The sequence below is a fragment of the Corythoichthys intestinalis genome, chromosome 9 (assembly GCF_030265065.1).
Source record: "Corythoichthys intestinalis isolate RoL2023-P3 chromosome 9, ASM3026506v1, whole genome shotgun sequence".
NCBI lineage: Eukaryota > Metazoa > Chordata > Actinopteri > Syngnathiformes > Syngnathidae > Corythoichthys > Corythoichthys intestinalis.
This window is the reverse complement of record NC_080403.1, coordinates 9,169,519-9,447,462: the sequence shown is the minus strand read 5'-3', so window position 1 is coordinate 9,447,462 and position 277,944 is coordinate 9,169,519. Positions and strand designations below refer to the sequence as shown.

Genomic DNA, 277,944 nt, shown 5'->3' with positions numbered 1-277,944 from the left:
GTCGTCGGAGCAATTTCACGGGAAAGAGAATTAGAAATATTATTTAAAACATTATTTCAGATTATCTACTTGTACAGTAAGAATTTAAAAGACAGCGATTATTTTGTTCAAGATCGCGAATACAGAACAGGCTTTTTTTTTAAACATTATTTCATTCCAGTTGTTGTTTTTTTGTTGTTGTTGGTTTTTTTTACATTATTATTGTTCTATTATTCTTAAAATAAGCCTGTCGAGTAACCTCTGACAATTTGAATTTGTGTCTTTGGTTATGTAGCTATTACTTTGTTATACAACTGGATCTTCTGTCCAGCAGAGAAGGCACACTTTAAATTTATTAAAGTGATAAGGCATCCACAGACTTCACTATCCGTTGACAAGACATCTCCTACAGACATTGCGCCACGCCAGGTAGGGCATCGTGGCAGCTTTCACTGCCATGAAGTCAAACATTATTTAGGTGGTAACAGGACAACAAGTTTTAGTGCATACAAGCAGGCAAAAAGGACGAGGGCCAGATAGCCGGCAACACATGCAACAGTGACATTGGAATTCAACATAAATAAGTTGTGATTGTATATAGAAAAATGCTAAATTTGCTTTTGTTGCGTAAAAATTAAGATGATTCTGCAGGCTTTCCTCAAGGATTAAGTTTCTGATATGAAAATTCCGTGATTAGCTGTTGAAGACAGACACAAAATTGCACCAAATTTTTAAAAAATTAAGTCGTTGAATTGGAAAAACAAAAAAAATATTAACATGAACCAATGGCTAAATCTGATCATTGAACATATAACATTAGAGAAAATATCTGCCAAACAGACAAATAAAATATGAACAACAGTGGGAAAGTTGCTAGAATGATGAACATAGAATATGGATTATCTTTCGCCTGCGAAGGAATGCCACAACAATAATAAAAATGTATACATAAATTGATATATGTGGGGTTTCCCAGGAAGTTGTATGCATCCTTTTACAGCTGATAACTTGGCATGTTCACACCTGAACTGCACTTTCACACTCCCAGTAGCATTTGATAAATAATTTTCTTCCTTCAAAGTTTAGTCAGTCTATGTGTTTAATGTGTTTAAGAAACCCATAGACAATTTGGTTGCCAGCTGCTAAGGAATATATGCATTTTTCTGGGATACCCTACATATAGGTGATGGGTGGAGTTTGTTGGCGTCCTGCCCTATGCTGTCCCGTCGCTGGTCCTGGCCCCAGGGTTTTCAGCTTGGCCTTTTCTGGTTGCATCTGGTTGTGCGCGGGTCCCATTGAGAGCGCGGTGGTCTTGCGGGTGGATAAGGGTGCTGCGCGGGTGCCGCCCCGGGTCCACGGCCCTTTCCTGGCCGGCCGGGGTAGAGTGGATTGGGGTGAGGGGGTATGCGGCGGCCACAGTCCCCTCCCGGGTCTGCCCGGCCGGAGCCGCGTCTCCTTGTACCGGGGAGGTGCTCCCTGCTGTCACAGCATGCACCCCTCCTGGCTCCTGGTGGGTTGGGGGGGGCCGCGCCTCTGTCCCCTTGGTCTGTCTCCGGGCCTGTCTACCTCTCCAGACCACGGTGGGGTCGTCAGTGGGGCCTCTTGGGGCCCATGGGGCCCTGGGTGGGGCTTGCTGTCCCTTGCCAGGTGGATAGATATACCCTGGTCTCCAGTGCCTGGCGTAGCACCTGTTCGGGGTGCGGGGTAGGTGCTCGTGCGGCAGGGGGAGGGGTGGTCGGGTGAGGGAGCGCCGGGGGTGGTCTGGGGCAGGGGTTGATCGGGGCCCTGGCGCATCTCCCACCCTGCGGCCGGTGGCTCTGGCAGACGGGGCCACGCCTGCGGGAGCCTGCCTCTTAATTCACACACTCATCACTTTGCACTGCAAATATCTTTCACCCTGGCACCTACATACTCATTCATTCATGGGACCTGTTGGGGGGGTGCTCACAGTTACCTCCTCACGGCAGGCCATTCCTGCACCTTTTTTTAACGCACGGGGTTGATAGTGCGTCCCCTCTTCCCATCCCTGAGGGCCGGTTGATAGGGACACGAGTTGCCCGGGGGACCACCCTGGATGCCGCGGGGGTGACGATGGCTCCTTTGCTGGGCTTCGAGAGGAGGGATGGGGTGCTTTGTCATAATAAACGAGGCATGTTGAATGATCACAATGGGAGTATGTCATACTCTCAATGTGAAAAATTAAAACTGTTCAAACCATCCGGACACTTAGACTTCCATTCTCCATTCTCCCCAGCTGAACAGGACAGGTTTAGAAAAAAAAAAAATTAAGTTGCTATTTCAGGCGAAAACCTGATATGTGAAATGATATGTTAAGTATGGCTATTAAATATTATAACCATTTTAAGTTTTGCTTTACCTATAAACCAAATAATTTATCGGGATTTTATTAGGGAACGACTTCGAATTATTTAATGCCGCTGCTCATGGAGACTCATATATGCCTAAGGGAGGTGCCTGTTTTGGTTTTAGGTCACTAGCGGCTTTGGTTTTGAAATATTTGATTTTTAAAATTTTTTAAAATAGGCCTCCTACGGAGCGGCCCTGTGCCCCGTTTCCCGTCAACATATAATGAAGTCAATGAGGCATCTTTGAGTGAACTTCGAGTATAATGTAAGTATCTCGAGGCCAAGCAGAGTTTCCTCTGTTTTTGAAAATCAAAATATGGTCACCCTAGTTTAGTAGACTTGGGGTGTTACACCACTTCGTAAAAACATTTAAAGCAAATGTTTGTTTCAGCATATTGTTTAAATTCTAGTGTTTGAGCAGTGCAGGGGGATAGTGTAAATGAAAAGATTGATGCATCGGACAATTTATTGTCTTTGATTAACTTTAGAGACAGAAGCAGAACATGATAAGTCCTCAAAGGGAGGCTAAAGACTGCAGGCTGGATTTTAACCCACAACCTCCCTTTCAACTGCGAGGCGGATGTGCTAACCAGTTGTCCATGATGCATCTTTTTAAATCCTACATAATTTAAATACCTTGAAGGGGAGTTGGGGTCATTTATATCTTTGAAACATTGAAAGCCATACAAATATTATGAAAAGGAAATTGTTGTGCACTGAATATGTTGTGAGACTACGCTGATAATTCAAACTACTTGTATCTGAATTCATATTTTCCCATTGAAATGAATGGTAATGATATTTATCTGCTACAGCCCCCCACAGCCCTGCAAAAATGACAACAAAATTACACTAGTGAAAGCAACGCCCAAGATATGTCCATGGTGTATGAGGGGAACGGACACTTCCAGCGCAAAGGAGTGATGCTGAGCCTTTTGCATAGCATGACAAAAGTACATTTACGCGAACGGGAAGGTCACTGAACAGAAATAGAGTGGCATCAGACTGACAGAAGGATATCATGCAAATTTAAAGAATGTATTTACAATAACGGGATATGGACAAGAGTAGAAGCCTTGATTAGAATTTCTTGAGGTTTGAGACCATCGAAAAGAGGTTTTCAAAGTTCTAACTGCTCAGCCTATATGACAGCTCCAAATCGTTTAGGTGGAACTGAAACTCATGAGCAATATTAATTTCTCCACATTCTCCACTAAAACTAATGGGCTCTATAAATTTATTACTTAGTCCCACCTGAAACTAAAAAAAAATATACGTATATATATAACATGTCGGCAAGTAGCGCACACAAACTCTATGGGCATCCTGTGTGCAGTAGTGCACTCATGAACCATCCCATAGCAAGAATTTGCTGCTCATCTGCCGCTTAATCTCATCTCGTGAGACAAATTTGATCATCTGAAATTCATTTCGTTCTCTGCTTATTTGTTTCTGAGTTTGTGCTTCTAAGGGTACCCTTAGGAGCAAGGGATGAGTCAAAATGAGCAAAGACATTAACACACAAAGGAGATTGATTTGAGAAAACCAGAAGTAACTGCAAATGAGGTTATGCTTGTATAGTTCCTTTCCATCTTCAAGGTACTTAAAGCGCTCAAAGACACCATACCCTCATCTACCTACTGGTGACAGAGCACCAGTACCAGCAATAATGTGGGGTTCAGTACCTTGCTCAAGGATATTTAGACAAGTTTATCAGGATGGAGATTTGAACTCACAACCTCAGGGTTGGGGAATAACTACTCTACCACTGAGCCCTGCACGGCCTCAAATGCACTGTACTCAATATGACGTGGGACATCAATGGAAAGCAACTTCAGAAAGTGCGTGTAGCAGCAATGAAGCAAATGTATTTTCTTTTCCTTCATTTAATAATTTATATTTTCAGGGCCAAATTTACGGTCACATATCTTATTCTTACATTGTGTCAATGAACCAGATACAGTGGGGCAAATAAGTATTTAGTCAACCGCTAATTGTGCAAGTTCTCCCACCTTAAAATATTAGAGAGGCCTGTAATTGTCAACATGGGTAAACCTCAACCATGAGAGACAGAATGTGAAAAAAAAACAGAAAATCACATTGTTTGATTTTTAAAGAATTTATTTGCAAATCATGGTGGAAAATAAGTATTTGGTCAAAACCAAAAGTTAATCTCAATACTTTGTTATGTACCCTTTGTTGGCAATAACGGAGGCCAAACGTTTTCTGTAAATCTTCACAAGCTTTTCACACACTGTTGCTGGTATTCTGGCCCATTCCTCCATGCAGATCTCCTTTAGAGCAGTGATGTTTTGGGGCTGTCGTTGGGCAACATGGACTTTCAACTCCCTCCCCAGATTTTCTATGGGGTTGAGATCTGGAGACTGGCTAGGCCACTCCAGGACCTTGAAATGCTTCTTACGAAGCCACTCCTTTGTTGCCCTGGCTGCGTGTTTGGATCATTGTAATGCTGAAAGACCCAGCCACATCTCATCTTCAATGCCCTTGCTGATGAAAGAAGATTTTCACTCAAAATCTCTTGATACATGGCACCATGCATTCTTTCCTTTACACAGATCACTCGTTCTGGTCCCTTTGCAGAAAAACAGCCCCAAAGCATGATGTTTCCACCCCCATGCTTCACAGTGGGTATGGTGTTCTTCGGATGCAATTCAGTATTCTTTCTCCTCCAAACACGAGAACCTGTGTTTCTACCAAAACGTTATATTTTGGTTTCATCTGACCAGAACACATTCTCTCAGTCCTCTTCTGGATCATCCAAATGCTCTCTAGCGAACCGCAGACGGGCCTGGGCGTGTACTGGCTTCAGCAGGGGGACACGTCTGGCAGTGCAGGATTTTAGTCCCTGGCGGTGCATTGTGTTACTGATAGTAGCCTTTGTTACTGTGTTCCCAGCTCTTGGTAGGTCATTCACAATGTCCCCCCGTGTGGTTCTGGGATTTTTGCTCACCGTTCTTGTTATCATTTTGACGCCATGGGTTGAGATCTTGCATGGAGCCCCAGATCGAGGGAGATTATCAGTGGTCTTGTATGTCTTCCATTTTCTAGTAATTGCTCCCACAGTTGATTTCTTTACACCAAGCGTTTTACCTATTGCAGATTCAGTCTTCCCAGCCTGGTGCAGGTCTACAATTTTGTCTCTGGTGTCTTTCGGCAGCTCTTTGGTCTTGGCCATAGTGGAGTTTGGAGTGTGACTGACTGAGGTTGTGGACAGGTGTCTTTTATACCGATAATGAGTTAAAACAGGTGCCATTAATACAGGTAACGAGTGGAGCCTCGTTAGACCTCGTTAGAAGAATTTAGACCTCTTTGACAGCCAGAAATCTTGCTTGTTTGTAGGTGACCAAATACTTATTTTCCACTCTAATTTGGATATAAATTCTTTGAAAATCAAACAAGGTGATTTTTTTTTCACATTCTGTCTCTCATGGTTGAGGTTTACCCATTTTGACAATTACAGGCCTCTCTAATCTTTTCAAGTAGGAGAACTTGCACAATTGGTGGTTGACTAAATACTTATTTGCCCCACTGTATGTTATTGAATTATTTGCCTGACTAGGCCAATGATATTTTCTCAGATTTTGGCACAAGATGAATTTAGATGTGATTGGACATGTCAGAGCAGACACTACTTTTTTCTTACAAAAAAAATCTTAACCCAAAATGAGGAATTGCAGAGAGATCAAATTGAGATACAGTGAACCCTCACTATTTCGAGCTTCAAACTTTGTGTCCTCAGTCCATTGCAGTTTTTTTTAATTAGAAAAAAATAGATATAAAAATACAGATGAGCTGTCCCGAGCTGTCACGCTCACTCCCTCCCTCACTCTCCCAGCTCTATGTTCATCGGAGAGTGAGCTGGAATTGCTTATCAAAGTAAACAATGATTGACAGACGGTTAAGCTTTGATCTTGCCCGAGACTCGACCATCAAAGCACCCCATGCGTCAATCATCGTTTAACTTGTTAAACAGTTGCATTTTGTGTAAGTGAGCAGCTGGAGCGGATTTGAGTGGACACTCAGTGAAGCATTTAGTAAAGACAAGTGTTTTTTTTTTTTTTTTTTTCTACTTTATGTGTGGGACAGTAACATGTTTAATATATGAATATATATATATATATATATATGTATACCAAAAAAGTAAGTAAAAGTGGAAGAAAAGAAGAAAGAAGAAGAAAAAATAGTATTTGGTGAAAACAATACTCAAGTAATGAGTAACATTGTGAGTAAGTGCTTACATTTTTTGTTTGATTTTTTTTTTTTTTTTTTTTTTAAATAATGGTTATTTTTTTCTGAGCAAAAAGTATATATGAACTGTTGATAAAATTATATTGTACAATAACCCGTTACATAACCACACTAAGCCAAAAAAATAAAAAAATAAATAAATAAATCATTGAATTCCGGTGAGAGAGAAAATATTACATAAATAAAGCATTATTCATCCAAAGAGCATGAGGGCCCTCAGGTGGAGAAAATAGTTCCTAGTTTGAATTGTGAATAGTTCCTTCATAATTACTACTATGAAATTAAGATGCTCATACTGTATCTCCAGTTTTCCATGGTCAGTTGGTGCCAAAGAAAACCTGGGAGAGAGGTTAAAATCCACGCTTTCGAGTCATGTTGAGGGCAGCGCTGTATGTCAAATTCTTCATTTTTTACGGTGCTTTAAAAACACCACGTGATTGAACAGGCTGGCGTGATCAAAGAACTGGAAGCTTGCGTCTAATTGGTCTAATGAAGTCATGTGATTATTGTTGTGACGTCTAATTGGTGAAATTGGTAGAGCTACTCTTGGAGTTGATGGCAAAAAATAAATAAATCTTATGTGTAGAATAAAGAGGAAAAATGTAACGATTCTTGTGTAGCCCAAAGTAGCGGAATAAGAGTAGCATTTCTTCACAAATCTACTCAAGTAAAAGTAAAAAGTATAGCTTAGTAAAACTACCTTTAGAAGTACACTTTTCTCAAAAACTTACACTAATAAATGTAACAGAGTACATGTAACGCGTTACTACTGACCTATGCATTTAATGTGTAGCTAGCCTGCATCGTAGCAGTGTCTGGGTGTGTTAGTCATGTGACGTGCTGCTGCTCTCCAGTCTCCAGGTAAGATTTGTTTTCTTATCTTGGCCAGCGATAATATGCAAAGTTGCTTCAGCCTTTAAATGACTATGCAGAGTGATCATCGCATACTAACTGTAACTCGTAGCTTTAGCATAGCGTTGGCGTTTGTATTGGGCTAATGCTAATGGTGAGCATCCTCTTAAACTTCCAGACAACTTTGTTTTACATACAGTTCGTGGCATCCAGGTGGGTATAATTAATTGAAAATAATGTTCTGTTTTTTTCTGCTGAGTGTGTATTACTACTAAGTTGGCATTGTTCTTGTAGACGCTACAATATGTGCACGTCTATCAATGTTCATTCGAAATAGTTGGAAACCTTTATGTATTTATTTTTGGTGTAAATTTTTTTTAATTTTACAGATGAAATTTTTTTCAATAAATGTTCACTAAAACTTGACAAAATTTAGGGTTTTCGTCAACAAAAACTAGACAAAGACAAACACATTTTGAGATGACTAAAATATGGCTAAGACTTATAAGTATTGTCGTCAAAAAGACTAAGACGAAAATTAAAACGGCTACCAAAAACAACACTGATGCCATCTGTAATAATCATTAGGGTTCATCTTCTTGTGATCAAACATTCATTTCTGGAGACCAATATCTCTTGGGGTCAAATTGGGTTATAATTCAGGTGAAATGTGTGAGTGATTTTGAAGAGGACTGGAGGAGAAAAAAATTAACAGACTGTATATCGGTCATTCCGGATTAGGAGGACATTTTGGCAAAAAGCCTTCAGGGTTCAGTGGTTTTCAGTGACGTATTCATCATAAGTGGTAAACTCTCAAGGGCTTGATAAGCTCATTTTACCGATGTTAGAGTTAAAGACGTAAAAAGGTCAAATTTTAGTCATCCATATTTTTCCTACAGTGAGTTTTCTCTTCATTGACTCATTTGATGGTTAGCTCGTCTGATACATCACATACAAGTCGTTGACAGCCCGTCTGATTGATCATGTACACATCGTGTTTTTCACCTGTACTGGAGATGGGTATGTCAGATACAAAAGAGGGCACTGTGAGCTATAGCTATGAGACCATATACCATTAGAGGTTTTGCACACAGGTTAGCCTGTTTGCAACAGGGGGACTGTTTGAGTTTGGTAAAATTGCACCATGTATAACCGCATTTATTCTCAGTAACTTTTATTCCGTTATATTTTAATCTACAAGTAAAAGTACCTTTAATGGCCTTTCCTGATAGTGTTAAAGCAGTGGAACAGTCAAGCAGTAGTCAAGTCGCCTGCAACAGTGACATCATGGGAAGGTGCCCTGTTTGCCTTTGCAGACTGTAAATTTTGCCTCGCAGGGAAACTTTAAATTAGTGAAGTTTCAAACTTCTTCTTTACTTCCCCATAAGTGGGCCGATCGAAGTGTGATATGCAGTACAAGGCTAAGAACACATTGTTTAGAGTAAGGTCGATAGGGTCACAGGGTGCCACGGACCCACAGAAGGAGCCATTGGCTGACATCGGTTTCTAGGCCGGAGGTGCACGAGAGGCCTTCTCATTGGGACACCTGCTCTCCACGTCATCTCACCATCACTTCACCCCATGTCCTTAATATGCTAATGTGTTCTCAGATGGAGTACATAAGGAACCGGCCTGGCTGTAGGATTTCACTGATACTTTTGCTTTTCTGTAATTGCTCAGACTAGAGAACTATCAGCCAGATATCTGTAACTGTCGATTGATTTGTCTCTGGAATCAATATACTCGGAACAAATAGTAACTTCCTGTCTGTGAGTCTTCTTTATTTACACTTTACTCAGATCGGCCTCTAATCATTAGAATACTTCTCTTCTGGGCAACAAACACGATTAGAGATAGGACAGAGGTAATCCGGTTATTTCTTGACCTTTAATACCGGTGGGTCAGTGGTAAAAAAAAAAATTCTTACATGATTTATATGATATCTACAATATTTGTTTTAATCGTAGTAATAGGGTCTCAAATCCATTATAATGTTAGCTTTTTCTCAAGAGTAGAAGTTATCTGTTTATCTCTTCGTTATTGCTGATTAGGAGGACAACGTCACTCATGTAAATAAGTCAAGAGAAAAATAATTTTAAAAGTACGGTAACAATATTGGTCTTGTAATGATCATATGCACAACAGGATTACATCAGGAAAGGGAACACATTAAATTGAGGCTAACTATTTTAGAAAAATGTGAAAAATATTGGGAAGGATATAAATTTGCTTGACTCTTGATGCTGTCAAGTGTAGCATATTACGTGATTCACTGCTTTCTTCTCCTTTTTCTTTGTTTAAACATCTGCTTCTTCAACAAAGATAAAAAGGTTATGTAAAGAGGGCTGTGTGCATGTTGTGGGCAGTGTTGCCACTAACGCATTACTCTAATCTGAATACTTTCTTGAGTAACGAGTACTCTAACACATTCATATTTCCAAACTGATAATCTGATTAAAGTTTGTTTCCTTAGTGTCTGTGCATTACTATTATGTGATTGCCTCATAATTTATGTAGAATGATGAATATTGTAGTCATGTACGAAGAGCATTTTGAATAGAAATTGCTAGAAAGGTATTCGCCATGTGTTCGTGTCAATGGTAACAGTTTACAGTTATTCCTGTTTTGGTCTCGAGTCACAAGCTCTAAGTGTTTTGGGACTGAAAAAGGCATGTGCCAACGCGAGTGCACATTCGAGTCGAGTACAGCCAGCTATTTAGGTGTACAAGGGAATGTTGATCTGTGTACGTCCATGAATGAATGTGAGTATTTTTCCTTCATTCTGGAGGGTTCCAGTGACAGGTTGGACCCCCTACATGATCGGTCGTTTCGTAGCTTTGCCGTTACAATGCCAGGTAGTCATCGCTCCAAGTTGGAAAGCATTGTTTGCATCATATTCGTGTTGCACATTTATGCTGTGAGATGACATTTTCGTTTAGCATCTTTGGGATGTGTTGTAAGTCCGATTCAGTGAAAAGTGATTAGTTGTCGTCACATTTTGTGGCCAAATTGACCACATGTGTGTACGGTGTACTTCTTACTCACCTTTGTGTCTATTGCACTGTGTAATTCATTTATGTGTTGTTGATTATTGTGCAGTCAATTTGCATTGTTTTACATTGGCATTGATATGCTGTTAACCCATAAACCTTAACCCAAAGTTCAGAATTTTTGACATTAGGCTTATTCTTTTCGTTGGCGAGGGTTTAATTAGTCGGTGGAGTTGATTTCAACAAATTTCATGCATTTTGTCAGTGATTTGTTAGTTTCAGGGCTCCAGAGTGGCTAAGCTAGTGCGAGTCAATAGTGGTTGAAATCAACTCCATCGACTAATTAAACCTCATGTGAAGAATTCTGATCTTCCCCTTAAAATTCAAATATCGTAAAGTCAATTACATGCGATGCATTTTTCTGTTGTCATTCGTTGAGGCAGTAAAAGGAGAAAAATTTGGTAAAAAGTAAATGATAGTTACTTTTAAAAGTAACTTAGTTACTTTGTTAATAAAGTCATCAGTAAAGAAACTAGATTACTTTCTTTAGGCATAATCAGTAATTAAATTACTTTTTCAAGTAATCAGTGACAACACTGGTTGTTGGACACACGTTCCATAAATAATGAATAATACTAGAAATATTATGTTTATCAAGTCACACGAGACAACAGTACCATTGGAATATCATTTGAAATTTTTTCTTAGATTCAATTTCAACATTTGGAAATGTTGGACACAAGAAAAATAGCCTTTTAAGGGGGTAATCCATATTTATTTTCCTATTTATGGTATTATTATTTTTAAACCGTATTTTTAAGCACTGTTTTCTTTGCGCTTTTTTTTAAATATATATTTTCTCTCTGTGTAAGTTAAATTACAAAGAAACTGCATGTTTTAGTATTTTCTTCATGGATTATTTACAATTTGAAGGGTAAGATATAAAAATGTCCTCCATTTCTGGAATGACCTTTGAAATATTGTCGTATTGTTTATGAACATACGTAATGAACAGGTGACTAGTTTCACATCTCCTGGAACTTCAAGAAAAGACACTTGAGTGTCCCTTGGGTGCCGTTTTATTTTTAACTATTTCTCTAAATGGTCTTGTTGCACTGTGACCGCTGACAGATTAAGTGAAGACAAGGCCACACTCGCAGCTTGACCTTCTCCCAAGTCGAGTGTTTGTTCCCCATGCGGGGCAAAGAGGGGATCGTGTTATACGGCGTGTGGTAGTTTGCATTCTTTCCTTGTTGAAAGATGACACTGAAGTGACAAAGACGGGGTGAGGGGGCTTTGGGGGGTTGAACGCAGTGAGCTTCACACCCTAAAAAATAGGACAATATATTAAATAAAAATGTGACACATGATCTGTTTTGCTGCCTGGGGTGCTTATATGGAGGAAATACAAATATAGATGTCTCCTCAGCAATGCTCAAAGCCTTGAGCTCTCATCAGTGAGCTCGCACATTTGTTCCCCGTCTCGGCTCTTTTTGTGGAAACGGCCTTCATTATGGGACACGCTCTGTATCTTGTTTCATAAAAGGGCTTATGCTAAGACGGGAGTCCTCCTTTAAAAGTTATATATATACTGTATATGGGTCAAAATCGCAGCTCTTATTGATCTAAATGTCCACATTTGGATGATTATATGAGAATAGTATATCTTTATAGCTGTTGATGGTATAGATGTACGTGTGTCATTCAATGAATATGGTAAATGTTTGGTATAAGGACTTCTAATACAGATACAAGCTTACTTTTTTCTTTTTTAATTATTTTTGACATGGATTTAATTTCTGTTGCAGATTAAAAAAAAAAAAAAAAAAATTTGAGAGTTTTGGCGATTAAGAAAGATGGCCGACCAAGACGCAAGCTCCAGGATTGAACAGCGGTCAGTTAACCAGTTTTTGGTTGCTGAAGATTGCAAACCAGTTGAAATTCATAGGAGAATGTCAACTGTGTATGGTGCCACATTTCAGCCGAAAAAAATGTCTTAAAAAATCGCACAAAGTGACGATGAAGTCAAAAGTGTTGTGAGCGACTGGCTGACATCAGTCCAAAGATTTTTACGCTGAGGGAATACGGAAGCTTGTGCAAAGATGGGAGGGAGTGTGACAGTGCTAGGAAACAGTACGTTGAAAAATTAAGGGAAAGGAAGTAAAAAGTAAGCCTCTATCTGTATTAGAAGTCCTTATACCAAAAAATTCACCTTATGTATTTAATGACCCTCGTACAATCACCCGCCTCTTTTTAAGGTACAACTAATGAGAACATAAGAAGGGTTTGCAAAAATCACCTTCACTTTCAATTGACACTGTCCAATGTCTGTATTCTACAATAAAATTGTGCGTCTGTAGTTTTAGTTGTTAGTGGTGTGCAACAGTACTGCACCATATCATGAGTTTTTGGGATACTGTTCATTTTTTTCTCTGACAGGTTAATGAGTATTCACTTACACCCAGGTTATTTCATTTTCAAGGCACTGAATAAATCAGAACTGGGCTGTTTCAATTGCATTATTACTTATTTTATTTTCACCAGGCTTTACAAATTTATGCACATAGGCAAGATATGATGACTATTGCCTTCTGTACTGTACTGCACAGAATTTCTAAAACAAAGACAATTCAAAGAGTGTTATAAATAAATGCATCATTTCATCTCATTAGACCTAGAAGTAAATTTTTCAAGTTTGAGTTTTTAAAAAGGTCATTTTAAAGCAATCTTCATTGCGTTACTGGCCTTTGACCTACGGAAGACTATTTTCACATAAATTTGCCCCTTTATTTTTGTGACGATGAAAATTTTTAAAATTATTAATTCATATTATTTGTGACAGTGATATCAAATTACCGAGTACATCTTTACTAATAGGTCTATTTTTATCAGAGGACTGTCACATAGCACACACATGTATGAAGAAAAACTGTCAGGTCACTTGACTGACACTAACATTAACACCACGCACGCAAGATTTGCAGTTGCCTTAACCTGGACGTCTTACACGCGATAACAGGCAACACTTGTGGGTCCAAGTTATTTTGGATGCAGCTAACACTTAGGCACTGCATATATCACCTTATAACTGGTGCTTGGCTTACTAGCTTGATGTAAATAGTAAATTGGACTGAGCACTCTCTCTGATGTTACTCTTACAATTAGCAGCATATTGGAAACCTGCAGGCTTACATTTTGGCCCCAACAAACAAAACAAGCCAAAACAAAGGTTGTCTTTTTGCTAGCAGATTTATTTAGTTACACACTTGACACATTTAACAAAAAGATCATATTTTATGATTTCTTGTGGTGTCTATTTTTGACTGACGATCATTCTTCAGCATCCTTTCCCTTTGAAGCAGCACAGAAAAGATTATGAGACACGGGCATTTCAGTCATATTAGGTATCGAGAGTTTACAGGCATACTTCATGTATGTGCAAAATAAACCATAACCTACCCTGGCAAAGTCACGACTCTTAGCCCTCAGCTTGTTGACCTGTGATTCGGCAATATCGGCTCGTTCCTGAGCCTCTTCCATCTCGTGTTGAACCTTCCTATACCTGGTCAGGTGGGCGTTGGCCTGCTCCTCCTGGAAATTTCACAAGAACAGCGATGTCATGACTATATGGGATACACGCACACACAAATACTGTATCTAAAGCAGGGGTGAACAAAGCACAGTTTATTTTATTACATTAAGCATTTACATTATCAAGAGTCCACCTGCCTGGGTCATATCATATTATTTTGCATTTATTTGAATTTTTTCTTGTTCCCTCTTTATATATGTGAATTTTAGCTTTATTTTATTGTGTTAGTCTTGTTTCTATTTCACTGTTCACATAATAAAAATATTCATTTAATTAAACTAATCTACTAGCTGACTAATGATTTGTAAAGCGTACTGTAATTTTCTTACTATAAGGCGCACCTGACTATTAGTCGCCACCCACCAAACGTGACACGAAAACGTCATTTGTTCATTGATAAGCCGCACTGGACTATAAGCCGCAGCCGTCCTCACTTTATTATGGGATATTTACACCAAAAGATATTAACCGGTGACAATTTATTTTGATTGCGGCATCATATGACTCTCATAAGACCAAATGAAACACTATGAAGCTTTGCAGCCATTGGTTCATAGCTTCATAGTGTTTCATTTGGTCTTATGACAGTGCATTTCAGTTCATTGCTTTAAGAAGCCTCATTTGGCCATCAAATGCTCCCTTAGGGGAGACAGTCAACCTCTGCTGCCATCTGCTATCAACACTGCTGTGGAAAATATGGAAAATAACAATAATAATTCATTTTCTGTGCTAATCATTTCTTCGGTTCCTGTTCCAGTTGTTTCATTAATTGCTAGTTATGGTATTTGGAACCACTTTATTTGACAGTGCCGCCATAAAACTGTCATTAGACAATCATAATTATGTCATGACACTGTCATGAGTATTAATGAATGCTTATAAAAGATGTAATTTCGTGTTATCCGGCAAATAATCTTACTTTTTAATGGATGTAAAAGATTCGAGCTGAGTTAGTGACATATTTGCTGGATGACACTTGATGACATCTGTGAGTTTGTCATGTCATAATTATGACGGGATTATGACGCTGCTGTCAAATGAAATGTTACCTAATTAACCCAAATAAATCAACAAATAAGCCGCACTTGGATATACTGTAAGCCTCAGGATTCAAAATATAGGGAAAAAGTAGCAGTTTATAGTCCAAAAATTACGGCATTTGTCAAAAATAAATTATAGAGTTGAATCAGGATTTTCATTCAGTAGTTGAGAAGTTTATTACAAATAAAGTAAAAATACATTTCTCAAGGAGACTTTACATGTTTTATTTTTAAAACTACTTTTGTTAAAGAAATACTGTAGTCAGATATTTTTGTATTTAGAGTCAAAATACATTTAAAATCAGGGTCTCTCCAGGTTTCAACAGGCCAAATTTAAGATTTTTTAAGATCATATTGAATACAGTTCAAAATCCATTTCACATCAAAACGTTAAAAAAAAGTAAAAAAGACGAAGAGAAATGAGCGAGCAGCACAGGCAGTTCCGATTTGTGGTTAGGTTTTGGCGTCCTCAAAAGTCGAAACATTTGAAAGCGAGACTGAAGTTTATGCGTGTTCAAAATTAAAGTAACGTCAATAGATTTTTAAGACCTTTTAAAATGATATTTAAGACCTTTTGTGAGATTTTCGGAGAATTTGAGACATTTTAAAACCTTAAATTCAAATTATTGGATTTCAGACATTTTTAGACTTTTTAAGACCCCACGATTACCCTGAACATGTATTTTATCATTATATTTGGTTAATTCATTAATTCTCAAATATAAATCGTTTGTAACACTAAGTTTGTGCTTGAAGTGGGTGCACCGGTTTCAATAGAATTGCGAGGCGTATATACAGTATATATACAAGGAAAACATAAGGACAATTTATAGTGGTTTTTGAAACTAGCCTTACAAGCATGAAACGGATGCCCACCCCCACACCCTACTGCACCTGTGAATGACCTGTTCCATCTATGGTAGAAATCCAATGTGGCCCACAAAGACAAAAAATTGCCCACCCCATGTCTAGGATTTTAGCACCAGCACTTACTGTGTCCTCGCACTGCCTCTTGTAGGCCTTGACCTTCAGCTGCAGCTTGTCCACCAGATCCTGAAGTCTTGCAATATTCTTCTTATCCTCTTCAGTCTAAAGGTGGTACACACAGGTGGCATATTATAGACTACATTAAAAATAAAAATTATATATAAAATAAAATAAATCAAATAAAACTTCATGAACTGATGTATGATAAGCAACCTAGTGAATGTGTGGTGAATGAATGTATGCACTGCTGAAGTGCATTACTGTTGGTCCCCTGTGTTAGCAAATTGTATATGTGTATATTATGTAATTGAATGTTGAAAATGTGGCCAAATCATTATCCATGTGGTTGGGTATTCATAGTCTATTTTGGTTATGCTTTACAAAGGGTGTAACATGGAAGTGTTTAACGCCCTCTAGAGCTGTAAAAAAGTCAAACACCCAGCCTTTTACTGAGTCTAGTAAATTATTACCTGATAGGTCAGCTCTTTGACTCGCCGTTCATACTTGCGGACACCCTTAATAGCTTCCGCGCCTCTTTTCTGTTCGGCCTCCACCTCCGATTCCAGCTCCCTCACCTTCAGCACGAGAAGACAAGAATTTGGCAAGACTTTCGAGGAACACTTCCGAAAACATGTTCTACAAATATAAAGACACTATAGACTTTTTTTTTTTTTTTTTTTTTACATTGCTTTAAATGTATTTTAATTGAGATAGAAAAAAGACGTTTTAATAGTATTTACATTCATTCACTGTTTTTATGTAGACCTACTGGTTTATTTCATTTAAATGCAATCTGATCTGATCTACTAACTGGGCACCTCCAGAACATTGCCCATTGTGGGAGGAGTATATACAAATGAATGTTGAACACATTGGGATGACTCTGACATCATTAAAACCTGAGATGAATTACGCTGTCTGATTTAGTTTCTTTAAATAGCATGTTTTAAAAAAAACAAAAAAAAACAGCTGCAGACCAGCTAGTCAGGTAGTGTCTGCTTAGCACAACAAATGAGAGGCGGCAGAGAGAAAAAATTTCACGTCTGTAAACATAAGTGAAATGCCAACATTTTTTTTTTTCAAACATTGTGATTTCAGATATAAAGGTTGCCACAAGAAGGAGTCATAGATAGTGTCAAGATATAGCGGGGATTAACCCGATAGACAAGTAGATACGCTACATGATCCAAATCAACACCACAGAACATACCCGAGCCTCCAGTTTCTGGAGCTGCTTCTTGCCCCCCTTTAGAGCCAGGGTCTCAGCCTCATCCAGGCGGTGCTGCAGGTCTTTAACTGTCACCTCCAGGTTTTTCTTCATCCTCTCTAAGTGGGAGCTGGTGTCCTGCTCCTTCTTAAGTTCCTCTGCCATCATAGCAGCCTACATATGGAGTAGTTTCAAGAAGACAAATATGCAAATGAACAACATTTGCTAAGAAATATGCAGTATTAGGTTCATTCAACTTTTCTATCTACTTTTGGTGTGAGGCCATTAAGGCAAAACCTCTCATTTATTGTATGGTATTTTAACATTTTACTATATTTAGTAAATTTAGTACACATGGATCAGTGCATATCCGATTAACAACAGAGCTGACAATTACCCATTCCCTGACAAAATGTTACCAAAAAATGAGTTTTGTAAATTTTTTCAATAATTCTGTAAAATTATTGGGGATAAAAGATTAAAAATTAAAAATGTTAAGTATTACAAAAAGTTGCCTTTTATATTGTTTGTAGACTGAAAACCTGTTTTGCACCATTATATAAGATTCTGATAACTATTAGTTGAACCTAAAACACTGTAATTCACAACATTGCATATCCATTAGTGAAAAAGGATACTTACCGGTAATTTCTTAATTGCTTTTTAGTGCATTATTGTGTGTATTGTGTAATGCGTTAACTGATTCCCAAACAAAATGCACCTTACTGCACTTTTTACTGCAGGCTATGAATACTGGCGATTAAAGGGCATCAAGAATTGCTTACATCAGTGATGGCCTTCTTGGCCTTTTCTTCAGCATTTCTTGCTTCTTGGATGGAATCCTCAACTTCACCTTGGACTTGAGCAAGGTCGGCTTCCAGCTTCCTTTTAGTGTTTATGAGGTTTGTATTCTGAAAGAATACAAACAAAGCTTTTCAGATTTGTAAACATTATATACAGGTACTTATACAGTTACTTGTTACCTGAGAGTGCAGCAATGTTACACGCTCACTGGCATCAACCAACTCAGCTTCAGCCACTTTGCGACTTCTGTCCGTTTGTTCCAGAGCGACTCGTAGCTCCTCGATCTCGGCCAACATCAGGTTGTTCCTGCGCTCCACCATGGCTACCTGTTCTTTCATCTCTGCATGAGCCCTAAGAGCCTCATCCAGATGTAGCTGAGCATCCTAGATGTAAGATAGTAATTCTTGAGAAAATATCAATATTTTTTGTATATAATGAGACTTACTGATTACACTACTGTGTTAATTTTTATTTCTGTATACAGACCTCTGTATACAGAGTAAAACCACTATATCCACAGTACACTACTGTATATACCAGTGGTTCTTAACCTGGGTTCGATCGAACCCCAGGGGTTCGGTGAGTAAGTCTAAGGGTTTCGGCGAAGGTTAAAGAAACGCAGAGCCCTATTTTCATACACTGATTAAATCTAGGCAAAGTGGCTTTTAAGACCAGGTTTTGGACTGGTTTGCTTTCAATTTACAGGCTTAATCGATAGGAGGAGGAACTGGTTTGCTCACTGGCAGGTTGACTCGCACTTGGTATGAGGTAATACAACAGACCAATGGGCAGCGTGGTCTCAAATTTTGACCTGTTTATAAAACATACTGTTAAAATGAGAAGAATTTTGAACGGGAATTTGCTAAATTATTAGCTTACTTGCTTGCTTAGATGTATCGGTTTTAAATTTGAAAAAAAAAAAAGGCTTTATTATCTAATTTCCAAAGGGTTCGGTGAACCCACATGTGAAACTTGTAGGGTTCGGTACCCTTAGCAAGGTTAAGAACCACTGCTGTATACACTTTATAAACAATAAGCAAGGGCTTCCCTAATGACCTAACTCTATTGGTAGCACTAACCTAAATTTGCAACAAAAATTCGTTAATAAATTTGTTCACTGGTTCTAGTATGTAACATAAATTGGGATTTTTATTTTGTGCCATCAGATTTCAGCCTCCCTCCTATAAGGTGTAGTCAAATCACTTTAATCTCACCCCAGGGCTTGTAGTATACTGTATGCGATGGGATTGTTATTGTAATCAATCAGATTCCGAATTGGTACTGCCCTCAGTGAATTTAGCATTTTGCCATTCAAAGTACAACCGATGACAGCATAAATCCATTAGAAATCTGTACATAATCTATAAAGAGTATTTGTTTTTTGTTTTTTTTTCAGATAAATATTGATCCTGAACTGCTGCTGGATGTAGCGTTGGTGTGTGCAAAGTGTCTAAAGCCTGTGTTATACTTCTGCGTTGCGATGACGGCGTAGCGACTACGGCGTCAATGAGCATTTGATAGTTCTGCGGCAAGAGAACGCGTTGCTCTGTAATTCACCTCCAAGCCACTAGAGGGGTGTGGCGTTGTGTTTGTACGGTTTTGGGGGACTCTTGTCGACTTCTTCTAGTTTTCCTTCGGTTACACAACAATGCCAACGGAGATGGAACGCTTGAATGTGGATCTTCAGCTCATCAACAATGAACAACAAATGTTGATCACACAAATGTTGAAGCACAGGCAACGCAAAGGACGGTTGCATGGGTGGTAATTCGCGCAAGAATGTTCGTAAATGGCGGTGATTTCGCACTGAACCGGAAACAACAGTCTAAGCGGACGAATCACAGTATATTTGCGTCACGTCTCTACACGTTGACGTGATGCAAAGTCAGAAAATTGTGGAGATGCACGTCAGGTTATGGCGAAGGGTCATAAATTGGGTCTGCCTTGTCGGCTAGGTCTGCCGCAGAAGCATAACTCAGACTTAAGTGCTAGCGCACTTCAAGAGGTGGAATTACAAGTATGTCAAGTAAGTCTCCACTATAGGGCCCTGTAGTATTGATTTACTGCACTGTATGTACGTATTAACATTTTATTGTGCACCTTGAGTTGTCCCTGGACGTTCCTCAGCTGTTTCTGGGCTTCGGCGGCCTGTCGATTGGCATGGCTTAGCTGAATCTCCATCTCATTCAGGTCTCCCTCCATCTTCTTCTTGATTCTCAGGGCATCATTCCTGCTCCTGATCTCGGCATCCAAAGTGGTTTGCATGGCTTCAATCACACGCTGACTGTTCCTCTTGATCTGCTCTATCTCCTCATCCTTCTCTGCAAGCTTTCTGTCAATCTCGCTCTTAACTTGGGTCAGTTCAAGCTGAATACGAATGATCTTGGATTCTTCGTGCTCCAGAGTGGCCTGTGATAGTTTGGCAAATAGTTCATAGAAGTCAAGATTTATAACAACATTCAAGTTTGCATATAATTCTCAGTACCTCTGCTTCCTCAAGAGCTGTTTGGACTTCGGCTCTTTCGCTTTCAGCAAGCTTTTTGGCTTTTTCCAGCTCATGAATTGTCTTTGATGACTCTCCAATTTGCTCAGTCAAATCAGTAATTTCCTCTGTTGACAAAAATGTAGAGTAGCATTTTGATATTTACATATTTGCTTTCACAGTTGTCATAATAAATGAATAAATTATCTTACGCTGCAGGTTCTTGTTCTCTCTCTTCAGGGTCTCAAGGTGGTCCAGAGATTCTTCATAGGAGTTCTTCAGTTTGAACATCTCCGTACTGAGTGAGCGAGACTCTTTCATAGCTCCCTCCAGCTCGGCCTGGCTCTCCTCATACTTCTGCTTCCACTCAGCAAGAATCTGAAAGCATCACCATTGAAGAAGGGTCTTCACTCATCTCTTCTTGAACTTTAGAAATACTGTAGGTTCTCAGCAAAATATAAGCTGACCTTATCAAAGTTCCTCTGCTTCTTGTCAAGAGCGGCGGCAACAGCATTAGCTCTTTCCACGTCAATCATCAGATCTTCCACTTCACCCAAAAGCCTCTGTTTGGTCTTTTCCAGAGAGGCACACTTTGAGTTCACAGCTTCGATGGACTCCTCTGCATCCTGAAGACGCTGTGCAAGCTTTTTCCTGCAAAGACACATCGACACATCATTTCATTTGAGGACTTTTAGTACAAAGCCAACTTTGTGGGAAATATTTGATTGGGATAGCTTAGTACAAGTACAATGGTTTGTACACAAACAGTGAATTCTAACACAATATGATCGCAAGCGGACTTTACTGGTTCTCTTAATCATTATATACTGTACACATTAAATAATGTCACCATATCAACTTCATCAACTTCTGTACTCTGTCCACTTGTGCACTGGAGCTTGGGCTGAACCTTGGACTGGTCTCCAACCAGCCATTTGATGAATAGGTACAGTGGGGCAAATAAGTGTTTAGTCAACCACTAATTGTGCAAGTTCTCCCACTTGAAAATATTAGAGAGGCCTGTAATTGTCGACATGGGTAAACCTCAACCATGAGAGACAGAATGTGGGGAAAAAACCCATAAAATCACATTGTTTGATTTTTAATGAATTTATTTGCAAATCATGGTGGAAAATAAGTATTTGGTCAATACCAAAAGTTCATCTCAATACTTTGTTATGTACCCCTTTGTTGGCAATAACGGAGGCCAAACGTTTTCTGTAACTCTTCACAAGCTTTTCACACACTGTTGCTGGTTTTTTGGCCCATTCCTCCATGCAGATCTCCTCTAGAGCAGTGATGTTTTGGGGCTGTCGTTGGGCAACACAGACTTTCACCTCCCTCCTCACCCCGTGGCGTCAAAATGATAACAAGAACGGTGAGCAAAAATCTCAGAACTACACGGGGGGACCTAGTGAATGACCTACAGAGAGCTGGGACCACAGTAACAAAGGCTACTATCAGTAACACAATGCGCCGCCAGGGATTTAGATCCTGCACTGCCAGACGTGTCCCCCTGCTGAACAAAGTACACGTCCAGGCCCGTCTGCGGTTCGCTAGAGAGCATTTGGATGATCCAGAAGAGGACTGGGAGAATGTGTTATGGTCAGATGAAAACAAAATAGAACTTTTTGGTAGAAACAAAGGTTCTCGTGTTTGGAGGAAAAAGAATACTGAATTGCACCATACCCACTGTGAAACGTGGGGGTGGAAACATCATGCTTTGGGGCTGTTTTTCTGCAAAGGGACCAGGATGACTGATCTGTGTAAAGGAAAGAATGAATGGGGCCATGTATCGAGAGATTTTGAGTGAAAATCTCCTTCCATCAGCAAGGGCATTGAAGATGAGATGTGGCTGGGTCTTTCAGCATGACAATGATCTCAAACACACAGCCAGGGCAACAAAGGAGGCCTAGCCAGTCTCCCCATAGAAAATCTGTGGAGGGAGTTGAAAGTCCGTGTTTCCCAACGACAGCCCCAAAACATCTGCTCTAGAGGGGATCTGCATGGAGGAATGGGCCAAAAGACTAGCAACAGTGTGTGAAAAGCTTGTGAAGAGTTACAGAAAACGTTTGGCCTCCGTTATTGCCAACAAAGGGTACATAACAAAGTATTGAGATAAACTTTTGGTAATGACCAAATACTTATTTTCCACCATGATTTGCAAATAAATTCTTTAAAAATCAAACAATGTGAATTTCTGGGGTTTTTTTCCACATTCTGTCTCTCATGGTTGAGGTTTACCCATGTTGACAATTACAGGCCTCTCTAATATTTTCAAGTGGGAGAACTTGCACAATTAGTGGTTGACTAAATACTTATTTGCCCCACTGTATAGACAAATACACACTCGTATTCGACACCTTGAGAAAAATCTGAGTCTTCAGTTAACCTACCATGCTTGTTTTCAGAATGTGGGATGAAACCTACCAAAGCGTGGGGTCAAATGTGTAAATACAAACGGGAAGGTCAGAGATGGGCTTTAATAATTATGAGGCAAATGCACGAACCGCTTGACCACACTGTTTTAAAAATCTATTTTAATACATTTTAACTGTTATGTTATGTCTTACTTTGCCTCCTCAAGTTCCTCAGTGCGCTGAATAGCATCCGTTTCATATTTAGTTCTCCACTGAGCCACCTCACTGTTGGCCTTGGACATGCCTCGCTGCAGCTCAGCTTTAGCCTCCAGTTCCTCCTCATACTGCTCTCGGAGCAGGTCACAATCGTGACGGGAAGACTGGACAGCGTGGGCCAGGGCGTTCTTGGACTGTTAGAAAACACAAAGGATAATAATTATGATCAAGAAATAAATTACGCTGTTTGACGTGTTCAAAGCAACCGAATAAAAACTTACCTTTGTTTCTTCCTCAAGAGCCCGTTTAAGCTCCTCTATCTGATGAATGTAGGCTTGCTTGCCCCTTGTAAGCTGAGAAACCAGAGATTCCTTTTCCTCCAACTGACGACCAATTTCCCCTAAAAGAAAAAAAAAAGTCAGACCACTTAAACATTTCTGAAGACTGCGTTTCTATTTGAGGTTGTTGCACTCTTTGTAATTTGTAATTAACTAATTATCTGCCATTGACAGGAACGAATTTGGTATGAAAGGATGACATTTTCTGCAACATTTTAACTCATTGGCTGACAGACATCCAATCTATTTTGACTGGGAGAGGCCGAAAGCGATCTTCCCTGTCAAATGGATGTGACGTCTGCTACCATCAAGGGCAGCCAATGAGCTAAGATATGCCTCTATTCAAATTTGGTATTTTCTTCTTTGGTATTTTCTATTCTATTCTGACTCACCATTTTCAGTCGTCAGTCTCGCTCTTTGAACATTGATGTCATTAAATTGACGAATGTGTTCTTCATGCTTGCACTTGAATTCACTTAATTGATCTTCCAGTGAACGACACATTTTTTCCAGGTTTCCCTACGAAAACAAACAGCACAATAGGGGTTAAACTATACAGTGGAAAATGACGACAAGCAATTTTTGATTCAATAATTTAGTCTAATATGCAGATATTTGTCATAAGCTTTACTTTGGATTTCGCAATGGCCTCCATGTTGCTGCTGAGGTCATCAATCTCCATCTTGTATTCACTCTTCTCCTTCTCCAGCTTCTGTTTGACACGCTGAAGATTGTCGATCTGCTCCCCGAGCTCAGCCACACTGTCAGCTTGCTTCTTGCGTAGAGTTGCGGCAGTGGCCTCATGCTGCAGGGTGGACTCTTCCAGGTCACGACGAAGCTTCTGGAACTCGGCCTCGCGCTTCTTGTTCATTTCGATCTGGACCGAGGTGGCGCCACCGGCCTCCTCTAGTCGCTCACTGATCTCCTCAAGTTCCCTGGCAAGATCAGACCTCTGCTTCTCCACCTTGGCGCGAGCAGCCCGCTCAGCTTCAATCTCTTCCTCAAGCTCCTCAATACGGGCCTGTAATTTGGTTTTGATAACATAGTCAATAATGAAATTCAAATGTATGTAAGTATGTAATGAATGTTGTTTGTATCATTTGACTTTACCTGCAGTTCTTTTATTTTCTTATGAAGCTGAATCCCGACTGACTGTTCATCCTCGATCTTGCCAAGAAGTTGGCTCATCTCAAAGTCCCTCCTTAGTAATACAATTTTTATTATAAATTTATATTGTTAGTAAGCATGAGGATGAAGTCAGTAGATCAGTAGTTCATACATACTTCTTGATTTTCTCATCAGACTGTTGCTTGTCATTTTCCAGATCCATAATGGTCTCGTGGGCCAGCTTCAGATCTCCTTCCAGTTTCCTCTTGGATCGCTCAAGATCCATACGGAGTTTCTTTTCTTGCTCCAGGGATCCTTCAAGCTGGCGAGTTCACATTTTGCGTTAAAAGAGCTTGAAGAAATTTTCTACCTTCATTTATTTATTACATGTCATATTAAAGTCTCACATCATCCACTTGCTGCTCCAGCTTGGACTTGGCTTTTGTCAAAGTGTTGACTTTGTCTTCCTCTGCCTGAAGATCATCCAATGTTTGCTGGTGGGCCTCTTGGAGGGCTTTCTTCTCTTTGGACAACTTTGCAATGGTCTCATCTTGAGAAGTCATCTCCTCAACCAGGTTTTTAACCTATGTCAAGCAATGTTTTATTGGAGTTTAGTTATTCGCAAGGAGGGGAAACTCCAGTGAAGATTAACGCCCACCTTGTTCTCAGTAGCATGCTTCTCCTTCTCTACTTTGGCCAGGGTAAGCTCCAGATCATCAATGTCTTTCTTCAACTCAGAGCACTCATCCTCCAGCTTCCTCTTCTTTGCTGTCAGCTCAGCATTGACTTCTTCCTCATCCTCCAGCCTCTCAGAAGCCTCTTTGACTTTGGCCTCAAGCTGGATTTTGGCTTTGATGAGCCCCTCACACCGTTCCTCTGCATCAGCAAGAGTTTCCCCCTCCTACAGTTATAATGAAAAATGTTTTGAATATACTTTATATAACACGTTATAAACACATCTCGACCAATTTCACATACAGACTGAACTTGGAGCTGCAAGTCATTTTTCTCTTGCAGAAGAGAAACCATCTTCTCCTCCAGTTCCTTCTTCTTGGCCAATGCCTTTGCAAGGTCCTCCTTGGTTTTTTCAAAGTCCTCTTTCATTTGGGCCATCTCCTTTTCAGTCTCGGCACTCTTGAGTAGAGGCTTAATCTTGAAATATAGCTTCATCCATGGCCAGTGTTTGACATTCATGAATGAGCGAATGTTGTACTGGATGGAGTAAATAGATTCCCTGGCATTGAAAAAAGGAGGGTTAAGTTGGGGCCATGTGTGAGTTCCTCGAAGTGCATCTTGTAAACATATTAACATGTTACAGTGTTGTGTTTAAATAGTAAGGCTTTAGGACTAATGCATAGAGATTGCTTAGTGGCATATCTTCTATCAACCAACAATAAAAAAATGAATCGACTGCATTACACCATACCTTCTCTCCATCATTTTGACAAATTCTCGTCTCATGACATAGCCTCTGCACAAAGCCTGAGTCATGGTAACCAGTTCAACCAGTTTCTCATCTCTCATCTCCTCCAATGTACCCAGCAAGCCAGCCTTGAAGAACACCTGTTAGGGCAGGAGTCGGCAACCAAAATTGTTGAAAGAGCCATATTGGAGCATAAAAACGAAAAACAAATACGTCTGGAGCCACAAAAAACTGAAAGCCCTATATAATATATATAGTCTTATAATAAAGTCAACACATTCTGTTTGTATATGACGAAGAACACTAAGGTGACTTGAAGTTCCGCTCTGAGAGCCCCAATTTGGCCAAATTTCAAAATTGTCCGATATGCATGTGTGATACATCATTGTAAAGCTTAAAATCTCTATTTTCTGGAGGAAGAAAATTTTTGAACAGGAGGGCATTTTAAAAAAATAATAAAATAAAATTTAAACAGCAAAACCCTAACTGGAGGCGAGAGCACGCGAGAGCAGAATTAAAGACGCCACGATTTTAACGAGATATTATCGCGTACTTACCTTGTTTCAACTCAAAAACTCCATGGAGCATGTATCACCGAGTCTCAAGACACAGCTGTGAATGGCCCCAGTTGGATTTTTTATTTTGTTTTATGGGTGAAACATGGTGATATAACAAGGGTTGTGATGCAAAATCACAGACAACAAGGAGTGGTTGAGATTTTGTTTTTTATATAGTTAACCTTTTAAACGTTATTTTTCAATTTTTCTTTGTTTGGATCGATTATTTATCATCTAACATATTGGGGAAAATGTGACAGTAACAAAAAAATTTACTACAAAATTAATTACAATTAAAATTAATTAAAATTGAGCGATAGTTATGAGGTAGATATCCGTGACTTTTTTACAGACGCCAAATTTTTTAATTGTGACGTCATTTGTTTAAAAGTTTAAAATATGCAAGTGAATAATTTTTTTAAGTCGTTTTTTTTTTTTTTTCAAACTAAATACTAAAAAATCAATTTATTATTCATTCTGAATAATAAATATAATTAATTACCTTCTTTTTATGGCTAGGTTGAAACAAAAGCGGTTGCGCGACGTCTTTAAACAGGGCTTTTCAGGGTAAAACGGACAAATCCATAATAGTTCGGAGGCTTAGTGCGCCATGAATCTGCTATGGCAGTATATAGACGTATTGTTCTATCAAACACAACAGTTCTTTTGGCTTAAAATACAGCAGTTTAAGAGGGGTGCAAGAGCAGAAACTGCTTTTTCAGTCTTGTCTGTGTCTTCCGCCATCTATATTTGCTATATCAGCCTACTATCAAAATGTCAAAAGTTGGCTACAAATACATAATGAGCCTTCATGATTACCGTATTGTCCCCACTATAAGACAAACCTAAACGCCTTCAATTTTCTCAAAAGCCAACAGTGGGCCTAATGATGCAATGTGCTTTATATATGGATCCATATCGGTTAATCATGACATGACATTCCATTAAGCTCAGCTCCATCTTGTGGATGCATAACACAATGTCAACCACTCGTACTACTACTACTACTACTACTACTACTACTACTACGCAATGTCAACCACTAGTACTACTACTACTACTGCGCCTTGTATTTCATTGCACCCTATACATGAAACCAGTTTTAAAATAGGCCATTCATTGAAGGTGCATCTTATACGCTGATGCGCCTTATATTGCAGGAAATACTGTAAATGTTTATTTTCCCAGCAGTGCATCCTATAGAGAATGATGCACCACGTGACTACTCTGTTGTACGATGCCGGCTCAAGTCTAACTTCATTAGAATATTAATGAATTAGAAGAATGTTTGTGTCATGTTTGTCCTCCTACATACACCACTTTAAAACTACAAATATATTTCCCTACCCCCATCTTTTTACATTTTCAGACAGTTTTGAAAAAGCTCCAGGGAGACACTAGGGCAGTGTAAGAGAGCCGCATTCGGAACAAGAGCAACGGGTTTCTGACCATCGTGTTAGGGGGTATGGATGGAAGTGTGGGCCAGGCTAATGAAACCTACAAAAATACTTGATTAACTACCACAACGCATAGCTCACCTTAGTATGGCCAAACTTATACTGTGAGTGATCCACATTGATAGATCCCAGGAGTTTCTCCGAGGCCTTCTTGTTGTCGATGAAGTGTCCCTCTGGGATGACGCTTGCATTCAATACTTTGTATCTTAAAGAATGCACAATTATTTAAGTTTTATTTTTAAATATCAATGGCGGCAAACTGTCACAAAACTTTAAATTGCTGCAGCAACTATTCAATTTAATTTGATCTGCTAAAATACTATTGACCAAAGTACCTCTGCTTGAAGTCACCATAGAGGATTCTGCTAGGGAAACCTTTCCTGCAGATCCTGATGCCTTCCAGTACACCGTTACAGCGGAGCTGGTGGATGACCAGGTGGTTCTCCATCAGACCTTGAAAAGGAAGCACGTGCCCAATATGAAACTCACATGACAAGTAAGAAATATGTTCAAGCTAAGTGATGGCAGAATTCTATACCGACCTGGTGTTTTTGACTCATTTGGAATCAAGCAGCGCACAAAATGAGGATGAGTGCTCCTCAAGTTAGTCATCAATTTTCCTAAATTTTCCTAAGGATGGAAAAAGTAATCATATTATATTGTATTGTATTAGAATATTTTGATGAAATGCTTAATACACAATTATTTCCTGTGCCATCAAGGTGTTGATGTTTGTAAATAAAATTTACCCTGAAGAGAGCTGACACAGTCTGAAATGAACCTCCCTTCTTCTTGCCGCCTTTCTTTGCACCTTTCGCATCTGGAAAAGGTTTTAATCTTTATTTCATTCATTTTTCATAGCTGATTCCTAATTTTTTTAATATCACTGCACATCCATCATCGTAATCTCTTCTGACTGACACATGGCGATACAAAATTGTGACATTTATACTTATGACAAATCCGTACCATCTGCAGATGCATGAGATAAAAACAGCAAGGCCAACAGCTTCATTGAGGACTTCTGGTAGAGCTGAACAACTGAGTCATTCAGAGGGTCCTTGTTCTTGTCCAGCCAGCCATTGACATTGTAGTCAACAGTACCAGCGTAGTGAACAAGAGCGAAGTGGGCCTCAGCTTTGCCTTTAGTAGGCTTTGGCTTCTGGAAGGGGGCACTTTTACCAAGATGCTGGTCGTACAGTTTGTTCTTGAAGGTTGTGTCTGAAGCCTTAGGGAACATGCACTCCTCTTCAAGGATGGAGAAGATGCCCATTGGCTGCAATGACATTTTGTCTTTTACTATTGTATCCACATTTAAAGTACAGTGGTACCTCTACAACCGAATTTAATTTGTTCCAGGACCTGGTTTGTGAGTCGAAATGGCTATATGTCGAGCGAGATTTTCCCATAAGAATACATTATGATTCGATTAATTCGTTCCACAACATAAAAACCTATGCAAAATCCTTAATAACTACTGCTGGTACAATTAAAAATAGCAATTACATATTGCAAAACAAATAATTATACATACAAATCGGAATAATAATAATAATGTAACAAATTGGGTTCTAATGTGGCGGTTGTGTTTCGCATGCTGTTCCTGAATGCACCGTGTAACTGAGGCCAGAGTGAGAGAGGTGCAGAAGAGTTTTTACTTTCTCTTTCCATGTTGTTGTTGGTGTCGGCTATGGCAGACAGCGGCCGTGTTGTGTTGCACAAGTTCTGATATAAATGGTTAAAAACCCAACAAACCTGGCGACTTCCTTGCTGATGTGACATTATTAATAATTATCACATTAATTTATAAAGACTGGCAAACAAAAGTTTGGAACAGGACCGTTAAGATCGTAGAGATATGCCAGAGATATTGTCAAGCCAGTTCACTGACGCGCACACGACAGTCACATTTATCAATCATTTCCGTTTTAATTCCAATGCTAAGCGTCACTTTTTCCCTTTTTCATCACCTGCAGTAACCTTCTTGGGACCCACGTTGATTTCTCTCACATGAAAATCTGCCGTGCGTCCGTCTTGCAGGAAAACAGTGAAATTGTGACGCTGTCATGAATCGTCGTATTTTGAACATGTTGTCATATGTCGAGACAAGTGGTGAGTCAAATTTTACGTCAGATGTCGGAACTATCGTATCACAATGCAATCATATGTTGAGGTACCACTGCACGGTGATTGCCTTGTATACAATACCTTCTCAATAAGCTCAATGCAGGCAGCCAAATCCATGCCAAAGTCGATAAACTCCCATTCGATTCCTTCCTTCTTGTACTCCTCTTGTTCCAGGACAAACATGTGGTGGTTGAAAAACTGTTGCAGTTTTTCATTGGTGAAGTTGATGCAGAGTTGCTCCAAGCTGTTGAACTTAAGGAAAATGAGAAGTAGTTTAAGTTTTTTTCCCCCCTTCTTTGGCTACTTAAATGGACAGTATTATATACTTAGCATAAACTTACATCAAAAATTTCAAATCCAGCAATATCCAGTACGCCAATGAAAAAGTTGCGGGGCTGTTTAGTATCCAGCATCTCATTGATTCTGACCACCATCCACAAGAACATTTTCTCATAGACGGCTTTGCTGAGCGCCATCACAGCATTGTGAACCTAGATATCAAGAAATCTCATTCCAGCGCCCATTTGGAATCATTGAATGCTTAGTAGTGTATATGTTAAAATTTTACCTGCGGCACTGTTTGACCTTTAACCACCATTTCGTTGCCGACCTTGACTCTTGGGTAACACAAAGCCTTAAGCATATCAGCGGAGTTCAGGCCCATGAGGTAGGCAATTTTATCGGCCACTGACGAAAACGGAGAACACAAGAGATTATCATATCAAGTGCCAAGGCTCTGCTGGTAATATTTGGATGCATGCCATGAGACTGCAGACTATGCAAAGACCCATCTGCCGTGAATGATATTCTCTGTAATGTCATCGACATCCCTATATATACAATGTAACTAGAGAGCATGACAGGAATTCATAAAAGTTATTAACATACAGTTGCAGCCATATATTTGGGCACACCCTTCACCACTACAGCGGGGAGCCCAAATCACATTTTACCAGAATTTAGATGTGACTGGGGGGGGGTGTCCTTCTTTGATTTTTTGACTGACTATAAGCAGTACAAACACTTGACAAGAATGAAAATTTTAACATTTAATTTCAAGTAAATTAATGTTTCTAATATGACTGAGGCCTTGCTTGGCTAAACATCCAAAACACGAGTTCTGTTAACACTTGACTAATACTGCATGTTGCGATAATATTGCACAAATGAATTTAAAAAAGCCAATAAATCTTTACCCTCAGTGCCATCTGGCTCAGCTTGCTCTTCCCGCTGTTTCTGCTTGAACTTCATATTCCCATGATGCATCACAGCGCCAGTTAGCTTGTAAATGCCTATTTTCTCTTCTGCAGTGAAGCCCAAGATATCAATGGCAGTCTATAGCACAGACAAACAGACAAAAACATTGTTTGGTGTCTCTCCTGGGTATCCCAATATTTAGTCATTATGTCTTAGGATCCCTCATCCCAATATTTAGTCATTATGTCTTAGGATCCCTCAAAGTGGACTTGAAGTTATTAGTGAAGACACATTCATACAATAAGTGCGTCGAATTCCAAACTTTTAGGCTGTTTCACGCATAAGATGATGACTGAGTTGCCCGGTTGATGTTTGTCAATTGTGATTTGAATGTAGTTGTTAGTTCGAGTTAAATAAGTAAGTTATGTTAAATCGCTCTGCAAATGAGCAGATTTCAAATTGTTGATGGCGTAATGCCACACTGTGGCCTATTATGCAAAGTGAGAGGGTACATATATTGTGAAGATCGAGGGATAGGGCGTTCCAGAGCTGAGGGGCACAGTGACTAAAAGCTCTGGAACCGCAGGTGGCGAGACGGACACAGAAAGGTGGCCGAAAGGTGGATGATAAAGGAGAAGCGAAATGAACGAGGTGGCGAGACGGACACAAAAAGGTGGCCGAAAGGTGGAGGATGGAGGAGAAGCGAAATGAATGAGGTGGGGACAGTCAATACGGAGGGGATTGCCTAAGTAGGGAGGGGCCGGGCCATGGGGTGCTTTAAAGGTAATTACAAGGATCTTGTAATTGATTCTTAGTCTGACTGGGAGCCAGTGAAGTTGACGGAGGGTGTGGGTGATGTAGTATGTGATAGGCGTCCGAGTGATGAGGCGTGCTGCTGAGTTTTGAAGGACCTGCAGTTTCTGGAGGGACTTTTTTGGGAGACCGAAGAGCAATGAGTAATCGAGCCGGGAAGTGACTAGACCACAGACAAGCGTGGAAGCGGTATGGCGGTTGAGAGAAGGGAGGAGGTGAGAAATATTACGAAGGGGGTAGTAGGCCGATCTAGTGATGTCGTTGATATAGAAGCGAAAGGAGAACGTGCTGTCGAGCATGACACCCCGACTCTTAACCTGAGTAGAGGGAGAGATCGGTACATTGTTGATGGTAATAGGGAAGATATTGTCATTAGAGAGCGTGATGTTGTTGACTACAAGGAGGACTTCTGATTTTGAGCTATTGAGGAGGAGGAAGTTGGAAGAGAACCAAGAGTTAATGTCTTCTAAACAGTGGGTGGGAGAGGAGGGTGGAAGTGAAGAGGTTGTTTTTTAAGAAATATAGAGCTGGGTATCATCCATGTAGCAGTGGAAGTGAATGTTATGTTTGCGGAAGATGGAACCGAGAGGGGAGATGACTTCAAAAATTATGAAAATAATGTTTTTTAGAAAACCATAATGATAGGTAACCTTTAAAATTACACACAATGTCATGAACCAGTAGAGTACTTACATCAGTGGCAGTGAACTCTTCAACATCATTGATGCTCTTGACAGTAATTTCACCCTGACTGATCATGGGATAGTCGTAAGGGTTGGTGGTGATGAGCAGAGCCTCTGAAAAATATGTGTAATATAGAGTGAGTGCATACGTATAGAAGGCAAAGGTCAAGGATGGTGAGAGAAGTATGGTCAAAGAGCCACAAACCTAACAACTCAGGTTTATGGCCTGTTGTGAGTTGATAGAAGATGTGGTAACTTCGCTCAGCAGAGAGCTGGAAGGTCACTCGAGATTTCTCCAGCAGATCTGCGTAACAAGGCAACAAACACATAAGTTCATGGGTCCAGTAATCAAAAATTTGAGATGACAGGTGAGGGAGGCTTACATGTTTCAATATCTGCTGAAGCCAGCTTCCCAGTTGTTCCAAAATGGATTCTAATAAATTTACCCTACAGAATAGTGCAGATAAACACTCAATCTTTTCAAAGCAGTCACAGTTGGAATAAGTAATGTTATTGCAAAGAAAACTTACAAAGCGGGATGAGTTGTCATTCCTCACTGTCTTGGCATTACCATAAGCCTCCAGTAGGGGATTTGCTGCAATGATTTGATCCTCCAGCGAGCCCTTAAATTAAACACACATTATTTTGACTTTTACTATAGTTTTTATGTAACAAATATGTTGTACTGCCATGTGATAGTATATCTTGTATTACCTGCATTTTGCTGGACGTTTGCTCAGCCTTCTTTCCTGATGACACTGCGATTGTCGCAAAGTACTGGATGACACGTTTGGTGTTCACAGTCTTTCCTGCACCGGATTCTCCACTGTAATGTAGTCATTTTTAAGATATGTTAATAGATGCAAATCACCTTTACATATGACATACTGCACAAAGGTATCAAGACTCAATCATGTAAATGAATTAAGGGCCAGTTATCTCTACTTTAATAATAGTGATTTAGCAAACAGATGTTTTGGATAATTCCATTTTCAACTTTGAGTGAACAGTTAGGGGAACATTTGTGTGTGGTGTCTCTGTGAACAAAGGAGAGGACTAAACTCATCCTGACATGGGAGTTGTGTTAGGTTTCATTTTTGTCCAGATGGTGATTTGAGCATTTCTTTGAAAATTTGGGGACTATAAATTGCGGTATGTTGTCATTTTTTTGGTCAACTGTTTGCCTGTGAAGCCCTTTGAGACTAGTGCGTGTATGTAAATAAATGTGATTTGACTCGTCCCAATTAAATTCCAGTGGGATGAACCAGAGTGGAGTGGACATATGTTAACCCAATACACTTTACAATGTTCTAAAGTCATAGGTGTCAAACTCCAGGTCAGGGGGCTAGATCTGGGCCCACCGCATTATTTTGAGTGGTCGCAAAAGTAAATCATGTACATCGACTTCATATTTCTCGTAAAGAAAAATAAAACTTAAATAAAACTTATATCCAAGCATATTTACATTTTTTTCTTATTAAAAATGAAAAATAAATAAATAATTCAAAACTTGAAACTCCAATACTCTTTATTGTTTAATTTAAAATTTAAAAATCACAAATTAAATAAAACATTTATAAGAGAGAATACTCTCTTACTGTTTTACTGTACTCTTCTTAACCCATTTTTAAAATATATTTATTTAATTACTGTAATTTCTGAACTATAAGCTGCCCCCACCCCCCCAAATTTGCCAAGAAAACAGTATTTGTTTATATATCTACAAGGGTTGGACAAAATGATGGAAACACTTTAAAAAATCAAGAAAAACTATTTTAATATGGTGTAGGTCCGCCTTTTGTGGCAATTACAGCCTCAATTTTCCTAGCTATTGATTCATACAATTTGTGAATTGTTTCCAAATTTAATTTTATTTTTAAGCCATTCTTCAGTTAGAATACCCTCTTACTTTTTTAGAGATGATGGCGGTGGAAATCGCCATCTTAATTGAATCTCAAAAACTGACCATAAATGCTCAACAATGTTGAGTTCTGGGGATTGTGCCGGTCATACGAGATGCTCAACTTCATTAGAATGTTCCTCATGCCATTCTTTTAACAATTACGTTCAATGATTATGATGCCAAAATGTTAGGTGTTTCCGTTATTTTGTCCAACCCCTGTATATGTCGATATATTCCATCTTATGAGATATTTAGACACATAGACTTCATAATATATTGACACTGCGCCACACCTTCGGGGAGGGGACCTGTCCACACCAAGCGTCAAGAGGAGTTATTCTCAAACACACGCAAGCAGCGATCTAACGCCGGATTTAGGTTGAAAAAGTGTGAAAGCTGTCCTACATGCAAACAGGAAGGATTGTCTCATGAGTGATTTGTTTGAGGATTTAGGGTAATTATTATATTTTTTGTACCATGCATGCATTTTGAAATGTTGTGAAAAAAAATCAACAGGAGAAATCAGCCGCAACAGCATTGGCATCCTACTTCGCAATTTACGTAAAAAAAATGCTAAGTGCCAGTTTTTTTGCTTTTAACCAAGAATCGAGGCTGTTTTACGTTCATATATATAAAGAATTCAGGGATTTAGCATTTATTCACAAGAAATTTCACCGTAAATAGCTATTTGCTTTGACAAGGCAGCACCACATTGGCTAAAAGTCTAGCATCTTAGTCGACATATTTACGTCAAATAAATGCAAACTGCCCGGTTTTTTGCTTTTAACCAAGAATCGAGGCTGTTTTACATTCATATCTATAAAAAAAATCTGGGATTGAAACATTTATTTGCAAGAATTTTCAACGTAAAAGCTCTTTGTCAGTGTTTCCACTCGGCAGCTTTGACGGAGATAGGACGCCTATAAATCGGCCCCGTGCCCTGCGCCCCGTTTCCCATTAATTTATTATGAAGTCTACGATGGACAGTAAAAGACATGAAGCTAATAAGCCTGTAAAAATCCATATACAAGTCACACAGGATTATAAATTGCAGGATTCAAAATGGGGGGAAAATTAGTCATTTATAGTCCGACAATTACGGTACATTAATAGATGCAAATACTTTTTTTTTTAAAGAAAAAAAAATCCTGTTAAGAGGCTCTAAATGTGGCTAAATTCTGGTCAGTGACATGCATAAAAAATTAATAGAGTATCAAAATATTTATTGGTTGAATTGATTATCGATAAATTGTCATGGTAGCCTAATTCGGCACCTGGCAGAAATAATGGCACTGTGTAGGAAACCATGTCTATGATGTTGCCCGTGACAAATGAGTTTGACACCCATTCATAACCTTATATTACTTAGTCCATATGTATCGACATATGAAAATAAGTTCATAAAAAACACTTACGTAATCAGAATTGACTGGTTCTCCCGATCTGTGGAGAGAATAACATATTGTAAAAGCATTTATTATCAATAGCATTAGTCAGTCACCATATGCAACTGTTATTTTCCCATTTATCAAAAGTGTTGAAAATAGCTTGTGAACTCAAGGGTTAGCTGTTATTTTAATGTCCTGAAAATAAGGTTTTGGAGGTGCAAAGACAAGCAATTGGTAAGTTGTGGATAAGTGATAGCTAGTGATCCGAAACGATACCTTGGAGCATGAACTGATAGGCGTTGTCAGAGATGGAGAAGATGTGGGGTGGAGCCTCAATCCTCTTTTTGCCTCTGTATCCTGCTACAACGATTGTGTCATACACTGGGAGCCACTTGTAGGGGTTCACAGTGACGCAGAATAGCCCAGAGTAGGTCTGTTGAAACAGAAGGATTTATTACCAACACACATTCTCCAGCAAGTCAGGGTGTCAAATAGTTCCGACTCACGTAGATCATCCATGCTGCATAGCGCTCTTTGAGGTTGTACAGCACAGCGGGCTCACTGAGGTGGGTCATCATTGCCATGTCCTCAATTTTGTCAAACTTTGGTGGATTCATGGGGAAGATGTCCTCATCTTTGACAGTGATATTCTGTCACACAACAAGAAAAATGGATGAAATTCAATAAATGTGCAAATATACCTTTTTAGGCTATTAGGCTGTTTTATTTTAAACAAAAATCATTTACCTTCCCACCCTTAATTTCAACTGTGGCTTTGCCCGCCTCCTTTTTAATCAGTTTGCCCTTTACATACATCTCGGCGGGCTCAGCCACAAAGAAGGCTGTTTTGGCGTCAAACGGAGTGTTTTGAGCCTCAAGCCTCTCTCGTTCTGGCTTCCGGAGGTAAATGGCCGCCGCGCCAAAACACTCCATTTCTGGGTCTCCACTCATGATGCCTCTTTTGTGGAGAAAAAAAATACAAATGGATGAATGACACTTTAAAAAAAACATTAATCCTTCATTCATCAATCATTGCTAACGCACCTTTATCCTGCACAGCGATGCAGCTGCTGTGTACTGTAGATTGTAAAGTACTGTAATAGAACAAATAAGATGAAGTGGCAAGCCTCTACAGTCTTTTATCCATGAAAATATTTTTATCATCAGTTAAACGCCGTCGGCGCAAAATAACAGAACACTCACCTTGGTTGGCAGCCTACCAGTCCAAACCTTTGGAAGAGACTGGGGGTCGGACTTTTATACTGTTATCTGTGGCCACCAAGGAGGAGCAGCCCTCCTGTTTTAGGTCAATGAGCTTGTCTTGGAAGAATGGTATCAGATGGCATCCCCACCTCATCATCCCACCAGTTGTGATGATGGGTAGCCATCTGAAAGAAAAACAAAACTAAAAATTCCTGTCAAGAAAAAATGTGCAACGTGTGGAGATAGTCTGTGCTGTAATGATTTATATTGCTATTTCTGCATGTTTTTGTAAAACAATGTAATTTATACTACTAATAATACTTCGGTATTTCGTTAAAAAATTAATTTAGAATCTATGATATTTCAACTTCAAGACAACATTAATTATACACAGCAGAGCATTTCTCCATTCTTCATCTTGCATCATTCATTGAGACTAACAAATGAATTTTCTATCTCTTCAAACATTTGGCAGTGACATTGTTTGAAACATCTCTTGCACTGAGCAGCCAAAAAGTTGGTAAGAGCTAATTTAAGATCCTATTATGATGCGTTACGCTGTTATGCTTTCTCTCCTAAAGAAAGACGACACCAAAAAGCCTGCACAAAGATCCCCATGGGGTGTGATTAGGTTACAATCAAGGTTGATATTCTATATGTCCGGATTTTCTATACAGTCTTATTGGGATTTAACACAAATAGCGTCCACAATTTACAAATGCCCAAGAGGTTACTCTTCCAATTGTTTATGAAATTGTTGAAAGCTTCTTTTAATTACATGCCAGCTGTATTTGAGCATCACAGACCCCACAGGAAAAGTGTCCAGTCAGTGAAGCTCCCTATTTTTGGTTTAATAGTAAGTAAGTAAAAGCAGTCCGATCAGCAGTGTTTCCTTTGAGTCTTGAATTTTGACCTGCATGTTAAGTGTATACTTGTACAGTTCCTTGGGGAAGATGCAATACATGAAACAAGGTAAGTGCATTCTTGTAGAGGTATTCATTTAACAATATACATGTTTGCATTTTGAAATGAAGACTACTTTTTCTATACTACATACTCATGTATTAAAATAATTACTGTATATTTTTACAAGCTTGATTAATGCAAACCATCCATTGTTCCTTTGTGGCTAATAAGAAAGTAAAGTAAAGAAAGCTTTTTGAATGTATTCATGTGCATTTTATATGTTTTGGGAGGAAAAATCACTAGACAATTAGAAAAGTTCTTTCCGATTTCTTGACCATCCAAGGGATTTAGTCAATGCAGTTTTACTTTCTCAAATTCAATTGTAATCGTGCATTTAATTTTTGTCTTTTTTGTTGTTGTTGAAACAGGAATGCGTTTGTCTCCATTTTGTGGTAAGAATTTTTAATTCATTAATTATAAGCAATGTAGAGTCAAAATAGACAACATTAAGATTTTGCTGAAAAACTAGACTTTTTGTTTGTTTTTATCTGTGGAAGATGGCAGGGACCAAAAAACAAACTAATCAACTCTTCATTGGACTGATGAATCTCTGGTGATGTAGTTGTATTTTAGTGTGATTTTGGTTCCGTTTCCATCCATCCATCCATCCATCCATCCATCCATCCATCCATCCATCCATCCATCCATCCATCCATCCATCCATCCATCATCTTCCCCTTGCTCCGGGGTCGGGTCGCAGGGGCAGCAGCTTTAGCAGGGAAGCCCAGACTTCCCTCTTTCCAGCCACTTCAACCAGCTCGTCCAGCGGGATCCCAAGGTGTGCCCAGGCCAGCCGAGAGACATAGTCTCTCCAGCGGTGGGACATGCCCGGAACACCTCTCCAGGGAGGCATCCAGGAGGCATCCGAACCAGATGCCCGAGCCACCTCAGGTGGCTCCTCTCAAAGCGGTGGATTAGCGGCTCAACACCGAGTCCCTCCCGGATGACCGAGCTTCTTACCCTATCTCTAAGGGAGAGCCCAGACACCATGTGTAGGAAACTCATTTTGGCCGCTTGTATCCGAGTTCTTTTGGTCACGACCCACATCTCGTGACCATAGGTGAGGGTAGGAACGTAGATCGAATGGTAAACCGACAGCTTCACCACTACAGACCGGTGGAGCATCCGCATTACTGCAGACGCTGCACCGATCCACCTGTCAATCTCTCAGACCCTTCTCGCACCCTCCTACCCTCACTCGTGAACAGGAGCCCAAGATACTTGAACTCCTCCACTTGGGCCAGTATCTCATCCCCGACCCAGACTCCACCCTTTTCCAACTGAGGACCATGGTCTCGGATGTGGAGGGCCTGATCTTCATCCCAACCGCTTCACACTCGACTGCGGACCGCTCCAGTGAGAGTTAGGAGTCACGGCTTGATGAAGCCAACAGCACCACATCATCTGCAAAAAGCATGCAATGCTGCGGTCACCAAACTGGACCCTCTCAACGCAGTGATTGTTTAATATGAGAGGGAATGGTTGCCCTGCGACAGACTGGCTGAATTCTGCTTTTTGCCTGAAGTCAGCTGGGATAGGCACTTATTGCCTTGAACTGGATAAGCAGTGTTGATAATGGAAGGATGGGACAATTGAATGTTTGACTTCTTTTGGTGAATTTCCAACAATAAATATGTATATGGCGGAAAACACTGACAAGACTGAAAAAGCAATTTCTGCTCTTGCACTCCTCTTTAAAAGAAACTTTGGTATTTTAAGCCAAAACAACTGTTGTGTTTGATAGAACAATATGTCTATATGCTGCCATAGCAGATTCATGCCGCATTAAGCCCCCGAACTATTTTTAATTTGTCCGTTTTACCCTGGAAAGCCCCGTTTACAGACATCGTGCAACCGCTTTTGTTTCAACCCAGCCATAAAACGAAGTTAATTATATTTATAATTCAAAATGTTTGTCATTTTTAGCTTAGAATAATTAATTGATGTTTAATATTTCGTTTTAGAAAAAAAAAAAAAAAAAATATTCACTCGCATATTTTAAACTTTTAAACAAATTATGTCACAATGAAAAAAATGGTGTCTGTGAAAAAGTCACGGATATCTACCTCATAACTATGGCTTAATTGTATTTTTTCTGTTCCTGTCGCATTTTTCCCGATATTTTAGATGATAAGTAATCAATCCAAACAAAGAAAAATTGAAAAATAACGTTAGGTTAACTATATGAAAAAGAAAATCTCAACCACTCCTTGTTGTCTGTGATTTCTGCATCGCAACCCTTGTTATATGACCATGTTTCACCCATGAAATAAAATAAAAAATCCAACTGGGGCCATTCACAGCTGTGTCTTGACACTCGGTGATACATGCTACATGGAGTATTTGGATCGAAAAAAGGTAAGTACGTGATAATATCTCGTTAAAGTTATGGCGTCTATAATTCTGCTCTCGTGTGCTCTCACCTCCAGATAGGGTTTTGCGTTTTTTTTTGTTTTTTTTTTTCTTTTTAATAAAATGCCCTCATGTTCAAAATGTTTCTTCCCCCAGAAAATTGAGGTTTTACGCTTTCCAATTATGTATCACACATGCATATCGGACAATTTTGAAAGTTGGCCAAATTGGGGGTCTCAGAGCGGAACTTCAAGTCACCTGAGTGTTTTCCGCCATATAGACTATAGAAACACATAATGAAAAAAAAAGTTGAATAAAATCATTTCCCAATAATTCCTTCAGTGTCACTTCTGACGGGACAAACAAGGGTGCCTGAATGCCATTTACTTAATTACTGACCTCCAAGCTTGAAGACACCAGAGGTCTAACTTTTGTGGATGGTGTAGTTGTGCTTCAACCCATCTTAGCTTTTGTACAAGTGCAAGCCTAGCTGCACAAGCAATTCGTCACACAAAAAATCATCAAAGGGATTGTTGGTGGCGAGGAATAGTGTACATCAGCTCTGAGTAAACACATACACATACATATGCGATGCACTTGCTCATTTAATGAGGGTTCCCATTGACACTGTCTGCTGGTAAACCTCCCAAACATAGTGACAATATACCATGTATATATATCCTTGCATTCTTTTATGGACAAAGGTATTTCCATCTGAGTGTGCCACTATTAAATGAGATGGCAAAGGTTGCTGTTATTGGCTGTCCAAAATGCCCTCCTTCGAATGCACCTGCCGGAGTGTGTCTAGTAAATTACCAACAAGCTATATAAAATGTGCCTTTGCCCACTCCAGTCAGCATTTGCAGTAGACATGAAATGTGAGCTAGAAGAAGGAGCTGAGCCGAAAGGCGAAGCTCTCGATTTACCAATCCATCTACGTTCCTACCCTCACCTGTGGTCACAAGCTGTGGGTCGTGACCGAAAGAACAATATCCTGGGTACAAGCGGACGAAATGAGTTTCCTCCCTTAGAGATAGATAGAGAAGCGCGGTCATCTGGGAGGGACTCGGTGTCAAGCTGCTACTCCTCCGCGATGAGGGGAGCCAGTTGAGGTGGCTCGGGCATCTGGTTTGGATGCCTCCTGGACACCTCCCTAGAGAGGTGTTCCGGGCATGTTCCACCGGCTGGAGGCCCCGCGGACGACCCAGGACACGCTGGAGAGACTATGTCTCTCGGCTGGCCTAGGAACGCCTTGGGATCCCGCCGGAGGAGCTGGTTGAAGTGGCTGGGGAGAGGGAAGTCTGGGCTTCCCTGCTAAAGCTGCTGCCTCCGCGACTCGACCCCGGACTAAGCGGTAGATGACGTACGGACGGTCGGATGGTCCGTTGGTGGGGATGTACTGACGGACGGTCGGTCGGTCCGTCCATCATAGTTCATTGTGGATTTTACAAGTGCTGCTTTTTGGAGAGGGAAATAAAGCAACAGCAACGTAACCTTTAGCTGTTGGCATTAATTTAATATTTCATTTGCACCCAATGCATTGCAATACTGCATATATAATTTTTGTTAATATTTGTATAAGTATTTGTAACTGTATTTGCTATATACTGTAAAACTATTCAGAGTTCACATAAGTAAACATAATATTAAACTATAACAGATTGTTGTTTATAAAAATATATTCTTGGCAGCTGGTACTGTATTTGCTATATAAAAACTAATCTGTAGGGATCTGTAGGGGTCTGGGTTTCTCTCCAGCTGCTGCCCCCGCGAACCAATCTAAGATATGTAGAAGAAAATTATGTATGAATTAATATTTATAGTACACATAAGTAAACACAATATTATCTAATAATACTGTAGTTTATATATACAGTATATATATATGAAAAGATACCTGACACATGCTATTTTCTGCAGTTGAATAGCCACCAGAGTGGTGTGTTGAGATCAATGACACGTACCAAAACATCGCTAAAAATTTGGAGGAATTAATTGTTTTCTTAAAAAGTTTTACTAAAATGGAAATTACATTTCGTTGCTCTTGCTGTTGTGTGTTTCTTGACCAAGGGCGTAGGTTTGGTCTCAACATTGGTAGGGACGATATAAAAGCAGAACCTGTGTGTACACTTTTTGCTGGGGCCGGGGCATTAATAAGACCAAACAGTTTGGGTGAACGGGGGGGTCAGAGCTACATTTCTCATGAATATGAACCTAATTAATTGACAGGCTAAATGATCAATGCAAAATAAATCTGTATTGACTTTATACAACCCCTAGCAAAAAGTATGGAATCACCAGTCTCGGACGAGCACTCACTCAGACATTTTATCATGTAGAACAAGATCTAACCACAGCCATCTACCCAGTGCCTTTGCCTGACATGCAGCCCCATATCATCAAGGACTGAGGGAATTTTGATGTTTTCTACAGACAGTCATCGTTGTTAATCTCGCTGGAACAGCACCAAACCAAAGTTCCAGCATCATCACCTTGTCCAATGCAGATTCTTGACTCTTGACAAGGTGATGATGCTGGAAATTTGGTTTGGTGCTGTTCCAGTGAGATTTACAAAAATGACTGCCTGAAGAAAACATCAAAATTCCCTTAGACCTCGATAATATGGGGCTGCATGTCAGGCAAAGGCAGTGGGGAGATGGCTGTGGTTAAATCTTCAATAAATGTACAAGTTTACATTGAAATTTTAGACAGCTTTCTTATCCCTTCAATTGAAAATATGTTTGTCATTTTCCAAGATGACAATGCATCATGACACAGAGCTAAAACTGTTACAGCATTCCTTGGAGATCCAGTCAATGTCATGGCCTGCAAATAGCCCAGATCTCAACCCTATTGAAAACCTGTGGTGGAAATTGAAAAAAATGGTGCACAGCAAGGCTCCGACCTACAAGGATGATCTGGCAAATGCAAACAAAGAGAGTTGGCACCAAATTGATGACGAATACTCATCAAGTCCATGCCTCGGAGTCTGTTATAAAAACCAGAGGTGGTGCTACTAAATACTAGAGATGTGTTTTGATTATTTCTTTGTTTGTTTCTCATGATTCCATATTTTTTTTCCCTCAGAATGGAGTGATTACATATACAATTCCCTGCACTTGTTCCATAAAAGTAACATTTACTGACCACCACAATATTTTTTATTTCTTTCTTTTAGTGTTTCTGAATGCTATAGAGTTGCACTTTTGAAGTAATTCATTATTTTTTCAAGCTTTATATCAGAGTTTGTTCTACATGATAAAATGTCTGAGTGAGTGCTTGTCCGAGACTGGTGATTCCATACTTTTTGCTAGGGGTTCTACAGTAGATACATACAGCATGTGTTGCCTACCTTATAAGGCTTATATAAGGCTTTTAATTTTTTTGCAGCCCCAGACGTATTTGTTATTGTTTTTGTTTCTGTTTTTTTTTTTGTTTGTTTTTTTTGTCCAATATGGCTCTTTCAATATTTTGGGTTGCCAACCCCTGCACCAGAAACAGAAATACATTTTACGGATACACTGTACACCTAGCAGGTTTTAGCTGGTATCCGTAAGCCGCAGTAACATTATTCACTCTACGCGTAAGATAACTAACATATGCCTGTGAGAATTGTGATAATATTGGTCTACATGTGGTGCTCCACTTTTTGTGTTCAAACATCTCTTGCCTGAAGGGTTACAACATTGCAACACTGGTGACACTTGTCTAATATTGCATTTTCCAGAATGTCTTAGTATGTTTGTGTTCCGTGTTTGACTTGCAATAACTAGCAATAAATAGCTATCAATTTATTTTCAAGATTTTTTTTGCCAAACCCTTGCTTGTTGTTAGGTTTAGTTCATTTCACAAATCAAAGAATAAACAAATAAACAAATATGTCTGTACTGAACCACCACTCATATCTCAAAGTCACAAAAATAACGCCAATCTCAAGGTACCACTGAATATGAGGAAACAGACCAGCGTTGTGTGGCAGTGCAGTTCACTTTGTAAATGGTAATCTTCATTCCTTTTGGAACACGCTATTATGGAAACACGTAGAGCAGCCTTTTACAACCTCATTGAGAGCAAAATACTGTACAAACGTGAACTACATGACACAACAATCCTAAAATATTAAAGGTTATTGCATTGCAAAAATTTCCTTACAGTAGCATGTTTGACTGCTTAGTTGTACGGAGTGTTAAGATGCAACATTATGGCACCACAGCATTTTGATAACAGAAGCTGGTAACATTAGAAGTGTGTTTGCACTCCAGCCACTTGACGCCCCTTTGGTGTTTATAAGGAGGCCACTGAACCTCAACTAAAAGTTTCTCCCGGACAGAAGTCTTCGAGACGTACAATTGTTGAACGACAGCAAACCAAACTATCTGTTAGTGTGATCATTAAGAGGTGTTTCATTCCCCAGTATAAATTAAATGGACCTAAACTGCCGTGGGCAATCTTTGTTATTTTAAACAAGCCAGTCCGACTATGAGGCCAGTTGTCATCTAAATCGAGCAGCAGCCTTCAAAGTATCAAGTAAGACCCCACCTCCTCACCCCTTAAGCTCCTGTCTTTTCACACACTAATCCGAAGAGAGCTGCCACAAGATGGACATCTAGCTGTGGTCGGAATCCAACAACAAATATGTTTAAATCTAAAATATTCTTGAACTTAATAAAACTAAAAACATGGGAATTAGAATATTTGTTATGTTTACACTTTTAAAATACTGTATATTCAAAAACAGACTCAAAAATTGCCTGGCCAGAACATCCAAGCAAAATCCCACCCCTAATCAAAGGTTAAATGAGTGGCAGACTCATTAAAATTATCAGACTGGTTAAAATTACTTGATAAAAAGGGAAGCCCAAACATCTTTTGAGAAGACTTGACATTCACTATTACAATACGCAAAATAATTTTATATTTGATTGAAAACCTTGCTGCACACATACAGTGGTATGAAAAAGTATCTGAACCTTTTGGAATTTCTCACATTTCTGCATAAAATCACCATCAAATGTGATCTCATCTTTGTCAAAATCACACAGATGAATATACAGTGTCTGCTTAAACGAAAACCACCCAAAACATTTATAGGTATTTGTCTGATTTAATATTATGTTCTACTCGATATATACCTAAATACTTTAACATATTAAATATTTCAAATACTTTTTTTTTTTTTTTTTGCCCCCCCCCCCGCCTTCTTAGCAGAAAATGGTTTGACCCCGCTCTGTCGCACTCAAGTGCTACGCATTTTCTTGTCTTTGCCAGTGACTTTAGCTGAAGGAGAGCGAGCCTTCAGTAAAATGAAAATGATAAAAAAAACTACCTTCGCTCCACCATATCACAGGGCAGGCTTAACAACCTAGCCATTGTTACCAAACTGCACTGCACTATGGTAAGTTGTGGTGCTCTCAACTCCGCACCGTAGTGTGGAGCGGACGGGTGGACGGGTTTTCCTTCAGGAAGGTGGCAATGTGCATAAAAACGCAGAGACACATCGGATGGCTTTTTGTTGGAACTTTTATTAACAATGGGGGACTCACAGCCACACAGACATCTCAATCCCTTACGCTCGCCCACCTTTTCGTTTGCTCCAAATTGGTAAAGCCGGTCATATTGTAGGGGACAGTGGCCCCTTGGGGATGCCTGTAACACCATGCTCTCCATTGAGCGTTAGCTTGCACAAAAACTGGATTTCACTGATGTTATAAATGACTTTGCTGTCAAAAAATCTAGGCGTATCACTGTTTGAGGGATTGATAACCCCAGGGATGTGGAGGGGGCAGGCACAGGAAGTTTAGTTATACTGTTTTGTTGCTTAGCAGGCAGGCATAGCACTCTTAGTTGTATTGTACTGTAGCCTACATGACAATAGATGGAAATTGTTTGTTTATATTGTGTCACATCACATTACAGTCTGTTAAATTTAACTGTCCATCTCAAATTAAATAATTTGACAATTTACACTGTCATTGCTTGCAAAGTGTTAAAGTACAGCGTATGTTGTCGTGACAAGCCGGTGGCAGGGATGAGGTGGCAGGGATGAGGTGGGGGGGCCCTATAATGGTGCCTTGTACCCGGGCCCCTGCAAGTCTGTTGACAGCCCTGTTTATAGGTTTTCATATTTTAATAAAGATAGTATGCAAACAATGACATAAGGGGGGAAAATAAGTAAGTGAACCTTCAGATTTGTCATTTTGTGCCCCCTCCCTTGGCAGCAATAACTTCAAACAGACGCTTCCTGTAGCTGCAGATCAATCTGGCACATCGATCAGGACTAATCTTGTCCCATTCTTCTCTACAAAACTGCTGTAGTTCAGTCAGATTCCTGGGACGTCTGGCATGAATCGCTGTTTTTAGATCATGCCACAGCATCTCAATGGGGTTCAAGTCTGGACTTTGACTTGGCCACACCAGAACATGTATTTTGTTCTCCTGAAACCATTCTGAAGTTGATTTACTTCTGCGTTTTGGATCATTGTCTTGTTGCAGCATCCATCCTCTTTTTAGCTTCAACTGTCTGACAGACGGCCTCAGGTTTTCCTGCAAAACATCCTGATAAACTTTTGAATTCCTTCTCCCATTAATGATTGCAAGTTGTCCAGGCCCTGAAGCAGTAAAATAGCCCCAAATCATGATGCTCCCTCCATCATACTTCACTGTAGGGATGAGGTGTTGTTGTTAGTGAACTGTTCCAGTTTTCCTCAACAGATGATGTTGTGTGTTACTCCCGAACAATTCAACTTTGATTTCATCAGTCCACAAAATATTTTGCCAAACTTCTTTGGAGTGTTGCGAACATTAAACGAGCAACAATGTTTTTTTAAACAGCAGTGGATTCTTCTGCGGAGTCGTCCCATGAACACCATTCTTGACCGTAGTTTTGCATATAAGTGATGTGTGCACAGAGATATTGGACTGTGCCAGTGATTTCTGTAATTCTTTAGCAGACACTCTAGGGTTCTTTTTTACCTTTCTGAGTATACTGCGCTGAACTCTTGGTGTCATCTTTGGTGGACGGCCACTCCTTGGGAATTGAAGCAACAGTCCCAAACTCTCTCCATTTGTAGACAACTTCTCTGACTGTCGATTGATGAACGTCCAGACTTTTAGAGATGCTTTTGCATCCTTTGCCAGCTTTACACAAATCAACAATCCTTGATCGCATGTCTTCAGTGAGGTCTTTTGACCGAGCCATGATGCATGATGCACTTCTCATCAAGACATTTCTTACCAGGCGTGTGTTTTATAGTGGGCAGGGCAGCTTTAAACCACTAATCAGTGATTGGGCACACACCTGACTTATAACGTTTGTTAAAATTGGTTTCGATTGCTCTTTAAGTCTTCTGGCATTGTTTGCATGCTATCCTCATTAAAATATGAAAACCTATAAATGTTTGGATGGTTTTAGTTAAAGCAGACACTCTATTTTCATCCGTGATTTTGACAAAGATCAGATCAAATTTGAAGGTGAATTTATGCAGAAATGTGAGAAATTCCAAAAAGTTCAGATGCTTTTTCATACTACTGTAATATTAAAAATAAATGTTAATATCAGTTCGGACTAGAATGTTGTTCACCGCTCACTTTGTACTTATCCTGAACACAGTTGTTGCTCCTTGACAAATAAAGAAACAGTCAGAGGAAGATCAAAAGGCCATAAAATCACAATAAGCCTCTTGGGCATGTGGCTTTGGCTTGAGCATCAACACCGGCCTAGTGCTATATTTGAGTTTTGCCCTAATAAGACGTAAGATTTCACAGTGGGTATCGTGTGACACATATTTATTGAAGACAGAAGCTCAGTATATCTTGTGGGTAACCCCTTTAGAATTTCTTCTTGTTTTTCACTGCTGTAAGTTGATCTGTTTTCCAATGGCAGCAGTCCATAGTCTGCCTCCACACGGTTTTCAATTGTGCTGGCTTAGAGCCTCATTCTAAGCAAAAACCCCTGGCTTACTGAGACCATCTTTGACAGCATCACCTAATATATCTAGGGAATGTCGAAAGAAATACGATGAAACTCCGAGAATCTAACTTTAAGTAGCCATCTTGTCTTCCAGTGCAACTGGGATTCATCACTCAGTAAGGTACATTTAGGGATTATCTGTAACTGCCTTGTGTGTCCCTTAAGAGGAAGAAACAAGAATAGCTGTTGGCGCTGTCCTGAGAATGAATCCTTTGGCAACACTACCTTTCTTCAAAGCTCAATGGCACTGATTCATTTTTAATCATTTCTGACTTGTATGGACTCTGAAACAGTATATGAGTGATATTTCCTAGCTCCTCCAATACATACCAAGGGACCACTTTAGCGCCAAGGAGTATTAAACAGAGCTATCAGTCACGCCTTTGGCCTGTCTGCAACTGTTCACTTAACCCTTCTACACAAATTGCGTATTCATGTAGTTGAGTAGCAGATACAGTAGTTTTTCACCAACAAAATGCTACATTCACACCATACATATACTGAAATTTCAATTAAAAATGTAAAATCTTTATTTCTAAATCATTGCCACCACTTTTGAGGACACAATAACGTCATTTAGGAATATTTATTATTAATTATATGTATTTTACTATATATAATATAATTGTAAATTGCAACAAGTCACAGTTTTTTAGACGAACCCAGATCCTGGCAAGGATACAATATGCAAGATATAAAAATATTTCATATGGCACCAAGATGTAGGAACTACTTCTCAAGTAGCATGCCAAGGAACATGACCAAATACAGCAAGGTGCTTGTGATGGCATCCTGTTCTACAGTATAAAAGACAGCTTAAGCATCCATCTACTACAGACGTCCATCGAAGGTAGGTTGCTCAAAGTTAAGCTATGGCTACAATCATTATGTTACAAGATGCTGGTAAAAAGCTCCAGTTATCCTTTGTGTTCAATAAATGATTATGTTAAGTGGAAATGAATAAATAAGAAAGAAAATAGTTAAATGGAATAAATGACTTTTAAAAAACTTCATTTGAGTGAGATTATCATGAAGGAAAGCTATACATTGTAAACCCAATTGTGAACCTCATTATATTTGTGATAACTTTTTTCAGTCTGCTCTGAAGCCTCCCTGAATTTCTTCATACGTGGTGGTGTCCTCCAAGGTAAATTCACTATTAACACCTGGTGTATGAGGTATCATAATATTGTACTAAACTTAAAGGTGGAGGGCTATGCTTTACAATATAATGCACTGCCATGAACAAGTTTTCAACTTCACAAATTGCAGTATGTTAAGTCAGTACAAGATCCCTGTTTTACTCGAAATATATTAAACCATTTTTGAAGAGCTAACCACTCCCTTAACAAAAAAATACTGTGATTATTTTTGTTTCATTCTTCTTTGCTTTTTGGCTTTTCCTTTAGTAAAAGGCCATCATGGGTGACGCAGATATGGAGTGTTTTGGCCCGGCGGCCCTTTACCTCCGGAAGCCAGAAAGAGAGCGAATTGAAGCTCAGAACACCCCCTTTGATGCCAAAACAGCTTACTTTGTTTCTGAGGCCTCCGAGATGTACCTCAAGGGTAAACTGGTAAAGAAAGAGGGTGGTAAAGCTACAGTGGAAACTCTAAATGGAAAGGTGAGAATGAATGAAAAGAAGATGTAAACAGTGAATAATGAAATGGTTAGTGCATTAAAAATGACATGTTGTTATTATAGTGATATAAATTAAATTCATATGCCAAAATCTCTTTTGTAAAGTCACACTGCTTTGACGTTCAATTCTGTGACGCTTGTGTCTTTTTGGCAGAGTCTCACTGTGAAGGAGGATGAAATCTTCCCCATGAATCCACCCAAGTTTGACAAGATTGAGGACATGGCCATGATGACCCACCTCAGTGAGCCTTCTGTGCTGTATAACCTCAAAGAGCGCTATGCAGCATGGATGATCTACGTGAGTTCCATTAAAAATTGATCCACAGTGTTGATCATAATTGTTTCTGATCATATCAAATTGTTTTTCAGACCTACTCTGGGCTGTTCTGCGTCACCGTGAACCCCTACAAGTGGCTCCCGGTGTACGACTCAGTTGTCGTATCAGGATACAGAGGCAAAAAGAGGATTGAGGCTCCACCCCACATCTTCTCCATCTCTGACAACGCCTATCAGTTCATGCTGCAAGGTACTTTGAAATGACAGCTTCGTTTAATGTTTACTGTACATGCCATAATTATTCCAAGTAGGGATAGGAATCGATACGATTTTTACGATTCCGATTCCATTATCGATATTGCTTAACAATTGGTTTCCTTATCGAGTCTCTTATCGATTCTAATTCTGATTAATGGACTGTGTGAGGTTCTGGGTTCAATATGTTTTATGGTTCATTCGCCTCAGGGTGTCGGTTAGAACACAAGGAGCAGAGAGTGGAGTTGGTCTTTGGCTCTTTTAATCCAACTTGGCAACAGGCACAACTATATACAGGCAATGGCACTTGATGTGAGAATCACTCAATGAGCAGATGAGAGCAGACTGGAATGTGTGGGTATATGTGTGGTTCTGAAAGGAAAGAAATTACATCATATTAGTGCTGATGCAATAAACAATGCAAATTGATTGTAAAGCAGTCAATGACACACATACTTGACTCGCACGGTATCATGAACACAAAGGTCGGTGGGCGCGAGTGCACGCGCACAACCCGGAAGCACGCTGCGTGCACGTGCGGTCATCTTGGCCATAAAAGTGGCGAAAACTAAGCATTTTACACTCATATGGATGTACAACATCACCTTAAGATGCTAAACTAACACATTCCCTCTTAAGACAAATGTGCAACGTGAATATAATGTAAACAACGCTCTCCTCGCAACCAGCCGACGTTACAGTAAAAACACGAAACGGTCGCGCTGATAACGACTCTAACCTATCATAAGAACTTTATAACATGAAGAGGAAATACTTACATTCGTTGATGGACGCACACAGATTAACAATTCCTCGCACACATCCAAACAGGTGGCCGCATTCTGCTCGAAATGCGCTCTTTATGCCTATTCTCAGTCCCAGAATACGCAGGGCGTGTGACGTAGGACAATAACAGGAAGTAACTGACTGATTGCTATGGGAACGAACGTATACCAAGGAACCTTTCTAACAGGAGTATTAAAATTTCTTTGTTTAGGATTATTTCAGATGCAGATATGTTATATTTTTATTATAGAGTATTCCACAAGGGTTACGATAGACTTTTTGGGAATAATCACCATTACTTTAAGTAGTCTCATGAATAATGACGTGGTCTGTGAAAATCAATGCAAACTCACTCGGCAACGACTCTTCAGATTATACTCGGTGAGTGGTCCCTCTTTGAGTAATCACGTAGTCTTACTTGCTGAATTGAATTAGTGTAACAAGCGTAACTTGCGTGACGTAAATCATGCTGGTTGGAATCTATAAAAGAATCGTTAGATAAATTGCCAACTTCCCATCCCTAATTTCAAGTGACATATCGAAATGTAGCCAATAGGTATTCACAGCACTGCACTTCAAAACGATTTTTTACATTAGGAGTTCAACACAGCAGCTAGACTTACTGATGTAAACATGTTTGATACCTTGCAGATAAGGAAAACCAGTCAATCCTGATTACGTAAGTGCAAACAATTCTCAATATTTATTCACTTAGCAATTAATGCTACACTCAAATCAAATTTTTGATGAAATGCCTTTGAATGCATATTGTGACCCAGTGGAGAATCCGGGGCAGGAAAGACTGTGAACACCAAGCGTGTCATCCAGTACTTTGCGACAATCGCAGTGGCTGGAGCAAAGAAGGCTGAGCCAGTTCCGGGCAAAATGCAGGTGAGGGCATTACCTATTAATCTCAATTGCTGCTTGCAAAAGTCGAAAGTCTGTTTTGTGTGTGATTGGCAACTTTTCTCTTCTCTAGGGATCACTGGAAGACCAAATCATTGCAGCTAACCCCTTGCTGGAAGCCTATGGCAATGCCAAAACTGTGAGGAATGACAATTCATCACGTTTTGTAAGTCTTTGCTGATTTTTTTTTAATTTTTACTAAACCACAAAACAATTCATAATATCTGACTAAAAAACTTCAATTGATTTCTGTATAGGGTAAATTCATCAGGATTCATTTTGGAACCACCGGCAAGCTGGCCTCAGCTGATATTGAGACCTGTAAGTTCCGTTAATTAAACTAAGGCAATTTCAGGTTCCTTAAAGTTCTACAGGGAATAACTATGTTCTTCAACATTGAATCTATTTAGACCTGCTAGAAAAGTCTCGTGTGACCTTCCAGTTGTCTGCTGAGAGGAGCTACCACATCTTCTATCAGCTCATGACTGGCCACAAACCCGATCTGATTGGTGTGGATTAGTGGATATTATTGACATTTTTTGCTCACTCCTGCAAAAACATGTATGCTAACATTCATGCTTGTTACAGAGGCTCTCCTGATCACCACAAATCCTTATGACTACCCAATGATCAGTCAGGGTGAAATCACTGTCAAGAGTATCAATGACGTTGAAGAATTTATCGCAACTGATGTGAGTAAACATGCACATTGTACGAATTTGTATGTGTGTTTTGATGGTGCATAAAGCAACAATTTCCCTCAATTCCAGAGTTCACTTGTGTAGTTTTTGACTATAAGAGAGTCACTATCAGAGACACAGTGTTAACGTCAGTTCCAGTTCACTCTTCCACAGTATTGCACTAGAACTCTGTTGTCAAAATAGCAGTACTGTCTGTATCCTAATTATATGTATTTTCCATCCTAGACTGCCATTGACATTTTGGGATTCAACGCAGATGAGAAGGCAGCAATGTATAAGCTCACTGGAGCTGTTATGCATCACGGCAACATGAAGTTTAAGCAGAAGCAAAGAGAGGAGCAGGCTGAGCCTGATGGCACTGAGGGTAAGGGAAATACGCCTTTCAAAAGAAAACTCTTAAAATTATTTTGTTTTTTTAAAATAGATCATCAAATATTTCTGCTTTTAACTTCCAGTGGCTGATAAAATCTCCTATCTCATGGGTCTGAACTCTGCTGACTTGCTCAAAGCTCTGTGCTACCCCAGAGTGAAAGTCGGAAATGAATTTGTGACTAAAGGCCAGACTGTGCCTCAGGTATAAGAAGTGGGGGGGAAAATATTCACAATTAAAACTGACTTCACACATATGACAACATTCCATTCATGCCCTTCTTCTATCATCTTAGGTGAACAATTCAGTCTCAGCTCTCAGCAAATCTGTCTATGAGAAAATGTTCTTGTGGATGGTGGTCAGGATCAATGAGATGCTGGATACTAAGCAGCCCAGAAGCTTCTTCATTGGTGTGTTGGATATTGCTGGTTTTGAGATCTTTGATGTAAGTACGCATGCAGTGGAGTACATCAAAGCTGAGTCACACTTGTGTTCTCTTTTAAACTGTTGTTGTTGCTTTCTTGATGTGACAGTTCAACAGCTTGGAGCAGCTCTGCATCAACTTCACCAATGAGAAACTGCAACAGTTTTTCAACCACCACATGTTTGTCCTGGAGCAAGAGGAGTACAAGAAAGAAGGAATTGAGTGGGAGTTCATTGACTTCGGTATGGACTTGGCTGCCTGCATTGAGCTTATTGAGAAGGTACGGTATACAAGACAACAATGTCTACTTGGATATATATGTGTTTATCCGATAGTAAGAGACAAAATGTTGTTACAGCCAATGGGCATCTTCTCCATCCTTGAAGAGGAGTGCATGTTCCCCAAGGCTTCAGACACAACCTTCAAGAACAAACTGTATGACCAACATCTTGGCAAAAGTGCCCCCTTCCAGAAACCAAAACCTGCCAAAGGCAAAGCTGAGGCTCACTTCTCTCTTGTTCACTATGCTGGCACTGTCGACTACAATATCACTGGCTGGCTGGACAAGAACAAGGACCCCCTGAACGACTCAGTTGTTCAGCTTTACCAGAAGTCATCTGTGAAGCTGTTGGCTCACCTCTATGCCGCACATGCTGGAGCTGAGGGTAAGGTTATACTGTATGTCATCAAACTCTGCCTGTTATGTATCTACGTTTTTAAAATGCACTAGTAAAATTTTAATGGATCTGAAAGGATGGCCACAGTAAAAATGCACATGTCATGATCACATTTCAGCTGATACTGGAGGCAAAAAGGGCAAGAAGAAGGGTGGCTCCTTCCAGACTGTGTCAGCTCTTTTTAGAGTATGTGTCGTTCCCAAAATATATATATGTAGCATTTACTCTGGCACTTTATTCTTTCACAACTTGCATATTAAAAAGACTTTTTGTCAATATTTCAGGAGAATCTGGGCAAGCTGATGACCAACTTAAGAAGCACCCATCCTCACTTTGTGCGTTGTTTGATTCCAAATGAGTCAAAGACTCCAGGTACATATCGAGAGAATTTGGATTACATTAGAAGTATCCAAAACTCAATTGAATTTAACTTGTTTTTCAAGGTTTGATGGAGAACTTCCTGGTCATCCATCAGCTGAGATGTAATGGTGTGCTGGAGGGTATCAGAATTTGCAGAAAGGGATTCCCCAGCAGAATCCTCTATGGTGACTTCAAGCAGAGGTGCCGATTATTGTATTTTACGTAATCAGGAAAATTAACCAACTACTAAAACAAACCATTGGCTTTCCTTAAATCAGATACAAAGTATTGAATGCAAGTGTGATTCCTGAGGGACAATTCATTGACAACAAAAAGGCTTCAGAGAAACTCTTGGGCTCTATTGATGTTGACCATACTCAGTACAAATTTGGACACACAAAGGTAGAGTATGTTTGTCTTGGGTTTAGCATATTACTAAGGACATAGTCTTATAGTGTTTCCCTTTTGTATATACAGTACTATACAAATGTACACTTACTTGATGATCTCTCACAGTAATGTGTGATTGGAGACTTAAAAATTTATAATCATTTGTCTTGCATGACCACTATCTCTCAGGTGTTCTTCAAAGCTGGTCTGCTGGGTACACTTGAAGAGATGCGAGATGAAAAACTTGCCATCCTGGTTACCATGACACAGGCTCTCTGCAGAGGTTACGTCATGAGGAAGGAGTTTGTTAAGATGATGGAAAGGAGGTACAATATATTTAAATAATTAATAGCGTCGACAAAGAAAATCATTTATTCCATATCTTAATACTAACATTTGATTTGTGTGTAAAATCTCTTTTCAGGGAGGCCATCTACTCCATCCAGTACAACATCCGCTCATTCACGAATGTCAAGCACTGGCCATGGATGAAGCTGTACTTCAAGATTAAGCCTCTCCTGAAGAGTGCCGAACAAGAAAAGGAGATGGCCAACATGAAAGAGGACTTTGAAAAAACCAAGGATGACCTCTCAAAGGCATTATCCAAGAAGAAGGAACTGGAGGAGAAGATGGTTTCCCTTCTGCAGGAAAAGAATGACTTGCAGCTGCAGATCCAATCCGTATGTTGAAATGTTTACTCACTCACTCACTCACTCACTCACTCACTCACTCACTCACTCACTCACTCACTCACTCACTCACTCACTCACTCACTCACTCACTCACTCACTCACTCACTCACTCACTCACTCACTCACTCACTCACTCACTCACTCACTCACTCACTCACTCACTCACTCACAATTATTTATTTATTCAAATGTATTTAATTGTGACTCCAGGACAGTGAAACCCTTGCTGATGCAGAGGAAAGATGTGAGGGGCTTATCAAAGCCAAAATCCAGCTTGAGGCCAAAGTCAAAGAGGCTTCTGAGAGGCTGGAGGATGAGGAAGAGGTCAATGCTGAGTTGACAGCGAAGAAGAGGAAGCTGGAGGATGAATGCTCCGAGTTGAAGAAAGACATCGATGACCTGGAACTTACCCTGGCTAAAGTAGAGAAGGAGAAGCATGCCACTGAGAACAAGGTTTGACAATGTGCTCTGTGCAACCTTTTGCACTTTAAAATTCATTCAGAACATGGCTTCATTTATATTAACTGACTTGTACAGGTCAAAAACCTGACTGAGGAGATGGCCACTCTTGATGAGTCCATTGCCAAGTTGACCAAAGAGAAGAAAGCCCTCCAAGAGGCCCATCAGCAGACACTGGATGATCTTCAGGCAGAGGAAGACAAAGTCAACACTCTGACAAAAGCCAAGACCAAGCTGGAACAGCAAGTGGATGATGTATGTGTTGACAGGTTAACAATCTAATAACAATAATAATAAGAATTAACATTATAATGATACAAATAAATTCAAACAGCTTGAAGGATCCCTGGAGCAAGAAAAGAAGCTCCGCATGGATCTTGAGCGATCCAAGAGGAAGCTGGAGGGCGATCTAAAGTTGGCCCATGAGACCATCATGGATCTGGAAAATGACAAGCAGCAGTCTGATGAGAAAATCAAGAAGTGAGAAGGGGTTAAAATAATTCAATAATAAGAATGTAAAAGAATTGTATGTTTGTTGCGATATGTTAGCTCAAGCATTACTATAAATCGAACTGCAACGCCTGCCATACTTTAAATCACAATGATTACAGCTGTCTACAAAACGCTATAATTAGATCATGTCAGGAAATGGCACAATTGTAACTGAAGCTGTATCATTACACAGGAAGGACTTTGAATCAAGCCAGCTTCTTAGCAAGATTGAGGATGAACAATCCCTCAGTGCTCAGCATCAGAAGAAGATCAAAGAACTTCAGGTGGATTCCTGGAAGGCTAACTCACCGTGTGTCGGCAACCGTGACTTCAATGCCCAACTTAAGAAGAAAAAAAAACTTTTTTGTTTTTGTTGCAAATAACAGGCCCGTATTGAGGAGCTTGAGGAAGAGATTGAAGCTGAGCGGGCTGCTCGCGCCAAGGTGGAGAAGCAGAGGTCTGATCTCTCCAGGGAACTTGAGGAGATCAGTGAGCGACTTGAAGAGGCCGGTGGAGCCACTGCTGTTCAGATCGAGATGAACAAGAAGCGCGAGTCTGAGTTCCAGAAGCTCCGTCGTGACCTGGAAGAGTCCACCCTGCAGCACGAGGCCACCGCTGCAGCTCTTCGTAAGAAGCAGGCTGACAGTGTGGCTGAGCTCGGGGAGCAGATTGACAACCTTCAACGCGTCAAACAGAAGCTGGAGAAGGAGAAGAGTGAATATAAGATGGAGATTGATGACCTCAGCAGCAACATGGAGAATGTCTCCAAATCCAAGGTTGACTTTTTGAGCAACATACAAGTGAACAGTTTTAAAATTTGATAATGAGTCCTAATTTACCATAATTGCTGTTAAATAATTACTTCAGACTAATCTGGAGAAAATGTGCCGCACACTTGAGGATCAACTGAGTGAGCTGAAGACCAAGAGTGACGAACATGTGAGGCAGCTTAATGATGTTGGTGTCCAAAGAGCAAGACTGCAAACAGAACATGGTGAGAGATAACTTTAATAGCACACATAAGTGTTCATCAAGAAGATTAGAAGTATGATGTTTTATGATTTATTTATTCTCTTAGGTGAAATCAGCCGCCAGCTGGAAGAAAAGGAGGCCCTGATCTCTCAGCTCACAAGGAGCAAGCAGGCTAACATTCAGCAAATTGAAGAGCTTAAGAGGCACGTTGAAGAGGAAGTTAAAGTATGTGAACATTTTGGTTGACGTTTTTACGGGTGAGAAATAAATTTTCAGAGTTTTGTAACGTTCAATTAAATGTCTCCATTTAAAAGTCCAAGAATGCCTTGGCCCACGCTGTTCAGTCCTCCCGTCACGACTGTGACCTGCTCCGAGAGCAGTATGAGGAGGAACTGGAGGCCAAAGCAGAGCTCCAGAGGGCATTGTCCAAGGCCAACAGTGAGGTGGCTCAGTGGAGAACCAAATATGAAACGGATGCCATTCAGCGCACTGAGGAACTTGAGGAGGCAAAGTAAGTTGAATTAACATTAAAATTGGACTCTCGAGTACTGTTTCATTTTAATTTTATAAAACACTTTTCACAGGAAAAAGCTTGCCCAGCGTCTCCAGGATGCTGAGGAGTCCATCGAGGCAGTGAATGCAAAATGTGCCTCTCTGGAAAAGACCAAACAGAGACTTCATTCTGAAGTGGAAGACCTGATGATTGATGTGGAGAGAGCCAACTCTCTGGCTGCCAACCTTGACAAGAAGCAGAGGAACTTTGACAAGGTCAGTTTTGAAATTATTTATGGTGGAGTCAAAGGCGTAATTTAATTGTCATAGTCGTTATTTATGAACGAGTGTGAAATGTTTTCAGGTTCTTGCTGAGTGGAAGCAGAAATTCGAAGAGAGCCAGGCAGAGCTTGAGGGAGCTCAGAAGGAGGCCCGCTCTCTCAGCACTGAAATGTTCAAGATGAAGAACTCATATGAAGAAGCTCTGGACCATCTGGAGACTCTGAAGAGGGAGAACAAAAATCTGCAACGTGAGCAAAAATGTTTTCCTGAAGCATTATTATACAAATTTCAAGTTTCATCGTGGTTCATGCATCTCACTTCACTTTTTTTCCCAAACAAGGTGACAATGTAAATAATATGGAAAATTTACACAGTCACAGTAATGTGAATATAATTGCTTTTTTGCAGTATGGATTGACATATGACATAATGTCATAGTGGAATGACACAGAATAACTTTCATGATTTCTTTAAGCACTATCAACTTGCTTCATAGACATTTTAAAAAGAAATACAAACATGAAAAATGGATGAGAGAAAATAAAAGTCTCCTGTTATGATGCTTTATTGCAGAGGAGATCTCTGACTTAACGGAACAAATTGGTCAGACCGGAAAAACCATTCATGAACTGGAGAAAGGCAAAAAGATTGTGGAAACAGAAAAATCTGAACTGCAGTCCTCTCTTGAAGAGGCTGAGGTACGGGTCAAGGAAATGAAAATAAGATAATTTCAAACAATGTTGCACCAGCAAAAAGAAAATTGCATTTCCTCTTTTTTTAAAGGCAACACTTGAGCATGAGGAGTCAAAGATCCTTCGCGTACAGCTTGAATTGACCCAAGTCAAGGGTGAGATTGACAGGAAGCTTGCCGAGAAGGATGAAGAGATGGAGCAAATCAAGAGGAACAGCCAGCGTGTAATTGAGTCCATGCAAACCACTTTGGATGCTGAGGTCAGGAGCAGGAATGATGCCCTGAGACTCAAAAAGAAGATGGAGGGAGATCTGAATGAGATGGAGATTCAGCTGAGCCATGCCAACCGCCAGGCCGCTGAGGCCCAGAAACAACTGAGGAACGTCCAAGGTCAACTCAAGGTACAGTCGTAGTTATTTGTTGTATTATTCATGGTTTGAAATCAAAGTATTTTTGCTGAACCCACCAAACCTCTTCCTTTATTGTTCATTTAGGACGCTCAATTGCACCTGGATGATGCTATTAGAGGTCAGGATGAAATGAGGGAGCAAGTTGCCATGGTGGAGCGCAGGAACAACCTGATGCTGGCTGAAATCGAGGAGCTGAGAGTTACTCTGGAGCAAACAGAGAGAAGCCGCAAAGTGGCCGAGGCTGAGCTGGTTGATGCCAGTGAGCGCGTGACACTGTTGCACTCCCAGGTAAATACAAAATAAATAGAAGTCAACATCGAACTAGTGTTTTCTCAGTTGAACCTTATGGTATTCAATTTTTATAATTCAGAATACCAGCCTGATCAACACCAAGAAGAAGCTGGAAGCTGACCTTGTACAAGTCCAGGGTGAAGTGGAAGATGCTGTACAGGAATCAAGGAATGCGGATGAAAAGGCCAAGAAGGCCATCACTGATGTCAGTCACCTTGTTGCAATGCAGAGAAATAATTGTTGAATTGTTAAGAGTAAATAGGTGAACTGAGAAAAGTCTTTTCTCTTATTTCTGAACTCTGTAGGCTGCCATGATGGCAGAGGAGCTGAAGAAGGAACAAGACACCAGCGCTCATTTGGAGAGAATGAAGAAGAACCTGGAGGTGACAGTCAAGGACCTGCAGCACCGCCTGGATGAGGCCGAGACTCTGGCCCTCAAGGGAGGCAAGAAGCAACTCCAGAAACTGGAGGCTCGGGTAGGTTGTCCTGAAAAGCAAAACATGTTCTCATCCTATTTTGAGATGTGAAATAAATTTAATCTAATTTGTCCAAAGGTTCGTGAGTTGGAGAGTGAGGTTGATGCTGAGCAAAGGCGTGGTGCTGAGGCCGTCAAGGGTGTACGCAAATATGAGAGAAGAGTTAAGGAGCTGACCTATCAGGTAGGTTGAAACACTTTTTAAAATTTCCCTAGCATATGTGGACCAATAAATTATTGGTATAATCAATTACAACAGACTGATGAGGACAAGAAGAATATCCACAGACTCCAGGATCTGGTTGACAAGCTCCAGCTGAAGGTCAAGGTCTACAAGAGGCAGTCAGAGGAGGCTGTAAGTATATCCAATGGCAGGCATATTGTATTCTTCCATAAATCAGCAAGCAAAGTTATAACCTGACTGTGGCTTCTGATGCAGGAGGAACAGGCCAACACTCACCTGACCAGGTACAGGAAGGCTCAGCATGAGATGGAGGAGGCTCAAGAGAGGGCTGACATTGCCGAGTCCCAGGTCAACAAGCTGAGGGTAAAAAGCCGTGAAATGGTTAAGGTAATAAAATAAATCTACTTGTTGCAGTCAGCTTGAGAGCATCGTAAAATTAAATTTGACATTTATATTGTTTTCGCTTTCATTTCAGTCCAAGGATGCAGAGGAGTGAGCAGGAAACCAACGTGATGCAGCAAGACTCATAAAATATGATTTTCTTGTTGCTACTTCATGTTACAATTATATGTTGAACATGTGATTCTCTGTGTCAATAAAGGTAGATAGCTTGCTGCAAACTGTCAGCGTTTTGCACTTTCTTTCTCCTCTCTGAACTGCCTTTGATGCAAGGAATCAAACCCCATGATTTAAGAAAACTAAAAAAAAAAATTGTACCTTATCTGTCGTCACAAATTGCCTCTTTCGAGCTCAAAACTAAATCACTTTTTTTGACACTTTACTCTGCATACTCTGGAAAAGGTTACCATATAGGATGCATCAAAGTGCATTGAGCACAGGTGCTGCAAAGGAAATTAAATCTAACTGGGCTCCACCACGTCCCTATCAATCATGGCACTTTCATTACTTTTCCATCCCTCACATCGCCACTGACGTCCTGAAGGACAATAATTGACAACACCCCTTTACCTCTATCACACAGTATATCAACAGAGACTAACCAGGACAATTTAAAAACAAACTAACTAACAAACAAAACAAACAGTTTCCGAAGTAACTTCATCATGAAACTCCGAGAGAAGGTTGGTACTAGGCACCAAGACCTTCTATCCATCCATCCATCTATCTAGTGTTGGCCTTGGAATTTACGAGAAGAGGTAGAGGTCGGTCACAAACGTTCAAGTTTAAACTTCCTCTCAAGTCTTAGTCAGGTTTAGACCAAGTCACAAGTTGGTGGACAGAAACTCAGTCAAGATTGTTGTTAATTTCAAGCAAACTGAGTCAAGTCATTACTTCGGAAAGCCAGTTTGTTACTCAATTTATAAAATCTTACTTGGTCATGGCATACTACACTGAAAATTTATAACGTCTTAATTATAATGATTATTTTGCTAAAATCTAGTCAAATCATTCCTCCAGCTTGTTTTGACTGTTAAAGACTAGTTAACAGATTAAGGTGCCAGATTTATCCATGTACGTTCAGTAGATATTACTATTTGTTCTTTTTAAGCCGTTAGATCTAAAACTAAAACTCACCTAAATCAATAAAAAGGCCAACAGTGAGGTGGCTCAGTGGAGAACCAAATATGAAACAGATGCCATTCCAAGGTTCTCAAATAATGTTTTGAACAATATTCTTGACTTAAGAACATTTCTGACAAAAAAAGTTTTTTTTAAAGATTAAATATACAAATTTATTGCTCAAAATAAGTCTGTTAAGGTTATTTTCTTATTTCTTTTGCTTATTGCTTTTTCTTATTTCAATAAATCTAAGTGATTAAAATTTACTTCAAGCACTGGCAGGCAGATAATTTTACTTAATTCTAGTAGATTTACACTGAAAACAAGGGAATCTAACTAGTTTGGAGGATGTGTGTTTTTGCAGTGTATAGAATATAATACATTGTGAGACTAAGAATATACAGTGTACACTACAAATTTATAATGTCTTGGTTAGATTATTTTCCTTAAATCTATTCAAATAAGTTTCTCCATCTTCTTTTGAGTGTTAAAAACTAGTTAACTGATGAATGCGTCAGATTATTTCATTTACTTTAAGTAAATTTTACTATTTGTTTTTATGAAGCCCATACATCAAAAAGTTGGCAGTTTTTCACCTAAATCAATAAAAATTTGCTTTCAAATAATGTTTTGAACAATTATCTTGAATTAAGAACATTTCTGACGAATAAGCTTTTTTAAGAATAAATATACCAATTTAATGCTTAAAATAAGTCTGTTAAATTTATTTTCAGCTAGCTACCTTTCTTATTTCAAGAAATCTGAGTAAAATGTACTTCAAACACTGGCAGATAATTTCACTTATTTCTTTTTGTATACGTATTTACACTGAAAACAAGGGAATTCAAGTTTTAAGGAGCTGTGTATATTGTCATATATTTCGATGTGGTGCTTTCATAATCTCATTTGTTTTAATGTTCCAAAATTCATCTTTTAATTGGCTGTTACATATTGTCTGCTCTATTAATAGCATAACTGACAGTATCCTCAGTCCCTACTTGACCGGCAATTGGTATGCTAAACTTGATAGTATCAATATTGGAGTTGTTCACAAAGCATTCTAACCATGTTTGATTTTGTGAGCATTGTCTCCTCAGTGTGCTTACTTGCCTCCTGATTTGTGGCATCAACAAACCCCATTTCCAATGAAATGTGGCTGTTACGCAGAACATCAATAAAATTAGAATACAATGATGCCTGCAAATGTTCAGACAGGGTCACGTTTACCACTGTGCCACATCAACTTTTCTATTAGCAACATTCATCCTCTTTGATCTGGATGTCCATTATTTTCCAAAATCAATTTACAATGTGAACTCGTCAGAATACAGCACGCTTTATGTCAGTCCGTTTTAGACAAGGGGCAACCGCTTTTGTTTCAACCCAGCCATAAAAAGAAGGTATGTAATTATAATTATTATTCAAAATGTCTGTCATTTTTAGCTTAGAATCATTAATCAATGTCTAATATTTCGTTTTTTTTAAAAAAAAAAAAAACTTAAAAAAATATTTTTACTATTATTATATTTTAAACTTTTAAACAATGAAAAAAATTGGTGTCTGTGAATAAGTCACGGATATCTGCCTCATAGCTATCGCTTAATCTTTTGTTTGTTTTTTGTTACTGTTGCATTTTCCCTGATATGTTAGATCAGGGGTCCCCAAACTTTTTCCTGTGAGGGCCACATAACTTTTTCCTTCTCTGATGAGGGGCCGGGGTCAGTTTGTAACAGAAAAAGTGTGACGATTGCAGGAGTGCCTTAATGTAAAAAATTATTGTTTTTCACAAAGCCACAATCAAATAACCCTTTCTGGATTCTTCACGGAACAAAAGTAAATAAAATAATAATATAATATAATATAATATAATATAATATAATATAATATAATATAATATAACACTATTAATTAAATAGATAATAACCAAATAACCCTCTCTGGGTGGTTCTTCCCAGAAAAAGCCAGGAAATAAATCAAAGTATTAAAAAAATATATATATATATGTTCAGGGGGCCGGACCAAATGTGGAGACGGGCCTTATCCGGCCCGCGGGCCATAGTCTGGGGACCCCTGTGTTAGATGATAAATAACTGATCCAAACAAAGAAAAATTGAATGAAAAAAAAAAACATTTAAAAGTGTAAATATATGAAAACAAAATCTCGACCACTCCTTGATGTCTGCGATTTCTGCATCGTGACCCTTGTTATATTACCACGTTTCACCCATAAAATCCCCCAAAAATCCGGCTGTGGCCATTCACAGCTGTGTCTTGACACTCGATAATACATGCTACATGGAGTTTTTGGATGGAAAAGAGGTAAGTACGCAACAATATCTCGTTAAAATCATGGCATCTTTAATTCTGCTCTTGCATGCTCTCACCTCCAGTTGGGGTTTTGCTGGGTTTTTTTTTTTTTTAACTACCCTCCTGTTTTCTTCCCCCAGAAAATTGAGACTTTACGCTTTCTAATGATGTATCACACATGCATATAGGACAATTTTGAAATTTGAGAGAGAGAGAGCGAGAGAGAGAGAGAGAGAGAGAGAGAGAGAGAGAGAGAGAGAGAGAGAGAGAGAGAGGATATCGAGGAAAAGAGTGTCTAAAAGTATCTCAGTATTTTTATCTTAATCGAGTACGTATAGCAGCTAATTCATATTTTTGGGGGGAAAAATCATGATAAAGTTCATATTGATGCCCAGTTAAATTTAATATATATAGAGGAGGTTCTTTGCTGGAAAAACTCACTTTTTCAGTGTAATTTTTTTGGATCAATTTTAAAATCATTTTATAACTTTTTTCTTGAATGTTTTGTTTATCTATTCAAACATATTCCGTGTTTGGTCTCTTTCTCATTCATTTTCCGAGCCGCTTGAAAAATATATTTTTACCACAACAACGGTGAAGTGAGTGGAGAGGGTAAAAACACCACTTACTTAGAAGAGTAGTACTTTGATGCCATCTTGTGGCATACACAGTAAACCAACTATCGACATTATTATAATCATATTTCTCCATGTATTGAAAAGTACTAACATTTTGTATATATAAAGTAAAAGCTATATCGACTTAAGTATGGATTGGAGTGAAAACGAGTTACTTTTCTAATATTACCATTTTTAGGTTTTATATCATGTTAATTTTGTCTGTGTACTTGTTTTTTCTTCTTTCATCATCACAGATGCTCATCATAGAAAAGCAAAATATCGATTGATCGCAAAAATAAGAGCAAATGATGCACGCACATCTTAAAATGTTTGCAATTACCTATGAATGTGGAGAAAAAAAACACTTTTTCTTTCTGTTTAGACAAGCTGTGATCTGACTTCATTCTGAAGGTCCTTCTCACACTTCATCAAAATTCCTTGGCACCAAATCAAGCAACGGTTTCCCCGAAGCACATAAACAGAAAATATACTGTATATTATTTTTCAATGGTGAAATATAGAAATAAAAATATTCAGGGGTTTGTGGCATTATATTCTGCACCACTCATGCATTTGTATTTGTATCATTCTTAAAGTGTAATCTTATTTGCAAGTGAGCAGTAGCAAGAAGCGGGGTTCAGACAGAACTTGTCGCAAACCAAACAGAAGGCATACTTTAAGACAAACAGCCATTCAGTCTGACGTTCAAGCCCAAATGAGCAATTTTGTGTCTTCGGTGGAATGTTTTTGAACTGTGGGAAAATGCAGAAGAAACCTGAGAACATGCTTACCTCCAAAGAAGAAGCTTGGAGTATGGATGAAGTACGGATATATAGTGTAATTTTTGGACTATAAAATGCTACTTTTTCCCCTCATTTTGAATTCTGTGGCTTACAGTCCATTGCGGCTTATTTGTTGATTTATTTGGGTGAATAGATAACGCTTTATTTTACAGTATTGTCATAAGACTGTCATAAGACCGTCATAATTATGAGATGACACTATCATGGGCATTACTGAATGCTTATGACAGATGTCATTAAGTGTCATCCGGCAAATTATGTCACTAACTCCATTCACTGTATGTCCAGCTTGGATCTTTTACATCCATTCAAAAGTGAGATAATTTGCCGCATGACATCAAATAACATTTGTTATAAGCATTCATTAATGCCCATGACAGTGTCATATCAGAATTATAATAATAATAATAATAATAGATTTTATTTCTAAAGCGCTTTTCAAGCCACACAAAGACGCTTCACAAGAGAGATGGAAGCACACCAACAAAACAATCATAAAACGATTAAAAGTACGATAAAGAGACGTAGAGATAAAACAGAGGTTGGGATCATGGTGGGTAAGAAAGAGTGAACAGGTGTGTTTTGAGTCTGGATTTCAAAAGTGAAAGGTTGCAGAGGGAGTTGCAGAGCTGGGGGGCGCAGTGACTAAAAACTCTGGAACCAAAGGTGGAGAGACAGACCCGGGGGGACGGAAAGGTGGAGGATAGTGGAAGAGCCAAGTGGACGGTGTGGATTGTTTAAACAGAGTAGATTGCATAGGTAAGGAGGGGTCAAGCAATTGAGTTCTTTGAAGGTAATGATTTCCATGATTTTTGTTTGACTGGAAGCCAGTGAAGTTGACAGAGGATGGGGGTGATGTAGTGTATGGTGGGGATCCGAGTGATGAGGCGTGCTTCTGAGTTCTGGAGGAGCTGCAGCTTTTGGAGGAACTTGTTTGGGAGACCAAATAGCAGTGAGTTAACAGTAATCGAGCAGGGAGGTTATTAAACTACAGACCAGAGTGGAAGCGGTATGGCGGGTGAGTGAAGGGAGGAGACGAGAAACATTGCGAAAGTGGAAGTAGGCTGATCTGGTGATGCCGTTGGTATGTGACCGGAAGGAGAGCGTAATTATGATTATCTTATGACAGCTTTATGGCGCCACTGTCAAATAAAGTTTTACCAAATACCATTACTAGCAATTAAACAACTGAAACAGTAGCTGAAAACATAATTAGCACAGAACATGAATTTTGGTTGTTAATGTAGAGCTGCAATGCATGCTAGGAGGCATATTAGACGACAACAGTGTTGACAGCAGGTGGCAGCAGTGGTTGACTGTCTCACCCAAGGGAGCAGTGATGGCCAAATTAAGGTTCTTGAAGCAATTACGCTTTGCAGCCAATTGGTTCAAAGCTGGTGGTTCATGTGGTCTTACAGTCTTATGATACCGCTGTCAAATAAAGTGTTAACGGTAAATATCTTTTGGTGTCGTTTTCGTGTCAAATTTGGTGGGTAGCGGCTTATAGTATGGTGCGCCTTATAGTCCGAAAATTACGGTAGAGCACAACCTCAGAATTCGGAGTCCAGTGTACTGTGCTAACTGTAACACCCTCCGTTTCATTATTCAGCAATTAAATACATATATAAATACATAAATAAATACATAAATAAATAAATAAATAAAATATCATTTTAGTTCACAAGATGTCAGCATTGCATCAGGCGACGCAAGAAGAGGCAGACTGTTGCTCTCACTACTGACTGTCCGTTGTGTAAATAAATATTTATTCAAATAGAAGACGACTGTGTTTCTTCGGAAAGTATAGCAACTCCTTTGGTGCAGGATCGCGTTGACGTTGGCCAGTTTTAGAGTGAGCATTTCCAACCATCGCAGCTCTGGATGCGCATTACGCTCGCAGCCAAAGGAAATTGGTGCAGTGTAAACAAACTGACTGCAGTAGAAACTAGTGACTACTGGCTACTAACTACGGGCATTCGCTCACAGATCACCGAAGGGTTTTTTTTTTTTTTTGCGTATAAATGTTAATTTGACCTGTCAGATGGACCATCCATCTGACGGTTCGTTAACCAAATGAGTCCAGTGATGACCGACAAGCAAGAGGCGGAGGACACCACCAGATCCGCGTCCGGCAGCGCACCCTCACGACTCGGCCGGCCGCCGGGCGAGCGCCTCCCTGGCCCGAAGACCAGTGTGTGCTCCCGCTCGTACTTCGTGGTGGTGATGGTGTTCTTCCACGTCTACATCATCAATGTGATCGCCCTGCTCTTGTACGTGCACTACAGCAGCGGACAGGAGGATGCCAGTCCGGCTCCTCCTCACGACGATGCCCCGAGCAGCGACAAGCGGAACCCACAGTCGCCGCGTCCACCATCGAAGGCACCGTTGCCGCGTGACATTTCTCTCCCGCGCATCGAGGGCATTCGAGTGAGTACTCAGTACTGTACCGCCGTGCTGCGTCACTAGTATTATTCTGCACCCACACAAAAATACCGCACATGCAATAATCACCTCTATTTCTCTACCAGGTTGGACATATTCAGAAAGTGTCACTGGTGCCCGGTAAACTCCACGAAATGAGAACTTTGAGTCTGAAACCTTTGCTCTTTGGTAAGCACTCTTTCAAATCACAAGAGCTGCAACAACAAAATATGTCTTCTGAAAGGCAACACTGCTAATGTTTGACACAAGTTCATACATTCATTCAACAATGTACAGTATTTTTTTTTTTTTTTTATTGTTGCTGTAATTTACACAGGTATAGTAATGCATTGCATTATACTGAGAGCAGGTCTTTGGTTACCTGATTCCAAAACTGAACAGCACCAATTTGATAGACTATTAGAAAAATCTCATATCACCAGGCAAAATGTCACAAAAAGCATGAATTCTGTCAAACAAATCATATGGTTTACTTTTTTAAAAAATCAACATTTTTGCTCAAATCTGGTCTCACTTTGCCCACAAATTTGTTCCTCTGGCCCTATTAATTTAAAGTCACCTGATACAGTCACAGATATTAATTATTTGTTGTAGCAATCAGTGACGTGCGGTGAGGTTCATGGTTGGTGAGGCACTGACTCCTTTAGTGTCAGATTTCCAAATATATAAACCAAAAAGGGTAGCTTATTCAATTGGCTACTGGTTATTTCATATCTCATCAGCATTCTTCACAAAACAGGCACACACGGTACATATTATCGATACGTAAAAGTAAGAAAATAACATGCATTTGCTCTACACCCTCAGTGTGTTGGCCGTCACCATTCTATAATTAATGCAACATAAATGAGAGTAAAGAGTGGTGTACAAAACCACAGAATTCAATTCTGACCTTTAGTGAAATATTCAGTTGTTTTTAAAACTTTTAATTCTGAAACTTTAATCAATTTATTACAGATTGCTAAACAAAAAGTGTGAAAAGAAAAATAATATTTTATTTAAGGCCAAAATTTAGTTTTTAAATATTATATTGTATTTTTCTTGGTCCAAGCTCTTTTTAAAAATTTTTTTTTTAATAAGATTGAAATGAAAACTGTTTGTGGTCTTGCGCCTGTCCTTCACCACAGAAACCGGCGTTACTTTGGAAGGGCATAGGTTTTGTCTCAACATTCGTAGGGACGATATAACAGCATAACCTGCATGTAGGTACACTTTTTGCTGGGGACGGGACATTAATTGGACCAAACAGATTGGATGAAGGGGGCAAAGGGCCACATTTCTAATGTATATGAACCTAATTAATTAATTGGCAAAATGATCAATGCAAAATAAATCCTTATCTACTGATAATAACTTTTACGTGCATTGGTTTAGATGATACACTGTTCAATTCAAACCTTTGTTTTCAAAAAATACTAAAGAAACATTTTGAAAACTTCCTGAATAAATGTCTGGTTTTTATTAGCAAACATAAACATAGTGAAAATAATTCACTTAATAATGGTAGGGTCAATTCTATCCTTACAACATACGGAACTATTGAAAGATCTAAATTCTCTATATAACTGAACATTATATCATGCAAAAAAGGTAAGGTTGCTTAAAAGTTGGTGGGGACAATTTTAGCATGCTGAAAAGTTGGTAGTGTTATGTCCCTACCCTCCCTATGCAAACCTACGCCCTTTTAGTAAAAGTCCTCCTTATTTTCCTTTACTTTAAAAAAAAAAAAAAATCTCTCCGCCTCAATGGAGAGGATTGCTTCAATTAGATCGTTCTGTGTTCTATTTGACAAGCCAGAAAACACAGTGGATGTGTCCAAATCCACTGTGTTCAAATGTCTAGCTAACCTTTCATCTTTCTCAGCAAAACATGTAATCGTTCTACATATATGCCACTTTTAGAAGAGCTACACGCTCATCGTTACCACCTAATGTTAACTCCTGTTTAGCTAGGATGCAGGTTGCATTAATGAGGTCTTTCAAACTCTTTTTCTTTACCTTAGCGTTTGAGGATGCTACCGTTGAGCTTCCGCTGTTCGTCAAAGCCAAATCGATCCTTGAGCTTCCAAAAGTTTTTAAAGCAAACAGGCTTTGAATGTGAGTGGTCGAGCTCTCATGTTTGCTGAGGCTTCGTGGTAGTGTTTTAATGTCACAATATCTCGTGTTAGTCCAGACATTGGCACAAGTTGAGAAGAAAAGGTAGGGAAAGCAGCAAAGGCGATTTTTCGAAGGACAGCCACATAGACAGTCTTTTCGGGTGTACCAGTCCGTTTGAAAAGCGCGAGTTATCCTCGGTCCCGTAGTTTGAAGCAAACCTTTGAGCTCCGGACAACACCGGCGTTGTGTTAACCGCGTCCACTTTTAACGGAAAGTCCAGTTTCACGTACGCCCCCTTGCAGTGCGGCAGAGTACTATCTGCCGCAGCCTGTGTCTTTTCACTGCGGTTTTATTTCCCATCAGCAAAACTAAATATGTCGCTAACAAACATTAAACTTTAAGGGTTAAAGACATTAGCCAGACTGAGGAAAATCAGGTCAAATAAACGTATCTGGAAACATTATAAGGGCGACATGCAGATGTACGGCAACCAGCACGCTCCAATTCCATGTATCAACCCAGTTTGTTAAGGATTGCGCAATCAGAGGTGAGGCTTTACTCATTGCTGCCGCACCTCTCGTTTCATTTCTTTATTTGAACAGGAAATAGGCAAATTCAGCGATTTTGACTATAAAAAATGTTTGAAATGAGTCATAAAAAAAGAGCAATGGACAAATATTAATATAAATTTGATGCTATTATTATTTTTTTGTCATGATGACAGGTGAGGCTCTGCCTCACCTGCCTCCCCTGACCGCACGTCACTGGTAGCAATATACAGGTTGATTGTCTTGTCATGCCTAGGATAAAACGATTTGTAATTGGTGCAGAATTCATGACCAGGAAGAATTCATGATCAGGAAGAACGAATGAATGAATGAATGAATGAATGAATGAATGAATGAATGAATGAATGAATGAATGAATGAATGAATGAATGAATGAATTTGACGATTTGCAGCAGTACTTTTCATCATCTCAAATGGCACTAGTGAGCCAAAATACCATGGTTAGAAATCATGTTTACAGAACAAATTAGATTTCTTTTAAATATAAATCGTAAAGCTCCTCTCATAAAGATAAGCTCCAAATGCATGTAGTTAAAATACAACTGCACACAATTTACAAGTAATAAAAAAATAAATTGCAATCAAAATAAACCAAATAAATGAAGTGGAAAAATTAGTCAAAACGTGTGTAAGCTTTTTTATTGCTGTGTGTTTAGTAAAAGTCACAAGGTTCTCGCGGGGTATTAAAAAGTCCTAAGTTTACTTATCCTAATAGAATGCCCTAAAAAGACATTGATTTTTGTCTTATGAATCTTAACACTGCAACTACCGTTTTTTTGTGCTATTTAGAAATACCAGAAAGGTGTCAAAATGATCCTGATACCAAACTGACTACTGGGCTTTGTCAAACAACAGACCACTCAAACAAGCAATCAAGCACCCCACCTCCTATATGTCAGGAAAATTCAACTTTGAACTCCAAGACAAGTGTCAACTCGATAGCTCGATGAGAAACGAATCAGACTAACCAAGGATTGCCTGCTTCGAAGACTTTATATAAAACTTGATATATCAAGGATACAATGGCGCGATCCAGCAAGGAGCCGTGAACACGCAAGAGTACAAGGAAGCACAACAGAGGCCGGAGACTTATACTGTTGAAAGGGCGTTACCTAAGGATGCTTACTATGAAACGATACCTACGAAAACCAAAGTGAAACTTAAGTATCAACTCTGGTGGTTTTCCACAGAAAAACATAATGAGCTATGACCTTGGGAACTTAGCTTTAGCTGGCACGAAAAGTGATAAGACAGTCGACAGGAACTCTTTGTATTATGTTCAAAGAAATACAGCACATGAACATGGATGAATACAGTCTAACAAATGAATATAGTATCACAGCAGTTATGTGTTTTATAAGACTGAATAAAATTTCTTTCACACTATACAGTCCTTTGTAGTCGCTGCCTAGGTGTGAAGTGAGTGTTTCACTCTGGATAGCTGCAATTAGCATCTTGAATATTTGCAAATTAAGGGCTTCCTTGGCTTTGTCAAACCATAGATCACTCCTTGGTGGATCTAGCAAAGAATTGGCTAACTCTCATGTGAGCATAAACAAGGCGGAGAAGGAAACCTTGCTTCAGCAACAACCTAAAACACCTGTAGGTGTATCGTGAAAAACCTATACAGCGCTGGCCAAAAGTGTTGGCACCCCTGCAATTCTGCCAGATAATGCTCAATTTCTCCCAGAAACTGATTGCAATTACAAATGTTTTGGTAGTAATATCCATTTATTTTGCTTGTAATGAAAAACACAAAACAGAATTTTAAAAAAATCATTATCATTTTACACAAAACTCCAAAAAGGGGTCCGACAAAAGAATTGGCACCCTCAGCCTAATCCTTGGCAGCACAATCTTTAGACAAAATAACTGCGAACAACCGCTTCTGGTATCCATCAATGAGTTTCTTACAATGCTCTGCTGGAATTTTAGACCATTCTTATTTGGCCAACTGCTCCTGGTCTCTGAGATTTGAAGGGTGCATTCTCCAAACTGCCATTTTCAGATCTCCCCACAAGTGTTCAATGGGATTCCGGTCTGGACTCATTGCTGGCCACTTTAGAAGTCTCCATTGTTTTCTCTGAAACCATTTTCTGGTGTTTTTTGAAGTGTGTTTTGGGTCATTGTCCTGATGAAAGACCCATGACCTCTGAGGCTGCTGCAACATTTGTTGGTAGTCTTCAGACTTCATAATGCCATGCACACGGTCAAGCAGCCCAGTGCCAGAGGCAGCAAAGCAACCCCAAAACATCAGGGAACCACCGTCATGTTTAACTGTGGGGACCGTGTTCTTTTCTTTGAAAGCCTCGTTTTTTCCCTCTAAACTCTATGTTGATGCCTTTTCCCAAAAAGCTCTACTTTTGTCTTCCAAAACGTTTTTTGGCTTTCTCGGATACGTTTTGGCAAAGTCCAGCCTGGCTCTTTTATGTCTTTGGGTAAGAAGTGGGATCTTCCTGGGTATCCTACCATAGAGTCCCTTTTCAGTCAGACGCCGATGGATAGTACGGGTTGACACTGTTGTACCCTCGGACTGCAGGACAGCATGAATTTGTTTGGATGTTAGACGTGCTTCTTTATCCACCATCCGCACTATCTTTCGTTGAAATCTCTCGTCAGTTTTTCTTTTCCATCCACATCTAGGGATGTTAGCCCCAGAGCCATGGGCTTTACACTTATTGATGACATTGCGCACGGTAGACACAGGAACATTCAGGTCTTTGAAGATGGTCTTGTAGCCTTGTGATTGCCCATGCTTCCTCACAATTTTGCTTCCCAAGTCCTCAGACAGTTCTTTGGTCTTCTTTTCTCCATGCTCAATGTGGTACACACAAGGACACAGGACAGAGGTTAAGTCAACTTTAATCCATTTTAACTGGATGCAAGTGTGATTTAGTCAATTTTTTTTTCTTTTATCCCAGATAATATTAGGTGATTTAATTACCTGACATGTATCGGCGAAGACTTCCGCCTTTGTCAGAGGGTTCAAGTGTAGGCAAAATTAACTCAATCCAACTAACAACTAAGTGTGATTTAATTATTGCCACCACCGGTTATGTGCCACAGGTAAGTAACAGGTGCTGTTACTTACACAAATTAGAAAAACATTACATGATTTTTCAAAGGGTGCCGATACTTTTGTCCGGCCCATTTTTAGAGTTTTGTGTAAAATGATAATGTTTTTTTCCCATTATTTTCCCATTTTTTCTCATTATTTTTGTGTTTTTTCATTGCAAGCAAAATAAATGAAGATATTACTACCAAAGCATTTGTAATTGGAATCGTTTTCTGGGAGAAATCGAGCATTATCTGACAGAATTGCAGGGGTGCCAATACTTTTGGCCAGCACTGTAGCTCAAAAGGGAGAACAACCGTTTGTAGGCAATGCAGTTCAAGGGTTTCACTCTAGTTTTTATTGCTGTGTGATAAGTAAAAGTCACAAGGTTATCGCGGGGTATTAAAAAGTCCTAAATTTACTAATCTTGATAGAGTGTCCTAAAAAGACATTGAATTTTGTCTTATAGCTCTTAAATGTCTTAAATTTTAAATCAACTTGCACTGCATGAAATTTTGTCTGATAGATTTTCTAAGTCTAGGAGTTGTATTTGTTTTGTTTTTTTAATCATTTTATTTTGCCCTTGAACTGACATTAAATTCTGCTTTGGTGGTCTCAAAAATGTATTTAAAAGTCTTAAATTTCACTTTATGAAACTTGTAGGAACTCTGAAGTCAGCCAGGAAGCCGCCTGATACTAACATGACAATATAAAATGAAACCAAGTTCTATTAAATGTTCTTATAACTCTGGTTTTATGAAGCACATTACATGTTATCGTTCTTTGTAAAATCCCTGTTACAAACATTTCTGATTTTGTTTTGTGGTATTCTGAAACAGATTAATTGGCTTTCTATTGGTGACAGTGGGAACATATGTTAAATACACAGGTTTTAAGAGTAGACCGTGGTCCCACAAAGAATTTAACTAATAAGTTAAGGCATCACCTTTTGTAGATACAGCTTAAAAAATGCCTATTTGGATGCAAAAAAAAAATGCAATGTAACTGCTCCCTGCAAAAAAAAGGTTTGTTTGCATATTTGACCCAATTCAATGCTCACAGTATGAAGTGCAGATGACATAAGTGCATCTGTTGGAGGAACAGAAGCAGCAATGCATGAGGAAATTGTCAAGTGGGTCAGATGTCCTAGAGCAAAGACGGTCCAGTGCTTCTTTAGTTAGAAAATTCTGCACAGTGGAAACTTGGAAGTAGAATGCCCAAGAAGTGCACCATTAATATTCTGAAAAAATATCCTTTCACAAGTTGAATATGTGCTATATTTGACAACTGAGTTTTCGCTGTAGATATTGATTTGGTGCTTTTTGCTTCAATCCTCTTGGAGTTCAGATTGTAAAACTGAGGCCCATTATCAAATTTGCAATCACAATCAAAAAGTATTTCCTGAGTAAAGGGGAAAAGACGCAATGAAGTCAACGTAAGATCTCAATAATTCATAAATGAAACCAAGCCACAATTGTGTGTGTCATCGGGCAGAAATCCCTGGGTTCTTGTCAGAGGATGAGTGTCGTATTGTGATGCAGCTGGCACAGTTAAAGGGTCTAATGGAAAGTCAGTTAATGGTGCAAGACGGTCAGGAGGAGTTGGCCAAGGAACTCAACCTCAGCCCAGAAGAGATCTTCAACCTTCTTGATATCAACCAGGATGGACAGCTGCAGCTCCATGAGGTGTATGTCACTGTTGGCTTATGAATGCGAGATTGGCTTAAGAGTTTCATGGCACAGGGTAATGAACTCATCCAATCATTTGCCTTTGACAGATACTGACTCATTCTCGAGTGAGGGATGGCATTTGGCTTACACCAGAGAATTTGCAAGAGATCTATATTGGGCTCAACGCAGACAAAGATGGGAATGGTAAGAACACATTCTTACAGTAATTTCATTTGTTTAGTACAAGGGCGTAGGTCTGCATAGGGACGGTAGGGACATAACCATAACACCACCAACTTTTCAGGATTCCCAAAATACCTCCACCACCTTTTAAGCAACCTTATTTGAATTATATAATGAGTTCAGTTTATTGGTAATTTAGATCTTCCCTATGTTGTAAGGTATAGAATAGACCCTACCATCATAAATTGAATTATTTTAATTATGGTCAGGCTTACATTTATCTCTTTCACTTGCTGAATGTGCCGGTCCATTTTTTTACAAAAATACCCTACACATACCCCCATGCACATTCACGAAGCCTCGACAGATTCATGTTGACAACATGTCGCCCGCCCGCTTCGAAAAGGAGGATTATTAAAAGTTTTGTAATGTAATATAATTAGTGTAAACAGACGTCAATGTTGTGGAGGGGGGGGCACATTAATTTTTCTACTGAAAGTCCAGCCTGCATCAGAGTTAGCATAACATTAAACTGTGTGAACTTAATAACCTGCAAAACTACTGCGGTCTGGCCAGCCCCCACGAAGTCAAGCTAGCTGTCCCTCGTTTGGATCATTGTTTGCATTATGTGCATTACAGTAATGCAACGTGATGGCTTCAGAGTACAAGACCCTTCATCAAAAAAAAAAAAAAAAAAAGAATACTGGGAGCTATCCAAGAATGGGTCAACTTCAGGGGGACACTGACATGAAAATGAATTGACATGAAAAAAAAATCTGTGAAATGAAATCACACATCAGAATTTCATTAGAGGTAGTGTAGTATGCCTCAGATGCAGACCGATCCTTGGATATCTCAATTTTTTTTTTTTTATACTAGCATACTTTATTTGATACTTGGGCATACGCTGAGTCTAAAGGGGGGCCAGGGCCCCCCTGGTGGCCGAAAAGTGTCATTGCACTTAATTGACTTTCTTATATATGATTGTAAAATTAAGAGTTTCCCAGTAAAATATTGTCTATAAAAGCTGTAATCAAACAAACAACAAAAATGAAGGAAATGAAAAAAAAAAATACACCAGTAGTGTCTTGCCAATGTAGTTACCTCCGTCAAAAATGGTATCCCCTGACCGCAGCAGCGCACACACACACACACACACACACACGCACACACATTATTTATGAGAAATGTCGACTTAAACAATTAATTGAAGTCTGAAAAGCACCAGTTATATATTTTGGTCATCGATGTTTATCAAACTGGAGAGTTTACTGTAATTCAACTCCATACAGGACTTGAATTACAGTAATAACAGTTATAGGTCATCCTACGAGTAACACAGTAAAACATTGCCTTTTTTTATGTTCAGTACGCATGTTATGTTATACACCAGAAAAAAATGTTTGTTCTTTTGGATGGATGGGCCATGTTTTAAAACATCACCAAAACACGAAAATCAAGCAAATCAGTGCAGCGCAGTGGCTCCGCCCAGAGGATACAATTAAGAAACTACATTAAGAAATTAACTTGAAAAGGAGCAGAGTAATCGCTCATTCGGACATTACAAACAAATATAACCATAAAAGCTACAGTAGTAACTAAAAAGTATTATTATTATTCTTTCACAACCAGCCATGCAGTACGAAGACACGGCATCATCAATCGCACTGAAGCATGAACACATGAGCATTTGCTTTAAGTCTTTGCAGTTCAAATGAATTGGACGTCTATCAGTGTCACTGGCAGAGAATGAATGAATGCAATTAGACATAATAGAAAGTACTACACATTGAAACCATTGTTCTACACAACTAAAATAGCAATAATAAAGATATTGGTAAACTAAATCTCTCTCACAGTATACTGAAAATTAGCTTTGCAATGATATTTATTCAGCCCTCATATCGGATCGCATTACATTCTGATGTAGCAAATGGGTTTTAAATTATTTATATATTTTATTTGCTGAAGGTTTGCTGAGTTTAGAAGAGTTTGAGCTCCTGAGTCCCGATGCCTTCCAGCGCTTTTTGCTGCAACAGGGGGTTAAAAGGAGCCAGCTGGTGAGGAACAGTAGACACACTTGGCTATACCAGGGAAAAGGAAGCCATCAGGTCCTTCAGGACATTAAGAAGAGGTGATGAAGAAATGTGATGTGACCTACTTTTGTTGCAATTTAATTGTAAATTTCCAATTAAATATTACTGGGGAACCTGTCAGTGTTAAAATTAGAACTTACAGTATGTCACACCTGTTACAATTCCCACCTTAATGGAAGTCTTAAATATTCCGATTCATGTCTAGGAATAATTAAATTTTTTCTTGTACCAAGGGTAACACGCCTCACCCGTCTCCCGACCACATTGGTGGACCTAAGTGAGCCGCTGCAGGTGGTTCGCTATGAAGAGGGCGGGCACTACCACGCTCATCATGACAGCGGGCCCTTCTATCCAGAAACCGCCTGTTCTCACACGCGTCTCGCAGCCAATGCCTCCACCCCTTTTGAGACATCTTGCAGGTCTGGCTAGTGAACTCATGCCCATCTGCTTGTCAGAAAATGTGCTCTTCTCAGGCACGTGCACACACATTTTGAGGGGCCAGTGCTCAAGCTCCAAAATTCACTATATTGCTCAGCGTAAGGCCCACGTTTCATTTTGAATCAGAAACCCACTTTGGGTAGTTAACGTTAACAATGGGCCTATTATTGTGGCAATAAAATAAATTAGAAGTTAAATAACATTTTCCTATTTATTAATTTTTTTTTTATGCTGCTCTATGTCATAAAGCATTATATTTTTCCTTCTACACATGTTAATTACCTAGCAAATTTATCAAAATACTTTTGAGGAGAACTGATGACAGAGAGGTTTTTTTTTTTTTTCAAACATTGATGAACGAAGAAATTATTGGGCTCAAGCAGAAAGGGCAGTTTTTTTCTCAACCAGGCCAAAAGGGCAGGTGCTTGAGTGTGAAATCTGTGCACATGTCTGTCTTTTTAATTACATTGGACAACAGCATGTCTTTGCGTAACTCCACATTTGCTCAGCACTTGTGGTTAATGTGTTTGAACCATTATGTTATTTGTGTGGGTCATTTTAAAACCTGTGTGTTGCACACTCAGGTACATCACTGTTCTCATCTACCTGAACTCTGTTGAAGGGGGTGGGGAGACTGCATTCCCTGTGGCAGACAACAGGACCTTTGAAGAAGTGGTGCGTAATCGTCTGCAGATCTAGAGATATGAACACAATTGTGTAAAAGAGTCTGGCATATGTTGTTCATACTAGTTTGTAACCATGGCTAACTATGGGGATAATTCAGGATTACCTGTCGCAAACAAGTAAAATGCTACCATTAACACAAAGGTTACTGCTCTTAAGTTCTCAATACATACTGTACACACTACAGAAACGCTCACATGCTTCAGAATTTTCACCAATACAAATAACTGAAATGCTTGCACACAGTTTAAATATTCTCACACTAAATAAAATCCTTCATATGATCAAATACATCCATGTAAGATACTAAAATACATGTTTAAATACTGTACATAATTGTTACAGTCATGTGAAAAAAATAGGATACCCCATTAAAAATTCAGTTCTTTATTAAGAAATGTTCACATAACAATGTCTGATCATGTTTTTCTTTATCTCTGGAAAAGAAATGATTTAATTACAGGTAAACAAGAAAAATTAACATTGTTTTCCTCATTAAACCAAATTTATCAACAAAAATGCAAATTCTGAGGAAAAAGTTAGGACACCCTACCACCTAATAGCTAATGTTACCCCCTTTGGCTGAAATAACTTAATGGAGATGCTCTTTGTAGCCATCTACCAGTCTTTGACATCGGTCTGAAGAAAGTTTGCCCCACTCCTCAACGCAAAATACTTTCAACAGTGACTGACTGTTGAAGTGAGTGAAAACACCATGGTGAGATCAAAGGAGTTGTCTGAGGCCTTCAGAATGAAAATTGTAGACACTTATGAGTCTGGTAAGGGATTTCAAAAGATCTCTAAAGAATATAAAATCAGCCACTCCACCGTCCCTGAGAGCAGACCACAGGATGCTAAAAGAAGTCTCCAAAAACCCTCAAATGTCATCACGGGACCTACAGCAGGCTCTTGCTACTGTTGATGTGAAAGTGCATGCCGCTACAATCAGAAAGAGACATTACAAGTTTAACCTTCATGGGAGGTCTACAAGGAGGAAACCTTTGCTCTCCTAGAAGAACATAAAGGCCAGACTGAAGTTTGCCAGTCTGTAGACAAAGACAAGGACTCCTGGAATAATGTTCTTTGGACAGATGATTCTAAAATTGAATTACTTGGACACAAGAACAGAGGACACGTTTGCCCTAAACCAATACAGTATTCCAGTAAAAGAACCTCATACCAACTTTGAAGCATGGAGGTGGAAGTGTTATGGTTTGGGGATGCTTTGCTACAGCAAGACCTGGCCAGCTCACCATCATAGATTCCACCATGAATTCTATCAGAGGGTGCTTGAGGAACTTGTGAGATCCAGACCCAGAGAGAGTTATTTGGTTATTATCTATTTAATTAATAGTGTTATTATTACATTATATTTTATTATATTATATTATTTTTACGTTATTTACTTTTGTTCCTTGAAGAATCCAGAAAGGGTTATTTGATTGTGGCTTTCTGAAAAACAATAAATTTTTACATTTAGGCACGCCTGCAATCGTCACACTTTTTCTGTTACAAACTGACCCGGCCCCTCATCAGAGAAGGGAAAAGTTATGTGGCCCTCACAGGAAAAAGTTTGGGGACCCTTGAATTAAGTAATGTGTGAAAGTGTTGTACAAGTAAGTTTTAGTAGTGCATGCGGGCAAAAGAAATTCAGGTAAGTTTATTTAGGGTATAAAATTATAAATCACCAAATATCCCAAAGGGTTTCACGGACATGCAGTTGACATTAAAATAGAACATCAGAAACACTATTCACAAATGGTAAAAACATGCAAAAGACTCATTCAGCAGATCACAAAGGAATCCAGAACAACATCTAAAGAACTGCAGACTTCCATGAAGAAGTTCATGACTCAACAATAAGGAGGAAAGTGCAAAAATGGCATCCCAATACTGGCAGAGTTCTTAAGCAAAACCACTGCATTATGGAAGTTGCATGTTCTCCCTGTGAAAGCTTCAGTTTCTTCCCAAATCCCCAAAACATGCCCTACGATTGGCTGGCAATCAATTTAGTCTACCCCATCTTCTGCCAATATCCCCCTGGGATGGCCTGTAGCAACCTCGCAAACCATGTGAGGATAACTTGTACAGATAATTGTACATATAGGGATCTTAAATGTTAAAGTGGGGAAACTATGCTAATTTAAGAAGGAGTAAAAAACATTTCTTCATCACATACAGCCCTTTGTAGCTAAGTATGTGTGTGTGTGTTTTTTTTTTTTAAGTCTCTCATTCAGAATGATGTCGATCTTTTGGACACCATGAGGAATTGTGACAAGAGTAACCTTAGGGTGAAACCAACCAAAGGGAAAGCTGTTTTCTGGTACAACTACCTTTCGGACGGAAGAGGTACTGTACCTATTGCCTTTTCAGTGCAATCTAGGTCTATCCCTAAAGTCAAAATAGCTTCATTGTTTGTAGCACATTATAGTACATATTATACATTAGAGCAACAATGATATACGGTAATAAAAAAAGATGTGATACGGGTGTTGCTTATCTTGTTATGGAAATTAATGATATTTATAACCTGCCCCTTGAGAAATTATATTTCTATTACCTAAAGAAATATATATTAAAAAAAAAATTCTAATATCGCAAAATAAGATGATATATTGTGGTCTAAGTAATGGAGACTAAATTATTATGTGGCACAAACATGCTTAAAAAACTGAATGTATTTCCATAAACCTCTAAAGAGGGGAAAAAACACTTTTGTTAATCATTTTATTTATGCATAATCATGCGTAGGTAACAATCATGTTCTAGCGAGTAGTGCATTATCTCAGCGGCTGGATGTTCATACACATTTAAGGTCAACTCTGATTAGTCGAATTTGCCATAAAGATTCAACAACGCATCCAACACACACATAAGTCTTAAATTATCGCACATCTTAAGAAAACATGTGATGCACATGCCATGATTGTGAGAAAGATATTTTTTTCAATATACTGTCTTGTTCAGGCCTCTTATATTGTATATATTATGAAGGAACAGTTATATTTCAATTTGTATGTAAATCTAACTTTTATTGATTTCAAACACAATAGCACTGGCCACAGAATTAGGTGCAGGTGTGGCATCTAATGAAGAAAAAATAAGAATTGCTGTAAAATTGTATTTTGATATTTTGATTATATCCTTTAACTATAAAGTATTATCAAAACCAATGATGTTTTCCCCCTTTGCCCAAATAAATTCACATTTGTGATATTTTTCTGCCCCTGCAGGATGGGTGGGAGAGCAGGATGAATATGCTTTGCATGGAGGTTGTGTTGTCACCCACGGCACTAAGTGGGTCGCCAATAAATGGATCAATATTGATCCCGATTACCAGCGTCAAGCTCGCTACGAGCAGCTGGTGTCCCATCAGCCAGAGGATGAAGATGATGAAGATCTGACACTGAATTCCAATATACATCAAGAATTGTAGCTCATAATCCAGGCCCTGCCCCCTCTGTCCTGCACACAGCACATTTGGTGACCACAGCATTTATTCATGGAATGAGGTCACAGTGGTTTTATGCAACTTTAAAGGCACTATTGTCACATTTTGTTTGATTTTGTTATCCTGTTATTTATTGAATCGACTGGTTATACCGTTTCGGGAATGTTGCACTAAAATGTCCTACAAAGAAACTGTAGAACCCAATTGCATGAAATAGCTGCACGTTTTGCTGTTGCTATAAAATTGCACTTAACTGAGATTGCTAATGAAAACATTTTAGAATAACTTATTGTTGCAATGACCAAAAAATACACACACCTGTGTAACGCATGTTGCCTTGTCTTTGCTCCTTTAATCCATTTTTATTGTTTATTGTTGATATACTGTATATGTATTTCCCTAATGAAATTAAATCAAACGTCTGTGTATTGTATGTTTCAATATTACACCATTATCAATCACTGGAGTGAGTGAATAACATTACTGAGTGTCAGGGATTAAGTATCTAGACATTCATTCATTCATCTTCTTGGCCGTTTATCAACACCAGGGTCACGGGGTCACTGGAAGCTATAGGCCCTACTCACATGACGTCACAACCACGCCTCCGCGCCATATTGTGCGTCAGCTTGTCGGGTTTAAGCATTACCGCTACATAAATTCCTCCTATTATGGCGTGTTTTTCTGCTCGTTAACATTAATAATCAAAATGGTGAAGGCGTGTGTGGCGGTTGGTTGCAATAACAGAGAAGCTAGACGGAGAGACTTGAAGTTCTACCGTATTCCGAGAGACCCGGAGAGGAGACCGAGATGGACTGCTGCAACTCGACGAGAAAACTGGGCACCAAACGATCACTACAGATTATGTAGTGGTCATTTTATATCTGGTAAGATGCATTTAATATATATTTAGCGGGTTTTTGGCTGATAACCACAATTAAGATCATTGCGAGGCTAATCGCCGACAACATACAGTTTCAAATTCAAGATGCTTATTTTTTCCACCGTCATTATTTTTTTAATAATATTTAGCTGGTACCAAGTGAAAGAAGTTAAACAGGTGTGTCCAAACATTTTGCAAAGGGGGCCAGATTTGGTGTGGTAAAAATGCGGGGGGCTACCTTGGCTGATTTACATAGAACAATATATTTAAACAAATTTTAGCAAGCCCTTCTGTGTGTCACATTTGCTTTATAATTTTTTTAATTCATAATTTCAACAATCTCGTCTTTGTGGCGTTCTCTTTCGACACTCGGGCTCTTGCGAAATACTGCTGCTGTGAAATTAAACTAGCTTCAAGTTGCTATAATTTCTCGCTGCGTATCTTCTCTGTAATGTTGTCGTACATTTCAGCGTGTTTTGTTCGGTAATATCATTATTGCGTCACATCGAACTCTTTTAAAACAGCGACTGTCTCTTCGCAAATGAGGCAGACACAGTTGTTGCGTGTTTTATTGAAGAAATAGTCCAATATCCACCTATCCTTGAAGCGTCGGCCATCACAGTCAACTTTTTTTTTTTATTGATTGTCGCCATTTTAGAAAATTGGAAGTAAAGGGTCACACGGGGTAATGTTGCTTAGAGTGCTGCTCTTAAAGTTTTTCAAACTTTCGTGAGAATAGGCTGATTTTGTGTGGACAAGAAAGTTGTAGATATCAGGGTAGCAGATGTCAGGCAGAGAGGGCGAAGACAGCAGGTCGAAAAATATCGATTTAGGCATCAAATATGGATCTGGCGAATGGATAGACTGAAGCTTTTCCACATAACGCCTTTTATGCAACGCATCCAATGAGTTTACAGCGTCTGAAAGCACCGGGGCTTCCATGAATTGCACTATAAATTGCACGACAAATTGAAACCATTGAGAATACGGATAAACACTGACGGACAATATGGCAGCCGGATACAGCGACACGTCATTCTGTGACGTTGGTGAGTAGGGTCTATAGCAGCTCACTATAGACCCTACCCACGTGACGTCACAACTCCTTCCTCCTGACTGGTGCCGCCCACTTGTCCGTCAACACATCATGTTTACCTGTTACGGCTACGTACATTCCTCCTATTTACGACGAGTTTTTCTGCTCGTTAACATTAATAATCAAAATGGTGAAGGCGTGTGTGGCGGTCGGTTGCAATAACAGAGAAGATAGACGGAGAAGACGGAGAGACTTGAAGTTCTACCGGATTCCGAGAGACCCGGAGAGAAGAGAGCGAGATGGGCTGCTGCAATTCGACGAGAAAACTGGGCTCCAAACGATTACCACAGATTATGTAGTAGTCATTTTATTTCTGGTAAGATGCATTTAATATATATTTAGAGGGTTTTGGGCTGACAACCACAATTAAGATCATTGCTAGGCTAATCGCCGACAACATACACGTATGTATGTAGTGAGAGTGCTATCGCTAAACCATATAAACATTAAAAGCCCTAACTCCATTGACAAACGACATGAAATACATTAGACTTGACAGTGGATGTTAGCAATAACAAAAGATTTTGAATTGAAAATTTCGTAACTCACCTTTCCTAGCACAAGATAGATTCCTGCCGAATTTTCGTGGACGAGGACCTGTTTCACCCAACCAGCAACGAAGTATTTATAAGCCTCCAAGCTCTTAAAGTTTTTCAAACTTTCGTGAGAATAGGCTGATTTTGTGTGGACAAGATAGTTGTACATATCAGGGTTGCTAGCAGATGTCAGGCAAATACGGCGGAGACAGCGGGTCGAAAAACATCGATTTAGGCATCAAATATGGATCTGGCGAATGGATAAACTGAAGCTTTTCCACATAACGCCTTTTATGCAACGCATCAAGTGAGTTTACGGCATCCGAAAGCACCGAGTCTTCAATGAAATGCATTATAAATTGCTCGATCAATTGAGACCATTGATAATACAGACACAAAATGACGGACAAGGGGGCGGAACCATACAGCGAGCACGTGATTTTGTGACGTCGGTGGGTAGGGTCTATAGGCGGTATACGGCGAAGAGTAGCACCCAGAGGTACGTGTGCACCCTCTAGTGGTATTGAATATTTTCTGCAAAATGTTTAACAACTACTGATTTAGCTAAATCACAGTGAATGACAACATTAATATAATTTATAAAGACATTCTAAAACATAGCACGAACTTAAATCTCAAGAATTTAAACATGACCAATTAGTTGTTAGGTCTTTCCCACATTCTTTGTTGAGAAATTGACGTCTTCACTGTCTGAAGTTCCTAAAGCTTGGTGTTGTTGTCCATGTTCTATAACGAGAGTTCATATAAAATTTAGAAAAGGCTATAAGAAAAAAACAGGCCATCAAATGTCACTCTCCAATTAAAAGAATCATAGGCGCATCACACTTACAACTAATGAGTCGTATCTGCGATGGTCAAGGCAGTGAAGCACAGCATCATGGACAGAGGCGAACAGATGTTTCTTTGTAATTGATTCAGAGAAGAAATCGCCAAGTTCCAGCTGTTGGACGACAGAAGCTGGAGAGAAGAGCAGTTGACACATACAGTAAAGTTGAGATACAACAACAAATAGTGATATACAGTGATCCCTCGCTACGTCGCGCTTCAAATTCCGCGGTTTCAGTCTATCGCAGATTTTTTTTCAGTCAAAAAAATATATATATACATGCTTAAATAATTAAAATAATGGAGAAAATATGGTGTAAAATCTGCCCGTTCCCTAACAGAAGGCAAGGAGAGCCCGCCCAACTCATATTCCACCGATCTGATTCGCTGGCCAGCATCACTCGGGAATATCGCAAGCTGATTGGCTGAGATGTTTAACCTTGCTGCTATCGAAGGAAAATGGCTCCAAAGCGTCTTCCGCCTGCTCAATTCTCTAGCGAACCCAGAAGAAAAGAAAAATGATGACTATGCACGAGAAAGTTCAATTACTGGACATGCTTAAAGTTGGCCACAGCTATGTGTCTGTTGCACGCCATTACAGACTAAACAAATCAACCGTTCGTTACATAAAAAAAGACGAGGCGAAAATCCAAAAGACCACCACAATGACGTTTTCCAGGGACACTAAGCGAGTCGTGACTCCTCGCAACAAGACGATTGTAAAAATGGAAAATACACTAACAGTGTGGATATCGGACTGTCGGGAAAAGAAGGTGAGTCTCGACACAAACATGATTCGGGCAAAAGCCAAAGCGCTGCATGATAGCCTCATTCCTGAAGGAGAGTTGAATGAAGGTGGCGGTGATGCCAACTACGACGAAGATGAACCACAGCCTAGTACCAGTGCTTCAAGTGAAGAAAATTGTGGTTTTGTTGCCAGCAATGGCTGGTTCGAAAAATTCAAAAATAGGTTTGGACTTCGCAGCGTTACGTTGCATGGAGAGGCCTCCTCGGCGGACAATGACACAGCTGTTCGTTACTTTGAGGACCAATTTCCCAAATTAATTGAAGAGGGTGGCTACCTCCCGGAGCAGGCGTTTAACATGGACGAGACTGGCCTTTTTTGGAAGAAGATGCCATCCAGGACGTTCCTTTTCAAGGAAGAAGTGAAGAGGCAAGGCTTTAAGGCTAACAAAGATTGCGTGGCTCTCAAGCTTCTCAATAAATCATCTTTACCTTCATATCCATTGTTCTGGAGTTTATCTTCATTTATCAAGATCATCAGTGTGGTGAGTACATTTTATTCATCTTATGCATGTTATTGTTTATCAATATTGCATTTACTTTTCTAACTAGTGTACTGTATACACAAAAAAAATATAAAGAATGTTAATATAAATAAAATAAAATTCTCCTGAATCCAAGCAGCTGAACAACACATTTAAAAAAAAAAAAAAAAAAAAAAAGTATTATTTTTGGGAGGGGGGGTCGCTACTTCGCGGTTTTTCACTTATCGCGGTGGGTTCTGGTCCCCATTAACCGCGAAAAACGAGGGATCACTGTACCAGTACAGTTGTATGCTTCACTTACCCTGACAACCTGCTATGTAAACATCAATATCAATTTCACTGAAGTCTTGAAAAATCTGTTAAAATTTAATAGACTATCATCAGTACTGAAATGTTTTTGAGTAGCTTAAGTATCAATACAATATATGGACAAAAGTATTAGGGCAGCTGGCCATTTCACATGGTTATTTTCTGTGGAAAAGCGCTATATAAGTATAACACCATTTACCATTTATCACATCATACATAAGAGAAATTGTGCAGCCTTGTCAAATTCTTTACAAATCTGTTTGAGGTGTGTTGGTCACATTTTTCACCAACCTCTTCCAAAGTACTGTAATTATTTATAGACTAGATTTTTCTAAGTGATATGCTGATACAGTAGATATGTATTGGTGTAAAAATATACTCTATGTCCATATAGTGTACAGGGCCATTAACTGGCCTTTATTTACTTCTTCTTAGTATGACTAAAACTTACATTTTTCATGGTCTTTATAGTCACTGTGTCAATGAAGTTAGCTGTGGAGAGGTCCAGAATAATAGAGTGAATGTCCCATGTCCATTTGCCAAGTGACCCGAGAGAGAGACGCTCCATATCACGACTAAGGGTGTCTTCACTTTTGGAGCTGAGGGTTGTGGCGTCTCCATCAATCTGCTCAGGCATCCATTCTAAACTTATGTTGTCTGGATCCCCTCCCTTTAAGCACTCCCACCTACACTGACCATCTGTTGCATTGGGTTTTACAAAGACTGTGCCATTTTCTCTGTCGGTCCAGTTCTGCTCTTCCTTTTCTGTGCCATTCATCACCATGCTTGTGTTTCTCCGGGTTTTGTCCTCTACCTCCACAGAGAACACTGCTGTCTGGTCATTATGCTTTGTAGGTAGAATGCATTAAGTTAAATAAAGTGTGTTCCATGTGTTATCACCATTAGGTATGTACAGCAAATAGAATAATATTACCTCTTTCTTGGCTAGTCTTTTTGCATGTCTCTCATCTCTCTTTTTCATGCGCTTCTTCTTGGCCTCTTGTCTCTTCTTATAGGTAATAATTTTATTGACATCAAGTCCACTCTATGGACAATAAAGCAATAACTACTAAAAATAATAGTATAATGTTCATGAAAGCAAGGCTGTAGTTAGTGAAGAATAGTAATGACAAGTACAAACCTTTTCTTTCAGGGCCTCTAGGTACAGTTCGGCATTAGCAAAATACACTGTTGATGAAGAGCGAAATATTGTAATGCCTGGAATTTCTCTTGCCTGTAAAAAAGGAAAACATCAATCACATATTTTAATGCAGGCACAGCAAGGCTTTCAAAATTTTTTTATCCTACCTCTTTGTGTGTCTCTATGTCTACATACAGCTCTGAACCTTCAATGTTTCCCAGAATTGAGTATACTGCACTGAAAGAGAGAAAAAATGGAATGAATACCAGAAGACTTGGCAAACTAAAACCACACACACTACGAACACCAGGACATTGCACTTGAATGATATCATGAAAACCAATAGAACTCTGCATCAAAAACTTTGTCCTAAAAAAGATTAGAATAGTCTTTGAATTAGCAAAATGTTTGAATCTGCCAGTTGAGGCAGAATTTAACTGTGCAGGAATAGTCAAAGTGAAACACTTTTTTACTGCACTGCAAGAAACAACAACAGTATTTTAAAAATGTTACCGCTGGGTTCTGAAGATAACAGTCAGGAGAGCAAACATAACGGAAGCTGCAAGGCCAACATCTAGATTGAGGAGCAGCGTAGATACCCACGTGACCAGCCACAACATCTGAGGGATAGTGTGATGGTCAGTACAGCATTTAACATTACAGTAAATTCTGTCCCACTGCCCCTCACCAAATCAGTCTTGTTGCTCCTCCATAGAAGAATAATGTCTGAGTATTGTTTGAACATACCCTTCAGGTTCACAAAGACAATAGCGGCCAGGACTGCCTAAAACAATTGTTTAAAAATTAAACAAAGTCATAGTCAAATTGTGAAAAGAATTCAAAAGATTAGTAATGTAGGAAACCTTTGGTAGTTCTTGAAAAAGTGGACCAAGTTTTAGAATTGCAACCAAGACAATTAAAGCGGATGCTATTCCAGCCATCTGCCAGAGGAAAAGGAAAACACTGCAAATTACATGTTTAAAACATACAGAAAAGGTGTGCACCTGCAACTAGTCCCCAATTTGAGGGACAGGATAAAGCTGAGCAAACTGTGTTCTCAGGACGAGAAGTGGCCACATCCACAGCATTTGTTAGCCGTGTGAAGCTATCAATAGTTCCTCAATTAATTCAAAGTTAATTTTGGAGACTCATTTGAAATACAGCAAATCTCCGCATATTCTGGAACTGTGAACTTTCATTAAAAAATATACATTATATACTGTATATACGCTGCCGTGCAAAAGTTTGGGGTCACCCAAACAATTTTGTGTTTTCCTTCAAAAGTTACACTTTAACCTTGCAAATGAGTTGCAAAATGAATAGAAAATATTGTCAAGTCATTGACAACGTTAGAAATAATGATTTTTATTTGAAATAATAATTTTCTCTTTTAAACATTGCTTTCATCGAGGAATGCTCGCTTTGCAAAAATTACAGCTTTGCAGACCTATGGCATCCTAGCTATTAATTTGTTGAGGGAATCTGGAGAAACTTCACTCCACACATCCAGAGGCACTTCCCACAAGTCGGATTGGTTTGATAGGCACTTCTTGCGTACAATACGGTCAAGCTGCTCCCACAACAGCTCAATGGGTTTGAGATCTGTTGACTGTGTTGGCCACTCCATTACGGATAGAATACCAGCTGCCTGCTTCTTTCCTAAATAGTTCTTGCATAATTTGGAGGTGTGCTTTTGGTCATTGTCATGTTGTAGGATGAAACTAGGGGTGCACGAAATCCATTTTTTGAAACCGATACCGATAACTTCCTGCTCCTCAAAGCCGATACCGATATCGATAACCGATAATAAATATATAATTTTTTAAATGTATAACCTGAGTTTTTGAACACCTGGAGGTTTTTTAAAAAAAAAATTTTTTTTTAAAAACAAAACAAAAAAACTAGTGGTGGATTCAACATAGATTTGCCTTTGATCTCACCAGATTTTTTATAATGACATGAACAAAACAGTGCGTTTCACTTCTGCGCCGCCCGACAACCAGCTAAGAATGAATGCACTTCCATAAACCACAAGGCTTGGTCTTTTCTTGCCTTTATGGGAAGACATTCTTCTTAATATTGTGACAGTACAACAGAAAAGTACACATATTCAATACTAAATATACAACAAACTGCAAAATACACTTATATACACAACTATTATATGTATAGCACTGCACACTGGCTTGAGCTACTAAAGCATTGGCTGGCTTCTATAACACAACTTATGAAGTTCTGTACATATGACCCTTCACCACAGAAGTAAACATATATTGCACATCCATATGTTATAATAAACATAAAATACTTACATATATTTCCGAGGCGGAAACGTAACAGAAAGCATTCACGACTGTCAATGCTACCGCTAGACAGCGCAATGTGTAAGTGATTGAACCAAACTACTGTAACAAAAAATAGATGCAGTGAATTATTCTGACCAGCAGGTGGGAGCAATGCCCCGCAAATGGTTAACTGATTTCCCATACAAGTGTGTAAACCGTAAAGCCAGAACAGTACATATTATCGGTCCTATTATAAATGTTATGGGAATTATCGTGATGACGTCATAATTCCTATTATCGGACCAATAATTATCGCGCACCAGTAGATGAAACTGACTCCAATCAAGCGTTGTCCACAGGGTATGGCATGGCGTTGCAAAATGGAGTGATACCCTTCCTTATTTAAAATCTGTTTGACCTTGTACAAATCTCCCACTTTATCAGCACCAAAGCAACCCCAGACCATCACATTACCTTCACCATGGTTGACAGATGACATCAGGCACTCTTCCAGAATCTTTTCAGTTTCTCTGCATCTCACAAATGTTCTTCTCTTTGATCCAGAGTCCAAACACCTCAAACTATGATTTGTCTATCCATAACACTTTTTTCCAATCTTCCTCTGTCCAATGTCTGTGTTCTTTTGCCCATATTAATTGTTTCCTTTTATTAGCCTGGCTCAGATATGGCTTTTTTTTTTTTTTTTTTGCCACGCTGCCCTGAAAGCCAGCATCCCAGAGTCGTCTCTTCACTGTCGACATTGACACTGGCGTTTTACGGGTTTTATTTAATGAAGCTGCTAGATGAAGACCTGCAAGGCATCTATTTCTCAAACTAAAGACTCTTATGTACTTGTCTTCTTGCTTGGTTTTGCAGCGGGGCCTCCCGCTTCTCTTTCTACTCTGGTTAGATCTTGTTTGTGTGGTTCTCTGAAGGGAGTGGTACACAGCGTTATAGGGAGTCTTCTATTTATATGCAATTTCTCTTATGGAATAGCCTTCATTTGTAAGAACAGATTGTCAAGTTTCATGTGAAATTTGTCTTTTTCTGGCCATTTGGATCATTTAATCAAACCCACAAAGGTGATGCTCCAGATACCGAATTAGCTCAAAGGAAGATCAGTTTTATAGCTTCTCTAACCACCTAAACTGTTTTGAGCTGTGCCAACATACAGTGGGGCAAATAAGTATTTAGTCAACCACTAATTGTGCAAGTTCTCCCACTTGAAAATGTTAGAGTGGCCTGTAATTGTCAACATAGTTAAACCTCAACCATGAGAGACAGAATGTGGGGAAAAAAACAGAAAATCACATTGTTTGACTTTTAAAGAATTTATTTGCAAATCATGGTGGAAAATAAGTATTTGGTCAATACCAACAGTTCATCTCAATACTTTGTTATGTACCCTTTGTTGGCAATAACGGAGGCCAAACTTTTTCTGTAACTCTTCACAAGCTTTTCACACACTGTTGCTGGTATTTTGGCCCATTCCTCCATGCAGATCTCCTCTAGAGCAGTGATGTTTTGGGGCTGTCGTTGGCAACACGGACTTTCAACTCCCTCCGCAGATTTTCTATGGGGTTGAGACCTGGAGACTGGCTAAGCCACTCCAGGACCTTGAAATGCTTCTTACGAAGCCACTCCTTTGTTGCCCTGGCTGTGTGTTTGGGATCACTGTAATGCTGAAAGACCCAGCAAGGTCTCATCTTAAATGCCCTTGCTGATGGAAGGAAATTTTCACTCAAATTCTCTCGTTACATGGCCGAATTCATTCTTTCCTTTACAAAGATCAGTCGTCCTGGTCCCTTTGCAGAAAAACAGCCCCGAAGCATGATGTTTCCACCCCCATGTTTCACAGTGGGTATGGTGCAATTCAATTCCTCCAAACAAGAGAACCTGTGTTTCTACCAAAAAGTTCTATTTTGGTTTCATCTGACCATAACACATTCTCCCAGTCCTCTTCTGGATCATCCAAATGCTCTCTAGCGAACCGCAGACGGACCTGGACGTCTACTTTCTTCAGCAGGGGGACATGTCTGGCAGTGCAGGATTTGAGTCCCTGGTGGCGCATTGTGTTACTGATAGTAGCCTTTGTTACTGTGGTCCCAGCTCTCTCTGTAGGTCATTCACTAGGTCCCCCCGTGTGGTTCTGGGATTTTTGCTCCCCGTTCTTGTTATCATTTTGACACCACGGGTTGAGGAGGGAGTTGAAAGTCGGTGTTGCCAAACGACAACCCCAAAACATCACTGCTCTAGAGGAGAGCTGCATGGAGGAATGGGCCAAAATACCAGCAACAGTGTGAAAAGCTTGTGAAGAGTTACAGAAAACGTTTGGCCTCCGTTATTGCCAACAAAGGGTACATAACAAAGTATTGAAATTAACTTTTGGTATAGACCGAATACTTTTTTTCCACCATGATTTGCAAATAAATTCTTTAAAAATCAAACAATGTGATTTTCTGTTGTTTTTTTTTTTCCACATTCTGTCTCTCATGGTAGAGGTTTACCCATGATGACAATCACAGGCCTCTCTAATATTTTCAAGTGGAAGAACTTGCACAATTAGTGGTTGACTAAATACTTATTTGCCCCACTGTAATTGCACAAGGTTTTCTAAACTATTATCCTTGTAAGGCAACTAGCAAGCACAATGTACCATTAGAACACTGGAGTGATGTTTGCTGTAAATGGGCCTCTTTAAAAAACTACGTAGATTAAAACCGGACGTTTCCAGCTAGAGTAGTCTTTTACCACATTCATAATGTATAGTGTTTTCCGGATTAGTTTGATGTTATTTCCATTTAAAAAAACGGCTTTTCTTTCAAAAAGGAGGAAATTTATAAGTGACCCCAAAGTTTTAAACAGTAGTGTAATTTCAAAATATATACAGTATCTACAGTATTTTCTAAATATTTCTTTTAATTGTATCATTCTTTAGGGGGGATGTCAACCTGTATGTAGAATGGGCTTGTTTCTGTTTTAGATATATATTATATATACATACAGTATATACTGTACATAATCAATTGATTTTCAATTGGCATCAATTATAATTACAATATATTTCTGCAAGTCCTGTCAGGCATAGTCCCTTACCCTAGCTAATCACAGCAAGTTTATTGCCAAACCTTTCCCTCTAACTATTCTTGGTGGTGAATGAAATTGGAGTACTTTATATTTTAAAAATACTGGGGCATTAATGGTACAACAGAGTTTGCGATTTCTACTGTTCAACACTCACTTGTGTTTTTCCACCAGTACTCTCCTGAATGAGACTTCGAGACATGGATGCACATACAGCATAGCATTGGAAGAAACCCCCAACTGTATTGCTGAGACCCAGTGCCACCAGCTCCTGCAGAAGTTTGTGTAGTCCAAAATCAGAATGATGGGCTTAGAGGCAATTTAACAAATAATATGCAAATAATATTTGCAGTATTTATTAATAAAAATGTAAATAAATGTATAACAAGGTATAGGCGTTTGTTGCACCTGGTTGCTGTCCACTTGGTATCCGTGCTTCAGTGCAAATGTTTTTCCGAGTGAAACTGATATGGCATAGGCTACTAGAGCCAGAGCAAAAGCATCTCCAATGACGTGACTAAAAATGTTCACATCTGGTATAATTGGAGAACTTAAACTGGTAAGGAAAAGAAGATGAGACATGGGTGAGTCAGTAATTAGGAAGACAGATACATAACCCCCTCCAAAAAAGATATGCCACAGAAAAGAAAAAGATGCTTACCCACTTGGGATTTCTCCAACAACTGAAATAGTGTACTTTCTATTCAGGTATCCATAGTTTGAGACCAGAGTTGCTGCTATAATCTATAAACATACAGTGTTATGTTTGGTATTAACATCTATGAATGAATGAATGAATGAATGAATGAATGAATGAATGAATCTTTAAAGGCCACACAGGTAGGCTGGTGGAATGTTTTTTCAGTACAAATTGGTACAGCTTCCAAAATTTAACATGCAGACATACACAAGTGAGGGAATGCACTATGCACAAACCCATTTAAACATCACTTATTTCAACCAAGTGAATCATATAATGAATTGCCAGTTAATTATTATTTGTCAAAAGGTTATTTTTGCTGTCGAGTGCACAAATGTAGAAGCCCTCATCTCGACTGTTGACTCTGCATGTTTCCACTGCCCTTTCAAGGCTGCACAATCAGCAATGGTGTAAACTGCTGATGTGCCAACATGAACATCCCAGAAAGTGTGTCCTTGTGTCAACTGACTGTGATGAGCTCCACTGGGATAGGAACTGGCAGCCTTGGGCTCAGGAAGGAATTGAGCTCCTTTGCCGCAATCAGCAACACCATCGACACAACACTGACAGCGAGAGTAGGGAGATGCGTTTGTGGCAGCAAGAAGCAAACCTCTTTTAGAGTCTGATTATTGAGGCAAGATAGCGAGAAACACAGAGATAAAGAAATATGAGAACATGAAGCCAATACAACATAACATACTGTAAATGATCATTTCATTTTTAATTACTGAAATTGAGTCTATCATACAGGGGATGAAGCATTCCAAATTTTTACATCATCACAAAATATTTACAGTAAATATCTCAAAATTGCCGAGGAGTACAACCTCTCATTTGCTAAAAGATTTTTTTTTTTTATGATTCTTTTGTGGAGTTACACATTACATTGGGTGTGAGACAACCCATGCAAACGCCACACTGGAAGGCCAGAGCCCTATTTTGAACCCATGTTTCCAGACTTGTGTTTTGTGCTAGCTAGTCAGCCAATGTGGCCTCTGAAGTTCACTTAGCACTTGTAAGCATCACAATGGCTTTAATGTGCCTTCAGTGTTCTCATCAGAATCACTCTGTAATAGTATAGTAGAATAATGAAACTTTGACATATTGTACTATGTGGCACAACATACTAGTATAATAAAGTTTCTATGCTTCATTTTCCTCACTGGATCAACTTGATTTCGGCATGCCATAAGCGGTTACCATACTTACATACACCAGTGACAAAGGGCCATTAAATCGTTCTGGTGACACTCCAAAGATGTACTTCAGTTGCGCCACAACAGCATGGACTGCTGCAGCTGTTGTGTATGCCCGCACCAAAGGTTCAGATAAGTACATTCCTACAAAACCAAATTTGACCAAACCCAGCAAAACCTGAGCACAACATACATTGACAATATTATGCATATAAGGTTTGACTATATAAAAGGCGGCAAAGTCCAACGTTTTTCTTTCATACTTGAATAAGTCCTCCCAGAACGGTGGTAGCAGCAGCCACCTGCACCCTGTACGAATCACGAGCAGCTATGTCCACCTCTATTGTAACATTGGTTCCATTCATTTTCAGGAAATCAGCATCTGGAGAAAGCCTCTCAGTCACAGAGCCCACCATTAGGCTGAGCACAGCAAATGTACCTGGACAACAACAGATGTGATTTTGAAGCATTACCAACAATTAAACCGTGTATTTTTCTTAAACTTACCTATTGAAATATGACGGGACGTTCCGAAAAAGAAGTAAATTAATGCTGGATAAAGGGAACTGTAGAGGCCAAATACAGGAGGGAGTGAGGCCAGTAATGCATATGCCATACCTAGGGTCAAGGATTGTTGGTTAATCAAAGAAGATGTGTCTAAAATTATATAAACTAATGTCCAACCTTGTGGCAGGTGCATTATTCCAACACTGATACCGGAAATGAGATCTGGCATACCATAGTCCCAGACCGAATATTTGGGCAGCCAATAAAACACAGGGAAAGTGCTCAAAACACCATGTTTAAGTTTAGCTGCATTACACCTGCAATACATATTTTATTGCAGTGTACATTAAAATGATGAGGTTTCTACAATACTGAAAAAACAATGGTTTGAATGAAATGTACACAAAAAAGTAAATTCATTAAATTGGCTTACCTCATGGAATCCTTAAGTTGGTTAATTATAGACGGTTGAGTCTCAGCGTAAGGTTTTCTCTGTGCTAACGCTTCCAAACCCTGCTCATCCAGTACTTCTCTTTCAATTCTGTATTTTTTATGCCTGTATCTTGAGTCCATTTGTCCTCAAATGTGTCAAGCTGCCTTATTGACAAGGCAATAATCTAAACGCCAAAGCTACTTCTTTACACCTAAAATGTTAACTGTGAATCTGATACTGTGCTTTATATTTATCTGTATATGAACATTAAATTGCGTAATGGTTAACTCACTTATAAACGAAAAAATATTAACTTAAGGGAGGTTTTAATGGTTGTTTGCAGCTGTTTAACAGACATGCTCATTTTCCGTTCGGAAGCAAAAGTAACACTAATGAACCGTGTAATGTCATCTTAGTTAGTACAATGTTACAGGGTTAATAATTTTCAAAATGCAGTATGACAGGCAAGGTCCAAAAATATCTACCGATGTGAAAAGGTAAGATGACTCTAGTCTCTCATCTGTAATCTAAAAGTTTTTAAAATATATATATATTGTGCAATACAGAAGCAATCGGTGTACTGGGTCTTTAATAGAGTGCAACTATGAAATTTGAGTCGGCACAGTAAGCTTTTCATTGCTGTCATTCCAGAGAAGTCTTCATGTGACTGAGGAAAAGAAACTACTACTTTGAACAAATAACTATATACAAAATGAAACAATACTATGCTCAAATTGAATAATAATTGTCAGCTTCCATGAAGTAACATTTTAAAACCCTCTTGATCACTCAACTATAGCCCTCAAAAAGATGTAGGCCACCAAAACACTGTCTATTTTGGGGGCAGTAGCTCAGAGGCCCAGAACAGTGGCAGGGTTACATATCTTTTTCTACTGCAGTGACTCAGACCCTCTCTCGAATGCAGTTGGATGAAAAACCAAGACATGTAATGTTCCTCTGAGATGGCAGCCAGTGAGGCCAGCTAATGAATTTGGTAAGTTTTTTGTTTTTTTTTTAACATTCGATAATATAGTCCAATAAGTTTTTCTGCATGTTACCTCGTTCAGTTTAAAATCTGATATGACAACTGAAAGATCTAAGTATCAAGAATATTGTCATTCATGCTTAAATCATTATGAATCATCAGTATTCCTCAATCATTACTTATGACTGAGGTTTTCCCAAATTGATTCCTGAATTAATGTACTTAGTACAGCAAGCAACCTTATCTATATGCTATAATGACTATTGATTTTGATGTTACCACTTCTCTTTTCCAGAGACTGCCCCCTCAGTAGGAAAAGCATTTACACATGCATGAATTTTTCACAACTAAACCTTGAAGCAAAGATGGATTTTACCGCTAAACATGGACAAATTCTGCTTGAGCAAGTGAGGAAGATGAGGGAGACGGAGCACTTGACAGATGTAGTGTTAGTTGCTGAGGGGGTAAGCTTTCCCTGTCACAGACTTGTTTTATCTGCCTTCAGCCCTTACTTTCGTGTGATGTTTACATGTGGACTGCGTGAGTGTAACAACAGAGAAGTATTTCTGCGAGACACCTCTGCAGACAGCTTAGCTCTTCTCCTGAACTACATGTACAGCTCAGATCTTCCTCTCACCAACACAAACGTGCAAGGAATCTCGATTGCAGCTTTTCTCCTGCAAATGGATGATGTATTTACTCAGTGTCAGCAGCACATGATTGAAAACATGGATGCCTCTAACTGCCTGGGTGTGTTTTACTTTGCCCGAGATCTTGGTGCAGAGGAATTGGCCGATCAAGCTCAGCGCTTCATAAGGCAGTACTTTGTCCAAGTGTGCCAGAATGAAGAAGTTTTAGAACTCGAGGCCTATCAACTAGGGAAGCTGATCAGTTCAGATGACCTCAATATTTCAAGAGAAGAAACCATTTTAGATGTGGTTCTTCGCTGGGCCAAACACAGTTTTCAGATAGAAGGAGAAGTACGTAGCAAGCATCTTCCTGAGCTCCTTAGGAAAGTTCGCCTACCCTTAATAAACCCAGACTATTTAAAAGAGACAATGAAAAGGAATACAGCCTTGTTGGCTGATGCAGACTGTATGGAGATAATGAGCCAAGCTTTGGAGGTTGTACAAATGCATCCCTCCGCAGTACCACGCAAACTAAAATTGCGCTATGGGATGGAAACCACGGATTTGCTGCTCTGTATTGGTAATGACAGTAGTGGAATTAGGTCAAGATATGACAATTATAGCGAACGGAGCTTCTGTTACGCCCCCACAACAAGTCGAACATACTACATAACTTCACCGAGATATGGAGAAGCTTTAGGGTATGTATGTGCAGGGGTTGTAACTGAAGAAAATGACATTATAGTGTCAGGAGAGGCCGGTGCCCGAAGAATGTCCCGACAAAAGGAAATGGATGTAGAGCTTTATAGGTGAGAGGGATAATGGGTGTTCAATTAACTGAGCAACAACCAGTGCCACTTATTGTTGTTTGGTTTGCCAGATACAAGGTCGAAGCCCAAGGAAGCTGGGAACGCCTGACATCGGCAGAGTATCGTGATTCTTATGGACTAGGCTCCTTGGGTGATACTTTGTATCTGATTGGTGGGCTGATGAAGCTGAAGAACCAGCTTCTTATCACTAACAGCGTGGCGCGGTGGCCTCTACGGGGAGGACCTTGGCGGAGTGCTGCTCCTTTACCAATGCCCCTGGCTTATCACAGCGTGGTCAGGCTGAAGGATCGCCTGTATGTCATTGGAGGTAAAACCCCACAGGTAAAACTAAGTAAATGCCTATGCTTTAATATGCATAAAAGTCAAAGTTGCTAGGGGTGGTAACATTACCAAATCCAAGAACATTGGACTTACAGGTCAGTTTAAAAGATGTACCACTGATAAGAGGAAAGTCACAAAAACAAAACTAAATGAATTTGTTACAAAAAGCGCTATTCATTTACTTAAAGTATCTTGTTATCACACACAAAACTATGCTAATATACTACTTCACTATTACTTCCTACCTTATATCCTAAATTTTTCTGATGGCAAAAGTTCAACCTTTGTAACAAATTCATTCTATTTCCACCCATTCATTTTCTCTTGAGGGCTAGTCAATCATAGGGAACGTACAGAACAAAGAGAACAAAATCAGTCTCGCTTTAATGCAATTACAAAGTGGGAACTTAATGTTCAAACCACAAGGTAATTCTATTTTCAATGCACTCTGAGGGATCGCTTCATCGTGTCCTGTTCTTAATGAATATCAGTTCTTGAGTTAGACCTCTGCATGTCGTTTATAAGTGCATCTATTCTTGATCATGTCCTCTCTCTCGCCCTCTTGACCAACCAGTCATGCCGAATGGATGATGAGCCAGACCGTCTTAGTAACTGCCTTCTTGAGTATGATCCAAATATAAACAAGTGGACAGAGCTGGGTCCAATGAAGTATTCAAAATACAGATGTAGTGCAGTTGTTCTGAACGGAGAAATTTTTGTAATGGGTAAGATTTCTGAGAGGAAAGTGAAGTGTACAACAATCTTCTGGTTCTTTGCCAATTCCCCAAGACACTGTTGTGATGTTGCCTCTGTAGGTGGTATTGGATGTGAGGGTATGGACCGAGGGCAGTCACGCCATTGTCTTGACGCTGTAGAGATCTACAACCCAGATGGGAATTATTGGAGGGATGGACCTTCTCTACCATGCGCTCAGCTGGCACTGCACACAAATGCCTCAAATGCTGGTGTGGTGGGGGGAAAGATATATGTGTGTGGGTACTACAAAGGAGCAGGTAAGATTATTTTCCATATCCAAATGCAAGTAATGTCAGAATATTTCCAGTCATAAAAGATATTTCAAGCCACAACTACAGCCTATGACTTTCCCCTTTACTGTGGTGTGGACCAAACAATAAACAGGCACATTTATAGAGAACTTGTGAGAAAAGGAAAGAGCCGTGACAGGAAAACTTGTGCCTGCTCAAAATGACATGATGTTTGTTCACAAATGCCTCAAGTATCCAATGGTTCCCAGTTGAAAAGAACATAGCAGCCATGAGGCAGCCTTCCCTACTTACCTGAGCTGGCCCTGCAGTATGCTATCCCTTTCAATGTCAAAGAGGAACTCATTTTAATGATGTGTATAAACAGCAAGGTAGCTGTGACAAGAAAGCTGTTGAGGATACTGGAGAAATACTCCCAGGAATGTCATATAACAGAGAAGGCTGGGAAAGTGATTCTAGGTTAACTAATGGTTTTGATTTGAAATATATCTTTTGTGACGCTAGTTCGGAATAGTATAAGGGCACAAAGTATTTTAATGTGATGGAGAATCTTCTGTTTCTTTAATGCACAGACCGTAATGATGACATAACAAAAGACATCTTGGAACTAGACCCCTGGGAGAACCGATGGACATTGGTTGCTCGGCGTGCTTTGATGCATGACAACTATGATGTCTGCCTAGTGGCAAGTCTAAATCCAAGGGGACTAATATCTCCCCCTGCAGACATACTGCAGTAAAACAGATGATTCAGCGTGCATTGTGTGAGTAAGTTAAATTGGTACGCACTTGTACCACATCTTTGAATTTGACCTTTGGATGAATTTATGCATTAATGTGCCTGCACGGGATCTATGCTAACTTTCTGCAACTCACTCCATGGCAGAAGTGCTGAACTGAAAATATTGTCAAAGCTATTAAGGTGGAGAGTAAGGGTATATTATTTTAATAGAATTCCTCATGAGAAAGATTACCAATGTTTTTCTATGAATTTTAATTTTTAGAATATATCAGATATTTTTATCCTTTCTTCCATTCTCTGTTCCAGTAGAGCTTGGGGTTTTACTTAAAGTGGCACTAAAGGGTTATTAATATCATTGTTTTTACATTATTTTTTAATAACATTGAATGCCATTTTTAGCTATTTTCTCATTTTAAAGCTATTTTAGTCGCTCCTTTTTGGGATCTCCTGTAGAAATACAGATTATCATTAAAATCCAGATGACTGTATGAGAGCGATACCTTTTGGCTTTTCCCTTTAGGGGTCACCACAGAGAAAAGAAACTCTTCGCATGGTAGATTTGGCACACAAGGTTTTAATTTGGATGCACATCCTGACAAGACCCACAAGCCTAAATCAAACATGTGTCACCACAATAGCAGTGGAGCACTCAGACCACTGGATTAAACTCCCAGGTACACAGCCAACTGAATGCGAATTTAATATTAGATATTCAAATTTCAACTCTTTGCTCTGATTGGGAAGCTTTTGGGCGTTGCCAATGCGAGTGGTGGCTTTAGACCAGTGGTGTCCAAACTATTCCACATAGGGCCGCAGTGGGTGCTGGATTTCATTCCTACAAAACAAGATGACATCTTTTCACCAATCTAGTGTCTCACAAGTGTAATCAGTTGATTGCAGTCAGGTGTTGCTTGTTTTAGCTCAAACTTCATTGGTTAAACTGTCTGTGCTCGATTGGTAGGAACAAAAACCAGGACCCACGGCGGCCCTTGCGGACAGGTTTGGACACCCATGCTTTAGACACATGGCAGAGATGTGGAATACAATAATTCTGCAATGACACCAAGGTTCAGTATTTCACAATCTTAAAAAAAAAATATTCACTTGACACTCCTGCAGAAGCAGGATTCAATGCTCCTATGCACACAGAGAAGCATATTTGAGTCAGGACGCAAGCTTTTGCACGGAATATATGCTTCCAAAATGCAAATATATTACTTATTTTCACTTAAAAAATGTATTACTTGATGTCAACACATGCACGTGGTGCTTCAAGACTGGAGGTCTTAATCGTATTGCAGACATCTGGAGGCGCCACAAAGGCAAACACGAGAAAAAAAAGTCGATCGAGAACCAGATGAGGAGGCCGACTTTTGCCTCTGAACAAGCCAAGCAAAGTGCCTCTAAGCCGGCTAGACAGCAAAAAGCAGCTTGGACTGGAAGTCATTGGGGGAAAAAAGTCTATCATGAGAACCGAGGAGACCGACTTTAAAGTGCCTCTCGGCTCGGGGCTGGAGGTTGCAGGGACAAAACTGAAAAAGACAGGAACTGGTCATGTGGCAAAAGTATTGTACTAAACCTTGGAAAATGCATATGCATTTTCCAATGCATTTAAAAACGTCATTATTTATGCTTGGTGCGGCTGAGTTAAGAACTAGGAAGTGGCAACCTCCAAACAGTTGGGATTGGCAGATCAATACCAATATCGATTTTCTTGATAGCAAGTCAGTATCAGATCAATGCTAATCTGGAGAGATCGATAAATAGCACTCGTTTGCAATGCTGTGGTTTCGGCAACTAGGAAACAACCAGGTCACCTGATGCGCTATGCTTCTTTGTCAGAACGGAGCTGTTTAAACTATTTGATTAAAAATGGAATCACAAAAAATGTCTTAAGGTCATCAAAACTAGTTGAAATTTATCAATGAAGCATTTACCTTATTTATTGAATGGTATTGTGATCACGTGGCACATTAAAACTGTTTCATCCTTTAAAGACACTCAGATTTACCATTCAATACGGCCCATATTTATTTGGTATGAGATTTATACCAAAATATGCAGTATTGCCGGTCCCTAGTGCTCAGCACTCTCAATATTAGTGAGCGTGGAGGAAAAACGATGAGGGCAGGTGCTTGCATAATAAGGCACATGTGTAATATCATATTCGCTCCATATTTAATCAATTAAAAAATTACACAGATAACACTCTTCACCCAGGACTTCCATTTCATTTCATTTCTGTATACATGAAACAGTTCAAAATATTGTAAAGTGACTTTAGTGCCTCTTTAACCTTTTGTCAAACATCTAAGCATGCACTGAAGTAAGACATGTTTGAATAATTATTTTTGTAATAAATATACACATTATCTACATTGCCAATTGTCTGTACTTTATTGTTTCTACTCAAATGGTATACAATCTAATATAACAGAGCTTCAAAGAATCCGCATGTTTGATATTTTGGAAAAACAGAAATATCGAATTTTAGGTACTCTCATGTCATTATCACCATTAATGCAAATAAACTTGAAAGTGACTTTTTTTCAAATAACAATCCAACAGCAAAAACACAAAATGAGTCAGTTTTAATTATGAGCAGAGAAACTAATTGTGTTACTTATTTCTAAACGATAGGAAATGAACCAACTTTCCATGAGTCTTTCCAAGTCTTTAGGAAATGTGCCATGCATGTATTCAACAATAGGTATTGCCGCTCCTATCAACATTCTCACCAACCAAATAAATAAAACATAACCAAATGGATTGTTTTGATAGACTAATCAATAATAAACGTCATTGACTTGTGATCTAGAAAACTGTACCTCAGACCTTATCTGTCTTAAACAGCTGCCATAGGGCATCATTAGGACTGGAATCTGTTTGCACCATCTCTGAGGTGGGTTTAATTTTTCTGGTGCTTTCAGGGCTGCTGCTCTCTTGAGACCAGCAGCTGAGAGGTGTGATCATACATCCTGTATTGGAACTGCTCTTTGGCTTCTGTTGTAGTAATATGTCTGGAAAATCAATGTTTTTGAGAGGTCTTGAGATATTTTGTCGTTTTCTGCAGCTGTTTAGCAATTGACTGTTTTCATCTGTGACGGTGGGCCTAGATCCCTGTCGGACCAAAGGTCTCCTTTTGTATCTACTTGACGGTTTCTTCTTTCTCATTGTGACAGCCAAATCAAAAGCAGCACTTTGGATGTCTGCTGCATAGGAATTCTGTGCCGTTTGGATCCCTTTGTCTTGTCCTGGTGATGTCTGCATGGCTTTGTCAGTTACTTTAATAGGTTCAAGCTTACCTGAATGCTCTGAAACTATGGCATTAAGTAGCTGCAATGCCTCCTCAAGCATGCTTGCTTGCTTCAAATTGGCTTTTTCTTGCTCAAGTCTTAGAGACTCCACATCATTTTGCATATTTGAAACGAGCTGTAAGCTGTTTTCCTCATTCTGACGGAAATTAAACAACAATCAGTATTTACTCATGGAAAATTGCAATGTATACAAAAAGCATGCAGGAGTCACCTTTTTCACTCGTTCGTCCAATTCTGTCATTGTCTCTTTTTGGAAACTCACTGTGTTCAATAACATTTCAAACTGTTGCGAAATGTTGCTCTGGCTGCTGTGTACAATTTGTACTGCATGGATGAAAAACAGGTCAATGACAGAACTAAAACGATTTGCTTTTTAATATATTCCCGACTTTTAAAATGTAAAAAGTCAGAGGGAAGGCGCTGTAAACCGTTTATTAGTGAGCAAACGGCCCCATCTACTGGTAATGATAACCTACTCGCCTGTTGCTTCTCTAACAATATTTTTCAACTTTTTTTTTTTTTTACTAGGGAATCGAATGTAACATACATGTTGAAGACAAATTGCTTAACATTTGGAGGCTGGTTTGGCATACAGTTGCATTTTCTTCTGTGCTCGAAACAAGTTGTTGGATCTGAAATATATTAAGTGATTAAAAAAAAATAATAATAAAAAAAAATAAAAATAAAAAGGTCAAAATAAAAATGAACCCAATAACACAAACTTACTTTGGTCATGGCTTCGCGAATTTGAAGGCATTCTCTTGCAATCATATCACTGCAAAAAAAAAAAAAAAAAAAAAAAATGGAAAAAGAATGTCAAAGCAGTGGTGTGGGAACTGCTGAGTGGACTGCATTTGAATTTGTTAGAACGTCTTAATATTTTATTTGTGTGTATCTTATGGCAGCCAGTCAGCAGCCAAAAATATTTGATGCACTTAATCGGCCAAGGGGGAAAAAAATCAAATGATGTCAATTATTCTTCATTCAGTTAGCAGTTGTTCAGTTAGTTACCCTTAAAATACCTGTACCAGTTTTAATGAATAATGGGTGTGACAACAATACAATGACTAAAAGCCAAGTTCTATGTTTCTAAAGATTTGTTTTCATTATCTCAAAGAAACAAAGAAAGAGCAATACCTGTCATATCTTTCTTTTGCTTTTTTCTTTGCCTCCTCAAATGTGTCCAAAAGTGTCTCTTTGTCTTTTGGGTCTCCAAACAGGAGGGGTTTGGAGCGATAACGGGTTGAAATCTTTGGGTCACTAAACTAAAAGGAAAGAATTGTAGTTTAATTTCCAATTAATTGGAATGTTAGTAAGTTATTATTTCTAATTTCACCATTTCGTTCACAAAAATACTTTGAATCTTTTTAATTTTAAATACTTATAGACAATTTACCTAAAATTAAAGCTTCAAACTCATGTAACATTGGCTTGTTGTGAGACAAATAACATTCAGTATCTGTAATTACTATGATACAGTGGTAGGTTGTGTCAAGGCCTCTTTGTTGACCTATATTCAATCAGAAACACTGGTTTACATTCAGGATGGTTTCTATTTTTGTTATGTGAGAATGGTGATATTAGGATATAGTATTTTTTTTAACCTAAACCATATAATGTCCAAATTACTGAATGGAGGCTCACATTCCTGTTCATACGCCAAGCCCATTGAGAGAAATTTAGGGCTCAGTGTCTTGCTTGAGGAAGATTTGGGCGGTATTAGAACCGCACATCCTTCAGTCACTGAATGACTCACCAACTAAGTCTATCTACAGTAGTATATATATCAGCGGACCAGCCCTGACACCTTTCATTGCTGTTGTAAACTACTAACTGTATTTGTAAATACTTCCTCTTAGCTTTGCATTTGTCAATGTGAATAAAATACATGTATACAATATATACTATGAGTACATACATACATACACACAGTATACTGTTCACACACGATTTTTAAGCCGTTGATTTGTATTACCATGAAGGACTTCAAAACTTAGGACATTAATGACAAATCGCCATAATATCACACGTTTTGCCGAATGAAAATTTTGAAGCATTCTCCGAAGACCCCATCGCTTGTAAGCAAAAACTTCAGTCATTGGAGCAAGGCAAAAAGATTGATTGAGTAAACAAGTTTAAATATACTGAATGATTATTTTTGCTTTCTTCTCTACAAACATTGTATATGAATGTGTGAAGTGTTTAGTTTAAAATCTGTAGTCTATTTTCTACTTGTGTAATTAAATTTAATTAAATTAATAAATTAATTAATAAAATAACTAATAACGCTAACAATAATGATTTGTTTATAGTTGGGGCTGTAATAGGAGGATATTTTGGCTTCAAGCTACTTGAAAATAAGCTTTCACTTTTCTGATTTTCTGAAAAACGGCATTAAAAGCGGCACTCCAGACTTAATTGGTGTGTAAAAACAAAACTTTCTCGCATTCTTTTCCCTTAGTTTTTTTTTTTTTTTTTTTTAGTATTTGAACTCAAAATGAATCAATTTACACATAAACTGCGATCTTTAGTATTTTGCATGTGGATTATTTAAAATTTGAAATGTATGACATAAATATCTCCCAATTTTGGAACGACGCAGTTTCTGAATCACCTTACCTCTTGTGAACTATGCTGAGAGCTTCTGGTCAACAAACTCATTTCGGGGGAGTTCCATTGAGAATTCTCCCTCCAGAACTGGGACCCAAAGGAAAACTGGCTATCTGTGAAGTTGGTACCTGCATATCTGTAGATTGTACAGTCATAGAAAAAAAAAAAAACAGCCCATATCAACATCCAAAAGTGGTGGAAACTGTTTTTGTTAGCTTATCACCTGCTTCCTGTTGACGGTTTATTCAGCAATTCTTTAATGTTCACTGTGTGATTCATTCCTTCAGCTATCTTCAGCTCTAAAGACAAAACGTATATTTTTAGGGTTTGAGCTTGAATTTTTTCTTCACTTGAACAATTTCAGTGGAAAACATTTTAGCATTAGCTTAGCAAGCATCCATCAATATCCCAATAACCTCATCATGCATAAACCCGGTAGTTAGGATTTGACGCGTACATTTATTTTCTTTGCTTTATTTACTTGACGTAGAAAGTTCAAAAGGACTTACAGTGAGCATATTTGCGATGAATAAATGATAATGACGTTCAAACTTCCCGCCTAAAGAACCGTAACGAGAGACGAACGAGAATGAGACGAGCTGCGTTCAGGTACCGTCGGACAAAATTTTGACATCATCCATACGGACGAATTCCCTTATTTATCGCATCGAAAGTGGCAAATTAAAAACGAGATGCAGTATTGTACTGTTTCATGCTGATAAAAATGTTCTACTGTGACGGTAATATTCAGGAAACGTGGCATACTATCACTAAATATGCAAAGGGGCACAAGTCTTCACACTTAAGTGATAGAACAATTAAAAAAAATAATAATAATAACAATAATAAAACAGTAAATAGGCTAATTGTAACTATAAAGTAACACTGGCAGAAATAGGAGCACCGGTTCAGCTCTTATAGTGAACGGTGACCTTGCATTATTTGTTTATGTATTTATTTTTGCATTAGTTTGCATAACCTTTCAACTTATTTTATCAGGTTTGCAAGATGATTTACATTGAAAGTGCCCATAATACCCTTTGTCAAGCGATTTTAGTTGGCCATTTTTGCTTGCTTCTGTGAACAGCTCGATTCTCTGTCTGACTGGATCAAATTTGAACGTTTAAATTTAAACTCTTTGCTCTAATTTGCTGTAGAAGGCTGAACCAGTGTCAAGTATTTATATTACAATGACCAGGCTGTTAGTCACTTCTCAAGTACAGAGCGATTGAGAGTGGAACAACATTGCCATGATTTTCTCTGGTTAAAATAAAATAAAAAATAATGCTTCATTTCCAAATAATATTGTATACTGTATGATATAAAATCTTGAACATTTCTTTTACAGCCATAGACACGCACCCTGTTTGAGCTGTTGCCATCAGGCAGACGATAGAGATCAAACAGCACTTGGAAAAACAAGTTCAGAGACAGTTTCTATTCGATGACAATAACTAAAATAAAAAATTTAACACTGACTGCTCATGGAAAGAGGACAGTGCAATTCACATTTTAGAAGTGTCGATATCAGGGGCTTTCAAGGTGGGGAAGCACAATTACATTCTAAACCATAATGTGTCCATTTCTTTATATGTAAATTTTTCAATCTCGTTGTACTGTACTCTGTACAGTGAAAATAAAGGCTTTCTAATCTTGCCATTCCTTTTCAAGAAGACGATCTGTAACCCTGTCATTGAAGCAAGGAGTCTTTTCCAGGGACTTGACTAGTGTTCTCTCAATGGCTAGCTGAGCTAGGAAAGTGTTGAATAGGAAAGTATCACTAGGATGATTAGGAAATTTTACGGTTCAATTCATAACAACGGAATGCAAATTGAAAAATGGCCTTTTTGATTTTTACACCACGAGATCGGTAATTTGCTCATTTCGCTGTCAATGGAAAAGGGATTCGGCCTCAGACTGTTACAGATCGGGATGATCGAGCCGGAGAGGCACAGAGGAGGACCCAAAAGCAGGCAAACAAAGCGAGGCAGACTGGTGTGGGTTTGAAAAAGTTTCATCGAGATGACCAAAAACAATTTACAAACAAAAGTCCAGAAAAGCAAAGTAAAAAATGAACTCAAAAGGTGAACATAAGACTGAGTCACAAAGCTACTGACAGGGGCAAAGGAACACACAAGGCATGGACACACATCGAGAATGATACAATAAGAAAGGACAGCACATTGAGGGCTTATATATACACAGACATACGAGACAATTAAGCACCCCACCCACTGTCCCATGAAGTCCAGCATTTAGCCAATGACTCGTCTTGTTTTGTTGAAGTGGAACAACCCTGTCTCACATCTGTAAGCAGCTTCCACGCTGTTTAAAGCACTGTGAAGCTGTGCAAATGAATAAAAAGAAAGCCGCGTCGCAGCCTATACGCAGAATATGCAGCTGCTTAGGGCCCCTGACCACTAGGGGGCCCCTAATCTAGCAATTGTTTAATTTATATTCTATTTTGTTTACTACAGTTTGCTTTATTTGACTTTTTTGAGTTTTGATACTTCATTACAAGCTTAAAAAAATAAAAGTTCTTCCTTAACTTCTTTCTTTCCTCTTTTAGAAAAAGGTTAGGCGCTATCTACTGTAAGTACTGACAATCATTTGGAGTGAGAAGTTTGAAGTATGCAGTGCAACAAAATCTGATTATTATACAAAATATGGACGTATGGGTTGGATTGCATGTATGGGTTTCCCAGTACACTGTGACGAAATGGTGGGCCAAAAATATGGGCCCCTTTGCATTATTTTGCTTAGGGCCCCCAAATGGCCTGCCGTGTCGTGACCAGCGATAAGAAGCTAATTCTGACCAAAAGTTGATATATATATATATATATATATATATATATATATATATATATATATATATATATATATATATGTATATATGTATATATATGTGTGTGTGTGTGTGTGTGTGTGTGTGTGTGTGTGTGTGTGTGTGTGTGTATATATATATATATATATATATATATATATATATTAGGGCTGTCGAACGATTACAATTTTTAATCGAGTTAATTACAGCTTAAAAATTAATTAATCATAATTAATCGCAATTCAAACCATCTCTAAAATATGCCATATTTTTCTGTAAATTATTGTTGGAATGGAAAGATAAGACACACAACGGATATATACATACAACATACTGTACATAAGTACTGTATTTGTTTATTGTACCAATAAATCCACAAATGGCATTATTAACATTTCTGTTAAAGTGATCCACGGATAGAAAGACTTGTAGTTCTTAAAAGATAATTGTTATAGTTACAAGTTATAGTAATTTTATATTAAAACCCCTCTTCATGTTTTCGTTTTAATAAAATTTGTAAAATTTTCAATCAAAAGTAGAGTTAATATAATAATAATAAGAATAAAAATAACAATAATAAAATGAGTGACCAAAGTCTAAGTTTTACGTGTATTTTGCATAGCTATTTTGATATGGAATGCCAGTTCATTTTGCATTGTTGTTTTACTGTGTGTCAGAATAGGGCCTCATTACTATAGACTGAAGTGCTTTTCTTTGTGAACATTATTTTTTTTGGAGAGATAGGTATATTATTTTTGTTGTGCTTTCACTAAACGATACTTATGTTTGTTGTGAAGGAGTTGCAGTAGCTTATGCCAATAAACGGCGCGGTCCAAAGAACGCCTGTGTCCGCTCGCCTTTACTGTATAACATATATCTGTACATATCTTACCCAAAATACAACAAGAGACACATTATTGCCACTAAAAGAAAGAAAACTTACCGAAATATGTGTGGAGCACAAATAGCAATTTGCATTGCATTGTGAATACAGCATAAACGTCTCACAACTACTATATCTCCCACGTTTAGAAGAAATAACATGAGTATGGAACGGCGCTGCCCCCAAGCGGCCGGTGGCATTCTCTTCACTCTTAATGTCCATAAACGGCCTCATTGTAATCTGTTTGAGGCAATGTGCGAGCGGGTCATGTAGTGCATGTATATATGTATATATATATATCAGGGGTCGCGTTAACCGAATATTTTCCGTCGTTGACCGGTTTTTTAAAAACGGTGACGGAAAAAACTGAAGTCCATCCGTCATTTTGACAGGTTGCAATTCACACCCCAGACCACAGGATGGCGAGTGAGCATATTAATAAGCTATTGTCTCTCTTGATGCATGACGTCGCTGGCCTTACTCGGAAAAATGTCCGAACTAGCATTCAGGTGTAGCAAACACGGAAACGTTAGGAAGCTTTGGAGAGCATTGTCTAAGGCTACGTTCATTCTACAGGTCTTAATGCACGAATCCAATTTTTTCGTGTTTTTCCGACTCGAGTCAGGCATTAACTTGACGGTCTGAACGGGACAAGTCGCATAGAAGTGGACCATTTCAAATCCGATCTGGGTCATTTTTTTATGTGATTCAAATCCGATCTGGGCCACATTTTTCCAGACTGTCGCGGCGGCCGTCAGTCCCGTCCAGTGTCCCAAATCCGATTTCAGTTGTGCGTTATTAGCGCCTAGCTTGCAGTGAACACGGCTTTTGGGGAAGGGCCGGGCTTGACAACAGTCATAAAAAAAATAAAAATGGGTTGAGGATAAGCATGAGAATGATCGGTTTTCTCTCTGCTCTATGTGAGCTATATTTCAACATTTCCTACACGGCCGAAAGTTGGGACAGGGGTCTGGCTGCAGCCCGTGTTGGAGAGTCAGGGCAAACTGCCCGTGTGTGTGAGTGACATGCACGGACAGTGCGTGCATGCTATCGATCCATATAAACTGTGAATATAAGCCTAAACGGGGATTATTTATGTCTGTTATTTGTGTCCTCCTTTTGAAAAGCAAAATATGATAGCCCTGGAATGACGGATGACTTGTCATTTGTTTTGATGCTTCTGCGCACCGGCTCGTGTCGGACTGCGAATTAGAGCGCATGCGTAATACTTGAATGGTCTCAATGGACAAAGGCAGTCTGAACGGGCACGCCAAAAAAAATGGATATGACAAAAAAATCGGATTCGTGCATTAAGACCTGTAGTATGAACGTAGCCTAATTGAATGAGCAGGGACAAACAGCTTGGAGTCAGAAGTACGTGCGCTATTCTCAAACCTGAACGCACCCAGAGTCTTGGATGACAAATCAACAGAGCAGAGAGTAGACACAACATGGCTGGTAGTTTCTTCAATTTATTCAGAGTTGAGTAAGTAACGCACCACTTTTGACCAACACTGCTATTGAATATGTCATTATTATCATTTTAAAAATTTAAGTGACGGGTAAAAATAGATTATGACCGAATTTTTATGACCCTGTCAGTCAAAGTGACAGACAACGAAAAAGTCTAGCGCAACATCTGAGATATATATATATATATATATATATATATATATATATGTATATATACATATGTATATATACATATGTATATATGTATATGTGTGTGTGTATATATATATATATATATATATATATATATACAGTGCATTGCAAAAGTATTCGGCCCCCCTGAATCTTGCAACCTTTCGCCACATTTCAGGCTTCAAACATAAAGATATAAAATTTTAATTTTTTGTCAAGAATCAACAACAAGTGGGACACAATCGTGAAGTGGAACAAAATTTATTGGATAATTTAAACTTTTTTAACAAATAAAAAACTGAAAAGTGGGGCGTGCAGTATTATTCGGCCCCCTTGCGTTAATACTTTGTAGCGCCAACTTTTGCTCCAATTACAGCTGCAAGTCGCTTGGGGTATGTTTCTATCAGTTTTGCACATCGAGAGACTGACATTCTTGCCCATTCTTCCTTGCAAAACAGCTCGAGCTCAGTGAAGTTGGATGGAGAGTGTTTGTGAACAGCAGTCTTCAGCTCTTTCCACAGATTCTCGATTGGATTCAGGTCTGGACTTTGACTTGGCCATTCTAACACCTAGATACGTTTATTTTTTAACCATTCCATTGTAGATTTTGCTTTATGTTTTGGATCATTGTCCTGTTGGAAGATAAATCTCCGTCCCAGTCTCAGGTCTTGTGCAGATACCAACAGGTTTTCTTCCAGAATGTTCCTGTATTTGGCTGCATCCATCTCCCCGTCAATTTTAACCATCTTCCCTGTCCCTGCAGAAGAAAAGCAGGCCCAAACCATGATGCTGCCACCACCATGTTTGACAGTGGGGATGGTGTGTTCAGGGTGATGAGCTGTGTTGCTTTTACGCCAAACATATAGTTTTGCATTGTGGCCAAAAAGTTCAATTTTGGTTTCATCTGACCAGAGCACCTTCTTGCACATGTTTGGTGTGTCTCCCAGGTGGCTTGTGGCAAACTTTAAACGAGATTTTTTATGGATATCTTTGAGAAATGGCTTTCTTCTTGCCACTCTTCCATAAAGGCCAGATTTGTGCAGTGTACGACTGATTGTTGTCCTATGGACAGATTCTCCCACCTCAGCTGTAGATCTCTGCAGTTCATCCAGAGTGATCATGGGCCTCTTGGCTGCATCTCTGATCAGTTTTCTCCTTGTTTGAGAAGAAAGTTTGGAAGGACGGCCGGGTCTTGGTAGATTTGCAGTGGTATGATGCTCCTTCCATTTCAATATGATGGCTTGCACAGTGCTCCTTGAGCTGTTTAAAGCTTGGGAAATCTTTTTGTATCCAAATCCGGCTTTAAACTTCTCCACAACAGTATCTCGGACCTGCCTGGTGTGTTCCTTGGTTTTCATAATGCTTTCTGCACTTTAAACAGAACCCTGAGACTATCACAGAGCAGGTGCATATATACGGAGACTTGATTACACACAGGTGGATTCTATTTATCATCATCGGTCATTTAGGACAACATTGGATCATTCAGAGATCCTCACTGAACTTCTGGAGTGAGTTTGCTGCACTGAAAGTAAAGGGGCCGAATAATATTGCACGCCTCACTTTTCAGTTTTTTATTTGTTAAAGTTTAAATTATCCAATAAATGTTGTTCCACTTCACAATTGTGTCCCACTTGTTGTTGATTCTTGACAAAAAAATTAAATTTCATATCTTTATGTTTGAAGCCTGAAATGTGGCGTTATGTTTGAAGCCTGAAATGTGGCGAAAGGTTGCAAGATTCAAGGTGGCCGAATTCTTTTGCAAGGCACTGTATATACAGTCAACATACGGTACATAAGTACTGTATTTGTTTATTATAACAATAAATCAACAAGATGGCATTCACATTATTAACATTCTCTTAAAGCGATCCATGGATAGAAAAACTTGTAGTTCTTAAAAGATAAATATTAGTACAAGTTATAGAAATTTTATATTAAAACCCTTCTTAATGTTTTCGTTTTATTAAAATTTGTAAAATTTTCAATCAAAAAATAAACTAGTAGCTAGCCATTGTTGATGTCATTACACCATGCTCACTCCCCAAACCCATAAAATCATTTGGACCCAAGCGCCAGCAGAGGGCGCCAAGCAACAAAAAACAATTAACAAGCGGACATTCCACTGCTGTCATTTTAAGTATTTGATACACTGCCAATATATATATATTCATTCATTAATTTTCCATTCCATGCCGCTTATTCCTCAGGGTCGCGGAGGTGCTGGAGTATATATATATATTCATATATATGTGTGTGTGTGTGTGTATATATATATATAGTGGGTAGAACAAGTATTTGATATCAAATACTTGTTCTCCCCACTGTATATATAACTTGAAGGTGACAGATTAAAAAAAGAACTATGGTGTGATCAATGTTGTAATGATGTAATATGTATCTCATTTTTTACTTTATTTTATTAATATGAATTATTATTGTTTTGTGTGTGTGTGTGTGCGTGTGCGTGTGTGTGTGTGTGGGTGGGTGTTATTTCGAGATTTAGGTGCATTTAGGGGTACTTAAAGGGTTAATTCCGATTTACACGGAAATTCGGGTCGCCAGCGCAGAACGGAACTCATTCTTAAACCTGAGACTACCTATAAATTTTCAAACTGAGGTTTTATGTGGAAAACATCTCATGGATGTCGGTTAAGAATCCAATTCTGACTGGAAAATCGAGAACTCATGAAGGCTTTCCACGGATGTTTACGATCATATTTCATCTGTATTTACTAGCGTTGGTTGGTGCTTTTATTGTGAAAGTCCCCACACGGATGTTAATAACTTGAATGAGCGCTAGCTGCAGCAAGGTGCTTGCGTTTAATGGCAGACGGAACTACGGAGTTGTGTCTCAGACAAATTTGACCGCACACCTCAATCTTCTCGTACAGATGACATCAGACGTCGATTGAATCACGCCTGGAGTTGGATCCTGGCGAGATTCAACATTTTTGCTGGTGAGTGACACCCAGTCAAATTTAGCAACCCGCTCGCGTGGTTTGAGCTTACAGTACCATCCTCTGGAGATCAATACAAAGAGCTTCCTTTTCAAAGATAATTTCAAAGATGTTTACCTTTTGCGTTAACTGATCCAACTCAGCACAGACTGGTGGCACTAAGCTACAAATTTAAAATGGGAATTTGTTAACTGAGTTATTGTTTTCAATATCGGGTTATATTTTTCATTAAAATGATCTCACATCACCCAAAGGAAAATATATCAGAATGTACTATTTATAAATTTAAAATAACTAGGATTTCGTTTGAATTTACATGCAAATCAAAAGACTGTAATTTGAGCTCGTTTACTGTAACACAAATTTTATTTTGTTGACTGATAGGCAACAGGTGCGGTTAATTCAATTGTACAACCTGTTACAATTGAAGAGCTTTTCACCACACGTTATTAACTTGGATAGATAAATAAATATGCATTCTGTCAAATACAGACCCCCCTTCCATAGTTCCTTGGTACATTTAGGATGCATGAAAGATGATCAGTGGTGCTGCGGGAAAACTTTCCAACTCCACTTATTTTCCTGCAAATTATTATTCACAAATGGGCATATTTTTAATCTAGCTATGCCAATGACGTACAACACATGTGAAACTGAAGGTCCAGGGGCCACATCTGGCCCTACACGTAATTTTGTGTGGCCATCGAAAGCAAATCATGCACATCGACATTATGTTTTGTGCCTAAATACCAAAACCCGGTTTTCATCAAGTGAAATTTTGGACCACTGAAAATAAATTTATAATAGAATACACAGAATAAATAGAAAGCATTTATTGTCATTGTATAGAACGAGATTTAAAGCTTGGCCATAATGACCATAACATAAAACAAAACCACAGGTTACAGTGTACACAGATTGGGAACAAAGTAGGGGTGCACGATATCCATTTTTTGAAACCGACCTCGATAACTTCCTGCTCCTCAAGGCAGATACTGATACGTTAACCGATAATATATGGATGATTTTAAATGTCTATGCACCTGAGTTTTTGAACACCTGTAGGTAAAAAATACAAGTGGTGGATTCAGCATAGATTTACCTATGACTTAACCAAAAATTTCATGATGACATGAACATTATTATAATTAACAAAACAAAGACGAACAGTTTTGACTTCAAATAAAGTGCCCATATTTTTTTTTTTCAAATAAATATAATTTGAGTCAATCACAATCAATCAGCCAAACCCAAAAGGTATTGTGCTTTGTCAGCAGATAAGACATTTGGTGCAACAGGAGAGGAGACTTTTGTAGTCTTGGTCTAGGAAAACAACTTCCTGAGCCTGGCAATTATAGGACAGCAAGCCTATCAATAACCAAAAGGCCTCTCAAGAACTTGTAAACATAACACTGTAAAATGCAAACATTTGCTAATTGCCATCGTAAGGTTTATCACTCAGTGATGGAAAAATACGGCCTTGAGAACAGTAACAAAACCTTGCATACTGGCAAAACAGGAGTGGAAAAAAACGCACACATCCCAATCCACTTACACCGTGCCAAAAATATTTTATCGGGCCTATTAATAATGTTATCGGATTTATTGGGATGACGTCATAATCCATATTATCGGACCGATAATTATCGGACCAATAATTATGGTGCACCTCTAGAACAAAGTGAATAAGTGACTAGCAGCAAGTGGTGATGTAGCGGTCATATAACGGTGCGTATATGAGAATTTTCAGTACTCAGACTAGGTGGCAGGGAGCTGACTTGGCATGCAAATTACAGACATACAGTGAAGAAAACAGGCATTTGAACACCATGCTATTTTGCAAGGTCTCCCACTAAGAAATCATGGAGGTACTTGTCCTTTGTGAGAGAGATAATCTAAAAAGAAAAATCCAGAAAATTACAATGCATGATTTCTCTCAATTTTTTTGTGTGATACAGCTGCAAATATGTATTTGAACACCTGTCTGTCAGCTAGAAGACGTCATGGTATGAAATCATGAACGACACGGAAGGTTCCCCTGCTTAAACCAGCACATGTCAAGGCCCATCAAGGTTTGCCTATGACCACTTAGATCACAGGTGTCAAACCGATTCCAGAAAGGGCCTAGTGGGTGCTGGATTTTGTTCCAACCGATAGCGCGCAGAGAGTTTAACCAATGAACTTCCTGCAGGCCAGCAAGCAGCACCTGACAAAGTTTAACTGATTACACATGTAAAAGATCTAATTGGTGAAAAGGTGTCCTCTTCATTGGTTGGAAAGCAAACCTGCACCCACTAGGCCCTTTCTGGAATCGGTTTGACACCTGTGACTTAGATGATGCAGAGGAGTCATGGAAGCATGTTTTGTGGTTAGATGAGAGCAAAATCAAACTTTTTGGTTGTAATTCCACTAACCATATTTGAAGGAAGAAGAATGATGATTACTAGCCCAAGAACACCATCCCTACTGTGAAGCATGGGGGTAGTAGCATCATGCTTTGGGAGGTTTTCTGCACATGGGACAGGATGAGTGCACTGTATTAAAGAGAAGATGACTGGGGCCCTGTATTGTGAGATTATTTACTTATGTTACTGATTATTTTCTTCACTGTGGATACTAGATATTGATGGAACAGTGCAGAAATGCTATAATGTAATTGAAAATATTGCATATGCGGTACCCAGATTGAGACAGATGTCTGGAACATATTACTTAGTGAGATGCATGTGACAATTAAATGCCCGTCCGCTGCCACTATTTTATATTATACTACTGTGGCTACATTTATACGGAAACAGTCTAAAGTAAAAACGAAATAGTGGTGTTTTGTTTTTACTTTCTGTTTGCACACGGCAATGCAACATTGGGTGTACAGTAACATAATTTGCTGATGTAGTATGAATGCCCAGTGTGTGGGTGGCAGCACCACCAAAATATGATTCTTTTGTGTTACTCTTCTGCTCCTATTCTGGTAATAGTTTGTAATGCGAGTTTGAGCGGATTCACGCCCAATTGGGCTATTTTTAAAAACTCTGGTCGAGAGAGAGATGAATTGAATGACTTGATAAGATTTTGTCAAAAGTAGCCTAAATCTTATCTTGGATGGGAGGCTGTAATTTGGCCTGTTTTTTATTGAACTGGGCGGGTTTTACGGTGTGTTTGGGTCTTTCTTATCTGGGAATCCTAGACACAGATACCACTAAAACTCGGTTTTAACAGTGTAGACCAGGGGTGCCCATCTGCCGGGCCGCGGACCGGTACCGGTCCGTAGCGCATTTGCGACCGGGCCGCAAAGAAAAATAATAATTTAATAACGACCGCATTCTGGCCGAATTAACCCTGTGCCCCTGCTTAACACACCAATATCTCTGTCTACTCTAGATATAATACTACGGGATAGATTACATTGTTGTCATAGAAGTCCATTGATTGGACTGCTAGCAGTACATCTTGTTTGTGTATATAATATATCTATGTGCGCTTGTCCTCGATAATAGTGTATTACTAGGCCGCGGCGCAGCACATTTGTTCCCGGAAATAATTAGCCCCCACACGAGCGAAGATAACAGGAAAACAGACGTCTTTTGAAATATTTTTACGGCGAAAAGGATATTTTTACGGCGAAAAGGGCACCTGACGAGCCTACAACCTCGAAGATCCACGAACTGCGAAGGAGTGGATTCGTGACCCGTTTGTGAATAAACAGAGAGATCGCAAATGACGGCGACCTTATTAAACGTACATTTGAGACAACAACTCTACCGAGGTTCTGGATTAAAGTCATTCTGGAATATCCTGACATCGCGACAAGAGCGTTAAAAACCTTGCTAAAATTTCCAACATCGTATCTTTGTGAAGCGGGATTCTTAATTAATGTTTAACGACAAGGCGAAGTCGTTATTGGTGAGCGCGGTGTGCAGCTGTTGTGTGAAGCTTATATGGCAAGATGAATCTGAGGAGAACTTTTCTACAAGTCCTTCCATGATCAAACGTAAGTTAATATTCCTTTCTTTCAAGAAAGTTTGTGGTGTTTACTTTGGAATCGCTGCATTTGCGCATTTTGCGGCTATGTTTAACGTTGCGCGCATACGCAGTAGTGTTGTATCGTTCGCGAACGATTCGTTCTTTTTGAACGAATTGTTTGGGTGAACGAGACCGAACTAATCACCATCTGCACTGATTCGTTTTATGAAGTTGGGGCTTGTTCGCTGCGTGGGAGGGCGTTGAGCAAGCGGCAGCGTCTTCTGACATCGCACACGACCAATCAGACGCCAGCCTCATCGCGGGCAGGGGAGGGAGCGGAAACAGAATCAGGGCGTCTGTCACTCACTTCCACGTGTAGCCAATAAGCAGCCAGCGTGCAGGCAGGGGGGCAGGGCTGAGTTATGTCACTTCCCGTTCAGTGACTCGGTCCTCCGGTTCCTGACCTAGCTTGCTGCTAACTTGACTTTCCAGTAATGCGGTGAACGAGTCAAAAAATGAAAGGAAATGACTTTGTCACATATTTGTTAATGTGGAGCCTATCAAATGCTGCTCAAACAGACAAAAACATCACACAAATCTAGCGAGCATGGTTTAGTGTACTACTTTTCTCAACAGACTCGGGACTGCCTATGACGACATACAATCAAATTTACAGTAGTTTAAAACACGGGTAGCTACGAGGCAAGCAAAAGTGAGCTGCGGTCGCGTGACGGCCGCGAAGTGGGCAGGGAACTGTCACTATATGGAGGCTTCATGGCAGCGATATTCACCGCACAGAAAAAAAGAATATTTAGTATGATCACCATAATACTGATTTGCAATGAAACTGTATATACATGTCAATTTTTTCCGACTGTTTTTTTTTTTTTTTTTTTTTTTTCGTGTCAGAGCGTGTCGGGTGTTGGTTGGTTTGTCAAATTATGTCCACCATCCGTCCACCATGTGCTACTCAAGCGCCCAAAAACAACGCACGCGGACACGGGAGATGTCGCAATATGTCTACATTTTTCTTAACAGACTAATGAGAGTAGAAAGGCGACATCGTAAAGAGCAAACAATAATTTCTCGTCAGCATTTGACGATCTGAGATGAGGGGACGACAGGGGAGCTGACCGGATTATTTTATTTGTTAATACCAGTGCAAAAATTCAATACGATCATCTTAATACTGATTTGCAATTTAACTGTCAAATATCAAAATGTAGTATTGTTTTTTTCACATTTGACAACTAGCTATTTACACTTTAGTTTTAACAATAGTGACCAAAAATAATAGTGATGAGCATAAAAACTAAAATACAACAGAGCGAGAGGTAAATATGATGTGTTGGTCGTTCCATATTTAGAAATTAAACTTTCGATTTATTTTTATTTTCGTGACAGCAAGCAAGCCGCGTTGGCTGGTAGCAGCAGCATTGTATATGTGATCAAGATCATGCTAAAGAAAGTCCGTGCGCCCCCGACCCCAAACCCCCACTCCCCCCACAAAAGGAAAATGTTTAACCGTGTCCTAAATCGAAATGCAAGCACGAGCCATGACTTTGATCCCATTGAACTAGGACAGACGACGCGGAAATTCTCCCTCGCTTTTGCAGCAGCGGGAGGGAGACGAGGCTGTCTGTGAAAGCAGAAGGATATCGCCTGTCACTCATTTCAGAAACTACGACGAGTGGTCAATGAGGAGCCTGTTTGCAAGAGAGGGAGGGACCAAGCAATGTCACTTCCCGTTCAGTTATACTGCGAAGCGGTCTTTGGTGATTCATTCGGCAACGTCACTTCCCGTTCACTAACCGAACGAGTCATTTGGGCGGGGAGGGAGATGAGGGGGGCGAACGATTCGTTGAACGATTTGTTTGAACGAATCTTTTTACTGAACGAACCGGAATGGATTCGTTTACTCAAGTGAACAACAGATCCCGTCACTAATGCGCAAAACCGCATCGTTGCAATTTTTGATGGGTTGCAAAATTTGTCAGAACACCGGTCCGTGAAAAAAAAGACCCAAATAACACCGGTCCGTGGTGCAAAAAAGGTTGGGGACCCCTGGTGTAGACCATAACGACAGGGTGGCATGGCATCAAGGTTTCCACTCTGGAAGAAGTTATCATTTTTTTGCGTTTCGCTCCCCAAAAAGTTCATTTCTTGTTCCATTGTCATCTTTTGCCATCACAAGAACAAATCCAAACACATCACTAGTATTTTTTTTTAATTAAAAGTTGAATAAGTGCTTTCACCAGACTTGTTTAATTCTCCCCTCCTTATTTTTCCCCAAGCTCAAACATGACTCTGTCATTCCTTTTGGTGTTGGCAACAACAGTAATTCTCATCAGACCAGAGACACCAGTAACCAAGGTAGAAAATTAATTAACTTATCTAGTGTGCTTTGTTCAATTTTCCTCAAGCAACCATATTATCACTGTCCTCAGGCTCTACATCATAACTCACTGGAGTGCTGCAGTGAGAAACTGAGGACCAACAGCTCGTGCTCAAACGACACTCACTGTGAACCAGGTGCTTTGTCTGTCTGAGGGTTTTAACATATGTGTTAGATTTGCTTACTGTGTAATTGCTTTCTGGCCAGCCATACATTTGAAGGAGAAAAAAAACGGAAGAAATTACAAATGTTGCATCTAATGGACATAGCCCAGGTTTTACCCCTAGTATAGTTTCTGTGGATAAGTGTATAAAGGCATTACATTAGCTAAAATGCATCGGTAACTGTTTTTGTTTTTATCTTAAAGCCGTAAAGGCCTATTCACACTAGCGTCAGCCCAGTGTGAAGAGTGGTCCACAGCAAGCGCAAAATTGGAGTAGCCATGTAGCCTGACGTGGACACTGTCAAGAACTGAAAAGCGGCAAGCATATTTACTATAATCCCAAGTACCAATGCGTTTATTTTTCATTGCTGCACAAGAAAACGGCAAATTTTCCTATTTAAAGGAGTAGGGGGCGTTATAGTAGCCGTGTTAAAAGTTTTACCAGTTTAGGTGAGAAGGTAAATAGTTTTTTTTGTTTGTTTTTTTTTGTTTGTGAACTACATTTACACACAAACGCAAATCGAAGTACCATTCAGCTTAGTAAGGAGAGGTATGAGAGTCATTTTTCGAGTGTCTCAGAGCTCGCAAAACATTAAAAAGCGCATTTATCAAGATTTGTTTCGGCTGTGAATGTGATTCGCGTATATCCGTCTGCCGAAACGACCTGATAGCACCTGCCCCTCTGCTATTGGATGGATTGTTGACGGCGGCGCTGTGAAAATAGAACAAGTCACTATTTTGGGTCCCGCCCCTCAGCGAAAATTCACTCAAGACTTTCCACTCTGTCCACAAACACTGAATGAGTTGCTGCTGAACCCTTCACACTAGGCTGCCGCTAGTTTGAAATGGCCTTTATGGTTAGCAATAATACAAAGAGACACCATCAAAGATAAAATAAGAAGCAATAAAAATGCCTAACCTGTGATTGTACATGTTAAACACGGAATTGAGTGCTCGCGTTTTGGTGTATTTGTATAAGCTTTGCATGAGTTATGACAACAGGAAATGTCTGCTGGCTGTTTCATCAAGTTCAAATAAGTTGAAGCTGTTTATTGTGACAATGGGTGCAACAGTATGTGATTCCTTTTAAAGCCCATCTCAAATGAATCCATATTATTGTATTGATGGATATTTTTAGGTTTAATGCTATGATTTACTGTATATTTTTCAGGATGCTTCTTTCGTGTCCTCGAGAGCAGCAACATAGTTTGCATATTGTGTGAGCCTTCCTCTATAGACTCTGAGAACATCACGGCCTGCACCTACAGTAAGGAATTTTGATTGATCATTTCATATACTGTATCTACAGTGCTGGCCAAAAGAATTGGCACCCCTGCAATTGTGTCAGATAATGCTCGATTTCTCCCAGAAAATGATTGCAATTACAAATGTTTTGGTAGTAATATCTTCATTTATTTTGCCTGCAATGAAAAAGCACAGAAACAGAATGAAAAAAAATAAAATAAATAAATCATATCATTTTACACAAAACTTCAAAAATGGGCCAGACAAAAATATTGGCACCCTTAGCCTAATACTTGTTGGCACAACCTTCAGAGAAAATAACTGCAAAAAACCGCGACCGGTATCCATCAGTGAGTTTCTTACAATGCTCTGCTGGAATTTTAGACCATTCGTCTTTGGCCAACTGCTACAGGTCTCTGAAATTTGAAGGGTGCATTCTCTAAACTGCCATTTTCAGATCTCTTCACAGGTGTTCTATGGGATTCAGGTCTGGACTCATTGCTGGCCACTTTAGAAGTCTCCAGTGCTTTCTCTCAAACCATTTTCTAGTGCTTTTTGATGTCTGTTTTGGGTCATTGTCTTACCCATGACCTCTGAGGGAGACCCAGCTGTCTCACACTGGGCCCTACATTATGCTGCAAAATTTGTTGGTAGTCTTCAGATTTCATAATGCCATGCACACGGTCAAGCATTCCAGTGCCAGGGGCAGGAACACAACTCCCAAAACATCAGGGAACCTCCGCCATGTTTGACTGTGGGGACCGTGTTCTTTTCGTTAAGGGCCTCATTTTTTTCCTGTAAACTCTATGTTGTTGCCTTTTCCCAAAAAGCTCTACTTTTGTCTCATCTAACCAGAGAACATTCTTCTAACACGTTTTTGGCTTTCTCGGGTAAGTTTTAGCAAACTCCAGCCTGCCTTTTTTATGTCTCTGGGTCAGAAGTAGCGTCTTTGGGTATTCTACCATAGAGTCCCTATTCATTCAGACGCAGACGGATAGTACAGGTTGACACTGTTGTACCCTAAGACTGCAGGACAGCTTGAACTTGTTTAGATGTTAGTCGAGCTTCTTTATCCACCATCCGCACAATATTTCATTGACATCTCTCATCAATTTTTCTTTTCCGTCCACATCTAGGTAGGTTAGCCACAGTGCCATGGGCTCTGGACTTATTGATGACACTGCGCACGGTAGACATAGGAACATTCAGGTCTTTGGAGATGGACTTGCAGCCTTGAGATTACCCATGCTTCCTCGCAATTTTGCTTCTCAAGTCCTCAGACAGTTCTTTGGTCTTTTTTCTCCATGCTCAATGTGGTACACACGAGGACATAGGTTGAGTCAACTTTAATCCATTTTAACTGTCTACACGTGTGATTTAGTTATTGCCACCACCTGTTATGTGCCACAGGTAAGTAACAGTTGGTGTTAATTACACAAATTAGAGAAGCATCACATGATTTTTCAAAGGGTGCCAATTCTTTTGTCGGGCTCATTTTTGAAGTTTTTTTGTTAAATGTTAATGATTTAATTTTTTTTCCCATTCTCTTTTGTGTTTTTTCATTGCAAGCAAAATAAATGAAGATATTACTACCAAGGCATTTGTAATTGCAATCATTTTCAGGGAAAAAATCAGCAATATCTGACAGAATTGCAGGGGTGCCTATACTTTTGGCCAGTAGTGTAGATTAGTGAAAATCTGAAATTAGGGCTGTTGTTATCAAATATTTTTAGAAATTATTTTCATGACATTTTATTGATTCAGGTCATATTCTAGCTGTTGTCTGTCCCTTTAAACAATGGCTTTGATTGCAGTATTTTCCGGAATTTAAAACACACCAGGTTATAAAGTGCATTATTAACAAAATAATTTTTGTAGCAGAGGTGCATGGATTACAAAGTGCATTAGTGCAGCAATGTACTGCATTAATCATTTCATTTCATTTGTTCGTTACCATTGTAAATATATATATTTTTTAATTTATTTGATTATTTTATATATGGGTTTGATGAATATGTGTCAACCACTTAACTGAATCAGTATAATATAGATCTGCAGCAACAAAATAGTTTTGAGGTCATTAAGCATAAACAGAATTCAAATCCTTTCATAGGGCACACTGTCATTTTTTGAGGAAATTTGAAGTGTGCCTTACAGTCCAAAAAAAGGTAATCGATTACAGAAAAGTCTAATTATTGATTTGATGTCAATTAATTTATCAAATTTAGCACGCATTTTGGGATTTTTTTTTTTTTTTTTTTTTAACCTTCATGTCTTTTTAATAGACTACACAATGGACAGGAGAAACGCCACAACCGTTACAACTGTAATGCCTAATATTGGTAAGTAAGGGTGGGACGATATGGGTAACTCACGATTCTATTCTGTGACGATATCACAAGACACATTATCCACGATATTTGATATATTGTAAGAAATTTCTTCAACGATATACTGTATGTGACTAAAAAAGAACATTTCTGCAATCATGCATTTATTCAGTGCCAACACTTACATTAACTCACAATGTATTAAGGAACATGCATATGCATAGTGCCTCACTCCAACAGGTTTTATGTAAACCAGGACAGGGCACTGCTTTCTGGTACTGAAAAGTCAGTATTAATTAATTTTGCATACTACCTCACTGCCTACTAGTCTTGTAAATGTAATCACTGTACAGCAAGTTAAATTGCAGGAACATAAATAACCATGTATTGCTGGACACACTGAAGTCGGTCTCTGTCTATTATTACAATTTTTATATATTTCCTCACAATTTTAATCATTTCTGTGAGATATACAGTGGGGAGAACAAGTATTTGATACACTGCCAACGGGTTTTCCCATTGGCAGTGTATCAAATACTTGTTCTCCCCACTGTAATTAAGGCAATTATTTTAACACCATGTTGATATCATGGTCATAAGAACGCATTTCGTCGCAGTCAGTAACATTTGCAAATGCAAAGCTCCTGTTATTGATGATCACATGCAGACGCCTCAAACTGACTCGCTCACTTTGGTCCGATTTTTTTCAAAGCAATTATTTTTAATGGCCAAAAATCTAGGTTTGCTTGTAGGCCAAATCATTGTAAAATATTTTCTCTTAGATATCCTGCTACTTGTTGACAAGGCCTTAGTTGGTCCTTTTTGCTTCCCTCTGTATTCAGCCAGATTATCATCAATATGTGGCTGACTGGATACAATTTGAATCTTTGAATTTAAACTCAAGTTGATGCCCAGTGGGTGTGTCGGTTGGTGAATATTTATATTAAGACCTCATGTGGTTGCTGGGAAGTGGGCCTGTAGAGATCACAAATTGGGCATTGCGTATTACGGTTAGGTGTGACGTCACTGATTTGAAGTCTGCCTTTTTTCATAGCAGTTTGACATGCAATAGTTACTGCAATCAAATCACAAGCTACATAGCAGACAAACTTCAACAAGGTCACACTCATTTCCATCTATTTTATGCATGCGAATTCCAGGCAAGGTCAAGTTTCAGTCACAGGTAGCTTGTTAAACATTTTCATGCACCTTCAAACATTGGGTCATGATAATGTACTATTTACGCCAAGTGATGGTTGGAAGGAAAAACAGGCATAATCTCTGACAATGTATTTAATATATCATTAAATTATTTGCAGTATTTCTGATTAATAAAACTGGTCCAAATGCATGCAATGTTGATAAAACGTTTTTTTTTTATGTTTTTTTTTTTTTTTTTTTTTTAAACCTTGGGTCAGTAAGTAGAATCTTGACTTTGGTGGACACTAACATCCCTAGTAAGGGTGTTCATAAAGAATTCCAAACAAGTTATTTTTCATCGGGCAATGGACGGATTGTTCGATTTGGCTGCAGCCTATTTATTGTGCTTCCTTGTATCATGGCTGTGAGCAGGAGGCGCGGGCGTGGCTGCCTCTCTTCTTCTCGGAACTCTGTTGATCAGCCTGTTCTTGATCCTCTCTGTCGCCTCCTTCTTCTACCTCAAACGCTCCCATCGACTCCCAAATATCTTCTACCGTCGCAACAAGGGTAAGCCCGATCACACTACCGCAGTCACACTCCAAACACTTAGCATCCCAATTTCTCAATGGGTTCTACATTATTGACTTTAACTGTTCGTGAGCTTTCATTATTGCCATTAATACCACAAATACAGTGAGACTGCATAGAATTGATGTCAAATAAAAGCCGTCTGAAATACACCATAAATTATGTAGATGAAGAATTTAAAATGATATAAATCCTCTAGTTAACATAAAAATTCATTACTGTTTGACCTAAAGTTGAAACATGCCATGTATACTATATATGATTATATGACTATATAAAGTATAAAAAACAAGAATACTTAGTTGTATTAGGTTCATTTCGTCTACACTTACAGATTAGTTGAATTCTTTTATCCCAGACAATGTGTTTTAGGTTGTTTTATTTACCTGACATGTTTCAGCGAACACTTCCGCCTTAATGACACAGACAACGGAAACATCAAAATAAAAGTACACAGGCCAATACACACCGACCAATACCTCGTATGGACATCTGAACACCCCACCATCCACAAACTGTCAGTGGTCAGAACATAACATGAACTAATGATAAAAATCCCGAACCAGGATGGCAGAACACAGGAGGAATAGCACATACAACACTAAAAAGCACTAAAAAGTTGTCAGTATCCACATTGAGCAATAGCAAAAGGCGCAGGATAGGTTAAAAAAATAAAACAACGCAACACACGGGAGGAAGAAAAAACAAAACGACAACATAGCGATATGGTGACGTTGCCGTACGTGAGAGGAGTCACGGAACGTATCCAAAGAGTAATGAAAAAATTAAGGCTGTCAAACAATTAAAATTTTTAATCAAGTTAATCACAGCTTAAAAATTAATTAATCGTAATTAATCGCAATTCAAACCATCCATAAAATATGCCATATTTTTCTGTAAATTATTGTTGGAATGGAAATATAAGACACAAGACCGATATATACATTACACATACTGTACATAAGTACTGTATTTGTTTATTATAACAATAAATCAACAAGATGGCATTAACATTAACATTCCGTTAAAGCGATCCATGGATAGAAAGACTTTTAGTTCTTAAGAGATAAATGTTAGTACAAGTTATAGAAATTTTTAATTAAAACCCCTCTTAATGTTTTCGTTTTAATAAATTTTGTAAAATTTTCAATCAAAAAATAAACTAGTAGCTCGCCATTGTTGATGTCAATAATTACACAATTCTCATGGTGCTTAAACCCATAAAATCAGTCGCACCAAAGCGCCAGCAGAGGGAGACAAAAAACACAAGTGGCCATGAAACTGTGCTGTCATTTTAATCTGTTTGAGCGGGGCATGTGCGTTAATTGCGTCAAATATTTTAACGTGATTAATTTTAAAAATTAATTACCGCCAGTTAACACGATAATTTTGACAGCCCTAGAAAAAAATACAACATAAACAAACCGGTCAAACCACACACAATACTGCCAGATATTGGTCCATCCAAAGGACAAAATCCACCCAGAAGACAAATGCAACTCCATACATGAAATTCCATGCAAATCATACATCTGAGAGACAGGAAGGAGCTTTACTACAAGAAAAACAAAAAACAAGAAGTGTGAAAAGGACACAGCAATAAGACATACAAGGGCAACAAAACAACAAGCGCAACAGGAACACCACAAGTCGGCCATCACCAACCACTGAAAAAGGGAAAATCACATTATGGACTGGGAAAAGGCCAGAGTCATCGGGTAGGCCATTGAAATCCGCAAGCAGGGCCCGAAAACCATCAACAGGGACGAGGGAGCGTACATGCTCTCTACTACCTGGACCAGCTTTCTGGGAGAATGAAGTAACAGCGGAGGCCGAGACTCGCCTGTCTAATCTGACAGGTGAGTCACTCCTTCATCCATCAGGTGATAGATGAGGCGTCACACCAACATCAGTGACACTCTGATGAAGGCGGAAGTAGTCGCCGAAATATGTAAGGTAAATAAACCAACCTAAAACACATTGTTTGGGATAAAAGAAAAATTCAACTATACTTAATAGGAGATTCACGTAATGATAAAAGCTCAAAATTTGATGATTGGGTATTCCACTGGGCCATAAGTACCTCACAATATATATCATTTGTCCCATCCGCAATTGAAACACGGCTATTCTTTGTCACTAAACTATAATCAGCAATAATGTAGTAGTAATGAAACCGCGTTACGCAGTACCCTTATAACTATCATTATTCATTTACAGTAATGAAACTCTTAAAGGGAACAACAGATAGAAAGACTTGTAGTTCTTGAAAGATACCGTTTATTATGAGTTAAAATAATTTTGTATTAAAACCCTTCTTTATGTTTTCGTTTTTATACAATTTATAAAATTAATTTAACTAGTACGTTGCCATTGTTCTTGACGTCGCAATGCGGTTACGTCACTGGGTTACACTGCTGCGGTTCCAGGGTATAACTCTAGTGGCATAAACACGTGATCTGTTCAACCCTTTCAATCTGAGCCCGAGAGGAACATTAATGAGCATGACAGCACTGTCGGTGTTTCACAAAAGGAGCAGCAAAAGCAAAATGAACAGGAAAAGCTGGGTGAGACGAGACGAGAGTAGGACAAAACCGGTGTTCTGCCAAAATGTGCTACACCAGTGAAACGTCCTACAAGAGGCGAATTTGACACCCAAAGTACTACCGTGCGCTTTCAGCTTCTTTTGTTTAGATGCATACAGACGGAATATACTAAAGATGCCTTAAGAAAATACTTAAAAGTAGTCATATCAAAAAGGGTGGTTTAAATATGCTACAGTATGTCACATCAACAATCTGCTTTAAAGCTACCACAAGAAAACACAATGCTTAAAAGTATGAGAGGGAAACACATTCCAAAAGTATTTTGAGGCAATGAAAAGGTAATAAGACTCAATAAAACAGAAATAGTATGTACTCTCTGTTTAACCGATGTGCACATGAGTTGGGCGTCTCACCGCGTAGGAAGGTATTCACGGAACTAGGCATGTGCCGGTATGAGATTTTCACGGTACGATAACCGTGAGCAAAAATACCGCGGTTTCACGGTATCACGGTATTGCAATTATAGCTCCAAAATTTTTAGATGTATGGGTTTAAAAAAATAAAATAAAATAAAAATCCATTGAACAGGATTTTTTCAAAACATATTTGCAAATTGGAACATGAATATAATGTGAAAATAAATAAATTAACAAAAAATAACAAATATTATATAAAATTAAAATAAATAGAACCTAGACTATACCCACAGCCACAGCTCAAGTTGCTCAATATTAGAGTAAGAACAAAATGATTGCTATAAAAAGTAAAAACACTTCTAAATAAAATTAAAAATATATACTGTATGACTTTTTTTTGAGGGGGGAAGCTCAAGTGAAGTTTCGCCATTTTCAACCACTGTGTCAACTCTAGTCTACATGATGCCATGCCTTTGTGTTAAAAAGAACAAAGAATTCATAAGTTAATAAGTTAGTTAAAAAATGTATAAGTTAGTTTTATAAATTAGTTAAAATGTAAATATTGTTAAGGAAAGGTTTCATCTTTAAAAAAAAAAAAAAAAAGTGAGGAGTGAGACCTCCTCTCTCAATTAGCGATCTTTGACGCGATTCTTTTTCTTTCCCCCCTTCATTCAAGCTTTTCTCTCACTCAGCGGCTGTGAGACATAAAAGAAGCTGCTCTCCCAGTTTAGCCTAGGCTAACATTCGTCTTTGTAAGTTTTAGTTAGTTTGTATATTGAATTTGAAAGGAAAATGTGTGTTTTGTTTTTGGCGACCTTTTTAATGGTGCTACTGCTATCCTGTTGAACCTAATCACACGTGGAAAAATACAATTGTACAACATTTTAAATGTATTTATTTGTATATTTCACCACGATTTGAGAGCTCAATAAACTGAAGAAAAGTACGCCTTGTGTTTGGAGGATTTGTTTTTGGGTTTGCTGGCTGTTTAGTGACACTCACGGCAACAAACGGGAAGGGGTGAGCGGTGCCGCACCAAGCCACTTCGGCTGCATTTTGGCACATGAAAAATAGCGAATACCGTACTAAGGTATGACGGAAAATTTTAATGGTTTTGAAACCGCGACGTTTTCACACCACGGTAAACCGTGAAACCGGTAACCGGCACATGTCTACACGGAACACAGGTGGTGTTCCTCTAGTAGAAGTGACAAACTACGTCATCAACCCGAGCGTCCATGGCGCGCATAAAACATGGTGCCCTCCGTAGGTCAAAATTTATACTAAATATTATAGATTTTTAAATCAATGGCAATAATTTATGCGTTTCTAATAACATATTTTATTAAAACAGAACAATTGTGGCCTATTAGAGCCTACAAGTCTTTAAGTCCAAGGTTCCCTTTAATTACAAAAAAAGTCTTTAAAATTATTTCCCTGTTACGAAAATGATTTAATCATGTGTTCTATAAAACATTGTCGAAGCCCTTGTAATTTTTTATTGTTTTATGAAAACAAGAAGTACCTGACTGCAATCAACTGATTGCACTTTTAAGACACCAGATTGATGAAACGGTGTCTTCTTGATGGGTTGCAACAAAAATCCGCACCCACTTCGGCTGTTGTGGAATAGTTTGCCCTGGTCTAAGGTTACATTTACACTGCAGGTCAATTCCTTTACCTATATATGTGGCGTATATCAGATATTTCCACAGAGTGTAACTGTGCAATACTGATCTTTTCAAATCCAACTGAGGCCTCTTATATGTGGAAATAAAATTGACATTTATCTGATGCCTCATTCGTACAGATCCAATCTATACATCATCAAGGGAATGTCACGTCGCCACTGGTAGACAAAATTTAAAAAAAAAAAAAAGAAAAAAAAAAAAAGACGTGAACAAGCAATGCGCAAAAAACACCTTTTGCTTTTAATATCGCACGTGAATGTATCAGGTTAAAAAATGTTGGCGTAGGTAGCATAGAATCCCCAAAAATTGCCATAAAACCGTGATGGCCGGGACCTCCCGAATGGAGTCAAATTTACTTTCCTAAACACTGCAACATGTGCAACGTGTCACAGTGCGCATGTGTGTTACATCACTGACGAATTCCGTTGACAATGCGGGTCGCGTGTTTGTGCAGTATAAATGCCAAAACAAAAATATGGGAATTAACAAAAACTGTGATGTGAACGTAGCTTAAGTCATTTAGTGTTAGATTTATAGCAAAAGCAACATTTATTTGTATTCGTTCCTATTTTTCTCGGAATTTCAACTTTGTTTTATTTAAAAACATTGCAGAACAATTTAAGAACAAAATAATTATTCATTATTATTCATATTCTATCATTAGATAAGCTAAGTTAAGCTAAACTTGGCATGCTAAAATTGGGAGTCAGTTATTTTTTTCCCTCCACACCCTAACTTTACTGTGTTGTTACTACTTGCCCACAATTGTAATTGCAGCAGCCATATCCTTTGTAAAAGTATTGAATTAATATTACAGTTATGCCTGTTTCTTTCATATTTCATTGGATGCCATTTTCCCCACATTTTTTATTTATAAAATGTACATAGTATGTCAAGTACAGTATTTTTTGTTATTAAGAAAAGTGGGGTCCATTAGTTCAAAAAGATGATGGAGAAAAAACATTCCACATTTCATTTTCACATTTTATTCTGTCCTCTTATAGCCTTCATATTCCAACCAAGCGAGACGGTAAGTGTGCTTTGTTTATCAAAAGATCATTGGGGATTATGAGTAAAGCATATTTTGTTTAAATGTGTCACCATAGCAACAATCTATTCTTCTTCTAGGCTGTCATGATTCCCTCCTCTACAGGTATGTTGTACCCTTTAACTAAACATTGCCAAACAGGTTATACTATCTTGAATAACAGCAAATAAGGCTTTTTCTGGTTTGTTGCGAATGTTTAGTAATTTTTTTGGTTTTATTTTATCGTTTTAAAGCAAGAAAGCAAAGATACGTCAGACGGGAGCGGCCCTCTGTGCCATCAAGTAGTGCCATCACCCCCACCGCATCCACCACCAGGGTCTACAATGTGTAGGAGGAGAGAGCCAAGGAAAGGATGTTGCGAGTTCTTATTGAATGATGCCATGTTTTGACTTATTTGAAAGCCAAATTGGAACTACAGCCCCCCCCCTCTTTTTTTTTTTTTAAATGTCGCCTTAGACAAAATGGTGTCCACCAAAGCAGTAGCATTGGTCATCTTGTATTCTAACTCAATTATGGTACTTTTGGTTCACTTCACCTTTTTTTTAGTAATTGAGCTCATCTGAAGTAATTGCATTTATGTAATTGCTGCTGCACTGAAACATTTATGGGCTCATACTGTATTTAAATAACCCCCTTTTTTCAACAGCACCAATATTTGTACCGTTTAAAACTGCTGCAGAAGCTTAGAAGTAAGATATCCGCATAGTTACAGAGCCAACGTCAATTACAATCATCGTCATCATTATATCTGTAACATTTTTTTAATGTCGCACCACCAACTGTGACAATGACAAATTGGATTTGTGTGTATTCATCAGTTTGAGGATAATGTGCAGTGAGCCAGTGACCTAGTTGGCTGAAAGTGACAAAGCACCATCCTTATCATCACTAAAATCTGGTGATGTCTGGGCTGTTCTATTACTGTGTGTGTGTATACACTTTAATTTGCATTCTGTACTTTGACATCTATTGCCGTATGAGTGATATTTTACTATTTATTTGTATCCAATCTGCCAAAGTGAATGTATTTCCCTTGTACAATCCACACATTGTAGTTTGGTGTGTATGTACAGTAGCACATTTATTTTAACCATGGTTAAATGTTGGACTAAGTGTATCTTTTAGCTGGGAATAACAAAGAAACTGGCAAAATTTGAAGATAATATGCCCAAAAACTATTTGACATGTTAACTAATAGCTTCATGCTCTGAATGATTCGTACCATTTTTCTTTTTTCAATGCCTGTTCTGCATATGAGGTGCTCTAAATATAGAGTTCGTTAAGCTGCTTACACTACTAAGGTCTATTCAAAAGGTGTAAAAATAAGTGATTGTTTTAAATGCCCAAAAGACTTTAGTATCTGTTTTGCCACTTTCTTGTGTCATTTCTGAAGATACACATTTAATTAGAAACAACACAACTTACATTTAGGCCAAGGTATGAATAACGTAGGCAACAGCTTTACATGCATGTAAATGCTTGAATTTGAAGAAGGAATTATGTTCATTAAAAGGAACATAAATGAAGAACACTCCAAATGCAGCATACCAAGATTGGCGCACTTTACAAGCAAATCTAAGGCCAGATGTATTTATTTTTTTAACTGTGATATTTGAGATGTTGCTAACCTTTTGGTGAAGTTTATAGTCTAACAGCTGGAAATACTCTTTGGTTGTAAATACAGGATATACTTGCTTGCCGAAAGTTTTCAAAACGAATTGAATGTAACTACAACTGTGCCACAAAGAGCTTTAAACGTTAACTTAATAGTTCGCACATACTCCAGTGGCCTTTTACTGTATGCACCATTTTCAAAATGAGGCTGCTATCAAAGTTTTATTTGCGATATAGTTTATATTTTTGACTGCACTTGAGATTTGAATTAACACACTGTGCCAGCAGCGGTAAATCTTTCTAAAGAAATGATCATGACTATTTCCATGTTGCCTCGTGTGTTTCGTATTTGTTAGCTCAATACATGCACACATTCTTTGATATAAATGATTTGTTTTGTAACTGTGTACTTTTGATGTGATGAAGATGGGTGTGGTTAAGGTATGGATGTTTGATTAATAAAGCACCTTCAAGTAAGCCTTGACTTGTTCCTATTTTTCTTTTTTCTTCCTAACTAGTTTAGAAGATTAACTACGATTTATTTCATTTTTGCATGCTTTTAATCTGCACACTTGAGAGCTGTGCAATAAATTAAGCAATACCAGTGTCTTTACTGTTTGCCATGTCACATAAAGTAATTACAGCATGTTCAAAATTGTCATTAGTGATGCATCAGTGAGTCTGGATTATTGAATTTTTTTTCCAGAGCGAAAACTAACAAGGATAGATGTACAAAATGATATGACATTTCATGAAAAAGCGCAACAAACATTTTTGTATCAATTTTCAGTGAAACTACAAAGGATTATTTGCGCCACATTGGAAAAAGTATGTGTTTACATAGGGCAAAATAGATTTGCTGCCATTGACAGCGATAGACATCCAGTCCTTTACAATTTGGGAGGGCTCACAGCTCGGGCGTAGTTTTGCATAGGGACGGTAGGGACATAACACTACCAACTTTTTTTTTTTTCTCTCACTACCAACTTTTCAGGATGCTGAAATTGTCCCCACCAACCTTTAAGCAACCTTACGTATATACATTATATAATGAGTTCAGATATACTGGTAAATTAGATTGTCTTCCCATATGTTGTCAGGATAGAATTGACCCGACCATTATTAACTTAATTATTTTCATTATGTTCTCACTTAATTTACCCCTTTTCACTTGCTGAATGTGCCAGTCCAGTACCCCCCCCCCCCCCCCCATGCACGTTTGGCTGATGACTTGACCCACCCCGGACATACACATGAACACTCACACAGCCCCGACAGAAATACATGTCGACAACATGCCACCTCCTCTGCCCACTTCGGGGGGGGGGGGGGGGGGCAGCAGCAACAACCTTAAGTAATTTAAAAAGACTCCAATGTTGTGGAGGTGGGACAACACACCACTAATTTTGCTACTGAAAGTCCAACCTGCATCAGAGTTAGCATAACATTAAACTGTGTGAACTTGCTAACCTGCAAAACTCGAGTAGGAAGCTGCTTAGAGAGACGTGTCCTACTGTTTGTGTTTTCTACTGTTAACGTGCATGACTTCATATGTTGCTCACACAACACAACGTACACACAACATAATCAAAATTAACTGTGTACATAAAAAAAAAAAAAGCTTCCCACACTAGCGTTGCGATCGACGTAATGGGCACCCGTTATTTAGCATATCAATTAATAAGGTTCATATTCGTTAGAAATGTAGCCCTGACCCCCGTTCCCCCAATCTGTTTGGTCTTATTAATGTTCCATCCCGACCAAAAACTATACATGCAGGTTATGCTGTTATATCGTCCCAACCAATGTTGAGACCAAACCTACGCTCTTAGCTCAAAGTGACTTCCATCCTTTCCAGTTCATTGCCGTGAATAGCAACGAAAAGGTTAAGACAACGTCCCACAATAGAGACATTTGTAGTAAAATAACTTGGAAACACCTTCAACAGTCCACATTACTGTCACTTAAAAATCACATTTTAAAAAATTTAAAAAAAATTTGCCTAGATTTTAAATTATTCAGAATTCTTTGAATCCTCAAATTTGATTTGTTGATATTGAGGCAATTTGTTTACAAATCACTTGAAAAGTGTAAACTCTTTCTTCCTCTAGCCAACACACACCTTCTTACCAAGTTTGACAACCGTGCAAATCATAGTCTGAATAAAGCCTGACAGACACACAGATTGTAGTAATTTATTGTGTGATGTTAAAAAACTAGGAAACAATGTCTGTGTGCAAGTGTGTGTGATTTGCGGTTTATTGTATTAAGTTCTTACAAATGACATCTTCAGGGACAACATGAAATGTTTTTTGTCCTTGTGGTGGTTCATGTAAATAGTAAAGGATACTGCTGCTCACTGTCATATGATTGAGGGGACTGAAATGTCACACCTCTCGTAGAGGGCAGGACATGTTCACCAGCAGCAGCGGTTCCATGTGACTAAACGTAGTCTATTTATAAAGAGCGATGCAGGGCGCCAGACTGACATATGTGACAGCAGCAGACAACGGCACATTTTCCTGCAGGAGACTTCAGACTGGAACGTTTGTCCTTGTCTTTTTTGCAGGTATGGAGCCTTGTATCGCGGTGGTGATTTGGCACAATCAGACAAATTTGGAATGACTAACAGAGGAACTCGTCAATACTAAAGAACAGTGTCGGCCCTTGGAATAAAATAAACAGGCAGACATGTTAATACACAGTCCATTACTAATAAATGAACATTTACACATCAGATTGTATTCACATGTGACTTTATTTTGCAATCGGATATGGTGCATTCATTTGACCTCATTTCAAAAAGCATGGCTGTCAAGTGCATGGTGGTCTGCTAAGGGGCTCAATCTACGGGCTCTATTTATTGTGTACCTTTGTCCTTGTAATAATGTACTCTTTCAGTATATATTATGATCTAATGAAAATAAGCTACAAACAGTTCCAAACATTTGACTGAACATATTTGTGAGCAATGTCGTGCTATAAAATATAGCCATTTACTTCCTATTGTGCCACTTAATATACTGTAGTTACCAAATTAGAAATAACTCACAAAATGGTGCAGTTCTGTTCTGTATCAATATACAGAGGTTTGTGTTGTTTGCAAAATGAATTTTTAATACCACTCTCACATTTGCAACTTCAAGCAGTTGTACCTAATAATGATTTGAATTTACAGCCTGTATTAATTCTAATTGACTATAGTAGAGTATCCCAATGACCGCTACACAAGTGCCTTATATATTTAGCACAAACCTGTTGTTAGCCAGACTGTTCAAAGCGATCAAGGACACAAAGAGGACAAAAGACAACATAAACACTTGCAAGTTGACCTTTGCGTTGCCATTTCTGCTCCCAGGAAAGCATGTGAGGTATCGGAATGGATGACTTGGATCACAGCATGCACATTGCGGAGGGGGACTGGTCCAGCTTTTACCAGGAAAGTGAGGAGTGCTGTTTACCACAACCTCTGCTCGCTCACCCTGAGGGCCTCCGTCGTCCTCACTCCTCAGTTTCTGTGACCCGGTCTCCAGAGAACTTAGAGCAAAATATTACTGTCTGTGTTCAAGCGGAGTTAATTCAGGATGCGCCAGGAGCACAAGGAGAGGATGAAGCCCAATGTGATTACACAGGAATTCATGTTGTCAAAGAGAAGGTGCACATCACAGAAGAACACATCCCAGAGGAGACCCCCCAAAATATAATAAAAACACTTGAGGCCGTAGATAAAGATGTTGCACAATCACTTTCAACAGAGCAAGAAGCAGACGAGGGATGTGAGGATGTCAACAAAGCTCCACTGAAAAGAGAGAGAGAGCGCTGGTTCGTAACGCTGTCTCTCAATGACAGTCCAGCGCTGCAACGGGGGTGTGCATCTACAGGAGGAAAAAAAACAAAGACCAAAAAACACGATTGTGGGACCAGGCAAGAACCTCAAAGCAGTGATAGTGAGATGAATGAAAATCTCAATGCAAAACAAAACCAAAACCGAAGTAAGGAACAATTGTGTGATGTAGTACAAAACCATAGCGAAAGACCAATGCACAAGAAAGACAGAACACAAAATCACGAAGAAGGAAAAATGCATGTTGAAGAAATGAACCAAGACAATCAAGAAGGAACCTGGCATGATAACATTGTACAAAAAGATGAAGATGGAAGCTTGTATGAAAATTCTCAAATGAATGACCATCGAGAAGTAACCCTTAACGGTGTTGAAATGATGGGGCACGACTGTAAAGAAGGCACAGATGTGACGGAAGGGACATTGCATGAATGTAATACTATGCATCAAGAAAACATAGAAGGAACCCAGTTCGATGATGATATGGTGGAAAATGACAGAGAAGGAACCTTATATAAAGATAATTCCACGAAGCAAGAAACTTTAGAAAGAACCCAACATGTTGATGATATCGTGCAAAAAAATAGAGACGGAACGTTACCTGATGACAGGATGATGGAAAATATAATTGAAGGGAAAAGACATGTTGAAAATATAATGGAAGACAACAATGAACTAACCCTGCACCAACACTTTCATTTGCCAAGGATGGAATCAGAGGAGTTTGAGGACAGTGTTGAGGTCTTGACCTTTGAAAGTTCTGGCTCTGAAACCTATCTCTCGGCTGCTGAATCTGTGGATTTCTTAGATGGGGAATCCATTGAAAATCAGCCAAAAGAGTGCCTGTCCTATTTCTCTTCATCGTCATTGAACAGCTGCAATCCAATTCAGTGGTCCCGTGCAAATATCACCAACACTGATTGTCCTGGTGATCAGACTTACGTTGAGCCTAAATGTGACCTAGCTGTAATTGAGAGCTACGTCCAACATGAAGTGGATCCGCCCAGAGTCCAAACCGGACCTCACCTATGTGGCAATGAAGGTCCGCGGGCAGTTCCCGACGTTGTCGTCACCCCCGTGGTCGAAGGCCCTGAAGCACACGCCCAAGCATCAGGCCGCACACCATGCGTCTATGCCATCTCAGCCTTCTGGGACGAAATGGAAAAATTGACCATAAATGACCTTTTACAGCTGAGGATGGCGAGAAGCCCGCTACCCAACGAGATGTCCGACATTCTGTCACAAAGTAGTTCCCTAGTCGACCCCGAGGAGCATCATTTGACGGACGGAGGCCTCACAGATGCGTCCGACACCGCTGACTCAGACTACTTCACGCAGCCGGACGAGTCCAAGCCGGACCGTTCCAGCTGGGATTTCTCAGTTTGTGACCTTGAAGAAGACTATTGGCAATTTTTGGGTATGAGCAGGAACACCAGTCCTGATCCCATCGGCAAAACCCAGCAAGTGGAAGACGAGAGGGAAGGGAGCACCAGGAGCCAGACCCCAGTACCAGTTGAAGACTACTGTGGACAATACCTGAGGCCGAGATCAATGACAAAAAACAAAAGTGTGCGGAACGTACGAGCTCTCAGTACCGGGGATTTACCTTTACGGTCACTTGTACACAGTAATGACAAAAATTCCAACAAGGAACTCATGGATTCAAAAGAGGAAGGCAATCTAAGATCAACAATACCTGCATTTTCCCATGAAAATGTTCTGCCATCTTTTCCTGTCTCTTTCAGCACACATGTACCGACGCAAAGTAATGTCATTTGTGTCTATGATCCTGAAGGCATGTCATCGGCTCCAGAAGACGATATGTTTTTTACATTTGAACATAAGCTGTTACCATCCCAGAGCCACAGATGGAAACCCATCCCCATCTTCTCCTGCTCATATCCTTCAGTCACAGAAATAACCATCCCCGAATGGAATAATGTGTTTTTAAGAAGGGACTTCCTGGAAGAGGACACTATTCCTCCCTTCAAAATTGTCTCGAACGCTCTCCGTGTGGCCAAATTGCCAATTTGGAAGAGTTCATTAGCACTGGGGAAAATCCGCTTCCCAGACAAAGGCAGCATCTGGTGCAAAAGTTCTGATGTCCTCCCAGCTCAAGGTGATATGGGCAGAGTCTCCCCTTCAGTACGTGAGCAACAGAAGATTGTGGGAACAATGCAGAAACCAGGTAATCATGGCAGATAGGAAAATGAAAAGCATTGTGTGCACAATATATAAATAATTCGTGTTTGTTCTAGTGCGAGAAGGCATCTTGTCTGCACTGCAGCAGGCTGACATGTGTTTGGTCTGCATCGCGTTTGCGTCCTGGGTGCTGACATCATCAGATCCAGAGTCTGCTGATGCCTGGAAAGCAGGTAGGAAATTTCTAAATTGAGTGGACATGATGACAATGAGCATTGTACCAATCAATGTGCATTGAAAAATACCTTTATGCTGTTTTAATCTGGGAATGTTTATTAGTCATGAATATTCAAATTGACTCTCATTATCGTCCTGCACTGTTGTACACCACTGTCCACTACTGCCAAAATTGCAAGCATATGAAATTAATACATCAAATCTAAACACTACTACCGGTAATACGGTATACAAAATAATTGGTGGTGGTGATAGTTGTTTTACGGTTTCCATGAATCAGATCTCGTTAGATGTGCTTAATCATTCGGCCTATTGTTGTCATCTTGAGTGCTTGGTAGTTAGTTTCTCTTTTTAAATACTGTATAAAGTATCGCAAACACATTTTCATTCATCATGCTAGTTTTTACACAGATGTCCCGAATAAATACAAAATGCCATTCCGAAAGGATTTTTTCACTCTTATTGGTGAGCTGTGATTAACCTGTTTTTGGAAAATTGCCTAACCAAACCTGTTATACAAAATGAAAGATCTCAATACAGCATTCATCATGCAAAACGTAGTGAATTAAATCACACTTATAAGGTTCAAGACGTTAATTACTTTTTCTACAAAGCTCCAGATTTAGGTTTGGATTTCCCACAATTAATAAAATTATCATTTAGAAAAAGCTTTTTAATTTGACTTTGGTTGTCTTTATGGGATGTTGAACTCAAAATATAGCCATTAATATCTAAACCCCTGGCAACAAAAGTGAGTACACCCCTTTGACAAAACGTACATCCCTAAATGTCCAAATTGAGGATTGCTTGTCATTTTCCCTCCAAAATGTCATGTGACTCATTACAGTCAACAAAGCACATGGATTACTGGAACCATGTCCTATGGTCTGATGAGACGGGCGGGCTTTCTTGTGTACCGTCTTCAGAAGAGGCTTCCTCCTGGGGTGACAGCCATGCACACCAATTTGATGTAGAGTGCGGCGTATGGTCTGAGCACTAACAGGCTAACCCCCCCACCTCTTCACCTCTGCAGCAATGCTGACAGCACTCCTGTAACGAGTCACATGACATTTTGGAGGGAAAATGACAAGCAGTACTTAATTTGGACATTTAGGGATGTACATTTTTTCAAAGGGGTGTACTCACTTTTGTTGCCAGGGGTTTAGCTATTAATGGCTATATTTTAAGTTATTTTGAGGGGAAAATAAAGTAACTCTATTATATAAGGTGCACACAGACTACTTATTATTGTGTCAAAGTGTCATTTTGACAGTGTTGTCCCATGAAAAGATATACTTAAATATCCGCAGAAATGCGAGGGGTGTACTCACTTGTATATACATATATATATGGCGGAAAACACTCAGGTGACTTAAAGTTCCGCTCTGAGACTCTCAATTTGGCCAACTTTCAAAATTGTCCGAAATGCATGTGTGATACATCATTGGAAAAGCTCAAAATCTCAATTTTCAGGGGGAACAAAAATTTTGAACAGGAACGATTTTAGCGAGATATTATCGCGTAATTACCTTGTTTCGATCCAAAAACTCCATGTAGCATGTATCACCGAGGGTCAAGACACAGCTGTGAATGGCCATGGCCGGATTTTTTATTTTATTTTATGGTTAAAACATGGTGATATAACAAGGGTCGCAATGCAGAAATCGCAGACAACAAAGAGTGGTTGAGATTTTCTTTTTCATATAGTTACCCTTATAAACGTTCTTTTTCAGTTTTTTTTGTTGTTGTTTGGATCGATTATTTATCATCTAACATATCAGGGAAAATGCGACAGTAACAAAAAAAAAAATACAATTAAGCGATAGTTATGAGGTAGATATCCGTGACTTTTTTACCGATGCCAAATTTTTCATTGTGACGTAATTCGTTTAAAAGTTTAAATATGCGAGTGAATAATTTTTTGAAGTATTTTTTTGGGGGGGGGGTTTAAACCAAAATTTAGACATCAATTAATGATTCTAAGCTAAAAATGACAGACATTTTGAATCATAAATATCATTACTTACCTTCTTTTTATGGCTAGGTTGAAACAAAAGTGGTTGCGCAACATCTGTTAATGGGGGTTTTCAGGGTAAAACGGACAAATTAAAAATAGTTCGGAGGCTTAGTGCGCCATTAATCTGCTTTGGCAGCATATAGACATATTGTTCTGTCAAACACAACATTTCTTTTGGCTTAAAATATAGCATCTTATTTTAAAGAGAGGTGCAAGAGCAGAAACTGCTTTTTGAGTCTTGTCTGTGTTTTCCGCCATATATAATTAGATATATATTTATATATATATAATGTATAGGCAATTATTTAAGGTCACGAGTAACATGACAATATAATCAAATGTGCAATATGTTTTGTAGCTCTGCTTGCAAACGTGAGCGCACTCTCAGCGATCCAGTACCTGCGACAGACCAAGTGAAGATGCAAGCAGAATGAAACCACTGTAAATGGGAAATCTTATTCCTGCTTTATGAAATACATTGTAATTTCATAAAATATCATATTTCCAAGATTTTAAATGTGACTGGCTAAGTAAAAATATAAACCTGTCATTTTTTTCATGTTGTTTCAACAAAGTTAAGCCTGCAATTTTGCACAAATCTATGGTATCTCATAGGAGTGTAGATAAGCTTAGCGGTGTCAGTGCTGTGTAAAATTTGGCTTTATTAAAGAATGACTGAACGATGGAAAGCCCGAAAGTGTGAAATATATTGGCAAAGTATGCATGTATATTTGAAAAATAAAAGGGAACATACTCAGAGCCTGTATTAAAATTTGTGATCACTTACCTTGAAAGTGCTTGTACTTTACGTCAACACGAGCGTTTTCCATTTTCAACCACTTATGTTGTTATAATGACGCAAGTGGTTTGTCAGCGACAAAAGAAATATATAAGAAATGTAAAAAATAATATACATATAAGGATTGAATCTGCAAATTTACTTGTGCTACAAGTAGATAAAATTTACCTACAGTGTCAAATTTTAAGTGCAAAATGCTGCTGGGAGTGTTGAGCTGTGGCTCACAGAAAAGTACACTGCTCAGCCTGTGAATAATAGGTTCTGTTGTGCTCTGCTGCCAGTTTAAGCATAAATTTAAGCAAGGGCCACAAACTTGATCACGGAAGTTTATTCAACTCATTTAACAGAAATAACTTGATGAGTTGGGTATACTCAGAAATTACTAAAGAGAATTTGAGTTGTCACGAGTTGAGGCGCTTCATTTAGACAAAAGTGCTGCTTTGCTCACATCACAATGCCAGGGAACTATACTATGGACCATCTTTGTTGCATGAAATTATGTTGCTGTGTGTTGAGTATCTTTTTGGATTAAAAGTGATGCTTTGCCACGATCTTACAAGTTCTTGGTGACAAATAACTTTGCTTTGGGTTCATTTAGATAAGTGGACCAGGCACAGTCGTCATTATATCTTAAACGGAACCTCGGACTTAAGACTTGTAGGGTCTAATAAGCCACAATTGTTCTCTTTTACGAAAATATGTTATGAGAAACACGTAAATATTGCCATTGATTTAAAAATCTATCATATTCAGTACGTTTTGACCAACGGAGGGCACCATGTTTTTATACCTGCATTGGACGCGCGGGGTGATGACGTAGATTGTCACTATCACTCGACAAATACTACCGGATTACTGCAATTCCTTGTACGCGGCAAGACGTCCAACACATGCACTCACTGGTTAAAAGCGACGAGTACTTACTATGTGTTTTTATTGAGTCTTTTATTTCCTTTTCATTGCCTCAACATACTTTTTGCATGTGTTTTCCTCTCATACTTTTAAGCAGTTTTTCCTTGTGGTTGCCTTAAAGCAGATTTTAATTTGTTTCATTACAGTAAATGTTACAGCTATTTTGGGTTCATGTAATATTTTCATATAGCCTAAAGTTCTGCTACTGGAAATAAAACAATTGATTTTACTTAATTTCTTTAGTTAGATTTCACATACATTAACTAACTACAACAACGTAACATTTACCTGATAGTTAAGAAAACATTAACTTCAGTGGGAAGTAAAATTGGATTGCAGAAAGTGAACTTAATATTGCAAGCAGTAAAATTTACTTAAAGTACGTGTAAATTGTTACAAAGATTTTATCAAGTAAATCACAAGTTTTTTTTTTTTTCAGTGCAGTCTTTCCTGTTCATTTTGCTTTTGCTCGTTTTGTGAAATATCAACAGTTCTGTCATGCTCATTAATGTTGCTCTCGGGTTCAAATTGAAAGGGTTGAGAGGACGACATTTTTATGGCGCTAGAGTCATACTCTGGAAGTCCGGCAGCATAACCATGTGACGTCACCACTCTACGACGTCAACAACAATGGCGACCTACTAGTTAAACTAATTTTACAAATTCTATTAAAACAAAAACACCATGGGGGGTTTCGATATCAAATTATTTTAACTCACAATAATGTGTATCTTTTAAGAACTACAATTCTTTCTATCCGTGGATCCCTTTAAAGTTTATGATCCCACTGTAGTATAAATGTACAAAAAGAATTACGCAATTTACCATAACTTGAGTTGATCATATTCGCATAATTTGACAATTTTTTTCCCCACATCAAACCACTTCAGCAAGTAAGGTGTCACTGCAGAATATTTATTGAAATAAATAGACAATGGACACACTTTAATGGATACACATAAATATTACATTTCAAGGCCTTTTTTAAATTGTCAATATTTAAATTAGTCTCCAATTCTTGTATTTGCATTCTTCCATGAAATACCAGATTCTGATCCAATTAATAATTACTATCAATTATAGTACTATATAGTGTTATAGCTTAAGGTTTCCTGCTAAACCATGGTTAAATCTAAAACTAATGGTATTCATTCATATACAATATTGTGAACATTTAATATATACAGGCTCAAAAAGGAGTGAATAAAGCTTAGGTCATACTGTGAAAAGATATCTTGATATATAAAACTTTAGGATTTAGACAAATATTTAGCAGAATTAGAGTAAAACCCACCTCTACTATTTGTTTAAAGTCTAAACAAGACGATGCCACTTGCTACTCTAGTCTGAGTCATGCTCCATTGTTAACACTTATTCAAAAACTGGTTAAAATGCAGTTCTGTACAAGGAATCATCATTCATACGCAATAATATATTTGAAGGTCACACCAAAGTCTGTTTCCAAATCTTCTGAGGGCTGTGGTTTCACAACATTGTGTGTTGCATATGAAACTGTTAAACAGTAGGTTGGCAAAAGTACATCACTTTTGAAATCTCACGTGAATGTGTGAGATTGTTCATAAAACAAATATTTATACTATAGTCTTGTGAAAACCTAATCCAGACTTTAGCAGGCCTTTGAAGTGCTGAAGAAGGAGGAATGCGCATATCGATACACAATATGTTGTAATATATATAGATATAATTTTTTTTTTAAAAAAGAAAAAGAAAAGACACACTACTGGGTATTAAGTACAGGCTTTCAGACCAAGCACCACAGATCTCACGATGGCTTGTCACCTTCTTTCTTCAGACGACTGCAAAAACAGGAAAATACAGTAAAGTAGTGAAGATAAAAAACATACAAGTAATTACTGCTGTAGAGGAGCGTTGAAAAACCCTTAAAAGCAGTAGTAAAGTAGTAAAACCCTTAAAAGCAAAGAAAACACCTTATCACGTATAAAGCCAGCGGAAATAATTTTTCTGATGTGTAATAGTAGAGAGAAAAAAAGTCAATATTTCCAGGACATTTTAATCCAACATGGGGACAGATGTATTAATGCCAGTACCATTTTAGCCAATCAAATGTGAGTATCCCAAATTGCCCTTCCTCCCGCGTTGTGGCGTTAAAACCAATCAAATGCACCTGTGTTCGGGCGTGGGTACAACTGACATCACAAAATAGCTTTACCCACAAGCTGTGTCATTTTTCGTGTTTAAACTGACTAGGCTCATTGTTGGCCATATATACGTAAAATAAATGCTACCTGCACGGTTTATTTTGCTTTTAACCAAGAATCGAGACCGTTTTACGTCCATATCTATATAGAATTCAGGGATTTAAGCATTTATTCACAAGAATTTTCGCCAGAAAATCTCTGTTTATGTTAGGCGGCCGCTAGCCTCATTCGCTAACAGAGTAGCATTGTACTTCGACATATATACGTAAAATAAACGCAACTGCACGGTTTCTATGCTTTTAACCAAGAATCGAGACTGTTTTTTGTCCCCATCTATGAAAAATTCGGTAATTTAAGCATTTATTCACAAGATTTTTTGGCAGAAAAGCTCTATTTACGTCAGGCGGCCACTAGCCTCATTCGCTAACAGTATATAGTGTATACAGTGCCTTGCAAAAGTATTTGGCCCCCTTGAATCTTGCAACCTTTCGCCACATTTCAGGCTTCAAACATAAAGATATGAAATTTAATTTTTTTGTCAAGAATCAACAACAAGTGGGACACAATCGTGAAGTGGAACAACATTTATTGGATAATTTAAACTTTTATAACAAATAAAAAACTGAAAAGTGGGGCGTGCAATATTATTCGGCCCCTTTACTTTCAGTGCAGCAAACTCACTCCAGAAGTTCAGTGAGGATCTCTGAATGATCCAATGTTGTCCTAAATGACCGATGATGATAAATAGAATCCACCTGTGTGTAATCAAGTCTCCGTATAAATGCACCTGCTCTGTGATAGTCTCAGGGTTCTGTTTAAAGTGCAGAGAGCATTATGAAAACCAAGGAACACACCAGGCAGGTCCGAGATACTGTTGTGGAGAAGTTTAAAGCCGGATTTGGATACAAAAAGATTTCCCAAGCTTTAAACATCTCAAGGAGCACTGTGCAAGCCATCATATTGAAATGGAAGGAGCATCAGACCACTGCAAATCTACCAAGACCCGGCCGTCCTTCCAAACTTTCTTCTCAAACAAGGAGAAAACTGATCAGAGATGCAGCCAAGAGGCCCATGATCACTCTGGATGAACTGCAGAGATCTACAACTGAGGTGGGAGAGTCTGTCCATAGGACAACAATCAGTCGTACACTGCACAAATCTGGCCTTTATGGAAGAGTGGCATGAAGAAAGCCATTTCTCAAAGATATCCATAAAAAGTCTCGTTTAAAGTTTGCCACAAGCCACCTGGGAGACACATCAAACATGTGGAAGAAGGTGCTCTGGTCAGATGAAACCAAAATTGAACTTTTGGGCCACAATGCAAAACGATATGTTTGGCGTAAAAGCAACACAGCTCATCACCCTGAACACACCGTCCCCACTGTCAAACATGGTGGTGGCAGCATCATGGTTTGGGCCTGCTTTTCTTCAGCAGGGACAGGGAAGATGGTTAAAATTGACGGGAAGATGGATGCAGCCAAATACAGGAACATTCTGGAAGAAAACCTGTTGGTATCTGCACAAGACCTGAGACTGGGACGGAGATTTATCTTCCATCAGGACAATGATCCAAAACATAAAGCCAAATCTACAATGGAATGGTTCAAAAATAAACGTATCCAGGTGTTAGAATGGCCAAGTCAAAGTCCAGACATGAATCTAATCGAGAATCTGTGGAAAGAGCTGAAGACTGGTGTTCACAAACACTCTCCATCCAACCTCACTGAGCTCGAGCTGTTTTGCAAGGAAGAATGGGCAAGAATGTCAGTCTCTCGATGTGCAAAACTGATAGAAACATACCCCAAGCGACTTGCAGCTGTAATTGGAGCAAAAAGTGGCGCTACAAAGTATTAACGCAAGGGGGCCGAATAATATTGCACGCCCCACTTTTCAGTTTTTTATTTGTTAAAAAAGTTTAAATTATCCAATAAATTTTGTTCCACTTCACGATTGTGTCCCACTTGTTGTTGATTCTTTTCAAAAAATTAAAATTTTATATCTTTATGTTTGAAGCCTGAAATGTGGCGAAAGGTTGCAAGGTTCAAGGGGGCCGAATACTTTTGCAAGGCACTGTAATGATCATAAAGGGCTATTCTATTCTGTAATAAGTTGTGATTGTACAGTGCCCTCAATAATTATTGGATATATATAATTCTGTGTTTTTTAGCTTCTAATATTTTTTTTTTTTCAAAATAATATGGGACCTTAATGGGGAAAAAAAAGAGAAAAATCCAACCTTCAATACAAAGGCATTTATTCAGTGGGGAAAAATCCCACATAAAGAAATAATCATTTGACATGAAATAATGTGTGTCACAATTATTAGTACCCCTGGTGTTAATACTTTGTATAACCCCCTTTTGCCAACATAACAGCACCTAATCTTCTCCTATAATGTTTCACAAGATGGGAAAAGACAAAAAGGGCTCTTCAGCCATTCCTCTTTGCAGAATTTCTCTAAATCATCCAGAGACCTGGGTCCTCTCCTCTGTACTCTCCTCTTCAGCTCACCCAGCAACAGATTTTGATTTAAAATGTCCTAGTATTTCAAAGCATTCACGATGTCATGCACCCTAACAAGGTTCCCAGGGCCTTTGGAAGCGAAACAGCCCCACAGCATCATTGACCCACCCTCATACTTCACAGTGGGTATGAGGTGCTTTTTAGCGTGCGCATCTTTCGTGGCACGCCAGACCCACTTAGAGTGTTTGTTGCCAAAAAGCTCAATCTTGGTCTCATCTGACCAAAGCACACGGTCCCAGTTGAAGCCTGGGAGAGCCTGGGTTCCCAATAATTGTGACACACATTATTTGATGTCAAATAATTATTTCTTCATCTGGGATTTTTTCCCCACTGAATAAATGCACTTGTATTGAAGGTCGGATTTTTCTCTTTTTTTCCATTAAGGTCCCATATTATTTGAATAAAAAAAAAAATATCAGAAGCTAAAGGGAAAAAAAAAATATTTGAAATATTTAAAATGTTAAAGTTTTTACGTATATATCGAGTAGAACATAATATTTAATCAGACGATGATTTCAATAAAAAAGAAATATGTGAATGTAAAGTAAAATAAATTAAGGGTCATTCAGGGGCCCCCTATGGTCCTGAGGCCCGGGACAACATACCCGGTTGCCCCACCCCTGTCGATGGGCTTGGTCGTAAGTGTCTGTTTGTATTGGGTTTTGGAGAAGCATATTAGCCCTTGAGTTATTGTTAGATAGTAAAGTTGTCTCATTTCTTTTTATAAAGAAACAACACAAATAAACCCATTCATATCACAGCTTAGAATCTCCTTTCAACACAAGCTCCCATTCAAAGTGTAAATCGTCATACAAGAAAGAGTGCTTTGGAACTGGATTTGGACTGTATTTATGAACATCTGTTTGATAAACAGCACCGATTCATTACAGTTTGCCTCCTCATTCGATTTGGTTGTTCAGTTTGTTTAAAGAAAATAAATGAGTCATTGACATAATTCATATCATCGTTTGCCCACAAGATTAAAAAAAAATGTCAATCAGCAGCACTTTTTAAATTTGAATGACCAGGACTTGTCTATCTGTGTACTGAGAAATTCTTTTTATGTTTTATAATCAGAACCTTTATTAAAAACTAACAGGATTTATGTACTTAAAACAGTTCAATTGTGTAGGTAATTTAAAAAAGTGACACTTATCCGATAAATCATTTAATGATTCGTCCCATTAAACGATTATAAAAATAATCGTTAGTTGCCGCTTTTAGGCGGAAATTTTCCTGCATGAATCCTTACCTGTAGTAATCTTCCTGGCTGGGCAGGGGGCCTCCATGCAGGTGATGCCCATGCAGCCACTGCTGCTCCATGGCCATTCTCTGCAATTCTGCAGACTGAACATGCATGGCCTGGAGCTGGTGCGCTGCTGACATCTGAGGAATAGGACCCTGTAGCTCTCGAGGATATGCGGTCCCTACGTAGAACAGAGATCATGTTGTTGGCCACAGTAGTGAAGTATCCAGTGTTTTGCACTAGTGAAATCATAGGGATGGCAATCAAGATTGACTAATCATTCTGATGATTTTGGGAGTTAATTGTTTATTAAAGGGACAGACAAAACCAAGTATTAATGACAGTCTTATGAAAGACTGTTCTCAAAGTATTTAAGCATGCGAATCGCAAAGTTCCTAGATTGCTTTTAATAGAAAAACCTAATGTTGAAACACACACACAAAAAAAAAAGCACCCAGAGCAGCCATTTTGTCTTGTCAGTTAGATCCGTGCACATACGCACTGATAAGACCAAAGCACAGGTGCATGAGATAATGAGTATTAATGACATTACGTGGAAGGGCGGGCAAACTGGGATACTCGCATTTGATTGGCCAAAATACAACCGATATTGATCAAATGTCTGCTCCCATGTCAGGGGGCAACTTCCAGCATATATTGGCTTTTATTTACATTTCTTATCCACTATTATGCAACAGAAAAATTATATTCTATATCTTTTTTCAATTTACTTAACATCTTCCCACGGGGTTACGCATGACAAAGGCCTGTCCCTTTAAGTCACGGGTGCCCAAGTCCGTTCTTCGAGAGCCCCTATCCAGCTTGTTTTCCATGTCTCCCTCCTCCAACACACCTGAGTCAAATATTCAGGATTGTTATCAGGCTCCTGCAGAGCTTGCTGATGAGCTGATCAGTTAATTCAGGTGTGTTACAGGTGGGAGACATAGAAAACAAGCTGGATAGGGACTCTCAAGGACTGGATTTGGGCACCCCTGCTTTAAGTGAATCTAAACCAATGGAGGACTAATTGAGTGCATTTTTGGCTACTAACCACCAGAGGAGCTTTTGAAAAGCTGATATGGTTCAACCCATTTGGGTATCCTTTAGAGCTGTCCCGACTAGTCGACGTAGTCGACGTCATCGATGACGTAAATCCGTCGATGAGCACAACATCCCGTTGACGGTTAATGAAGGGTTAAAAAAATATATGTGTGGAAAGTTCAGAATGTTGGATGCTCTGTATGCAAGCGGGGAAAGCGGCACAAAGCCAAAAAAAGCGCACCAGAGTGTCCAAAACATTGACTTATTTCAAAGAAACAAAGGAGGGTAAACTCTTCTGTCCTGTCTCTTCAATGCCAAGCTTGGCTGCACGTCGGCCGTGAATAAACACCAAGCGCCGCCAACCAGTTTGTAATTTTTTTTTTCATTTTTTGTACACTAGAGGGTGCTGTCGCCTTACTAAATAATGATGTTTCATTGACAATGGGCCTATAAGTGCTATTAGTATTGTTCTTAATGCTAATTGAAAGGTTTATTTCATGTTATGCTTTATTTTATGGTATAGAAAATTATATAAGGTTAAAAGGTCATAAATATATACAGTATATACAGTGATTGCACTCAAGGGAGAGATTGTCAATGATAAGGTAATAATTTAAGGTAAAGGCAATTCATTGATATATAAATAAGGTTTCAAAGGAAAAAGGTGAAAAGTTTTTGTTAATTTCTAATTGTGTTGTTTTATTTGTGTGCACCGTAGCTCTTACAGTGTGTTTACATCAAGGATGGAATAAAAGTTGTAAACCATCAGTTTAAGAGACCATCTTTCCAATCGGGATGCTACACTAGTTAATTCTATCAGTATTTGAACTCAATGTTTATTTGTGATTTATTATTGTCATTTACGTGTTTATTTGTACTTTAATAAATAATTTAAGTGGTCCGATATATTTTTTGTGAATTGATAAGCGTCAACAAAAATTTCATTGCTAAATTAGTAAAAAAAAAAAAATTTTTTTAATTTTTTAAAAAATCATTAGATTAGTCGACTAATCGTAAAAATAGTCGGCTGACTAATCGCGAGAAAATTAGTCGTTTGGGACAGCCCTAGTATCTTTAACTGCGGTTAAGGGGTATTTTACAATCCAAAAGGCACGTTACACTAATCTGGTCGCCAACTATGTCAATGAGGCAAGAAAGTTGTTTTTTTTGCCCCCCCTCATTATTTTTCACAACCTAGCATGCCATTTTACCAGGTTTGCACGACAATTTGCATTGAAAGTGCCCAGAATGTCCTTTTTCTTAAGCAAATTTAGTTGGTCCTTTTCTCTGAGTTTCTAAAAAATCCTGTTCCCCATTGGATTTAATTTCAATACGCGACGCTCTCCACATTAATAAGCGTGGAGTAAGAATGAATAGGGCAGGTACTTGCACAATATGACATGATGTGATGTCACACAGTGACATTTCAAAAACTACCATTTGCAGGAGAATTTTACTTGCAAATGCTATTGCAATCAATAACAATCTACTATCAATATACCAATAACACACATTAACCAAGGCACGCTCTTATTTCTTATGCATGAATTTAGTACCTCTTTAACCAAATAAGTGGTACCTCGACATACGATCGCTTCGACACACGTTCTTTTCGACATCCGACGTAAAATTTGACTTGCCATTTGTTTCTACATCCGACGACATGCTCAAAATACGACGATATGACAGCACCGCAGAAGGACGCTTGGCAGATTTTCTTGTAGGAGAAATATACATAGATTTCAAAAAAAGGTTGGTACAGGTGGTGAAACAAGGAAAAGGGTGATGCTTACCATAGAAATGAAGTTGAAAATGATAGAAAAACATGAGTGTGGAACTGGCTCAACAGTACAACCGTAGAACGTTTACTCTCGACGGTCCTCCTCCAAACACCATTTGCCAATCTTTATAAGTTAAGTTGACAATTATTATTGTGGTAACATCGCCACAAAAATCGTCAGCTTCGTCAGGTTTTTATCATTTATTTCAGAACTTGTCCAACACAACACGCCTACTGTCCGCCGCAGTTGACGGTGTTCTCAACAAAATATTAAAAGGGAAAGTAAACTCTCAACCGCACCGCGTCCTCTGTCTGTCACTTCAGTGATGCGGTGTGTTCAGGTACAGCACGCAAAACATCCGCCACATTAGAACCCGATTTGTTACATTATTACAGGAATTATTATTATATTTATTTATTATTACGGTTTTAATTAAAAATGTATTTGTTTTGCTATGTGTAATTGCCATTTGTAATAGTTCCAGCAGTATTTATTAAGTATTTAGTGTAGTTTTTTTGGGCTGTGGAACGAATTAATGGAATTGTAATGTATTCTTATGGGAAAATCCTGCTCGACATACGACCATTTCGACTTACAAACAAGGTCCTGGAACAAATTAATTCCGTATGTAGAGGTACCACTGTATAGTATGAACAGAGCGCTAGGAAAAGTTGTGTGAACCTAAGGACATACCAAACAAAGGGTGGCGTAGCAACTCATGGTCATGTGGAAGATCAGCCAGCAGGGGGTTAGGGATAGGGCCTCCAGGGAAAGGGAAGCGGGCCAGACGTGGTCCATTTGCCAGTGGGTCCACCAGAGGATGAGGGCTTGAACCTGTGTGAATGAACATGTTTGTAAACCATATGCAGAAAAGCTATTGTCACTGACCTGAACTGAAAACACTGACAACTTGAGAACTTGTTGTGTTTGGATTTGGAGTCACCTTGACCGAGGGGGTCTTGTTGGTGCAGGTGGAGATGAGAATGGATGTGTGAGTGCTGGTGATGATGCGGTGTCACGTTGAGCATCTGCAACCTGGCCGCGGGATCCGGTGCCACGGAGGCCATCCTCTCAGCATGCAGCCGCTCCGCAGTGAGGCGCTCGGCGTAGCTCAACTCCGGGCGCAGCTGAGTACCGGCCAAAACCATCCGCTCCCGTTCCAAGTGGTTGAGCCCGGGATGAAAGGGTGCAAAGTGGTGAGGCGGTCCGGGTATGTGCGGCAGAGCCAGGGCCCCGTGCCTGACGTAGTGTTCCATGGGGTTGGCCGAGGGGTGTAAAGTTTCCAAGTCTGGGGGTTTGACCTCGAATCCTGGCTTCATCCTCTCACGGAGCTCCCTCTCTCGGAGGTTCCTAAGTTCGCGCTCCCTCAAGCTGGGCTCGGCACTGTAGAGGCCAGGCATGTGGTATGCCAGCATTGGGTCCCCGGGACTCAAAGACACATAGAAAGGGTGGTTGCGGTTGGTGGGGGACATGACGTGGGGTCGGGCGTATTCGCTCAGGGTGCGGAGGGCAGGCGTATCGGGGCCAATGTAGGGGGGAACGGCGGCAACTGTAGTGGGTGGCTGCTCGTACACAGGGCGCCCATGAGCAACCACGTGAGCCTCGCTCATGCGGCTGTCGTGGGAGGAACTGGAAGCTCGCTGTAGACAAAGACATTGGAAGAGAAATACATGTTTTGTGGGTTAAAATTATTCTCACTCTGTGCTTGTATAGATACTTTTGATCAAAAACGTGTGAAAGTACAAGTATGGATTTCTGAGCATACTATATTAGTAATTCCATCCATCCATTGTGTATAAATTGATCGTCTTGTTGTTTTTGCTTATGACATATGCTCTGTAAAGCGTTTTTGTATAGCTGTGGCAGTTACAAAGCGTTCTAATGAATAAACTTGATTTCAAATGCAAAAACCAAAACTAAAAAGTTCACAGAAAGATAAATACTCAACTAAAAACTTAACTAAAACATATAACTGAAATACAGCACTTTGTTAATCTCCATCCCTGGTGACAGACAAAGAGCAACAAAATGAAAGGACTGTTTCACTTGCAGGTAATGATGGGCAAACAAAACAAACCTCCCTTTTTCAAATGACAATGTCAGAGCTTGTATCAAACGACAGCTGTCACGTGACTCATGACGTCTGAAACTTTATTAATCTCCAAAATGCTTCGGACCTCATCAGCTATGTGAGTTTATTTTATTTTTTGTTTTTAGCTTTGTACTAATAGCTATTTGAATTTAAAATGACACAATTTATGCCATGCGACCAACTATAGCTCAACATGTTAACCAGAGGTGGGTGGAGTAGCCAAAGATTTTACTCAAGTAAGAGTAGCATTACTTCAAAGTAATATTACTCAAGTAAAAGTATAAGTAGGCATCCAAAAAATGTACTCAAGTACAAGTAAAAAAAAAAAGTTTTGGTTGAAAAGAATACTCAAGTAATGAGTTACATTCTGACTAACCGATTGAGATGTTTGATTTTTTTTTTTTTAATACAATGGCTTTTTTTCTCAGCAGTTATCTGTATTAACCGATACTATTATACTGTACTATGGAATAACAAAAACAAATAAACATTGCATTCCGGCGACAGGAAAAAAATCTACAGAAATGAAGCATGATTCGTCCAAACAACACTAGTGCCTTCTCTATTACGAAACTAAAAGGATCATATCTCCATTTTTCCACGGTCAATCGGTGCCAAATAAAAACCGGGAGATTAAAATATGCGCTTGCTACCCACCTTGATGTTAACTCATTGAAGCATTCTAGCGGCAACTTAATTTTGATCAGGATTGAATCCAGGCATGAACAAACAGCACTTATTTAATATTTAATTTTTTCAAATTTTACAAAATTAGACTGAAGCCAGTTCACGATAAGAGTACAAGCACATCTATTTACAAACATGCATCTTGTGAGAGGTTTATTGCATATGTTGAATTATGTTCCAGTTTTGTGTGAGTGCTTTGGTCAAATTATGAAGCAGCTGCTGTAATTTCATTTGCTGTTCCTTCTCGTTGTGAAGCCCCAAAGCTTCTAATCATTTTTGATCCAAAAAGAAACCCTCAATGCTTCAGAAAGCTTCATTCGCCCATCACGACTTACAGCATTTCTGTCGGCCTCCCTCTCTCGCTCTCGATCCTTCTCCCGTTCTCGCTCTTGCCGAGCACTGAGCTCAGCCTCCCTGCGAGACTTCTCTAGAGCCTCCTCCCTTTTCTTGGCCAACTTGGAGGAAGAAAGTGGCGTGAAAAACAGGTCCGTCCGAGCGCAAGAGTTGTAGCCGCGATCCAGGTGTTTGATGAACCTGAAATTCAGGACAGATGCAAATTCTTTAGTACAAGCAGGTTTTGACTCAGACTCACGAAATTCTTACTTGATGCAATTTAGCAAATCATTATCCAATATAATATATGTGAACAACTACAGTTAAAAATATGAATGAATACATATAAAACGTTGCATCATAGGCACGTGCTGATAATCAGTTTGAGGGTATGCCGTTCTTTTCAAAACTGAAGGTAATATCCCCCTGGCGGTTATGAGCATTTTTTTTTTCAGTATAGCCGCTCGCAAACTAGACCGAACAAGCAGTGAATTGGTTCCTTTGACGTATACGACCAAAGCCAGGGTTCAGATCTGTGGAAGGAAGGGTGGATCTTAATCACAAACCAAGTGGATGCTGTTTGTTTTTCCCTTTGGTGGTAGTTTTTTAATGAACATTTTCTTGTCTTTTACAGTGATTGTATGTTTTACAACTTTAAAGCCTGAACAAGGAATGGATTGTTCCCTCCATTTCCAAGCGTACCGGTAATTGTTAATAGTTTCGTTATTGAGATTAAAAAAAAAAAAAAATTATCTTTAGACCGCCCATAGGGAGGGCGCAAAAAATCAGTCGCTTTGTTTTTCTTCTTGATGATGAGACTAACTAAAATTTCTGCTACTTCTTTATTTGTGAACGTGTCAGGATTACGGATCTATCTTTGGAGCATGATTTTTTAAAATACTTTGTGCCGATTACCTGTTTCAAGGTATACCATGGTATGAATATGTCAAGGTTTTAAAACCGCAAAAAATTTCCATCATACCCTCCCTAAGGTATTAACTATTTTTTTTATGTCCCAAAAATGCATGGAGAAATCCCTCGCTTGCAGCTGTAAGGCGCAACCCTCCCTCAACGGTTGTTTCTCAGTGTCAGTGAGTCAGCTGTGCTACATGATGGCTGGAGGAGGTGAAACTCCTTATTTTTTTCCCCTATCGAAGAAAACGAAATCGCTGGTATGGGAATACTTCGGCTACAAAACAGTTAAGCACGGCTGCGGCTTAGAGGAGGGCCAACCAACATGTAAAACATGTTTGCGGAGGGTGGCTGCTTAGGAGGCAATACCTCCAATATGATTTCGCATTTATACAAAATTAAAATGAAAGGTTAGTAAACACAGTCATGAACGTTTCCCACCAGCTACGAGAGTTAACTCCAGCGTGTTTAGTGTGTCTAGCGGTGGTAAAACGTGTTTTTTTTCTCTCTGGCAACTGTCTGTGTTGAGAAAGAGAGCGTGTGTATAATGTAAACATGATACGAGTCATACACATGTGCTTTTTATGGAAAATAATTCAGTTATTTTTGTTCCGATTGTAATATTGTTGAGCTGTGAGTTTTGGATCACCTAAAGGACTGCATTTATTTTAATTTTATTTAGAATACATATTTATACATGTATGGCGGAAAACATTCAGGTGACTTGAAGTTCCGCTCTGAGACCCCTGATTTAGCCAACTTGCAAAATTGTCCGATATGCATGTGTGATACATCATTGGAAAGCTTAAAATCTCAATTTTCTGGGGGAAGAAAAATTTTGAACAGGAGGACTATTTTTTTTTTTTAAATGTTTTTTAAACAGCAAAACCCTATCTGGAGGTGAGAGCACGCGTGAACAGAATTACAGACGCCATGACTTCAACGAGATATGATCGCGTACTTACCTTGTTTCGATCCAAAACTCCATGTAGCATGTATCACTGAGTGTCCAGACACAGCTGTGAATGGCCACAGCTGGATTTTTGGGGGGATTTTATGGGTGAAACATGGCAATATAACAAGGGTCGCGATGCAAAAATCACAGACATCAAGGAGTGGTCGAGATTTTCTTTTTCATATGTTTACCCTTTTAAATGTTTTTTTTTTTCATTTTTTTTGTTTGGATCGATTATTTATTATCTGACACAACGGAGAAAATGCAACAGTAACAAAAAAAAAAAAAATACAATTAAGCGATAGCTATGAGGTAGATATCCGTGACTTTTTTACAGACGCCATTTTTTTCATTGTGACGTAATTTGTTTAAAAGTTTAAAATATGTGAGTAAATAATTTTTTAAAGTCGTTTTTTTTTTTTTTTTAAATGAAATATGAGACATCAATTAATGATTCTAAGCTAAAAACGACAGAAATTTTGAATAATAAATATAATTAATTACTTTTGGTTTATGACTGGGTTGAAACAAAAGCGGTTGCGTGACGTCTGTAAACGCGGGGTTTTCAGGGTAAAACGGACAAATTAAAAATAGTACGGGGGCTTAATGCGCCATGAATCTGCTATGGCAGCATATAGACATATTGTTCTATCAAACACAACAGTTGTTTTAGCTTAAAATACAGCAGTTCCTTTTAAAGAGGAGTGCAAGAGCAGAAACTGCTTTTTCAGTCTTGTCTGTGTTTTCCGCCATATATATATATATATATATATATATATATATATATATATATATATATATATATATATATATATACACATATATATTTAACTTAACATTATACTTATGTTTCAATTTGCTAAGATTTTTTGAAAAACAAAAATCCTGTTCAAAGGAAAAAGTTTTTTTTTTTTTTTTTTTTTTTTTTAAACCCAGATATTGGGGTAGAGATTGGCTTAAGGTTATCATACTGTCAGAATATTATACTGGCACATGCCTGGTCTCAGGGCTGATTAATGTAGTTTAGTTGCAATTTAAGCAGTTAATCCAGTAATCCAAAAAATGGGAGGATTGCACCTCATCTCATGGGTACCGGGTGGTTGTAGTTCATTTGAACCTTTTTACTGTACAAAGGAGAGCCCAAAAATTAATTTATAAATAAATGAAATAAAATAAAACAAATACAAGACACTGTATGTTTTGCTTTACAGGTCTACCACAAACTGATTTAATTATTATTATTATTATTTTTAAAAATTAACAGCGATATTTCTAAATAGTACTTTTATTAGCTTTAATTTTCATACCTATGAAACAGCAGTGTTTTTTTCTCAAGGTTATCAAACTGTGAAAAAATAAAATCGACCAATGCCTACAAATTTTTGATACAGCTCGCATTAGCTCTCACTGGGTTGTGTGGTGTTCATCACGCTGTGTTTAGATGGTACTGTATATTGATTGCATGCTGAAATTTTTGCAAAAAAGACATTTTGCTTTGGTATTTGGAGTTAGTGTATGTGTGCTAAAACTGTTGTGCCTCTTGTGAATTTACTCAAGAGAGGAAAAATTACGTACCGTAATTTTCGCACAATAAGGCGCACCTGACTATAATCCGCCACGCACCAAATTTGGCGCGAAAACGGCATTCGTTCATAAATAAGCCGCACTGGACTATAAACCGCAGTTGTCCTCACTGTATTATGGGATATTTCTAACAAAAGATATTAACAGTTAACAGTTTATTTGACAGCGGCATCATACGACTGTAATAAGACCAAATGAACCACCATGAACCATCATTTATGCTCATGACAGTGTCATGCCATCATTATGATTGTCTAATGACAGTCTTTTGGCACCACTGTCAAATAAAGTGTTATCAAATACCATAACTAGCAATTAATGAAACAACTGGAACAGTAACTGAAGAAATAATTAGCACAGAACATGAATTTTGATTGTTATTTACAACTGCAGCAGAGGTTGACTGGGTACCCCAAGGGAGCAGTGATGAGAGAGAGAACATGGATTTTGATTGTTATTTAGATCCGTAGCAGAGGTTGACTGTCTACCCCAAGGGAGCAATGATGGCCAAATGAAGCTTCTTGAAGCAATTAAGCTGTGCAGCCAATTGGCTCAACATTGCTGTCAACATTACTGTTGTCCAACATGCCTCCTAGCATGCATTGCAGTGCTACAGATGTAAATACCAAACAAACAAAATGCATGTTCTGTGCTAATTATTTCTTCAGTTACTGTTCCAGTTGTTTCAATAATTGCTAGTTATGGTATTTGGTAACACTTTATTTGACAGTGACACCATAAAACTGTTATTAGACAATCATAATTATGACATGACACTGTCATGAGCATTAAAGAATGCTTGTAACAGATGTCATTTAGTGTTATCCCGCAAATTATCTCACTTTTGAATAGATGTAAAAGATCCATGGTAGACATAGATGGAGTTAGTGATATAATTTGCCAGATGACACTTAATGACAAACATTCAGTAATGTCTATGATCGTATCATGTCATAATTATGACTATCTTATGACAGTCTTACGACGCCGCTGTCAAACAAAGTGTTACCTATTAACCCAAATGAATCAACAAATAGGATGCACTGGACTATAAGCCGCAGGATTCAAAATGAAGGAAAAAAAGTAGCGGCTTATAGTCCGAAAATTACGGTACATGTTTGCCACATTTGTGTAAAACGCACCGTGCAGACTGGCTGGCGTGACTCGCCATGTTGATGACAGTCGGCTCGGGTGATGGGCTGCGGGGTGGAGATTGCGGGCTCTCAGCTTCCTCCATCTCATCCATCGGCTCCTCTTTGATTTGAATTTGAGGCCCGCCCACTGTAGAGCTTGGTGATGGTCTCTGCCCAACAGGTGGGAAAGACGGCTGCAAACCAGGGAGGGGGCCGATGGGACCAATTGAGGTTGACGTAGCGGAGGGGACATGCTGTGAGGATGCGCCGGATGGATGAGGGGAACTTGTACTCTTTCCAGGGTTAGCGTGTGCCTGAGAAATCACTGGAAGCTGGCCAGAAAGCGTCTGCACGGGCAAAGGCTGAGGCATGAGCTGGAGAGGTGGAGGCGGTGCGCCTGGAGGATGCTGGTTGGGCAGAGAGTTCAGAGGCTTTAGAGCAGGTGGAGGAGGAAGATTGGAGGGCATTTGGGGGAAGGGTGGAGCAGGCTGGTGTGGTATCTGTTTGTGGGAAGGTTGAATTGGGGTGGTTGGAGGAGGCTTGATTTGGGGGCCAGTAAGAGGAGGCTGGGGCAGCTGTGATTCCCTAAAGAAGGGTGGGGGTCTCTGGGATGGTGGCAGCTGGGATGGCACTGAGTTGAGAGCGGGTGGCACCTGAAATGCAGATGAGAGAGGAGAGTCTTGCCCCACAGTGGGTGGAAGCGGCGGTACACCAGAGAGCGAAAGAGGGGTGGCTGGCTGGCGGCCACTCTGGCCTAAGTTGGCAGCGGACTCTGCAGCAGCTTGTTGAGGTGGCTCTGGAGATGGAGGGGGCGGGCTAGGAGGAGGACCAGGAGCGGGAGTGCTTTGCGGTGGCACCACAGCTGAGCCTTGAGCAGGAGGTGCCTGTGGAAGCGCCGCGTCAGCCTGGGCGGTCGGTGGGGCCGCAGACTCGGGGGCGACGGCGCTCGGTTGAGCAGAGGAGTCCGAATCGCTCTCGTTGCCCTGCTGAGGGCTGGGAATGCTCGGGGAGGAGCTGCGGTTGTCCTGATCGATGTCTTTGGTGTCACTGCTGCCGTCGTCCTGAGCACTGCGGCTTTCCGAAGAGCTCTCTTCCTCAACCTCGGCCTCCACTTCAGAACGGGAATCTTGTGGCTCCTGAAGACGGCACAAGATGGATGACCGACGTTGATGCACAGGTAATGGCGATATTCAACATGCTTTATTATTTCCATTCCATCACTGCTTGTTCCTCACCTGAGTCTTCTGCCTTTTAGGTTTGACTTTTTCAGGCTCGTTTGGCTCCTGAGGAGGAATCTCCCTGACCCTTTTCATTGTCTTTGGTGTAGCTGCTTCCTCTTTCACTTTCTGGAAGAAGATATATTAAGAATTTTTAACACTTTACAGGTCACTGATTAGCTGCCATTGACTGGGATTGCAGCCAACCCTCCCTGTTTAAATTAATTGGATGTCTATAGTTGTCAAAGGTTTGCAATTAAGTTAAATACTATCAATTTTTTTTCTAAGTGTCATTGGAGGAGTGTATTTTTGTTTCCATTTATTTTAATTGTATACATTTTGTTTTTATTCTTATCCTATTAATTTATAAATGTATTCATTAAATTACATAAACGTAGGCCACACTTCTATATCGAATGTTAATATTATGGCCTATGTGAGTCAAAATGGGATGGCCACGTTCACCAGGTCTCTGATGTCAGGTTTTTTTTTTTTTTTTTTTTTAAATTACCAAAATAGTCATATGCCCTAAGGGTTAGAGCAGAGTCGTGACACTCACAATTCCTTCTTGGAAATGATTATTAAAATAACTCATCTGTATATGTGTGAGTGGTTTATGCTTTTATATTTGGAGGAAAACTAAAATGTAGTACTTGACGATAATAAATGCAGAAGTGTTGTAATATCCATTTCAGGTGCATGCTTCACTTCAAATTTCCCAATCTAAGAGCGTGTTGACGGTTTACCTTGTTATTCTTCTTTGTGGAGTCATTCTTACTGTCAGTGGTGGAAGCTCTAGTCCCAGTCTGGGAATTCTGGGTAGTTGAGTGCTGATCCTCACTCGTGGGAGAACCCGTGAGTCTCCTGTGGCCACTTCTTAAGGAAGATAACTGCTGCTTGAGAAAGAATACATATGTCAGGTTTCCATAGTAAAGCGAGCAACATATACTAAGTTTACAGTGGATAACCACATATTCGCGATTTGCTTGAGTAGGGCTTTATCCCCCCCCAAAAAAAGTATGTTAATGGGCATATGCTTACAGGTGCTCTGCTTCTCCGTGTCCTCATGCCATGTTTACTGTTCCCCTCCTCTTCCTCTTTCACAGGTTTAAACATGAATGACGTCCCTGAAGACTTCTGGGTTGCTGGCAAACAGCCGTGCTTGTTTTCATACGTGCGACAGGTTGTGCATAGCAAAGGGTTGTATCTTCCTCCTTGGTGCCAATCCTTAGAACCTGCCGGAGGAAAAGACACCCTTAAAAGCTGTAATTACAAAAAACAACAACTGCCATCTTTCCAAATTCGAGTTCTACGCACGTGTTGTGCCGCAGTGGCTGCAGCTCTTAACATCTTGTTCGCTATCTTCACTGTCAAGTTCATCCTCACTGGCTGAACTTGCATCCACTGCAGAAAAAAGCAGTACTAGGCTGACTCCAACCTTTGCATGAATGGCGAGATAGAGGCAGGGCACGCTTGCTCACCAGAGTAATTTCGAGACGGGGCGCTCACGGGAGGAGCGACAGAGCGAGTCTTTGCTTTTCGAGATGACGGCTGCCGGCGTTGTTGACGATAAGCGCGCGTTCCTGCAGCCTCAGGAGTTTTTTTCCAGTGGTAATAGAACGTGATCAGCTCTCCCTGATGACACAAATGGCAGGTTTTTTGGGGGAAGTACGCATGTCATATAATAAAATTACAGGACTTATGTTAGACCATAGACTTCATAATTATATTGACGGGTCACATCCGTCAGACACTGCGCCACGCCTTCAAGTAGGGGGCCTGCCCACATCAAGAGGAGTTATTCTCAAAAACACGCACGCGGTGATCTAACACCAGATTTAGGTTGAAAAAGTACGAAGGCTATACCACAAACAAACAGGGATAGTCTCAGGAGTGATTTGTTCGAGGATTCAAGGTAATTATTTTATTTTTTCGTACCGTGTATGCATTTTGAAACGTCGTAGAAATAAATCAATGGGAGAAATTAGCTTTTACGGCATTGCCGTCATAGTTAGCAATATTTACGTAAAATAAATCCTAAATGCAAGGTTTTTTTTGTTTTAACCAAGAATCAAGACTGTTTCACGTCCATATCTACTAGTATAAAGAATTCAGGGATTTAAGCACTTATTCACAAGAATTTTCAACGGAAGAAGCTCTTGTGGTGATCAGGCGGTGCTACAGTGGCTTCAGGACTAGCAGCACATTTGACAAATTTACGTAAGATAAATGCTAACTGCCTGGTTCTTTGCTCTTTTAACAAAGAATCAGGACTATTTCACGTCTATATCTATAAAGAATTCAGGGATTTACGCTTTAATTCACAAGAATTTTCCACGTGAAAGCTCTTTGTGGTGATAAGGCTGTGCCACAGTGGACTAGCAGCACATTCGACATATTTACGTAAAATAAATGCTAACTGCCAGTTTGGGTTTTTTTTTCTCTTAACCAAGATTCAAGACTGTTTTACGTCCATATCTATAAAAAATTCAGTGATTTAAACATTTATTCACAAGAATTATCAACATAAAAAGCTCTTTGTGTTTCCACTTGGTTAGCTTTGATGGAGATAGGCCCACTATGAATCGGCCCTGCGCCCCATGTCCTGTCAATATCATTATGAAGTCTATGTTTAGACTTTATGGAGTTTAAGTGGAAGTGCATCACTTACAGTCTTTTTGCTCGGCAAGAAGTCTTTTCGAATCCGAAAAAAATTCTTTCCGTATTGTCTCAGGCCTTTGATGAAGCGTTTCTGGAAAGTAAATTATATTACATATTTGATTTCATAAACAAATGATTCTACACCATTGTTTCAAAAAGTGCATTACTGCCTACAATTCAACAAATATTAAAAGTAGTCGTAATCAACTGTAACCCACCACATCATCCTCTGACCAGCACTTCTCAATGAGCCTTGGCAGAGGCTTCTTCACCAGACGCTGGAGAGCTTTTGCCGCATTGTAATGACTTGCATGCAACTGGAGTGGATATGCAGTGAAATAGTAAGTCATCTTTGAGTAGTACATGATGACAACAATGAACACAAGTTAAGCTTTCTACCATGTTAAGGGCGTTGAGTGTGGTATCATCACGAGAGGCTGCTAAACATCCGTCTTCTGTGGATCCTCCATCACACATACCCGCAAATGCTGCCATGCTCCTTGGTAAACAAATAAAATAGAGATGCTTGTGACCCAAATTCCACAAGAACAAGAATTTGTTATCTGTCCATCAAGGATAAATCAACGTTATTGCATTTCAAAAATAATTGCTTCCTCATTGCATTGTTTTGGATAGACTTTTTTTTGTAGTAATGGAGGAAAATCTGATGAGACAATGGCAAAAAAACAAAAAAAAACGCAAAGCAATGCAAAGTCCTGAAATAAATTCTAATCAATAGCATCTCAGTGACACTAACCTGGCAGCTCTCAGGTACATGAGAAGGTCGCAATCATTGACACCAGGCGTCCACATGAGCTCCTCGCCCTGTGCTGGAGTCTGAGAAACAGGCATGGAACGAGGCTGCAGCTCAGGAAGCTTTGCCTGCAAAGAAAACAAAGACTGAGCGTTGTAAAATGCTTCCAGACTATGAACCTCATCAAACATTATGATGTACAAATGTTCAAAACTGTTAAGGGTTCTGGGGAGATACTCATCACAAGCAAACAGAGGGTAGGTGTGCACTGGTATAATAATTACCGGAGGTGAATTATAACACGTTACTTCATTAGCTACAGTCTGCATGCAAAATAATAGGATCTATGAGCTCTTTCTATCAGCTCTATGCATATAAAAATATTTTTGCACTGCATCTTGTGAATTAATATCTGTTAAAAAACATAGTTAGGGATACTGAACATGATTGCTGCACCAGCTTTTATTGATCTATATGGTTCCCTTTCTAGAGCAAGGCAATCAATTTAGGTCGACAAAATGCTGAAGAACAATGCAGTTCAAGCTAGAGGAGCTATTGATGAGGTAACCAGGAAATCAGTTTCACTTAAAAAGTTATGGTCATCATTACAGATGAAGAGAAAAAAATGAATGTTCAAAGAAAATAGGATCAAGAATGACTTAGTTAGGTATACTGAGTATAATTGCTGCACCGGTTTTTAGTGATTTATATGGTGGCCTCGCCACCAAAGCAATCAATTTAGGTCCACAAAATGCTGAAGAACAATGCAGTTCAAGCTAGAGTGGCTATTGGTGAGGTAATCAGATAACCAGTTTCACTTAAAATCTTCAACATGAGAGATGAAAGGGAAAAAAGTAGACTGCTCAAGTAAAAAGGATCAAGAATGGCTTCTGTAAAAGCAGAGACTCAAACAATAGTAGTCACCAAAGGTGACGATAACCATTGTTTAAATAAAATATTCAAAAATTCTGTATGACAGCATCGCTTTTTGCTCTGCTTTGTTGAACTATTTTTTGTTAACTTAAAATGTTAACTTAAATGATGTCTCATACAGTCACTTTACTGTCTTTGCATCATTTGACTCAAAGCCTATGTGTTGATGGTGTGATGTCATTTCATGCCATGTTTGTAAATATGACTACATTGTATATTTTGCACTGAAACTTTATTTGAAATTGCCATATTGCCCATAAAAATTGCAATTAAATTTTTTTTTTTTCTAAAAGCGTTCAGCCCTAACATCTATCAATGACAGCGACATGCAGAACAATTAAATAATCTTTTATCAGCTGGAAGGAGGTACAACTGCCAGTCATACAACTGAAGAATTCATGGTTCTCTGCTGAGAGTATAACAGCTCTGTGCTCAAATACACAGGCCCACACATCACACTAAGTGAGCAAATTAGAGAATAAATTAATTCAAGATTGACATTTTGCAGTACTTATACATTTTTGACATGTTTGTGTTGTGCCTTCAGATATTGTTTAAACTTGTACTCTGCCATTGATGCTAATAACCTTGAAATTGATTTTAAGTTGAAGGACTGTCTGATAGTGAGGTGAATGATCACTAACGGGCTTCACAGTTCATCATTGGCTGCCATTGACAGCCATGGACAAGCTAAAATGGATGGGATCCATTTCGTCGTCAAAGCAGAGAAAAAGTTCACGTATAAAGAACTAATAAAGGTTGGGGAACAATAATATAAGAATGGTGAACTCGTTACAATATATAGGGCACTATATAGGAAGTGATTCCTAACGTAGCCCCAGTTTACCTGATGACTTGGTCCCACTCTTATCTCGCCTTGAGTGCTGTTCAAGCTCCTAGAAATCACGTAAAAACAAGTGGATGGCAATCAATATGTTTGCTTCAATAAATCACCCACCATCGCAGTTTCCCAGCGGCAAAGGACAAGGGACAGAAATCACGGCAATTCAGGTCGCGCAGTGACGGCGTGCGATCGCTGCTCTCAGCTGATTATCTCCGCTTCATCTGCTAGTGATCTCGTTAAAAGGCGGCGCTCCGCCCACACGTCTTCGTCTGCCAATGGGTGCCCCGCCCCGCTGACGTTTGCTGACATTAGGCCAAGCGAAACTCGACGCCAGCGGCCGCGAAGGCCTGTCAATCAATCACGCCAGCACACGGGCTGCTAATTCTTGCACTACAACTAGAGTCACCATTTCAAAAAAAGGAGCAGTGTCTTGTATTGTGTTTCTTAACATGTCTGCTTGTTGTCCGCAGCCTGGGTCCAGTATTCCACTGCGACGTTAGCAATGCATGCACATAACATGTCATACGTATGTAAGTGAGGAAGCCCGCGTATGTAAATACACTACGATCGCTAATGGTGTTTTAACAGGCAAATTGCTAAAGGCGTCTGCAAATGTCACACAACGCAGAAATACGCGGCTGACACGAGCTAACTGCTCTTCGTCGCCTTTAATATCGCATTATAGCATCAAAGACGAGAGGCTAGCTGCTCCGGACCGTGACATTAGCGCTCGTGCTGTAATTTCGGCTAGCTCGTTAGCCACAACTTCGTGACTGCTGACACGCCGAGCGCTCCGTGTTAAGTGGACGCGAAGCGAACGCAAAGCCCGAAGCGTACCCAGTAGACAAAACAGCAAAGAACGCCCTCGAATTAAAGCACAAGTTATTTACCTCCGCGGGCTGAACAGGTCGTCCATGTCGACGGATGTTTGGCCGTGGCTTGTTGACACTACGCAGCTCAGCGGGGCGACAGCCGCGCGCACATACAGATGCACTCACACACACATACACACTAACTATGCCAATCCCTTATTACACGGCTATTCAAAATGGAGGCGCTGTAGCGGAGGGATGTTTTTTCTTCTCTCCAGTGCAATGACCTCAGCAGCCACACTGCACACTGAGCGCAGCTTTCAAACTTGGCGAGTGTAGACAAACTGAGCATTTGCGTGCAACCTCGCTCTCACATTAGGACTGAATTAATGGCATTTAAAAAGGGTTTAAGTGATGCAGGCCATTGCTTTCCAGGAATACCTCTGCAAATGTAATCGTTAGTTGTATATAATATCGATCTGCAAATCTGTTTTTGAAAAGCAAAGGGCAATAGTGTAATTACGGTATGCATTGGATTGCGTGCAACTACAGCTGGCTTTATTAAAAAAAAAAAAAAAAAAAAAAAAAAAAAAAAAAAAAAACTAATTTTGTTTACTGATATTGGATTTTCACACATTGTAGCATTTGGATACAAGTGTTACAATCCACAGACAGAGACAATCTGATTTTTTAATTTTGTTTTTAAAATGTTCCGCTAATTGAACACGCATAACAGTAGGTCATATTGCCTTTTAATGCTGGAACACTTTCCTGTTTGTTTGAGTGAGTTTGAAATAATTACTTGGTGTGTGTTTATTTATTCATTTTTAATGAGCAGGACAGGAAATGGTTAAATGGACAAACAAAGTATAAACATGGGGGTTAGGGATACATATATGCTACCTGACTATACTAGCAGGTAGTGTTACAAAGTAATTACAACTTTATTTACTGAGGGGCAAGGGCGTAGGTTTGGTCTCAACATTGGTAGGGACACTACAACAGCATAACCTGCATATACACTTTTTGCTGGGGACGGGACATTATTTTTAAATGAATGAAGAAAAGAAATAATTTTTAATAAATAAATGCACAGTTGAATTAATGTTAACTGTAGAGAAAACATACAGTACAGAAGGAAACTTATCTCGAGGCTGCTTCCTACTCGAGTTTTGCAGGTTAGCAAGTTCACACAATTTAATGTTATGCTAACTGTAATGGAGGTCGGACTTTCACTAGCAAAATTAGTGGCGTTTTCCCCACCTCCACAACACTGACGTCTACTTACAGTAGCTGCTGCTGCGGCTGGCCGAAAGAAAAATCTAATATCCCTCGTCTTTGAAGGGGGTGGAGGAGGCGGCATGTTGACATGCATTTCTATCGGGGTTGTGTGAGTGTGCGTGTTTTTTTATTCTAGTCATCAGCCAATCAAACATGGGTTTGAGGGGGAAAAAATGGACCGGCACATTCAGCAAGTGAAAAGGGGTAAATGTAAGTCTGACCATAATGAAAATACAGTGATTCACTTAATAATGGAAGGGTCAATTCTATTCTTACAACGTATGGGAAGACATAATAAATTATTATCATTAATAATTATCATCAATTATAATCATTATATAATTCAAATAAGGTTGCTTAAAAGTTGGTGGGGACAATTTGAGCATCCTGAAAAGTTGTTAGTGTTATGTCCCTACCGTCCCTATGCAAACCTATGCCCTTGCTGAGGGGATACACAGTTAACCTACAGGTTAAGAAGAGGGAGGACAGGAAAGATTAAGGTATGCCAGGGCATGTCATTGTGCAGTTGGGTGTTTCCCTTGCCCTTTTGGGGATTTTTTTGGGTCATTTTTTGTCCACTGTGGCCTGTGAAGCTCTTTGAGATGTTAGGGCTATATAAATATGACTTGACCTTTTTTTTCTTCTTTTTTTTTTCTACATTTATAACCTCATCCAGCACTTAAGTAAAAATGTTTTTCATTTAATTCGTTTATTTCAGACCATGACTGTCCTTGTCAAGACAGCAAATACAGTGCTGGCCAAAAGTAGCCTGGAACGACCGTCGGCGGATCAAATTCCCAGGGTGAAGCAAGCCACAGCAAACAGACAGCGGAGTGGACCAATCAGCGACGGGCGGACGTGACGTTGGTAAAACGACAAGAAACTAGTGCGAGCGGAGAATGGAGAAGTTTATTCAACATGGCTAGCGCGAGACAGACTGTTGTCAATGACTTGTGTCCATGTGTTTTTTGTCATTTAAAACTGATTTTACTGCGGATTGGAACATATTATTGGCTCTCCCGTTCACCATCTGTGTTGTTGTGGAGACGACTTCCGACACACAAGAGTGACGTTGCTTATAAAGAACACGGAACGCAAATAATCGAATCTGATTGGACGGATGATTTCGTTCGCCTCGAGAGGCCATTATGGAGCTGGGTCCCAGACTATTCTCACAGTGTTTGAAAAAACATACAGGGAGAGAAGTCTGGCCGTGCCAGGCAAGGCCAAAAGTATTGGCATCCCTGCAATTCTGTCAGATAATGCTCAATTTCTCCCAGAAAATGATTGCAATTACAAATGCTTTGGTAGTAATATTTTATATATTTTGCTTGCAATGAAAAAACACAAAAGAGAATGGGGAAAAAAAAAAAAAAAATTACACAAAACTCCAAAAAAATGGGCCGGACAAAAGTATTGGCAACCTTTGAAAAAAATCATATGACGCTTCTCTAACTTGTGTAATTAACAACACCTGTTACTTACCTGTGGCACATAACAGGTGGTGGCAATCACTAAATCACACTTGCTGCCAGTTAAAATGGATTAAAGTTGACTTAACTTATGTCCTGTGTCCTTGTGTGTAGCACATTGAGCTTGTCTGAGGACTTGAGAAGCAAAATTGTGAGGAAGCACAGGCAATCTCAACGCTACAAGTCCATCTCCAAAGACCTGAATGTTCCTGTGTGTACCGTGTGCAATGTCATCAATGAGTGTAAAGCCCATGGCACTGTGGCTAACCTCCCTAGATGTAGATGGAAAAGAAAAATTGACGAGCGATTTCCACAAAAGATTAAGCAGTTGGTGGATAAAGAACCTCGACTAACATCCAAACAAGTTCAAGCTGTCCTGCAGTCCGAGGGTACATTACTGTCAACCCGTACTATCCGTCGGCATCTGAATGAAAAGGGACTCTATGATAGGATACCCAGGAAGACCCCACTTCTGACCCAGAGATATAAAAAAGCCATGCTGGAGTTTGCCAAAATTACCTGAGAAAGCCAAAAACGTTTTGGAAGAATGTTCTCTGGTCAGTTGAGACAAAAGTAGAGCTTTTTGGGAAAAAGCATCAACATAAAGTTTATAGGAACAAAAACGAGGCCTTCAAAGAAAAGAACACAGTCCCCACAGTCAAACATTGCGGAGGTTCCCTGATGTTTTGGGGTTGCTTTGCTACCTCTGGCACTGGACTGCTTGACTATGTGCATGGCATTATGAAGTCTGAAGACTGCCAACACATTTTGCAGCATAGTGTAGGGACCAGTGTGAGAAAGCTGAGTTTCCCTCAGAGGTCATGGGTCTTCCAGCAGGACAATAACCAAAAAAACATTTCAAAAAACACAGAAAATGGTTTGAGAGAACGCACTGAAGACTTCTAAAGTGGCCAGCAATGAGTCCAGACCTGAATCCCATAGAACACCTGTGGAGAGATCTGAAAAGGGCAGTTTGGAGAAGGCACCCGCCAAATCTCAGAGACCTGGAGCAGTTGGTCAAAGAAGAATGGTCTAAAATTCCAGTGGAGCATTGTAAAAAACTTATTGATGGATACCAGAAGCGGTTGTTTGCAGTTATTTTGTCTAAAGTGCGAGTATTGTTGGTGTTTCTACTAATGATCTCTGAAAAATATGACTGTCTATGACTGTCTGTCTTTAAATGTGATTTTTATGGTCTTCATGTGATGTAAAGCACTTTGAATTGCCTTGTGTTGAATTGTGCTTTATAAATAAATTTGCCTTGCCTTGCCTTGCCTTGCCATGCCTAAAGGTTGCACTACCAAGTATTAGGCTGAGGGTGCCGATACTTTTTCCAACCCATTTTTGGAGTTTTGTGTAAAATGATAATGATTTAATTTTTAAAAATTCTATTTTGTGTTTTTTCATTGCAAGCAAAATAAATGAAGACATTACTATCAAAGCATTTGTAATTGCAATCATTTTCTGGGAGAAATTCAGCATTATCTGACGGAATTGCAGGGGTGCCAATACTTTGTGCCAGCACTGTATATACAGCTCGTATAACAAAAAAGAGCAGCAAAATAAAATTAAGCAATATTGCAACATCAACGACACGCCTGAAAAGCGGGAAGAAGAAAATTTATTTAATCCCACCCTTATTCTCATCTAATTAAGAACAAAAAAAAATTCTTTCTTCTTCCTTCCAAAATGTCGGTAACTAAAAATTCAGTTGAAACAATTTTATGCACAGATATACATTTTTGTAACCAATTTTTTCCCTTGTGATGAGATTACCCTTCACATTATACAGAACCCAAGAAATAACACCTGGTTTCAAATAGGTCCTTGACCCCCTCCTTTCTTCAATCCCATTGTGTTTTATAATTTACGATAGCACTAAATTGTCCGTAGGAATGAGTCTATACATGAATGGTTGTATGTCTCATTATGTCCTACGGTTGGCTAACGACCAATTCAGGGTGTACCCCGCCTAATGCCTGTAGTTTGCTGGGATAGGCTCCAGCACTTCCGCAACCCTCGTGAGGAAAAGCGGCATGGAAAATGAATGAATGAATTCATGCTTTCATTATATTCAAACTAGGGCTGTCAAACGATCAAAATTTTTAATCGAGTTAATTACAGCTTAAAAATTAATTAATCGCAATTAATCGCAATTAATCGCAATTCAAATCATCTATAAAATATGCCATATTTTTCTGTAAATTATATATATATTCTGTAAAATAAATTGTTGGAATGGAAAGATAAGACACAAGATGGAAATATACATTCAACATACGGTACATAAGGACTGTAGTGGGCATTTCACTCTACTGTCATTTAAATCTGTCTATGCTGTCCTCACTCTGAAGCGTCTACTTCTTCCAAAGCTAGACAGCTAGAGAACGACGCCTTAAAAATCAGAGTTCTTGCTTTTTCATCCGATTCATTAATAAAATGGCCTCAAACCATTGTCCTCTATAGACCGTCGTAAAACTACAAAAAAAAAGTACATAAGCATTGCATTAGCAACAACGTTAGCTTAGCACGCTATACAGGTTCACTAAACATAAACAAAAAGCGTCTCATACAAAAAATATAACATTTCGCTTATTAACATAATATGTACATTCTTTACAACAACCATACTTACGGACAAATCTTGTCCAAGGACCATATAAGCACAACATTACAACGTAGGCGTCAGCCCGAGACGTCGTGCAGCCATATTGAACTGGCAAGAAAACAATAAACCATGTCGCAAAGCGACCACAAGAGTTCGCTGTTAGACAGTACAAAAAGCCTTGCTGTAAAACTTACCAAAAGGCAGAATACTGTCTGAGCGGGACATGTGCGTTAATTGCATCAAATATTTTAACGTGATTAATTAAAAAAATTAATTACACGCCCGTTAACGTGAGAATTTTGACAGCCCTAATTCAAACATGTTATGGCGCTACAATTCAACTCAAAGTTTGTTCAAGATATGATTAGGTTTGTGCCTCTGTTCCCTCTGTAAGTCTTAACCAAAAGTAAATATGTTCAAAAATTATTGCACTTTCATTCCAGTTTTATTGGATCTCCTGCATCTGCATTGAAGTGTTAGGTTTGATCAGTATGACAGCATAACAACAGTAAATAATAACATTTTATTCTTATTTATTATTATACTGAAAATTTTATTATTACTATTGCATATTATGTATTTTTGAGACTATAATTCACACCAGACTATAATGCACTACGAAGACGAAAATGCATCATATAAATCGCACTGATGTTAAGTCAGTCACATTAGGGAGGGCGGGGTTATTTAGTCTGAGACCAAGAACACACATTATCCATTGAAGTAATAAAAATAAAACAACAGGCTAACTAAGCATTTGTTAACATATTGACAGTCAGCTAACTATAGCCTAAACAACACAAAATTACCAAACTCTTAATCTCACTCTAAATCACTAACAAATCCAGTTTTGATCTTCATTATCAGTTGTAAACAACTCTGCCAACTCTGGAAGTAGAGGACACACCTCGAACGCTCTTCTTTTAGCTGTCAGTGTGGGAAAAACAAACAGATATATATTATAAATCACATTTGCAGACATATTATGACAAAATGAGATTTATAGTCCAGAAAATCCAGTTATATAAATTAGTTATTATGCAACATTTGATCATTTTATAATGTATTTGTAGTGGGCTAGAATGTTTGGCTTTTAAATTAAACAAACTAAAAATTAGTCTGCTACACAAGGACCATATGTTCAATCTTGCAAAACGAAGAGCTGGAGTCTTCTGGCATCTTTTGTTTTTGCCTGGTGCTGGATTTTGACCTCGCTCGTCAGGATGATGAGTTGCTTAGCCAGCACCCAGCAGGGCACTACGGCAGTTTGAGGTTGGCGGAAACTGTCCAGTGTGACATGATGATCTCACTTCGAAAGTAGCCCCACGCGTTTGTTTCATACAACAATTGAGAAAAAACTTTTAACTGATAACTGCTACTTCCTGTGTTATGTTGAAGTCTTTCAATGACCTTGAGTGTCCTGTTCAGTTCAGTGTCCTATCCAGGTCGTCATGAGCCTAGGAGGGGGTAAGATGAAAAACTTGAGCTCCGCAGATTACAAGTTCCCCCTCTCGACCTTGCTGACAAAATCCAAAGGAAATGGTACAAGTCAGCGGTGAACTGGACAACCGTGACCACTGTACCAAGGTACATACTGAACCGTGACTTGTTCTTATCATCACACTTCTAATATATAGGGATGAAACCACAGACAAGACTGAAAAAGCAGTTTCTGCTCTTGCACTCTTCTTTAAAAGAAACTGCTGTATTTTATGCCAAAACAACTGTTGTGTTTGACAGAACAATGTCTATATGCTGCCATAGCAGATTCATGGCGCAATATGCCCCCGAACTATTTTTAATTTGCCCGTTTTACCCTGGAAACCCCCGTTTACAAATGTCGCACAACCACTTTTGTTACAACCCAGCCATAAAACGAAGGTAATTAAATATATTTATTATTCAAAATGTCATCTTTTAGCTTAGAATCATTAATTGATGTCTAATATTTCCTTTAAAACAAAAACGACTTTAAAAACTTATTCACTCGCATACTGTATTTTAAACTTTTAAACAAATTACGACACAATGAAAAAAAATTATGTCTGTAAAAAAGTCACGGATATCTACCTCATAACTGTCGCTTAGCTATTTTTTTTTTTTTTTGTTACTGTCACATTTTCTCTGACATTTTAGATGGTAAATAATCGATCCAAAGAAAGAAAAATTGAAAAAAATACGTTTAAAAGGGTAAATATATGAAAAAGAAAATCTCGACCACTCCTTGATGTCTGCGATTTCTGCATCGCGACCCTTGTTATATTACCATGTTTCACCCATAAAATCCCCCAAAAATCCAGCTGTGGCCATTCACAGCTGTGTCTTGACACTCAGTAATACATGCTGCATGGAGTTTTGGATCAAAACAAGGTAAGTACGCGATCATCTCGTTAAAGTCATGACGTCTGTAATTCTGCTTTCGCGTGTTCGCACCTCCAGATAGGGTTTTGCTGTTTAAATTTTTATTTTCTTATTTTTTTCTTCCCCCAGAAAATTGAGATTTTAAGATTTCCATTGATGTATCACACATGCATATTAGACAATTTTAAAAGCTGGCCAAATTGGGGGTCTCAGTATTTTCCGCCATAGATATTTTTCAATATGCAGGTAAGGCTCTTTTTTTTTTTTTTGAAACAGCGTCACTGGCCCAGAAATGTGTGTCAGCCAACCGGGAAATGCCCGGTACACCCAATGGCCAGTCCACCAGCCCACCTCTGGTAGCAGTGCAGCTTTAGGAGTTGCCAGATCCTAGCGGAGATACCATCCCAACCGGCTTAGGGACCCCACTTAGATTTTCTTTCAGGAATTACCCCTTAGCCTTTGACTTTCTCAAGACACCCACAAGGCAGTGGGACTATTTCCCTATTACTAGGGGTATACTTTTCAGTTAAATAATGCAGGTTAGGTAGGCAATTAAATCAGTATGTGTGACGAATGAAGATGAAGTGAGCACAGCAAAAAGCAGCAACAAAATACACATGCACACACAATAGAAATTTTATCAGTTTATTGACTAGATCTCCAAAAGTAGGCTTTCTCATTATTGGTTTATAGTACCTATGAATAAATCTTATCCTTATTTTACTTCAAATGTAACGGAAATGCATCTTTATTTTTAGCAGTTCAACTAAATTTATCATAATTCTTATATTAATATGGGTTTTTTGTGGGGTGTGAAGTTACTCTGCCAACGGCTGTCTGAAGTTTTTCCCAGCAAAACATGCTTCGTCTCCTAAGTCCTCTTCAATTCTACAAAACAGACGAGCACATCAAGTTAGTTCCACACACAGATCTACCCAGCATTACAGTGTTTAATTGAATGAATCCATGGTTTAAATCTGATAAACAAACAATTATTGTTCTTCAGATACACAATCCAATTAATATTTTCAAATAACATGACAATTTAATACATACACTAGTGTGTATTCACAACAAGGTTTCATACCGTAGCTCAATCGAAATGAATTTATCTTTAACAGAACCCCCCCTCAAATTCAAAACTTGTTGGGGAAATGCAAGTATACTTTCTGAACACTGTTATAGTTCCTTTGAGCAAAAAACACAGCCAGCCAAACTCAAACACACATTTGCCTCGAGCTGTCCTGCCTTTCTGAAATCACTCTCCTTTCTGCATGCGTTGCTTTCAGTTTTTTGTTGTGTAAAGCACAACTACATTACATAACATTCATGCTTTTGTGAGAGGTGCACAACAGAGAACGCAGAATTTTCTCATGAGGCATTAAATACGTCCAATGAGTTAAATATAAATTGATATACTGTTAGGACCAAGATTATTCACACCTTTTAAAAATGTGGTAAAATCACTGTGAATTGTACAGTAGGTTGCCGAAAGTGTTACTACATCATTGTTGTTAGGAATCCTGACCCCTGATCCTCCACTTGTGTGAGCGTGTGTGTGTGTTGGGGGGGGGGTCTGCCTTGATTGCAGGATTGGACAGATGGGTGAGCCTGGGACCAGGTGCAGGTCATCATTGTTTACGGCTTACCTAAACCAGTCCCTGGCCTCACCTCATCGCCAGATCAACAACTCAGCTCAACGTGTTTGTGACTCCAGAAAACCTGAAAATCTGCTATTTAGCTAATTTTCTTTTGTTCTCTAGATCCTGTAAAACCTGCCTGCCTGAACGCCTGCTTGCCCATCTGCTCACCCGCTGCAAAGGCTCACCTGACTGTTTCAACACCTTCTACCAAATCTGTCAATAAATTGTTGTCACTGCCAGTTTTGCTTATCATCTCTGCGCTTGGGTCCCCGGCTCACCCAGAAACCCTCCAATTTTAATTTTAATGTCAGTCATTGTGGTGGTACTTGGGGAGACAAAATTTTTTTTAGTGATGCACGATATTACATTTTTCAACCGATACCAATAACCAATAATTTCCTCCTCGTTCTAACCGATAACCGATAATGTCAAGCCGATAATTTTATTGAAAGATTTATGTAAAATTTTAAAGTATACACAAGAGAAAATATTACTGTGGAAAAGTATTGCTCTTTTTTCAACATCAAATGTGAACAAGTAGTAAATTCCAACATCTAAGTAAAGACAGATTGTCTGACATTGTTTAATGGTAAGCTTTTGACAACAATTACTTACAGAGTAAATACCTAAGTTGCACAAAAATGCCTTTAAAAGTAAGCCATTCCTAGCATATAACATTACTACATTGCAAAAACACACCTCCTTAAAACTAGTTAAATTTCCTTGTTTTCAGTGTAAATCTATTGGAAATAAGTCAAACTACCTGCCAGCGCTTCAAGTGTATTTCACTCAGATTTCTTGAACAAAAATACGTAGCTGAAAATAAGTTCAACAGCCTTATTTTAAGCCATAAATTATTATATTTAATCCTACAAAACTTGCCAGAAATTTTCTTTATTCAAGAATTCATTCAAGAATAGGTATGGTTCACAACATTATTTGAAATAAATTTTTTCTTGATTTAGGTGAAAAATGACATTTTTTTTTAGATGTATGGGCTTAATAAGAACAAATGGCAATATTTACTTCAAGTAAGTGGAATAATCTGGCACATTCATCTGTTAACTAGTCTTAACACTCCAAACAAGATGGGGAAAATTATTTGACTAGATTCAAGAAGAATGATCTGATTAAGACGTCATAAATTTACAGCGTACTGAATGCATTACTGACTGGCTGACTTCTTTGTGAGGGTGGTTTGGTGCATGTTACAATTATCATCTAACAACTGTGCTGTCATGATAAGCATGTTTACTTGACATCACTTGTCCAAATGTCTGTGGTGAAACTGATGTGATCGGCATGTTTTTCACGAAGAATAGTAATGGTATAAACTGCATTTTACGCTCTCGGGTCACTTCGGTAAAAAAACATCTCTCGTCCGGCATCCCCTCCCGCCTGTGCCCTTCAGTCCGTCCAGCCGGCCGCCAAATTAGCACCCGCGCCAGGCCTCTGTCTGGCCGTGGTGCTCGATGAGTTGAACTGGAGATGAGTGGTGGCGGCAGCTACGTTCGCACCGGATATCCGCCCGCCACGGCCGGCTCACCGCGGCGTATTCGGGACCTGGCTCTACTCTGGACGGAGGCGCGCGCCTTGAGTCCCGCACGCCGTGGGGGACCGCTCAAGAAACCGGGATGTACCGGCCCCACCTAGGGCGAGGCGGCAGTGGCCTGCCGGACTGGCCACTTGTTGACTATCGGTCTCGTGCCGGTGTTTAGTGTTAGATGGCGTTTACCACCCGCTTTGGGCTGCATTCCCAAACAACCCGACTCCGGGAAGGCCGCAGCGTCTCCCCATCATCACATGCCCAGTAGCGAAGCGTAGCTGAGTTTATGTGTGTTTAGCTTTAGCATTCGCGCAAGCAGCAGCCTCGTATTCGTTCCAAGAATCTTTGTGATGCAGTTTTAAATGGCTTATCGGGTTAGTGGTCTTGAATGAGGACGGTTTATTTCCACCTCTTGGAACTTCTGCAGTGCATGTTTTGCAGATGGCGAGAGCGTTGTTTGTTTTACACAACAAAAAAATCAACCCACGCTAGTGACAGAGCCGCCATGATATCGCCTCAACCCTGTTGTGTAACGCCACCTCCTCTACGACGCCATATTCCTCAACCCCTCCTCCTTCAGGAGCTTCAGAGAGAGGAGGGATGGAGGAGGCGACGGTGGAGAAGTGGACAAAACTGCTTTGGTTGCGCACATTTGGAGGCTAAATCTAGTATATAATTATCGGATTGCATTATCGGTTTAATTTCTTTTTTTTTTATCTGGATTATCTGTGTGACGTCATAATTGCCATTATCGGCCGATAATTATCGGTAGCCGGTATTCTCGTGCATCTTCAATTTTTTTAGTCAGCTCCTTAATGTATAAATTCTGAGAACAACTGTTCTAATATAACAGTTGAGAAGAGAATGCCAACTAAGTGGTCTTAAACTTGATGCCATGAGCAACAAGTACTGTAGCCATCAAGGACTGTATAAGTAGCCTGTTTTAAAAAACAGTTCACCTGTAATGGGAGAGTAAGGAGTGTTGTCAAAATTTAAAAGTGTAAATTTTGCAGAAGATTTTGAGGGGAGAAAAAGATGTGAATCTAGTTTGTATGGAATCATTATCATAGTCAAAATGTAATAATAACACATGCAAGGCTAGTTTAACAATGTATACTTTTAACACACTAGTGGTTGGTCTTCCACAAAATTCCTGGTTTGAGTTTTGCTCAGGCTCTCCTGTGTGGAAATTGCTTACTGCGTGCTTGTGTGGGTTATCTGTGGCATGTCAGGTTACTTAAAAACTGTCCATATGTGTGGCTGTAAATTAGTGAAAGGTTGTCTGTCTCAAGTGAGTACTTGTGCTCGGTCATTTATTGTGATTTGCCTTTCGATCAAAGTCAGATAGGCTCTAACTCACCCATGATCCTAAGGATGACAAGTGGTACTGCAAAGAAAATGCAAGGATGACGGTAATGGCCTGAAACTCACCTGAGAATCTGATTATATTTGGCCAAACGCTCGGAACGGCAAGGTGCCCCAGTCTTGATCTTAAATTACACAGGAAGATTTTAATTTAGGGCTTTCAAGTTATCTCTTAAGAAAAGAACTGGGGCTTTTTATCGCAATTGGTGTCTCTACCTGTCCAGTACACAACCCGACAACTAAGTCCGCAATGAAGGTGTCCTCGGTTTCTCCTGAGCGATGGCTAACCATGACTCCCCAGCCGCTCTCCTGAGCCATCTTGCACCTGGAAGACCAATAGAGAACATTTGTTCCCTCCAGATGCTAAGGGTTAATACATCATAATATTTACTACATTTAGAACCAATTAATTACGTAAATACAACTTCAACTCACGCTTGCATGGACTCGGTTACAGTGCCAATTTGGTTGACTTTAAGCAGCAGACAGTTGCAGGCCTTCTCCTCCACAGCCTTGCAGATGCGTGTCGGGTTGGTCACCGTGAGATCGTCTCCAACAACCTGGATGTCAGTACTGGCGGTGAAGTTGCTCCACGCCGCCCAGTCGTCCTGGTCAAATGGGTCCTCAATGGATACCACTGTATGGGAAAAGGTTCATAAATTGAAAGGTGCCATCTATTTCCAACATGTTGACCACCAAGAGGCACATGAAATGTCTGTCTGTTGGCCTTTTCCCAAAAAATTCTCACAAGTAGAGTTGTCCGATATTACCTGATAATATCAGCAGATAAAAGCATTTTAAAATTATATCGGATAATATCAACATCGGTTTATCATTATCGGTTTTGGTCAAATATGCATATCGCCTTCAAAGTGAATGTACTGTAGAAGCCTTCTTTCTGGCTTTTTACAAGGGCTGATCACAGTTTAGCACAGCAGTTATGCTTATTGACCATTAGATACAATATCTCCAAACTTAGATGCTTGGGATTTGTTATGTGAGCATTATCATTATTAAAGCATCCAGTGGGGCATTGCAATACAATTAGCCATAATATGTTAAAGTGGAAGTTCAGGATTTTTGACATTAGGCTTAATCTTTCAGTTAAGTTTGTTAGTTTTTTATTATTTTCAGGACTCCAGAGTGGCTAAGCTAACGCAAGTCAATAGTACCCTCCTAGCATGCCAACAAAAAGGAATATTAACAGATCTAACATAGTCAAATAAATTCAAAATGCAGCTCATTGTTAAAATATCCCATGCAGCCATAACAATGTCGCACCAAACATATTAACAAAAAAAAAAATCAGCGCTGAAAAGACCAATGTGATATCCCTCCGCCCTGCTTGCCCAGGCAGCCTGTTATCTGCAAAGCAGCTGAATTACTAATGTTGCTGTTTGTACTGTAGTTATTGACAAGCAATGGTAAGTTTTAATAACTTCATCCCGAAAACATAGCCAACACTATTGATTGCATGTGTCATCGGTGATTCTCCTGTGTGCATATGTTTTTTTGTTGGCATGCCGGAGGGGAACTATTGATTTGCGTTAACCACTCCTCAGCTCTGAAAATAATGAAAAACTAACAAATTGCATGGATTTTTAAAAATCAACTCCACTGACTAATTAAACCCTCTCCTAACTCGAAGATTAAGCTTGATAACAAAAATTCCGAACTTCCCCTTTAAGTCTATGACCGCATATGTCGGTTTTGGTTTGATATCGGTATTGAATTTTTGGAGTTGGACAATATCGGTGTATCGATTATTGATTGAAAAGTCATTATCAGACAACTTATCTCACAAGTGATGGGACATTGAGATTTACTGTGTCACTCTGGAATTGGAGGACATTTGGGCTTTAACATTTTTGACAAATAAGCCTTCACTTTTCTGATTTGCTGCAATCTATTCATCAGTAATAGTTCATAAATTATTAAATGCTTAATTTGCTCAGTTTACAGATGAGGTGGACAAGCCTTTTAGCTCAAGGGCTACATACCGTAATTTCCCGAATATAACGCGCACTTTTTTCCCCCAAAATCAACTTGTAAACTCATGGTGCGCATTATAAACGGGTACATGGATGGAGACAGAAATATATATGTATTACATATATATATAAACCGATTTTTTTTCATTGACACGGCCACGTTGTGTTGAAGAAACGTATGCGGCGACCCGTTGCCGACCATTACGGTACGTGACGTCACCATTTTGTTTCGGTAATACTTCACTCTAATCGGCCGAATGATTTCGTCTGTGTTAAATTCTGCTTTTTTCACTCTTCATAAAGCACAGAATTTAGTTTCTTGAACTCATTTGAGTCGACGTTTATTGCAGCTCCACAATTCGGACCATAACAAATGTAAGGACAGACACTTCCTGTGTCCGTCAACTATATCGGTCCCTCGGGAAACTCAAACCCAAATAACAATCGTTCAGTAGTTTTACCGTATCAATCCATGGAAGAAACATTTATTCATCATTTGGAAACGAGCAAGTTATACAGCAGCCTTTAAAAGAAAAGTCACATCTGTTTTGTTTTCTCCTAGATTCTGGTAAGTTGGAGAAGTTGTCAAATCATATTATTACCGTAAATATTGTCAGTTTACGGTAATGTTTTGAACTACCAATGTGCTATGCTTGTGCTGTGTTTCACCAGTCAGTAAAATGACATCTCTGTATCTGTACACGAGCTCTGTTTTCTTGTATTCTTCTATTTATTGGTGCTAAAATTAGGGTGCGCGTTATAAACGGGTACAATAATTTCCCCCAGATTTTACAAGTAAATTTGGTGTGCGTATTATACACGGGTGCGCCTTATATTCGGGAAATTACGGTATATACAATAGTTTTCAAAAGGACATATGGACATATCATTTTGAAATGATGGGGGAAACTAAGATTATGACATACTACTTAATATAGATTTATATTTAAAGTACAGTACAGTTTATGAATAGTTTTGATTAATGACTAAATCAATCTAACGAATATTACAAGACTGTTGAGTGTAAATGAGGTCATAGATGTCTGTCATACTTTTGCCACTACTGTTTTAAATTATTTAAAATAAAATACAAAACTATATAAAACATTTTCAAAGCCCTGCACTGTAATGTTATATCTGTGAATGCAATTTGCTCAACATTATCATTATGCTTATTTAACATGAAATGAGTCACAATAAGGCAGTTCCTCCATTTCACTCCAAACATTTATCGCTATAGTTTTTGGGATACATTTTCTGGCCAAAATGTCTCTTTTATTTTATTTGCTGTAATGACTTTTAGAGCGACTTTTTTCTTCTTCTTAATTTTATTGTATAGTACTTTCCTGCCTTTTATTTATCATGTACTATACAGTATTTTGCTTTGTTGTAAAGCACTTTGAGGACTTTCCAGGTTTTTGTTAAGGGCTATATCAATAAATTTGATTTGATTTATTGTCAATTGTAGCAACTTTTAAAACTGATATTACGTGATTAGTTCAATTAATCTTTGTAATAACTAACATTAAAGTGCCTATGACAGCAATAAGCATGTTTATTTCATATTTCATGCAGTATTTTATGCTCCTGAATGAAATGGACCGCTTGGATGTGTGTGGAAGCGATCGATTATTTATTCAGTTTTTGGAATCCCGCGCCATGAAAATGAGTGACTTCCAGTTCCTGTATTGATGAATAATGCGAATGCGACGTCAGCGGGATCATCTTCTTCAGTATACAGCCAATACTACAGTATGCAGAACGACTGCTGATTTAGCTGATTTTGAGGAATATTTTGTTTTTTTTTCGCATCACGCCAGGCCAGTGTCCTGCAGGTTTTTGTTGCTGCTCCATGGAGAGGCGTGTGGGCCTTTTTGGGTTTCAAGAAGTTCCCGTTCACCGCGGATAATGGCCAAAACAAGTCTGACAACTGAAGGACCATTGTGATGTGAGTAAGCTACATGTTTTATGTTATGTCAAATACTGGGATCTTGGCACACATTTTAATTTGGAGGTGGCTTGCATTTTGTGGGTGACAATGCTCCTTGTCCACTGAGAAGGCCACTCAGCCGGTGACCGGCAGCTTGTCATACACCACGGTCACTTTGATCCCCTCGGGCCTATTCGCGTGCCCGCCGAGAATGCGCTTTCTTCGGCTTGGCCATGAGCAGACCCCCCGCTCCGACGTCGGCCGAGAATGGGCTACTTTCGGCATTCATTCCCGGCAACGAGCACTGCCAGCTCGCCATGGCCGCAGCAGAACGACGAGCCATAACTTGCTCGCAGCCGGGTGCTGGCCGACTGGTGAGGACAATCAACCCCGCTGCCGTGTGTGACATGAGATGGGGTAGTTTTGTGTGATTTTTCGTTTTCGAAAGGCGAGAATATGACTTGGAAAAGCTGCTCGGTTTGGGTTAGCATGTCGGGTGGCTGTTCGCCTCACGTCTTGTTTAGCTCTTTCCTCCGTCTCTGAAGCCGGGGCAGGGAAATGACAAACACTGCACTAAGTCCGATGGCATAAAATACCGTTCGGGAGAGGAAGAAATCGTCAATTTTTACCATTATGCAGTAATTTTGCCCTGTCATACTGAATAAAAGCATTTTTAATATTTCATATTCCATTTAGCACAAGACTGTTATTTGTCATGAACATACCATTTATTTAGCAATTGGGGAAAAATAGATAAAAAGTATATCCTTTAAAAACATTAGAGAGATTGAAACGATGATGACTTTTTGCTGCTCTCTGTCGTCTTTTCATCATTCTGAATCTTCCCCCTCAATGGGCTGAATTCTAAATCAGATGAAAATGTTACCCTGCCGATGTCATCATCCAGCTGGGGACGACAGAGCGCCATAATGACAGGCGGGTCTAAATGGCAGAATAAAAGACTAATTTTTTGTCATCTGCGCTTTGCCAAATTTTTGTATATAGTCGAATCGTCTCAAAATATGATTTTATTTCACATAATAATGCTATCTAAGATTTTTTTAATGCTGTCACAGGCTGTCACAGAGACTTTAGATATCTAGAATTCTTTAGCCAACTAGCACTAAAATCTTTTATTTTCAAATTCATGTCACCACAGCAAGTACGATTTAGCTATTTTTAATCTCTGAAGCAGATATTTTCCAAAATTTTGTTGACCACTGTTAACAGTGTTGTAAGAAGTATCCTTGGTAATTACCAATAGCAACACCACTACTTTCAAACATATCATTCATTCCTTTTTAGATAAATCAACACCCTCTAGTCATAGTATTGTTCTAATAAACCTTTGTGCTGTTGAACGGCATGTAAACAGAGTGTTAAGAGGAGGTGACCTGGATAATCCTTCACAAAGCTCTTGTAGAGGTCGGCCAGCTCTTCAGGAGTGATATAGCGAGACGGATCGTCGGGAGACTTGAAGTCCAGGTCGTATTTTCCTTCACGGTAAAATTCAGACGCTGCCACGTCCATGCCAATCACAACTTTGTCTGTGTATCCTGCTTTGGCTATGGCCTCCTTTATTAACTCCAGTGCTGTGTTGTCAAGCAATATGATATGACAGTGATTAAAAAGACAGGACATGACACAAGATAGTCAACATTGAGTCTTTGTGATTACCTTCCTTGTTCTCCAGGATGTTTGGAGCAAAGCCACCTTCATCACCTACATTGGTGGCATCCTGGCCATACTTCTTCTTGATGACATTTTTGAGATTGTGGTAAACCTCAGCTCCAATGCGCATAGCGTCCCTGAAGGTGCTTGCGCCAACTGGAAGGATCATGAACTCCTGCATGGCAAGCTTGTTGCCTGCATGGGAGCCGCCATTGATCACATTGAAGGCCTGATGGTGGCAATGAATAAATGTATAGAGAGCAGTGAATGCATAAAAATACATTGTATTTCTTCATTTAGTGGACGAGAGCGTTAATTTAGCATAAATGTATTCAACAGCAGGTGGAACTTAGTATCTACGTTTTAGAAGAATTTGAATCATAAGGCAGTTATTCAGTGTTCAACAAGACACCATAAGTAGTGCCGAATTCACTTAATTTGCCAATGATTTATTCTGTATTCTCTTTTTTAATTGTTTTAAACTGTCTTGTTCAGCTGCTTAACCACGGAAAATGAGAATCTGATTTTCCTTATAGACTGAACAGTTTTAATGTCGCACACGAGAGTTTGATATACTCCAGTTGTGGTTGATCATATTTTTTTATATACTATGAGAAAGCAGCAGACAGGAAGGGGTTTTTTGGGGACAGAATGTAAGGAAACAGTCAGAAGAGGAAACAAACAACAACAACAAAATACATCATTAAACACCTATATGCTACCTAAGAACATAGAGGTGATATCACAATCTATTTATATTTATTCTTGAAACCATGTGTGTGTATACAGGGAGGGGAGGGTTAAATAAACCTTATGTGTGCCTACATGATCACAAATGGATGTTTACATACAGTGTGTGGACACCAGGCCTCAATTATAATTAGATTTGTTAGACTTACCATATTTATTTCTTAATTATCAATCATTATTCAACAACACTATGGTGGGAAGAGTAAGAGGTGCAGTACAAAGTCTCACCGGCACAGGCAAGATGACTTTGGGATTTCCTGCAAGGTCAGCAATGTGACGATATAGAGGAACTCCTTTCTCCGCTGCACCTGCCTTGCAAACGGCCAGCGACACACCGAGAATGGCGTTGGCGCCGAATTTGGCTGTTTGACATAAGAAGCCGTCAAAAATGACAAACAAATAAAAGGCCTGAAAGGAATTGAGGAAATATTGATGTGGATTGGAATTCTGCATTTATACTGTACATCAGTGTACAGGACTGTCTCAGGAAATTAGAATATTGTGATAAAGTTCTTTACTCTCTGTAATGCAATTTAAAAAACAAAAATGTCATACATTCTGGATTCATTACACATCAACTGAACTATTTCAAGCCTTTTATTATTTGAATATTGCTGATTTTGGCTTACAGCTTAAGAAACCTCAAAAATCCTATATCAAAAAATTAGAATACTTCCTCAGACCAAGTAAAAAAATAATTTTATAACAGCAAAACTAAATCAAACATTTGAAAATGTCCATTGATGCACTCAGTACTTGGTTGGGAATCCTTTTGCTCGGATTACTGCATCAATCCGGCGTGGCATGGAGGCAATCAGCCTGTGGCATTGCTGAGGTGTTATTGATGCCCAGGATGCTTCGATAGCGGCCTTCAGCTCATTTGCATTTGTAGGTCTGGTGTCTTTCATCTTCTTCTTAACTATACCCCACAAATTCTCGATGGGGTTTAGGTCAGGGGAATGAGCAGGCCAATCAAGGACAGTGATGCCATGGTCAGTGCACCAGTTACTGGTGGTTTTGGCACTGTGGGCAGGTGCCAGATCATGCTGGAAAATGAAATCCTCATCTCCATAGAGCTTTTCAGCAGATGGAAGCATGTAGTGCTCTAAAATCTCTTGGTACACAGTTGCATTTACTCTGGACTTGATGAAACACAGTGGACCAACACCAGCAGCTGACATGGCTCCCCAAACCATTGCTGACTGTGGGAACTTCACACTGGATTTCAAGCAACTTGGATTTTGCTCCTCTCCAGCCTTTCTCCAGACTCTGGCGCCTTGACTTCCAAATGAAATGCAAAACTTGATTTCGTCTGAAAAGAGGACTTTGGACCACTCTGCAACTGTCCAGTGCTTCTTCTCCATAGCCCAAGTCAGACGCTTCTTCCGTTGTCTTGAGTTCAGAAGTGGCTTGACCATGGGAATACGGCTATTGTAGCCCATTTCCCGGACACGTCTGTGAACTGTGGCTTTTGATACCTGGACTCCAGCTTCAGCCCACTGTCTTTGAAGCTCCCCCAAATTCTGGAAGCGGCTCTTCTTCACAATTTTGTTAAGGCTGCGGTCATCTCTCTTGGTTGTGCAGCGTTTCCGGCCACATTTTTCCCTTCCAACAGACTTTTTGTGGATATGCTTTGAAACTGCACTCTGTGAACAGCCTGCTCTTTGAGAAATTTCTTTTTGTGTCTTACCCTCCTGATGGAGGGTATCAATGATGGTCCTCTGGACAGCAGTCAGATCAGCAGTCTTCCCCATACTTGTGATTTAGTTTACTGAACCAAGCTGAGTGTTTTTAAGGCTCAGGAAACCCTCGCAGGTGTTTCGAGTTAATTAGATGATTCAGGTGATTAGTTGAATAGCCTACTTGTATACTTTTTCATGATATTCTAATATTTTGAGATAGGATTTTTGAGTTTTCTTAAGCTGTAAGCCAAATTCAGCAATATTAAAATAATAAAAGGCTTGAAATAGTTCAGTTGATGTGTAATGAATCCAGAATGTATGACATTTTTGTTTTTTTAATTGCATTACAGAAAGTAAAGAACTTTATCACAATATTCTAATTATCTGAGACAGTCCTGTATAGATCTGTTCCACACCACTTTTGAACTATCTAAGTCAAATAAGACATCCTTAACAAAAATTAAGTGAGAAGAAAAGCTAGCAATAATTGCCACTTGGGCACCTACATTTGTTCTCTGTGCCATCCATGTCAATCATGAGCCGATCGATTTTCTCTTGCTCGACCACAGATACATTCTGAATAGGAGTGAAGAATAAATCAATGAGATATATATGACCATGACATCTCTGGTGAAAAAAATAATTACACAAATGATTATTTCTCACTTGCTCAATAAGCGCAGGTCCAATTGATGAGTTTATGTGCTCCACTGCCTGTGAGACACCTAAGCCAAGAACGTGAATATCCAAGCAAATAATGCAGTAGAATTATTTAGAATTAATTTTTTTCAATGTGGATTTTTCAAATATGCAGACTTGCTCTACTTAAATAATTTCTAATAAAAACTGTCAGGTTAAAAATATGCACATTTTGTGCTTCACTTCACATTCACCTCACCAACTGGAACTTCTGTGCATTGTGCTGGTTTTGTATTTAATAAAGATTCAGTTTTGTCCCACTGTTTGAAGTAAAATCAGATTTAACTTTCCTTTTAATGGATTACTGAAATTATTTAAATTTTATTAAATGCCACAATAATGGGCGAGAGAACTTTATATTGTTTTCTTGGTGTGAGTGTTATCCCATCTGCCTTACAGTTAGATCGAATTCCTTGACTGTTGAAACATCTCTGCGTAGCGAGTATTTCAGATCAAATAAGAATACCACAGTAGGCAAATTCGCTTATCACAATATCTGGAGCAAGTACACACAAAACAATAAATAGTAAACCCCATAAATAAAAAAATATGTTGTACTGTAATATTTGAGCAATATGCAGAACAGCCTATATAGAAAAGGAATAACAGTGACAGTGCCATAGGACTGTCATGAACATGAATGAATGCTGATGATACATAAATGTCACTACGTGTCGTAACCTTAACAAAGATCCTAAAATCTAACTCAAACACATTTGAAACATGTCAGTTTTGCATCTAAAGTGACATAATTTACTGAATGACAATACAATTTGTCATAAGCATTCATTGATATTCAGCTTCATATTCATGACAGGTGTCATGCCAAGTTTATGACAGTCTTCTGAAAATGTCCAAACTGTTGAAAAAAAAAAGTGTAACCACATATTTTACACAAATGTAATGAACTTCCAGCCCTTCCAGTTAAAATGAACTGGACATCTACCGCCATCAATAGAAGCCAATGAGTTAATTAGCAGGAAATGAATACACACCTGTGTTAACAGTACTATAAGCCCCGTGCTTGATGTCATATTGCTGCAAAAGACTGATTCTATTTTGACCTCAATAAGGAGACAGGAGACAAATCTTGTCTCTGTGATATTTTTTTTCTCTGCCCCATCTTTTTTGAAGGATTGGCCTAAAAAGCACATACCTTTCCCGAGGTAGCGTGACTTGTCGTTATCACGCAGCTCTAAGGCTTCATAAATTCCAGTGGATGCACCACTAGGTACGGCTGCCCTGAATAGGCCTGAGAAGAAGGATACACATAAGAGCTACCAAGAAGTAAACCTCAACCGAAGTCACACTTTTCAGTCACTTTACCATTAGCAGTGTAGAGGTCAACCTCCACAGTGGGGTTCCCACGTGAGTCAAAGATCTCTCGGGCGTGAATTTTGAGAATTGACATGATGGAGCACTTTTGGACAGAAGAGATGGCTCAACAAGATAAATTATCTGTCTTAATAAATACATAAACTCCATAATGTACCTAACAGAATCACAATACAAAACCTAATTCAATAAAATTCCATTTAGTAGTAAAAAAAGATGTCAGACTTACCTCTTTTCTTTACTTTTTCTTATGTGATGCTGCCACACAAAAATACCTTGACCTGGCTTCAGGTTTAGCTTGCTGCTCCTCCCCTTATTGGATTAGGTGTTCTCATGTAATTAGTCACATGACAGTTCAAGCGCGCTACTAGTGCAGTGGCTACTAGGGTTGCCACCTTTCAGAAATAGAAATAAGGGAGCCCCCCCCTCGCGCCCAAAGCCTTCCGGACGAAAAAAAGCGGCATCCCCAACTCCTAAAATGCATAGAAATGTATCTATTTTTAGATGGGAAAACTGTATTGTGCACGATTTGGGCATGTCAGTTTCCTTGCAGCAGATTGTTTTGTTTTTTTCTGCAAGTTAGTGAAAACGAAGTTGTGAATATCGTAATTAACATTTGTGTTGTCAGCACTGAATCCGGTCACGTGATCCATTGACTAGGCAATTTCTTAAGGGAATGTTCGAGGAGACCTACAATACCAGCAGCTGACTCATCCGCATTCTCGATGACGTACAGCATTTTGTTGGTGAGCCCAGACTCTGGACTGAAGTACTGGACAGCAAGGGGAAACATCGGTCTGTATGGAGAATGGGATGGGTGACGTTAAGATCTTGAGCACATCACCCACTGCCTTTGGACTCAGGACATGTTTCAATAGTGCCTCTTGCTTTGTTCTCCTCAAAGTCATTTTCTTCACCATTTTGGAATCACATAAAAATCATCTGCTTGAGCCGGTGTGCACAGTCAGCACTATTGTAGCTCTGGCTGGCTACGTTTTACTGTGTGGTATACCTGTGTCACCTCAGCTGCAGTAATTTAGAGGGTATTCACTATTAATCAATCAATAGATAGTATACTGTATATTCGTAGTAGGACTATTTATTCAATGTTTATTTGCTATTAATCTATTAGGAATAATTCCAAATGAGGAGCATTAGTTAGCGTAACATAATAAGATGTTCTTTATGCGTACATGAATTCATTCCATATTGATTGATAATAAATGCATGTTTCAAAACAAAAACAAACAAAAAAAATCAACATTCCTGAAACTAATCAACCATAGTAGAAACTGAAATAGCCTAGCTATGCTCCTATCAATGCAAGATGTATTAAGGTAAATATAAATATAGCCTTCATGTTATCCATATACAAGAGTATAATAACATACCAAATCAAGCTCAGGGGATGTTTCAGGTACAAAGAATTGTGACGAAGGCTCTTCTGGGATCTTATATTCCGTTTGTGGAGTTCTTCCCCTGCAGTATGCTGTTTTACACCTCCGTGAGACACAGCAAAAACTTTCCTGCCTGCCTTGCAGTTCGCTTTATCATCATCATCAGTGACTCTATCGAGCTACGGGTTCCTTTTTCCCACTCCAGTCTATTTTTTGGAGACGTTTTCCCTTTTGAGGATGAGGTGGGGTGTCCTGAGCTTCTGCTGTTGAAGAAGACATCTTTGTTTTTAAAACGCGCGGGTGGTGTACTGAGCAGAGCGAGCGAGATAACTAGGCAACGAATCCGGAAGTGGAGCGCAGTGCAGAGCAGACAGCAGCGGGCTGTCTGTTTTGTTCATTATTGTTGGCTCAGTGGTCACCCATGAGCGAAGGTGTGTGACAGACGTGCATGGGCTGGGCGCACCACCGCCCGCCACTCCCCACCGCCGGAGCCGCAGGTCGCGTGAGGCTGTCAAATACGGAATAAACAGCGTTCCGTATACGGAACGCAACTTTTAATTCCCAATTACGGAACGATTCCGTATTTCAAGGGACGGGTGGCAAGCCTAGTGGCTGCATCTGTCTCAAGGAAAAGCAGGCCTAGGCAATGCAGTACTTTCGATGAAAACCTCCGTATTATTGTGTCATAAAACGGACGTCATTTAATTTGAACGCAAAAGGTCCGGAAGAAATATAGTTTTGTCAACACTATTCCTAAAATACACTGCATGTAGTAGCCTAGTATATTTATAGGAATACTGTACATTCTGAATTATCCTCCTCGTGTAATAAAATCATAACGGTTCATAACGGTTCAGTGCATTCCGAATCGATGCCACTGTACAACACAATTACAAAACAGTGTTACATTTACCTGTGTTATCGTCTTCACCAATAGTCAAAGGTGGGAGAGTAGCCAAAAAATTTACTCAAGTAAGAGTAGCGTTATCTCTAAATAATGTTACTCAAGTAAAAGTAGTCAACCAAAGATTTACTCAAGTACAAGTACAAATGTCTTTTTTGAAAAGAATACTCAAGTAATGAGTAACATTGTGAGTAACTGCTTACAACACCTGATATATATGGCGGAAAACACTCAGGTGAGTGACTTTCACTCTGAGACCCCCAATTTGGCCAAGTTTCAAAATTGTCCAATATGCATGTGTGCTACATCATCGGAAAGCTTAAAATCTAAATTTTCTGGGGGAAGAAAAAGTTTGAACAGGAGGGCATTTTGGGAAAAAAAAAAAAAAAACATTTTTAAATAGCAACACCCTAACTGGAGGTGAGAGCACGCGAGAGCAGAATTAAAGACGCCACGATTTGAGCGAGATATTATCGTGTACTTACCTCTTTTCGATCGAAAAACTCCATGTAGCATGTATCACCGAGTGTCAAGACACAATTGTGAATGGCCAGAGCTGCATTTTATTGGGATTTCATGGGTGAAACATGGTCATATAACAAGGGTCGCGATGCAGAAATCACAGACATCAAGGAGTGGACGAGATTTTCTTTTTTTTTACATTTACCCTTTTAAACTTTTTTTTTCTTCAGTTTTTCTTTGTTTGGATCGATTATTTATCATCTAACATATCGGGGAAAATGCGACAGTAACAAAAAAAAAAAAACTATTAAGCGATAGTTATGAGGTAGATATTCGTGACTTTTTTACAGACACCATTTCTTTCATTGTGACGTAATTTGTTTAAAAGTTTAAAATATGCGAGTGAATTTTTTTTTATTGTCGTTTTTTTTCTCTTTTTTTTAAATATTAGACATCAATTAATGATTCTAAGCTAAAAATGACATTTTGAATAATAAATATCATTAATTACCTTCGTTTTATGGCTGGGTTGAAACAAAAGCGGTTGCGCGACGTCTGTAAACGTGGGTTTCCAGGGTAAAAGGGAAAAATTAAAAATAGTTTGGGGGATTAATGTGCCATGAATCTGCTATGGCAGCAGACAGACATATTGTTCTTTCAAACACAACAGTTGTTTTGGCTTAAAATACCCCTTAGATGCATAAGTGGGTCAAAAATGACCCGGTGAGGTTCTTTTCTTGAAATATCTTTGGAATGAAAAATTAATCATCAATTCATATTCAGGTATTCCTCGAAAAACATGTTTTGATATAATGCCATTAAAATTGTTGATTAACTTTTTATACATTTGAAAAAAATGTCATTTTTGTATTACTACCCTAAGCTTCCACAAGTGGGTCAAAAATGACCCACATGCATTTTCTATCGAATCCAATGGGAATCTTTTATTCTTATCAACTTTGGCTGTCAGGAATAAATTTACCGTGGACCACACAGACTATGTATGTAAAAAGTGACATCCCTTAAGAAGATTATTTAACACAGCAAGAGCTGATACGTGCACTGTAAGTATTATGTTCATCTAGTATTTTGTGTGTGTGTCTTTCACGACGCTTTATTATTATTCATCAACAAATTAACTAATTAACTAATTAATTAATTTCATAACTAGCTAGCTAACTAAGGCTAGGTTCATACAACAGGTCGTAATGCACAATTTCTATTTTTTGACATATCTATTTTTTTGGCGTACCCGTTCAGACTGCCTTTGTCCATTGAGCCTGTTCATGTATCACACATGCGCTCTAATTCGCAGTCCGAGATGCGCTGAGCAAACTGGCCCGCAGGAGCATTAGAGCAGAGAGAAAACCGAGCATTGTCAGGCTTATTCTCAACCCATTTTATTTTTTTATGACTGTTATCAAGCCCGCTCCTACCCTAAAAGCCGCGTTCAAGCTAGGCGCTAACGCTAATGCACAGCTACCGTGGCATCCTGTCCGTCTCGCTCTTTGCTGATGTTAATTGCTGCATGAATTCCAATTTGGGGGACTTGACAGTTCGGACTGCAGCCACATTTTGGAAAAATGTGGCCCGGATGGGATTTTAACCACATACGAAAGTGACCTGGATCGAATTTGAAAATGGTCCACTTTTATGCGACTTTTCACGCTCAGTCGAGTCGGAAAAACACGAAACAAAATCGGATTTGTGCAAGATTTAAAGCTGAAATGGTCCTACAGATGTTGGATGATGGAGAGGCAGTGACAGGGTTGGACTCAAGTGTCCGAAATTTCTGATGATGAGGACCCAGACAAATTTTCAGGTGGCAGTGGCAGTTGTCCACCTGGAAATTCAACTGAACAGGAGCAATCTGACTCATATGATTCCACTTATGTGTCCTCTGAAGAAGAAAGTGTCCAAATCATGGCCAACAGAGTGAGTTGGTAGGGCTCTTACTAGAGAGAATTACCTACCACCCAGGGCAGCACACAGAGCTACAATATCCTCAGAAATCAGTCAGTGCCTCCACAAGGGCTTAGCACTGCTGTCTCACCAAAAAGATGCATGGGAGCTCTTCATCATTGATGATAAAATACAAGGAAGGATGAAGTTTATTGCTGGTTTTTCTTTATTTTCATTGTTATTTTTTAATTCAGGGTCTACCCTGCCTACTGCCCGTAGTTAGCTGGGACAGGCTCCAGCACCTCCACGACCATCGGGAGGAAAAGCGGCATGGAAAATGAATGAATGAATGAATGTTAATTGAATCATAAAGATATTTCAAGCATGAAATAATTCTTGTGTGGCCCTAAATATCATACTAATTAATATACAAGTGATTATTCTTCACCAAAATTGCATAAAAACACATTGGTTCTTGTATGGGTCATTTTTGACCCACTTATGGAAGAGTGTAGAGTCAAGTAACTTGTGCATCTAAGGGATACAGCAGTTTATTTTATAGATGGTTGCAAGAGCAGAAACTGTTTTTTCAGTCTTGTCTGTGTTTTCTGCCATAAATATTTTTAAATAATGTTATACTCTATATATATTTTCAGCACAAATTTATCTATATAAACCGTTTGCTATTATTATACTATGCTATAACACAATACATGATCATTTTAGGTCATAAAGATGTCACAAAATCATTGAATTCAGACCAGAACAACACTATAAAACATCACCTGTCCTAAGAGCATGAGTGCCCCCATTCTTCCATTAATGATTGCAAGTTGTCCAGGGGCCCTGAGGCAGCAAAACAGCCTCAAATCATGATGCTCCCTTCACCATGCTTCACGGTGGGGATTAAGTGTTGATGTTGGTAAGATGTTGAGAAGCGGTTCCATTCTTCCTCCATACATGACGTTGTGCGTTACTCCCAAACAATTCAACTTTGGTTGCATCAGTCCACAATTAAATTGGGGGACTTGACAGTTCGGACTGCAGCCACATTTTGGAAAAATGTCCACAATTAAATTGTGGACTGATGCAATGACTTAATTTTATTATTTAATTTCCACAAACACATATTTTGCCGAAACTTCTGTTGAGTGTCCAAGTGCCTTTTTGCGAACATTAAACGAGCAACAATGTGTTTTTTTAGACAGCAGTGGCTTCCTCTGTGGAGTCCTCCCATGAACACCATTTTTGACTGTAGTTTTACATATAGTTGATGTGTGCACAGAGATATTGGACTGTGCCAGTAATTTCTGTCTTTAGCAGACACTCTAGGGTTCTTTTTTTACCTCTCTGAGTATTCTGCACTGAACTCTTGGCATCATCTTTGGTGGACGGCCACACCTTGGGAGAGAAAAAAACTGCCAAATTCTCTCCATTTGTAGACAATTCCTCTGATTGTCAATTGATGAACATCCAGACTTTTAGAGATGGTTTTGTATCCTTTCCCAGCTTTATACAAATCAACGATTCTTGATCGCAGGTCTTCAGACAGCTGTTTTGACAGAGCCATTATGCACATCAGACAATGCTACTCATAAAGTCATTTCTTACCAGCTGTGTGTTTTATAGTGGTCAGAGCAGCTTTAAACCACTCATCAGTGATTGCACACACCTGACTTAAATGCTTGGTAAAAATAGGTTTCTATTGCTCTTTAAGTCCCCTTAGGCAGAGGGTTCACTTACTTATTTTTCCTCCTTCTGTCATTGTTTGCATGCTATCCTCGTTAAAATATGAAAACCTATAAATGTTTGGGTGGTTTTAGTTAAAGTAGACACCGTATTTTCATCTGTGATTTTAACAAAGATCAGATCACATTTGATGGTCATTTTATGCAGAAATGTAAGAAATTCCAAAAGGTTCCGATAATTTTTCATCCCACTGTACTATAAGAACTAAAATTTTCTCAAAAAGTTACAAGTATGCCTATATGACCCAAAATGTGATGTCTCCATAAGGTATGTGGTCAACAAGCCTCAAATATAATTTGATTATATTATTACTTTTTGATAGCATGATTTATGAATGAAGGTGAATAAATCAAATTATAAATTAGGTTAATGAAAACAAAATCCATACATTAAAAATGAATAAAAACCTAAATACGCTCTTGTTATGTCCCTGAAATGCTTGTTTTTCCTTTTACTTCTTCTTATTTATTTTTTTTCATAGTACATAACTCGTTGCCTGCCATTGACAACTATAAACTTCTAATTAATCAGACTGGGAGGACTGGATGGGAAATATCATCTTTCAGTGTCACTGATGGTGCTAGACGTCCAAGCTATGTTCACTGGCAACGAATCACTGGCAATGAATGATTGGACGTCAATAACATGAAACGTTATAAATAGGTGCCTTTTAAAGCGTTAAAGGCAAAATTCAATTTTTTAAAATCCAGAATCTGAGAACGTTCCAGTTAATTGCGCCTTCTCTCCAATAGAGGGCAGCAGCAACCCATTCTTGTTTTCGCCGTGTGATGGAAATGACGTCGTAACTCGGAAGCGGAAACACTTCGAAACGGTTTGAATGTACACGCTCCGTTTTCTTTCATTTGAGTGTGCTTAAAATCGTGTTGTTATTTTTTAATAGATTGAATAGTATAATGTCTGGGATCCCTCCGGACACATGGCAACCTCCCACTGTTACAATGGAGACAACGTATGTTTTTATTATTACAACCTGATATGCATGCTCACAAGCTTGCTAGTGAGTTTCTCACAAAAGGCTTATTTAGCCCAAACATGCTAAAATAAAATAACATTGTATTATAGGATGGGGACAATTGTGTTGGAACTCTACTGGAGACATGCACCTAAAACCTGCAAAAACTTCGCTGAGCTGGTCAGAAGAGGCTACTACAACAATACTAAGTTCCATCGGATAATACAGAACTTTATGGTGCAAGGTGGTGACCCAACTGGGACAGGTAAGTTCTTTTCCATTTGCCATTGTTTTAAACAGCGGCAAATGTGTAATTCATATTGATTATTTTTATTACGAGGTCACCCACAGTGATATTTGTATACACACTAGGGGTGGGAACCTCTGGGTACCTAACGATACAATATGATTTGCAATAGGCCTACAATTACTGATTACTGATTACACCTCAAAAAAGTAATGTAGTTACTTTATTGATTACTTTATTAACAAAGTAATTAAATTACTTTAAAAGTAACTTATCAGTTACTTTTTACCAATTTTTCTCCTTTTGCTGCCTCAACATAAAAATGACAACAGAACAATGTTATCACATGTAATTGAATTTTTCACAAAAGGCTTAATCTTTCAGTTAGCGGGGGTTTAATTAATCGATGGAGTTGATTTCAACCACCATTGACTCGTGCTAGCTTAGCCACTCTGGAGCCCTGAAACTAACAAATAACTGACAAACTGCATAGAATTTGTTCAAATCAACTCCAGCAACTAAATAAACCCCCGCTAACGCCAAGATAAAGCCTAATGTCAAAAATTCTGAACTTGCCCTTTAAAATAAAGACCTAACTGTTAAAATATTGTCTATAAAAGTTGTAAAGCAATAAAACAAACAACAAAAAATAATGAAATGAACAAGAATTCTACAATGTATTTCATAATGGGTCAAAATAATTTTTTCGAGCAGATCATGTGACTAGCACCTTAGAGACTATCTTTTGCTTTGCTTAGCCAAAACTACACCTGTGGAAGCAAGATGGCTATTTAGAATTTCTGTAAACCTAAGCTTTCAAATGCAACCAACAACAACTGACCTTGAACAGCTTTATTTATATGTATACAGATTTATTTATTTATTATTATATTTATTATTTATATGTACAGTGCCTTGCAAAAGTATTCGGCCCCCTTGAACCTTGCAACCTTTCGCCACATTTCAGGCTTCAAACATAAAGATATAAAATTTTAATTTTTTTTGTCAAGAATCAACAACAAGTGGGACACAATCGTGAAGTGGAACAAAATTTATTGGATAATTTAAACTTTTTTAACAAATAAAAAACTGAAAAGTGGGGCGTGCAATATTATTCGGCCCCCTTGCGTTAATACTTTGTAGCGCCACCTTTTGCTCCAATTACAGCTGCAAGTCGCTTGGGGTATGTTTCTATCAGTTTTGCACATCGAGAGACTGACATTCTTGCCCATTCTTCCTTGCAAAACAGCTCGAGCTCAGTGAGGTTGGATGGAGAGTGTTTGTGAACAGCAGTCTTCAGCTCTTTCCACAGATTCTCGATTGGATTCAGGTCTGGACTTTGACTTGGCCATTCTAACACCTGGATACGTTTATTTTTTAACCATTCCATTGTAGATTTGGCTTTATGTTTTGGATCCTTGTCCTGTTGGAAGATAAATCTCCGTCCCAGTCTCAGGTCTTGTGCAGATACCAACAGGTTTTCTTCCAGAATGTTCCTGTATTTGGCTGCATCCATCTTCCCGTCAATTTTAACCATCTTCCCTGTCCCTGCTGAAGAAAAGCAGGCCCATACCATGATGCTGCCACCACCATGTTTGACAGTGGGGATGGTGTGTTCAGGGTGATGAGCTGTGTTGCTTTTACGCCAAACATATCGTTTTGCATTGTAGCCAAAAAGTTCAATTTTGTTTTCATCTGACCAGAGCACCTTCTTCCACATGTTTGGTGTGTCTCCCAAGTGGCTTGTGGCAAACTTTAAACGAGACTTTTTATGGATATCTTTGAGAAATGGCTTTCTTCTTGCCACTCTTCCATAAAGGCCAGATTTGTGCAGTGTACGAATGATTGTTGTCCTATGGACAGACTCTCCCACCTCAGCTGTAGATCTCTGCAGTTCATCCAGAGTGATCATGGGCCTCTTGGCTGCATCTCTGATCAGTTTTCTCCTTGTTTGAGAAGAAAGTTTGGAAAGACGGCCGGGTCTTGGTAGATTTGCAGTGGTCTGATGCTCCTTCCATTTCAATATGATGGCTTGCACAGTGCTCCTTGAGATGTTGAAAGCTTGGGAAATCTTTTTGTATCCAAATACGGCTTTAAACTTCTCCACAACAGTATCTCGGACCTGCCTGGTGTGTTCCTTGGTTTTCATAATGCTCTCTGCACTTTAAACAGAACCCTGAGACTATCACAGAGCAGGTGCATTAATATGGAGACTTGATTACACACAGGTGGATTCTATTTATCATCATCGGTCATCTAGGACAACATTGGATCATTCAGAGATCCTCACTGAACTTCTAGAGTGAGTTTGCTGCACTGAAAGTAAAGGGGCCGAATAATATTGCACGCCCCACTTTTCAGTTTTTTATTTGTTAAAAAAGTTTAAATTATCCAATAAATGTTGTTCCACTTCACGATTGTGTCCCACTTGTTGTTGATTCTTGACAAAAAAATTAAATTTCATATCTTTATGTTTGAAGCCTGAAATGTGGCGAAAGGTTGCAAGATTCAAGGGGGCCGAATACTTTTGCAAGGCACTGTATATACAGAATTGACCAAAAATTTGGCGACGCCTCAAAGGTGGATACTTTGAAGAATGTAGAATATAAAACCTGTTTTCAGTTATTTCATTTTATTTTTTTTTTTTTTTTTTTGCCATTTCTCGTGTTCGTTCATAGTTTTGATATATTCAGAGGGGATTTTCAATAGTTGTGAAAATATATAAAATGCTAGAATGATGAGGTGTGTTCAAACTTTTGACTTATGTTTCAGAGTCATCAACATGCTTTGCCCCCAGTGCCACAAAAGTAAAACTCCGCCTATTGTTACAAACACAAACAATAAAATGTGCATAAAGGCTGGTTACAAACTGTAGAAGTGCTGGCTGTCTTTTTACATGTAGGCTTTGTTTCGAGTTTTGTCGCGTTGTGTGCCTCCTTGTTGAATTGGATGTAGAGATTTTAGCGGCTGACAGTCTTTTTCAGCCAGCGCAAAGTTTGCAACGCACGGAGATATTTTTGTCATCTGTACTGGACAGAAATGTAAACTAATGGCTGTATTTCCAATGAACAAAGGCAGCCATTTGTGGTATATATCCTGCCTTTCACTGTTAGCATTATGACGAGGCAGCAGGCTATGTTGTTGACCGCCGTGGCAGACAGCGCTCAAACAGCATTAATTGTATTTATTTGGTTTAATGTGGTTATGTTATGTAACGGGTTATTGTACAGTATCATTATAACAACAGTCCACATTGATAACTTTCTGCCCAGAAAAAAAAATCCAACTCAAATATAAGCAGTTACTGAAAATGTTACACATTACTTGAGTATTCTTTTCACTAAATACTTTTTTACTTGAGTACATTTTTTCGACGACTACTTTTACTTGAGTAATACTATTTTGAAGTAACCTAATCTTACTTGAGCAAAATTTTTGGCTACTCTACCAACCTCTGACTATATGGCAATTAGTGTTGCAATGATTAATTGATTAACTCGAGTAACTCGATTAGAAAAAAGATTTGAATTAAACTTTGCTGCTTCGAGTATTTGTTCAATTAAAGTTGCGTTGTAATGGTTTGTTTTCAAAGTGTTTGCATTAGTTTTATTGATTTGGGTGAGAGACTGCCTTTTAGTGGCAACAGTGAATATGACATAACTCATTTCACATGGCTGAATCCAGTTGCTCCCTGTTAAGACCAACATAAGCTAAGTTTTTGTTTGAGCTAATGTTTTTTTAATGCATTCATTAATTTAGTTTATAGGTATATTTAGCCATTTTTGTGGGATTACTGTCTGTGTCTGAACCATTTGTTAAGTGAATTGTAAAAAAAAAAAAAAAAAAAAGTTTGAATTTTATAGCATTTACGCTAGCGGACTTTTGCTATGTAAGTTAGTCAATTGTTCTTTTGATTTACTTAGATCCTCATTTATTTTTTTTTTACTGTGTGAGGCTCATCTCAGGTAGTTTCATTTTTTAATGTTCCTTATACGATTACTCGATTATTCGAACTAACTACTAGTTCATTGATTAATCGACTGCTAAAATAATCGATAACTGCAGCCCTAATGGCAATACAACAGTTATTGATACATTGGTCAGGAAATCATTCTAGGATATTTTACAAAACAATTAATGAACAGATAAACAAGCTATTTTCAAATGGAATGAGTTTATCACTAGTAAACGTCCAATCCATTTGAATTGAATTTAATCCCACTTCAAATGGATTGGACGTCTATGGCCATCAGTAGCAGTCAATGCCAGGCAATGAGTTCATTTTGGGCCATTTCACATCACTTCCTTTTCCTTTTGGGGCATTGACAGGTCACTTCCTGTTGATTTGGGGTTATCGAAAAGGAAGTGGCGTCAGAATGTCCCAAAATGAATAGAAAGTGACTCAAAATAAATAGGAAGTAACCTGTAAATCTCCTAAAATGAAAAGGAACTGACCTATAAATTCCCACTAAAGACTGGCTGTGAATGCTGTGGTTTGAGTGTCATTGACGGTGCTAAATGCCGAATGACTCCAATCCAGTCAAAATGAATTGGTCTCGTGCCATCAATGGCAGCCAGTGAGCTCACGTAGACACTATTTGAATGGAAGATTTTGGTAGCAACTTTGGGCTACAAAGTATCACGGTATATCAGCTTTTTGATATGATGACACACCAAGGGCTGCAACTAACGATTATCTTCATAATCGATTAATCGGACGATTAATTGAACGCTTAATCGATTAATCGGATAAATGTCACTTCTTTCAACTACCTTCACAATTTACTTTGAAGTTGTATTCGGCATGTTGTAAGTTGCAATGAAGACAAAATGAATGACTATTTCCTTCAACTGTATTGATTATCACATTTGTTGACAATTAACTTATCAATCGATTAGTTGTTGCAGCCTTATTAAGAAGCTAGTTTAGACAGTAAGATTTACAAAAATGAGCAAAAATGGGAATTGTCGTTTTCCAAAGTAACTAAGTAAGGACTTAACAAAAATAACCAGAAGTCTGATAAAAATTTACTACTGGGAAGTTATATATATGTTATAATTTCAAGAGTTTAGACAAGTTTAAGTGAAGAAGGTCCTAAATGATTAATCAGTTATCAAAATAGTTGTCGATGAATCGATTAATTGCCACTCCTCTAGTCACATATTTAATCTATACTGTATTTTCCAGGTCGGGGTGGTGCATCTATTTATGGGAAGCAGTTTGAAGATGAGCTCCACCCGGAGCTTAAATTTACTGGTAAGTAGTGCTTTGGTTTCACTTTGAAATGCAGAGAGAAGAAATTCTTTAATAACTGACAACATAAAGCGAAAACATATCTCATCAAATGTTGAAACGCCAATGCACTCATTAGTAGCTGTGAGCAATACAAGGATGACGTCAGAGCAATCAGATTAAAATCATTTCATTCTTTTATTAAGTAGGGTTGGGCATCCAGCATCGATGGGACTCGGTTCTAGCACTCTGGTTCTCCCGGAACCGTTCGAATTTTTAGATTACGATTCCATGTTTCGATGCCCTGACTGCCGAGCGGGGAAAAAAATGCTGCTAAAAAACCACGAAGAAGAAGCCACAAGAAGCGTGTGTTTGTGCATTGCAACTTGATTGCAACCATGGACACGGTGCAGCGACGCTCAAAAGTTTGGCTTAACTTTACAAAAAAAACAGACCAGTCAGCTCAGTGCAACATTTGTAACACAACTATAGACCCTACTCACGTGACGTCACAGCCACGCCCCCGCGCCATGTTGTCCGTCTACTCGTCATGTTAACGCGTTACCGCTTCGTAAATTCCTCCTATTATGGCGTGTTTTTCTGCTCGTTAACATTAATAATCAAAATGGTGAAGGCGTGTGTGGCGGTCGGTTGCAAAAACAGAGAAGATAGACGGAGAGACTTGAAGTTTTACCGTATTCCGAGAGACCCGGAGAGGAGAGCGAGATGGACTGCTGCAATTCGACGAGAAAACTGGGCTCCAAACGACTACCACAGATTATGTAGTAGTCATTTTATATCTGGTAAAATGCATTTAATCTATATTTAGAGGGTTTTGGGCTGACAACCACAATTAAGATCATTGCTAGGCTAATCGCCGACAACATACCGTTTCAAATTCAAGATGCTTATTTGTTCCACCATCTTTATTTTTTGAATAATATTTAGCTGGTAACAAGTGAAAGAAGCTGGCCTCGTCTACGGGTCATCGGTTAAACAGGGGTGTCTAAACTTTTTGCAAAGGGGGCCTGATTTGGTGTGGTAAAAATGTGGGGGGCTACCTGGGCTGATTTACGTAGAACAATACATTTAAAGAAATTTTAGCAAGCCCTTCTGTGTGTCACATTTGCTTTATTATTTTTTTAATACATAATTTCAACTATCTCGCCTTTGTGGCGTTCTCTTTCGACCCTCGGGCTCTTGCGAAATACTGCTGCTGTGAAATTAAATTAGCTTCAAGTTGCTTTAATTTCTCGTTGCGTATCTTCCACGACTGTCTCTTTGCAAATGAGGCAGAAACAGTTGTGTATTTTATTGAAGAAATAGTCCAATATGCACCTATCCTTGACGCGTCGCAGTCACTTTTTTTTTTTTTTTAAATTGATTGTCGCCATTTTAGAAAATTGGAAGTAAAGGGTCACACGGGGTAATGTAATGTTGCTTAGAGTGCTGCTCTTAAAGTTTTTCAAACTTTTGTGAGAATAGGCTGATTTTGTGTGGACAAGATAGTTGTAGATATCATGGTAGCAGAGAGGGCGAAGACAGCGGGTCGAAAAATATCGATTTAGGCAACAAATACTGATCTGGCGAATGGATAGACTGAGCTTTTCCACATAACGCCTTTTATGCAACGCATCCAATGAGTTTACAGCGTCAGATAACACCTTCCATGAATTGCTCTATAACTTGCACGACTAATTGAAAACAATGAGAATAGGTCTAAAAAATGACGGACAATATGGCGGCCGGATACAGCGACACGTCATTTTGTGACTTAGGTGAGTAGGGTCTATATCATGCAAAGGTGGCTGCATGACCAATTATGCATGACCGGCTTCATAAAATATAGCCTAAATGCCAAGTGCAAAGCTCGCTGAGTGCTACGTAGTTGACACGCTGCGCCGTCAGAACCAGGTAAGTAAAACAATACATCACTGTCTTTTGCTGTCCCAGCGACCCGACCCCGGATTAAGCAGTAGATGATGGATGGAAAAGTATGAGAATAAATCGTATTACTACGTCAGGCTATGGTCGATATCGCATGTAAATAGAAGCGAAATGACAGACTCGCTGGCGTTAGTATACAGCCGCCATCTTAAAGCAGTAGACACCTCCTTTAAAATCAACAGTAATAAAATGATTTTTGTTTTGGAATCCGTTGTGTTGCTTATTTAGAAAGAAGCAGCCATATGAATCATTCGATTACTTTTTTCATTAACTCTTAGCAGTGAAACCATAGCATCACATCACCAAGCATCCTAGCCAGACGCTCTCATCTCTTCTCCGCATTATACGTACACACTCCTACAGCGCCACTCACTGGCCTAACTGGTATTGTCACAACATAAACATTGCATGTGTCTGTAAACCAGTGCTTCTCAATTATTTTCTGTTACGCCCCCCCCAAGGAAGAAGTAAATGTTTCGCGCCCCCCCCAAACTCTGCCGCCACTGTAAATAGTATCATTTGTCTATAATGTTACTATTATAAGTACGCCTCTGCCTCACATTGTGTCCTTTTTCCTATTAGAGAAAATAACAGAGCTCAACTTATAAAGTATAACTTTATTAAAATTGTTTTGTTTGTAACAGAAAAGACTTAACGCGCATCAATTTGCCTGAGTAAAAAAAAAAAAGTCACATCCAGGTACATTTTTGACCATATAATACTGAAAAATAAAATCAGTAAATAATAATAAACTCCTATGATTAGAAACATGAACTCATGAGGACAATATGCCGAAAAATTTGACCGAAAAAACAAAACTGAATAGGGGGGGGGGGAGTGTCTTTGGACAGAAAGACAGTTTTTATTTTGGCTGCTCGCTGCTCACAGTATCACCTTCAGTTTGCAAAGGTGGGGGGTTATTTTGCACTGAGCATGCTAACAGTGCTCACTGGTTTACTGATATAACACTGACAAAGCGGGACGATTGTCGGCAATATTGGGCACGTTTTCACTGAAAAACAACCAAGTGGCTTATCGATGAGAGTCTAATGTCTTTAAGTGGCGTCTTAATTGATTTTGCTTCCGGCTGTCCGCTATAATCATTTTTAGACACAGTAAACAGTGGTCTTTCCTCTAGAGCTGTCCCGACTAGTCGACATAGTCGACGTCATCGATGACGTAAATCCGTCGACGAGCACAACATCCCGTCGACGGTTAATGAAGGGTTAAAAAAAATATGCGCGGAAAGTTCAGAATGTCGGATGCTCTGTATGCAAGCGGGGAAAGCGGCACAAAGCCAAAAAAGCGCACCAGAGTGTCCAAAACATTGACTTATTTCAAAGAAATAAAGGAGGGTACACTCTTGTGTCCTGTCTCTTCACTGCCAAGCTTGGCTGCACGTCGGCCGTGAATAAACACCTCAAGCGCCGTCACCGTTTGTAAAAAAAAAAAATTCTTTCATTTTTTGTACACCAGAGGGTGCTGTCGCTTTACTAAATAATAATGTTTCATTGACAATGGGCCTATAAGTGCTATTAGTATTGCCAACTGAAAGGTTTATTTCATGTTATGGTTTATTTTATGGTATAGAAAATTATATAACGTTAAAAGGTCATAAATATATACAGTATATACAGTGATTGCACTCAAGGAAGAGATTGTCAATGATAAGGTAATAAATTAAGGTAAAGGAAATTCATATAGGCAATTCATTGATATATAAATAAGGTTTAAAACGAAAAAGGTGAAAAGTTTTCGTTAATTTCTAATTGTGTTGTTTTATTTGTGTGCACCGTAGCTCTTACAGTGTGATTACATCAAGGATGGAATAAAAGTTGTAAACCATCAGTTTAAGAGACCATCTTTTCAATCGGGATGCTACACTAGTTAATTCTATCAGCATTTGAAGTCATTGTTTATTTGTGATTTATTATTGTTATTTACGTGTTTATTTGTACTTTAGTAAATAATTTAAGTGTTCCAATATGTTTTTTGTGAATTGATAAGCATCAACAAAAATTTCATTGCTAAATTAGTAAACAAAAACAAAAAATATTTTTTTTAATTATTAGATTAGTCGACTAATCGTAAAAATAGTCGGCTGACTAATCGGGATATAATTAGTCGTTTGGGACAGCCCTACTTTCCTCATCTACCACTGTATTAAATGTTAAAGCCAAAAGGCCCGAAAAAAAGCGCGTTCTCGGCAGCCGAGGGAGAACCGTAGGTGAGGGCGGTCGTTGTGACGATCCCAAGCCGAAAATGGCACTTCTCGGGCGGACACGTGAGAACCGGAGAAGACAGTGGGTCGCTGCGTGAGTGCGGCCGGAAAGCGGCTTTCGAAAACGGCGCACAGCTCTTCATCTCTCTCTTCTGTGTGCTCTTGCTTACTTCAAAAATACAGCGCGCACTTTGAAAATGAGAGCGCCACTGCCACCCACTGAGTGGATGTGCAAGTACACTTTATTTGAGTACGGCAAAAAAAAAAAAAAAGCATGTTCCCCGAGGTCACATGCGCCACCCCTGGCATCGCTCTGCGCCCCACTATTTGAGAAGTATTGCTGTAAACACAACAGAATTGGTTTTACAAATAAGGAAACCTTATTATTTTGCCTCATCTACTTCAAATTGTAATCAAAAGAAGAATTTGTGCTGGTGCTTCGTTGTAGCTCCCAGCTAAGGTACATGTATGGGAAAAGAATATAAGTAAATGTTTTCTCCGTGAGCTTTTGAAAAATAACATCTTTGTGAAAGTGCACTCCTGTGGAAAGAAACTTTATCACATTCGAGTTCAAAGACTGATATTTATATACAAGTTAAAAATAACCCTGTGAGAAGTTCACAATTCATAAATGTCATATTAATTGTATTATTTAACAAATAATAAACAATACATTTTAAATTCATATAAATAATAATACATTTTAATTTCACATAATTTTTTAAAAAATCGAGAAGTTAAGACATTAATATAAACTAATACATTTTTAAACTATAGATTTTTTGACCCTGCCTCTTAAAAGAATCTGAATCGAGAATCGTTCGGAACCGGAATCGGAACAGGAATCATTCACTTTCAAACGATGCACAAGCCTATTAATAACTGACAACATAAATCTAAAACATATCTTATCAAATGTTTAAACGCGAATGCACTCTTTAGTGACTTTGAGCAATATAAGGATGCCATCAGAGCAATCAGATTAAAGATAACTTTTCCAAACAGGTAAGCGATTAGGGGAAAAACTGGTACTGTAATAAAATTTTTTTTAAAAAAGCACTTTAATGACCTGCGTCTTATGTTCTTGTAGTTAGTTGCGCACATGTCACTGTTGTGTGAAGTTTAAAAGAGTTTTGGCATGAAGGTTGGCTTTACTGTCAGTGCTTGTGTTACAGCATTCAGACAATTCTTGTTAAGTCTGTGCAATAAAAGTGGAATCTGCTGTGAAAGAAGGCAATTTCTCAATTTTAATATTTTTCGTTAAGCTTGCTGTCTGTGCGCTTGTTTTTCCTTATAGGGGCTGGTATAATCGCAATGGCCAATGCTGGCCCAGATTCGAATGGAAGCCAATTCTTCCTCACACTCAGACCCACCCAGTGGTTGGATGGAAAGCACAGCATTTTTGGAAGGGTGCACCAGGGGATAGGAGTGCTCAACCGGATTGGACTGGTGGAAACCAAAGGGCAAGATCGACCTGTTGATGATGTGAAGATCATTTCAGCTTCTGTTGCTAACTAATTGTTTTGTAATTTTTTTTTTTTTTTTTAAATAAATACTGAATCAGTCCCTGTTTTCCTTTTTTTTATTTGTATGGTGTGATGACAGATGGTAGTCTTTAAATGTTTGGTCATTTTTGCCAAGTACATACAATACAATACAATACAAGCCAAATACTATATTGCTTTGCTTTGTTTTACTCCTGGCCTACGTAACCTTAACTTTTGAGAAAGTGATATTAGGTATGTATACTGCATAATGACCTATTCAACTCAAGTGGGGAAAAAAGAAATATTTTAGAGTAGTTCCGAAGTAGACCATAAAGCAATTGAGATAATGGCTGAACAACTGTGCACACTCTTACCACTGAGGGTAAACCTGTGTTAATAATGATACCAGTCCATCACATTGTTGAGTCACTTAAAGGTTTCAGATATTCTAGGCTTTTTCCAACATTTATTGTTGCAGCCTATTATACGTTTGCCCACGTTTGGGGTATTTTGTTATGGTTTAATTCAATAAAATTGTAACCATTTCACCATGATTCTAAATGGTTCTATTAGGGAATGAAAACAAGTGATTTTACTCACAAGTGATCCCTCACTATATCTCAAAAACCTGGCATGTAAAGAGGCATCCACACTTTTGATATCAATTGTAGGAGACCATCTATCTACCCAGTGGTTGTTGTGTTTTCATACTCTTTATTGGAGGCCATGCACATCAGTGAGGCACATTACAAGTGATGTTGAGGAAATAGCTAAAAGTCAAACCCATGTATTTCACCCCCCCCCCCCCCAAAAAAAAAAAATAAAATAAAGTTATGATTTCGAGCACTCTCTAAATGAATCTAGAATTTTCCATGGATTGCTAAATTATTTTGTTCTCAGAAATTACAATAAGGATTTTGAATGTAATGTTAAATTTATTTTGAGATGTTTTTAATGCAGTTCATACTTCACAATTGCATAGAAAAAGAAACTACTTGTACTGTATAACCGCATTACTTCTATTGGAAAATTCAAAATTTATTAATCATTAATGATATTTTCAAGAACGTACTGTTTTTGGCCTTGAATTTTTTCTTTTGTTTATATCTGAATCAATATTGAAAACATCACTTTGGGTGACCATTACACACAAGATATTTGAGACAGCCTCATAATGTATTTTAATATACAAATTTAAAGTTACAGTAAAGACAAACAGTGTAAAGTGAACATGAAATCCATTAATACAAAAATTCCACAAAACTTCCACCAAAGATTATAATAAAAAAAAAATAAAGTGAAAATTGAGCCAGCAACAGGTAAATACCTTATGATAAATAAAATTCATCAGAAATAAAAGCAACCTGTTCAGGGTGTACCCTGCCCATTGTTAGCTGAGATAGGCTCCCACACCACAGCAACACTCATGGGGATAAGCGGTACAGAGGATGAATGAATGAGCATTCCTCTCCCTGGCTTCTCATATTAACATTACCACAGTACACATAGCAATCCCTTTAAAAAGAGATATTGTTCATTTGGTATTGTGTTGTCTGTTGTTGGTTACAGTACATTGGCCCTATTTTTGTGTGCACTTTGGAAAAGCGGGGTGCGTCGCTAAGAGATGTGAACACCTCCGAGTTTTTCGTACCAATAAGCAGATTTCTTTCCATTCCATCTAACAGTGGCTCATTTGTTGGCACAGCTCGTACTCTTATCTGATGGAAGGAGTTACTGGTTTGCTTAGTGGAGGCCAAAGAGGTAAAGCAAATATACCGGGCAAATCACATAAATTTGGCCTGGCAGATCTGAACAGTGAAACGGACACTTAAAGACCTCCGTGAAGTTGGTTCCCCATCAGATGCAAATTTATATTGAAATGATGTCAATCGTTTGTGCTGTAAAAAGTTTTGTTTATGCTGCTATCGTTTTTGAGATCTTGAGGTGTTAATTTCGAGTGATGACATCACCAACTCAATAACAAGGGTGTCACAACAACTAGCGCAAACGTAGAACAAACGAATAAATGGAAATGGGGTGCTGCGTGACGTCATCACTTGAAATTAATATCTCACAATTGATGGCAGCACAAACGGGCACATACGAAACATAAAAGATCAAGACCATTTTTAATCAAAATAGGGGCATGATTGACCCTCAGATTGACCTATAAAAGAATTGCTAAAACGATAGCAGCATAAATGAAATGTTTTCCAGCACAAACATAGCACAAAAGGACTGAAATCATTTTATATAAATTTGCATCTGATGGGGGGGCCAATTCATGGAGGTCACTTAAAGGACCATTTTTCGACTGTGATTACTTGTGTAAACACCCAGCCTACTCTTTCCTTTCCCCATCATCACCAATGGCCGTTCCCCGGTCAGTTGGGGTATGTTTATGAAGAACACAACAATTATGCATTAAAATGATTGATTGTATGATGATTCATATTATGGTACAGAGTGTTCTATGCATGAATGAAATTCCTTGACATACAGGATCTGTTTGCATGTGCTTCTAAGCAAAATCAGTAGTCAACGTCTTGAAATTCAGACTACCTCCGTACTAGAAATGATAAGGGCTTAAGCGTATAATTATTTAATTAATACCACTATGTTGAATGATCACAGCGGGAGTGTGTCATTCTCCAATGTGAAACATTAAAACTGTTCAGACTAATCGTACACTCAGATTTCCATTTTCCATGTCAAACAGCTGAACAGGACAGGTTAAAAAAGAAAGAATAATAATGATACCACGTCATCCACAATATCCTGTCGTTTAAGGATACCCTCTCTGGCAGAGGTGGGTAGTAACGTGTTACATTTACTTGAGTAACTTTTTTTGTTGTTGTTGTTGAAAAAACAGACTTCTAAGAGTAGTTTTACTAAGCCATAGTTTTTACTTGAGTAGATTTCTGAAGAATAAACGCTACTCTGACTCCGCTACTTTGGGCCTACACTAATCGTTCCACTTTTCCTCTTTATTCTACATATTAGATTTTACTTTTTTATTTGCCAGCAATGCCAAAAGTAGCTCTACCAGTTTCACCAATGAGACGTCGCAACGATAATCACATGACTCCATTATACCAATCAGACTCAAGCTTGCCGTTCTATGTTCACGCGATACGATACAATATGATTTGCAATAGGCCTACAAGGTTCACGATAATAACAATGATCTTACCGTATGCAGAGGTGCGTAGTAATGCGTTACATATACTCTGTTACATTTAGTTGAGTAACTTTTTGAGAAATTGTACATCTAAGAGTAGTTTTACTAAACTGTACTTTTTACTTGAGTAGATTTGTGAAGAAAAAACACTGCTACCTTGGGCGACACTAGAGTCATTACATTTTTCCTCTTTATTTTACATACTAGATGTATTTTTTTGCTAGCGATGTCAAGAGTAGAGACGTGGCTGGTGAATTACCAGGGTAGCTATACCGATTTCAACAATGAGACATTGCAAAAATAATTGCATGAATCCATTATACCAATCGGACGCAAGCTTGCCATTCTATCTTCACGCCAGCCTGTTTGATCACGTGGCGTCGTTAAAGCACCGTAAAAAATGAAGTACTTCACATAGAGCGCTGCACTCAACATGACTCGAATGCAAGGATTTTAACCTGTCTTCCAGTTTTTATTTGGCACCGATTGATCACGGAAAACCGGAGATATGAACCTTTTAATTCCATAACAGGAACTATGAAGGAACTATTCACTATTTAACTATTCAAAATGGGAACTATTTTCTCCACTAGAGGACACTCATGCTCTTTGGACAAATGATGCTTTATTTCTGTTTTTTTCTCACGCCGGAATTCAATGATTTTTTTTTTTTTTTTCTTATTCGGCTTAATATGGTTATGTCATGGGTCAATGAACAGTATAATAATAACAATTCGTATAGATAATTTTGTGCTGAGAAAAAAAAATATTATTTAAAAAATCAATCATAACCAGTTATTCACAATGTTACTTATTACTTGAGTATTCTTTTCACTAAATATTTTTTTTCTTCTACATGAGTATACTTTTTAGATGACTAATTTTACTCTTACTTAAGTAATAGTATCTTGAAGTAACGCTACTAATTTTTTGACTACACTTCCCACCTCTGCTCTCTGGATATGTTTTGACACGTGGTAGTTAACTGCCAAATTTTATAAACTCAGAGTCAGTGTGGTTGTGTGGCTAATTTCTCCAGCTCTGAAGCGCTAAAGGAAAGCAACACCGCACTCAGTGACACTGTGTTAAGAAAGAAATTAATCATACCGACACTTTGTTCTTGATGCTTCTTCTTCATGTTAAGGTGTGTGTAAATATTGCACAGGAAAACATTGTTATCAACGAGTGTGTTTTACGCTAGGTAACTTTGAGGTGTACAGGTCAGTACTGCTTCAACTTGCAGGAAATTTGTTCAATGGGAGTAGTTAACGAGAACGCCAGCACCCATGGATGTGACTGATCAGCTTTTTTAACCTACAGTAATTGTGTTTATGAAGGTCCTTTCATACAAACGGTTCACTATCGCTTAAAAATGTCAGTGGTGGGGTTGGAGGAGGTTGCAGGATGCTGCTTTTACACTTGAGTAAGCTTGAAACCCCCACTTGACCAGAGTAGTTTAAGTGTGCCCATCGTCCAGGAAATTGCCAATACACTGGGTGTGTCTGCTAAGCCACACCTTCGCTGCACCCGTATGCTCTTGTTGGTGCAGATCTGTCTACCAAATTCAAAAATTGGCAGCACCAAATTACATTTATGTCATGCTCAGCATCAAAGCATGTGGCGCAGTCTACAAAAATAGGGTCTTATACTGTATATTAGGGGCCGCTGTGGGTCCTTGGCTTTTGTTCCTACCAAGCGAACGCAGAGTGTTTAACCAATGAAGTTTCTGCTAAAACAAGCAGCATCTGACTGCACTCAACTGGTTACACTTGTAAAACTCCAGATTGGTGAAAAGGTGTCGTCTTGTCTTGTTGGAATGAAACCCAGCACCCACTGCGGCCCTATGTGGACTAGTTTGGACATCCCTGCTGTATATTGTACAAACAACAATAATGGTACTGTAGTTGTGGATGAGGAGCTTTTTAAAAGATGTTTAGGCAGAGGTCAGAGTTGGCATCATTTTCATGTCTATTGCCTTCTTTACTGAATGCGTCTTAAAGACTTTGTTTCATTTCCTAACTTTTGCTCAATCACTTCCAACTTTGTACAAATCAAATGTCACTGCAGAACCCTCCAAGTAGCTAAATGAGATGATTGACAAGGCACACAAATAAATCTTAATTTGCCCCTAAATATTAACAGTACATATTTTGAGCACACTTTCAAAGCCTCCATTAAACCTATGGAAAGTTGTTTGAATATTTATTTCATACCATTGTTATCCAGTTTAAGCTCCATTTTTGAGAACAATGTTCATCCTCAATTCCTTACTAGTAAAATAATTACCACACAGAATTAGTAAAATTTCCCCCAATATCGTTGACACAAAAGCTTTCAAACAGCTTTTCGTAAAGCATTCTAAGCATTTATTTTATTTATATATTTAAAATCCAGCTTCATGACTATGGTAAGGTATACGGATATCAAGGATATTGAATAAATGCTAAAACAGCTTTCGATTAGTTATTTTAGAAACTTCCTTTCATACTTGTGGTCGAACTTACATGCCTTGCACAACTGAGGCACTTGTTGTTTGCGCTGAAGTAAAAGCTGAGCTCCACCATTCTAACAGCACATTGCTGTGTGGATTCTTTTCCGTAGCAACAGCTTCCAAGACCCATGACTGCACTTAGTCGTTTGACAGAGCACCACAAACGTGATATTAAAAAAAATGCAATTTCCTAATGAAGAATGAGTAGAGCTTTCAAAGAAAATAAAGAAGAATGACCCTTTGCCAGGAAATTAAAACGTTTATAACATGGTTGAAAATGTGCGTAGGCTTGAACTTATTAGTCTGCTTGTTTTGCAACGTGCTTATGCATGCTGTTTGGCTTGCATTCTCTAAAAGTGCAGGCAGCATGGGGAAGGTGCCAAAAGGAAATGAAGTGGAAATGTCCAAACTGACGCTGTGACACCCAGCAGTACACATGAGGTCAGATGGACTTAACTAACTAGACAGCGCAGGGAACTAAGCCAAGTGTTGCAATACCCCATATGGGCCCAGTCAACAGGGTACTGGTAGAAAAGAGAAAGGCTCTGTTAAGGACAATTTGTTCCCCAAAACATTTGGGTTCTACTGACAATGCATAAAGAAAACACATTTAGACATTATGCTCGCAACATATCCATTCATGACACTCATGCCTACAAGACATTTACGTGGAAAGAAAGCTGGTGCAATTGCGGGTGGTAAAATAACCAAATAAAGGGATGCGTGAGCAGATATCATGTGCTTCATGGAGTGCGGTTAAAAACCCGCACCTTAACTCATTCTGTGCCATAAATGTTTTTACAAGTATATTTTTTCAAAGGGGTTAGTGTGGGAGTGTTACAAGCAACTTTACAGTGAATTTCACACTTGTAGACAAGGAGAATAAAACGAAATCGCCAGCAGAGGGCATCAAGGGACCAATTTTGATTTTAATTATGATCACTTTTCTCCCTTTTAAAGCATTATGATGAATGATGACAAAACGTCAGCACCTGTATGTTGCAAGTAGGAGAAATTGAAGCATACGTGTAACTATATGTGTAAATATTTGATAGAGTATGTGTTAGTAAGCAGATGTATGCATGTTTCGCACAGCTGATGAAAATTTAGACATACAGTGGTACCTTGACATACGATCTTTTCGACATCCGACATAAAATTTGACCCGTCATTTGTCTAGACATATGTCGACATGCTCGAAATAAGAGGATTTATGACAATTTCATTGTTTTGCTGCAAGATGGACGCAAGACGGATTTTCTTGTGAGAGAAATCAACATGGGACAACAATACGTCTACGACGAATGTGTCGATGATCACGACAGTCCTCCTCCGACCTCCGTTCGCCAGTCTTAATAAGTTAAGGTGACAATTATTATTATTCTAACATCGGCAAGAGTATCGCCAGCTTTGTCAGGTTTTTAATCATTTATTTCAGAACTTGTGCAACTCAGCAGCCGACGCCAACAACCACATGAAAAGGGAAAGTAAACTCTCTCCGCCCCTCTATCACTCTGTCGTCAGTTACACGGTGAATTCAGGAACAGCATGCAAAACACAACTGCTACATTAGAACCCAATTCATTACATAAAATAATTATTATTATTAGAGCTGTCCTGACTAGTCTACGTCATCGATGACGTATATGCGTTGACGAGCAAACCATTCCGTCGACCGTTGATTAAGGGTTAAAAAAATATATATGCGTGGAAAGTTGAAAATAGCGGGCGCTCTTGATTTAAGTGGGGAAAGCGGCACAAAGCCAAAAAACAGGCCAAAGCATGGACTTATTTTAACAAAACAAAGAAGGGTACGCTGTCGTGTGCAGTCTCTGCTATTCCAAGCTTGCATACCACTGCAGCACGTTGGCTGTGAATGAACACTTAAAGCGCCGTCACCCATGTATAGTTTTGGAAGACGACAGGAGACAACTAGCTGGTGGATCGTTAATTCCATATAACTCCACTTTTTTATTGAAGTTACCTTTATGTGGTCGTACGACAGCGTATTAGGGGCTAATGTGGGGCTAATGTAGCGCATTGTCGTCTCTGTTGAAATCAATAATATTGAAAGTTTGTGTTTTAGAATCAGTTTTACAAATGTGAAAATCCTTATTATTTTGTTTAATATATACTAATGCTTTGTTGTGGCTCAGAAAGCGGCTCACAGCTACATTACCCCTACGTAATAATGTGACGTTTTTTTCTCGTAGCAATATTACGACTTTAATCTGGTTCCTTTTTTCATAAATGTATTCATTTATTTGGCCCTAATACGCCGTCGTAGAGTCATATCAACGTTCATCATATTTTTTTTTTTCACATACTTCACTCCAGATTAGAAGATTAGTTAAAAAAAAGTTCATTAAAAAATGATTAGACTAGTCGACTAATTGTTAAAAAAAAAGTCTGCAGAGTAATCGGGAGAAAAATAATCGTTTGGGACAACCTTAGTTATTATCATATTGTTTTTTTTTTTTAATTAGTTTTTTCCGAGACCCTTTCAAGTACGCTCGGGTCTTGTTGGAGAAGAAGAAATCGGGAACGCTGCAGGTTTCGGAGCAGGAGCTAGAAGAACACATCAAAGACCATCTTAGGGACAGCATGAGGGAGTGCCCCCTCGGATCACCAGGGTATGTTCCCCGCCCAACAGAACCCAACTCTCCATTTGACATCTCCTCCCCCAAGTGGTCCAAAGTCAAGCACATGGTAGAGCGAGCAAGAGCTGCTTCTGCGCCGGGACCAAATGGCGTGCCATACAGAGTCTACAAAAACTGCCCCAGGACCGTGAAGCTGCTGTTGAGGCTAATGTGCTCTGCCTGGAAATCCCAGTCCATTCCGTCAGCATGGAGCAGAGCAGTCACCACTTTCATCCCAAAAGAGAAAGACTCCAGTAGCATCACCCATTCAGAGGCATTACCTTATTGACCGTGGAGGGGAAGATCTTTTCGGTGATGGCAAAGCACATGACCCTGGCTTTCCCGGCTGTGTGGAGCACTCTGCTATGATTTGGGAACATATCCATTCAGCAAAGCAGAACAAGTCAGATCTGCACGTGGTCTGGCTAGATCTAGCAAATGCCAACGGGTCTATTCCCCATCAGCTCATCCACTTCGCCTTGGATTTTTCCTCATAGCATCACGCATTCAGGGCCTAGTAGCAAATTATTTGCTACTAGAACTTCCAGATCTTCTACTCTAACCAGAAGGACTCAACTGGCTGGAGAAAGGGATAGCCATTGGTTGTTCCATGTCCCCCATCCTTTACACAGCAGCATTTGAGATCATCCTGATCAGCGGAAGGCAGATGGCCAGAGGCGTTAGATCGCAGTATAGCCACCAACTTCCATCCATCCAGAGCTACATGGACAACATAACCACCCTCCTCCAGACTTAGGCTTGCACAGTAAGACTCCTGAAAAGGCTCAAAGAGCTGCTAGCATGGGCCCGGATGAGGATAAAGCTAGCGAAGTCCCGCAGCCTCTCCATCAGGAAAGGCATATGGACTGATACCATCTGCTTCACAGTAAACAGCGAGGAAATCCCGCTGCTAGTGGACCAACCAGTACGAAGCCTTGGAAGGCTGTACATAGCCGACTTGTCGGACAAACATATGGCCACCTCGATCGGCTCCCAGCTGCTGGATGGCCTAAGCAAGATTGACCGGAGCCCACTGCCAGGAAAGTTCAAGGTCCGGTGTTAACAATTCACCCTGTACCATCGCCTGATGTGGCCCCTCAAACTCTGTGACATCAGCCTTACCACAGCCCAGAAACTGGACTCGAAAACCAATAACTACCTCCGAAAGTGGCTAGGTCTGCCCCGATGCCTTTCTACCGCAGCGCTTTTTGGGAGCACTACACTGAAGCTCCCCTGGAAGTCCATCAGCTTGGGGTATAGAAAGGAAAAGGTGAGGCTTGTTTTTTAACTCATGGACTCACCTGACCCAGCTGTCCCAAACACCAAGGCCCATGTATGCACAGGCCGCAAGTGGGTCGCCACCAAGGCTGTCGATCAGGCTATTACCCACCTAAAACACTTGGAAGTTGTCGGGTTTCAGTAGCAAGGCAGGTCTGGCTTCAGCTGGGGTCTTACATCAAATATGTGGTCCAAGGCTTCAAGGAAGGAAAGGAAAGACCTGGTGATCTCCCAAGACGTCAAGATCGAAGAAGAGAGCTACAAAATCAAAGCTGTCAGCCAACAGCAGCAAAGAAGATGGACGACTTGGGAGGCTGTTGTCAATAGAACTATCTCATGGGCTGACATGTGGAGGAATCTCCAAGCAAGGCTCAGCTTCATGATTAGAGCCGCATACGACACACTTCCCAGTCCCCTGAACATGCACTTAAGGTATGGCTAAGAGGAGACATGCCATCTCTGCACCTCCAGCAACTCGAGTCTGCAACACATCCTCTCTGGCTGCAAGGCTGCACTGACACAGGGCCGGTTCAGGTGGCGCCATGATAAAGTCCTGCGCAAGCTGGCCAAAATCCTCGAGGCCCGTAGGCTTGAAGTTAACAACACCAGCTCGCTAACATCACAACAGAGGATCCAGTTCATCCAGCAAGGAGGCAAGAAGCACAGCAGCAGCACTAAACAGTGGTCCCTACTTTCCCCTGGAGGCAATTGGAACATGAGAGCCGTCTTGGATGGGCAACTCACGTTCCCCGGAGTCATTAAATACCGCACCCTCCGGCCGGACATTGTCCTCTGGTCTTTCCCATGAGGACAGTCATCATGGCGGAGCTAACAGTTCCGTGAGAAGAGGGGATGGACACCGCCTTCGAGAGAAAGAAGGAGTAATACGCCGGCTTGGTTGCTGCATGTCGCCATGCAGGCTAGAAGGCAACAGTTTTACCAGCAGACGTCAGGTGCAGAGGCTTCACAGGAAACTCCACCCAGCGGCTCATGGTGTCACTCGGAATCACAGGAATGAAACTGAGGAAAGCCTTGAAGGACCGGGCAGAGAAAGCAGAGCAAGACAGCTTTTGGCTCTGGCTCCGGAGGAAAGATAACGTGTGGGGGAAACAAGGAGCTTAGGACTTCCGTGTTTACTTGGTACGCGGTCAGACTTGTGCTTGACTCAGGGACATGGACTGCCCTGCCATGCATAGTCCTTGGGGCCCAGCCCATAAGGCAGCTGCAGGGAGTGGTAGGGAGACGTCCCTGTCACTGCCCCACCACCCAGAGATGTTCCGGGATGAAAGGGGCGAAACATTGATGTGGAGTGGCTCCCGGCTGACGACCCTGCAGCGGGCTCACCGGCACCGTCGGAGGTGCGACAAACAGCTATGCTCAGCAGGTTCAACCAACCTGTACTCCAATCTATTATCATTCCGATTTGTATTTATAATTTTGTTTTGCTATGTGTAATTGCTATTTGTAATTGTACTGGCAGTATTTATGAAGGATTTAGCTTTGGTTTTTGGGCTGTGGAACGAATTAATCGAATTATAATGTATTCTTATGGGAAAATCCCGGCCGACATACTACCATTTTGACTTACAAACCAGGTCCTGTAACGAGTTTGTATGTAGAAGTACCACTGTATCTGACAATTACTGATCTTACAGTCGCCATGAAACCAGACATTTTCAGTGGCAGAATTGATGCGTAATCTGGGAAGGTGCAAAGTGTTATGATCGCTAAGTAGATGATTATTTTGCCATTAGCAGCCATTCCTAAATGCTGTTTTAGGATTTGGATTTACCAGGTGAAAAAAATTCTGATAAATTAGTCCAAATTGTGATAGGACGAAACAAGCAGGAAATTGTCTTTTTACACAGCAAAAAAATCAAAGTCATTCCAAGAATATTTGTCTAGTTTTTAGTAAAAAGATATAAATTTCATTATCACGCAGTGCCTTGCCTTTCCGAACTCGTCATTGGCCACACACAAAAGGAATTGCGATCAAAAATATATTAAACTTGTTTAACATGCACTGTTGTTACCCCAACAGAGATGAACATTCTGTTTAAAAAAGGATGTTGCTGCTGCTGGTATGGCTGACAACAGTTGTAAAACTACATGAGAACTACTAACTACTAAGTGTGAAAACAAAAATAAGATAAATGAAGCTATATTAAAATTGTCTATATTAGATGTAAAAACTACACTCTCTACACTCTCTTGACTAATAAGAAAATAACAATGTTGCTCTACTAAAACAAAATGTTGTAACTGTCACACAATTTTAAAGAAATCTTATGAATTGGATTACAATCCTTTGGTGTCATATGAAGTGTTGCTATACAGTGGTGCCTTGAAATACGTGTTTCAATTAATTTTGTGACCACACTCCATTAGTAACTTTCCCCATTCAATTAAACAGACTCCCAAACCGCCACCCCCCCAAACTTCTAAACATATTTTTTTCATAATAATGACAATAATGTACTCAACAATATTTTGACGCTAGTGATGGGTCACATCAAAACAAAACAAAAACAAAAAAAACTCATATCTCAATGCAACACTGTACATTGAGTATCACCGCTATCTAGCTAGTAATGTGGGTCTGAAGCACACTCATATTTAATTTTTTGTTCATTTCGCTGTATAAAAAATTCAAACAAGTGATAACGCCTATCTTGACAAACTCATAAGTCAAGGCACTCATTTCTCAAGGCACCAATGTACATTGAAATGTTCCCTGGTGAAAAAAAAAGTACTTTATTGTATTTCAAGTATGTTCACAATTTAATAATGTATTTAAAAATGTACTTTAACAAATGGTACTTTTTCAAAAATATTAAAAAATATATATATTAAAATTATGCTTTCGTCCTTATACATTGAACGGACTTCAAAAAATGTATACTGTATTACACGTGATATAAATATAGTAGACTAAAATACGCTTAAAATAGAAATTATGTGTATTTAAAAAAAATTTTTTTTTTTTTACTTTTTCCAATTATTTTTGACATTTCAAAATCCATGCTCAAAGTTCTCTGAGAGCATACCTTAAAATGGCACATTTTAATATTAACACTATAATATCAAGTTTGAGTGCTATGTTTCAGTCTAATGATGAAGTGAAAATAGTAATATTTCTACAAAAAATTCACTCAGACCCATTTAGGACATTTTGTTCTGTGTGTAAAGTACCCTGATAGCAATTCTTGCGATTTTTATGTAATGTTTAATAAGTTAAGTCAAGTGAAATTGTCAATTGCTATATTTGTATTGAATGCAATGTTTGCAGTTTGTTTTTGTCAAATACATTAAAGTATATATTTTCACCTGGAAGTAGTCCCAGAAGTCTTTCTTTAATATACTGTTCTAGTAATACAGTTCTAAGAATAGTCAAATTGGAAAGCAATATAGTGTAGTGTCATAGGAGTACTGCCTGCATCGCAATGGGGTGCCAGTGCAACGCTCCTATTTGTGCATTCGATGTGGCAACGTGACGCTCCTATTTGTGGGATTTGCTGGCACAAAGACTTGTGGGTTATCTGACACCACGATTTTAAATCGTTGTGAAACGCATTACATGAGTGAGTGTGGTGTGAATAAAGTATGTGAAAACTGACCTTGACTCCTTTGCCTATTTAAGTTAAATAAATTCCACTGTCAGCTCTTGGGAAGCTACAATAGTGAAGTAATGACAAAGTATACAATGCAAGCATATTGTTATCGCTGTAGAACTGTATTAAAAACTATATTTCAAAGACACTAGCAATTCATTTCTAATGTAATCATAATCAAGATAAAGTACTAGTAATTTTACTACTTGAGCACATATTAGTACATATAAACTAATACGCCTTAAGTGTATACTTGAAGTTGTTCCACTTTAGCACATAAAAGTACGTTAAGTACACTCAAGTTGAGCTTTTTTTTTTATTTTATTTTTTTTTATACAATTTAATTACAATAAAAATATATTTAGTATAAAATTAGTTGTTCCAAACTAGTATCCTGATGGTAAGTTTTGGTACGCGTTTATTTTTCACCAGGGTTGTGCAATTTGCATGCGTTTGCAGTTCAATTTTTTTTTTTTTAAATGTGACTTCAGAAGCCTTTTTTTCTGTGTGTGTCACTTTCTAAATAGGGATTAGGGACTAAAAATGCTCAAAGCCATTGGTTCAGTATCCTTGATATCCAGTAAGGTGCATATTTTATTGGACTCTTCGTCCTCACTAGCAAAAACTAGTCAGCGCCTTAATAGTCCTGTCTCAGCGAGTAAAATTTTTCCACTAAAAAAATACAAAACCCTTTCCTAATTTTAATAAGGAATGAGTTGGGTGAAATTAAAACGTCAAACATCTCACTTATGCAGAAATAACTGAAATTGTCAAAACATGTCAAGCCCTCAAGTAATAGAGTTAATAATTTGGTGTTGTCAGGACTGATGTTTAGTGAGGTACATAAATTATTGAGTGAGAATCGAATTTTTGGTCCCATTTCTTAAATGATGATCACATGTTACAGTGAACCCCCGCTATCTATTGCGAATACGTATCGAGCCCTGCCGCGAAAAGTAAAAATGCGCAAGATTTTGTGTTTCTTATACTGGACCTGGCTTTGGCTTGACCATAGAAATAGGTAGAAACTTTAGATGTGAACAAAGACGGAAAGGCTCACATCCCAAAAATCTGCAAATGTAAAATTGTAAGGCGGTTGTTCACTGTATTGTAGGGTAAGACTTACAATTGACTGATATGTAAAAGTTTAGAAAAACTTATTTCTTTAACTTGCAGGTTATCTGTTTGTCCATACATAATGTATACATATTAACTGGCAATAGAATTTTTGCTAACGTCCTGATTTTGCTTATATATTGTTAAGACAGCATAACGCATTGAGAATGGGATTCAACAAATGCTAGTTTATCGAATATTACTGTTTTTCCCATCATCGTGAACGTGCAGCGCAATGCGAAGTGTCGCCATTTCCTTTGCCATCATTGGGAGGTCATCTGAACATTGGGTGCTTGTCTTGAGACGCTGAAGGCACACAAGGTATGACACATTTTATAAAGGAACAACAATGTAAGGCGATCACAGCTCGCTGAAGTACACACCTGCCATAATGACCCCTTTCCTTTGGCAACTTTGCAGATCATGGAGACAGGAATAAGAAAGAGCGATGACGACGCCAGGAACCAGCCAATCCAATAGGCCCACCAAGGATATACATACGTGTTGTTGAACTTGAGTGGCGTGTATTTCAGCAACAAGAACACGAGTGTTCCCTTCAAAAAGAGACAAAAAGTCGCATGAAATGTAATGAAATAAAAACATACATATGAGTCGACTGTTTTTTGTTCTTACACTGCATATAGCAGGTGTAGCATAGAGCCAGCAATACTTGATCAGCGACAGAGGTCTGTAACCTATCATATCCTCAATGTTGTCACTAAAGCGGTCAGCACCTAAAAAAAGATCAAGAGAATTATAATGTGCTGCCTCCAACTCATATTACACAACATGCTGTACTCTGTGACTGAATGCATGTTCTCTATAAAAAGCTGTAGGCCTACAAGCCTTTGTTTACTGTTGTCAAATATCACATTACAGTGAATACCTCTCTGTCTAAATCAGAAAAATAAAATGTTACAATGTGATAATTCTTAAAATACTACCGTATATACCGTAATATACCGTAGTATACTGTATATACTATACTATATATATATGGCGGAAAACACTCAGGTAACTTGAAGTTCAGCTCTGAGACCCCCAATTTGGCCAACTTTCAAAATTGTCAAATATGCATGTTTGATACAGCATTGGAAAGCTAAAAATCTCAATTTTCTGGGGGAATAAAAATTTTGAACAGGAGGGCATCTTTAAAAAAAAAAAAAAGTTTTTTAAACAGCAAAATCCTATCTGGAGGTGAAAGCACGCGAGAGCAGAATTACAGACACCATGACTTTAAGGAGATATTATCGAGTACTTACCTTGTTTCTATCCAAACTCTCCATGTAGCATGTATCACTGAGTGTCAAGACACAGCTGTGAATGACCACAGCTAGATTTTTGGGGGATTTTATGGGAAGGGTCGCGATGCAGAAATCGCAGACATCAAGGAGTGGTCGAGATTTTCTTTTTCATATATTTACCCTTCTAAACGTTTTTTTTCCTTTTCTTTTTTTTTTGTTTGGATCGATTATGTATCATCTAACATATCGGAGAAAATGTGACTGTAACAACAACAACAAAAAAAAAAACAATTAAGCGATAGTTATGAGGTAGATATCCGTGACTTTTTTACAGACGCCATTTTTTTCATTGTGACATAATTTGTTTAAAAGTTTAAAATATGTGAATTAAATATTTTTTTAAAGTCGTTTTTTTTTTTTTTTTTTTTTTTAAACGAAATATGAGACATCAATTAATGATTCTAAGCTAAAAACGGCAGACATTTTGAATAATACGTATAATTAATTACCTTCGTTTTATGGCTGGGTTGAAACAAAAGCGGTTGCGCGATGTCTGTAAACGGGGTTGGGTTTGGGTTTTCAGCATAAAACGGACAAATTAAAAATAATTCGGGGGCTTAATACGCCATGAATCTGCTATGGCAGCATATTGACATATTGTTCTATCAAACACAACAGTTCTTTTGACTTAAAATACAGCAGTTTATTTTAAAGAGGGTTGCAAGAGCAGAAACTGGTTTTTCAGTCTTGTCTGTGTTTTCTGCCATATGCATATACTATATGTACTAACACTGTATAATGTAATGTTAAGTGAGTGTTGTTAATCTTACTTCGAAAAAGTAATTAGTTACATTTAAAAAATTACTTTACTCAAAAGTAATTAGTAACTCAGTTACCTCATCGTAAGAGTTATTTGCTACTCAGCAAAGTAACTGATAATACTTTTCACCTTCTACATGTTATTCCATTATACGTTCTATAACATCTTTCACATCAAAGATGTTTATATAATCTGATTGAAGAATAAAACACCATATAGGCGACAGTATTTTAGAAAATTTGGTATTTTTTGGATTCAATATATTAGGCTGTTAAGAAAACACAAATGAAACCTGACCATTAATCAGGGCAAATCTCTGCATGATAGGCCAACTGCACAATAAGCAGAACACTAACATAGTCTTACTCTCCCTCCTGCTGTTCTCTGTTGGTCAAGCAGTTCACTGGAGTTGCTTATTAGAGTTAACGATGACTGACAGACATTAAGGTTTGATCTTTCCACAGATGCCTGGGAGCCAAAACTCAAATCGCTGCTTAATCATCATTTAACTTGTTAAACAGTTGCTGTGGCAACTCATTGTGTGTAAGTGAGCAGCTCGAGCGGATTTGAGTGGACTCACTCAATGAAACATTTAATAGAGACAAGCATTTTTCTACTTTATGCTTTATGCAAGGTTGAGAATGCTATGATGTACCCCTTCTGAGGAGATAGAAAGTGTGCAACTGAAACCACACCAAACAGCGAAAGACTTATCATAATTATTACATTTGAAGTGCTAAAAAACATTTATTAAAATATATACTGTATATACATAAGTTTTTTTTTTTTTTAATTATGTAATTATTAATAATTATGAGTTTAATATGTTTATATTATCTCTCTTCTGGTAAATCTGAATAAATACATTGAACACACAAAAAAAAAAAAAAAAAAAAATTTAAGGGGGTGCTACTTCGCGGTTTTTCACTTATCGCGGTTAGAACGCTACCTTTGAAATTCCCTGGCCCATCGCCATTATCGCTGTCATGTGTTGTCAGAGCGTGCAGTGAAGCAGGGCATTGTCTGCCCACCTACCCAATCATCATCACGCTTGCAACGGCGTCACCACCCAATTCCTTCCTCCCCCCTCCCGCTCTGCTCTCTGAGTCTCTAGTTCGCCACAGCTGATGTGTGACAAAATCAAACAACTCACGCTTCATTAAGCCAAACTGGTAATGCGTCCCTTCACATCCTCAGTAACGCAAAGATGGGATTAGTAATTAATTAGATTACTCACTACTGAAAAAAAATAACGCAGTTATACTCTAACGCTGTTATTAGCAACATTGCTAATAGTGTATAGTGATAATATATAGTAAAATTACTAATTATAATTAAAAAAGACAGTGCTTGGATGGCAGCATGTTTCTGTTATAGGCGGAGACTGATGGAGGCAGAGCACCCCCGTTGCAGAAAAATGTCATTGCCTGTAAATGACTTTTCTATAAATGAATTTAAAGGGGAAGTTCAGAATTTAGGACGTAAGGCTTATCTTCGAGTTAGCGAGGGTTTAACTAGTCGGGGGAGTTGACTTCAACAAATTCCATGCAGTTTGTTGGTTATTTGTTAGTTTTAGGTCTCCGGAGTTGCTAAGAAAGCGCAAGTCAACGTTGCCTGCTTACCATACCAATAAAAAACCACATATGCACGCATAGGGAATCACAGATCAGAGCTATGTTTTCATGATAAAGTTATTAAAACTTAAAAAAAAAAAAAAGTCCAGCAGAATGAAATGAATTACGGTAATTTGGTGTGAAATTGTTTTCGGCCCGTGGGTATTTTGAACAATGATCTGCATTTTGAATTTATTTGACTTTGTTAGATCTGTTAATATCGTTTTTTTATTGGCATGCTAAGCAGGCACAATTGACTCGCGCTAGCTAAGCCACTCCGGAGCGCTTGTCCTCGATAATAACATGGGCGCATCAAATTTGTTCCCGGAAATAACAAGCCCAGACGTTAGCGAAGATGAGTGAAAAACAGACGACTTTGGACAGTTTTACAGGGAAAAGGCCACCTGCTGAGTTCAAAGAGGAGCTGACAACCAAGTCCATTCTGTATAACATGCAGCTAAAAGCTAGCAAACGAAGCAACAAGAGCCAATGCACTGAGAGCATCATACTTCGTGGCGAACGGATTGCTAAAGCCAAGAAACTTTTCACGATTAGAGAAGAACTCATTATGCCTTCGACCAAGGATATTTGTCGTCAACTTTTAGGAGAGGCTGCGATTAAAAACGGTTGATTCAGCATATGGTGAGTTACATTTTCCCTGCGCTTAATGTTTGTTTTTAGCCCCGTCGTATTATTTCAGATTTAGTGTAATTTTCTGCCACACACTGCCAGTCCGTAAAAACAAAGGCCCACTACACAACAGTCCGTGTTGGGGACCACTGCTTTACAAAACTGTCAGTTTTTAAGGCTGTGCCATATGAGGGATTAAAGGTCAAGGACAATGTTGGTTTTATGGCTTATGCGCAGAGATTTGTCCAGATTCTCAGAATCTAACAAGAGGCATTAGCTTTAACAGTGTTTTACCATAAATCCATCCGATAGCCACTGACTGGAAGACTGCCATCATAAGAAGAGTGGGACCACTGCATACATAGTGATCAAAAATCTGCAAGATGTATGGGCCTGCCTACAAAAGAAAGAAACAATTTATTATGAAAGATGGCAAGCATCACTGACCCTCCGGTAGCCCACACGGAGAAAAAAAATGCGCATAGTGTAAAGTGCCAATGTGCTTAGCCGACAGTCTTGGCAAGCCAATTGACTCAACAGAGCCTGTTTGCTGGGCTTGTTTTAAGGCGGCTGTGGCACGAGCAGTTGTGAAAGTGGCTAGAATTTCTTGTTCGAATTCCTTGACATAAAGATTTTTTTTTGGGGGGGGGGGGTGGAATGGGTAAAACCTCCTAAAAGCAGTGATATACAGAGAAAACTGCTTTTGGCAAACTTATACCTACAGTGGGGCAAATAAGTATTTAGTCAACCACCAATTCTCCTACTTGAAAAGATTAGAGAGGCCCGTAATTGTCAACATGGGTAAACCTCAACCATGATAGACATATTGTGGGAAAATAAACAGAAAATCACATTGTTTGATTTTAAAGAATTTATTTCCAAATTAGAGTGGAAAATAAGTATTTGGTCACCTACAAACAAGCATGATTTCTGGCTGTCAAAGAGGTCTAACTTCTTCTAACTAGGTCTAACGAGGCTCCACACGTTAGCTGTATTAATGGCACCTGTTTTAACTCATTATTGGTATAAAAGACACCTGTCCACCACCTCAGTCAGTCACACTCCAAACTCCACTATGGCCAAGACCAAAGAGCTGTCGAAGGACACCAAAGACAAAATTGTAGACCTGCACCAGGCTGGGAAGACTGAATCTGCAATAGGTAAAATGCTTGTTGTAAAGAAATCAACTGTGGGAGCAATTATTAGAAAATGGAAGACATCCAAGACCACTGATAATCGCCCTCGATCTGGGGCTCCATGCAAGATCTCACCCCGTGGTGTCAAAATGATAACAAGAACGGTGAGCACAAATCCCAGAACCACACGGGGGACCTAGTGAATGACCTACAGAGAGCTGGGACCACAGTAACAAAGGCTACTATCAGTAACACAATGCGCCGCCAGGGACTCAAATCCTGCACTGCCAGACATGTCCCCTGCTGAAGCCAGTACACGCCCAGGCTGTTATGGTCAGATTAAACCAAAATATAACTTTTTGGTAGAAACACAGGTTCTCGTGTTTGGAGGAGAAAGAATTGCATCCGAAGAACACCATACCCACTGTGAAGCATGGGGGTGAAACATCATGCTTTGGGGCTGTTTTTCTGCAAAGGGACCAGGATGACTGATGTGTGTAAAGGAAAGAATGAATGAGGCCATGTATCGAGAGATTTTGAGTGAAAATCTCCTTCCATCAGCAAGGGCATTGAAGTTGAGACGTGGCTGGGTCTTTCAGCATGACAATGATCCCAAACACACACCCAGGGCAACAAAGGAGTGGCTTCATAAGAAGCATTTCTAGGTCCTGGAGTCGCCTAACCAATCTCCAGATCTCAACCCCATAGAAAATCTGTGGAAGGAGTTGAAAGTCCGTGTTGCCCAACGACAGCCCCAAAACATCACTGCTCTAGAGGAGATCTGCATGGAGGAATGGGCCAAAATACCAGCAACAGTGTGTGAAAAGCTTGTAAAAAATTACAGAAAACGTTTGGCTTTCCGTTATTGCCAACAAAGGGTACATAAGAAAGTGTTGATATTAACTTTTGGTATTGACCAAATACTTATTTTCCACCATGATTTGCAAATAAATTCTTTAAAAATCAAACAATGTGATTTTCAGTTCTTTTTTTCCACATTCTGTCTCTCATGGTTGAGGTTTACCCATGTTGACAATTACAGGCCTCAAAGTGGGAGAAGTTGCACAATTAGTGGTTGACTAAATACTTATTTGCCCCACTGTAAAACACAAAATACAACAGGTTTCACACATGCATTAGACTATTGCATTACACTTACTGTAAGAAGGCATACATGAAACGAGAAACAGATTTTCATTCAAAACTGTATTTTATCAATTATGTACAAAATAACAGTTAAGAAAAACCCCAGTAACACCAACCATCACCTCTTAATTTTTATTTTCCTTCATTTCCTCACATCTAAATGCAAAAACTCAATTTTATGTACTTTAGAACATAATTTAAGAACATAGGATCTACATTAAAAGTGAAGATAATGTAAACATTAACGTTTTTTTAAAACATTTTTTTAACCGTAATTTTCAGACTACAAGCCGCTAATTTTTCCCCTCATTTCAAATCCTAAAGCTTATAGTCCAGTGCGGCTTATTTTTCGATTTAGTTGGGTTAATAGATAACACTTTATTTGACGGCGACGTCATAAGACTGTTATTAGACCATCATAATTTATACATGACACAGTCATGGGCATTAATGAATCCTTATGACAGATGTCATCAGGCAATTTTTGTCACTAACTCCTTTTATGTCCAGCTCCGATCTTCTACATCCATTCAAAAGTGTCATCATTTGTCGGATGACACTAAATTACATCTGTCATAAGCATTTATTAATAGTCATGACAGTGTCATTTCATAATTATGACGGTCTTATGAAACCGCTGTCAAATAAAGTGTTACCGGTTAATATATTTTGGTGTGAATATCCCATAGTACAGGGAGGAACATGAACAAATGGCGTTTTCGTGTCAAATTTGGTGGGTGGCGACTTATAGTTAGGTGCGCCTTATAGTCATAAAATGACAGTAATAAAGGGATAAAAATAAGTATGGATGACTCTTATACTGCAAAAATACACCTCCTTAAAGTTAGTTAGGTTCCTTTGTTTTCAGTGTAAATGTACTAGAAATAAGGGAAATTATCTGCCAGTGCTTCAAGTGAATTTTACTTCGATTTTTGGAGATAAGAAAAATAGCTAGCTGAAAATCATTTTAACAAATTTATTTTAAGCAATAAATTACTATTAATCTTAATCTTTAAAAAAGCTTGTTTGTCAGAGGTTTTTATTCAAGAATAGATATTTCAAAACATTATTTGGAAGCATTTTTTTCTTGTTTTAGATGAAAAATTATCAACTTTTTGATCTATGAGCTTAATAAGAGCAAATACGGTAGTAATATTTACTTAAAGTAAGTGGAATAATGTGACACATTCATCTGTTAACTAGTCTTTAACACTCAAAACAAGATGAAGAAATTTATTTGACTAGATTTTAGGGGGGAAAAACGCTTAAGCCGTTATAAATTTGCAGTGTACATTATACACTTTGAAGTGGAATATATTTTTAAAATAACTCAAACATCGACTTTTATTTTTAATTATTAGGAAATAGATAAGTAGCCTAACACACATGGAAAAAAATAAGTCCAAATGTGCACATTAACATGGAAGATGTTCTGAACATCAACATCAAAGCAAATAAAATAAGATAAAATAAAATAGAATTAAATAAAACAAGCCTCTTAAACTCTTTTTCTCTTAGAGATCTGATCAATTTGACCATGAAATTTGGTAAGTTTGTAAATGCATCAATACTTGGAGGCCAATTTTTTATTTAATTTTTTTTGTCTCAGGGCTTATTGATTACATTGATTGATTGTGGCCTTATTGTTTCCTCCAAGTTCCAAGTTTACTAATAGAAGGAGCCAGCCGGTCAGAACTGGTCTTGAACTTATTTTATCAGGAGCATCCTAATAATTTGAATTAAACTAAATAGAATGCTAATTTGTCTGTTTTGATTTCATCGCATTCAATGAAATTGTATTTATTTCTAATATACTATTGTTATGATCATCATTATTATCATTTAGATTGTTGCCATTATATTGTTTTAGTATCGGTATCAAGGTTCGTTATGCAGTACCAAAGTCAGGATTTTTGTATCGCGACAACACTAAACAGTACATCACTGGAAAGCCATTTTAGGACAAGGGGCAGCGTGTCAGGATTGGGCATTTGTGGAATGACCAGCACTGCTAAACGTGTGGTTAGAGCCCTCCAAAATGTGCCAAAAATCATCATGTGGGCATTCACTTTTGTGCCAGCTTGGTCACATTTTGCTGTGGCATCTCATTCCTGAATCAGGCCTGGAGTAAAGGCATACCTTATTCTGGTGGGACCAATACCAACTTTAGTTTTTATTCTGATATGTGTCATTTAAACTTTAAATTTTATTTTTTTTTGGTTTGACTCTTGCACTTGTAAAGAGTGCTGTATGGTGGCAGTAAAATTAGAAATTTCCTTCAGAGTAAACATAAAGCAAAGATCATTAACACAACGAGAGAACTTTGCCTTATAGGGAACCACGGATAGAAAGACATGTCATCCTTAAAAGATAAATGTTCGTACGGTATATAATAATTCGACGTTAAAACACCTCTTAATGTTTTCGTTTTAATAAAATTTGTAAAATTTTAAACCTAATAGTTATCTAGTAGGTCGCCATTGTTGTTGACGTCACAGGACGATGACGTCACATGGGTACGCTGCCGGACTTCCACAGTGTCACTCTTTAACTACATAAACATGTCGTCGGTTCTGCCCTTCCAATTTGAACCCGAGCGGAATATTGATGAGGATAGCCCTGTCGATATTTCACAAAACAAGCAGCAAAAGCAAAATTAACAGGAGAGACGAGATTAGACGAATAACGTACATGTGTCAAGTTCGCTAGTTACAGCACTCTCCTGCTCTGTCACTAGAGCATCGACACAGACAGCGCTTGTACGTGACAAAAATAAGGTAAGATGGCATTACACTCCATTAGACGTCTCAGTAGACATCAACGTTTTTGTGTGCTGTTATGTACGGGCTACCTGCAAGCTGCTGTGTTTCACTGTATACCCCAATTATATAAACATGGGTCGCACATTTTCGTTTGAACATTTTCTGTCGCAAGCTGTGACGTTTAGACCGTTAAAAAAACGCAAACCTCCAATTATCAATTTGCACATGACGACGCATCAAACGCAGAATTCGCAAATCTTCACTTCGGTCAGAGTTTTTAAAAACCCTCATTTTTAATGCCCAGAATGTGCGTCTGCGTGTGGATGATAGGCCAAACCTTTTGGGAGATACACTGCTACGTGTAGACATGGCCTGAATCCATGTTAGGAGGAGCAAAGTCAGACAACTGTACAATCACACCCTTAGTGATTTATTTGTACAATTTAAAGGTAATAACGTTTGAGGGAAATAAAATTTAGATTATCAAATAATTCAACTTACATGGGAAACTGCATTCTTACCTGTGACACCAGTAAGTGGCCAAAGAGATAGCAAAAAGTGCAAATTAGCAGCATAACAAGCTCTCTTCGGTATCCTTTTTGGATCTGGGAAGGGTAGATATCCGTTATAGAGGTCATGATGCTTTCGAGTCCAGCAAACTGGGGCATGATAAAATGAAACTTGGTGAGCCAACTTGAGAAGGTATGTGTCTGCATATATTGTGTCTTTGGTAATATCAGAAAGGCTTCAACTGACCTGACCATCGATTCCCAACAAGACGATCATGGTGAAGAAACATACAGACCACACTTGAGGCCAGGGCAGGAGGCTCACTGCTTGTGGGTACACAATGAACACAAGACCTGGACCTGCAGAGTCAAACCAGTGAGAGTTTTAAACAGAATCTGAAACACTTGAACTTGTCATACTTGTGGTCATACCTGACTCAGCTACTCTGGCGATATCTACACCCTGTTTCTGGGACATGTATCCCAGAACTGAGAAAATGGCAAAGCCACTAACGAAGCTGGTCCCACTGTTCAGCAAGCAAAGAAAAAAGGAGTCTCTGGAAATCAAAAACAAATATAATTATCTTCCAGTACTTTATTTTATTGTTTTTGGGAAGAAAAAAAAATGAATTTATATTTAAATATATTTTATATATAATATATATAATATATTGCCTGGTCACGACCAGTTTGGTCAGAAACGGCACATAATTCTTAGCGTTAGCCTAGCATTTGTGTTCCTGTTAGCACTAGGCTAATGCTAATGTAGAGCTTCACCTTAAACTCTGGGACAACCTTTTTGTACATACAGTTCGTGGCATCCAGGTGGGTATAATTAATAAAAATAATGTACTGTTTTCCTGCTGAGTGTATATATATTAGGTTGGTGTTGTCCTTGAAGATGCTACAATATGCTATCTATGCTATGCTAGGTTTGTCAATGTTCTTTCAAAATAGTTGGAAACCTTCATTTTTATATTTATGTATTATTTATTAAAATTTTACAGACGAAAATATTTTTAGTAAACGTCGACTAAAACTAGACAAAATTAGCCTTCAGTTTTTGTCAGCAAAAACTAGATGAAGACAAACACATTTTGAAATGACTGAAATACTATAATAAGTATTAAGACTAAGACAAAGACGGAAATTAAAAGGGCTGCCAAAAACAACACTGCACTGAACTTTATGAGAAGGCTACTAAGGGATCAAAGTCATGTCAGATTGAGCTTGTTAAAAAAAAATGTTTTCAGTAAAAAATTTGTGTTTTTTAAAAAAAATTTGTGCTTGGAAAACTTTTTGTGCACTTGCAAGAAATATTTGTACTCGTGAAAAATTTTGCGCATCAAAATATATTATTTTTTGCTTGCAAAAATACTTTTGTGTGTTAAAATATCAAATATCTGTATTGCTGTATAGATGCATTAAGACACCCTGCAGACTACCCATAGTTAAAGTGTGTGACCAATTTGAGCTTTTTATAATTGTCTGCCCCTCTTTAGTGTCCCTTGGGAGCAAGAGAAGGCCCCTTTAAAAAATAAATAAATAAAAAAAAGAGACTGAATGAATGTTCCCACCATCGGACTGAGATGCATACAAACATTTTTAACACCTCACTACAACTAGCATCCCTCTCGTGGCCTGGCTCACTTCTGTTTTGTTTCATCAATTGACAGCATTTCACTCTTGCAGTTGTTTTGGATTTTGAGTTTTTCGTTTTTGCAACATTTGTTTTTAATTTGTTTTGCAATTTCTCAGTTTTTGCTTTCACATATTTTTGTACTTGCAGCATTATTATCTTGCAGCTTATCGGTTGCGTTTGTTTTAGTGTTGTGTTTGGAGTTGTGGCATCTTTGCCCTTGTCAGGCATGGTAGTTAAGAAATGCAAAACAATGCTCGGATTGGAGGTTTACTACAAGACATGGCTTTATTTTTGTTTAAATTGAGCTTGCCAGCTTGGCGTCATGTAAAATTCTCACCTGTAGCAATTGTTGTTGTACTTATTGTAGCTCCCAAGTGTGGTAAGACATCCCAGACATATGGCGTAGGAATAGAATATTTGGGTTCCGGCATCCATCCACACCTTAAGTATCCCATGTATAACAGTGTTCATGAACAAAAATGACTGTGTACTTTTTTGTTAGTTTAAACAAATGTATTTATTACCTGTGGATCAGCAAGTCGACTAGGATTGGGGTACATGTAGTATTTGATGCCATGCAAGGCACCTGGAAGGCTCATTCCTCTGACAAACAACACCAGTAACATAGCAAAGGGGAAGGTCGCCGTGATGTATGTAGCCTAAATAGATGGATAAAGAATACATAGAGTATTTAAGTATTAAAAAAACAGCAATTGGTGAAAGTTGATACATGATTTTCAACAGCTATTAAATTAACATTATATTACCAGGTGCAATTGTACTGCAAATATCAAGGACTAAAAGCGTGGTGACTCAACCTATTTTTGCATCATGTCTGCCTGTCTTTATTGTGTATGTACCCACTACTGTTGGTATAGCTCAGCCTAGACAGCGAATGAACAGTTCCAGTGTCTGCCATTCCTGTTTTGACAAGCATCAGGACGAACAAACTGTCCTCAAAGCACACAGATACTTTATCTAAAGCAGACACCATCATAGAATCTCTTTAGAACACAAAACATAGCCTATTAGACGTAGTTGTGCTCATCCTGTTCTGATCCACTGTTCAAGTAACACGGACGTTAAATCCCACACGGCCTCCACAATTAAACTAATAAGCATATAAAGGATTCCTCTAGTCATGTAAATCAGGAAGGGACCCAAAAGAAGGTTTAACAGAACATCTACATGCTGTTTTATCACTGGACAGTTTATATTTTGACGTGCCTGTTCCACATACTAAATGAAAGCAACTGCAAGGACATTGGCAGTTTAGCAATTACAAATTCACATTTGCAAACATTTTAGGTTATGGCAATTTTTGAAACTGTTTATGGGCATGTTAAACACAGTTAAAGTGTTCTGAATTTTTAAGCAAAATTTACTGTTGGAGCAAGGGCGTAGGTTTGGCCTCAACATTGGTAGGGACGTTTGGTTAGAGAATTAGTTCACGTCGTGCGGTTTTGTTGGGTATGTTAACATTTTCTCTCTCTTTGATGAATAAATAAAATGCATGAAAATAAATAACTGCTCCAACATTCTGACTTTGCTGGACTTTCCCTGGGTCGGAATATGGTAGGAGCACCAGCGTATGTTGTGTCCAAGGTTCGAAATTCTGTGTAAGTGTGAATGTGAGCATGAATGGTTGTTTGCCTCTTTGTGCCCTGCATTTGGATGTCCACCAGTTGAGCGACTACCATTCCATACTTAGCTGGGATAGTCTCCAGCACCCCAAAACCCTCAGGAGGATAATTGGTATGAAGGATTAATGAATTGAATAATAAATAAATAAAAAACACTACGAATATAATAGAGAATTATTTATTGGGCATATTAGCAGTTGTAAACATTTGCATTTGGAAAATATTTAAAAGTGCAATCAGCACATTTTTAGAACAACCCTCGATTCAATTGGACATGTTTTACACCAAAGGGACACAAAAATTTCTGCAACAATGATAGAAGTATACCTCCAGTGCTATCTGAAAGGGGATATTCACATTTTTTAAGCTTAAACTTCAAGTTAGCGGGGGTTTAATTAGGGTTGATTTCAACAAATTTCGCGCGGTTAGTTATTTATTCATTTCAGGGCCCTGGAGTGGCTAAGCTAGCGTGAGTCAATGGTGCCTGCTTAGCATACCAATAAATGCCATGGGTATTTTGAACAACAATCTGCATTTTGAATGTATTTGACTATCTTAGATCTGTTAATATCGTTTTTTTATTGGCATGCTAGGAAGGGACCAGAGCCGTGTAGAAAGAGAGTTGCATCACTTTCTGATCTCGCCGCAGGTGGTCACGTGGTTCATGTAGGCGTGAGTAGTTCCAAGCACAAGCAGCGCTGTAATAGTTTTCAAAGGAACTGACAGCGTTGATTGCGACATTCATGGAAAAATGGATTTAATCACGTATCTAAGAACTTGTTTGCTTGTCATTGCATTATAAAATAATTGCAAATGCTAGTTTTACATTTGAATTGGTGAGAAAAAAATTCCCATGTTGTAGAGAAAAAGTTTCATGTTTGTGTTAGCATTAGCTTGGGAAGTTGACTTATACATTGAAATGCAAGATGATATGTTTTATTTTTTCACAAAGAGAATACTTTTTTTCTAGTGAATGTCTGAATTTTGAATATAGCCTCTAATTTTAGCGAAACCAAACCTGTACCTCTTTGGAAGGATTTTTCCATTTAGTCTGGACCCAAGTAACACAAATGAAATGATTACTTGGATGACAAAATTTTATTTTTTTCTGTAACACTGTGTAATTCATAACAACATCAACAAATTACCCTTTGATAATGGGTGTCATGGTTGTTTACAATTAACATTTTATAGATCAGTGGGCTGGGATTGTTGGTTGTACAGCATTTGGATGCACCAATCGGTCCAAAAAGAGCTATCATATGTATGGTTTCCCCAAGGACCAAGAGCAGCAGAAAAAATGGATGTCAATGATCAGCCGTCAAAACATGAAATTAAAAGGCTTTTTTTGTTTTTGTTAGTTTTTTTAGTTTGAAAACGGGCTCAGTGCCCACAGCCAGCAGTCACAATCAGCAGGCACCAGCAGCTGTCCCCAGCACAAACAGCAGCCTGATGTGCATCATGAAAATATATCCTGAAAAAAAAAAAAAAATATATATATATATATATATATATATATATATATATATATATATATATATATATATGTACATACACATTACACATTAAATTAGTTTTCCATTATGAATTTGTGTTTATTTGTTTACATCACTTTCCAATCCATACACATCTCTAGAATATAATAACGTCAAACATTTTGGTGTAAAGAATACAGGTTATATTGATTTGGTAATCTTCGATGAGGGTGATACCTTCAAAGCTTACAAAATCGAGCTAATAAGCACGTGAAAGCCGGTCATTTACCAATACTTAGAAATACAGATGAGTGTATACGTCACAAAGGGCCTCTGAAAGAATTGACAATGTAAAAGTGGCAGTGATTTAATCAAGTTATTCCCAGCGATACTTTCCCATTTAGCAGAGTCAGCAATAAAATTGCGTGGAATAAGTTCCTGTACCATCACTGTTGCGATGATTGAGCGACCGCTTGAAATAAAATGCCTAAACAGCGAAAGTGCGTTCCAACCTCGTCCACTCCATGATGCTCACTGGGGTTCCTAAAAAATAAACACAAAATAAATAACGCACGGTAAGAACCAAACTTTAAACTCCACCCTCTCAAATAAGTCGATCCCTATCATTTTAGAGCAACCATCGCTTCAGGGCGCCACATTTAAATAAGCAAGTTGCTCTGCCCACCCTGTATTTTGCACCCTGTATCAGTTTGAATGGAGTGGAAGTCTATTTTCCACACTGGTAGAATGGCTAATTAGTTAATGATTTGTTTAATTCATCACACAACTTGTTTGCTGGAATAAGGACATTTAGTGGCCATTCTATCATTGGTTTAAAAAATATATATCAGCACTGTAGATAATAGCGTTGTTCGAACGCCCAGGAGGGCTCAAAATCTCTTGCTTTGTTTGTCCTCTTCTTCTTTATAAAATGGCTCCTTCTCCATTAATTGTGTACAGAGAAAATGAAATTTGGGAGGTATATTCTAAGGATGTACAGTATATGCTTTGATCCTAGAGCCATTGATTTTTAATTTTTGGGCTCAGGGCAGTTGATTACAGACGTTGCCTATAAGTTTGGCATTTGCCAGTAGAGGGCATGCACGCTCTTCGGATGTGCTTACGACTTCTCTGAGCTGATACACGCTCTTTGAATGTTCTTACGATGTCTCTGGGCTGATGATACTTTTCGAGAGCTTTGCGATCACTGTTCTTTTTTTTTTTTTTTTTTTAAGTAATAATATACAGTAATCCCTCAGTTATTGCTGTTAATGGGGACCAGAGCAGACTGAGTAAAGTGAAAAACCGCGAAGTGGTGTCCCCCCCGCACTCAATTGTACACTAAGTGATCAAACCATTATAAACCTGTTTATCTTTTTTTTATACAGATTATAATAATAATTCCCATTCACGTGCACGTTCTTCTTTTTGCCATTAAAATGATTTTGTTACTTAGTATAAACACAACTTTAACATTTTGAAGTCAACAATGGGTGAAAAATAGCATTATTGATTATACAGTGAACAGTTTTTACTTACATGACAAGGACTGTTGCAATGTCTCTTCTTTCCTGCCTCTATCCATTCTGGCCTGGGCTCTTCAGACATACTAGTACATTAACACGACTCACTGCTTTTCTGTTTTGTTCCAGCTGAAATTATCATTTCACAAGACTTACCGAAAGTTGAACTTAACATTTGCAATGAATCCCCAAAAGCACTAATTAATCACAGTATTTAGTTCGAAAGCACCAGAAAAAAGTTTAATGACTGGCAGATAGACTGCCAGTGTCTAACCCTGACAGACTTGAACTGAGCTTTCATGATAGCTGACAATAAGCTAATTCCAGTTCTTAAACATGTTATCTTTGTGAGCAGGTCAGTGTAGTTGAGCTTTAGACTAATATAACAGCGAATATAAAACAGAGTTAAAAGCTAGCTCCACGTAATTTTAAAGCGATCGGCAAATCACTCAGTTCATGTGGTTCATCTACGTACCAATGAATAACTGGAATTGCTTCTAGCAAAAAAACAACAACTCACATTTAAGCAGATATTAATTCAGTAGGCTCAATTAATAAAAGAGTAACTTACCTTCTACCCTGAAAAGCAGTGATGCAGTAATTGTATCTTAAAGGACGTGAGTCACGGCACGTTGTCGGATCGAAATCCCTATGCACATTGCATGCGTTCAGATGCATTTGCTTGGAGTCAAATGCCATTTAGCAGTCATTTAACATTGTGTGTCTGGACTAAAAATTATTTTAAAAGAATTAGCAAATCCATTAGAATTGACTCATACAGTTAATTTAAAATATTTAAATGCTAGGGCTGTGACGATCCGCTTTTATCATGATCCGTATCACGATACCTGTGTGGCGATCCGATACGTATACGATACTTCAATTAGAAATTATAAAAACACAGAGGCATGTATCTCCATTTACACTACATACCATTAAACATTTAATGTTTTTTAACATAGAAAAGTGCATTAACTGTTGCAGCAACTGTTCTTGTGCAAAATAGAACAAAAACTATTTAAAACACTTCATATTTTATAACGAGTTCCGATCCGATACTGAAAAAAAATAGTTTTACACATGTTACTGTCCCACTTAATTATTTTTAAACAAGAATAACTTAGAAAAATATTTGTCTTTATTAAATGCTTCATTAAGTCAGTCAACTCAAATCTGCTCACACACACAATGAATTGCCATTCACACAACCGCAAGTCTTTAAACAAGCTCAATGCAGGAGCATCTTTCAAGTATAGCACTCCCAGGCTTCTCTTGCAACATTTAAGTCTCAACAGCTGTCACTCATCGTTAACTTTAACAAGCAATCTCGAGCGCACGGCCCAAGAAAAGCAGCGGGACGGGGAGTGATTGGATTGGGGCATCTCTAGTTTGTTGGCATGTGGCATAAAGGATCATGATATATCGCCAATTTTTTTCCCCAGCTCTAGTAAATGCATGCGTTGCAACCTTAGTTTGTATTATTGTTCCATAGATGCAAGGCATAGGCCACCAAGGTGGTCGCCTAGGGCGCTTTCTAGTTGACGAGGCGCTAAATTGCAAAATAATCAGGAAAAAGAAAATACTCATGCTACGCTTTCCAAACGTTCTATGACATATCAAGTACATTTCAATATGCTGCATATAAAAATATATATATTATGTAAATTCTTTTTTTTTTTTTTTTTTTTTTTTTAATAATGTAATGAATTGGGTTGTCATTTTGAGGTTGTGTTTTACATGCTATACCTAAATGCAGCTTGTGACAAACAGCAGCGAGAGAGGGAAGGCGTTGTGGAAGAGTTGGCGGGTGGTGAAATGGTTTCAGATTTGTTTTTGTGCTGTTGGCGTCAGGTTGGGTGGACAGCAGCCGTGTTTGTGTTCCTCTGGTCCAAATAAATGATTGAAAACCCTGATGAAGCAGGCGATTTCCTTGTAGGTGCTAACTTCTGGTTTTAATCCACGACAGTGAGTCAGCTCATGACCTTGGCTCCCTGAACCTATTGTCGCGCTTCTTTTTTCTTCTTCTTGCAATCTTGTTGACAGTGAAGAGTGTGATGCGGTTTTGCGCATCACCTCCACTGTGTTAGCGGCTACTGCTATTGATAAATGAATGTCTCACGACATTTAAGACTTCTAATATGAAAAGATCCAAGCCCTCAGGTGCTGTTTCAGAAATGTCAAAAAGACACAGGAGGAAAAACGGATCCAATTTAGGTCCATCATTGTCTTAAATAAAATGAAACACGAAAGTAGTGTTAGCTTCATAGATAGCTCTGAGCGTGTTGACTCCCCCACTACTACATCCGTGCAACTCTGCTCAAGCAGGGCGCGAAGTGGGGCAAAGCTCATTGGTTTTGTCAATAAATACCTAGATAGCAGACCTACATTGAATAAACGTTGATTTTCCATCAATGTTGCAAATACGGATGACACATGGCAGTGATGTTGAAACAACGTTGTTCTATGGTATTTCAGGCGATGGATTTGGCTCACATTGTTTTATAGTTGATGAACTAATGTTGACAAATAGTTGATGTATGATTGACCGGGAAAACTGATTGAAAAGTCATCAAATTATGGAATAGCGGGAGTTGAGGTCGAAAAATAGTGTTCTTGGTTGACCGGGAAGACAGCGACTCACCTTGAAGGAACTCCACTGGCAATGCCTCATTTAAGGATAGCCATATTCAAAGGTAAGCCAGGCCTGCTGCGCTTTTTCAGAGCCTTTAACAGCAGTGATATCTTACGGTAGAAAGAACCTCATTTGTCATTATTATTTGTATTTGTAACCCAGTGTTACATTACCAGATATTTTTTTTTTTCAATCAATTAGTAATTTCACAATGCACCTGAATGTACCAATGTGCAATGTACGCCATTTCTTGATCTACTCACTCATTGCCAGAGAGAGAGAGAGCGGGAATGTTAGATGTTAAAAAAGCTTCCAGAAGCTTCCACGTAAATTGTCCCAAAAAAACTAACACCCGCTTATAATTTAAACTTAATCATTCACATTTTATTTAAAGCTTAAAGGTTTTGGAGAGGAGTCCAGTGCGTATTGCGCCAAGGAGAGGAAAGTTTGTTGAACAAAACCTATCCTGGTAGGTATGAAAATCGAGAACCGGTTCCATGGAATCGTTTGGCAATTTATTAAATGATTCTCTTATCGGTTCCAAACAGCACGACTTATGTTTTCAAATTTATGCATGATACACACTTTCGAATCGACAAGCACGGCAATATACAGTACTGTGCAAAAGTTTTAGGCAGGACACCTACCTAAAGCCTTTGCACAGTACTGTATATTTTTATTATATTATGTATATACAGGATATACTGTATGTATATATTTTCCCCAAGTGGAAGCTTCCATGATCCTAATAAATGTAATAATTAAAAAAATATATATACAGTACTGTGCAAAAGTTTTAGGCAGGACACCTGCCTAAAACTTTTGCACAGTACTGTAATTACCATTGGCGAGACTTCTCATCAAGTGTAACTTGGAGAGAGTCGTTGCCGAGTGAATTTACTTTTACAGGCCATGTCATTATTCATGAGACTACTTAAAGAAATGGTGATTTTTTTCCCCAAAAAGTCTATCAATAGGTCTATCGTATTCCCCGCCGCATAAATATATAACATATACATATGCAATATAACATATATGCAATATAACATATATGCATCTAAAATAATCCTAAACGATTTTATCAGCAATTTCAATACTCCTGTTAGAAAGATTCCATGGGTATGCATTCGTTCCCATTGCAACCAGTTAGTTCCTGTTATTTTCCTATGTCATGTGCGCTGCGTATTCTGGGACCAAGAATAGGCGTAAGGTGCGCATTTCGAGCAGAGGACGGCCACCTGTTAGAGGATTAATCTGTGAGTCCATGAACGAATGTAAGTATTTCCTCTTCATGCTCTAAAGTTGATAAAGTTAAAGATGATAAGTTAGAGCCGTTATCAGCGTGACCGTTTCCTGTTTTTACTGTTACTTCGGCTGGTTGCTCCCGCTTGTTCTCGCTGCGTTGTGGAGAGCGTTGTTTACATACTTATATTGTATTTATATTCGCGTTGCACATTTGTGTTAAGAGGGAATGTGTTAGTTTAACATCTTAAAATGATGTTGTACATCCATATGAGTGTAAAGTGCTTAGTTTTCGCCACTTTTATGGCCAAGATGACCGCACATGTGTGCTTCCTAGTTGTGCGTTCGCGCCCCCCCACCTTTGTGCCATTATAATATTACGAGTCATGTATGTGTGTTATTGACTGCTTTACATTCAATTTGCATTGTTTATTGCATCAGCACTAATATGATGTAATTTTCTTTCCTTTCAGAACCACACATATACCCACACATTCCAGTCTTCTTCCACACACATACAAATACATCAACATCTTTCCACGCATGCTCTCATCTGCTCATTTAGTGATTTTCATATCAAGTTCCATTGCCTGTATATAGTTGTGCCTGTTGCCATGTTGTATTAAAAGTGCCAAAGACCAACTCCACTCTCCGCTCCTTGTGTTTTAACCGACACTCTGAGGCGAATGAGCCATAAATATATTGAACCCAGAACCTCATACAGTCCATTAGTCCAAATTAGAATCGATAAGGGAATCGATAAAGAATGGAATCGTTAAGCAATATCGATAAGGGAATCTGAATCGTAAAAATCTTATCAATTCCCATCGTGGTGAGTTTCCTTATGTGCTAATTCGGGCTAGTTGTTGATGTTCACGAGAAACAATGTTGATAAATAAATCCACACTTAGAATTATACAACCAGCCAGGACAATACTGTTATAGACAAAGATTTGTGATAAGAGTTCTGTTGTTATGTCAGTTATGTTGAAGAGTGGCGAAAAAGGAAAAAAGTTTTTTGAGACCTTTTTCATGCGTTTTTTAGCATTAGCACATGAGCTGTGCTTATAATAGTAATAATGGTGTTGACTATGTTCGAGTCCAATATATTTCCATTTTTTTGTTTAGCTAGACCATTACTGGTCTGTGGTATTGTTTTGCACTTTGAGTAACGACCCTGCACGTTTCATGCAGGCTGTTTTTTTTTTTGGGGGGGGGGGGGGGGGGGGTTGATTCACGCGAGGATTTGTATTGCTACCTGTGGTGCGGCCTGGACTGAACCCCACCAACGAGACGATACAACGAGTATTGGGGAAAAAAATACAGAGGTGAACACTAACGTTCCACAACTACCTACGTTCCTTGTGAATGCCGTTTTGTTTGTATTCCTCAGATTCACTGAAGAGGCAGATGAAAATAGAGAGTGTCAGAATATGCATTCACTGCTGTTGTGCAGAAGTGGCTACGCTAAGCCCCAGACCGCATTGGTGGCAAGGTTTGCAGGGAACCTCGTCAGCGTTGTCAAAAATAATTTGAAATCTAAACAAGTTTTTATTTTTATTTATTCAGAATAAGATTTTATTAGTCAGCCTAGCTGTTTCTTTTGTCTGTAAATAAAGCAGGACCTCTAAATAAAGGCATTATTGAAAGCAATGATAACATGGTTGAAAATGAAGGAAAAAATAACATTGATTCAGCATTGTTCCAATATTATTTATAAAGATGCACCGATACCGATACTAGTATCGGCAGGGGGCGCCGATCCGGCCCAAAATGGTGGTATCGGTATCGGCGAGTACCAACAAAGACGGCGCCGATACCATTTACCGGTCCATTATTATAACATTTGACCGCAGCCTTTTTTTTTTCTCCTGGCGCTCACTACACTTTGTCTCTGTGTTGTGTGATGACACGTGAACGCCAAACAGCTATCGCTATTGGCCTGCTCCAGGCCAATGAGAACGGGCCAATAGCCACTTCTGACCAATGACATGGCCGACATGGCGACATGGCCGACATGGCGGCGGTCGGGAAATATTTCAAAATAGAAATCCCGTCAATTAAAATCAATGGCTGCGTGCAAGATTTGCGGCCTGAAAGTTTCAAGATGTGGAGTTAAATCGGCCAGTTTCAATACCTCGAACCTGATAAAACGTGAAGACAAAACGTGAACGAACACAACGAGTTTGAGCCTGCAAGAGCAGGACTGCTATCCAGAGGAAGGGCGCTGGACAGGTGTAACAATCTCTGGTCAGTTCACTACGTCTACTTTACTTTTATTGTCTTTTACTGAAAGAAATGCTGCAGTAATTTGGGAACTGTTTCCAAAGTAGGGTTGCCACCTTTCAGAAATAGAAATAAGGGACCCACCCCCTCCCGAAAAAACGAGGCTAATAGAGAGACGGGATGCTGTGGTCAATTATTATTACTTATAATTGTGAGCGTCCGCAAATGCGGCAACAAGGTTGGACCTCGAAGCGGACAACAAGCGGGGGATAAGTACAAGGGTTTAATGATTGTAAACAAAAAATAACACGCGATCGCGGGATAGTAGAAATAACAAAAGGAGTCCGTGACAGCAGGTCGACGGAGCTCAATACTACAAACTCGAAGATTAACTAAGACGATAGGCAGCGAGCCAAAAAGCCAAAATAAAAACACTCAAATACCTGCACAGGGTAGAGGTTACAAACGAGTGCAGCACACTAACAGAAAAAAAACCCAATGCAGGGGCGTAACAAGCAAATGTAGCGAGACTATAGTGCGAGATGTCAAATGGCGATCAGCAAAGCAAATATCTCGGCAGCCTTCTCTGAGCTCACCCGTGCTTAAATGCTGCGTTGATGAGCCCGCATTGGATTCAGGTACGACGTCAGGAACGCCCCCACTAACAGCCCAGCAACAAAACACAATCTAACCAGCAGCAGAATGTGACAATAATTTCATGAAAGTTGCACTGTTTGGCCTTTGAGAGGTTTAAAAAAAGTTTACTCAGTTCATTCAGAGTTTATTATGATGAGCTTATTTTTACTTTCTTACTGTTGGGCTAGTATTATACTTTGTACTAGTCTTGTTCCTATTTTGCAAAGGTAAGCAACAGCCTGACAAAGCCTTGATAGCAATGATTTCACATCCAATTATGTAGCTCTTTGGGGAAAAAAAAAAAAAAGAAAAAAAAAATTTATACATATACATACATATCAGGGGTCGCGTTAACCGGATATTTTCCGTCGTTGACCGGTTTTTTAAAACGGTGACGGAAAAAACTGAAGTCCGTCCGTCATTTTGACAGGTTGCAATTCACACCCCAGACCACAGGGTGGTGAGTTAGCATATTAATTAGCTATTGTTTCTCATAATGCATGACGTCGTTGGCTCTTCTGTCAGAATATTGTAGCCTCACCGGGGTCTGGCGGCGGCACCGTGATTGACACATCAACGCGAGGTTCTTATTGGTGCACCCGGTGTGCCAGCGTCACATGACGTCACAACACCGCCCCCCTGACTGGAGCCGCCATATTGTGTGTCTCGTCATGTTTACACATTACCGCTACGTACATGCCTCCTATTACGGCGTGTTTTTCTGCTCGTTAATATTAATAATCAAAATGGTGAAGGCGTGTGTGGCGTTTGGTTGCTGTAACAGAGAAGATAGACGGAGACACTTGAAGTTCTACCGTATTCTGAGAGACCCGAAGATGAGAGCGAGATGGACTGCTGTAATTCGACAAGAAATCTGGGCACCAAACGATCACCACAGACTATGTAGTAGTCATTTTATATCTGGTAAGATGCATTTAATATATATTTAGAAGATTTTGGGCTGACAACCACAATTAAGATCATTGTGTGACATTGGTGATTGGGGTCTATATCGTTGCCTCTTTTTCTTTGGGGGCGGAGTTGTTGGCGGTAAGCAGAGTAAAAAGGGAGAAAAATACCACGACTTCCGTGTCTAATTTTTCGCCGCCAAGCAAGCGTTACAATATTAATTAAAAATGAATGAAAACTAAATACTATTGAATATGTCATCATTATCATTTTAAAAAATTTAAGTGACGGGTAAAAATAGACTATGACCGGATTTTTATGACCCTGTCAGTCAAAATGACAGACAACGAAAATGTCTAGCGCAACCTCTGATATATATATATATATATATATATATATATATATATATATATATATATATATATATATATATATATATATATATATATATATATACTATCGGGGTGGTATCGGTATGGTATCGGTATCGGCCGATACTGCACAGCCAGGTATCGGTATCGGTGCCAAAAAATGGTATCGGTGCAGCACTAATTATTAATAATCGAAATGACGTTCAGGTTTTGTCAGGATTTCAACATTGAGACAACATTAATTGAGGGTGCAAAAGTTATGACAAATCAACATCGGGTGTCAACTGATTCAACGATATAAGATCGGTATAAGCGGAATGTTGATCCAACATCTTTTCAACGTCGGTCTACTATCTGGGTAAATGTACAGTCCAGATATGTATAAATATATTTACATAACCACCTTAATTTAAGCAAGATATGAATTTCATGCTGGTGTGTAATGTAAACAAGTACTATGTAAAAAAAAATAACATTCTTTGTATAGATGCTCTCAGAAAATATCTGCAGCCAGAACAGGCACCTTCTCACAATGGAGGAGTGTCTGCTTCAGCTTCTGACCTGTGAAGACCAGTCAGATTTACAGTATATGGTGGTGGAAATGGAGTCATTTCACACCTGGCCAAAACCCAAAATTCCTGTTGACTCCCCTACTACTACATCCATGCAACTCTGCTCAAGCAGGGCAACAAAATGGGGCAAAGCTCATTGGTTTTGTCATTAAATAAGTATGCAGTCCAGATATGTACCTACAAATACAGTCTATCACAAATGTGAGTACACCCTCGCATTTCTGCAGATATTTAAGTATATCTTTTCATGGGACAACACTGACAAGCTGCTCACAGACTACTTTTCATTGTGTCAAAGTGCTATTTTGTCAGTGTTGTCCCATGAAAAGATATACTAAAATATCTGCAGAAATGCAAGGGGTGTACTCACTTTTGTGATACACTGTACATTTATATAAATTTAAGCAAGATTAGAATTTCATGCTGGTGTTTAATGTAGACAAGTACTACATAGGCGTAAAAAAAACATTCTTTGTTTAGGTGCTCTCATAAAATAGCGCAGCCCATACCTCCTTCCGCAGCCCAGCACAGGGGCCATCGTCACCCCCCAGGGATCCAGGGTGGTCGCCCGGGCCACCCGGGCCCCCACCAACCGGCCTTCAGGGATGGGAAGAGGGGACACACCACCAACCCCCATGTCCACACCCATCCCCGCCCACCGACCCGTCCCACGAGCACAAGCCACAGCAACCCCAATGGGCACGGCCCATCCCGGGACCCCAAACAGCCCACCAAGCCCAGGGCATTGCAGGGCCCCCCGCCGGAGCAGGCAACACCCAGCCGACCCACCGGCATCCAGCCAGCGACCTGCGCCGGAGCGCAGGGTGGATACCCAGGCACAGAAGAGAGGGGAAGCCGGAAGCAAGGGAACGCCGAGGAGCCGCCGCGGGACGACGCAAGATCGGAGTCCTGACCTCACCCCACTCCCGAAGCCGGCAGCCCAAGCAGAGAGGAGGCCACGCCCCGGGAGACACACCATAGAGAAAAAGTGTGGGACCCACCTATCGCCCTATTACTGTGACAGCAATTACCCAGCACCGTGATGGGATTGTGTGGGGAGGGTAGTGCAGTGTATGGATTAAAATAGAAGAGCTCGGCTTGGGGCAGTCGGACAGCTGCATGGAAGTTCTACCTAGCCGCCCGTCCCACCGCCCCTTGCTGGAGCTCCCCCGTGGAGTATGATGTGTGTGGTCTATTAAAAGAGGTGCGGGAATAGCGGGGCCAGCTATGAGGAGGCAACCGTGATGTCACCCCACCCACCCAACAGGTCCAATCCATCCCACAACCTTGGTGTGTGATGCATGAAAATCAAGGGGGAGCCATCCCAGGACTGTATGGCCCCGTTACGACTCTCCCCGGAGGCATGAATGAGTATGTAGGTACGAGTATGTAAGTTTTTCCATTGTTATGCTCATTAAAACACTATGTAAGGTCAACAATGTTACAAAAGCATCTAAATGATGCGGCTTTTGATGCCTTGGCTGCAAAGAAGTCCAGGCGTATAATAATTGAAGTATTTGCTCTTATGCCATTTTGTTTTTGGACACTATTTATGTATTGTGTGGATTTTGTTACCGGAGTTAAGCCTAATTTTATATTTGAATTAGTATTGTTTTATATCTTGCATGTACTGTACATATTTTGACATAATATCATTTTGCACAAAACTTTGCACTGTTATGTATACATGTATATTTTTTCTTTAGAGTATTTGTTTTGTGGCGTGCTAAACATTAAAAAAAAAAGTCAAATATATGTTGTATTTATGTGATCAGGGGTTTTCACTGGGGAAGGTTGATATACAATATATACTGTCATTTTTTGGGGAGGGGGTGCGCCTAGATACACTTTTGCCTAGGGCACCTCGTCACTCAGTGGTAAATGGTGTTACACTTGTATCGCGCCTTTCCACGTTTTTAAGGCCCTCAAAGCACTTTACACTGTCTCCTCATCTACCTACTGGTGACGCAGCACCAGGAGAAATGTGGGGTTCAGTATCTTGCTCAAGGATACTTAGATGAGTTCATCAGAGGAGAGAATCAAATCCACAACAGCTGGGTTGGGAAACGACTACACTACCACTGAGCCACATCATCCCCAGTGCGAGCCCTACATAGACGTATTTATTTGTTAAACCTTTGTTTATTTACATTTGGTTCCTTTAGTCTGCTTTGGGTCTGACGGTCACCCCTACAGAGTGTTTTAAAGCAAATGGGTCCTTTAGAATATTGTTTTTGAAAATGAACCCATTGCACATTATTTCCACATGTGAAAGAAAAAACTGGCAAGTGAAAGAAGTCATGCAGTGACTGGCTTCTCACTGACAGAAATAAAAGCATGGGAACGACGTCCAAGCCATTTCACATGCACATACAACTGTATATCTACATTACATCACTGTACACCAGATCCAAGTCAGACTAATACGTTTTTCATAACTAACACTTTAACAGATGTTTTCTTCTCAAGTGAGCATCAAACTATTCTCCCTTTGCGTGAATCACAGTGATAGAAGTTGCTCTCACCTTCATAAATATTGGTGATCCCAATGCATTGTATGGTAATAAACTGCAGGGGCAAATGTGTACATAGCATAATATGATAACGTTGCTATACATTTAGATCAGGGATGTACCGATGATGAAGCAATATTAGTAATTATTAGAGATGTCCTGATCGATGCCGATCGATCGGGTCCGATCACGTCATTTTCAAGTATCGGAATCGGCAAAAAAATATCGGCCATGCCTTTTTTTTTAATATATATATATTTTTTAATTAAATCGTTCTCTAATTGTATTTAACGTTACAAACATAATATGTGACACTCATCCAGAGTCTTTAGTTTAGGCATAAGGTAGGGTTATCAAATTTATCCCGATAACGGCGGTAATGAATTCTTTTAAAAATGTATCACGTTAAAATATTTAACGCAATTAATGCATGCGCTGCACGACCCACTCACGCATTGTCGTGCTTAATCTGTAATGGCGCCGTTTTACCTATATAGAGAGATAAAAGGCAGCGTATAATGAGTAGAGTGAATTTTGGCAGCCTTTGGAGCCTTTTTTTAATTGGCCAAAGCCTTACAATCCCTCTCCCTACGATTAGAAATGTCATGGGAAGCAATGTGGGGAAGCAAGGTAGCAATTGATCTTTTTCTTAACACCTTAAGTTATTTCCCAACGCAGAGAAGATATATCAATTGGTAGCACTACGCACAGTCATGGTTCCACTTCCCATCAAGCATTTGGCCATGGCTACAGTATCATTTACTGAAAGCTCAACAAATACACTAGATGGCTATATTTAGTCACAATATACTAAGTCACAAGTCTTTCTATCCGTGGATCCCTCTCACAGAAAGAATGTTAATAATGTAATTGCCATCTTGAGGATTTATTGTCATGATAAACAAATACAGTACTTATGTACTTTATGTTGAATGTATATATTCGTCCGAGTTTTATTCATTTTTTTCTTAATGCATTGCCAAAATGTATATGATCGGGAAAAATTATCGGGAATGATTGGAATTGAATCGGGAGCAAAAAAAAAAAAAGCAATCGGATCGGGAAATATCGGGATCTGCAGATACTCAAACTAAAATGATCGGGATCGGATCGGGAGCAAAAAAACATGATCGGAACAACCCTAGTAATTATGATATAACATGATCCAACAAATCCAATAATACTAAAGGTAGAGCAGATGAAAAAAAAATCCACCAATGAAGATGGCATCCACACTCAGTTGCCATGGCCGTGTGGACAATTCGCACTAGATTATATCAAATATGGCTTGCCGAAACCTGTAAAGCCTTCAAACAAATGGCTAAAATTAACTAAATAGATAATATAAATAAAATGAATAAATAAATAAATAAAACAATTACATTGATGAAGACTTATCTATGAACTGTAGTTTTTCCCCTTTGGTTAAGAAGACAATGCATATTTTTCGGCCTATAGAACTTGGCAGTGAATATTATGTTTGTCAAAAATGTGAATTCTGAGAAGTGTGTATTTTTTCTATTTTATAGTATATCTTGCATCTCCTGTGCAGTTATATGGACTAATTATTACAGGAAATAGTAAATGAACTTCAATAAGGTGACCAGTGTTATTTCACACTTGTTCAGCTGTAGCGTTTGCAACGGCGTCACAACTCCCTTGCCTTCTGCCCACTCCTGCTCTGCTCTCTCGTCTCCGTGAGTCCTTCTCTCTCAGACTTTTCTCATGTCATTCAACCAACATAGTAACGCATAGTAACGCACGCCTTTCCCGCCTCAGTAACGCTAACGGTGTTACCAAGATGAGGAAAGTAATTCATTAGATTACTCACTACTGAAAAAAATAACGCCGTTAGTAACGCTGTGATATTCTAACGCCGTTGTTAACAACACTGTAGGCCACACCTCAAACACTTCCTTGCTTGATATCACGGCAAAATCAAAAGAAAATGGCCAGGAAATCAGAGGGAATCCACAAGTCTGGCTGATCTTAGTGCGGAATTTTGTAGATCTGGAGAAGGCCTACAAAATGATACCCAGAGAGAACAGTTGTACAGTATGGGGAAGTCTGGACTGGCAGAGAAATATGTTACAATATTAGAGGAGTTGTACAAGGGCAGTAGAAAAGAAGTACAATGTGCTGCTGGTGTGACGGAGGAGTTCGAGGCGGAGGTGGGACTACATCTTGGATCAGCTTTGAGCCACTTCATGTTTGCTGTAGGTATCAATAGGCTGACAAATGAAGTTAAGATTGAAATCACCATGGACCATAATATTTGCAGATGACTTTGTTGGCTGCAGTCAAAGCACGCGCAGGTGGAAAAAAGCGACATACTGTACATCGGAAAGGAGAAAATGATTCGCTGACATAAAACAGAATACAGTATTTGTGAATAGATTGGGATAAAAAATAATGAGGCCAAAGAGAGAGAAATAGCAAAGTAGTGAATGACAGTCTAGAGCAAGCTAAGTGTGGCATGGAGATAAAGAAAAGAATCCAAGTAAGATGGAACAAGTGGAGGAGGGTGTCAGGTGTTTTATGTGACAGAAGAGTCTCTCTTATGATGAAGGACAAAGGCATGTGTGAGGCTAGCCATAATGTACAGATTGAAGACTGTGCTGCTGAAAAGTAGACAGGAACCTGAATTGGAGGTAGCAGAAATGAAGATTTTGAGGTTCTCTTCAGGAGTGATCAGACTGGAGAGCATCAGAAATTATTTAATCAAACGAACAGCCAAGGACATTGGAGATGGTGTTTTTGGATTGGCAGGCCAGGGTCATGTGTTCCAACAATGTAGGAATCGCACTCCTCAGCTTCCCTCATAAAGTCTATTTAGGGGTACTGGAGAGGAAGGCCCAGAAAGTTGAATCTGATTCAGGAGTACCAGTGTGGTTTACGTCCTGGCCGCCGGACAGTGGACCAGCTTTACACCCTCAGCAAGGTACTCGAGGGAATGAGAATTTACCCAACTGGTCTACTGTATATGTGTCTTATGGATTTGGAAAAGTCATTTGACTGTGTCCCTGCGAGACCTGTGTGGGGTGCTCCGAGAGAATGTTGTAGTGGAACAACCGATAGGGGTAAATCAATCCCTGTACGACCGGTGTCAGATTCTGGTCTGCATTGTCGGCAGTAATTCAGATTTATTTCCTGGAGGGTTAGACCCCGCCAAGGCCGCCCTTTGTCACCGATCCTGTTCACACTTTTAAAGACAGAATATCTTATTGTTGTGACCTCAGAATTCTATCCGTGGTTTCATCAGGCCTCAATCTTCAACTCTCACTGGAGAGGTTCACAGTCAAATGTGAAGCAGTTGAAATGAGAATCAGCGCCTCTAAATCTGAGACAATGGTCCTCAGCCAGAAGAAGGCCAATTGTCCTCTTTGGGTCAGGGACCGGTCCTTCCCCAAATGAAGTAGTTTAAGTATCTTGAGGTCTTATTCACGAGTGAAGGAGAATGGCAGGCACATCGGTACAGAGTCTTCAGTGATGCAAACTCCGTATCTGTCCGTTGTGGTGAAGATGGAGCTGAGCCGAAAGGTATAGCTCTCTATTTCCCGGTCGATTTGAGTTTCTGCACCATAAAAAATTTTTTGGGGTGGGTAGTAATTATAATCCATATAAATAGTATAAATTATACCAAAATAATTTAGGTAAGCAATTGAACTGAAATAAATTGGTAAAAATTAACTCTCTTTGCCTAATTTTAATCAGTAAAAACTTCAATTTGAACAAACAAGATCATTTCTACCCAAAAATATTAGGTGTATACTCAAGTCTGCGCATGCGCCAACACGTCTTCTTTGAAACTGAAAAGACGACCGTTTCATTAGCAGGTACGTTTGAACTTACTGTTTCTTTTAAAATTGACAATGCAAAAATATTAACAAGCCTGGTATGCTGCGTGCTAGATTAATAAGCCCCTATGATAAAAATATTTGTATATATTATTCCTGGGTTTCGACAGCCATTCCTGATAGCTAGCTAACAATGCTCTTCAGAGCTTAGCAACATGAGTTGCTGGTAATAATGTGGCTTAATTTGAACCTTATTTTCTAATTAACCTTTAAATTACGGCATACAGTATTGTCTAATGTTTCACCCTTCAGTATAATTGAGCTGCACGTCCCTCCCCCAGTCCCTGACTGGAAGTTCCCTAAACCTGCCCAGAGCACACAGCCAGCAGCAACAGCAAGCTAGCGATACTTTTTCCATTGAATGACGCTAGGCTGCCACTGTGGCGTGTAAATACTCAGTAATGACTATTAATAACCACTATTTATTATTAATTTAACTATTAATAACCACAACTCGTATTAGTCAATATGTATTAAGGAACAACTCATCAACAAGCTATCCGATAGCCTGATAATGATCCTGCTTATTTGATTTAAGTGTGTTGGAGGAGGGAGACGTGGAAAGCAGACCGCCCTCGAGTACCGGAGTTGGTGACCCCTGCTCGTGTTCTTCATTCATTAGTTAATACTGTACTGTACTTAGACTCGTACTATGAGGGAAAAATGTGACCATGCAATTCATATTGTGCAGACAATTTATTAAATGTAAGTTGATATTTTAATTAATACTCATTAAAAAAAAACCTTCATTGAACTATACAATAAAATGCGCTACAATCATGAGTAAATAATACTCAATTTTAATAGGTCCTACGTGTTATAATCTGTTTCAAAAGGTTAAGTAAACCTTACCCAAATTATTTGAGTATATTACTGTTGATACATTTAGGTAACATTTACTGAGTAAAATTAGTTAAATTTTACACTATCAAACTGAGTATAAATTGTTACCGCAATTTTATTGAGTAAATTCTACAGGTTGTTTTTTACAGTGTACTCTCACCTGTGGTCACGGGTTGTGGTTAGTTACCGAAACAAGAACTTGGATTACACACTGAAATTAATTTATTCACCATTTGTACCACTTATTCTCATGAGGGTCCCGGGGATTTAGAAGCCTATCCCTGTTAACTACGGCCTCGTGGCGGGATGCGCCCTGAACTGGTTGCTAGCCAGGGCACCCATATGGACAAAAACTTCACACACAGCCACAAGGCAATTAATCAACAATGTGGAGTGTTTAATCAGTCTAGTAGCCTATGCATGATTTTGCGATTTGGAAAGATACCAGAGTACCCGGGAAAAATATAAGAGCAGGCACAGGGAGAACATGCAAACGCCACACAAGAAGGGCAGAGCACCTTTGATCTCAGAACTGTGAGACATTTTGCTAACAAGTCAGCCACCGTGAATGTAAGTGCAAATAGTTGCCTGTCTCTATATATGCCCCTATGACTGACTGGCGATCAGTTCAGGGGGTAGTCCACCTTTAGCTCAAAGTCAGATGCCATTGGCTTTACGCCACATTAGCAGGATAAGCGATTCTGTAAACAGATGGATGAATGGATAACGGCACTAGTCGATTTCTTGGACATTTTTCTGTTTGAAATTGCAAAACTCATGTCTCACAACTCAACAAAATTCCCAAATGAAGGGCAGTGTTTCAACATTGCCATTCGAGTACTGTTTTGCAAAATGGCATCGTAGCCGCTCGATATCTTTATCTGTATGTGTTCACATACAATACTCAACTCATACTATGAGTTAAGTGTGCTGTATATAGAGTATACTGTATATTTTGTCAGTCAAGCTCCTCAGCCTAACTAGAGCCTTTTGTGACTGCATTCTTGTGTGTGTCTGTGTAATCTCTTTATTAATGTCGTTTAAAAATAATGATAATAATATTAAGTGTTTTTCTCTTGTGTTTGTAAGTGTGGTTGACCAGTAGTATGTATATTGTAAGTGTGGTTGAGTAGTAGTATGTATATAACAGCATTTCAGTAGTGTGTATTAAAAAATTGTTTTAGGCGTGTGTGTAAGAGTGTTTAAATAATGTGAATAAGACCGTTTTATTAGTGCACATACAGTGGGGCAAATAAGTATTTAGTCAACCACCAATTGTGCAAGTTCTCCTACTTGAGAAGATTAGAGAGGCCTGTAATTGTCAGCATGGGTAAACCTCAACCATGAGAGACAGAATGTGGAAAAAAAAAAACAGAAAATCACATTGTTTGATTTTTAAAGAATTTATTTCCAAATTAAAGTGGAAAATAAGTATTTGGTCATCTACAAACAAGCAAGATTTCTGGCTGTCAAAGAGGTCTAACTTTTTCTAACGAGGCTCCACTCGTTACTTTAATGGCACCTGTTTTAACTCATTATCGGTATAAAAGACACCTGTCCACAATCTCAGTCAGTCACACTCCAAACTCCACTATGGCCAAGACAAAAGAGCTGTCGAAGGACACCAAAGACAAAATTGTAGACCTGCTCCAGGCTGGGAAGACTGAATCTGCAATAGGAAAAATGCTTGGTGTAAAGAAATCAATTGTGGGAGCAATTATTAGAAAATGGAAGACATACAAGGCCACTGATAATCTCCCTCGATCTGGGGTTCCATGCAAGAACTCACCCCATAGCGTCAAAATGATAACAAGAACGGTGAGCAAAAATCCCAGAACCACACGGGGGGACCTAGTGAATGACCTACAGAGAGCTGGGACCACAGTAACAAAGGCTACTACCAGTAACACAATGTGCTGCCAGGGACTCAAATCCTGCACTGCCAGACGTGTCCTCCTGCTGAAGAAAGTACACGTCCAGGCCCGTCTGCGGTTCGCTAGAAAGCGTTTGGATGATCCAGAAGAGGACTGGGCGAAAGTGTTATGGTCAGATGAAATCAAAATAGAACTATTGGTAGAAACACAGGTTCTCGTGTTTGGAGTAGAAAGAATACCGAATTGCATCCGAAGAAAACCATACCCACTGTGAAGCATGGGGGTGGAAACATCATGCTTTGGGGCTGTTTTTCTGCAAAGGGACCCGGACGACTGTCTGTGTAAAGGAAAGAATGAATGTGGCCATGTATCGAGAGATTTTGAGTGAAAATCTCCTTCCATCAGCAAGGGCATTAAAGAGGAGACGTGGCTGGGTCTTTCAGCATGACAATGATCCCAAACACACAGCCAGGGCAACAAAGGAGTGGCATCGTAAGAAGCATTTCAAGGTCCTGGAGTAGCCTAGTCAGTCTCCAGATCTCAACCCCATAAAAAATCTGTGGAGGGAATTGAAAGTCCGTGTTGCCCAACGACAGCCCCAAAACATCACTGCTCTACAGGAGATCTGCATGGAGGAATGGGCCAAAATACCAGCACCAGTGTGTGAAAAGCTTGCGAAGAGTTACAGAAAACGTTTGGCCTCCGTTATTGCCAACAAAGTGTGCATAACAAAGTATTTAGATTAACTTTTGGTATTGACCAAATACTTATTTTCCACCATGATTTGCAAATAAATTGTTTAAAAATCAAACAATGTGATTTTCTTTTTTTTTTCTCAAAATTCTGTCTCTCATGGTTGAGGTTTACCCATGTTGACAATTACAGGCCTCTCTAATATTTTCAAATGAGAGAACTTGCACAATTAGTGGTTAACTAAATACTTATTTGCCCCACTGTATAAGTGTTCCTTAAAAAAATACAAATTCTGTAATATGCTGGTGAGTTGTGGGCATATGAGCATTTGTGTAAGAGGTAACCCTGGCCTGAATTACGTCCATAACGGCACCTAGTAGTGAGATGACTTGCCTCTAGCTCTCCTGAGACGGATGGGCATATACTGGGAGTCAAACAGCCCGGTACTTGAACAAGGCTTGATGCGGCATCACACTGTCACCGATTTTAAGTCTACATGTCTACAGCATGTTTTGACTTACAAAAGGGATTGCAATCAAATCACAAACCACATACTGTAGATGACAAACTTTATCCAGATCACACACTCCATTTCCCCTATCTTATTCATGAAGTAGTAGAAAAATTTGGAATTCCGCGTAGTTCACCTTTGATATAGTTCCATCGTTCTTACCTTCCCGGATGATCGTACTCCCTTCCACACACAAAAGTAGCAGATGACCCAAGCAAGAAGGAGGCACAAAGAAAGCTCCCACTGGATGTTCCCCAAGTCCTCAATGCCAGTAGATATGTTCAGCACGCGTCGCCTGTAAGCATCAATGAACTACTAAGCAGGAATAGAATAATAAGGGGGTGAAAGCGTTTTCATTGGGAATATTGTTTTAAGACTGCTGCTACATTATCTACACTATGATGCGTAGATAATCTTTATGGAAATGTTCATGCTTCTGAATGAACTACACCACACTTGGACCTCTCCTTTGAATGCTGAAATGTAATTATATATATGTATGGCAGAAAACACTCAGGTGACATGAAATTCCGCTCTGAGACCCCCAATTTGGCCAAATTTCAAAATTGTCCAATATGCATGTGTGATACCTCATTGGAAAGCTTAAAATCTCAGTTTTCTAGGGAAAGAAAAAATTTGAATTTTTTTAAAACAGCGAAACCCTAACTGGAGGTGAGAGCATGAGAGAGCATAATCAAAGACACCGAGATTTTAACAAGATATTATCGCGTACTTACCTTGTTTCGGTCCAAAAACTCTGTATAGTATGTATTACCGAGTGTCAATACACAGCTGTAAATGGCCACAGCCAGACATTTTGGGGATTTTATGGAATGGAAATATAACAAGGGTTGCGATGCAGAAATCGCAGACATCATGGAGTGGTTGAGATTTTCTTTTTCATATATTTACCCTTTTAAACTTTTTTCTTTGGATGGATTGATTATCATCTAAAATATTGGGGAAAATGCAAGAGTAATAAAAAATACAATTAAACAATAGTTATGAGGTAGATATCTTATGACTTATTTACAGACACAAATTTTTTCATTGTGAGGTCATTTGTTTAAAAGTTTAAAAATATCAGAGTGAATAATTTATTTATTTTTTTAACTAAATATTAGACATCAATTAATGATTCTAAGCTAAAAATGACAGACATATCGAATAATAAATATAATTACTTACCGTCTTTTTATGGCTGGGTTGAAACAAAAGCGGTTGCGCGGTGTCTGTAAACGGGGGTCTCCAGGTTAAAATGGAGAAATTAGAAATAGTTTGGGGGCTTAATGCGCCATGAAACTGCTTTGGCAGCATATAGACATGTTGTTCTATCCTAACACAACAGTTGTTTTGGCTTAAAATACAGCAGTTTATTTTAATGAGGGGTGGAAGAGCAGAAACTTCCTTTTTCAGCCTTGTCCATGTTTTCCGCCATATGCAGTATATGTCTCCAGATACATATAAAATAAATAAATGCATACTTATTATTAATGGCGGCACGGTGGCAAAGAGGTTAGCACGTCCACCTCACAGTTCTGAGATCAAGGGTTCAATCCGAGCTCCGGCCTTCTTCCCATGCCTGCGTGGGTTTTCTCCGGGTACTCTGGTTTCCCCCCCACATCCCATAAACATGCTCGAAGATTCTAAATTGTCCCTAGGTATGAGAGTGTATGCGAATGGTTGTTTGTCTTTTTGTGCCCTGCGATTGGATGGCAATTGATTCAGGGTATACCCTGCCTACTGCCAATAGTTAGCTGGGATTGGCTTCAGCACCTCCATAGCCCCCATGAGGACAAGCAGTTTGGAAAATGAATGAATACTTTTCATTATAATATTTTTCTATATTTTATTTTACCTGTTTTGTTTTGTTTTGTTTTTTTACCTGGCTATTGACTCTATATCTTTGTAATATACATACTTGCTGAGAAATTAAATGAAAATCCTATAAGTATCCTGGGTTTCTTGATTTCACTCTTATAATCTACCTCCCTTGCAGAGCTGTATTCTTCTTTAAATATTGAACTAAAAAAAAGTCCAAAAACTTACCGCCAAAATTCTACAACAGATGATGAAATGTTGGGATTGGAAGTCCAATTGGCAGAATGATTGCTCAACACCACGCATGCATCTAAAATATTAAAATATTGTTAGGTACATACAATCAAATTTGGCTAGCTCTGTAAAAGGATAGAACACTGCAGACTTTTGATTCTCTCCTTGGAATGCAATTTACTGAATGTACCTGTGTTCCATGGGTTCTCACATGTTGCCCATGGCATCTCTTTGGAGAAAGAAGAGAACAGGTAAAGAAACGCCCAGGCTAATATAACCATGTAGCTGATGCATCCATAGAAAAGGATGAGTTGACTGGCGTACCCGATGCCTGAAAATAACAACTGATGGTAAAATGATTTCTTTAGTATTTTCCTGTGATGTTCTTTAGATGGGAAAAAAGATCAATACCTTCAAACAGGGGACATATCTTCCTCCAGCACATGATTCCACCTTGACTAGTGTATTGGCCAAGAGCTGTCTCCAGAACAAATAGTGGGATACCACAGGTCCCAAGGAATAGGATGTACGGAATGAAGAATGCTCCTGCAAGCCAAGATACAAGGAATCTGTGCTCATGTAACATATTTTCTGGTAGAAATGACCAAATTATCATTGCTAACTCCCTTCCAAGGCAGTAACTTCTCAAACCAGGTGCCCCGTCTGTAATTTTTGCTGTTACTTTTCTTGCCTGCCGTTAGGGTCCGCAAATGCAGAAACAAAGTAGACAACAAATGAGACAACAAAAACAAAAACCGTAATTTTCGGCCTATTATGCGCAACTGACTATAAGCCGCCACCCACCAAATTTGATAAAAAAACGGCATTTGTTCATAGATAAGCCGCACTAGACTATAAACTGAAGCTGTCCTAACTGTAGTATGGGATATTTACACCAAAAACATATTAACCGGTAACATTGTATTTGACAGCGGCATCATAAGACCAAATGAACCACCATGGTGCTTGGATCCCTTTGGCTGTAAAGCTTTATTGCTTTAAGAAGCTTCATTTAGCCATCACTGCTCCCTTGTGGGAGACAATCAACCTCTGCTGCCACCTGCTGTTAACACAGTTGTTGTCCAACATGCCTCCTAGCATGCATTGCAGCACTACAGATGTAAATAACAATCAAAATTCATGTTCTGTGCTAATTTTTTCTTCAATTACTGTTCCAGTTGTTTCATTAATTGCTCGCTATGGTATTTGGTAACACTTTATTTGACAGTGACGCCATAACACTGTCATAAGACCATCAAAATTATGACATGACACTGCCATAAGCATTAATGAATGCTTATGACAGATGTCATTTTGTGTCATCTGGCAAATTATCTCACTTTTGAATGGATGTAAAAGATCTGAGCTGGACATAAATGAAGTTAGTGACATCACTTGCCAGATGACACCTAATGACATCTGTCATAAGCATTCATTAATACCCATGATAGTGTCCTGTCATAATTATGACAGTATTATGGCAGTCTAATGATGCCACTGTCAAATAAAGTATTACCTATTAACCCAAATAAGTCAACAAATAAGCCACACTAGACTATAAGCCGCAGGATTCAAAATGAGGGGGGAAAGTAGCGGCTTAAATTCTTAAAATTACGATACACTCAAAAACCTGCACAAGGTAGAGGATGAGGAAAAAAAGGCAACCTAGCAAATACAGTGCTGGCCAAAAGTATTGGCAGCCTTGCAATTCTGTCAGATAATGCTCAGTTTCTCCCACAAAATGATTGCATTTACAAATGTAGTAGTAGTGGTAGTAGTAATATCTCCATTTATTTTGTTTGCAATTAAAAAACACAAAAGAGAATGGGGGAAAAAAAATATCATTTTCAATTATTTCAATTATCATTTTACACAAAACTTCAAAAATGGGCTGGACAAAAGTATTGGCAACCTTTGAAAAATCATGTGATGCTTCTCTAATTTGTGTAATTATCAGCACATCTTACTTACCTGTGGCACATAACAGGTGGTGGCAATAACAAAATCACACTTGCAGCCTGTTAAAATGGATTAAAGTTGACTCAGCCTCTGCCCTGTGTCCTTGTGTGTACCACATTGAGCATGGAGAAAAGAAAGAACACCAAAGAACTGTCCTAGGACTTGAGAAGCAAAATTGTAAGGAAGCATGGGCAATCTCAAGGCTACAATTCCATCCCCAAAGACTTGAATGTTTTGTGTCTACCATGCGCAGTATCATCAATAAGTGTAAAGCCAATGGCACTGTGGCTGGCCTCCCGAGATGTGGACGGAAAAGAAAATTGACGAGAGATTTCAACAACAAAAATTGTGTGGATGGTGGATAAAGAACCTCGAATAACATCCGAACAAGTTGAAGCTGTCCAGCAGTCCAAGGGTACAACAGTGTCAACCCGTACTATCCGTCTGCATCTGAATGAAAAGGGACTCTATAGTAGGATACCCAGGAAGACCCCCACTTCTGACCCAGAGACATAAAAAAGCAAGGCTGGATCTTGCAAAAACTTACCTGAGAAAGCCAAAAACGTTTTGGAAGAATGTTCGCTGGTCAGATGAGACAAAAGTGGAGCTTTTTGAGAGAAGACATCAACATAGAGTTGACAGGGAAAAAAAAGAGGCCTTCAAAGAAAAGAACACAGTCCCCACAGTCAAATATGGTGGAGGTACCCTGGTATTTTGGGGTTGCTTTGCTTCCTCTGGCATTGGACTGCTTGACCATGTGCATGGCATTAAGTCTAAAGATTACCAACAAATTTTGCAGCATAGTTTGGGCCCAGTGTGAAAAAGCTGGGTCTCCCTCAGAGGTCATGGGTCTTCCAGCAGGACAATGACCCAAAACACACTTCAAAAAGCACTTGAAAATGGTTTGAGAGAAAGCACTTGAGACTTCTAAAGTGGCCAGCAATGAGTCCGGACCTGAATCCCGTAGAACACCTGCGAAGAGATCTGAAAATGGCAGTTTTGGAGAAGACACCCTTCAAATCTCAGAGACCTGGAGCAGTTGGCCAAAGAAAAATGGTCTAACATTCCAGCAGAGCATTGTAAGAAACTCATTGATGGATACCGGAAGTGGTTGTTCGCAGTGATTTTGTTGTTGTGCTACCAAGTATTAGCCTGAGTGTGCTAATACTTTTGTCTGGCCCATTTTTGGAGTTTTGTGTAAAATGATAATGAGTTGTTTTTTTTTTCTTATTCTCTTTTGTGTTTTTTCATTGCAAGCAAAATAAAGATATTTCTACCAAAGCATTTATATTTGCAATCATTTTCTGGGACAAATTGAGCATTATCTGACAAAATTGCAGGGGTGCCAATACTTTTGGCCACCACTGTACTATGCAACTAAAAGTACAAGAATTCGAATAGCGACCAGCAAGTTCATATCTTGGCACCCTTCTCTTGGCTCGCCTGCGTTTAGATACTATGATGTTGATGAACTGGAATTGGCTGCAGGTTCAACGTCGGGAACGCTCCTACAGTAATCCTCTGTAATAGAACAAAATCTGACCAGCAACAGAATGTGACATCTGCAATGGCGGGAAAGGCGTCTGGCTTCCCTGTCGGCTGCCGCGCAGCAATCTCATTCTCTGCTTGACTAACTATGGAAGAGGATTAGAGCCACTGAAGGAAAAATAAAAATGTGAGCAACATTCTGACTTTATTCTTTATCTGCAGAATTCTGATTTCAATGTCAGACTTGGGATTTCATTCTCAGAATTCTGAATTTAAAGTGAGACGTTTGAGACTAAAATTTCAGCAGCACTATGGAGTCAGAATTCTCACTTTGTGAGGTGGGGCTATGAATTGTGAAGGGGCAACTTCAGCGTGTGGTGTGGCTGCTTTGTCTTTGGAGAAGGAGGACAATATGTTGTCACTGAGCAAGTAAGTTTTTGCATTGTCAAAGAGTGTCGGAGGGCATCATTTCACTTTGGAGAGGCAGAGGGTGAGTAAATATTATTTTTTTGTTTATTGTTCATTTGGCTGTTGCGTCCATAACTGAATTGCACCGTGTAGCTTGTAGATTCATAACTAATCCATATCTCATGATGGTAGGTTGCGCCCTATTTACAAATATGAATAAGCAATTTATGTGTTTTTGGTTAGAACCGACTGAAAAATAAGACATTGATGTGAAGCACCATATACAGTGTATCACAAAAGTGAGTACACCCCTCGCGTTTCTGCAGATATTTAAGTATATCTTTCATGGGACACCACTGACAAAATGACACTTTGACACAATGAAAAGTAGTCTGTGTGCAGCTTATATAATAGAGTTAATTTATTTTCCCCTCAGAATAACTCAAAATATAGCCATTAATATATAAACCCCCGGCAACAAAAGTGAGTACACCCCTATGAAAAAACGTACATCCCTAAATGTCCAAATTGAGTACTGCTTGTCATTTTCTCTCCAAAATGTCATGTGACTCATTACAGGAGTGCTGTCAGCATTGCTGCAGAGATTGAAGAGGTGGGGGGTCAGCCTGTTAGTGCTCAGACCATACACTGCACTATACATTAAATTAGTGCGCATGGCTGTCACCCCAGGAGGAAGCCTCTTCCTAATGACGGTACACAAGAAAGCCCGTCCGTCCCATCAGACCATAGGACATGGTTCCAGTAATCCATGTGCTTTGTTGACAAGTCTTTTTTTTTTTTTTTTTTTTTTAATGTCTTTTTATACGAGCACGATATCCATTTTTTGAAACCGATACCGATAACGTCCTGCTTCTCAAGGTAGATATGATACGATAACCGATAATATATATATATGTATATATATATATAATTTTAAAATGTATATTCACATGGGTTTTGAACACCTGTAGGCCAAAAATACTAGTGGTGGTTTCAGCATTGATTTGCCTTTGATTTACCTAACCAGAATTTTCATGACGACATGAACATTATTATAATGAACAAAACAAAGACAAGAACAGTTTTGACTTCAAATAAAGTGCACATATTTATTTTCTCAAATAAATATAATTTGAGTCAATCACAATCAATTAGTCAATATCATTGACGATGTGTTCCCCTGAACCATGAGCACTGAACTAAAACAAACATAGACCCAACAGGTATTGTGCTTTGTCAGCAGATAAAACATTTGGGTCAACAGCAGAGGAGACTTTTGCGGTCTTGGAGCATATTTTAAACTTTTAAACAAATTATGTCACAATGAAAATGAAATACTGAGTGAAATGAAAATGTGAGTGAATAGTTTTTTTAAGTCTTTTTTTTTTTTTAATGGAGTATGAGACATCAATTAATGATTCTAAGCTAAAAGCAACAGACATTTTTAATAATAAATATCATTAATTACCTTCGTTTTATGGCTGGGTTGAAACAAAAGCGGTTGCGCGACGTCTGTAAACGGGGGTTTGCAGGGTAAAACGGACAAATTAAAAATAATTTGGGGGCTTAATGCGCCATGAATCTGGTATGGCAGCATATAGACATATTGTTCTATCAAATAAGTTGTTTTGGCTTGAAATACAGCAGTTTCTTTTAAAGAGGAGTGCAAGAACATTAACTGCTTTTTCAGTCTTGTATGTGTTTTCTGCCATATACAGTATATATTGCGGAAAACACTCAGGTAACTTGAAGTTCTGCTCTGAGACGCCCAATTTGGCCAAATTTCAAATTTGTCCTATATGCATGTGTGATACATCATTGGAAAGTTTAAAATCTCAATTTTCTGGGGGAAGAAAAATTTTGAACAGGAGGGCATTAAAAAAAAAAAATTTAACTGCAAAACCCTAACTGGAGATGAGAACACGCGAGAGCAGAATTAAAGACGCCATGATTTTAAAGAGATATTTTCGCGTACTTCCCTTGTTTCGATCCAAAAACTCCGTGTGGCATGTATCACCGAGTGTCAAGACACAGATGTGAATGGCCACAGCCAAATTTTTAGGGGATTTCATGGGTAAAACATAGTAATATAACAAGGGTCACAATGCAGAAATCACAGACATCAAGGAGTGGTTGAGATGTTCTTTTTCATACATTTACCCCTTTTAAATGTTTTTTTTTTTTTTTTTTTTTCAATTTTGCTTTATATTATTGGGGAAAATGCGACAGTAACGAAAAAAAATACAATTAATGTGACTTTTTACAGACACTTTTTTTCATTGTGACGTAATTTGTTTAAAAGTTTAAAATATGCGAGTGAAGAATTTTTTAAAGTCATTCTTTTTTTTTAAACTCACTATTAGACATCAACGATTCTAAGCTAAAAATGTCAGACATTTCAAGTAACAAATACGATTACTTACCTTCTTTTTATGGCTAGGTTGAAATAAAACCGGTTGCGCGACATCTGTAAACAGGGGTTTCTAGGGTAAAACTGACAAATTAAAAATAGTTCAGGGATTTAATGCGCCATAAATCTGCTATGGCACCATATAGACGTATTGTTGTATCAAATGCAACACTTCTTTTGGCTTATAATACAGCAATTTATTTTAAGGAGGTGTGCAAGAGCTGAAACTGCTTTTTCTGTGTCTGTGTTTTCCGCCATATATATATAATATATAAAATAAATGGTCAGTGGATGGATGTACAGAACCTTCAAAAAACTATATGGCTGATGATTGGACGATGGCTCTTCTCGTCACACTCAACTGAGGCAAATTCTATAGCTATTTAGCTTGTTTCCCAAATAGACACACATATAACAGTTGGTAGCCAATGCGTGAGGAGTAGGCGACAATTTGAAATTCTCGCATTGGCTAAAATAGTAGTAGCATTTAAAAATGTTTGACACCGGCTATTTTGATTATTTCCAGGAAATATTGGTCTTTATTTAATGTATGTTTTTCACCACTATTGTACTGGAGGAAAAATTCTGTATACATTCTATGAACATTCTGTGTCTTTTAACTTTATTAAACAATTATCGCTGGGATGCACGTCATCAAAACCTTGTCTTTAGCTTTAATGAGCCAAGACACATATTTCGCATTGAAAAACAGCTCATAGCAAACCACTTAATTATTTGCCTGTTACTTTTTGTCAGTGGCATAGGCAGACCCATCCATCCATCCATCCATCCATCCATCCATCCATCCATCCATCCATCCATCCATCCATCCATCCATCCATCATCTGCTGCTTAATCCGGGATCGGGTCACGGGTAGGGGTAAGCAGCTTTAGCAGGGACGCCCAGACTTCCCTCTCCCCAGCCACTTCAACCAGCTCCTCCGGTGGGATCCCATAGCGTTCCCAGTCCAGCCGAGAGACATTGTCTCTCCATTGTGTCCTGGGTCGTCCCCGGGGCCTCCAGCCGGTGGGACATGCCCGGAACACCTTGAGGCGTCGAGGAGGAATCCGTACCAGATGCCCCAGCCACCTCAACTGGCTCCTCTCAACGCGGAGGAGTAGCGGCTCGAGTCCCTCCCGGGTGAACGAGCTTCTCACCCTATCTCTAAGGGAGAGCCTGGACACACTGTGGAGGAAACTAATTTCGGCCGCTGTTTTTTCGGTCATGACCAACAGCTTGTGACCATAGGTGAGGGTGGGAACGTAGATCGACTGATAAATCAAGATCATCGCCTTTCGGCTCAGCTCCTTCTTCACCACAACGGACCGGTGCAGAGTCCGCATCACTGCAGATGCTGCATCGATCCGTCTGTCGATCTCCCGTTCCCTCCTACCTTCACTTATGAACAAGACCCCAAGCTCCTTGAACCCCTCCACTTAGGACAGATTCTCATCCCCGACCTGGAGAGGGCATGCCACCCTTTTCCGACTGAGGACCATGGTCTCGGATTTGGAGGTGCTGATCTTCATTCCATCCGTTTCACACTCGACTGCGAACCGCTCCAGTGAGAGTTGGAGGTCACGGCTTGCTGAAGTCACCAGCACCACATAATCTGCAAAAAGCAGAGATGCAATGCTGAGGCCAGCAAACCAGACACCCTCAACGCTTCGGCTGCGCCAAGAAATTCTGTCCATAAAAGTTATGAACAGAATCTCTGTGACTCCAACCCTCACTGGGAACAAATTCGACTTACTGTCGGCTATGCGGACCAGACTCTGACACCGGTTGTACAGAGACCGAACAGCCCTTACCAAGTCGTTCCTGGAGCACTTCCCACTGGACTCCCCATGGCACACAGTCGAATGCCTTCTCCAAATACACAAAACACATGTAGACTGGTTGAACGAACTCCCATGCACCCTCGAGGATCCTGCCGAGTGTGTAGCTTGTCCACTGTTCCACGGCGAAGAATACCACACTGCTCCTCCTGAATCCGAGATTCAACTTCCCAACGGACCCTCCTCTCCACCACCCCTAAATAGACTTTGCCGGGGAGGCTGAGGAGTGCAATCCCTCTATAACTGGAACACACCCACCGGTCCCCCTTCTTAAAAAGGGGGACCACAACCCTGGTCTGCCAATCCAGAGGCACTGTCCCTGATGTCTCATCGACCCCTGGGGCCTTGCCACCGAATGGAGCTTTCCAAACATCTCTGTGACTTCGACTCCAGACATAAAACAGCCCAGCTCGGAGTCCCCAGACTCTGCTTCCTCATAGGAAGGCGTGTCGGTGGAATTGAGGAGGTCTTCGAAGTATTCTCCTCACCAGCTAACGATGTCCCCAGTCAAGGTCAGCAATACTCCATCTCCACTGTACACAATGTTAATGGTGCACTGCTTTCCTCTCCTCAGATGCCGTATAGTGGACCAGAATTTCTTTGAAGCCGTCCGGAAGTCATTTTCCATGGCCTTGCCAAACTCCTCCCGTGTCTGAGTTTTTGCCTCGGCGACCGCCAAAGCTGCAGTCCGCTTGGCCAGCCGGTCCCTGTCAGCTGCCTCCGGAGTCCCACTGGCCAAAAAGGCCCGGTAGGCCTCCCTCTTCACCTCGACGGCATCTCTTACTGCTGGTGTCAACCAGCGGGTTCGGGGATTGCTGCCACGACAGACACCATCCACCTTACGGCCACAGGTTTGACCGGCCGCTTCAACAATGGAGGTGCGGAACATGGCCCACTCGGACTCAATGTCCCTCACCTCCCCCGGGACAAGGGAGAAGTTCTGCTTGGGTATTGAAGCTCTTTCTGACAGGGGATTCTGCCAGACATTCCCAGCAGACCCTCACAATACATTTGGGCCTACCAGGTCTGGCCAGCATCTTCCCCCGCCATCTGAGTTAACACACTACCAGGTAGTGATCAGTTGACAGCTCCGGCCTTCTCTTCACCCAAATGTCCAAAATATGCGCAATACCGCAAGTCCACAAGTCTGATGAGTCTGATTATAAAACTGCGGCCTAGGGTGTCCTGGTGCCAAGTGCACATATGGACACCCATATGTTTGAACATGGTGTTCATTATGGACAATCCGTGATGAGCACAGAAGTCCAACAACAGAACACCGCTTGGATTCTGATTGGGGGGGTGTTCCTCCCAATCACGCCCCACCAGGTCTCACTGTCATTGCCAATGCGAGCATTGAAGTCCCCCCAGCAGAAGGAGGGAATCCCCAAAGGGAGCACTTTCCAGCACACTCTCCAAGGACTCCAAAAAGGTGTGGGTACTATAAACTGCTGTTTGGTGCGTAAGCACAAACCACAGTCAGGACCCGTCCCCCCACCTGAAGGCAGAGGGAGGCTACCCTCTCATCTACTAGGGTAAACCCCTGAATACACGCGCCAAGTCGAGGCGTAATAAGTATGCCCACACCTGCTCGGCGCCTCTCACTGTGAGCAACTCCAGAGTGGAAGAAAGTCCAACCGCTCTCGAGAGGACTGATACCATCACCCAAACTGTGTGTGGAGACGAGTCCGACTATATCTAGTCGGAACCTCTCTGCCTCACACACGAGCTCTGGCTCCTTCCCCGCCAGAGAGGTGTCATTCCATGTCCCAAGAGTTAGCTTCTGCGCTTATGTAGCCAGGAACTGGACCGCCAAGGCTCCCTCCTTTGGCTGCCGCCCAAATCACTGCGCACCCAACCCCTTTAGCCCTTCCCATAGGTGGTGAGCCAATGGGTAGGCGGACCCATGTTGCCTTTTCGTGCCATGCCCGGCCGGGCCCCATTGGAACAGGCCCGTTCACCAGATGCTCTCCTTCGAGCCCCACCTCCAGGCCTGACTCCAGAGGGGGGGCCCGGTTACCTGCATCCGGCCAAGGGAAACCTGAATCCATTAATAATATTGATCATAAGGGGTCTTTTGAGCCATGCTTTGTCTGTCCCCTTACTGAGGGCCTGTTTGCCATGGATGCCCTGCCAGGGGCTTAAAGCACCAGACAACATAGCTCATAGGATCATTGGGACAAGCAAACCTCTCCACCACGATAAGGTGATGACTCAAGGAGGAGGGCATACGTAAATGTAAAACATATTTTACTACTTTAAATAAATACTTTCTACCCCATATTAATAACCAGAGGTGAGTAGTGTAGCCAAAAATTGTACTCAAATAAGAGTAGCATTACTCCAAAATACTGTTACTCAAGTAAAAGTAATCAACAACAAAAAAATTGACTAAAGTACACCTTTAAAATATTTGGTGAAACAAATACTTAAAGAGTAACATTGTGAGTAACTGCTTACGATAATTGATTTTTTTTTTTTTTTTTTTTTTTTAAGCAATGGTATTTTTTTTTAGCACAAAGTTATCTAAATGAACTTTTATTATCATACTGTATCATAACCTATTACATAACTACATTAAAGCAACACTTGGCAGCTTTTCAGTTTTGGTCCATTTTAGTGGCACCGGTGGACAAAAGCGGTAGGGTTTTGCCTTAAGGAAGACAACGTTTCCCATAAGGACCAGCGCCGCGTTTCACATGAGGACCAGCGCACACCCGCAGTGTTGTAAAATCATCAATCAATTAAAAATCAAGCTCCCGGTAGCCTGCAGATGGATTAAACAACATTTCTGTTTCCAGTGGCTGTGTGAAGGATCAATAGTAATAAGGAAATGAATCCACTTGTGGCCAAACAATAGCATATGATGGTTAGAAGCCATTTGGCATATACCCCTTTCCCACTGGCCAAAAAACCCATTTCAACCCACTAACAATCGGCTTTTGGTGGCAGTGGGAAAGGTGCAGCGACCCGCCTCGACCCGTTACAATCAACCCGCCAAGTGACCCGCGTTAAAATCACCTTGGCTCTGATCGTCATGCAGTGTGAAAGCAAAACCCGGGTCATCAGTCAACACCCTAATCTACGTGGTGACGTAGACTCTTACGTGATGCGTCATAACAACGTGCCAGTCGCCTCCCATTTAACACGCCCCACAACCGTAGTTACGTCGATGCTAACAACAAAGCTAGTAGAAGAAGAAGAATTCACGTCGCCTACGTTGCCTCAGCACAAGCAGAGTGTTGATCCTTTGCTGCATTTCAACCATTTTGAGGGCAGTAAAAAGCATGAAAACAGAGAACACAAACGGAAAGGACGCTTCCATGTTGCTCTGCATTGTTAACTTCTTTGAATGAATTCGGTCACACTTGTCGACGTTCATCTCAGCGTGGTGACGTCACGTAACCTTACGCACGGCTGAGGAGGGGTGGAGGGTTAGACGGGTGAAAAAAAAAAAAGGCACAGCTTTTTTTTTTGTCAATGGGAAAGTTGCCAAATGCCAATTGCTAGTGGGTTGCATCGGCTTGGAAAAAACGCGCGTTGACCCACTAGTTTCAGTGGGAAAGGGGCACTAGTGTGGCTAACCCCTCCACCCCACCAAACTCATAAGCGCTAACGAGTTTGGTTGGGGGGGGTGGGTTCACGCCAGCGAGTGAAAGCCGGTCTAATGTTTATTCTGTATGTCCTGGTAGCCATCCTTTTATTTCCTCCTCAGACAAAACTTTTTGTCTCTTTTGTTGCTCTGCCATCTTTACAGAATTTGCTCTAAAGAGTTCCCATTGACTTCCGTCTTCATAATGAATGGGGAAAGAGAGAATTGACATATGCCGTAAAGCAGTCAGCCCATTTGTATTTTTTGTGTGTGTGGCAGGAGGCCACCCTCCTCCAAGTTAATTAATGTTAGTGAAAGGGATACAGACCCCCTCTAGATATAAAACATGTGTCATAAAACAAGTTGTCAGTTGACATATTATCAAAAATATTTCATAAGGTTGAAAGTTACCAAGTTTTGCTTTAGCCCCCCCCCCCCCCCCCCCCCCAAAAAAAAACACTCCAGCGAGAGGAAAAAAATCAACGGAACTTAAGCATCATTTGTCCAAAGAGCAAGATTGCCCTCTGGTGGAGAAAATACTTCCTAGTTTGAATAGTTGAATAGTTCCTATTATGAAATTTAAAGGATCATATCTCCGGTTTCCCGTGGTCAATCGGTGCCAAATAAAAACTGGAAGAGAGGTTAAAATTCAGTCAGATTTTCAGTCATGTTTAGGGCCGCATGTTTTATGTCAAATACTTTATTCCTTACTGTGCTTTATAGACACCACGTGATTGAACAACCCAGTGTAGTTATAGAATGGCAAGCTTGAGTCTGATTGGTATAATGGAGTCATGTGATTATTATTGCCACGTCTCATTGGAGAAATTTGTAGAGCTACTCTTGGCATTGCTGGCAAAAAAAAAAAGTAAAATCTCACATGTAAAATAGAGAGGAAAAATGTAAGGACTAGTGTAGCCCAAAGTACCGGAGTAAGAGTAGTGTTTGTTGTTCACAAATCCACTGAAGTAAAAGTAAAAAAGTATGGCTTGGAAAAACTATTCTTAGAAGTACATTTTTCTCAAAAAAATCAAGTAAATGCAACACATTACTACCCACCTCTGTTAATAGCATTGTATAATTTACCACAGCACACCTGATGATGTCTTGCTGCAAACTGAGGAGACTCTCTAGTTTAGAAAGACAATGGAGCCAGAGATTCCTCATTAATAGGTAACAGTTTGTGTAACACTTTATTTAAATTTAGGCAACCCACCTTCAAGTGAAGCACGTGCCTCCTCTTGTTTCAATTTAAAATTTACATTTTAAAAGAGGGTGAGGCAGAGCAAGTTGCTAATTTAATTTGGTGCCCTGAAGCGATAAATGTTTTGAGGATGATAGGGCTGGACTTATTAGAAAGGGTGGGGCTTAAAGTTTGGTTCTTACCGTGCGGTTTTTTATGTCTATTTTTCAGGAACCCCAGTGAGCATCATGGAGTGAACGAAGTTGGAACGCGCTTTTGCTGTTGAGGCATTTTTTTTTCAAGCGGTCGCTCAATCGTCGCAACGCGCATTCCGTAGACATTTTAATATTGTCCCCCGTGGTCGTGTTCCTGGCCGGCAGTTGATTGTTTCATGGGTAAACAACCTCAGGGGAACAGGGGATGTAAAGAAAAAGAAATCTGGCCTTTCTTTTTGAATTAAACGAAAGTAAATTAAATAATTTCTTAATGATTTCTTTTACATTTAAATAAGCAAGTTGCTCTGTTCCACCCTGTACATGGTTGTTGAATGATGCACTCTAGGTTTTTTTTTTTTTTTTTTTACAGGATTGGTCCCCATAACAGGGCAAATGCTGAAATGTGCTGTATAACCAAAGTAGACTCCGGCAGCATCAGCTGATATAAACAATACAAACCTCATCACAACACCAAAGACATCTGGCTAATCGGACTTGTCTTGACATTTGTTTTTCCAATTTATTTAGCTCACCCATGTTTTTAATTGTATAACATCTATTAATTGTTTGGTTCATCTAAGGCTTTTACTACGAGAAAAAAAAAAAACAGAAGAAAACACAAGGCGTCTAGCAAAGAATGTGACTTTGACACATGCAACACGTTATTTTCTTTGTCTTTTCCAAACTGTCACATCCATTTGCATCAAATGTGAAACAGAGGGGACACAGGGATGACTAGCTTCCCGCACGCTGACTCACACATTGTTACACTCACAGGGGAGATTATATTATCGAGTGAAAAACTTTCCACGCAGAAAACCCCACGCTCAAAACTTAAATTAATGTTGTGTGTGGGGGGGGTTTAGACGCTGTGCATAAAGCCCCAAAGACGCATCTTTTTTGGGGGAGGATGAGCAGTTCAATTACCTGTCCTAGTGTTACGTATCACCCCGGATTGGAAAAAAGATGACATAAACAAAACTCTTACCACCGCCGTTCTTGTAGCACAGGTATGGAAACCTCCATACATTCCCAAGTCCTATAATTGCACCAGCAACTGACAAGAGGAATTCTTTTTTACTGGCCCACTTGCCGCGTTCCTTGAGTGTTGGAGGAGACATCTTTGCAGAGACGTAACAAAGTGTTCCCAACGAGTCTGCCATGCCGCTACTTGAAGTGAGTCTCGGTACTTGGCGGTACTAGAAATAGAGGCATACAGTTGGAGACACGAAGTCATTCCAGCCGCCCCAACTTTATTTCGCAGGACTCATGACAGTTATGCACTAACACCGCGCGAGGATGCCGCCCTTCAAAATAAAATCCTTCAAATAATTCATGGACGTCGAAGCTTCGGATTTCAAATATTTTCATTAAACAATCGCTCTTATCACGAAACCAGTCCATTTCTAGGAGGATGTCATCTGTTCTTATACTGTACTCAATGAAGTTGTGAAGCGCTGTTACATAGTGAAGGTCATTTCCTATCCACTTATATTACATCACACTTATAAAAAAGGATTGCATAAAAAGAAAAAAAACAGAAACACAATTTTAAAAAAAAAAAAAAAACCTGAGCCAGTCCAGACAGTGCTTTGAAAAAGTAATTGACCATTCTCTTTTTTTCTCTTGGTAGTTTCTCAATTTTAATGTTTAAGATCATCAATCAAATATGATCATGATAGACATAACCCAAGAAAACATAACACATCATTTTTTTAATAGTGATTTTTTTTTTTTTTACCCTAAGAAAAATTTATTCAATTTTCAAGTTCAGCTTTTGCTTTGTCAGTCCATCAAATATTCTCCCAAACGTTATATGAATCCCCATTTTATACTATATTGCCAAAAGTATTCACTCAGTGGCGGTGACTCACTTATGAATTAAAGTGGCATCCCATTCATAACCCATAATGTTTGTCACCTGCTGAAAGGCTTGAAGTAAGGACTTTGTCCAAAAAAAAGAAAGAAAAAAAAAAGGAAATCATTTTAATTCTTCACCAAGCTTTCTCATCCATTTCTTTATTTTGTACACTGGTGCAAAGTCATCTTCGAAAAGGAAGATGCCATCTAGGCCTGACCATTATTGGTAAAAAACTCATTGCGATTTTGGGGGGTTTGCGATATATTGCGATCAGAGATTGGTTGTGACACGTTACATGTACCTGAGTAACTTTTTGAGAAATAATGTACTTCTAAGAGAAGTTTTACTCAGTCTACTTTTACTTGAGTAGATTTGTGAAGAAAAAAACACTACTCTTACTCCGCTACTTTGGGCTACACAAGAGTCGTTACATTTTTTCTCTTTATTCTACAAATTAGATTTTTTTATTTTTTTTGGCCAGCGATGCCAAAAGTAGAGACGTGTCTGGTGTATTACCGGGGTAGCTCTACCGATTTCACCGATGAGATGTCGCAACAATAATCACATGACTCCATTATACCAATCAGACGCATGCTTGCCATTCTGTCTTCACGCCAGCCTGTTCAAACATGTGGTGTCTTCCTAGCACCACAAAAGAAGAACTATTTGATATAGAGCACTGCCCTCAACGTTACTCGAAAGCGCAGATTTTAACCTCACTTACTGATTGACCACGGAATACCGGAGATGTGATCCTTCTAATTTCAAAATAGTAATTATGAAGGAACTCTTCGCCATTCACACTCAGAACTATTTTCTCAGGGCAGGCCATCCCTCCTCCCGCAGCCCAGCAATGGGGCCATCACTGCCCCCCAGGGATCCAGGGTGGTCCCCCGGGCCACACGTGCCCCCATCAACTGGCCTTCAGGGATTGATAAAAGGGGGCGCACCACCAACGCCCGCAACCTTGGGGTGTGATGCATTAAAATCAAGGGGGAGCTGGCTCGGGACTGTAAGGCCCCGTGCCGACTCTCTCCGGAGGCATGAATGAGTATGTAGGTGCCAGGGTGAAAAATATTTATAGAGCAAAGTGAGGAGTGCATGAAAGGTGAGGCCGAAAGTGAGGCCCTTGCCGCCAGAACCACCGGCTGCAGGGCGGGGGAAAAGCCATGTCCCAGTTCAACCTCCGCCCCAGACTATGCCCAGTGCCCCCCGTAGCCACCCCCCCATCCGCTTGCTGCCCAAGCATCCACCCCATGCCCCGGACAGGAGCCAGCCACACTGTGCACCGGAGACCAGGGGATATCTACCCCACCGGCAGGGGACAACAAGCCCAAACCCAGGCCTCATGGGCCCCAAGAAGCCCTGCCGACGACCCCGCCGGTAGAAGGGCAGCGGCAGCCGGAAGGTCCCTGAGTGGCGGAGGGGACGGAGACAGACCCAGGGAACGGAGGCACGACCCCCCAATCCACCCCCGTGCCGGGAGGGGTACGCGCTACGACACCAGAGATCACCTCCCCGGTACCCAGTACGAGGAGACGTGGCCAAGGCTGGGCCAACCCGGGAGGGCACTGTGGCTGTCGCACACCCACCGCCCCGTACAATCTCGCCAAGCAGACAAAGATTTGAAAACAATGGAATCCTGCAGTTCAAAAGGGATGAGAGTTTCTTCGTTACCTGCAACCAGAACTATTGTACTGGATTACATTGCCATAAAGCAGTGCTTCTCAATTATTTTCTGTTACGCCCCCCCCAAGGAAGATGTAAATGTTTCGCGCCCCCCCAAACTCTGCCGCCACTGTAAATAGTATCATTTGTCTATAATATTACTATTATAAGTACACCTCTGCCTCACATTGTATCCTTTTTTTTCTATTAGAGAAAATAACAGAAATCAACTTATAAAGTATAACTTTACTAACATTTTTTTGTTTGTAACAGAAAACACGTAACGCGCATCAATTTGCCTGAATTTAAAAAAATAAATAAATAAAACATTTTTAAAAAGTCACATCCAAACTGTAAAAATACACTCAAGGAAAATTTTTGACCATTTGATACTGAAAAATAAAATCAATAAATAATAACAAATTCAAATTGATTAGAAACATGAACTCATGAGG

At 39.3% G+C, this 277,944-nt stretch overlaps 12 protein-coding genes and 1 long non-coding RNA gene across 18 annotated transcripts; 7 read left to right on the top strand and 6 right to left on the bottom strand.

Moving 5' to 3' along the window:
- Nucleotides 1–13,666: 13,666 nt before the first annotated feature.
- Nucleotides 13,667–37,456, bottom strand: LOC130921592 (myosin heavy chain, fast skeletal muscle-like). Its single transcript, XM_057845663.1, has 41 exons — nt 37,341–37,456; nt 37,182–37,231; nt 36,885–37,095; nt 36,644–36,787; nt 36,414–36,570; nt 36,165–36,192; nt 33,561–33,672; nt 33,377–33,469; nt 33,230–33,293; nt 33,052–33,150; nt 32,857–32,960; nt 31,350–31,488; nt 30,722–30,840; nt 30,495–30,644; nt 30,235–30,405; nt 28,996–29,302; nt 28,776–28,846; nt 28,569–28,656; nt 28,362–28,479; nt 28,108–28,231; nt 26,016–26,152; nt 25,568–25,823; nt 25,248–25,490; nt 24,997–25,173; nt 24,766–24,911; nt 24,593–24,683; nt 24,114–24,503; nt 23,875–24,001; nt 23,426–23,544; nt 23,142–23,338; nt 21,036–21,219; nt 20,781–20,946; nt 20,572–20,696; nt 20,187–20,495; nt 18,266–18,469; nt 18,068–18,193; nt 17,286–17,456; nt 16,546–16,650; nt 16,082–16,177; nt 13,916–14,047; nt 13,667–13,807 (listed from the first exon to the last, which is right to left on the bottom strand). The coding sequence occupies exons 3-41, from the start codon at nt 37,086–37,088 to the stop codon at nt 13,787–13,789; spliced, it is 5,814 nt and encodes a 1,937-aa protein (XP_057701646.1). The 5' UTR covers nt 37,089–37,095; nt 37,182–37,231; nt 37,341–37,456; the 3' UTR covers nt 13,667–13,786.
- A 12,199-nt stretch (nt 37,457–49,655) lies between these two features.
- myhb (myosin, heavy chain b) lies at nt 49,656–61,477 on the top strand. Its single transcript, XM_057846753.1, has 40 exons — nt 49,656–49,774; nt 50,037–50,249; nt 50,421–50,564; nt 50,636–50,792; nt 52,235–52,262; nt 52,363–52,474; nt 52,563–52,655; nt 52,747–52,810; nt 52,900–52,998; nt 53,078–53,181; nt 53,416–53,554; nt 53,646–53,764; nt 53,856–54,005; nt 54,094–54,264; nt 54,343–54,649; nt 54,780–54,847; nt 54,946–55,033; nt 55,105–55,222; nt 55,300–55,423; nt 55,601–55,737; nt 55,836–56,091; nt 56,314–56,556; nt 56,641–56,817; nt 56,897–57,042; nt 57,248–57,338; nt 57,441–57,830; nt 57,922–58,048; nt 58,133–58,251; nt 58,341–58,537; nt 58,611–58,794; nt 58,883–59,048; nt 59,374–59,498; nt 59,584–59,892; nt 59,986–60,189; nt 60,272–60,397; nt 60,498–60,668; nt 60,747–60,851; nt 60,927–61,022; nt 61,107–61,238; nt 61,327–61,477. Exons 2-40 carry the CDS (start codon nt 50,049–50,051, stop codon nt 61,345–61,347), a joined length of 5,808 nt encoding a protein of 1,935 aa, XP_057702736.1. The 5' UTR covers nt 49,656–49,774; nt 50,037–50,048; the 3' UTR covers nt 61,348–61,477.
- A 6,412-nt stretch (nt 61,478–67,889) lies between these two features.
- p4htmb (prolyl 4-hydroxylase, transmembrane b) lies at nt 67,890–83,518 on the top strand. Its single transcript, XM_057846756.1, has 9 exons — nt 67,890–68,529; nt 68,631–68,712; nt 75,759–75,949; nt 76,042–76,138; nt 78,089–78,251; nt 78,447–78,632; nt 79,236–79,326; nt 81,561–81,684; nt 82,569–83,518. The coding sequence occupies exons 1-9, from the start codon at nt 68,176–68,178 to the stop codon at nt 82,769–82,771; spliced, it is 1,491 nt and encodes a 496-aa protein (XP_057702739.1). The 5' UTR covers nt 67,890–68,175; the 3' UTR covers nt 82,772–83,518.
- On the bottom strand, nt 82,710–98,152 carry slc26a6l1 (solute carrier family 26 member 6, like 1). The gene is made up of 19 exons (XM_057846754.1): nt 97,092–98,152; nt 96,836–96,975; nt 96,659–96,769; nt 96,415–96,590; nt 96,165–96,329; nt 95,425–95,577; nt 94,917–94,999; nt 94,664–94,811; nt 94,413–94,526; nt 89,750–89,827; nt 89,575–89,670; nt 89,400–89,506; nt 89,054–89,123; nt 88,887–88,979; nt 88,680–88,790; nt 88,197–88,592; nt 87,738–87,792; nt 86,152–86,279; nt 82,710–86,048 (listed from the first exon to the last, which is right to left on the bottom strand). Exons 1-19 carry the CDS (start codon nt 97,229–97,231, stop codon nt 86,022–86,024), a joined length of 2,391 nt encoding a protein of 796 aa, XP_057702737.1. The 5' UTR covers nt 97,232–98,152; the 3' UTR covers nt 82,710–86,021.
- kbtbd12 (kelch repeat and BTB (POZ) domain containing 12) lies at nt 97,936–104,610 on the top strand. Its single transcript, XM_057846755.1, has 6 exons — nt 97,936–98,085; nt 98,372–99,514; nt 99,586–99,856; nt 100,431–100,581; nt 100,672–100,869; nt 101,433–104,610. Exons 2-6 carry the CDS (start codon nt 98,409–98,411, stop codon nt 101,597–101,599), a joined length of 1,893 nt encoding a protein of 630 aa, XP_057702738.1. The 5' UTR covers nt 97,936–98,085; nt 98,372–98,408; the 3' UTR covers nt 101,600–104,610.
- LOC130922176 (interactor of HORMAD1 protein 1) lies at nt 103,213–108,138 on the bottom strand. The gene is made up of 8 exons (XM_057846757.1): nt 108,038–108,138; nt 107,752–107,827; nt 107,538–107,664; nt 106,056–106,183; nt 105,645–105,693; nt 105,466–105,550; nt 105,130–105,242; nt 103,213–105,054 (listed from the first exon to the last, which is right to left on the bottom strand). Exons 2-8 carry the CDS (start codon nt 107,805–107,807, stop codon nt 104,431–104,433), a joined length of 1,182 nt encoding a protein of 393 aa, XP_057702740.1. The 5' UTR covers nt 107,808–107,827; nt 108,038–108,138; the 3' UTR covers nt 103,213–104,430.
- Nucleotides 108,139–115,666: 7,528 nt separating this feature from the next.
- On the top strand, nt 115,667–135,455 carry c9h1orf159 (chromosome 9 C1orf159 homolog). 5 transcript variants are annotated; one of them, XM_057847095.1, is made up of 9 exons: nt 115,667–115,839; nt 122,097–122,175; nt 122,250–122,334; nt 123,532–123,627; nt 125,891–125,947; nt 127,508–127,642; nt 133,321–133,346; nt 133,423–133,469; nt 133,602–135,455. In XM_057847095.1, exons 2-9 carry the CDS (start codon nt 122,104–122,106, stop codon nt 133,693–133,695), a joined length of 612 nt encoding a protein of 203 aa, XP_057703078.1. In that variant the 5' UTR covers nt 115,667–115,839; nt 122,097–122,103; the 3' UTR covers nt 133,696–135,455. The 5 variants fall into 5 exon arrangements, with proteins under 5 accessions (XP_057703078.1, XP_057703075.1, XP_057703080.1 ...); XM_057847092.1 differs by having other exon boundaries at nt 115,668–115,839; nt 133,445–133,469; XM_057847097.1 differs by having other exon boundaries at nt 115,669–115,839; nt 133,598–135,455.
- A 2,007-nt stretch (nt 135,456–137,462) lies between these two features.
- On the top strand, nt 137,463–144,215 carry perm1 (PPARGC1 and ESRR induced regulator, muscle 1). The gene is made up of 4 exons (XM_057846458.1): nt 137,463–137,547; nt 138,337–141,010; nt 141,081–141,197; nt 143,577–144,215. Exons 2-4 carry the CDS (start codon nt 138,358–138,360, stop codon nt 143,633–143,635), a joined length of 2,829 nt encoding a protein of 942 aa, XP_057702441.1. The 5' UTR covers nt 137,463–137,547; nt 138,337–138,357; the 3' UTR covers nt 143,636–144,215.
- A 2,360-nt stretch (nt 144,216–146,575) lies between these two features.
- On the bottom strand, nt 146,576–168,891 carry rereb (arginine-glutamic acid dipeptide (RE) repeats b). 2 transcript variants are annotated; one of them, XM_057846547.1, is made up of 17 exons: nt 168,696–168,891; nt 167,809–167,857; nt 166,032–166,156; nt 165,674–165,773; nt 165,493–165,591; nt 165,285–165,365; nt 164,095–164,248; nt 163,931–164,017; nt 163,655–163,848; nt 163,360–163,509; nt 162,632–162,742; nt 161,406–162,532; nt 156,815–157,013; nt 154,644–155,340; nt 154,394–154,534; nt 150,885–151,059; nt 146,576–146,746 (listed from the first exon to the last, which is right to left on the bottom strand). In XM_057846547.1, the coding sequence occupies exons 1-17, from the start codon at nt 168,719–168,721 to the stop codon at nt 146,713–146,715; spliced, it is 3,549 nt and encodes a 1,182-aa protein (XP_057702530.1). In that variant the 5' UTR covers nt 168,722–168,891; the 3' UTR covers nt 146,576–146,712. The 2 variants fall into 2 exon arrangements, with proteins under 2 accessions (XP_057702530.1, XP_057702531.1); XM_057846548.1 differs by having other exon boundaries at nt 163,360–163,506.
- Nucleotides 168,892–176,951: 8,060 nt separating this feature from the next.
- eno1b (enolase 1b, (alpha)) lies at nt 176,952–191,270 on the bottom strand. The gene is made up of 12 exons (XM_057847061.1): nt 191,181–191,270; nt 190,943–191,036; nt 190,773–190,868; nt 189,584–189,642; nt 189,424–189,493; nt 187,464–187,597; nt 186,492–186,714; nt 186,209–186,406; nt 181,329–181,530; nt 181,110–181,218; nt 180,960–181,018; nt 176,952–177,227 (listed from the first exon to the last, which is right to left on the bottom strand). The coding sequence occupies exons 2-12, from the start codon at nt 191,025–191,027 to the stop codon at nt 177,158–177,160; spliced, it is 1,305 nt and encodes a 434-aa protein (XP_057703044.1). The 5' UTR covers nt 191,028–191,036; nt 191,181–191,270; the 3' UTR covers nt 176,952–177,157.
- Nucleotides 191,271–198,129: 6,859 nt separating this feature from the next.
- ppil1 (peptidylprolyl isomerase (cyclophilin)-like 1) lies at nt 198,130–209,548 on the top strand. Its single transcript, XM_057844961.1, has 5 exons — nt 198,130–198,197; nt 198,267–198,335; nt 198,449–198,603; nt 203,774–203,842; nt 209,284–209,548. The coding sequence occupies exons 2-5, from the start codon at nt 198,280–198,282 to the stop codon at nt 209,502–209,504; spliced, it is 501 nt and encodes a 166-aa protein (XP_057700944.1). The 5' UTR covers nt 198,130–198,197; nt 198,267–198,279; the 3' UTR covers nt 209,505–209,548.
- A 1,099-nt stretch (nt 209,549–210,647) lies between these two features.
- On the bottom strand, nt 210,648–275,177 carry LOC130921611 (sodium- and chloride-dependent GABA transporter 2-like). The gene is made up of 14 exons (XM_057845694.1): nt 274,949–275,177; nt 261,278–261,412; nt 261,057–261,197; nt 260,861–260,942; nt 258,974–259,106; nt 235,816–235,950; nt 235,629–235,732; nt 234,082–234,206; nt 233,897–234,009; nt 233,662–233,799; nt 228,391–228,493; nt 224,423–224,523; nt 224,173–224,343; nt 210,648–224,095 (listed from the first exon to the last, which is right to left on the bottom strand). The coding sequence occupies exons 1-14, from the start codon at nt 275,121–275,123 to the stop codon at nt 223,979–223,981; spliced, it is 1,773 nt and encodes a 590-aa protein (XP_057701677.1). The 5' UTR covers nt 275,124–275,177; the 3' UTR covers nt 210,648–223,978.
- LOC130921612 (uncharacterized) lies at nt 216,403–224,416 on the top strand. The gene is made up of 3 exons (XR_009064381.1): nt 216,403–216,510; nt 224,021–224,110; nt 224,210–224,416. It is a non-coding gene; the product is annotated as an uncharacterized LOC130921612 (long non-coding RNA).
- Nucleotides 275,178–277,944: the final 2,767 nt, after the last annotated feature.

What these genes read in the sequence shown, in the direction of transcription:
- LOC130921592 (XM_057845663.1), bottom strand. Translation starts at nt 37,088, where the DNA reads ATGAGTGGAGACCCAGAAATGGAGTGTTTTGGCGCGGCGGCCATTTAC. An exon ending in CCATAAACCTGAGTTGTTAG is followed by an intron (nt 32,961 to 33,051) that starts GTTTGTGGCTCT and finishes CATATTTTTCAG; the next exon opens with AGGCTCTGCTCATCACCACC. An exon ending in AGCAGAGGAACTTTGATAAG is followed by an intron (nt 20,947 to 21,035) that starts GTCAGCTTATAT and finishes TGATGCTTTCAG; the next exon opens with ATTCTTGCTGAGTGGAAGCA.
- myhb (XM_057846753.1), top strand. Translation starts at nt 50,049, where the DNA reads ATGGGTGACGCAGATATGGAGTGTTTTGGCCCGGCGGCCCTTTACCTC. An exon ending in GTTAAGATGATGGAAAGGAG is followed by an intron (nt 55,738 to 55,835) that starts GTACAATATATT and finishes ATCTCTTTTCAG; the next exon opens with GGAGGCCATCTACTCCATCC. An exon ending in ACGTCCAAGGTCAACTCAAG is followed by an intron (nt 59,893 to 59,985) that starts GTACAGTCGTAG and finishes TTGTTCATTTAG; the next exon opens with GACGCTCAATTGCACCTGGA.
- p4htmb (XM_057846756.1), top strand. Translation starts at nt 68,176, where the DNA reads ATGAGTCCAGTGATGACCGACAAGCAAGAGGCGGAGGACACCACCAGA. An exon ending in CGCGCATCGAGGGCATTCGA is followed by an intron (nt 68,530 to 68,630) that starts GTGAGTACTCAG and finishes TTTCTCTACCAG; the next exon opens with GTTGGACATATTCAGAAAGT. An exon ending in CGCAGACAAAGATGGGAATG is followed by an intron (nt 76,139 to 78,088) that starts GTAAGAACACAT and finishes TATTTGCTGAAG; the next exon opens with GTTTGCTGAGTTTAGAAGAG.
- slc26a6l1 (XM_057846754.1), bottom strand. Translation starts at nt 97,231, where the DNA reads ATGGACTCAAGATACAGGCATAAAAAATACAGAATTGAAAGAGAAGTA. An exon ending in TTCTGGGAGGACTTATTCAA is followed by an intron (nt 96,330 to 96,414) that starts GTATGAAAGAAA and finishes TGTTGTGCTCAG; the next exon opens with GTTTTGCTGGGTTTGGTCAA. An exon ending in ACATAGAGACACACAAAGAG is followed by an intron (nt 88,980 to 89,053) that starts GTAGGATAAAAA and finishes CCTTTTTTACAG; the next exon opens with GCAAGAGAAATTCCAGGCAT.
- kbtbd12 (XM_057846755.1), top strand. Translation starts at nt 98,409, where the DNA reads ATGAATTTTTCACAACTAAACCTTGAAGCAAAGATGGATTTTACCGCT. An exon ending in ATGGATGTAGAGCTTTATAG is followed by an intron (nt 99,515 to 99,585) that starts GTGAGAGGGATA and finishes TTGGTTTGCCAG; the next exon opens with ATACAAGGTCGAAGCCCAAG. An exon ending in TGGGTACTACAAAGGAGCAG is followed by an intron (nt 100,870 to 101,432) that starts GTAAGATTATTT and finishes TTTAATGCACAG; the next exon opens with ACCGTAATGATGACATAACA.
- LOC130922176 (XM_057846757.1), bottom strand. Translation starts at nt 107,807, where the DNA reads ATGAATCACACAGTGAACATTAAAGAATTGCTGAATAAACCGTCAACA. An exon ending in CTCAGCATAGTTCACAAGAG is followed by an intron (nt 106,184 to 107,537) that starts GTAAGGTGATTC and finishes CTTTCCTTTTAG; the next exon opens with TTTAGTGACCCAAAGATTTC. An exon ending in TTCGCGAAGCCATGACCAAA is followed by an intron (nt 105,551 to 105,644) that starts GTAAGTTTGTGT and finishes AATATATTTCAG; the next exon opens with ATCCAACAACTTGTTTCGAG.
- c9h1orf159 (XM_057847092.1), top strand. Translation starts at nt 122,104, where the DNA reads ATGACTCTGTCATTCCTTTTGGTGTTGGCAACAACAGTAATTCTCATC. An exon ending in AACTGTAATGCCTAATATTG is followed by an intron (nt 125,948 to 127,507) that starts GTAAGTAAGGGT and finishes GGCTGTGAGCAG; the next exon opens with GAGGCGCGGGCGTGGCTGCC. An exon ending in CATGATTCCCTCCTCTACAG is followed by an intron (nt 133,470 to 133,601) that starts GTATGTTGTACC and finishes TTTTAAAGCAAG; the next exon opens with AAAGCAAAGATACGTCAGAC.
- perm1 (XM_057846458.1), top strand. Translation starts at nt 138,358, where the DNA reads ATGGATGACTTGGATCACAGCATGCACATTGCGGAGGGGGACTGGTCC. An exon ending in GGGAACAATGCAGAAACCAG is followed by an intron (nt 141,011 to 141,080) that starts GTAATCATGGCA and finishes TGTTTGTTCTAG; the next exon opens with TGCGAGAAGGCATCTTGTCT. An exon ending in TGCTGATGCCTGGAAAGCAG is followed by an intron (nt 141,198 to 143,576) that starts GTAGGAAATTTC and finishes TATGTTTTGTAG; the next exon opens with CTCTGCTTGCAAACGTGAGC.
- rereb (XM_057846547.1), bottom strand. Translation starts at nt 168,721, where the DNA reads ATGGACGACCTGTTCAGCCCGCGGAG. An exon ending in GAGTGGGACCAAGTCATCAG is followed by an intron (nt 166,157 to 167,808) that starts GTAAACTGGGGC and finishes TTTTCTTTGCAG; the next exon opens with GCAAAGCTTCCTGAGCTGCA. An exon ending in CTAAAAGGCAGAAGACTCAG is followed by an intron (nt 162,533 to 162,631) that starts GTGAGGAACAAG and finishes TGCCGTCTTCAG; the next exon opens with GAGCCACAAGATTCCCGTTC.
- eno1b (XM_057847061.1), bottom strand. Translation starts at nt 191,027, where the DNA reads ATGTCAATTCTCAAAATTCACGCCCGAGAGATCTTTGACTCACGTGGG. An exon ending in GTCACGCTACCTCGGGAAAG is followed by an intron (nt 189,643 to 190,772) that starts GTATGTGCTTTT and finishes TTCTTGGCTTAG; the next exon opens with GTGTCTCACAGGCAGTGGAG. An exon ending in TCGGGTTGTGTACTGGACAG is followed by an intron (nt 181,019 to 181,109) that starts GTAGAGACACCA and finishes GTGTAATTTAAG; the next exon opens with ATCAAGACTGGGGCACCTTG.
- ppil1 (XM_057844961.1), top strand. Translation starts at nt 198,280, where the DNA reads ATGTCTGGGATCCCTCCGGACACATGGCAACCTCCCACTGTTACAATG. An exon ending in TGGTGACCCAACTGGGACAG is followed by an intron (nt 198,604 to 203,773) that starts GTAAGTTCTTTT and finishes TGTATTTTCCAG; the next exon opens with GTCGGGGTGGTGCATCTATT. An exon ending in CCCGGAGCTTAAATTTACTG is followed by an intron (nt 203,843 to 209,283) that starts GTAAGTAGTGCT and finishes TTTTCCTTATAG; the next exon opens with GGGCTGGTATAATCGCAATG.
- LOC130921611 (XM_057845694.1), bottom strand. Translation starts at nt 275,123, where the DNA reads ATGGCAGACTCGTTGGGAACACTTTGTTACGTCTCTGCAAAGATGTCT. An exon ending in GGCTATCGGATGGATTTATG is followed by an intron (nt 224,524 to 228,390) that starts GTAAAACACTGT and finishes ATCTTTTTTTAG; the next exon opens with GTGCTGACCGCTTTAGTGAC. An exon ending in CTACACCTGCTATATGCAGT is followed by an intron (nt 224,344 to 224,422) that starts GTAAGAACAAAA and finishes CTCTTTTTGAAG; the next exon opens with GGAACACTCGTGTTCTTGTT.